The sequence below is a fragment of the Notamacropus eugenii genome, chromosome 3, assembly GCF_028372415.1.
Source record: "Notamacropus eugenii isolate mMacEug1 chromosome 3, mMacEug1.pri_v2, whole genome shotgun sequence".
Classification (NCBI taxonomy): domain Eukaryota; kingdom Metazoa; phylum Chordata; class Mammalia; order Diprotodontia; family Macropodidae; genus Notamacropus; species Notamacropus eugenii.
Window position 1 is genome coordinate 185771100 of NC_092874.1, and position 288358 is coordinate 186059457.

The 288358-nt window shown below is 35.9% G+C and overlaps 2 long non-coding RNA genes and 1 other non-coding gene across 4 annotated transcripts; 2 read left to right on the plus strand and 1 right to left on the minus strand.

Moving 5' to 3' along the window:
- Positions 1-52328: 52328 nt before the first annotated feature.
- Positions 52329-196875, minus strand: LOC140533619 (uncharacterized). 2 transcript variants are annotated; one of them, XR_011977008.1, is made up of 4 exons: positions 196495-196875; positions 195590-195652; positions 68999-69085; positions 52329-52794 (listed from the first exon to the last, which is right to left on the minus strand). It is a non-coding gene; the product is annotated as an uncharacterized lncRNA (long non-coding RNA). The 2 variants fall into 2 exon arrangements; XR_011977006.1 differs by lacking the exon at positions 52329-52794 and adding an exon at positions 67045-67393.
- On the plus strand, positions 98332-98438 carry LOC140497972 (U6 spliceosomal RNA). The gene has a single exon (XR_011964967.1). It is a non-coding gene; the product is annotated as a U6 spliceosomal RNA (small nuclear RNA).
- On the plus strand, positions 157090-212383 carry LOC140533620 (uncharacterized). The gene is made up of 3 exons (XR_011977009.1): positions 157090-157292; positions 163630-163815; positions 209482-212383. It is a non-coding gene; the product is annotated as an uncharacterized lncRNA (long non-coding RNA).
- Positions 212384-288358: the final 75975 nt, after the last annotated feature.

Sequence of the window (288358 nt, forward strand, 5' to 3'; positions counted from 1 at the left end):
TCTCTTTATAATTAACCAGCAAAGCAATATACTGTATTATCTTGCTCACTGGGTGATTATTACTCCAGACATCAAGCTAGTGGCCCTGTTAATCTAATCACTTGCATAAAAGAACTCGTCAAAGAGAACAGCCCATTCCTGCCAATCACATTACTTCAAAGAATTGGGTAAAAAGAAGCCCTTGTCAATAGCATTCTGAGTGGATGCTGAGGATATAAAAGAGACAAAATTTTAGGATTGCCAAAATAGAGAAATGTCTGTGATTATAGAAATTTCTTGCTCTCTTCTGACCTATTACATTGATGATCCACAGACAATCAACTTTTGTGTGGCTTAATGGATCATTAGGATCATTTAGGTGACACTGTGAACAGAGGACTGGGCCTGGAGTCAAACAGACCTGAGTTTGAATCCAGTCCCAGAAACTAGCTGTTTGACCCTGGGCAAGTCACTTAACCCTGTTTGCTTCAGTTTCCTCATCTGTGACATAATTGTTGGAGAAGGAAATGGTAAGCCAATCCATTATCTGCCAAAAATCCCAAATAGGGTCATGAAGAGTTGGACATGACAGAAATGACTTAACAACAACAAACAACGATTTATTAAGGACAATAAAATTGCAAAGAAACCATGAAATATTTCATGTATGAAGGATGGCAGTCAACATCTTCCTGATTCTTCTCTCACTTATTTGGGGAGCCTAGGAATAGCTTATGCCAGCTACCTCCACAATTTTTCGACAGAACCCTCTTGGGGTCAGGAACTACAAGCACTAGTAAGGAGGCATTCTGGGCTTTGGAAATGTTCTTCAATTTTCTTACCAGGACCTTTTCAGTTTTAAATCTATAATCCTATACTTCTATGATTACTTATGCCCCTCCTAATAATACAACACTGTGGTTCTTTAAAGCTAACACAGTAACTCCACAAAGTTAGATTTGTTACATTATTTTCATTTTCATTTCAATTTCATATCAAATTAATTTTAGTGTTTTGGGAAGTATCCATTCACTTTAATTTTAGAAATCTTCAGCAAAACAGGGGGAATGCATTCCCAAACGGGTCCAGAGATGCAAATATTGTAGAAGCACAGTGAAGAATGTTCCCCTATACACACACACACACACACACACACACACACACACACACACACACACACACACACACAACCACTGGAAAAAACATTTACAATCAGCCTAGATGAAGTTAGAATATTTCTGTCCCATTATCTGGTCACCTGAAACTAATGCTTATCTTAGCTCTAATTTTATGGTCCATGGGGAATATAGAACATATTACAGTTAAAATCGAGTTGAGAAAAAGAAGATAATTTTCATTTCGTCATTTAGGAAATATAAGGTATTTCTCTTTTATGCTATTTCTCTCTCTTTTTATTTTATTTTAATTTATTATTTTTGCAGTGGCAAACCTAGATAGTACAGCAAATAGAGTGCCAGGTCTAGAGTCAGGATGACTCATCTTCAAATCCATTTCAGATCCAGCTTCAGACACTTACTAGTTATGTGACTCCGGGCAAGTCACTTACCTCTGTTTGCTTCTGTTTCCTTATCTGTAAAATGAGCTGAAGGAGGAAATGTCAAACCATTTCAATGTCTTTGCCAAGAAAATTCTAAATGTGGACATGACTAAAAAAAACTAACAACTAAACAACAATGGATAGAGTGTTCCACCTGGAGTCGCAGAGGCCTGATTTCAAATCCAACCTCAGAGAATTACTAGCTTTGTGAGCCTGGATAAGTCACTTATCTTCTGTTTGCTTCAGTTTCCTCCTCAGTAAAATGGGGATTACAAAAACATCTACCTCCCAGGGTTGTTGTGAGGATCAAATGAAATATTTGTATAAAGGATTTAGCACAATCCCTGGCACTGATAGGTGCTATATAAATGTTGAACAACTAGGTGGTTCAAAGGAGTATAGTGCTGGGGCTGGAATCAAGAAGAATCATCTTATCATGTTCAAATCTAACCTAAGATACTTACTAGCTATGTGATCCTGGACATGTCACTTAAACCTATTTGTCTCCGTTTCCTCATCCATAAAATGAGCTAGAGAAGAAAATGTCCAAAGATTCTAGTCAAGAAAACCCCAAATGGGGTCATGACGAGTCAGACACTACTGAAATGAATTAACAACAAAATAGAAATGCTAGCTATTATCATTATTATTAAAAGCATATGATTATATAATTAGCTATAGAGAAATCATTTGACAAAATATCATGCCTATTTCTGTTAAAAAACACTAAAAAGCAATCAAATAAATGGACCATTCCTTAGTATGGTAAATAATATCTAAAATTTAGAGATAGAATTCTATGTAGAGGAGACAACTATAGGCCTTTCCAATAAGATCAGAAATGTCTCCCGTAGTATCCATCCACTCTTACACATCTTAACTGAAGATACTGCTGTAGTGAAGATACTTTGATGAAAAATATTGAGGCCATCCAATAAGTTCGCTCTCTTCCCTTCCACCCCTCACATTACTTAGACACTATCATTATCATTTCCTTTATCCCTTCTCATAGGAATAGGTGACAATTTTCCTTATGAAGCAAACCCTGCCATATGCATCCACGATCCCATCCTTTCTTCTCCAAATGATTTCCTCCACTTTTCATCCTCATCTTCTCTCTAATTTTTAATCTTGTATTATCCATTTACAAGATTTTTCTACAATGACTATAAACACATCAATGTCTCCTCAATCCTTGTTTCTACCATCCTAGCCAGCTGTTGTCCTACATTTATTATCTTCTCCACTAAACTATATGAAACCATCTAGACTCTGCCTCAACTCCTTTTCTTTCTGTCTTTTAATGCTTTATGACTTAGCTTTTGGCTTCATTATTCAACTGAAAGTGCTTTGTCTGAAGTCATCATTGATCTCTTCTGTAGATAATCTAATGACCTTTACTCAGTCCTCATCTTTCTTGACTTCTCTGCAGCCTTTGTAGATCACCCTTCTCTCCTGAGTAATCTCTGCTCCCCAGGTTTTTAGTACATTGCTCTCTCCTGGTTCTCCTAATATTCTAATCACTCCTCTTCAATATCCTTGCCTAGATCTTCATCTAGATCATGCTCACTAACCATAGATGTCCCCCAGAAGCATGTGTCTTTGGTCCTTTTCCCTTACGTTTTTATGCTATTCTACTTGGCGATCTCATTAGTTCCCATGGATGCAATTATCTGTACTATGTAGTTGACTCTCGATCTAGATCTAACCTTCCTATTGGCATGTCTGCTATGACTATTTGCCTATGGGACATCTTGAATTGGATGTCCCAAGTATAATTCATAGTTTTTTTCCAAAGAACTTTCCTGTTTTCTGAACTTTCTTACTACTACTGAGGATACTATCACCCTCCCAATCACTCAGGCTCATAATCTTGTTATCATACTTAAATCCTCACCCAAAATTCACCCCACATATTCATTTTGTTGTCAGATCTTGGGGTTTTTTTGCTTTACCTTCACAATATCCCTTGCATATACACACTTCTTTTCATTCACAATATCTCTTATATGTACATACTTCTTTTCACTCACATAGTTACTACCCCAGTTTAAGCCCTAACCATTTCATGCCTGGACTATTGTAGAATGGATGGGACCTAGAAATGCAACAGTTTTGGACCCATGAGTATTAGCACCCTCCATAAAAAGATCATTGATCTCCATGAGGTTGATATACATAGTGAAACCCTTCCCTTTTCACTGTGAATTTCCTGGATGCCTCCTTATGAGGAGATGGACACTTCAAACCATTCTGGTACTTGATCTGTCCATGATTCCACCTAGTATGGGCTTAGAGTCCTCCTCTAAAACCTCACTAAATTTTCTTATCTTTCTTTAAGGGATGGGGGATTTGGACATTCCTCTCAGCATGGGCTGTTATAGCTCTCAGTGAATGATCAGGAGGTCGGAGACTCCATTGTTTGAACATCAAAGCAGTCATCTTTTAGAACCAGTATCAAGTGGCAAAATCTTGTTGCTGTAGCCAACAGTGTATTCAAGTATGCCATGTCACTGCCCAGAAATGAACAAATATCCCCCCAGCTGTATGGGATAATGCTAATTCTTACATTCATTCCTTTGTCTTTTTCAATCAAGGGACCTAATTTATATCTAGCATTATGTGAGAAAGAGATAAATCACACACTCTTATCTGGGAATTACACTTGATCCATCACTGTTAGGCAGTGACCTTTTGCTTCTCAACCAATATGGTATATTTTCCTAAGTGTTTGCAGATATTTTTGTGTCATACAAGCTGTGAATGATTTGAACAATGCAAATAAACACATAATCAGCTCACATTTCAAGGGTCAGTGACATTCTAATCTTTTGGTCGTAGATTTCAGTCTGGATCTTCTTGCTTCTAAGTCTAGCTCTGTATCCAATATATTGTGCTTCCATTATGGAAGAGTGGAAAAAGCACTATATTTAGAGTTTGAAAAACTCTAATTAAGGGTGTGTGGGCAAATGTTTAACAACCAGCTCCTTGGAGGGGAGGAAGGGAGAGAAATGTGTACACAATACACCTTTTAATTTGCATCACTTTCTTCAATCTAAAAAATCAACCAAACAACAAAATAGCCCTGATTTATAGCATTTGCTAATTTCCAAAGAGTAAATACTCACATTGAAAATTTAATAGTCAGACCCTGTGAAATGATACAAGCTAGCTCCAATGCAACCCTACTTGGATTCCTAATTCTACTATTTATTACCTGTGTGACACTGAGCAAGTCAATAGAGAAGGAAAATAGGGAATTGTTATGTGTATGAACAGAGAGTTAATCAAGCAACTTAGATTTTATAAAGACATTACAAAAGATGAAAGCAAGGTCAGGTAAAAGAGGACAAATTAGTGACAATACAGCAAGATCCTATAAAAATAGTCTCAGGAACTCTAAATCTAAGAATAAATTGAAGCTGGTAGGAATGTTAAGGAAAACAAAAAGGGTCAATTTTACCTGTATCAAAGAAAAAAGGAGGATCAAAGAAGAGATGAAATCACTGTTTGAGGAGGTTTTCCTCAGCCACTATTAGTGTTCTTTTAAAGTTCATAAAGGGAGCGACACTGTAGGACCAGAGAACAAATATTGTTGCAATTTTTTTTATAAAAATGAAGAAGATATCAACTGTACTTGATTTTGAATTCTGACAAAATTCTATACTGCATATAAAAGTATGATTTGTAAATATCTAGAAAAGGAATTAGTGACCATCATAAAGTCATAGTTTCAAAAGTTATTGTCTTTTCAAGAGGTTTTAATAACAGGTAATAATTTCTATTGATCAACAGTGAAATTAACTTCTTTCCAATGAGATTTTCTTAATTTTCACTTCAATATATTAGTAAATAAAGTACAGCATTGAAATCAGTGATTCAATTTGAATCCTTTATTCTTTTTTCTCTTTTCCATATGTCCTAGAACCCCTGTAATTCCCTTTTCCATTAATACTTCTGTTCTCTTCCTACTCCCCTCTCTTTCTCTCTATTACACATAATAACAGAGACTTTACTTTTATTTACACTAGAATATATACAAAATGTGGTTACTATAATTTATTTTCTGATATTAGTTTCTAATGATGTTAAAATCAATAATAAATATGATGAATAAATATTAATTTTTAAACTTACCATTTTACACAGACTTCTAGATCAATAAACACAATCATATCTATTTATACAAATACACATATATATACACACATATATGTGTATGCATAGAATATACACCTGTGTATATAAAAATACACGTATTTTGCCTGTAACAAACTATTATGAATTTTTAGGTCTTCTTCTCTTAGGAATCCAAATACAATGAAGATATTTCCTATGGGCCTTATCACTAGGAATTTTCTCTATAATTTATAATTATCTAAAAAGACAGTCCTGCTTTCACAGAGCCCCTAAAGATTTGGGTAGGGTCTTTGACACTTCAGACTACAAACACAATGAAGGGTATTCTACTTTGGGGGACAAACACTAAGGAAATAGTACATTTTCAACTATTGAATTTGAATTTTCTCTTCTTTCCCCCACCTGTCCACTCTCTATTGGTAACATTAAGAATGCCAGCCCAACTCTGCCATACCTCCAAGGGCATAATAATCAAAGGTGAAAATCATTAGAAACATTTATCAACCATCTGTTCTATGAAGAGCATTTTGATACTAATAATAATTTAATACTAAAAATTTAATACTAATAATAATTACTCCACCTTGTACTACATTTTCATTACATGTCATAACACCACAGAAGTGCAGACTTGGAAGAGATCTAAGACATTATTTAGTATGACCCCTAATTTAAGCAAAGGGAAAATATAACTTTTTTATTTCTTTTTTGCTTTGGTTTTAAAGGAGAGGTTTCCAATAACCACTAAGAGCTAGAAGTATGGAATGAATGAATAAGGTGGAAAGCATTTATTAAACGCTTACTCTGTGCTAAACATTGAGCACACAATTACAAACTCTATGGCCTTCTATTTCCAATGAGGGTACTTTCCCCCCTTGCCTTATCTTTACTGGTCCTCCATGAACCCTCAGCTACCCAAGAACCATTGAAAGAAGTCCTTTTTTGAATTGTAAGTTAAATAAGGAAAACTAACTTTCCTTTTAAAAGATGACCACATTGTCTCTGTCCATATTATTTTTCCATATTAAATTTTGTTACCACTGTTATTCTATACTGGTCTTCATTTGCTTCATAAGTATGCTTTAATACTTTTCTGGTTGTTTTTTAATCTTACTAAAATGGAATCCAATCCCCAAATTAATTTCTTTGAGCTAAGACCACCTTAGGAATATCATAAAAATGCTACATGTAGAAAGAGAAATAAATCAGACAATAACCTTGAAAGTATAAACACAATCCATCCCAGACCCTATTCCATCTCTCCAAGCTCTTGGTGATCATATCAGCTCCAGGGGTTCAAATATAATTTTCATGCAGTTGATTCCTAGGTTTATATAATCAGCACCATCCTCTATGCTAAACTCTTATCCCATATCACTAATTAATCTTATAATTGTTTTCCTGGCCTCCAAGTTCTCTCTCTAATTCATTTTCCACAAACTTGCTAAGCTGATATCCACAAAGTATAGATATTTTATTTCCTTATTCAAGAATTCTCATATTCATCTTGCTCCTAGGATAAAAATTAAAATTCTTCTATTTGGCTTTTTTTCTTTATTTTATTTTTGATTTATGGAATAAAACAAGCATTTCTATAACATAGTATAATAAATATATAATTATACATGAAACTAAACATCTATTATGTATAATTTGATATTCCTTTTCAATATATAATAATGTTAACATGTAAACTTCATTTTAAAAATTCCATGAACAAATTAAAAAAAGATAACCATTAAAAACAAATTTTAACTGAAACAACATAACAAATTATAACAAAATTTTAACATAACAAATTATAATACATAAAGAACATTTGAAGTAAAGATTCGAATTTGATTGGAGGTCAAATACTTTAAACCTTAATAATTAGTGGGTCAGTGAACAAATCAAAGAAACAGTTAATATTATCAAAGAAAATTGCATCATTGGGAAAATATACCAACACTTTTGAGATTCAGTCAAAGCAGTCTACTGGATGGTGGGATGAATAGAGCTCTAAGTATTTTCATTAAGTAAAAAGAAAAAAAAAGAAGTCAAAGATCAGTAACACAGAGACTAACACAAATTAAAGAAAAAACACTAAAAATAATCAGAATTGAGATTAACATTATGAACTGTCTTAATTCCAGAGAACTAGGGTTGAAATATAGAAGTTGGAAGAGGCTTTAACAGTCATCTGGTTCAAACAGTACATGAAAAAAATTTCCACAATAACATACTTGACAGGTATTAATAGAAAATAATTAATGAAATTCTCCTGTTTTAATTTCTACATTTGAGGTAAATGCCTCTTCAAATGAATAGATTTGTTGTATATTAAATCAATATTCACACTCAAAAAAGGGAAAATAAGAGAATCCCGATGCAAAACCTTTGTTCCCAAATGAAATTTATTGAAGATTATTCTTAATGGTCAACTGAGGCCTCAAGAGGGCTAGAGTTGGGATATGGTACATAATTGTGAGTCTCTGTCTCAAGGTAAACCTCCATTAACTTTCTGGGTGACTTGGATGTCAGATTAGTTTGTAAGGGCAGTAAGGTGAAGCACATAAAAAGTTGACTTCCAGTCTTTCCTTTCTTATACAGGAAAGGTTATATCTCTAATATGTATGAAGGAGTTTTCTTAGTGTCCTTGGGTCATAAGGTGGAGGCTATTGGGGAAGCAATTTAGTATGTCCTACATCTGCACTTATGCTTTTGATTTTTGAACACTGTGTTTGGTTGGTTTGCATAAGATAATGAAAGGTAATTGAGAAGAGACTGGCACACCCCTAGTACTGACTCTGGGTGTTCTTTCACCGAAATTAGGGACTTGGTCTTATGGCCCACACTGGACTCTAAGAAACATTTCTAAAACCTATCCTTGTCTAGGAGACTATTAGCTCTAATAATAGAGTTTATAGTAAACAACAAAGTTTATACTTGGTCCAACTCTCCTGAACTATTCTCTAGGTACTAAGCATAAAGTGAATATATGAAACATTCATTCAGGGCATTTTTTTGCATATATGAGATGCACTAGGAGGAAATATATCTTTCTATAAACTATAGGAAGGATAATATCAGTCACAAACCTGATATTATGGAGTAAATATTAGCATTTATGGTTCTGTCATATTCAGTCAACCTTCTTTTAGAAAAGAATTTGAGAGAAAAGCAGAAATAAAAGTACTTTTGTTCACAGAATTTCACTTAGGGAGTGAAGATCACTTGGCCCACAGCACAGCAGTAAAAATTCACAAATAATGTTTTTGACAATCTAAGAAACCTATGGCTTCCCTTAATTTATTCCTCCAGGAATTATAAAATTGACTCTATCCACAAAAGAGCAAGTTCTTTTCTCAAAAGTTGTAGCATATGTTCTCTACCTAGTTAAACTGGTTGGAAGTGAGGACCAAGTAGTAGATTTGATTTATTGATGTATAACTTTGATTTGGGGTGTCCTAAGTTACTCACAAACTCCTCTGATATAAGATAGTTTCAAAAGGTCAATTTGAATGCTTATCAGTTATCGTTGTTTACTCTTTGATTTTTTATACTTATGATAGTTATAGGCACTTCAGCTTTAAATAGATATTAGGTGGCTATATTTATTTAACTAGTCCACTTTATCTTAAAATATCTTAGCTAGTCATTTTGAAGACAACACATGATTTGAGTCATTTTTTCTGTTTATATAACCTAGGATCATAAGATCATAGATCAAAATCTGGAAGATATGCCAAAGACCATCTAGTTGAACTCCCTTTTTATTTGACAGTTGAAGAAACTAAGGCTCATGGATGTTAAATAGCTCAGCCAAGGTCACAGAGGTCATCAGCATCAGATAGGATATTGAAGGCTAAGTCTTTTGAGTCCAGAGCCAGGGCTCTTTACACTGTACCACCTAAACAGAATACAGTTTGTTCTCTAATAAGACTTATTAAAGCCATCATAAATGGTGCAATGTAGTATAATTTTAACTGGAAGATGGGGAGAGGTGTTCTGCCAAGTTTAGAAGCAATTGAAACCTCAAAAGTTTGGGGTTTCAAAACAAACCACTCTTTGGGGATTGGAAATGGTTTTCTCTTGGCAAAAACTTCCTGTTTCTAAGGAAAAAAAGGAGGAAAATGACTCTCTTGCACATCAGGTACTTTTTTAATCAATAAATTAATAAGAAAAGTGAGAGGAAACTTTTGCATTAATTTGCCTTACCGATATTCAATGAAAATAAAATGTAATTGGAAATACATTAAAAAACACAATTGAGCTATTCAGTGCATTTTAAAATGGCACCTTCACATGTAGTTAATCATTCCTTCTCTCTTCTTTCATTAGTTTCACTGCAAATTCATAATGACTGTTTCAGAGAAGTTTGTTGACATGAGGTTGTCATAGCTACTCAAACAATGACAAAATCATTGTAAATGATGGTTTTCATGCAAATAAGGGTAAGGGGATCTACTATCATTCACTCAGTCAAAAAACATTCATTAAATTCCTCCACATGCAGAGCACTGTGCTAGGCACTGGGGACACAAAGACAAAAGTAAAACAGCTCCTACTCTCAGTGAACTTATATAGGAAACACCATGTACCCATGTAAGCATATATGAAATATATACAAAGTGCATATAACATAATTTTGGGTGAGGAATATCAAGAAAGGTACCATATAAGAAGTGTCATTTGAGCTGGTCTGAAGGAACCTAGAGATTCTAAATAATTATTTGAAGAGAATTTTTTCTATAATAAAAATTAATGTTTTTCTGATTCTTCTCTGTTTTCACTCCAAAGGATATGAGTAAAGTACTGTATTCTGTGAGTATTCAATGGAATTTTCCATGCTTACTACCTAGTTAAAGTAGGTACTTCACATTTAATAGTTATAAATTATCACACATAGCAAATGAAAAATTATTTATAAAATGCATATTTTGTTTTGCTTTTGTAACAAAATACATTCTAAAAACAAAACAACTCCAGAAAGACGGTAAATAATTGATGGTATCTTTCATTACCAAAGTCAGATAAATTCCTTCAGACAGATGTCAGAATGTCTGCTTCTGTAAATAGTAAAAGATACTGATTATTTTATACAGGTTGTGCTAAATACATCTTCATACTCTTGGGCTATAATTATGGCTTAAAGTTATGGACTTATAAAATTATAATTTCTTAGGAAACATTGAAATATATGCTTCTTAGATAGCTGGATACATAAAGTTAGAATGCCAGTTACCTAGTACTTAATAAAAACCTTAACTGTTATACTCAATATATTTTTTATTGGCAAAGGTAGAACGGATGTTTGAAGGAGGATGTTTGGTGTACCAATATTCCTTAATAAAAAACTTACTTTGTAGCTTGGATAATACCAACCATGGTACAGAGTAAGATGTGTAAATTCAGAAAGATACTCATTATACCATGTTGTGGAAAATTCTGATGTACAAATCTAAACTCAGTGAAATTACTTCTTTGTAACTCAAAGCTTCTGGATGCAAAGTCAAGAGTTCATGATATTAAATTTTAATATTTTAAATCTCCAAGGATTACCATAGCAATACTAATGTGCACCAATCTTCTACAAGAAATACCATTGATTTAAACTCATCTAGTTATGCACACGAAATAAATATCACTTGACCTTGTTGATCATACTTGCCACCATGTTCAACTGGAAAGGTATTTTTAAAATCTTTTGTTTCATTTCAATAGTTAGGCAAGGAGATATGGAAATATTAAATAAATATCCAAATCCCTTTAGTTCATCTTTCTCCTTCACTTTTGCCATTTGTTTACCTCATTTTCTTTGTTCTCATTTTACCAAATTACAATTCAATTCAGTGGAATTTACCTTCTCTACACCCTCCTACAATGCAAAAAGGTATCAATTCTATTTCCTAAATGATACGACATTCATCAAATCTTATCCCTCCCACCTCTTCTTTCCCCATAAAAGGAATAATTGAACTTCTCTGATGTGTCTTCTGATTCGAATCCTGTCCTTAAGTGAAATTGATTAGCTTCAAGAGTACCTTAGGCAGAAAAGTCAAATTCACTGACAAGACTCCCTCTCAAAGGCAATTAATCAAGCTATAATTTACACTGTACAAAGGCTCTTTCATAGAACCAGTGCCTCAAGGAAAATCAACTCCATGCTTACATACCGAAAAATAACAGTCTTGTTTGTATCTCAGTGCAGGCAAATGTATAACTGAAAGAAGGAGAACTAATGAACATTGGGAAAAATAGGTCAAGATCACAAAATTGTTTGTTTTTTAAAGCTAAATACACTGAAGTTATATCCTTGTAGCTTCACCTAAATAGTTGACTTAATCAGGTAAGACTAAGAATGTTTAGAGACATAGCACAAGGCCAAAAGCAGAAATGAAAATTGAAAAATACTGGTGACAACTGTAAAATGATGGAACTTTAGGAATTAAGTGAATTCCAAATTTCTAGAAGGATATTTTCAAAAAAGAGAATTGATCAGGTATTTTTATTAACTTTAATTACTCTGTACTAATCCCTTCATTTAATTAGAGTAAGGTTGGTAGAGTTTCATTATACCTCTTCTAAACCTTGTAGTGGTATAGTGTTTTATACTTTTGAAAGTACTTTCATCTTTGTAGCACCTGGGGATACCCCACAACCCCAAATAAATCTACTTCATGTAGGTCAACTCAGGATCTTAGTTCACCCCTTATATATATCCATCAATAGATCAACCAACATGTAGTTACTACTATGTGCCAGGCATTGTTCTAGGTGTAGCGGACAAAGACAAAAATGAAATAGTCCCTCTATTTGGTTTACTTCTTCAAGTCAGTCAGAAGTCACAATTAGTTAAAGCAAACACATTGAATAATCACTTATTGGAAGAATTCCTCATTCAGATAGATTGACAGGAGAATTCTATCAAATATTTAAAGAACAGTAGCAGTAGTACACAAGAAATCACTCTATCAACCTCTTTATAAGAAAAATATGTTCCTAATACCTATGTGTGTGTTCATCCTTCGTTGCTGAAGAAGACCATGCCATCAGAGAAATAATAACATGATTTGCGCTTGACTTCGTTTTGAGGGAAGGAGGGCTGTGCAGGTCACCAGCCTCACTTCTCCTCCACAGTCAACTGAATCCAGTGACCAGATATTCATCAGGATGACTGGAAATGACCCAGGATGAGACAATTAGGGTTAAGTGACTTGCCCAAGGTCATACAGCTAGTGAATATCAAGTGTCTGAGGTGAGATTTGAATTCAGGTCCTCCTGACTCCTGCCCTGGTGCTCTATCCACTGTACCATCTAACTGCCCCACCAAACACCTAAACCAGGGAAGAATAAGGCAAAGAAATGTAACTATGAAAGATAACTCTGCATCTATATATTTAATGAATATGGATTCAAATTTTCTAATAAAATCCTGACAAAAAGACCAGTATTTTTTCTAAAAAAATAGTTTGCTATATAATAAAATGGACTTCTACCAGGGACACAAAGATGGTTCAACATTTGGAAAACAATTAACACTCATTTTAAAAACAAAAACATTACAAATACCATGATTGTATCAACATATTTCTTAAAACCTGACAAAGTTCAGCACTCATGTATGTAAAAACCCCAAATCTTCAAAGTATAGCCTTAGATTGCTTTTAAGGTGATATAAGATGAGCTTCCATATGAACCAAAAGTTAACGTTATATGCAATAGGCTCCATACTAAGAGCTTTCCCAATAAATCCAGAATAAAGCAAAGATGAGCCCATTCCTCAGTGTTTTTGACATTTTTATAAAAATATAAGAAACAGCTTTAAATTAAACCACAAGTATAGCTATAAGTAAACAGGAAACAAAACTGTCCCTTTTAGTTAATGACAAGATACTTTACTTGCTTTAACAGGATTCAACAAAGAAATTATTTGGGGCAATTAGTAATTTTAGCAAAGTATCTGGTTATACAATAAACTTACAAAAAGAAAAAAGAAAATTCCATTCAAAATAACCATACCAAAAATCATAATCTACCAAGGCACACTAAATACGTATAGAAATAGAATTAAATATTCTTTTGAAAAATAAATAACACCCCATCCCCCCCCAGAGGGACATATAGCATTGAATCTCTTCTGGGTATGTCGTAGGTTGCTTGAGTTTGTACTATAGGACCTGTGGTTGCTTCTAGTGGCTCTAGTTGTGCCTGAATTATAGATCTCCTCATTGTTTTACTCATTTCTCACTATGGCTAGATTACTTATCTGACTTTTTGCTATAGCTCATTTAGATAACAAAGACTTAAGATATTCACAGGTCAGACTATGAAAACATGCTTAGTGACTTTTCTCCCATCAGGGCAGGATGGCTTCTTGTGTTTCTCTCATCTTGGCTGGAATGGGCTTTTACTCTTTTTTTTTTTTTTTTATTAAACTTTTAACATTTATTTTCACACAATTTTAGGTTACAAATTTCCTCCCCTTTTTTCCCCCTCCCCCCCCAGACCCAAGTTTTCTAATTGCCCCTGTGACCTATCTGCTCTCTCCTCTATCCTCCCTCCCTGCCCTTGTCTCCGTCTTCTCTTTTGTCCTGTAGGGCCGGATAGCTTTCTTGACCCCTTAACCTGTATTTCTTGTTACCCAGTGGTAAGAACATTACATTTGGTCCTAACACTTTGAGTTCCAACTTCTTTAGCTCCCTCCCTCTCTACCCCTTCCCCTTGGAAGACAGGCAGTTCAATATAGGCCATATCTGTTTAGTTTTGCAAATGATTTCCATACTAGTTGTGTTGTATAAGACTAACTATATTTCCCTCCATCCTGTCCTGTCCCCCATTACTTCTATTTTCTTATGGTCCTTTCCCTCCCCATGAGTGTCGACCTCGGATTGCATTCTCCTCCCCATGCCCTCCCCTCTATCCTCCCCTCCATCCTGCTTGTGCCCCTGTCCCCCACTCTCCTGTATTATGAGATAGGTTTTCCTATCAGAATGAGTGTGCATTATATTCTTTCCTTTAGTGGAATGTGATGAGAGTAGATCTCATGTTTTTCTCTTGCCTCCCCTCTTTATCCCACCACTAGTAAGTCTTTTGCTTGCCTCTTTTATGAGAGATAATTTGCTCCATATAACTTCTCCCTTTCTCCTCCCAATATTTCTCTCTACTGCTTGATTTCATTTTTTTTTTTTTTAGTATATGATCCCATCCTCTTCAATTCACTCTGTGGACTCTGTCTCTATGTATGTGTGTGTGTGTGTGTGCATGTGTGTGTGTGTGTGTACTCCCACCCAGTGCTCAGATACTGAAATGTTTCAAGAGTTATAAATATTGTCTTTCCATGTAGGAATGTAAACAGTTCAACTTTAGTAACTCCCTTATGATTTCTCTTTGCTGTTCCCCTTTTCATGGTTCTCTTCATTCTTGTGTTAGAAAGTCAAATTTTCTTTCCAGCTCTGGTCTTTTCATCAGGAAAATTTGAAAGTCTTCTATTTCATTGAAAGACCATTTTTTCTCCTGAAGTATTATACTCAGTTTTGCTGGGTAGGTGATTCTTGGCTTCAGTCCTAGTTCCTTTGACTTCTGGAATATCCTATTCCATTCCCTTCTATCCCTCAATGTAGAAGGTGCCAGATCTTGTACTATCCTGATTGTATTTCCACAATACTTGAATTGTTTCTTTCTAGCTGTTTGCAATATTTTCTCCTTCACCTGGGAATTCTGGAATTTGGCCACAATGCTCCTAGGAGTTTCTCTTTTTGGATCTCTTTCATGCGGTGTTCTGCGGATTCCTTGAATATTTATTTTGCCTTCTGGTTCTAGAATCTCAGGGCAGTTTTCCTTGATAATTTCGTGGAGGATGATGTCTAGGCTCTTCTTTTGATCATGGTTTTCAGGTAGTCCCAGAATTTTTACATTGTCTCTCCTGATTCTATTTTCCAGGTCAGTTGTTTTTCCAATAAGATATTTCACATTATCTTCCATTTTTCGAATCTGCACGGTATGTTCTGAGATATCTGTCTTTCTCGAAAAGTCCAAAGCTTCCGTTTGTACCATTCCAGATTTGAGAGATCTATTTTCTTCAGTGAGCTTTTGAATCTCCTTTTCCATTTGGTTAATTCTGCTTTTGAAAGCATTCTTCTCCTCATTGGCCCCTTGCACCTCCCTTGCCAGCTGAGTTAGGCTAGCTCTCAAGGTGCCAATTTCTTCAAGATTTTTTTGGTTCTCCTTTAGCAGGGAGCTGATCTGTTTTTCGTGCTTCTCCCTTATCCCTCTCATTTCCCTTCCCAGTCTTTCCTCCATCTCTCTAACTTGATTTTCAAAATTCCTCTTGAGCTCTTCCATGGCCCGAGCCCATTGGGTGGGCTGGGACACAGAATCCTCAATTTCTGTGTCTTTGCCTGATGGCAAGCATTGTTCCTCCCCATCAGAAAGGAAGGGAGGAAGTTTTTTTTCTCTGATAAAGTACCCTTCAATAGTTTTATTTCTTTTCCCTTTTCTTGGCATTGTCTCCACCTAGTGGCCTGACCTCTGAATGTTCTCCTCACACCCACCTCGCCTTCTGGTCCTCCCAGCCAGCGTTTGGGGACTGAGATTCAAATGCTGCTTCCCGCCTTAGGATTTTTGGTGGGGGCAGGGCTGCTATTCAGTGTGAGAATTAAGTTCAGGTGCTGAGGTCAGGGGCAGGGCCGCCTCTCTGGCTCAGTTCCCTCAGGAGGTTTATGCACAGACCTTCCACAATGGATCCAGGCTCCCGCCCGTTTGGGGAGCCCCTGACCGCAGCCGCCTCTCAGCCCCCACCTCCCGGGGGGGCCCGAGCCATGGGGGCACCTCACTCCCCTCTCAACCCGCCAAAGAGACTCTCTCACCTACCGCCGTCAGTCACCTGTTGGTGGGGGGGCCCGTGCAGCTGCTGAAGATCCCGCCTCCGGATCCCTCTCAGAACTGTGTCTCTCGGAGCCGTGTCCACCGTTGCCGCCGCAGGTCCGGGCTGGGCACTGTGTCTACAGCGACGGACGTTTTGCGAGAGGTTTGCAGGTCCCTCTGTGGGTAGGGGGACCCGCGTGGCCGCTGGAGACTCAGTCCCGCAGCCCTCTCGGATCTCTTTCCCACGGTGTCGCTGCCGCAGCAGGGCTGCTCTCCTCTTCCCGCCCCGGCGCCCAGTCCCCGGCGTGAAGGACCCCCCGCGAGAGGTTTGCAGGTCTCTCAGGAACAGAAATCTCCCTCGCTCCAATATTCCGTGGTCTCTGGGTGCAGAATTCGCCCTGGGTTAGTCCCCTCTGCCGTTCTGTGGTTTGTGGGTTCAGAGCTATGTGTATGTGCGTCTTTCTACTTCGCCATCGTGGCTCCGCCCCCGGCTTTTACTCTTAAGAAAGATATTTCTTTGCCACTGGTATCACATTCTTTTAAATACACAGTTACATTTCAGCTAACTAGTGTTTTAAGGTTTAAGTTTATCTTTAAGTTTTGGCTTTCTGGACACCTAGAGCAGCATATATTCTGACTTTTAGTTACAAATTCCTTGTTGCTTCTTGCTAAATTTCCACCTGCTAAAATGCACCTAGTTAACATAATTTTAGAGGCTACTCTTCCAATAAATTTTCAAGCATTTTCTGAGTTTGGGTCCCTCTAGTTAAGACTTTTTTTGATATTCCGTGTAGCACATACTCTGGAACTATTTTCTAAACCACCACTTAGATAGGCAAACAGGATTTTCAGAGGGTGGCAACTACATCCCCTCAGAGCAGTAGAGACATGCCTTTAGGGTCAAAGGTGATGACAATACCATATCTCAATCACTCACTAGCCTGCTTCAGCTCATGATTATCAGTTAATATCAATTATACATCTAGATTTAATTAGTTTTTAGAAATAAGACCTTACTACCATGGTATAATTGGTATAATCTCCCAAACATGACAATTTCCCACAAGTACATATAGAATCCAGAGGAAAGGAGAGGTGAGACCAGTATCATGATTTTAAGAGAGAGAAAAACAAATGTTTATTCATTAGAAATGGAAAAATATGCATATGAAGAAATACAATTTCAAAGACATAAAAATGAGATCAAGAACTGTATCAAGAACTTGAAATTACAAATCTCTATGATACATCATCTTATTAGCTTCTATCAGTTTTAAGACTTATTAGGGTAAAGTCAAGGGCAGGTAGGTGGCACAGCTTATACATATACATGTATGCTCTGATTGCTCCACTCCTAGGCCATTCCCAGTCTCTTTCCCTCTCTTTGGTCCTACCTATTCCTTGGAATGGGGAAAAAAATGACACTTTAATTAACACAAAGGGTGCAAAAAGCACAGAAAGGTAGACACAAGTGGCAAAAAGTGGTATGGAGACAGATGGAGGCATGGGGACAGGAAATGGTGCATGAAAACAGCATGGGGAAGAGGATGAAGAAGGAAAGAAGTAGACAGTGTCAGTCACATAACCATGGATTAGAGTTGAGAGCACTAGACAGCATGGATAGCATCTTTATAGAGATGGAAGAGTGGGGAGGAGGAGCTTAATGCCTCATTTTTATAGGGTTTTTGAAACCAACCAACTTCTATCTCTGCCACCTTGATTTTAATTCATTAACATATCCAAAACATCTCAAAGTTATTGGTAAAACTTCAAGGTCTCCATCTCAGATTTATCAGCACCTTTTTGATGTTCTGCTGGTCTGGAACTGTGGAGGTCTGGAGTTTGTTTGGAATTTACAAATCATAGGACCAAACCTTAACAAGCCATACCTGAATGGTTTCCCTTGATTTGACACACATTACCAGGAAGTGAATTTTAGTTAATACATGATATAATTTGTAAATTATGCTTCTTTGATCTTTGAGGCAGTTTATATGTCACTTCCAGGTTATACTGGTCTCTGACTAGAAAGGGAAGTGGTCAAGGGACCAGAATAAGATACAGTTTTAGCACATTATGTGACAAGAATACAGTGGCACTTAAATTCTCTGGAAAAAGCCCCCTTAATCTCATGGAAATATGTTTTGTCAGTAAGTCATCAGAGTTTAGCAACTCCTGTGGTCTTGGGAATCCAATAAATTTGAAAGGCCCCGAGTAAAGAAGTCTGTGACCCTTCTGTCTCCCATACAAGAAGCTTTATCAGGAAAGCTGGGACAAATCAGGTTTGTGGAGTAAGGAAGGTACATCAAAGAAGTTGGGAAAGTGAAGGAAACTGTGCCAAGAAAATGCTGATCTTATCACAAGAGAAATGTTTGTACAATATAAAGGAAACATAAAATAGAATAGGTTAATAACAAAAATAATAAAAATCCATTCAACTCTATCAATATATACTATAAGGACTTTTGACAAAACTTAACATCTGTTTTTGTTCAAAACTCTAGAAAGTATAGGAACAACTGGAATTTTCCTTAACATGGCAAGTAGTATCTATCTAAAACAAAGAGCCAACTATATACAATGGAAAGAGGTTTCCTATAATATCAATGGGCAAGGATGCCCATTATCACCACTAGTACAGAAATGCTACCTATAGCTATAGAACAAAAAAAATAATTTGAGGAAATAAACAAAGCTAAAGATAAAACAAAAGAATTGATTTTTTGCTGATGTGGTATGATGGTCTAATCTAGAGAGAACCCTAAAGAGTCAGCTAAAAATTAGTTAAAACAGTAAATTCATAAAAATTATATTATACATAATAAATTCATATAAATCTCAGCTTTTACGTATGTTACCAAGAAAATTCAACCTGAAGAGATAGGGAAATTTAATTCAAAATAACCACAGAGTACACAAAACACTTGGGAAACTACCTAACAAAGCACACATTGGAACAACATAAATGCTACTATCAAAACATTATTTACAGAAAGAAAGATAAAGAATTTGAGAAATATTCATTGTCCATGGTTAGGCTGAGTTAATATAATGAAAATTATTATACTACCTACATTAATTTACTTATTCAATGACATACTGTGGAGTTGTGAGACCAATAACACCAGCACACAAGAGGCCTGCTAACACAGGTTCTTGATCTGCTTTTCTAAAGGAAAGACAGCTTCAAAATAATCTTGCTCTAATTAAACAATGAGGAAAGATAAAGATATAAAAGTAGAGAGAAGTACATATAATGCAATACACAGGGTTCCAACTGTCTAAACAAAGTAATAGATACATAATCACCAGACCAGGGAGCAGCAATATCTGGGTTCACAAAGCCTGGGGACCCCTTAACAATGGCTACCCAAAGTCTCATCTGGCCAAATCACAAAGGAACATTCTTCCCATGAGTGAGCCCCAAACTAAAATACCAACCTTCCAGTATATATAGTTTTCAACCAGTAGATTCAGAGCCAGAAGTCATCAAACCCATGTGACTCAGCAATTGTGAATTACTGAGGTTCAAAGGAGATTTACCCTTCAGATATTCACATTTTAGCATGAGCCTGGGAAACTAAACTCTAAGAAAAAAATTTTAAAAATCCCACTTTGCTTATGCTTACACATACCAATTAAACTATTGAAGAATTGTTTTATGTAGCCAGAAAAATAATAATGAAATTGATCTAGAAGAAAGAAACATTGAAAGTCTCAATGAAAAAATAAGGGGGCCTAGCTCTACCAAATATCCAACTATATTACAAAGCACTATTCATTATAATGATTTAGTACTGATGGGGAAAAAATGGGGATTCCTTTAGATGAATAGTAGAATAGATTGAGTGCACAATATTATGAAACAAAAGAATCTAGTATCCAAATGTTCAACTCACCTACTGGGGTAAGGGCTCAATGTTGAACCAAAACTCCTGGGAAAATTGGTAAATGCTAATCTTCTAGCAAATGTAGCCCCAAATGTATACATCAGTTGGACATAAAAAATTGATACAATGATTTTGATTTATTAATTGTTTTATTTTAGTGAACAAAACTTGATTTTCTTTCCTTGCCAACCCTATCCCCCTGTCACTGGGGGAGGGGGAACCTTTGAAAAAATAGGCATAATAAAGTAAAACAATTTTTTTACATTGGCCATGTTAAAAAAAAAAAAGTCAATCTGCCTATGAATGCATCATCTCTCTACCAAATATATCATCATCAAATCTCTGGAAGCATAGAGTTGATCATGTTGTCAAGAATAGATAAGGCTTTCAGAGTTTTTCTTATTTAGAATTATATTATTGTTATTTTGCTTTTGTGTTTGTTTTTGTTCTTTGCTCCTCTCTCTTCACTCTACATTAGTTTATTTAATTCTCCCTAGGTTTCACTAAAACAATCCTTTTCATCATTTCTTATGTCATAAAAACTTTCCATTATATTCATATACCACAATTTGTTCATCCATTTCTCGGCTGATGGCCACCCCCTTAGTTTCTAGTTCTTTGCTACTACAAAAAAAAAGCTACTAAAAGTATTTTGTACATATGTGTCTTTTTGTCTTTTCTTTGGACATCATAACAAGTTATAGAAGCAAGTAAGTAATTATCTTTTGGATTAAAGATAAAATAATTATGGTTATAAGAACAAAGTTTTTGTACAAAAATAACAAATTCAGTTAAAATTTAAAAATAAACATGTAACTAAGAAGTAGTCTTCACTGTAAGTTTCTCTTATAAAAATCTCATATCCAAGATATCTAAGGACCTGATTCAAATGAAAAAGACTAAGAATCATTCCACAATAGGCAAATTGTCAACAAATGAACAGGTAGTTTTTAAAAGAAGAAATACAAAGTATTAAGCAACCATATTAAAATAACTAATAATTAGAAATAAAAATTAAAGTAATTCTGAACTTCCATTAAATTGAGAAAGATGAGCAAAATGAAAAATGACAGATGTTGGAGGGGTTTCAGGGAAGCAGGCTTTCTAATACACTTTAAATTGAGCTATGATTGGTTCATTTATTCTGAAAAATAATTAGGGACCATGAAAAAAAGTCACCAAACTGTGAGTACTCTTTGACCCCAAGATACCATTACTAAGCACAATACCACCACAGAGATCAAGAGGGAAATGAGCCACATATATGAAAATATTTATAGTACATTGTTTTGTAGTAGAAAAAGACCCTGGAAACAGTGGATATCCATCTATTGAGAAATCATTAAACAAATTATGATACATGAATGTGATGGAATGTAATGTGCCAAAAGAAATAATGAAATGGATGGTTTCAGAAAAACCTGGACAAATTTATATGATCAGAACCAGATGACCTACTTACATAATAACACCAACACTATAAATTAAAACTTTGAAAGGCTTAAGAATTCTGATCAAGTGCATTGTCAACTATCATTTTAGAGGAACAGAGCTTGCCATCTGCCTCTTGACAGACAAGTGATACAATATAGGACTTATGATTTTGCATCCAGTCAATGTGGGGATTTCTTTTGCTTCACTGAATATATTTATTGTAAGAGCTATTTTTTTTCTTTTTTTTCTCCCAATGAAGTGGAACTTGAGGGCTTGGAACAAGTTGGGCTTGTAAAGGCAAGGGGGAAATAATAATAAGACCATTAAAAAGGGGAGGAAAGGAAAAGGAATTATTTGAAGCACTTTTTTTATTTGAGAATGAAAAAAAGATCAGATTAACAGGACAGCTTTGAAAACTACATGTTGATCTTATTCTACACTTGAAAAGCAAATCAAACATATTAGAGACCTATAATTTGATGTAAAATCCTCTTTTTCTGTTCTACAATGTATTGGCAAATTCTATTCTATTTGACATTTTTGAAGTTCAGACTTAAGATAAAGTTAATTTATAGAAAGAAAAAAAAATATCATGGAGAATGGAAGAGGTGCCCCAGTAATGGAGAGAAACAAATGATCTGATGTTGCAGAAAGGGAAGAGAATGAAATCTATAATTATAGGCTACTTCAGTTTCATTGGCAAAATTCTAGAACATCTAGAAAATGAAGTAGAAAACACAAAGTGCTAGTTTGGCTTCATTAAGAAGGTTAGCCATGTAAGACTAATATAATTTCCTTTGTTGGTAGGGTTACTAAAGTGAGAAAGAGAAAAAAATAATTGAAGACCTAGTCTTCAGCAAAGCTATTGACAAAGGAGCTCATTCTCTCCAATTGACTGACTGATTATGGACAATACAGAGAGATGTGAACTAAATGATCATTCAGTTAGGTTGGTTCAGAACTGGTTGACTAACCAGACCAAAAAAAATATTTATTAAAAGAATCATTCCAATTCAGAGGGATAATTCTAGCGAAGTTTCCCAGGAATCAATCCCCAATTTTTATGACTTTCCTTTGTGGCAACCTTTTCCAGGAAAAGGTTCACTGAATGTACCTTGCAATTTTTATGTTCTGTTTAACATTTTTATCAATTATTTGGATTAAGGAATAGATGTCAAGCTTATCAAATTTTCAGGTGACAGAAAGTTGGAGTAGTTTGTTAACAGTTTGATAGCATCAACCAAAAACTTCAATATGTTAGAATGATAGGCTAGATCCAATGAAATGAAACTTAATAGGAATAATAGGATAATTCTCCCACATTTAAGATTTTAGTCAACTCAAGTATGCTATGTTTTTATTCCTTAGTTTTTCTATATGAAAAATGGAAGGATTACTAATTATTTTTCCACCTTAAAATACTGATATCAAAATGAGGATGTTAATAAAATATTTTGAAGTCCCCTGGCTAAAAAAAAAGTTTATCCCATGCTTTGGGACAGAGCTTTGAATTTCTTTATCAGGTTTCTGCATGACCAACCCTGAAGACAAGAACGACAAGATCACACCCGGGAAAAACTGTGCAGAACAGTACACTTGAGAAGAAGCACAAGTAATGAGGTAATACAAACTATAAAGAAAACCAGGCAAAGAGCCAAAGAGAGTTCATGCAGAAGGAGGCTGGAGACAATCAGCTCTCACATACACACAGTTCCAGTTCCTTCCAAATGACTAGAGAGATGGGCTTTGGCAATTTTTAAAAGTCAAAGCCAAACAAACTCCCTTCTCTTTAACTGCCTTTATAGGATATCCCATTTTAGTCCCTGTGGGTATCATACCACTGGTAGTGCTGACATCATTTGTTCACACAGTAAATATATTTACGGTTTGTGGAAACATTAATTTAATTTCTAATTAATCTAGTTTTAGCGTTACTCTCCTAAGCAACTAGAAATAGAATAATTAAAAGTTAGGCCATATCGTCCCATACTTTTGGCTTTAAGAGGCTTTGAGATTTTGGAGTAAATTTCAAAAGTCAATAAGCCAATATCACACTACTATCAAAAACATAATGAGGCCACTGGAATAAAAATGTAGGCTTTGTATTATTGACAAAAAATTAAATCTGCAGATGTTATAACATAATGAGAAGTTCAGTTCTGATATGAGTATATAACTTCTCTCATAATAGCTATCTATTATAATGGTGTAAGCATAGAATGTTGATTTCTATGACTTTTTCATTTAATCACTTCAATAAGAAAATGTGAAGAAACAGCTACATTTAATATTTTAAAGATCAGCTGACAAAGTGACCTACATAATATGTTGCTTCATTTAAAAAAAAAACCACTCATTCACCTTTCATTAGTCAAAACCATCTCTGAGATTTTCATATTTTTATAATAACCTGTGATTATCAGTTTCATTCATTTAAAACACAGGATTTTTGGTTTGTTTTAAATATAACATTCAAGAATGTAATGGAGCTACAATGATATTCATTCTACTATCTCAAAATTTGCATGTGGCTTAAGTTTGGACAATTGTAGTGGAAAGATTGCTGACCTTGGAGCCAAAAGAAATGGATTTGAATCTTGTCTATGACATTTTTAGCTGTCTGATTATAGGTAGGTAAGTCACTTAACTTCTAATTCTCATTTTCTTCATCTTAAACACAAGTATAGTAATATACTATCCTTCTAATAGGGTTGCTGTACAGAAATAGTTTATAAATCTATAAGTGCTAAATAAATGCTTGTTATCATCCTATTGGTAGGTAGGTGACAAAGCATTTACTAAGGACTTACAAGTGCCAGCAATTATGCTAAATAACAGAGACATAAATAAAAGGAAAAGAAGGTCCCTGCCTTTGAGATGATATAATTCACAAAAGGAAGCTGAAAATGTGAGTCATGGAGAGGACAAAGGAACTCATGTAGCTCCAGGTGTTATAATGTGGACAGTTAGAATCATATCTAGGAAGGCAATGAAGACTGGCTAGCATAAGACCTCCTAGGGCTTCCATTTTGGAGGCCTCAAGAGGAATTCACTAATGGGAGAAGGGGCGTGTCAATGAAAGGTATGTTTAAAGGTGAGGAGACTCCCTCCCTTCTGAAGCACTGGGTGAGGTTCCAGGATAATGGAAATATTGTATTAAAGGTCAGAAAATCAGAAGCAGAAGTCCAGAGTTTAACGCAGTGCCTGGTTATACAGGAAGTGCTTAATAAATGTTTATTGATCAATTGATTGATAAGAAGGGAAACACTTTGTTAATACTTGACAAAGACCACTGAACAATCTGGAACCCAGGTACTTAAAGGGACTGAAAGCCATTGCAGCTAAAATGAGTTCAGTTATCATGATCTGTTCTTTCTTTTCTTTTTCTTTCTTTTCTTGGTGAGGCATTTGTGGTTAGTGACTTGCCCAGGGCCAAACTGCTAGTAAGTGCCAATTGTCTGAGGTCAGATTTGAACTCAGGTCCTCCTGACTCCAGAGACAGTACTCTATTGATCAGTTTTATCACAATAAAAGATTTCTGCCTTTAAAAAGGTTTCACTAGAACACTGATTTGGCTGCCTTTCAGATCAGAGGATTTGTATTTTCATTTAGCATTTGTTTTCCTTCACTTTGTTTTATTCTTGCACTAATAACTTTAGCAACTCAGGCTAATTTATTGGTAATGTCATCCTAACAAAACTAACCATTCTGAACTGCTAATTATCTGTCAGATATTTTCATCTTTATATGGATTACTTAGAAGACTAAACAAGTTTCTTCTTCCTCACTCCCGCCCCCATCCCTTACATAACCTCTGAGAACCTTCTCTCTCTCTTTTTTTCCTTTGTAATTCTGGAGCTCAAGTAGCCACATTTCCCTTTTAAAGTGGTGGTTTCTTCCACAGACTATAAAGATTTCATAATAGCATAATTTACATGGGAAAAAAAGTATTTCTCAAAGGTGGTCCTGGAAAAAAGTTGACTCATTAAATATAAAGAGTAACTGAGTTTTCAGTAACAGAAAAAAAAAAACAATAAAAAACAAATGCTACTTCAGTCGTCATCTCTGTAGTGAATTCAAGGAAAAGGTCTCAATGACCTAATGGACTCCATTTTGTCTCTAACGTGATTTCAAACATATTGTTAATGGCTTGAGGCATTTATACATTTCAAGGAGCTCTCTAGCCTTCTCTTGAGTTAATTCCTTCCAGAACCTCTGTACAAGTGTGAATCATCACTTTACAAAGAGATTTCCTCCCTTCATTCTTCCTGCCAAATGTCTAGGGCATGTCTTTCCCATTGGAATATTGCCATTTCTTCCACATGTTTGACGTAATCCTCTTACTAATTGTTTCTGTGCGTCAGATTTTGTAAAAATTCAGACAGGAAAGAAGAGCAGAGCTCAAAGACTTAAAATATAACTACAACTAGCAGATCCCAAATTTAGAGCTGAAAAGGACCTTAGAGGTCATTGAGTTAAGCTACATCATTTTACAGATAAGAAAACAGAGGTCAAAGGAGTTAATTGAGGTAACTAGTTGGCATTTCAAATAGATCATTAGACTTGGAATCAAGAAGACCTGAATTCAAGTCCTGTCTCAGACACTTACTAGCAATGTGACCTTGGGCAAATTGCTTAACCTTTCTCTACCTCAACTTTTCACATCTACAAAATAAGGACAATAAATAACATCTACCTCATAAGATTTTTGTGAGGATCACATAAGGTAACACATGCAAAGTGTTTTGCAAAACTTAAAGTGCCATATAAATTATACTGTTATTGGTAGTAGCATTAGAAGTAGGAACAGTAGTAGCAGTGGTGGTGGTGGTGATAGTTATAGTAGTAGTGGTAGTAATAGTAGCAGTAGTAGTAGTAGTAGTAGTAGTAATAGAAGTAGTAGTAGTAGTAATAGAAGTAGTAGTAGTAGCACTCCAAAATGACATAGAAAGTAAATGACAGAACCAGGATTTGACCCTAGAATTTCTGGAAAGAGCACTGTAAAATGTTGTCTTATTCTTTCAGTCAGATTAGACTGTTTCCTGGCCATTTGGTTCTTAGGTGGCATTTGAAGCCCAGAAATAGAGAAAATGTGGCTTTTTTGTTTGCTTTAGGGCAAAGGAGAAAGACCTCACAGAGAGCTTGTGGAAGAGATAAAAAATAAAGACTGAATATCTCTTCTCAAGTTGCCAGAGTAGAGGAAATGCTCAGCCAACCTTCCCAACATTCTACACTAAACAACTTTAAAATAACGGCCCCAAAATCTGGAGTGGCAGAACCAATAAAAGATCAAGGTGAGACATTCTTCCAATCCAAAACAACTTAGGAGAGATATGTGACATGGGGATGGATGCTGATCCAGAGATCACATGGATGAAAAACCAATGATGGAAATAGGTAGGTGGTGGTGGTTGTGGTGGTGGTGGGAAAAGAAGGAGCAGCTGATTCAGGAGCCCTCAAGCTAAATACAGTATAATGACTTGGCAACAGGTAAGAAAGAGATTATAGGAATGTCTGTGCTAACACTGAATGCAGGACTGGAAGCTGTTTGGCACCTCAATTACCAAACAGACTTTGGGGTTGAAGAGAGGAGAGGAGTACTTCTGGTCAAGAGGGAGCAAGGGGCCCTGAGGAACAGTATCACTTTCAGTAGCAAGAGATCAGGGACCTTAAGGATCAGTATTGTTTCCAGTTTCAAGGGAACAAGGACCCTGAGAAGCAGTATTCATTGTAATCCTAAAAAATCCTAAAAAAAGCAGATGTCCATATTGGGTGAGGACCAGAGAGTAGACCAGGAGAGCAGCGACCACACCACTCCCCAGATCAAAACACTTTGGAAGAACTTAAAACTTCCAAACTCGAAGTAGTAGTTCTAAAACTAACAGTGCGAAAAGTCTGACATTTGGGATGGTGCTTCCCTCTCCAACTTTAACATAAACTTAAAGTCAAGAAATAGGCAAAAAAAAAAAATGAACAAACAGCAAAATAGAACTCAATCATAAAAAGCTGTTATGATGACAGGAAAGAGGAAGACACAAAATCAGAAAAAGACAATGAAGTCAAAAGAACTACAACAAAAGCCTCAAAGAAAAATAAATTGAATTGGACACTAGCCCAATAAGAATTGCTGGAAGAGGTAAAACATTATTTTCAAAATCAAATAAAAGTGGTAGAAGAAAAAAGAAATGAGCAAAAAAGATAAAATTATGAAAAGATAATTAACAGCTTGTTAGAAAAGATGCACACACACACCAAAAAAAACTGAATAAAGTAGTACATTAAAAATCAGAATTTCCAAATGGAAAAAGGGGTACAAAACTTCACTGATGAATACAACTCCTTAAACATCAGAATTAACTAAATGGAAAAGGAGATATAAAACTTCACCAAGAAAACAGTGCCTCAAAAAACTACAGTTGGACAAATAGAAGCCAACATTATGAGGCACATACAAAAATACTAATAAAACAGAGCAAAAAAAATCAAAAATAGAAAAATGTAAAATTTCTCATCAACAAACCAATGGAAAATAGATCAAGGAGAGATAATTTAAGAATTATTGGACTATCTGAAACCATGAGCAAAGAAAGAGTCTAAAGATCATATTTCAAGAAATTATCAAGGAAAAATGCCCTGGTATCCTAGAACCAGAGACTAACATAGAAAACAAAAGAATCCAGCAATCACTACCTGAAAAAGATTAAAAAATGAAAACTCTTAGGAATATTGTAGTCAACTTCCACATTCCCCAGGTCAAAGAGAAAATACTTCAAACAGCCAAAAAAAACCATTCAAATATTGTAGAGGGAGCCACAGTTAGGATCACACAAGATTTAATGACTTCCATGTTAAAGGAGTGGAAGACTTGGACCATGATATTCCAGAAGGCAAAGGAGCTAGAATTACAGCTAAGAATAATTTATCTAGCAAAGCTTAGTATAATTCTTTAAGAGAAAAAAAAATTGACATTTAATGAAATATTGAACTTTTGAATATTCCTGATGAAAAGACCAGAAATGAAATTTGAATTTGACATTCAAATATAAGAATCAAGGTAAACATGAAAGAGAAATCATAAAGGACTTAATAAGGTTAAACTATTCATATTTTTATTTGGGGAAATGATACATGTAGTGCCCAAGAACTTTATCATTATTAGGACAGTCAGATGGATTCTACATAGTTCTACATAGCATGTAGGACTGAGCCAATTATGTTGGGATGAAGTAAAAACTGGATACGCAAGAAAGAGGGATGCTCTGGGAGAAGGTAGGAAGCAAAGGAAGAATGAGTAAAAATATCTCACATAAAAGAGATACACAAGGAAGAGCTTTTAAGTAGAGGACAAAATGATACAGGGCAGAGGGAGGAGTTCAAAATGCTAGAATATCACTGTCATCTTAATTTGTTCAAAGGTAGAATAAAATACACACACATACACACACAAACACACTCAATGGGGTATAGAAATATATAGAAGTGTATCTCACCCAAAAGAAAAGTAGGAGAAGGGAATTAGATAGAGTTGAGGGGTGGGGGTGATAAAAGGTGGGGTACATAAAGGAAAGCAGTGATCAGAAGAAAAACAGTCTTTTGAAGAGGGACAGAATTAAAAAGTTAAGGATAAGAAAAAAATGGAGGGAAATGCACCGGTAGCAATCATAACTGTAAATATGAATGAAATTAACTCACCTATAAAACAGAAGCTGATGGCAGAATGAATGAGAAAGCAAAATCCAACATGCCGTTTACAAGAAACATACTTAAAACAGAGAGACACATATGAAATTAAAATAACAGACTAGAGGGGAATCTATTATGTTTCAAATTAAGTAAAAAAAGCAGGAGTATCAATCAAGATCTCAAACAAAACAAAAGCAAAAATAGACCTAATTTTAAAAAATAAGCAAGGAAAATACATCTTGCTGAAAAAGAAGGACCATAAACAAGTAATGTCAATACTAAACATATGTGCCCCAAATGACATAGCATCCAAATTGTTAATAGGACATTTAAATTAATTATAGGACAAAATAGTAAAGCTATAATAATGGGAATCTCAACTTTACTTTCTCATAGCTAAATAAATCTAACTATAAAATAAAGAAGAATGAATGTAAGGAACTTCATAGACTTTTAGATAGATCTCTGGAGAAAATTTAATGGGAACAAGTACACCTTTTTCTCAGCTGTATATGGTGCTTTCACAAAACTTAACCATGCATTAGGGCATCAAAACCTCACAATCATATGCAGAAAAGCAGAAATATTAAATGATATAAAGTACTAAAAATAAATTACAGCAATATATGAAAAGCTTATAAACTATGACTAGGTATGATTTATACCAATAATGTAGGGCTGGGTCAGTACTAAGAAAACTATAAGTGTGATAGCCTATACAATTAACAAAAATAACAAGAACTTAAAAATCATAGTATTATATCAATAAATGAAGAAAAAGTCGTTAACAAAGTAGAACACCCATTCCTATTAAAAAACACTAGAAGGCATAGAAATCAACGGCACTTTTCTTAAAATGTTGTTGTTGTTCAGTTGTTTCAATCATATCTGACTCTTTGTGACCCCATTTGGAGTTTTCTTGCAAAGATACTGGAGTGTCATTTCCTTCTCCAGGTCATTTCACAGATGAGGAAACTGAGGCAATCAGGGCTAAGTTATTTGCCCGTGGTCTACCTAAGATAATTGACCTATTGAGTGCTGTAGCAACTGAACTCTGAAAAAATAATTCTATATGGATAGAAAAAAAACGTAACAAAATTCATCTGGAAGAATGAAAATTGAAAAATATCAATGTAATTAATGAAAGAAAAAGTGAAGAAAGGCAGCCTATAAGTACCTGATTTCAAATTATATTCCAAAATGGTAATCATCAAAACTATCTAGTACTGACTAAGAAACAAGAGTGGAGGACCAATGGAATAAATGATGTACACAATACACAGTAGTAAAATGATCATAGTAATTTAGTATTTGATAAACCCAAACAGTCAAGTTTTGGGGGATAAGAACTCATCATATGACAAAAGTCGCTGGGAAAATTGGAAAGCACTTTGAAAGAAACTAGGGATAGAACATCTCACACATTATAGCAAGGTAAGGATAAAATGGATAAATGATTTAGACATAAAGAGTGATAGAGAAGTAAATTAGAGAGCATGGAAAAATGTACCTGTCACATTTGTGCAGAACAAAAGAATTTACTATCAAGCAAGAGAGAGAGGCTCATGAGAAGTAAAATTGATAATGTTGATTATATGAAATGAAGAAGACTGTGCAAATAAAACCAATGTGGCCAAAATAAGAAGAAAAACTGGAAACTAGGGGGAAATCTGTATAGCAAATTTCTCTGATAAAAAATTCTCATTTCTCAAATATATAGAGAACTGAGTCAAATTCATAAATATATGAAGCATCTCCCATCTGATAAATGATCAAAAGACATGAACATGCAGTTTTTGGAAGAAGAAATCAAAACTATTGTCATAGTTTTTAAAAAGCTCTAAATCACTATTGATTAAAGAAATGCAAATCAAAACCACTCTGAGGTACCTCCTCACATCTATCTGATTAGGTAACATGACAGAAGAGGAAAATGACAAATGCTGGAGGGGATATAAAACAGTGGGACAAAAATTCACTGTTGGCACAGTGATAAATAAGTCAATCCATTCTGGAGAACAATTTGGATCTATATCCAAAGGGCTATAACACTGTACATACCCTTTTGTTGTTTGTAAGCAGTATTTTATTTTTCTAATTATGAAAGGTAGTTTTCAACATTCATTTTTAAAGGATTTTGTGTCTCAAATTTTTCTCCTCCCCCTTGTATCCCTCCTCCCCAGCACAGTAAGCAATGTGATATAGGTTTTTATATATATATATGTATTCAATCACGAAAACACATTTCCACATTAGTCATGTTGTGAAAGAAGAAACAGAACAAAAGGGAAAAGCCACAAAAAAAGTGGAAATAGTATGCTTCAATCTACATTCAGACTCCATAGTTCTTTCTCTGGATATGGATAGCATTTTCCATCATAAGTCTTTTTACACTATCTTCGATCATTGTATTGATGAGAAGACTTAAGTCAATCATAGTTGATCATCACACAATGCTGCTGTTGCTATGTAAAAAGTGTTTGCCTGGTTCTGCTTGCTTCACTCAGCATCAGTTCGTGTAAGTCTTCCCATGTTTTTTTTTTCTAAAATGCCCCTGCTCATTGTTTCTTATAGCACTATAGTATTCCATCACATTTATATACCACAACTTTTTCAGTCATTCCCCAGTTGATAGGTATCCCCTTGATTTCTAATCCTTAGTCATCACAGAAAGGGCTGCTACAGATATTTTTGTACACATAGATCTTTTTCCATTTTTAATGATCTCATTGGGATATAGAACTAGTAGTGATATTGCTGGGTCAAAGGGTATGCATAATATCTACAATGACCCAACAATACCACTGCTGGACCTATATCCCAAAGAGATTTTTTAAAGGACAGGGGGAGGATCTATACGTACAAAAATATTTATAGTAGCTCTTTTTGTGGTGACAAAGAAGTAGAAATTGAAATGTCAATTAACTGGGGAATGACTGGACAAGTTGTGGCATATGATTGTAATAAAATACCATTGTGTTTTAAGAAATTATGAGCAGTATGATTTCAGAAAAACTAGGGAAGATTTATATGAACTGATACAAATTAAAGTGAGCAGAACCAGGAGAACAATGTACAGTGTAAGAGAAATATTGTAGTGAAGATCAGCTAAGAAAGGCTTATGATCTGATCAAGACAATGATCCAAGAGAATTCCAAAGAAATCCTGATAAAAAATTCTCTATACCTCCAGAAAGAACTGTTGAACTCTGAGTACAGACTGAAGCATGCTTTTTTTACTTTATTTTTCTTGTTTCAGTGTTTGTGTGTTTTCTTCTGTAACATGGCTAATATAAAAATATATTTTACATTATTTCAGATGACTAATCAATATCATATTGCTTGCCTTCTGAAATGGTTGAAAAGGCCAGGAAAGGAGAGAATTTGGAAGCCAAAATGTAAAAAAATATCAAATTTTCTACATGTAATTGGGATGTATTTCATAAAATAAATTAAAATATATTATTTTAAAAGACTTAATAACTAAGTTAACTGGAGAAGATAAGAAGAAAATGTTTAGAAGATGTCAAGTATTGAAGTTTAAGAAAATAATGTATATGTGAAAGAACATTAGAGGAAAAGAAGAAATTATAATTCTTCTATACACTGCTAATGTTAGAACATACATTAGAGTCTCCAAAAGTCCTTTAAATGGACTTGATGGAAACAAATGTAAATTTAGACTCATTCTCTCCAAGAAAGACCAGTAACTCTGCCATAAAAAAGTAAACACTGTTCAAGAAAATCATGTCTTATACAGACTTGATAAAGAGGTAAACTCTTGCCACTAGATACATTATTTTATAGTCCTTATAACTTTTAACTATAAATTAATCTATCTTTGATTCATAGGCAGGCTGTGTCATAGACAAGATGACTCTAGACCTTTCTTATTCTGAAATTGGTTTGCTATTCATTGTGCCACTATAGTTCTCATTATGTAACATAATACTTAAGGAAATTTGAGGAGGAATGTTCTGTTTTCCTATAAATTGGTAGAGAAGAGAGGGATTGCCAACATGTCAAAACAGTTGTTTTTTAGCAATAGCTTGCTTATTCTTACCAACCTCAAGAAAGAAAGAAAGAAAAAAGGAAGAAAGAAAGAGAGAGAGAGAAAGAAGGGGGAAGAAGAAAGGAAGGAAGGAAGGAAGGAAGGAAGGAAGGAAGGAAGGAAGGAAGGAAGGAAGGAAGGAAGGAAGGAAGGAAGAAAGAAAGAAAGAAAGAAAGAAAGAAAGAAAGAAAGAAAGAAAGAAAGAAAGAAAGAAAGAAAGAAAGAAAGAAAGAAAGGAAGAAAGGAAGAAAGAAAGAAAAAGAAAAATATAGTGGTTAAAAATAATGCAATGAAAGAAACATTCAAATCTCTTTACATAAGGAAAAACTTTCATAAATACAGCCAAAACTACCTAAAGTTCTCAATCCCTTGCACTTTCCTTAGCATGTCTTGCATACTAGGTACAACCATTGGAAAACAAACCAATAGATTTATGTTTTATACTTTAGTTACAGTAGGCTTCTTCCTGGCCTGCTCATTTCAGAGACTTAGTCTGAACCCAACAAACCTTATTAGAAGTGGAGAACATTGATCCTTTTCACCCACACCTGTGAATGGGGGGAAGAAATGGCAATATAAATCTTTTTTTAGAATGGTCAGCACTTTGATGACAAAGGGAAAGGGAGCAAGAGAGCTATCTGTTCACTTTTCTCTCATTGGAGTTCAAAAAATGCAGGTACCAAAATAGAACCCCATATCCTTCAAAGAAGCTGTGGCTTACCAGGATTACTGACCAGGACAAATGTGTACTTCCCAAAAGTATAAGGAAAACTTTCCAAATAATGAAGGATGCCTGAGATATTTAAATGTCCAAGAATTTCATAAAAAGGACAAGAAACAAAGTCTAGCTTCAAATTCAATTCCTGAGCAGATAGTTAAACAGTAAGTTTCTTAAAGACTGGAAGGAGATTGAGCAAGAATTTTAAAAAAAATTACAACACAATCAATAAACACTGTACTTTCAGGGAAAGTAAACCAAAAAAAGAGAAAACTTTGGATTTTCACAAGGATTATGGAATAATAACAAGAAACTCCAAAATGGATCAAAAGAGAAACACAAATTATTTTAGTATTTTATTTCCTCTAATTACATGTAAAAATAATTTTCAGCATTAATTTTAAAAATTTTGAGTTCCAAATTCTATTACTTCCTCTCCATTCCCCTCATTGAGAAAGCAAGCAATTTGATATAGGTTATACATGTATAGTTATTCAAAATAGATTTCCATATTAGTCAGAAACATAGTTTTTAAATGAAGAAATAAAGATTCAAACTAGTTAAGAAATCAGAGTTCTCAAAGAAAAAGTCAATAAAACCACAGAATAGATCATTAGAATGTATGTGAAAATCTCTCCAAAGTAGTAATCAATAAAATAAAACAAATTTGAGATTTTTAAAAAAGTAGAATAAAATTTGTCAGATCAGGAGCAAAAAACAACTTTGAAATAGCTCATTAATTCTACACAAGTCTCAGAACTGACTGAAAACAGGATGTTTAGAGATAACATGAGGATCATAGTTATCTCCTTAATTAAAAAAATGTTAAAGCCTGAGTTCTATACTATAGAAACAATGCATAATACAGACAGAGACACACATACGTTAATTCCAGAATTTTTTCAAACATATGACAAAGGGCTGATTGACAGAATCCACACTACTTTAAAAAGAAATATACAGTACGCATTACAAAAAAATAATATGAATTTGAAATTCCAAGTCATGTAGTGCTAAAATTTTAGGATTTCAAGTCAAATAACAACCTTTGCAAGTAACCAGGAGAAAGGCTTTCAGCTACGAGGGTAAGTAAATTTTAAAAATTCACCTATGAGAAAATGGAAGAAAAAATGGACTAGGATATTCTAAAAAGAAAATTATAATGAGATGTACCTCCAAAAGAGTATACCCTCCAAATATGATCCAAATAATCAATTTAGAGGTATTGACCTTCACAAAAGGACTAGTAGTTGAGTCATTCCTACCAAATAAGTTAAATATGTGTAGTGCATTCAGTGTGAAAACAATTTAAACAAAAGACACAAGGAAGTTAAATAAGCACAATTATCAAGAAAAGACCAAACAATAAAATAAATTCTCTCATGATTTTAGAACAAGACAACTCTACTGTTTAAAATAACAAATCTACTATGACTGAGGAAAAATAAAGAACAAAGATATTATTAATGGATAGAATCTAAAGAGTTAAAGATTTAGGAGAAAATTCATTGAACGAATGAAAAGAATTAAATCAATATTCCCACAGATAAACGTACATTTTCTTGTAAGTAGTAGTATTAGTAATACTACTACTAAAAATAATAGGTAACATTTAAATAGCACTTACTACATGCCAGGCACTGTGTTGAGCACTTCACCATTATTATCTCATTTGATCCTCACAACAAACCAGAGAGATAAATGCTATTATTGTTATTACTATCATTTTACAGACAAGAAAGCTGGGGCAAACAGAAGCCAATTTACTTGTAGAGGATAACATAGTTTGGAGGTGTCTAACGCTAGATTTGAACTCAGATTGTTCACAGTTGCAGTGCCAGTGTAATAGTCACAGCACCTATGGTGGCTATGAATATGCCAGCACAGTTCTGAATCCAAATCCAAAATATAATAGACTCTCCATACAGAAGAAAAAAACAAAACATTTATTCAAACACCAGAAAGCTGAATTCTAATACCGGAATACCAAATCCATCTTAGCAACAAAGAAATCCATCATAGTAACCAAGAAATCTATCCACATTATCAGGTCATCCCACAAACAGGTCCCTCTAAGCAAGTTGCCAATTTCTCACTCACAGACACCTGCCTGCTTTCTCTGTCCTTCCCAGCTCTAACTACTCTAATCAACTTCCTCTCAGCTCTGCTCCAGTTCAACCTCTTCCTATTCCACCCATTCAGCAAATTCCTCCCACCACAGGTTCTATGTAACCCAGACTTCCATGTGACCCATAGGTCACATGGGCCTATTATTGGATGGGAAAGATCTTCCTATTCCATTAAAAATACATTAATTCCATTTAAAATACATTAACAATACAACACTCCAGAACAGCACTCGGTCCACTGTACCACCTAGATGCCTTATATGTGGATCAATATTTGTGTTTTTTGTGGCATGGGAAAAAATATAACACAAAATGGTTTGAATTTGGAGAGGGAAGAAAGTAAGGTAGTGCTATGAATAGAGCACCGAGCGTGGAGTAAGGAAGTCCTGAGTTCAAAGTTGACCACAGATGTTTACTACCTTTATTACCTTGTCAAGTCACTTAACCTCTGTTTGCATCACTTTCCTTAACTATAAATGGGGATAATAATAGTACCTTCCTCCTAGGGTTCTTGTAAGGATCAAATGAGATAATGTTGTGAAGCATTTATCATAATGCCTGGCATCCATTTATTAAGTAAACTCTTAACAAACACTTGTTTCCTTCCTTTTTATTAGCAAAATGTAATTTCCCTCTTTATCTCTTTTAATTAGGCCTATTTTTCCTTTGCTTGTGTCTGAGATCATAATTGTTACCCCTGCCTTTTTTTTTACATCAGTGAAAGAATGACAGATTCTACTCCAGTCCATTATTTCGACTGTTATCTTTCTGCTTCAGGTGTATTTCTTTCTTAAAAACTCAAGTTGGATTCAGGTTTGCAATTCATCCCCTTATCCTCTTCCATTTTGTGAGAGTTCATCCCATATGAATTCACTATTATGAATATTAATTATGGATGCCAGGCATTATATTCTCATATTTTTCCTTCTTTTTTGTTTCCCATTTTAAGGTTTGCTTCTGACTAATCCCTTCATTAATCTCATCTCCTTCTTTCTGACCGCTTCCCTTAACTCATTTTCCTCCTGTTTCCCTGAGGTGTGAAAAGCATTTCTATACCCATCCGTGCATATGTGTATTCTTCCTACATTTGACCAGTTCAGATGAAAGGTGAGTTTCAAGTGTTATCTACTCTCTCATTCCCTCCTTCTTTATGAATAGAATTATATTTGTGCACCTCATTTATATGTGATAATTTTACCCATTCTTCCTCTGGTAGTTTTCCTAATATTGAACCAGTCCTGATTCCCAGTATAAATTCCACCTGATCAAAATATATGATCTTTGTGAGAGATTTCTGTAATCTCTTTGCAAGTATTTTATTTAAAAATTTTCTTTAGAGGTAGAACAAGATGGTGGAGAAAAGCCAGGATGACTGAACTATCCCTGGTTTGCCTTAGAAACAATGTTAAATCAAGTTTCTAAATTGATTCTGGACAGAGCATACATACAAAAACAGGGAATGAAACAATTTTCCAGCTTAAGATGACTTAGAAAGATGTCAGAAAAGGTCTGTCTCAATTGGGTAAAGGGGGACCACAGCCCGGCAAGGATGATGCCCAAGCAATCCAGGGGAGGCTTTTAGCTTAACATATCTTAACTGATACGATATCATATCATATGATATGATATGACCTTAACTGATATATCTTAACATATCTTAGCTGATATGTTGCACATATCAGAAACCAAGGGCTGAGGTCCTGGCTCAGTGGACCAGTGGCATAGCAAGCCAGTTGTGAGGCCTCCAGCCACAGCACCAAGTTGCCAGTCCCAGAAACCAGGCAAAAATAGATGCAAACAAGCCAGCCCACCCCAGCACAGTGAGCAACCCACCAGCACCTAAGACCCCAGTACACAAAGCCGGTGACCAAGCCTCCAGCACAAGAAACTTAGGACAGTGCCCCTTATATCCCAAGAGAAGAACTGAACTTTAAAAGCCAAGAAATGAGCAAAAAAATGAGTAGGAAGCAGAAAGAACTTTGACCATAGAAAATTACTATGGTGATAGGGAAGATCAAAACAAAAACTCAGAAGAGGACAGCATTGTCAAAATAGCTACATCTAAAACCTATTTTAAAAGTCAAATAAGAGAGGTAGAAGAAAAACTGGGGAAAGAAATGAGAGGTATGCAAGAGAGAGTCAATAGCTGGCAAAAGAAAGGACAAAAATTGTTTAAAGAAAATAATTCCTTAAAAAATACAATTGACCAAATGGGAAAAACTTCCACTGAAGGAAACAACTCCTTAAAAAGAAATATTGACCAAATGGAAAGGGAGGTACAAAAGCTAACTGAATAAAATAATTCCTTAAAACTTAGAATTGGCAAGTGGAAGCTAATGACTCAAGGAGACATCAAGAATCAGTCTAACAAAATCACAAGAATGAAAAAATATAAAAAATGTAAAATACCTCATTGGAAAAACAACTTACTTGAAAAATAGATCCTGGAGAGAAAATTAAAGAATTACAGCATTACTTGAAAGCTGGGATCAAAAAAAGAGCCTGGACAACATATTTCAATAAATTATCAAGGAAAACTTCCCTGATATCTTAGAACCAAAGGGCAAAATAGTTGTTGAAAGAATACACCAATCATCTTGTTAAAGAGATCCCAAAATGAAAACTCCAAGGAATATTGTAGCCAAATTCCAGAGTTATCAGGTCAAGGAGAAAATACTTCAACCAATCAGAAAGAAACAATTTCAATATTGTGGAGACACTGTCAGAATTACACAGGACTTAATAGCTTCTACCTTAAAGGGTTAGAGGGCTTGGAATATGATATTCTGAAAGGCAAAGGAGCTTAGATTACAACCAAGAAGCAACTGCCCAGAAAAATTGAGCATAATCTTTCTGGGGAAAAGATGGATATTCAGTGAAATAGAAGACTTTTGATCATTCCTGATTATGAAACCAGAGTTAAACAGAAAATTCATTCTTTGGAAAGAAGACTCAAGAGAAGCATAAAAAGATAAACAGGAAAGAAAAACTGTTATTCAATAAGATAAAATTGTTTCCATTCCTACTTATAACTCCTGAGAACTGGATCTTCATTGTGAAAATTAGAATGGCTATATATAAACAGAGCATGTGAGTGTAAGTTGATTTTGATATAATGATAAAAAATTTAATTAAGGAGTGAAAATGGATTGTACTGGTAGAAGAGGAAAGGAGGAGACAGAAGTGGGTAAATTATATTGTATGAACAAGTGCAAAACAGTTGATGCAGTAGAGGGAGAGAAGTGGAGTGTGAGTATTGTTTGAATCTCACTCTCATCAGATGTGACTCAAATTATGAATAGCATACACACCATGTTGGGTATAAAAATCAATCTTACCTTATAGGGAAGAAGGAAGAGAAAGGGGAAAGAAAATGGATGGGGTGGATAGAAGGCAGGGCAGAATGGATGGTAGAAGTAGTAGGGAAAAGTGATGACAAAAGGGAGGGTAGATTGAGGAAAGTGGTGGTCAGAAGCAAAACACTGGTGAGGAGAGAAAGACTGAAAGAAGAAAAGAATAAATAGAGAAATATAGGATGCAGAAAAAGACACAGTAATCATAACTGGGAATGGGATGAACTCTCCCATAAAATGGAAGCAGAAATCAGGGTGGATTAAAAACCATAATCCTACAATACGTTGTTTATAAGAAACATATTTATATCAGACAGATACAAACAGAGTAAAGGTAAAAGGCTGGAGTAGAATTTATTATGCTTCAGCTATTATGCATCAGCAAAGCAGATGTAGCAATCTTTATTTCAGACAAAGTAAAAGCAAAATTAGAACTAATTAAAAAAGATAAGGAAGGAAACTACATCCTGCTAAAAGATACCATTGAAAATGAAGTAATATCAATCCTAAATGTATATGCATCAAGTGGTATAGCATCCAGATTCTTAGAGGAGGTGAGTTACAGGAAAAAATAGAAAATGGGGCACCTCAATCTCCACCTCTCAAAACTAGATAAATCTAACCACAAAATAAACAAGAGAAGTTAAGGAGGTAAATAGAAGTTGAGAAAAATTAGATATAATAAGCCTCTGAAAAAAACTGAGTGGAGATAGAAAGCATACCTTTTTCTCAGAAATATGTGGCAACTATATAAAAATTAACCATATATTAGGGCACTGAAATCTCACAGTCCAATACAGAAAGGCAGAAACATTAAGTGCATCCTTTTCAGATTATGATGAAATAACAATTACATGGAGTAAAGGGCCATGGCAAGATAGAATAAAAGTTAATAATCTAATAATTTAATCCTAACAAGTATGTGTCAAACAACAAATCACAGAAACAATTTCTTCAAAGAGAATGACAATACAAGACAACATACTCAAATTTATGGGAAGCAGCCAAAGTAATTTTTAGGGAAATTTTTTATCTTTAAATACTTACATGAATAAAATAAAGAGGAGATCAATGGACATGCAATTTAAAAAAGGTAGAAAAAAGAACAGATTTAAAATCCCTAACTCAATACCAAATTAGAAATTCTGAAAATCAAAGAAAAACTAATAAAATTGAGATTAAGAAAACTATTGAAGTAATAAATAAAACTGAGTTGATTTTATGAAAAAACAATAAAATGGACAAACTTTTTGTTAATTTGATTTTTAAAAAAGAAAGAAAAAAACAAATTATCAGTATCAAAATGAAAAAGGTGAATTCACCACCAATGAAGAGGAAATCATAAAAATAATTAGGAGCTATTTTGCCCAACTGCATGCCAATAAATCTGATAAAAATCTAAGTGAAATGGATGAATATTTACAAAAATATGCATTGCCCAGATTAACAGAAGAGGAAACAAAATACTTAAACAATCTAGTTTTGGAAAAAAGAATTGAACAATCCATTGGTGAACTTCCTAAGAAAAAGCCTCAGAATCAGATGAATGCACAAGTGAATTCTACCAAACATTTAAAGAACTAGTCCCAATACTATATAAATTATTTGAAAAAAATAAAGGAGTCTTACCAAATTCCTTTTATGACCCAAATGTAGTACTGGTACCTAAAACAAATAGAGCTGAAGCAGATAAAGAAAATTGTAGAGCAATTTCCATAATGAATATTGATTCAAAAATTTTAAACAAAATATTAGCAAAGAGATTAGAGCAATTTGTCATGAGGATAAAACACCATGATCAAGTGGGATTTATATCAGTAATGCAAGGCTGGTTCAATATTAGGAAAACCATCAACATAATTGACCATATCAATAACCAAACTAATAGAAATCACTGATTATCTCAGCAAATGCAGAAAAAGCTTTTGACAAAGTACAACACCCATTTCCATTAAAAATACTTGAGCACATAGGAATAAAAGGAGTTTTCCTTAAAAATTACAAGTAGCATAAATCTAAAATCATCACCAAGCATTATACGTACTTGCTATAGTAATTTTCCCAATAATATCAGAGGTGAAACAAGGATATCCTTTATCACCACTGTTATTCAATATTGTACTAGAAATGTTAGCTTTAGCAATAAAAGATGAAAAATAAATTGAAGCAATTAGAATAGGCAATGAGGAAACAAAGGTATCACTCTTTGCAGATGATATGATGGTATGCTTTGAGAATCCTAGAGAATCAATTAAAAAACTAATTGACATAAATAGCAACTTTAGAAAAATTTCAAGATATAAAATAAACCCATATAAAAAATCCCTATTTCTATATATTACGAACCCAGCAATGAGAGAGAAATTTCATTTAAAATAACTGTAGACAACATAAAATATTTGGGAGTCTACATGCCAAAACAAACTTAGAAACTATATGAACACAGTAACAAAGCACTTCTCACACAACTAAAAGTCAGATGTAAATAAATGGAGAAATATCAGTTGCTCATGGGTAGGCCAAGCTAATATAATAAAAATGACAACTCCACCTAAACTAATTCACTTATTTATTTATTTATTTACTTATAATTGATTGCCATACCAAACTGCCAAAAAATATTTTATAGAGCTAGAAAACTAACAACCAAATTCATCTGAAGAACAAAAGGTCAAGACTATCAAGGGAATTAAAGAAAAATGCAAAAGAAAGTGACCTAGTTGCACTAGACCTAAAACTATGCTATAAAGCAGCAATCATCAAAACTATTTAGCATGGGCTAAGAAATAGAGTGGTGGATCAGTAGAAAAGTTTCAGTATATAAGACACAGTAATCAATGACTCTAGTGACCTGCTGAATGATAAACCCAAAGATTCCAGCTTCTGGGGTAAGAACTCACTATTTGACAAAAACTGCTGGGAAAATGGGAAAATAGTATGACAGTAACTAAGCATAGGCCAATATCTTACACTGTATACCATGATAAGGTCAAAATGGATATATGATTTAGACATAAAGAATGATACCATAAGCAAATTAGGAAAGCAAAGAATAGTTTACCTGTCAGATCTATGCAGAAGGGAAGAATTTATAACCAAGCAAGAGATAGAGAATACTATGAAAAATAAAATTGATAGTCTTGATCACATTAAATTGAAATGGGTTTGCACCAATGAAACCAATGCAACAAAGATTAGGAAAAAAAAGTAGGAAGGTGGGAAACAATTTTTACAACCAATGTTTCTGATGAAGGTCTCATTTTAAATAGATAGGGAACTGAGTTAAATTTATAATAATACAAGTCATTCCTTAATTGATAAATGGTCAAAGAATATGAACAGAATGTTTTGAAATGAAGAAAATAAAGTTATCTATACTCTTATAAAAATGCTCTAATTCACTGTTGATTAAAGAAATATAAATCAAAACAACTCTGAGGTACCACCTCATACCTATATGAATGGCTAATATGAAAAAAAAGGAAAATGATAAATATGGGAGATAGTATGGGAAAATTGGAACACTACTGCATTTTTGGTGAAGTTGTGAACTGATCCAACCATTCTGGAAAGCAATGTGGAACTATGCCCAAAGGGCTACAAATCCGGGCATATCATTTGATCTATCAATACCAATTTCAGGTCTGTATCCTAAAGAGATCATAAAAAGGGGGAAAGGGCCCACATGTACAAAAATAATTATGGCAGGTTTTTTATGGTGGCAAAGAATTGGATGTCGAGGGGATGCCCATCAATTGAGGAATGGGTGAACAAGTTGTGGTATATGAATTTAATGCAAAATTATTTTACATAAGAAATGATAAGCAGGTGGATTTTGGAAAAACATGGAAAGACTTACATTGAAGTGATACTGAATAAAGCAAACACAGCCAGGAGAACATAAACATTTGTGATGATCAACTTCGATAGACTTGGCTCTTCTGAGCAATGCAATTATCTAAGACAATTCCTAAAGATTCATGATGGAAAATGTTGTCCATATCCAGAAAAAGAAATATGGAGTCTGGTTACATATCAAAGCATACTATTTTCTCGTTTTTTGTTTGCTTTTTCTTTCTCGTGACTTTCCCCTTCTCTTCTGATTCTTTCACAAAATTAATATGTTTAATATGATTGTTCATGCATACCCTACATAAAATTGCTTACCGTCTTGGGGAGGGAAGGAGAGAAAAATTTGGATCTCAAAATCTTATAGAAGTAAAAGTTGAAAACTATATGAAATTGGAAAAAAATAAAATACTATTATTTGGGGAAATTTTACATCAATATTAATTAGGGAAATTGATTTATAGCTTTCTTTCTGCTTTTGCTTTTCCTGTTTTAGTTATCAACACCATATTTCTGCCATAAAAGGAATTTGGTAGGACTCCTTCTTTGCCTGTTTTTTCCCAAATAGTTTATGTAGCATTGGAAGCAATGTTCCATAAATGTTTAGTAAAATTCATTTCTGAATTCATCCCGTCCTAGGGATTTTTCTCTTAAGAATCTCATTGCTTTGGCTCCTTCAATTTCCTTTTCTAAGATAGGGTTATTTAAGTGTTCTATTTCGTCTTCTGTTGATCTCAGCATTTCATAATTTTATAAACAGTCATTTAATTGTCAGTTTTATTAGCATATATTTTAGCAAAAGAATGCCTAATAATTGCTTTAATTTTGACTTCATTGGTGGTGTATTTATCTTATCATTTTTGATACTGGAATTTAGTTTTCTTCATTCTTTTGTTTAAAAATCAAATTAATCAATAGTTTATGTACTTTATTAGACTTTTTTCTCATAAACATAGATTTTGGTGTTATTTATGAGTTCAATGGTTTTCTTATTTTAAATTTTGTTAATTTCTCTTCTGATTTTTAGGATTTCAAATTTTTTATTTAATTGGGATTTTCATTTTGTTCTTTTTCTAATTTTAAAATTGTATGCCCAATTCATGGATCTGTTCTTTCTCTGTTTTCTTGATGTAAGCATTTAGATATATAGATTTCCCCAATAGAGGACATTTTCTCATTGTCATTCTCTTTAATGAAACTATTGTTTCTATGATTTGTTCTTTTATCCATTCATTCTTTAGTATTAGATTACCTAGTTTCTAATTAATTTTTATTCTACATTTCCATAGCCCTTTACAGAATGTAATTTTCATTACAGTATGATCTGAGAAGCATGCATTTAATATTTCTGCTTTACTGCACTTGTTTGTGAGGTTTTTATTCTCTAGTAACATGGCCAATTTTTTGTGAAGACACCATGCACAGCTGAGAAAAAGCTGTAGTCCTTTTTTATTCCCATTCAATTTTCTCCAGAGGTCTATCATATGACATTCCTAAGATTCTATTCATCTCTTTAACTTCTTTCTCATTTATTTTATAGTTAGATTTATTTAGTTCTGAGAAGGGAATGTTGATGTCCCCTACTAGTATAGTTTTACTATTTTAACTCATTTGACTTTTCTTTTAAGAATCCGGATTTTTCCACTTGGTGTGTATGTGCTTAGTATTGATTACTTTATTTTACTTCATTGTTTATGATACCTTTTAGTAAGATGTAGCTTCCCCAATTATCTCTTTTAATTAGGTCTGTGTTTATCTTTTCTTTGTTGAAGAACATGATTGCCAATCTTGTTTTGGTTTGTTTTTGTTTTTGTTTTACAACAGCTGAAGCAAAATAGATTTTGCCCCAGCCCCTTATTTGAACTCTGTGTTTCTCTGTGTGTTTCTTCTAAGCAACATGTTGCTGGATTCTGGTTTTTAATTAACTCCACTATCCACTTCCATCTTATGGGTGAATTCATCCCAATCACATTCTTAGTTATATTACTAGCTGTGTATTTTCCCCTCCATCCTGATTTTTCCTCATCTCTCTCTCTCTCTCTCTCTCTCTCTCTCTCTCTCTCTCTCTCTCTCTCTCTCTCTCTCTCTCTCTCTCTCTCTTTCTCTCTCTCCCTCCTTCCCTCTCTTTCTCTCTCTTTTTTACCTTGTCCCTCCTCAAAAGTCTATTTGGTTTTTGACCACTTCCCCATTTAATCCACCTTCCCTTCTAACAGCATTATTTCCCTCCTTTATCACCTTCCCCTCCTACATCCCTGTATGGTTGGATAGATTTTTGTACCTAAGTGTGTATGTTATTCCCTCTTTGAGTCAACTTTGATATGAGTAAGGTTCAAGTGTTGCCCATCACTCCCACATTTTCCCCTCCACTATAAAAGCTTTTCTTTGCATACTTTTTTATGTAAGATAATTTTCCCCTTCTTGCTCTCCCTTCCTCCTCCTGGTGCATCCTGTTTTTTCATCAATTTATTTTCTTTTGGATAACATCTCATGATAGTTAACTCACACCTGTGTCCTCTATCTATCTATACTCTTTCTATGTTTTCTAATAATGATAAAGCTCTTAGAAGTTACAAGTATCATCTTCCTATATAGGAATGTAGACTATTTAACTCTATTGAGTTTCTTATGATTTCTTTTTCATATGTATCTTTTCATGCTTCTCTTGAATCTTATACTTGAATGTCAGATTTTCTATGCAGCTCTGGTCTTTTCTTCAGGAATGCTTGAAAGTTCCCAATTTAACTGTTCTTTTTTGCCTCAGAAGGACCATACTCAAATTTGCTGTGGGGGTAATTCTTGATTTTAATCCTACCACCTTTGCCTTCTCGGATATAATATTACAAGTCTTCCACTTCTTTAATGTGGAAGCTGCTAAATCTTGTGTTATTCTGACTATGGTTCCATGATATTTGAATGGTTTATTTCTGGGTACTTGCAATATTTTCTCCTTGACTTGGGAGCTTGGGAATTTGGAAATAATATTCCTGAAAGTTTTCATTTTAGACTCTCTTTCAAGAGATGATTGGTGAACTCTTTCCATTTCTATTTTGTCTTCTGCTTCTAGGATTCCTTTCCAGTGAGATATTTCAGATTTTTTTCTTTTATCATTTTTATAATTTTGTTTTATTGTTTCTTGATGTCTTGTGGAATTAACTTTCATATGCCCAATTCTAATTTCTTAAAATAACTTTTCCTTTGGTGAGCTTTTTTCATTTATGAAATTCTAGTTTTAAAGTTATTTTCTTCAGCGAATTTTTGTTCCTATTTTATTCTGCTTTTTAAGTTTTTCTCTTCAAAGAATTTTTGTGCCTCTTTTACCATTTAGCCAATTCTGTTTTATAAGGTATTGTTTTCCTCAATGTTTTTGTGCTTCTTCTACCAAACATTTAATTCTCTTTTCATGATTTTTTGTGCATTGCCTTTCATTTCTTTCCCCAACTTTTGTTCAACCTCTCTTATTGGATTTTTTAAACCCTTTTTGAAATCTTCTGGGAATTCTTGTTGGGTTTGTATTCAATTGATATTTTTCTTTGAGGCTTTGCTTATAGCTGTTTTGGGGCATCATTTTCTTCTGAGTTTGTGTCTTGATCTTCCCTGTCACCAAAGTAGCTTTTTATGGTCATGTTCTTTTTTGTTGTTGTTTTCTCATTTTTCAATCCTATTTCTTGATTTTTAACTTTATGTTAAAATTTGGCTTTGCCTTCAAGGTGGAAGAGGCACTGCCTCAAGCTTTAGATTTTTTTTGCTTCTCTTTTCAGAGCTAATTCTTAGGGTTTGTACATTTTTGGTGCTTCTAAGGTGGTATGATTCAAAGAAAGGTGTGGTTTTTCTCTTGGCCTGTGGTCTAGTCTTTACTAAGTAAGGGACCTTGTTCCCCTTCAGTCGCAACTGCAATTGCTCCCTGAATTGTAATCAGGTCCCCTGCTTTCCTGCAGCCACAAGTGAAAGTATTCCTTTCTGCCTTAGAACTGAAACTGGGGCTCTGCCTCTTATGCAAATAACCAAAAACATTCTTCTTTGGCCTAAACTGTGACTAGAGCCCCTGTTCCCAGTAGCCACTAGTGCTATCATCCCTTTTGGACCTGTGACTGTTTCTCAAGTCCATATTCTCCTGCAGTTGCAAGAGCTAGTGGTCTTCTTCACTCTGGAACTGCAACCTAGAATTATGTTTGGGCAATGCATCCGTGCCCTACTCCAAGTGCAAGCAAAGGATTCTCTCTAAACTCTTTCTAACCAGTTGTCCAATTCCCTTACCATCTGTGGGTTGAAAATTCCTAAAGCTGCTGCTAGCATTGTTGTAGCTTCCTCTAAGGATTGTTGCTGGTGCTGCAGAGATGAGTGTTGCCACCAGTTACCACCATGGTGTAATAAAACCTGCTGATATCCTAAGTTGTCTTGGGCTGTGAAAATGTCTCACCCCAACCTTTTGTTGGCTCTGCTACACTGCAATTCAATTTGAGGCATTATTTTAAGGTTGTTTGGGAATGTTGAAAGAGTCCAGCTGAAATGCTGCCCATTCTCTGCCATCTTGGCTCCCTAATCCAATAATTCTTAAATAATCTCTCATTGATCTATTTTCCAAGTCAGTTGTTTTTGCTGTAAGATACCTCACATTTTCCCTTCTTCTTCTTCGTCTTCTACTACTATTGCTACTACTACGACTACTACTACTACTACTACTACTACTACTACCACTACTTCTACTACTACTACTACTATTACTACTACTGCTACTACTACTACTACTACCACTACTACTATTACTACTACTACTACTACTACTACTACTACTTCTATTATTTCTACTTCTTCTCAACCTCCTCCTTCTCCATTCTCCTTCCCCTCCTTCTTCTCCTTCTCCATCTTTTCTTTCTTCCCCTCCTCCTTCTTCTTTACCTCTTTTTTCTCCTTCTCTTCCTCCTCCTTCTTCTTCTTCCTCTTCTTTTTCTTCCTCCACCTCCTCTTCTTCTTCCTCTCCTCCTTCTTTGTCTTCATCTTTTGACTTTCTTGTAAATATTTCTTGGTGTCTCAAGGAAATATTAGGTTCATTTCAGTTAATTCTAATTTATAGGGAGCTATGTTCTTAGATAAGTTTTTGTACCTTATTCAAAGCTCTTCATTGCCTTTTCATATCTTCCACAACTTTCATTTCTTTTCTTATATTTTTTCTAATACTCTCATTTTTAAAAACTCTTTCAGCTCTTTTTTAAAAAGACATTCTTGCTTTATATCTTACCAGGAATCATAGGTAGATTTGTTCCTAAAATACATTTTTTTTCTTGAGGCATTGCTTATAGATGTTCTAGAGTCAGTAGTCAAGACTTGACTACCATGTGCCAGGCACTGTGTTAAGCTCCAGGAACACAAATTAGAAAAATACAGTCCCTGCCCCCAAGGAATTTACAATCTGATGGAGGAAGACAATACACAAAAGGAAGATAAAAAGTTGAGCCAAGGGGAGAAGAAGATACTTGGTGTAGGGGCATGATGTTTGAGGAATCAAACGCGAGTAAAGGAGCTAATGAGAAACTAGGTTCTGAGTCTTCTGTAAAAGGATATCTTTGGGAGAAATTTGTTTCTCTACCTTCCAGCCCTCCAATCAGAGGAGAGAGGCAACTGTGGTTGATGAGATACTGTACAATAAAGTTGAATCAATCTCCAGGATGATGAAATTTCAGTTGATGAACTTCTCCTGGAGAAAGTATGATGTTTGTAGAATTGAAACCAAGCAAAACAGCTGATGAAAAATGAAGGACAATGAAATCATTCTTTTCTTTTGGGTTTATGTATTAAATTTTCTTATTAAACTATCATAGCTCTTTGTGGTAGATGGGACTCTTTGGTTGATCATTCTTCAAGTCTACTTTTTGACTTTGGACTTTATGTCAGGGCTCACACAGAGGACTTTTCCTAAAGTAATGCCATTTGGGATAAAATCTGGTCCTCTTGGACTGAGCTCTGTAAGTTCCTAACCTAGGTTTGTGTCTATCAGATTTGTCCTTTTGGAAGTTTCGGTAAACTGCTTCTGGACTGGACCACAAGTATTCCACTGGGAAGTTCTGTAGGTTCAAAATAACTTAACTGCAGGATCCCCTTTGGTCTAGGATTTCCTCCCTCATTACTCCATTGCAGGCTTCAGGCTTGTCTGGTGGTTAGAACTGAATCCTTGCTACTGGGACCAGAGCCCACAGCTATTTCTCAACCTGTTCCTCACTCAGTAAACAATCAAGGCCCAGAACCTCTACCCAACAACTGCCTTATGCCACCCATCGGTGCAGGTTCCCTCCTCGGTCTTCCCTGGATCTGTGATTCAGAACTGGGTAGCAGGTGATAGAGTTTCCTGATGGTATATCTTCCTACACCCTGATCTAGGTCATTGATATGAGATCTGTTCTTGTCCTGATACTTCCTGGTCTAGTGCCCAGTCTCAGCTCATTCAGTTCCCAGGCAATGGAATGCTGTGCACATGACACAATCTTGGTCAGACCCTGTACCCAGCAGACTGCTCTGGCTATCTCCCTAAGCTTAACTGAACTGGAAAAATGATCCACTGTGATTTTTTTCTTAGATTTCCCAATAAAAATTTAGTCTGGCATATTTTAAAAATATTTATGGCAGAGGTATGGAGAGGGACTTCTTCCTGCTCTTGCATTATCTTTATTTTATTTCCTACATACATGATTGTATATAACTATTTACATGTTGTCTCCCTCATTACACTGTGAGCTCCATAAAAACAATAACTATCTTTTGCTTTTCAAATTTGACCTCAGACACCTACAGGCTATGTGACTCTGGACAAGTCATTTTATCCCCGTTTCCCCCAAAACCAAAAAACAGAAAAAGAAAAAATACTCCAAGCCCCTCAATATACCCAGGAACCCTAAAGGAAGATATAACCACCTTAAGAAATTGAGCTAGGGAGTACACACTACATAATAATCCAAGTGAAGATAGCCTGAGCTAGGGTTGTGATTGTGTGAATGTAGAAAAGGGGATCAGATGAAAGAAAATTGTGAAGGAAGAAGCAACAAGATTTGGCAATTGATTGGAAATGTGGGATCACAGTGAAAATTAAAGATAACATTGTGAGGGGAAGGATGATAGCACTTTTGGAAGTGATGGGGAAGTTCGTGATTGATTTTGTAGGAAATACAAGGAGTTCTTTTTTAGATATGTCAATTTGCCCAATTTATAGAGTTTGAGTTGAAGAAAAACCAGAAATCATCTAATCCAACCTGTACTGAGCAGGAATCACTCTAAAATACCACTGCCAAGTATTATTCTAACTTCTCTAATGATAATCACCCTATTCTCTACCTAATGGGAGCCCACCCATTCCATTTGTAAGCAGCTATAGTTATTATGAACTTATACAAAGTCCAAGATCCCTTCCAGCTATGTTTCTGTGGTCAGCCCACTAGTTATTAAATACTAATTTTGATCATAGCACTCTTTTTAAAATCCTACAGAAGAAAAATCAAAATTCATTATCCTGTCATTCACAGTTTTTCACATTCTGACTCTACCGTTTTTAAAAATCAACTATTAAACTCCCCAAACCTTCTGCTCACATTAAATTGCTTACTCACCATTTCTTGAATACATACTTTACTTCTCTGTCCCCACATTTTTGCTCTATCTATCTACCTTTAATTGTATGTGATACCTTTTTCTCATTTTTCTTGTATGTGTTTTGATTAATTTTCATTTTAACTCTAACAAGTTGATTCACATGAATAACAAGTCTTTTCTTGCCTATTAAATATACTCTCTTATATTTTATGGTGTTATTTGGTACTTACTACATTCAGTATCTGATAAATTTTTCTCAAAGAAAAATTTATCAATATAGAACTATGAGGCTTCTGTGTAATCTACAAGTCTTTAACCTCTCTCATTTCTTATACAAATTATATTTCTCCTCATCCTAACCTTTTCCCACCTTTTTATGGACATCATCAAGCATCATAATGTCTGTCAATTAAATTTGGAGAGTGTTATCAGGCTCTTTGTAGAATTACTTTACCTTTTATCCTTAGAAATTGATGTTAGTGCATAAGCTACAAAGTTTTTCATGGTACTCTTTTTTTGCAAATACTTTCATTAGCTCTATGATAAATGATAATCAAATGTCTCATGATAGGCTGTTTTTTGGTGCCTTTGTTGGATCATGTGATAAAACCCATTCCAGTTCCTGCTTTCTTTCTTTTGCCTTTGTTGATGGCAAGAATATAAAGACTGACATGGGTCATCTTCTCCAATAACATGTCCACTTGTTGGTTACTTGTCAAGGATCTTCAATTTGGAGTACCTATAGTCAAATTAAAATATGTACTATTCGTATTACTCTGTCATCCTTCCCACCGTTACACCCTATCACTACAGAAGTAGAAAGGGGACTACACATGTCTTTGTTTACCTAGTTCATAGTCTTCATAGACCAAAAATATCTGTCACTAGTTGCCAGCCTATTGGTGAAGTGCTTCTCCGTAGTTAGCCATGTTGGTCCTCAGAGAACAATCAGTCTATTTTGGGGACCATAGTAAGAACTTTTCTAGCACAGTAGAACCCAACTAAACATATACACCACTGGCCGTCAAAATCCCAGGATCACTTCCATATCATGATGGAAGATCAATGTAGAATTTTGTGGAAGATAACATTTATACCTATATATAAGGACATAAATAAAAATTTTAATAATAATGGTCTGATGTTATATTTGCATATGAGAGAATTTAAAATACTTGTAGAAATGCAGTTTGTCATTTGCCCTTCAAAAATTATCAGGAAGAAAAATACATTTTATGACATGAAATATTGTATAATATTATAACATAGCAATAACCTTATAATATGGATACCAGAACATACAAACTTGACCTTAGACCTTCTAATAAAATTTCAAAATCTCTCTATACTACATACATTATTACTATTTCATATTCTAGAGTAAAATTTGTTTGGGATATCAAAAGATTATGTTTTCTTCTTTTATACAGAAACTGACATTTATTCCATCAGAATTTAGTAGGCTGTAGGCAGCTAGGTGGCACAGTGGATCGAGTACCAGCCCTGCAGTCAGGAGGACCTGAATTCAAATCCATCCTCAAACTCGTGACACTTCATGTGATACTGGGTAAATCACAACCTCAGCTATCTGGTGAAAAAAAAAGAAAAAAAAAAGAATTTGATAGATTTCAAGAATACTTGAATTTCTGGTTATCAATTTCTTCAGCGAGAGTAAGAAAATAGAAAATAGAATAGAACCCATTTTTTAAAAAAGAAAAAGTCTGCTATCTGGCAAGAAATAGAAAGGAAAGACCTTATTGTTTAACTGAATTCAGTCATTTTTTAAAAAGCAGAATTTTGTTAATTATTTGGGCATCAGATTCATTATATATATACATATATATGTAAGATTTTTTTAGAAATCTATGAAAAGTGTGAAGTATTAATCTGAAAATTATTTCTCACTGTTTTCATTTTAATTTTCAAATTCTTGAGGCTTTCAAATAACTTGGGGCTTAAGATACACAACTTTCCTTACTTCCTCAAGAACAAACAAGTCTTTCTCCAGTTATCTCCACCCTCAAATTAAAGATCAAATAAGGCAGAATTGGCTACTGGCAGGTAGCTGAATTGAATATCAAAACTCAGCTAGTTTTCCTTTAAAAAAAAACACCCTAAAATAAGAGAAATGGCATCAAATGAAAACATTCAAAAAACATCCCAAAGTTAATTTCTATGACACAATTCATGCATAACTCATTTTTAAACGAACCATGGGAAAAATTTATAATCTCATAACTGAAGGTAAAAGATAGGCCAGTTTATTTTTTTTAAACAGGTAGTATATAATCTGCGATGCCTGCATTTTCATGATTTGAACAGACAAAGTGTGCCCTATGTGTATCTGATGGTGTGTTTGGAATGAAGCCAAAACACACAGCTCTGGAGTTCTGAGGGTTAAACTTTCATATACTATCAGCCTGAATAAAACGGTGATTCATGTATGTTTTGCCCTTAAAGCAATTGAGAAATAAGAAACCCAAGTAAAGTGGGGTGGAACAAACCCATCACTGTTTGCAGAAAAGTAAAAATGTGAGGATTCATTTTTAACGGAATTCTGAAGCAGCAGAGTAAACAAATATAAACAATGACTTATTTAGGCCTTTATAAGTAAGTTTCTTCCATGCATTTTAAAACTTAGCAAAATATGAAGAAATTCTAGTTTTTTTTTTCAGCTGAATTTCAGAGAACTAATTGGGATTTTTAAAAAAAGCACTTTAGGCACTCATATTTTTTTTTTCAATAGAGGCCTGCTCTGTTAGAAATGTCTGAGGCTTTGCTTAATAACTTTTTCCCTCATGCAGCAAATGGACAGGAACTGTAGCAAACTCCAGGTGACTGACAGAAATCAAATAAATTCATCTACCAAGCACATGCATCTATAGCTCAGAAAAATGTTGTTATTCACCAAGAAGTCCTTTAAAAAATACGTTTGATCTTCCAAGATCATTCTGATTCAGAAACACCCAAACCCAAACTGGGCAAATATTTTCATTCTCTATTAAGCGATAATATAAAGGTCTGGGCATGATAATGAAGTGAGAAACATTTGCTGGCATAGCAGTATAGTGTAAAAATAGGAATAACCTTTGACAAGAAAAAAAACAAGTTTAGTGGAGCTACAAGAACATTTGTTTTCTGCATTGAAAAAAAATCAGCATTACCTTAGAAACAGTCATAAAATGCTACAAACTGAAAAGCTATTTACCTTAACATCTATAAAATGGAAACTATTTCTGTACTCTGCTAAAGGAAATGTAATCTTTTTCTCATCAACCATGAATAACATAGTACTTGAAATAACTGGTATGTTGTAATGCTCAACCCTCCATCTAATGGCTCAAATAGTTCTCCAGATTTTAAATATTATCAAATTATGTGTTATAATCACATGAAGCTTATAGGCTTCCATAGTTTAAACTAATTAGCTGTTAGGTGATACCATTTTTCCACTTCTCTTTTATGTTCCTTGGAAAAGAACACATTTTAATAAAATAATAAGTTCTGTATTTTATAGTCCATATCACTCTTTTCTCATTTGACTACAGTAAACCGGGCTATAATTTCGAGCTTTGCCCTTTGACCCTTAATATTGTAGATATTGCGATGATTTTTGGCAATAGAATCAACCAGGTTAAAACTTTAACTTCAAACTGTTAGAACAGCAAATTGAGAGAGGAATGTGTCTTACTGCTGAAACATAATGGGAATTGAGCATACTGGCTCCAACTATTTCAAGGATTATTAGTGCACTTACATTTGATTACAGCTCCTATGATTTTAGGCAATTTTATAAAAATATGCTATTAATAGTACAGACAAGCAGTAAGTAGAAATCTCAAATCAGCTCCACGAAATTTAGCATATGCTTGTAGAAAGTAGGACTGCTGTTCAATGGCACAGTTAAACTCTTGGTTGTGGTAATAACTGCAAATTCTGATATGTTGTAATGATAAATGGGGAATCTGTGTGTGTCTGTCTGTCTGTCTATCTGTATATCTCTCTGCCTCTCTTTGTCTCTTCGTCTCTGTCTCTCTTCCCTTTGCTGATCAATTGATTATTCATGTATCTGTCATTCTGCATGCCTACCTATCTTTATTTTGGAATTATTGGGTTAAAGAAGCATATGAAAATTAATTAAAAACTAGGGCTATGAAAATAGAATTTGTGTTTTGAGAGTTGCAAAGTTACTGATAAGAATAATATTAAAGTTCCTTTCTATATTTTTGCAAGAGTAGACAGGTAGATTTTGTTCCCTCTTTCCTGAACAATTCACATAGACCTCAGGGAAATCTTTTTTGTGGCAGATCTTACTCTGTTTTAATTTTGCTTGTATGACCTTATTTCCTGAATTGCATCTATAATTACTAAAGAATCCTTAAGAAAAATATATGTGTGTATATGTGTGTGTATGTATACATGTATACGAATATATGTGTACATAATGTAAATACAAATAAATAATAAAATATAATGAAAATATAATATATTATATATATATATAATTTGGATTGCCTAATTTCAATGCTCCTCATTAAAGTGCTATTTGGTGACTGAACAGGGGGTGGAGGTGATTTTTATTTTGAAGGCTTTTCAAGTAGAGCACAAACAGGGGCATGTCCTAAGCTGGCACTGGGGCAATATACAGGTGGCTTAAACTCCACATTCACATGGGTATTATAACCCCTAAAAAAGTTGTATATGAGTTCACAGCATGAATTGTGTCCATGGACATGAGATTTAAAATATTCTGGAGGAAGCCTCACAAAGAGAATCATGGGGATTAGAGAACGGAAGAAATGTCAGTTGCACACAAAGATCCCTTCTGAGAATTAGATGATCGTAATGGTGAAGGTCTGGGTTTCTGTGATTATTCACTTCTTGTGTCAAGAAGCCATCCAATTTAGTATGGAAAAAAAAATACATTGCATAAATGCTTGAGGGTGAGATTTTTTGAATAGATAAGGCACCCAAACACATCACAGAATCATGGATGTAGAGATGGAGGAGACCACAGAGGTCATTTAATTGCACTACCTCATTTTATAGATGAGGAAAGTGAGGGTAGTGTAAAAGACAAAGTTTAAATATAGGCTTTCATGACTTCAGGCCTAGCCTTGGATCAACTATGCCACCAAGAACTCAGATGAGACTTATGGGATCTACACTGGAAAAACTATGCGTCTAGACCTGCCAATAGTGATTTTCATTTATCAGAAATCCTGGTAAGCTAATATCATAGAGGCTCTGAAAGTTGTATGTGTGGTAGTGTTCAATTATTTTCAGTCATTTGTGAATCTTCATGACCCATTCGGGGTTTTCTTGGCAAAATGGTTTGCCATTTCCTTCTCCAGCTTGTGAGAAAACTGAGGCAAGCAGGGTTAAGTGACTTGCCCAGGGTCACACAGCTACTAAGTGTCTGAATCTGGATTTGAACTCAGGTCCTCCAGAGTTCAGGGCATGCTTTCTATCCACTGAGCAGTTGGCTAGTAGGTAAATATCATATTTTTTTATTTTAGCAATATATGAAGACCATCTACTAAAGCACAGAGGGTTTGTAATCTGTCTCCATAGGAAGAATACTCATGTATATAAAATCAAAGACCTTTCAAAGTACTGAAATTAGTATGTTCAACCCAGTAGTCAACAGTGTGGCATAGAGGTTAAATGGCATAGCGGAAAGAACTCCTTCCTCAAATTCTGGTTCTTTTACTTGTTATCTTTATGGCATTAAGCAAGTCACTTAATATGTCTACACCTCTTAGCAGGATTAGACTCAAGTGCTAAGATCCTTATGAGTTCTAAATGTCTGATCCATGATCGTATATGGAAAACAAAGTTGAAATTAAGGCTATATAAAATACAATAGTCCAGCATTATCATAGCTCACAAACTTCAAGGTTTAAAGAGCACGTTGCATACACTATCTCATTTGGTCCTCACTGATCTGTGAAGTAGGTGATATAATTATCTTTGATTTTATGGGTGAGGAAACTGGAGCTCAAAGAATTAAATGATTTGCTCAGGGTCAGATAGCTTGTAAGTAATTGAGGCAAGACTTGAACTGCAATTTTCCTAAATCCAAGTTCAGCACAGTAGTCACATTACAACATGCTGCCTTTTTATCTGAGGTTTTAAAGAATTAACGATTTAAACCATTCTCAGTTACAAACTCTAGTAACTATTGTTCTTGACTTTGCAGCCTTTGACACAGCCAGTCTCCTCTCTAGGATTTCAGGACACCACTTTTTTCTGCTTTGACTCTTAATGAGCTGATTAGAGACTTTTCCATTTCCTTTGCTGGATCTCTGTTCAGATCATACCCTCTAACTGTAGGTATCCCACAGGGGTTCTTTCTTGAGTTCTTTCCTTTTCTCCCTCCATCTTGCTCCATTTGGTGATCTCTTCATTTCCCATGGATTTGATTATCATCTCTACACTGATGATTCTCAGATCTACGATTCAACACTAAACTTTCTACTGACCTTTGGTCTCCTACCTCCATCTACCTATTAGACATCTCATACTAGAGGGCCTATAGATATCTTAAACTAAATATGTCCAAAATTGAATTTATTTTTTTTCTTCCCAAATTCTTTCTCTACCTAAATTTCCATATTTCAGTTGAGGGAAGCATTGTCCTCCTTGTCACTGTAAACGGAAAGATCCTGACATACGCAGGAGGACCTGCTAGCACAGGTTCTTTGATCTGCTTTTCTAAAAGGAAAGGCAACTTTCAAGGGGTCAACAATCACTTTTATCAAGCACATATATTATTCACTTAGTTCAGGGGGAAAAGTCAGCACCCTGAACTTCAGAGAAAATACAAACAGAGAAATAAAGATCAACAGACAGATCCAGCTATCTGACCATTACATACATACATAGTTATCAGAGAGAAGCACCTACATCTAGGTTTTCAAAGTTGGGGGGCTCCTTCATGGCTGCCCAGGATCTCGTCGGACCCTTCCAATGAGTAAGCCCCAAAGTAAAACCTCACCTCAGAGTACTTACACATTCTTCAGATCCAGATGGCATCACAACCTTGAGAGTTAGTGCTTCATTAACAAAAGGTGTGGACCTTCCTACAAATCTTCCCAGCTCCATTAATGGGTGGAGAAGATCTTTAATCATATTATTTAATCAGAGGCACTTGATTACACTAAAACAAAAAATGCATTATCAATATAGTCACAGAGGTTCACAACCTAGTTGTCATCTTCCACTTCTTACCATCTCTCACCTCTAACCCCTATAGCCAATCTATTGTCAAGGCCTATCAATTTCACCTTTACAACACCTTTCAAGTACACTCCCTTCTCTCCTCTTATACTGACACCATTATGGTGCAGTACCTCACAACTGCACACCTGGATTACTGCTGGTGCATCTACCTATCTCAGGTCTCTCCCAACTCCAATTCATCCTCAATTTAACCACTTAAGTGATTTACCTAAAGTGCAGACCAAACTACATCACATTCCTACTCAATAAACTCCATTGGCTCCAAAATTCAATGCAAAATCTCTTGCTTCACATTCAAAAATCTTCATGTCTTAGGTCCTTTCTATTTTCCCAGTCTTCTTACACCTTAGTTACCACCACATACTCTTTGATCCAGTGGCACAAGTCTCCTTACCATTCTGTGAATAAGACATAGCATCTCTTGACTCTAGGGGTTTTCTCTGGCTATCCCCTATGCCTGAAAAACTTCTCTTCCTCTCTACCTCCTGGATTCTCTGACTTTCTTTAACTCCTCATTTGGCAGAGGGAGCCTTTCCCAATCTCTCTTAATTCTAGTGACTTCTGTTAATTAATTCCTGTTTTAGTTTGTTTGTATATATCTGTTTTCTCCTTCATTACATTGTGAGCTCCTTGAAAGTAAGGGCTGTCTTTTGCCCCTTTTTGTATCCCCTGGCATTTAGCAAACACTTAAATGTTCACAACACATTGAAGCTGCCCGCTTCCATGTTAGATGACTAATTATCAGGAAGATTTCTTTGCACTGAGGCTAAATCTACTTCCCTATAATTTTCACCTCAGTTACTCCTTGTTCTGCACTCTGGATACAAGAAGTTTAACTCCCCTGACACATAAACTATAACCCTTCAAATGCTTGAAGATAGCAGTTCACCTATCCCCTCCTCAATCTCTCCAAGGTTTTTCCTTTAGAAACAGCAAAGTGTCCACAGAAGATGGCATGTGAAATGATTTGATTTAAATAAAGGCTTGATGACACTTAGATTTATTAAAACTCTCTCATAACTGATGGCATCTTCTCTTGGCAGTAAGATATGCCAGAAATTTGTTAATTGTCAATAAAACAACTAAACAACCTAGCATTTTCTACCTAGATTATTTTTTCCTCTACCCTGTTAAAAAAAATAACTTCATTTTTTTGTTTCTTTTTTTTTCTTTTTGCAGAAATCCTTGGGACCCTGACACACTTGATGCTGATGTATCATAAAATAAAGTTGCTCTTTGAGTTAGAATAAACCATTTTGTCTATGAAAATTCAAAAATAGACTGAAGCATGTGGGAAGCCCTTTTGCCATGGAATGTTAGCCTCCTTTCAGAAGTCCAAGCTACTTGAGTTTCTCTTTAGAGTGAGTAATATTACTAATAGTCACTATAAAAAAAGCAAGACTATAAAAAAATAGAAATTTTAAAACTTGAATGTATGCTAAGGGCTATGTATTGAAGGTCACTGATCCCCAAATAAACTTTCCCCTGTACCCCTGTCATAGTAACTTCAGAGAGTCTAAGAACTTAGAGCGAAAATTACAGAATGCTTCCTGTTCTGTGATTGTTTTTGTGAATGATTCAACCATGAAAAACAACCAAATCTGTTCAACAAGCATCAAGGTGTGTTCATAAACTAACAGCTCTCAACTGGGGTGTGTGCGTGTGTGTGTGTGTGTGTGTGTGTGTGTGTGTGTGTGTGTGTGTGTGTGTGTGTGTGTAACAGGAAGAGAATGAAGTCCTTTACTAATATTCACTTTTGGAACTAGTTATAAGCCCTAATTTTGGCAGTATACAAAGTTGAAAGACATTTTGAGGAATCTTTTTAAGATATTTCCCTCACAAAATTTAATTACTGTACTATTTATTTGCAATCAATTTTATAGGGCTCATTCCTATCAATGGCATCATTATAGTGTATACTGGTGGTATGAATATTTGAATTTGATATAGGAGGAAGTATGGAGTATCTTTCAACTAATACCAAAGAGCTTTATTCTTTCCAGTGTAACTAGTAATACAGGACACCTCCAAAGGTTCTACCTTTATATGCTTTTTATCTTTTTAAACTTTTCCTTTTTAACATTTTCTCCCTTTCTTGGCAATGTCATCTATTCTAGACTCTGGAATCATGCTACCTTGGAAATAAAAATTCCCCATACACAGATGATTGAGGTTGGAGCACATTATCCATAAACTTCCTTCTTGGGACTTGTTTGTTTCTGTCATGGGCTTCCATGGGAATACTTTTAAGGCTCTAGTTCTTATCATTTCTTGAATTCAGAAATACTGCTCTAAAACAACCCATTATTTGATTGGACAAGAAAGACACAGGCTGGCATGAGTAACTTTCTTGAGTTTTTGCCCCAGTGTGGCAACTACTGGTTCCTGGGGGCAAAGAATTTGTTCTCATTTCACTTCTCCTCTCTCCAGACTATACATTGCTCTGTTAACTGAAAAAAGAAAAGGTAGAAAAGACAAAAAAGGGTAAAAAAAGGCAAAAAGGCAAAAAATTGACTTATCAGGTCTTTTTTTTGTAGGCTAACAAAGGACAGTTCTTCTGATAAGAATCCATGGTGTTTGCCAACCAGATTGTTTTACAAGTAACCCCAATACTTCAGAACTCATTGGGAGTCATCCTCTGCCTGGAAAAGATGACAAAACTAAGTGTGCCTACATTCCATGGAACACAGCCACCAGACATCCCACTATCCTGGGATCTAATTGAACTGTCAGGGAACTTCCCTTGCATTAAGCTTAAAATTTAACATGTCTTTTGTCACAAGTGAGCTCTTCATCCTGACTTTCCTAGTTCTTAAGAAAACAAATCTTTGAGGATTTGTTCATGACATCATCTGTATTAGGATGGTCACAGATGTTCATCCATCTTTTATACAACATAGTCTCATTTGTTCCAGAATAGTTTGTATCTATTCCATGTATTTTTTGTATGACTTCTTGTTCTGAAAAAATCCAGCATGACAAATATGAGACAACTGAGCAATGAAAAACCCAGATTTTGCCTGACATTGTAATGGAAGTTGGTTACTCCAGAGTATAAAAAAAGAAAATTATCTTCCTGGGTAAACCACCTTTGAGTGACTTGGTGGTGGTAGTTTGTATATTCCACCTGAAACATGGTTGGTTGGTTTGTCCCTTGAACAGGAGCCCAGGAGAGTAACTATATCCAAAAAAGCTATCGCTGAAGTCCAAATAAACTTGGGACTTATGACCACTATTTCCAATTGCCATAAGTATAATACAGTAAAGTATAAGTGAAGATGCTTATGTTGGACAGTGTCTGGTGGATCTCCTCTTTGTGAAACTTATCAATGATCTCTTAATTGCAAAATCAACTTTTCTCAAATCTCTTCTCTTTTTGGCCAATCTGCAACATTTGATAGTATCTATTATCCTCTTGTCCTGAATACTCTCTCCTCTCTAGGTTTTTATGACATTTATCTCTTCTGGTTTAATTCAAATGCTACTTTCTCTATGAAATCTCATTTGATCCCACCTATAGAAAATTATATCTCCCTTCTTTGAACTTCTATACCATATTATTTCTACCTCTCTTGTTTTGCTCATCAGATCTTATAATACCTTTGTACCTGCCTTAGCTCTTCTAGAAATACACTGCAATGTAATAAAAAAAGAACTGACCTCAGCTTCTGACACATACTATCTCTGTGATCCTGAGCAAGTCATTCAGACAATAAATGCTTACTAAGTGCCTATTATGTGCTAGGGAAGACAGCTCCTGCTATGAAGGGGCTCACAATCTAACATGCAAAACAACATGTAAACAACTATGCAGAAATAAGTTATTTACAGGATAAATTGGAAATATGAGCAGAAAGAAGGTATTAGAATTAGGTGTAATCAAGAAAGACTGACTATTGAAGGTCAGATTTTAACTGGTACCAAAAGTGAGTCAGAGAAGCCAGGAAGCACAAGTGAGAAGAGAGAGAATTCCAGGCATGGGGGACAGCCAGGGAAAATGCCTGGAGTTGGGAAATGCAGTGCTTTGTGTGAGAAACAGCAATAAGGCCAGCATCATTGGATCTCAAATATATGGTAAGAGTGGGGGACAGTAAGATGTAAGAAGAATGGAAAGGTGGGGTAAGGGTAGGCTACATAGGATTTTGAATGTCAACCAGAGGATTTTGTATTGGACTCTAGAGGTGATAGGAAGCCTCTGGAGTTTATTGAGTAGGAAGATGACACAGTCCAACCTTCGCTTTAAGAAAATCACTCTGACTGCATAGTGGAGGATGACTGACATGAGGAGGCACTATTTAAAAGGAGATCAACCAGCAAGTTTTTATAACAGTACAGGTTGGAGGGGGATGAGGATCTGCACCAAGGTGGTGGCAACGTCTGAGAAATGAAGGGTCTATACACAAGAGATGTTATGAAGGTAAAATAAATAGACCTTGGCAGCAGATTGAATGGAGGGTGGGGCTGTTGAGAGAGAGTGATGAGTTAAGGATAATACCTAGGTTATAAGCCTGAGGGACTGGGAAGATAGGGATGCTCTCAGCAATAACAAAGAGGTTATGAAGAAAGTAAGGCTTTTTCCTGAGAAGGTGGAGGAAAGATAGTGAGTTCAGTTTGGGGGCATGTTGTGTGTAAGATGTGTATAGGACATCCCATTTGAAATGTCCACTAAGCAGCTGGAGATGCAAGTCTGGATAGAAAAGTTAGGCTAAATAAACAGATTTGAAAATCATCAAAATGACAATGATAATTGAATAGCGGCTGATGTGATCAGTTAGTAAAATAGTACAGAGGGAGAAGAGAAGAGAGGCCATGATCGAGCCCTGCAGAACACCAGCAACCTCGGTGCTCTAGGCAAATCTCCAAAACTTTTCAGAGAAGGTAATGATCTACATTTGTAGAATGATTTCCTCATCTAGGAATTTTCTACAGTAATAAAATCACAAGGACAGTCCCTGTGCTTTTCCTATCTACTCTACTGGATCATAAGGCAAATATGGGCTTGGAATGAATAAATCTCACAAGGTAAGGCCTGGGAAATGTTTCTGGGTTGTGGAGCTGCTAAGCCTCTGTGCTTTCCCTCCAATGCTGTGGCTTACTGCTGCCATTTAGCTTGAGGCAGCAAAGTAGCAGTTTATTATGGCTGGTCACCAGCTGGGAATTTTCCCTGCTTACAGCCTAACTCTTTACTTCATTTAGGCAGTCTCTACTTACTTAAGCAAACCCATACCAACAACTGTCACACATAGGCTCCTCTACTCATTGTTATTCCTGGGTCTTTTATTTATTTGCCTAATTTCTGAAGACTTCTTTTATATTACAAAAAGAGAGCTTTAACTTTATCCTTACCTTTTATATGCTAGAAGTGGGGTAAGATATCCAAACAATTTTCCTTCATTTCTCTTAATCATATCTTTGCAGATGCAAACTTGGTAACATATTTTAATCTTGGAAAATACTAAAGGAGGAACATGAATACACTAACAAAATAAGTTTGAACATTAGGATTTTACTTGTTTACATAGTTTTAAAATCTCATCTGTCAAAGGTGAGAGAGTTTCTTTTGAAATAAAAGTTTTCCCTGAGAAGATTTATATGAACTGATGCAAAGTGAAGTGAGCTGGGTCAGGAGGACATTGCACATGGTAACAGCAATGTTGTAATGATGATCCACTGTGAACAACTTGGTCACTCTGTTCAATAAAATGATCCATGACAATCCCAAAGGACTCATGACGAGAATTCTATCGACCTCCAGAGAAAGATGAACTCAGATGAACTCTGAGTGCAGATTGAAGCATACTTTTCACTTCTTTTCTTTTTTGCAACATAGCTAATATAGAAATGTTTTACATGACAAAAAAGGAATGAAGGTTTTACACAACTGAAGTTTGACTGAGACAAATAAAACAAAATTCCAATAAATTCATCTATAAGACTTGACAAGACAAATTTATTTAAATTTAATGCTAAATAGCATCTAGGTTTCTTAAACATCAGAGCATAAAATTAGAGAAGACAGCATGGTGTAGTGGGTAGAGCATTAGACTTTGGATTTAGAACATCTGGGTCCAAATCCTGCCTTGGCAATTAGTAGATAGTGTGCTTTCTAAACCTGTATGGATCACTTCTCTTTCCTGGGCATTGATTTTCTCTTCAGTAAGGTAAGGGGGCTGGATTAGATGACCTCTAAGGTCCTTTCACCTCCAAACCTATAACCTACAAAGGAGTATATTGATGCTTCATTAGTTAAGCATTTAGTTCGTTATGCTGCATTCAATTAATGATATTGAACTGAGGACATGCTATTTTTGTCTTTCTATCCTTGCACCTAGCAGTGCTGAGGATCTTACAAAGACAGTAGAAGATAATAACGTGCACAAAATAAATTATAAATGTAGAAATATATAGAGGACATTTTTTGGAATTGGAGCTGAGCTAGAAATATACAATCCAGTTGTCTGATAGAATAATGATTGCTAGAAATATTTAGAAAATGATGGAACTGTCACTGCTGCCATGAAATGTAGTGACTAAAAACTGAAATTAACCCTTATCCATAGATGATAGAGCAGCGTCAAGTCACAAGTTGTGGACATTAGTGTTCTCTATATATGAAACTGACAAAGCTGCTAACTGAACCTCAGGAAATATTCCTAAGTGATGAGATCCATACAACTATGAAATATTTTCTCAAGGGAAGTAGTAGATGCCCTATCACTAGTCACTAAAAATTAGACTAGAAAAATTATCATAAAAATTACCCTCATAATCCATTCTGTTTCAAGGTAGGAGAGGGAAGTAAATATAATGTGCTTGATGACTTCTCTTTGCCTAGGATATCCTGCCTTAGAAGATATTAATCCACTGAGATTAGAAAAAGGAACACACAAAGCAATAGAGTTGTCCCTTCCACATAGCAGGAAGTTAGGGGTGCCCCCCACCCCTGCCACCTGGAAAGTCCAAATAAAAATTTTTGACCCTTCCTTTGTAGCAGATAAGTCTGATTTTTTTTTTTCTTTTTCTTTTAGGTGGTATTTACAATATCTCATTGTAAAATTTGGGTCAAGTATTTGATCATAGGTTTTGTGTCATCCAATGGCTTTTGGTTGTCATCTGTGGCTTCCACAAAACTCCAAAAACATCCCATTTAATTTCTTATGCCAACCTGTGATACATCAAAACCACAAAGGGAAAAGTTGTGATGTGGAGGGGATAGTAGTATATTACAGTCTACTCTGTCTTTATCTGCCAGGGATCAAGAGTGCTTTATCCTTATTTATGTTGAAAACACCACCATTTTTCTAGTCCCTCAGATTCACAGTGTGGGAGTCCTACCCAACTCTTCCTTTTCCATCAGTTGCTTGCTATTTTTTTTTCAAATATCCCTCCAAAAAAATCTTTCACAGAACTGGTACTGATTGATGTGAGAAGAAATAAGAGAACATTGTACACAGTAACAACCACAATATGCAAGGACTGATTTTGATAGATTTAGCCCTTCTCAATGATGCAAGGAACTAAAACATTTCTAAAGGACTAGTGAGGGAAAATGTCATCCAAAACCAGAGAAAGAACTATGGAGTCTGAATGTAGAGCAAAGCAGGCTATTTTCTTTGTTTTGTTTTGTTTTTGTTTTGTTTCTCATGGTTTCTGCCATCCATTATAATTCTTCCATGAAACGTGACTAATGTGAAAATGTGTTTAATAGGAATGTATATGTAGAGCCCATAGCAGATTATATACTGTCTTGGGAAAGAAGGGGGAGAAAATTTTAAACGTATGGAAGGGAATGTTGAAAACTAAAAATAAATAAATTGGAAAAAAATCTCTCACTTCTGTCCCCTTGTCTCCACTCAAATCTGTTGCTCCAGGGTAAGGTTCTCATCACATCTCCCTTAGATTATTTCACTAACCTCCTATTCACTCTCCTTTCCTCTGCTTCCCCTACTCCCCAGTTCATCTTCCACATAACTGCCAAATAAATGCTCCTAAAACACAAATCTGAAAATGGCACTCCTCCACTCAAGCAGCTTCAGTGACTTTCTATTGACTCAAGATTTAAATATAAGCTCCTCTGTTTGGCAATTAAAGCCTACAATAGCCTAGACTTCAATCTATCTTTCTAGACTGATTTCATACTAACCCAATCCTGGATTCTATGTTCCTGACAGTTTGGTCTATTGACATTCCATCTCTCACCTCTGTGCCTTTGTCTAGTCTAGCCTCCATTCTTGTAATACTTTTCCTCCTCATCTTTCCTTTCTTTTCAAGACTCAACTCATAAATCAATACCTGCAAAGAGACCTTCTTTACTTCTCCAGTTCTTATTTCTGTCTCTCCTTACGCATTAAAATCCCTTTGTATATACTTTATATATGTTTCTCCTATTTCCTTATGTATATAAGAAAATGGTTGACTCTAGCTCACTCTCTCAGGGTCAGGTTTGCCATATTTTTCCACCATCACCACCATCACCCACTGGATTTATCTGAGGAGTCTTTCTTCTTTGCCTTAGACTCATTTCCATGGGCTGGGTTCTCATTTTCAGGGACTTAATGAGTAGCAACCAGTTCCATTTAATAACAACATTAGATTAGCTTTTACAAAGAGATTATTATTTTAAATCAGAGCAAGAACAAACAAATCATCACTTCCTACAAAATTTCAGGGTCATAGTCTTTCGCTACACAGCCTTAGTGGTTTCAGAAATGAAAGTGGAAGGGATTGAATATACATTTTAATTTACCTCCTACATCCTGTCAGTCCTACCAAGTTCAAGTCCAAAGTCTGCATTACTGTTTTCTACTGGGTTGGAGACCAGGGACCCTTACTCCTCAGGGCATTACTGCCAGTGTGGCTGCAACATCCAACCTGCATTCTTGAATTCCAAGATCCCTGTGGCTTGTGCACAAATGCCAGATGAGAGAGTTCACTTTCTCCTTCTAGAATAAAAACACCAAAGACTCAAGTCCATTTCTCCTCCTAGAGGAGAAAGAAGAGGAGGGAGAAGAAGACCTAGAACCCTCCACCCTTACTTTATGGTTGTATCAATTCTGAAGGAAGGAATCACCTCCTCCCCCAAATGCAAATGTGATTGTATCAGACCATTTTGAAGCCAGGCACAGTTCTAGTTACTTTATTTAAACACATAATTGTCTTAGATTTCATATCAATTTTTTTTGCAAACAATGGGATGCAACCATAATGTGAAACTTTTTAATTGTGCCAGTATTATTTAAAAATCATTTATTACTAAACTGTCTTTGGTGTAAGATCAGGATGCATGGAATACTTGTGAATATATGTTAAAATTGAATAATCCAAATAAACAGACATCATTTCTTCATGACAGTTTAGGGAATAGTTTTCCAATCTGAAAAATACGTCTCGGACCTTCATTTGCAAAATCTCATATAATACTCTGCAGTCATTGATAGTATTTCATTGACATACACAAACACTTCTTCAATGATTTGTAGAAACTTGCCCTGTTTTAGGACTTCTAAATGCACATCTAGATAGGTTTGTGTTTTTTGCTTGTCTTTTACTTTCCGCCAGTCTTGCACCAACTTTTCACTTACTGAAAACTGCTTTTCTGCAGCTTTGTTTCCATGCTGTTCAGTGAATACAATCACTTTCAGCTTGAAGCCCAAATAATAGTTTTTATATTTACCCATAATCAGAAAGAAATGTTTCACATGTTAACACATTGCTGGTAGATGAACTGTACAGTTTAGCCATTGCAGGAAGATGCAAGTTATACCATATCCCATGACTTACTCATGGTAGTTTCACCTGCCTGCCCATTCCCCTTGCCCCTGTAACTCTTCAATGGTTTGAGTGACAATATGGTTAGTACTGTGGCATTCTAAACAAAACATGCAAGTCAGCTTTCAGAAATATATTGACAATGTGCATGTGCTGAGAACTCTAGGCTCAAGAGTAGCAATGCATGAGAGATAAATGCATATCCATATATCACTACATAATGTGAATACATTACTTCTATGTTTATCTCTTAAGCAGTGTGAAGAATGAAAGTATACCAAGTGACAATTATGCAATGGAAGGTTATAAACTATTTTTTGGACTGAAAAACAAGATTCAATGATTTATGTGGTGGTGAGGTTTTTGCAGCAAAATATGGTACACAGCCAATGAAAAAATGACTGCCCCTAACCATAAGGTAGGCTTACACAGAATGTCACATATGTTCCAGTCCTCCAATGTCCTGAAAGCAGGTTCTCTAGTGTCTTCCATATGGATGATGCCATTTTAGGTGGTCTGGGTGCGTACTAGGTGCTCCCTCCACATTACAAGTACATATATGTCATTTTTCCCCAGAAGAATATAAGCTTTAAAGGGACAGCAACTACTTTGTTTTTTCTTTGTATGTCTGCACATAAAAGGCCCTTAATAAATGTCTAATAAATTGCTCAGTATGAAAACCAAGAACTGGTAATTCATTCTATAGTCTTACTAACGAACTATCATATTTTCCCATCTTGTCCATTTATTTTGGAATAATTCCTAATTAATGTACTTACATTAAGTGATGATGATCAGCCATGTTAACTGTTCAGTTCCCTGAAGAAAGTCCAGGTGATTATAGTGGTGAATAGTACTTTCTTTTTCTTTAGGAAAATCAAAGGTCAAAAATGAAAACCAGTTAGTTTCATTTAGCAGAAAATATAACACAATTAAAATGACTCATTGTTTCTGGGTCTTTGCCCTGGATGAAGAAATGTAAAAATGTAAAGTCAGAGTTTTGGGTGACTTGTCACAATTCAAAACTCCTAATATATCAGAAACAGCATATCAGAATACTTTACCATGTAACCTACTCCTGGAAGAAAAAAGTGAAAGTCTTACTAAAAGGCATAACATTCATATATTGTGTGAAATTACAGTATTTCCAGGGTTCTTTTCCACCAAGAGGTTGGAAAAACAGCCTGTTATTTTCTTAAGGAAGTTATTTCACTATGTAAACATAACAGGAGGGCTGAATCCAACTGCAACTACCATGGAAGTACATATTTTCCCCATAACAGAAAAATCTATAACACCTGTTATTGTTTTATAAAATGTTAACAAATAGCCACATATAGTTAGTAGCTGGACAGTTTCTTGGGCTTTATTTCTTAAGAAAGATTTGTTGTATATTGTTGTTGTGTTATTGTTGCTCCTTTACTTGTTTTGGAACTTATTCTTTTAAACCATCTAAGATGTAACATTTGTTCAAATTATATGAAGGACAATGTAGTCCAAACTCCTATTCAAAATAAAAGCCCAGGCAGAGCAGAGCACTGCCCACCACAGGTGCGGAGCACAGCCGAGAATCGGCTGGCCACTGCAAGGGCAGGACTAGAGCAGGCTTCAAGGTGCCATGCCATCAGTAGCAGCTATGGGTTTCATACTCCTGAACTCACAAATGCCAAAGACAGCCTCAAAGGTCAGCACGGAAACTCTTTCACTTGGGTGAGAAGGGAATGCAACTGTCTAGCCCTGGCCCCAGGCAGCAGCAGCTTCAATTGTTGGAGCACTGGCCTAAAGACCCTGGGGGAAATGAGCAGCTGATCTGATATCAGCCTTGAGTGGGAGCACAGGGATGAGGAGGAGTGGTGGCTGGCATGGTGGAGCTGGTGGAGGCTCTGGAAAGGGAATCCAGCTCACAGACCAGAGTGCAGGACAGGAGAGGAATAAACTCCTCTCCCTTGATTTTGCCACCTTGGAGGAACTGATAACTTACAAGTCCCCAGAGTATACACACCCCTTGACAAAGAATTCAAAAGTCAAGTAACTGACTGGGAAAATGCTCAAAAAAAGGAAAAAAGAATAAGAAAATAGAAGGCTACTTTCTTGGGGAGCAGGTATTTCCTTCTGAACTTTCAGATGAGGAGGAACAATTTAGGTCTTCAGAGGAAGACCTAAAAGTCAAGGCTTCTGCATGCAAAACTTCCAAAATAAATATGCAATGGTCTCAGGTCATGGAAGAGCTCAAAAAGGATTTTGAAAATCAAATAAGAGAGGTGGAGGAAAAATTGGGAAGAGAAATGAGAGCCATGTAAGAAAATCATGAGAAGTAAGTCAACAGCATGCTAAAGAAGACCCCAAAAATGCTGAAGAAATTAACATCTTTAAAAATAGGCTAACTCAAATGATAAAAGAAGTCCAAAAAGCCAATGAAAAGAAGAACACTTTAAAGAGCAGAATTAGCCAAATGGAAACAGAAGCTCAAAAGCTCACTGGAGAAAACAGTTCTTTAAAAATTAGAGTGGAGCAGATGGAAGCTATTGACTTTATGAGAAACCAAGAAATCATAAAACAAAAACAAAACAAGGAAAACACAGAAGACAATGTGAAATATCTCATTGGAAAAACAACTTATCTGAAAATAGATCCAGGAGAGACAATTTAAAAATTATAGGACAACCTGAAAGCTATGGTCAAAAAAAGAGCCTAGGCATCATCTTTCATGAAATTATCAAGAAAAACTGCCCTAATATTCTGGAACCACAGGGAAAAATAAATATTGATAGAATTCACTGAGTACCTCCTGAAAAAGATTCAAAAAGAAATATTCCTAGGAATATTCTAACCAAATTCCAGAGTTCCCAGGTCAAGGAGAAAATATTGCATGCAGCCATAAAGAAACAATTCGAGTATTGTGGAAATGTCATAAGGGCAGCACAGGATCTGGCAGCTTCTACATTAAGGGATCGAAGGTCTTAGAATATGATATTCCAGAAGTCAAAGGAACTAGGACTAAAACCAAGAATCACCTACCCAGAGAAACTGAGTGTAATACTTCAAGGGAAAAAATGGTCATTCAAAGAAATAGAGGACTTTCAAGCATTCTTGATTAAAAGACTAGAGCTGAATAAAAAATTTGACTTTCAAGCACAAGAATCACAAGGAGTATGAAAAGGTAAACAGGAAAGAGAAATCATAAGGCTGAGTTGTTTACATTCCTACATGAAAAGATAATATTTGTAACTCTTGAAACATTTTTCAGTATTTGGGTAGTTGGAGGGATTATGCACATTTACATAGAAGGAGGGCACAGGGTGAGTTGAATAGGAAGAGATGATATCTAAATAAATACAATTAAGGGGTGAGAGAAGAATATATTAGGAGGAGAAAGGGAGAAATGGAATGGGTCAAATTATCTCTCTAAAAAATGTAAGAAAAAGCTTTTTCTGTGAAGGGGAAAAGGGAAAGGCAAGAGGGGAAAAAGTGAAGCTTACTCTCATCTCTTTTGATGTAAGGAGGGAATAACATGCACACTCAATTTGGTATGAAAATCTATCTTACACTACAGGAAAGTAGGGGAGAAGGGGACAAGTGGGGTGGGGGATGATAGAAGGGAGAGCAAATGGGAGGAGGGAGTAATTAGAAATAAATACTTTAGGGAAGGGAAAAAGTCAAAAGAGAGAATACAATAAATGGGGGACAGGATAGGATGAAGGGACATATAATTAGTCTTACACAACAGAACTATTAAGGAAGTCTTTTCCAAAACTACACATATATAGCTTATATTGAATTCCTTGCCTTCTCAGTGGGGATAGGTGGAGAAGGAGGAAGGGAGATAAGTTGGAACTCAAAGTTTTAGGAACGAATGTTGAGAATTGTTTTTGCATACAACTGGGAAATAAGAAATACAGGTAATGGGGTATAGAAATCTATATTGCCCTACAAGAAAAGAGAAGATGGAGATAAGGGAAGGGGGGGTATGATGGGAGGGTAGATTGGGGGAAAGGGTAATCTAAATGCATGGCATTTTTGGGTGGAGGGAGGGGAGAGATGGGGAGAAAGTTTGGAACTCAAAATTTTGTGGAAATGAATGTTGAAAAGTAAAAATAAATAAATAAATGGGGAACAAAATTTAAAAAAATAAAAGCCCATCTACTTTCTAATATATAGTCTAAAATGAGAAAAGAAATCATTTTCTTAATAATGACTGACATTTCTGTAGCACTTTAGAGTTTGCAATAACTTTACCTACATTATCTCATTTTATTCTAAAAACAATTATGTGAGCTAGATGTTGTTATTATTAACTCCATTTTACAGATGAGAAAAAGAAGGCTTAGAATGATTAAGTGACTTGAATTTTTGTTTTATGCAAAAAAGTTTACTTAGTTTCTGCCAGACTATGGCATGTTATTCTGTTTAGCAATTTGTATTCTGAATATGAAGCTGTTGCTTAAAACTCAGGTTGGTCTCCAAACTTTTTCTTAAAAATACATTTGTATAACTATGTGATAATTCAATAATCAAAACGAAGAAGGTTGAACAAATACCTCATAATGTTAGGCAAACAGAAAACTCAGTACAAAATCTTTAGACTTTAACGTAAAGAATATTATGATACTGAATGCTACTAACCATTGGAAATAGTATCCAATGTCAGTGCATGGAATCATAAACTCTTAGAAGTGGAAAGGACTTCATTAATCATTAATCCCAACCACACACCATGTCCCAAGTTCTTTTACAATACTCCTAGTAAGTGGTCATGTAGCCTCTGTTTTTACTGATAGACAGTTGAATATATCAATAATTCAAATCAGTTCATTCTATTTTTGAAAAGCCCACATTTTTCCTAAATTTGCTTTTGAAAAATGATGGTATCAATTTTTGTGAAGTTCTTTAAAAATAAGATATTCATATTTTTACATGTTTAGACGTCATCCCAAATAAAGATGGAATGAAAGTAAATAAACATATGAAAGGCATCCTCAAAGAATCTTCTTGTCTATTATCTTGTTTTGTGAAATCTATAACATGCTTATTAATCTTCTCAAAGGAAGAATTTTTGCATGGAAGAAGCACTGCATAAGTATGTCAGTCTTTTACAAATGCATTGCCCTAAAAAGTTGTTTTTAATTCTATTTTTAAACAAACTTTTTTCTATTAATTTATAGTATAATTTTAGATATTTTCTTTCGTATCTGATTACTCTTGGTACAAATAGCTCCCACCACTTTATCTTCAGGCTTTTCTACTTTCCTTCTTCCAACTTTATCCCATGTCCTAGCTCTCATACCAGTGTGCTAAGTAACCAATAAAAGAAGTTGTAGTGTATGAATGAAATAGAACATTATTAATCTGTAAGAAATGATGAATATGTGGAATTTAGAGAAGCATAAGAAGACTCATATGAACGGTGCATAGTGAAGTAAACAAGATCAAGAAAACAATATATACAATGACAGCAATGGAAAAGCAAAGTATAACAAAAAAATGAAATTAAATGCTTTGAAACTATATTGCTGAAGTTTGGCCCCAAAAAAGAAATAGGGAAGCACCTCCTTCTTTGTCCTGTTGGGAGGATTCTGGATGTGGAACACTGCATGTAGCAGTAAATATTTTTGTTGATTTTGCTGAACTTTTTTTATTCCTTTTTATCCTTTGCTTAACGTATAAAACCTTTGGGAGGGGAAAACAAAAGGAACACCATGAAAAAAACTGGGTCATACAAAAACAAAAATGACATTTAATAATAAGCTAGCATTCAGATAGCACTTTAAGGTTTGGACAGTTCTTTGCAAATATTATCTCATCTTATTCTCATAACATCCTGGGAGAGAGGTGTCAAGACAAACCCAGGAGCTATAGGAACACAATTACAAAACATTTCCCACAAATAAAGACCAATCTAAACCATTGGAGAAATGGTAATTGCTCACAGGTTGGGCAAGTCAATGTAATAAAAATGACAATCTACCTAAGTTTATTTACTTATTCAGGGTAATACCCATGAGATGACCATAGAATGATTTTATAGAGCTAGAAAAAATAATGATAAATTTCATCTGGAAGGACAAAAGGTCAAGAATATCAAGGGAATCAATGGAAGAAAAGGGGAAGAAAGGCAGTCGATAAGTACCAGATTTTAAACTACATTACAAAGTGGTAATCATCAAAATTGCCAGGTGACACATTGGATAGAATGCTCAGCCTGAAGTCAGAAAGACTTAAGTTCACATCTAGCCTCAGATACTTACTATCTGTGTGACTGTGGCCAAGTCATGTAACCTCTGCTTGCCTTAATTCACCGAAGGAGGAAATGGCAAAATACTCCAGTGTTCTCTCCAAGAAAATACCAAAAGGATCACAAAGAATCAGACACAACTGAAATAACTAAAACATAAAACAACAAAAAACACTTCCCAGACTCCTGTCAGAAGACTTCTGCAGATAAATGGGAAAGGCATGAATGCAGTCTGTGTCCTGGATCATTAAGTATTTTCATGAGTGAAATAAATTCAGATAAAATTAGAGAGAAAACTATCAACTAGGGGAAAAAATCTCACATTAATTAACTCTGGTAAAGACTTGATATCCAAGATATATAGGGAATATATAGTACATAAAGTCAAGTATCATTCCCCATTAGATAAATTGTCAAAGGATGTGAACAAACAGTTCCTTTAAAAAAATTACTAGCTATTGACAACCATATGAAAAAGCGCTTCAAACCATTAATGATATGAAAAATGCAAATTTGAAAAAATCTCAGCCTCTACTTTGTATCTAGGTAATTTGGATGGTTTTATTAATTAATGCAGAAAAGTTCTTTGGGAAAACAGGAAGAAAAATTGTTCTAGCAATTTTGGAAAGGAATTAGGAATCATGCCAAAAATGTAACTAAAATACCTATACTCTCTGACTCAGAGTTCCTGCTCACTCCAGGGCAGAAATCCAAAGGTCAAGGATAAAAAGAAGGATACCAGATATACCAAAATGTTCATTATGACATGTGCATGCTTGTGTACATGTGTTAGACAAGAAATGGAAACCAAGTAGGTTCCATGTTAGTTGGGGAACAGGTAAACAAATTGTGCCACCTGAAAGTACATGTGGTATATGAATACTACTTAACCATAAAAAATGATGAATTCAAGGAATTTTGAAAAACGTGAGAAGGTTTGTATGAACTAATGCAGAGTCAAATAAGCAGAACCAGGAAAATCACATGTATTTATATGTGTGTCTGTGTGTAATACAAATTGAATGCAGCAATGTAAATGAAAACAACAATAAAACAAAGCTGAAAACTCTGCAATTATGATTACCAATCTTGTTCCAGAAGAGATGAGGAAATACACCTCCCTCCCTTAGTTGGAGAAGTGAGTGACTATGGATGTGGAATGCTATGTATGCTCTTACATGCAGTCAATCTGGTGTTTGGTTTCCCTTGCTACTAAGCAGTTAGTGATATGAATTGAACACTGAACTAGATATTATTGGACAGAGATGTTTGAAAATCAATTTCATCTTTTGTTAAAACAACAAAATCACACATCTCCAAACACTTAACTTTCAAGTTTTTCTGGGATGAGCTATTTGAGCCTAAATTGTATATGTCTCTAATCATTTCTCCTCTGGGTCTTTGGCAGCGTTGCTTTCCAGGTTTTGTATACATTTTAATTTTATCTTCTCTAAGGTATCAATCTGTCTGTGTACATTGAATTTCTTCCTCTCTTTTATGCCAAAATTTTAAACTGCTTTGGTACTGTTTGTCCAAGTTCACCACGTTTCCTTCATCCTTCATTTGAATGTCAACCAGACTTTTGTTTTAGTGTGTTTACATTTTCTCCTGCATTCAAAAGGTGTTCATGCTAAACTTAACAACAAGATATGAAACCCTAAAGGGTAAACATTCCCAAAGAGATGCTTTCATGTTCATCATTCTTATTTGAAATCCCTTTGTTTTATTTGTCATGATTTCTGTTTAAATCATCCAGTTTTAAATTTACCCATTTACATTCATTTCCAATACTATTTTCTTTCTCCTCTTCTTTCTTCCACTTATTTCTTTTTCCTTCCTTCTTTCCTCCCTTTCTCCCTTCTTCCCTTGCTTCCTTTTTTCCTCCCTCCATTTTTCCCTCCCTCTCTTCCTCTATCCCATTCTTCCTTCTTTCCTTTGCTTCTTTCTTTTTTTATGGTAAAGTGTAACACAAGTAATTGGACAAAATGTTTGTGAAAGGAGGCTGGAATATATAAAGACTATGCTAAAAGCCTTGTTTAAATTCCTGCAGTTAAGTACTTCTCCATATACAGTACTAATGACAAGATCAAGCTTTATTTGAATCATGGTTACAACATTGCTAGCTATAAAAGGACTCCAAACAAAAAGTTTATTCATAAAAACTGCCAAAAATTAGAATGCAGTCTAATTCATGCTAAGTACCTGACTCAGTAAAGTACTCTTTTGGACTTCTGGCAAAGACAGGACACAAAAGTTCCAGCCAGATCTAGAATCCAAGCACAAGGTGCAAGAGAAACTTAGCAATAAAAAACACAAGTTTAAAAAACTTGAACTTAAATGAATTTGAATAAAGATAAAATAATTTTACCTTGAAAGGGGAAATGTCACTATCACCTCTTGAGAAGTGCACCATTTCTAACAGCCAATAAAAAAGTAAAGACTCAAGAAAGGGTTACTATAAAGGAATTTTTAAAAATAATATACTAGGGATGACATGGATTTAAAAAGGAGGAGTTTATCACTTTTCCTAACTGGGTACTTCATGAGAAGAATATTTTTTAAAAATAAACATAAAGAGTTAGGGGTTGTGGAAGGAAGTATTTTATTAATTTCATTGATCAGGGTCAGGCAAGGAAAAGTTAGGAAAATACATAGTGTAAAATATCCCCAAAAAGTAAGCAATAAATAAGGCTGAAAAGAAATGTGAAGAAGAAAGGAGATCTAAGTATGTAGAGGAAAGGAAAGGCTAGTCAAAAGCAGGGGGTGAAAAAACAAAAAGCAAAAATCCTCCAACTAGGAGGAGCCTGATTGCAAAAAGTAGGTAAAGATATACAGATACCAGACAGACACCCACAACCCCCACCCCCACCCCCAATGATCTGCATTGGTCTGCAGAAGAGAGGAGGGAAAAGAAGACTATTCCAAGTATAAATCACTAGAGCTGATTTCTTTCTCCCATTCCCGTTTTCCTTTTCATTTTGAAGAGGGGAGTGGAGACACAGGGAGACAAAGAGAGTGTTTTAATGTGGTTGAAAAGGTTAGAGTAGAAACTTTCATGCCCCAGCTGAATATAAAAAGTCAGTGCAACAGTTATGGTTGCAGAAAAGGTTAAAACAAGAAATGGCAAACTACAGCCTATGTCCCAGAAACTGTTTTTGTATCACCAGCAGGCTAAGAATTTTTTAAATCTTTTAAATAAAGTTTTGTTGCATTTTAAAATGTAAATAACCATTCTTAGCTTCTGGTTGGTACAAAAAAACAGACAACAGACCAGATTTGACTTGCGAGCTGTAGTTTGCCAACCCCTGAACTACAGGAAAGGGAGAGAGACAGACAAAGAGACAAACACAAAGAGAGAGAGAGAGAGGCAAAGAGAAACACAGACAGAGAGAGAAACATGGAAAGTAGATTATGTTTAAAGGTATTATACATAATGAAACAACATCAATATTAAATATTTATGTATATGTAACAAATGGTATAACACCTAAGTACTTAAAGCAAAAATAACTGAACAATAGGAAGAGGTATAAATAAAATGGAAACTCATTGATGACTTAAATGTGTCCTTTTCAAACATAGAAAAATACAAAGAAAAAAGATTTTAAAAAATTAAGAATCAGAATATACTATTTAATAATAAACTAACATTTAGAGAGCATTTGAGACTTAGAAATTCTTTTCAAATATTTTCTTATTTTATCCTCATAACACCCTGGGAGGTAGTTGCTATTATAGTACTTTCAGATTTGGGAAGTGTGCTTGACCTAAGTAATGAAACTAGTTTTTAGCCTCCTGTCTGTAGAATCCTTGATCTGGACTTTTGTAAATGTATTAAAATGGGGAATTAGTGTTGAAGCAACTGATTGCTCCAATTTTCTGATTTTATGTATAATTTTTTTGCTGATTAAAAATCAGTTTCTTGTGAGGGAAAAAACAAAAATAACAACAGATGAGAAAACTGAAACTAGAGAGGTGGTGATAATCCTAGAGCCCCATAGTTAAGTACATGTCTGAGAATGGATTAGGACTCAGATCTTCCACACTCCTGGTCCACTGCTCTGTTTTAACACCTAGCAACTTCAGTTAGATACTGTATCCATTTGTCAGATACTCAATGAGAAGCAAAATAAGTATATTTATCTCTATCTCTATCTCTTTCCCTATCTGTCTATATACATAGATATATTGCATATATGTAGATATATACGCATTTTATGTGAATGTATGTATAGATGCATATTACATGTATGTAAGCATATAATTTCAGTTCCCAGTGGAACCTGTATAGAAACATGCCTGGTCACAAGACACTCATAGACAAACACAGAGAAATATGGATATTAATAAGGGAATTTAGAATAAATATTTCAGAATTAAATAAAATTAAATAATATGATACTACAAATGATTAGGTTAAATAGCAAACTTTAGAAATAAAAATTATTGAAGACATTATAGTAATATTAGAGCAATACATAGGAGGAAATGTGTATCTCTCAACCCTTATATTAACAAAGAAGAAAAGAGGCCAATGAATTGAGCACATGAGTAACTAGAAAAAATTTCCCATTAAAAACAAAAATTATTTGAACTGATTGTTATAGGGATTGAACAGACAGATATCTACAAAGCGGACCTTTCTGTTTCTTGTTAATTGTTTTTGTCTGACTCAGCCCTAAGTAAACTTACTACTTTGAGATGAGATAGGTCATCATTGGCAGACAAGCTAAAGAGCTGATTATTCAGTGAATACTTAAAAAGGACCTCAGTCTCAATGTGTCTCTTCTGGCTGTGGATTTTCTCAGGATGATTTCCAGCTGTTCCCATTGTGGGAATGGAGAACCACAACTTGCCTTATCCTCCACCTTAGACCTACATACAGCCAGAAACACATGGCATTTCAAGCACATACCCCCACATAGGAAATCCTGAGACTGAGTTCTAGTCTACCTCTTTTGTGTTTTTTCTTTCTTGATCTTAGGTAAATGAGTATTTACCTTAAGTTGGACATGCCTGTGCAACTTTGTGAGCTTAAGAGGTCCAGCAGTCCTGGGTCCTTCTGGTAAGAGTTGGCTGGCAGTAATAGTACAGAGTCTTCAGCAACTTTTCCTGTACTCTTGGAGAAGATGAACATTTGGTGGGAGAATGGCCCGAAATCACAGACTTGGACTTATAGGGAATTAGTGCATGAGCAGGAATAACGTGATCATGACCAAAGCACCTCAGAAACTGGTGATCCTGACCTGAGACTCACCACTCTGGGGACCAGGTCCCAGGGTAGAGCATACACAAAAATATTTCTGAGTTATAAGCTAGCATTTAGATAATGTTTAAGGTTTGCAAAGTGCTTTACAGATGTTATTTCATTTCATCTTCACAACAACTCTGTGGGACAAGTGTTATTATTATCCCATTTTACAGAGGAAGAAATTGAAGCTGAGACAGGTTAAGTAACTTACTTGCTCAAAATCACTGCTAGTAAGAGTTTGATTCAGAATTCGAATTCAAGTCTTCCTGATTCCAAGGCCAGCACTCTATCCACCTACTTGTCTTTCTTGAAGGTGTTTTGTTTTGTTTTTGTAGTAGCAAAGAACTGGAAGCAAGGCAGGTGACTATTGATTGGGTAAAATGTGAGTATAATGGAAAGGTATTATTGCTCTATATGAATCTATGGATATCAGAAGTTTAGAGAAGTTTGGGAGAATAAGTATAAAATGATTCAAAGTGAAGGAATCACAACCAGAAAATTCAGTTTACACAATGTGCTCAATGATATAAGAGAAATCAACCTTAAAACACATCTGGATTCTTCTAATCAATCAATGAAATAATCAGTTATGATTTTTTATGACTGATAGTGAAGCATGCTTCCCTCTTTTAGGTAGAGAAGTGGTGGCACCTGCAGACATGGAACAAGGCATATCTTTTCAGACTTTGCCAATGTGTTGCTTTACTTTGGCTTAACTTTTATCCTTTGTTGTATAGGCATATTCCATTGGCAACTGACAAATATATTTTTTTACATTACTGACTAATATGACTCATTTTCTTTTTGATAAAATTAAAAGTTAGAGGGTATAAAAGTTTTTTAATAGTATGGTAGGAAGTAAAGAAGTGAAATCCATTCCCTAAGAACATTATGCCTTATAAATAACTTAAATATTTCACATTCCAGAACCAAATAATATCTGCTGATTTCAAATTAGAAAGTTCAGCACATCCCTATAGAAAACTATAGCTAATAATGTTGTAAAAATAATGTAACAATGGTGTAAAAATAATGCTGACAATCTTCTGAGCATCTTTCAACACAAATGGTCCCACTTGGCAAATTCAGTTTCTTTTCCAGTTTCAGGAGTAGCAGAACAGTAAGAGCTTTTATTTCAGGTTATCAGATTATTTAGAAATTCCCTGTTTTGCTTTTTTAATCTATTGCCTACAGATATTTTTGCTCAGTTCATGAATATGGAGATTAGGTAATACAATAAAATTCAATTTTCTTGTGAAGAATCTGAGAGAAAAAAATTGCCTTCTTCACAGAAAAAACATCACCACCCGATATAGCTACTGATAGACCTATATTAGCTCAGAAAGGCCAGGGTGTCCTTTACCTGAAAGAAGTCCTAGATCTAGATTTATATTGAGTATCATGGCAAATCTGGGAGAAAACTGTTAGATTTAGAAAAAAAACTCGTCTAGTGTGTTCAATATACATCAAGTATTCTCTCACACTCACGCACACACAACACACACAATGCTTAAAACATAAAAAATTCAGGTACAACTTAACAAAAACTTAAATGACATGGTAATCTATAAGTCATATTTTGCTATTCCTGGAACTTGATACTCTAAAAGTTAAAGTATGAGATATTTTAGAGGACTGCTAAAGAGAAATTTTTCCTTTACCTCAGCTCTCCACTACATAAACAACTTCCTCAAGGTCTATGTCTTTTGGAAAGCAAGGCTATAGCTTGGACTCATCACTGCTATGTGCCAGGAACTTTGTAAATATCTCGTTTGAACATCACAACAACCCTGAAGGTAGGTGCTGTCGTTATCCCCATTTTACAGCTGAAGATGTTGAGGCAAAAAGAGGTTAAGGGACTTCCCCGGGTTTTTGTTGTTGTTGTTCAGTTGTGCCCAGTTCTCTGTGATCTGATTTGGGCTTGTTTTTTGTTTTTGTTTTTTTGTTTTTGCAAAGACACAAGTGGTTTACCATTTCCTTCTCCAGCTCAGGAAACTGAGGTAAACAGCCTTGCTCAGGATCACACAGCTATTAAGTGTCTGAAGCCAGATTTGAACTCAGATCTTCCTGACTCCAAGCCAGACACTGTATCCACTGAGCCATGGGTCTTCTGAAGTTAAATAAAGGGCTATGCTGAGGTGATAATGAAGTAGGAAATTGGTCAAGTTATGGACCCCCCACACCACTGGCCTCAATTTTTTCAGTAAAGTATGAGGCCAGGTTCTCTGATGAAAGAGAGAGTAAGTAGGGGATGATGTCAGTGACTTGAAGAGAGCACAGAACAGCTATTGTGGAGAGTATGATCGAAAGTCAATAAAGGAAAGTAAAATGATTTATCTGTAGCAGTCCAGTATTGGGGTCCCACTTCAAAATGTATGACACATTTGTAGTGGTCCCAGTTAGCACAGTTGTATGACTGGCCCCAGTGGTGTTTACACTAATAGCGTTCCAGTAAGATATGGAGAGGGCAAGTGGAGAAAGCAATCCAGAGTTGGTGTTTTTAAAGAGAGCAAGAGATTTAAGAATTGAAAACGTATATTTGTACTCTTTAACTATAAAGCCATTGCTTTGAAGGAAGCACATTTTATTTAATTACATTTATATTAATTCTGTTTGCCTCAGTTTTCTCAGCTGTAAAATGAGCTGGAGAAGGAAATGAAAACCACTCTTGTCTTTACCCCCCAAAAAAACCCTTAAATGAGGTAACCGAGAATTGAACACAACCGAACAGCAAAGAAAATCTGCAGAAATCAATTAACCTCTGTTTACCTCAGTTTCTTCAGCTCTAAAATGGGGATACCTACCTTGCAGGTATGTGATTATCAGATGAGATATTTGTAAAGTTTCTGGCACATAGTAGTCACAAAATAAATGCTTGTTTCCTTCCCCTGCCCCTTCTTTTTTTTCCCAGTTTCAGAAGCTAAGGTGACCCTTCTCTTTATCAATACCCATCACTCTTCTTGGGTATTTGATCCTTTGCCCTTCAGTCTTTCCTGATAGTTTTCCTGTAATTATCCTTTCACTAATTTTTAACCTTCCCTTATCCTCTCTGTCCCTGACACTTAGAAACATGCCCAGACCTCCCCCAACTTTACCTCCCATTCTCTCAGGCTATTAATCTATACAAAGTTCACAACAAAACAAACAAACAAAAAGAAAATCTGTCTGCATGGTTTTCCTCCACTTTCTCAACTCCCAGTCACTCTATTACCACCATTTTATTTAAACAGTTCTCTCTAAGGTCACTTTATCTTTCTTTCTAAATTCAAAGATTTTTTTCTTATTAGCTTTCATCTTTCTTGACTTCTGTAACATTTGGCACTCCTGATCACCTACTCCAGGATACTTTGTCCTTCCTGGATTTTTGTGATATTGCTTTCTCTCAATTCTTTTCCAATAATCTTCTCTCTGTGTCTGTTTGGTTCTCCTTTGAAGGATCATCTTCTTATGCTCCACTCTTAATGCAAGGTTGTATAGCCTAAAGCTCTCTTGCAACTCCTCTCCTCTTAACTCTATATTTTCTCTCCTACTAGTCTCATAGTTTCTATTGGATTTATTATCAACTCTATGGAAATTATGTCAAATCTACATACCCAGACCTCTGTCTCACATAATTTCATTCAGTGGACAGTTCTTGTTGATTCCAACTCTTAGATCTATCTATTGTTCTCTACTTGCATCAAAGTAACTGTGGTCCTGTCTTCCTTTAGCTAGAATCTCCCCTCTTTGATCCATTTTCCACACAGGTACCAAACTAACATTACTAAAGTGCAGATCTAGTGATATTGCTTCCCTGCTGAAGAAACCTTAGTGACCATATTGTAACTATGACTTAAAATGCAAACTCATCCATTTAGCATCTAAAGACTTTCTCAAACATGAACTATGTCTCTAGCCTGATTATTCACCCCTCTCTCACACTTAAGACTCCAGCCAAACTGGTCTAATTGTTCAGTGTGTTTGTATCATAATGGCACATATTCCTTAGGTCTAGATTGTTTTCTCCATTTAACTGCCTTTCCAACACACCTTAACTTCCTTCTAGGCTTACCTCAAGTGAAACCTCCTTCAAGATTCCCTTTACTTCTGTGAAGAATGCTTTATATTTATATACATTTGACTTCTCAATGTGTCCTGCCATTTACTTAATTTTGTGATTTCTTAATGGAATTTCTTCATGTCTTTCTCTTTGATTTTGCTTGTAGAAGTTATTTTTTCAATTGTTTTAAAACTTTCCCAATTGATACATGGCTAAAAGATATAAACAGGCAATTTTTTGAAGAAGAAATCAAAAATATTTAGTCATATAAAAAATGCTTTAAATTATTATTGATTAGACAAATACAAATTAAAACAACCTTTTGAGATATCATTTTACATCTATTAGATTGGCAAAAACGATAGAAGAGAAAGGCAACAAATGCTGGAGGGAATGTGGAAAAATTTGGACATTAATTCATTGTTGGTGGAATTATGCACTGATCCAACCATTTCAGAGGGCAATCTGGTGCTATGCCCAAAGAGTTGTTAAACTGCCTGTACCCTTTGACTTAGCAATATCACTACTTGGTTTATTTCTGAAGATAATTAGAGAAAAAGGAGAAGAACCTATATGTTCTAAAATGTTTATAACAGCTCTCTTTATGGTGGCAAAGAACTAGAAATTACAGGGATTCCTACCAACTGGAGAATGGTTGAACAAATTGTGGCATATGATTGTGATGGAATACCACTGTACTATAAGAAATGATGAGCTCAATAATTTTAGAACAACATGGAAGGACTTGCTTGAAATAATGAAGAACAAAATAAACAGAACCAAGAGAACACTGTATACAGTAACAGCAACATTGTTTTAAGAATGATTTTGAGGGAATAAGTTATTTTGACTATTATAAATACCCAAATTATCTATAAAAGACATATGAAGAAAGACACTACCTGCATCTAGAGAAAGGACTGATAAATAGAAGTATATATAGAACGATTTTGCATATACATGTATACACTAAATGCAGATATATGTGCGTACACACATATGTAGACTCGAGGTAGGGAAGAAAAAATGCTATGTGATAATTTTGCTGTATATTTGAAAGGAATAGCAAGTTGTGCATAGTAGATTCACAGTTTCATATGTAACCACCTTTTTATTGTACTGTGTTATGGAAATTAAAAAGTAAAACTAAAATTAAATTAAAACTAAAACTAAAATTTGAAAAAATGAAGTTCTTTCAGCAAACTACCATACCATCTACAAACAGATGTAAATTTGTCCCTATGCAGACACTTGAGCTTCTAGGTGGTGCAGTGGATAGAGCACTAGTCTTAGAATTGAGACGACTCATCTTTATGAGTTCAAATCTAGCCTCAGAAACTAGCTGTGTGGCCCTGGGCAAATCACTTCTTTGCCTCAGTTTCTTCATCTGTAAAATGAACTACAGAAGAAAATGGCAAACCACTTCAGTACTTTTGCCAAGAAAACCCCAAATGATGTCATGAAGAGTCAGACACGCATGACTAAAAAAAAAAAAAACTGAAGAATGCTAATTTGACAATTTCTTTCTTTTCTTATTACTGTAGCTAGAACTTCAAGTACTACATCAAATGACAGTTGAAACAATTTTCATCCTTGTTTACCCATGTGCACATCTTATTGGGGAAAGTTCTACTGTTTTTCCTCGACAAATTGTGCTTAGTCTTGCTTTGAAATAGATTATTTTGATCATCTTAAAGTCCATTTACTCCTACACTATTTAGCCTTCTAACGTAAATGAATGTTATAGGTTTTTTTTCAAAGGCTCTCTGCCATATTACCATATTAAAGAGTTCATTTTATTATTTTTTTTAATTTTTCCTAATAGTAAGCTAGTTTCAAATTTCTGACATAAATCTAAGTTGAATGTAGCAAATATCTATAACACCCTCTGTGGTATTTATTCCTTAGTTTACCAATACTGATAGTTATATTGTTTTAGTGTCTTATTTCTTTGCATTACCTCTCCATTTGGGGAGTGTCAGGACTATGTTTATTCAGGTACATGGGGAGTGTTCTTTCTCTGTCTTTGAAAACAGTTTGTATGCTTCAAGAGTTGTTTATTCTTTTAATGTCAGAATGATTTCACTTATATAAACCAGATGTGCTTTTCATTTTTTTATTTTGGACCTCATTTATGATTTGTTCAATTTATCTATCCAAAATCAAACTGTTTATAGTCTCTATTTCCTGTTCAAGTGTTTGGAGTATTTATTATTTTTGTATTCACCCATATGAGTTTGCAGTCTTGCTCCAATTACTGCGAATCCTCATCTCATTTTTAATTTTTGCATTATTCTCACTGTATTTCTCCTCTAAACACTGTGCTCACTCAAGTTTCTGTGGTGCTAAAGCTTTAAAGGAAAGAGAAGCACTGAATTCATTCATCATTTATTTCTCTCTTTTGTTAATATGCAATTAGAATAAATTTCCCCTTGAAATTGTTTTAACTTTGTGTCACACATTTTGGTATGTTACGTTACTGTTAAAATTGTCATTGCTCTTATCAAGGATGATAATGACAGCTAGCATTTGAATGGATCTGTAAGCCTCCCAAAGCTTAATATGTTATCTCATTTGGTAAGTATTGATATGTTTTGCTTATTATTTATATTATTTGTATCTGTTCTACTCTTTATTTGAAATTAAATTATTTAATCTCCATTTCCATTTAAATCTTTTATGCATATTTCCTGATTCTATGATGTAGTCTATAAAAACTATTTTATGTTTCTATATGTTTTCATGTGTTTATGAGATCTTCATGCTCAGGCACATAGTTAATTTTTGTTACAATGCAGAAAAGATCTAACTAGTATTAAACCTAATAGAAATACCATGCTGCATGATTTTTATATGTCATAATCCTGTTTATACATTCTAATGTTATGCTAGATTTTTAAATGGATGCCTGATATAGCATTGTGACCCAAAAGCCCTTAAAAGCTTTTAGAGTGAAGACTTTCCCATGGAAGGGAAAAGCATGAATATCACCTAAATATCCCCTATCTGATGTGTGTTTGGAAAGGGAGTAAATAAGACAGATCTTCCCTGGAAATCTTGATTTTCTCATTAGCAAAGGATAAAGCTGACAGAAAATTTGACTTCTAGTCCTAGAAATTAGTAAAGAGTTATTAAATGACAGTTAGAACTAACCAGGAGAGAAGATACTTGAAAATGAAGAAATGGAGATTTTACTCCAAGCTATGGCACTAACTAATTATGTGACTTACGACAAATCATTTGTTTTCCATTTGAACAACTAAAATAATACTTTAAATCAAATTATGGAGTGGTAGAGCCAATAAAAAGTGGGGGTAAGATTTTTTCCTGGTCTAAGGAAATTTAAGAGCTAAGCAAGAGAAGTCTATAACCCAAGGGTAGAAGTCTATCTCAATTGCTGTGACATTAGCTACTGTGGTAGCAGCTCCATGAACTCTCAGCCCAGAAACAGGGTCAGGGACAGACAGCTACTTAGAAAGAGACTCCAGAGGACCTTTGCTGCCACTGGGTACATCTGGGGTCAGTCACAGGGAAGGAGGGCCCTGGTCACAGTACTAAGGCCCAAAGAAGCATGTATGAGCAGAAGCAGCTGCAGGGGCTGGGAGTAAAGACCAGAGTTCAGACCAGAACAGCAGTGACCACATCTCTGCCAGGATAACACCACCTTGAAAACACCAAAAATTTGAAGAATCTCCAGAACAAGCTCTGAAAAGAGCAGCACAAAAACATTTGGGATGGTAAGTCTTCATCCTGAGGTGAGTGGAGCCCAACTTGAGCACAAAGTTCAGAGTCAAGAAATGGGCTGAAAAAAATGAGAAAACAACAAAAGAATTTCACTATGAAAAGCTGCAACAGTTTCGGGGAAGACCAAGACACAAACTCAGAACACAATAACAAAGTAAAAATAGCTACGAAGAAAACCTCAAAGAAAAATAATAATTGAACCTAACCCAAAAGAATTCCTGGAACTGTTAAAGAAAGAGATAAAACTAATAGAGAAAAAATATGAGTGATACAAGAAAATTACGAAAAGAGAATTAAGCTTTGGCAAAAGAAGCACAAAAAATACTGAAGAAAATAATGCCTTAAAAAAAGAATTAGCAAAATGAAGAAAAGAACTGCCAAAAAAGCATAATAGGTCAAATGAGAAAACAGGTTCAAAAGCATACTAAGGAAAATCATTCCTGAAAAATGAGAATTGAGGAAATGGAAGCTAATGACTCTATGAAACATCAAGAAACAATAAAAGTCAAAAGAAAAAGAAAATAGAAAAAAAATGTGAAATATCTCATTTAAAAACTGACCTGGAAAATAGATCAAGGAGAAATCATATAAGAATTATGGGACATGACAAATTCTAGAGCAACAGAAACCACAAAACAACAGGGTTAAAGAGATTTTCAGCCCAAGGCAATGTGGAAGGCTAACAGGAAAGGTCTATCATGCCAGGCTCAGAGTGAAGCACAGTCCACCTTGGCCATGCAGTGCTGCAGGGACAGGACTGGAAACAGGCTTCAGGGTGGAATCCTGGGTAGCAGCTGTGGTTCTGAGATTTCTCAACCCACAAATGACAAAGATAACTTCAAATGTCTGTGAGAACACTCTTTCACTTGGATGAGAAGGGAGCAGGGTCCAACCCTAGCCTTGGGCCCAGGGCAGTGGAAGTCATTGCGGCACAGTCCATTTTTGGAGCATTCTGCTTAATGACTCTGAGGGAACTGAGCCAATGATCTGAATCTCACCATTGAGTGGCAATCCTGGGGTGAGGAGGAGCGCTGACTGGTGGAGCTCTGGAGAGGGAATTCTACTCACAGATCTTGGGAAGAAAAGCTGGTGATTGCTCCCAGACCAGAGTACAGGCCAGGAGAGAAGTAAACTCTCCCTTGATTATGCCACCTTGAAGGAGCTGAGAACTTAGAGGAGCTCAGAGTATACTCTCTACTTGATAAAGGACGCAAAAGTCAAACAACTGGCTGGGAAAATGCCCTAAAAAGGGAAAAAAATAAGACTATAGAAGGTTACTTTCTTGGTGAACAGGTATTTTCTTCCATCCTTTCAGATGAGGAGGAACAACTTAGGTCTTCAGAGGAAGACCTAAAAGTCAAGGTTTCTGCATGCAAAACCTCCAAAATAAATATGCAATGGTCTCAGGTCATGAAGAGCTCAAAAAGGATTTTGAAAATCAAGTAAGAGAGATGGAGAAAAAATTGGGAAGAGAAATGAGAGCAATGTAAGAAAATCATGAAAAGCCAGTCAACAGCATGCTAAAGGAGACACAAAGAAATGCTGAAGAAAATAGCACCTTTAAAAACAGACTAACTGAAATAGCAAAACTGGTCCAAAAAGCCAATGAGGAGAAGAATGCTTTAAAAAGCAGAATTAGCCAAATGGAAAAGGAGAAAGCAAGAAATTGCAAAACAAAACCAAAAGAATGAAAAAGTAGAAGACAATGTGAAATATCTCATTGGAAAAAGAACTGACTTGGAAAATAGATTCAGGAGGGACAATTTAAAAATTATGGGACTACCTGAAAGCCATGATCAAAAAAAGAACCTAGTCATTATCTTTCATGAAATTATCAAGGAAAACTGCCCTGATATTCTAGAAGGTAAAATAAATATTGAAAGAATTCACTGACCACCTCCTGAAAGAGATCCAAAATGAAAAACTCCTAGGAATATTGTACCCAGATTTCAGAGTTCCCAGGTCAAGGAGAAAATATAGCAAACAACCAGAAAGAAACAATTCGAGTGTCGTGGAAATGCAATCAGGATAACACAAGATCTAGCAGCTTCTACAGTAAGGGACTGAAGAGCTTGGAATAGGATATTCCAGAAGTCAAAGGAACTAGGATTAAAACCAAGAATCACCTACCCAGCAAAGCTGAGTATTATACTTCAGGGGGAAAATGGTCATTCAATGAAATAGGGAACTTTCAAGCATTCTTGATGAAAAGACCAGAAATGAATACAAAATTTGTTTATCAAACACAAGAATCAAGAGAAGCATGAAAAGGTAAACAGAATAGAGAAATCACAAGGGATTTTCTAAAGTTGAACCGTTTACATTCCTACATGGAAAGATAATATTTGTAACTCTTGAGACTTTTCTCAAGATTTGGGTAGTTAGAGGGATTATACACACACACACACACACACACACACACACACACACACACACATACACACATGTATATACATAGAGAGAGAGAAAGAGAGAGAGAGAGTGCACAGGGTGAGTTGAATAGGAAGGGATGATATCAAAAAAATAAAATTAAGGGATGAGAGGGGAATATATTGGGAGGAGAAAGAGAGAAGTGGATTGGGGCAAATTTCTCTCATAAAAAAGGCAAGAAAAAACTTTTTCAATGGTGGAGAAAAGGGAGGAGGTGAGAGGGAAAAAGTGAAACTTACTCTCATCACATGGCTTAAGAAGGTAATAACATGCTCACTCATTTTGGTATGAAAATGTATCTTACACTACAGGAAAGTAGGGGAGAAGGGGATAAGTGGGGTGGGGATGATAGAAGGGAGAGCAAATGGGAGGAGGGAGTAATTAGAAATACTTTAAAGGAGGGATAAGGTCAAAAGAGAGAATAGAATAAATGGGAGGCAGGATAGGATGGAGGGACATATAGTTAGTCTTACACAACAGGACTATTATGGAAGTCTTTTCCAAAACTACACATATATAGCCTATATTGAATTGCTTGCCTCCTCAGTGGGGATGGGTGGGGAAGGAGGAAGGGAGATAAGTTGGAACTCAAAGTTTTAGGAACAAATGTTGAGAAGTGTTTTTGCATACAACTGGGAAATAAGAAATACAGGTAATAGGGTACAGAAATCAATCTTGCCCTACAAGAAAAGAGAGAAGATGGGGATAAGGGAAGTGAGGGGTGTGATAGAAGGGAGGACATATTGAGGGAAGGGGTAATCAAAATAAAGGCATTATGGGGTGGGGAGAGGGAAGAGATGGGGAGAAAATTTAGAACTCAAAACTTTGTGGAAATGAATGTTGAAAAGTAAAAATAAATAAACATTTTTAAAATTTAAAAAAAATTAAAAAGATAAACCACTTAATTTTTCTCATTCTAAGTTTTTTGTAATCTGTGAATTGAGATACTTGCCCTAAATGATCTTTAAGAATTCTTATAATTCTTTTGTTTCTATTCATTTTCTATTTCTATTCATATTCTATTTCTCTTGTTCTTTCATGTTTCACAGCACTGGATTCAGCTTAATTCACTCCCCACACCAACTTGCTCCTATATTTAGACCTCATTCTAAAATAGTCTTTAAATGTCAGCCTCAATTTTTAGTCGGCAAATTTTCTATGCTTATCTTGTTTCTTTGCCTTCATATATTTTATCAACCTAGCCACACCTCTTAAGATGCTTTTCTTGTGTTTCTAATAGTGACTTATGTTTGACTTCATATCATCTTAGCTTTTCCTTCCTTATGCAAACTTTCCTATTTTTTTCCAAATATTTTACATTTTGTATTCTACAAAAATCCTCTTCTGGTATATCACAACAGTAAAAAATTGAATCTAAGTTTTTAAAGATTATGCCAGTGTGAGCAAGTTTCTGAAATATTCTAACTAGATGAAAAGATTTTTTAGCAAGGTCCCAGAAAAGAATTCTTCCTGTTCTTTGAGGACCAGTCTATCAAATTACAGAGTTGCAACTCTGATGGAGTCTTTGGTCATGGTTACTCATGAAAGAATGAAAAATACAAAATAGCCTTGTCACATACAATCTCTTTATACTTCCTCAGTGGTGATGGAAAAAGAAAGGGGTAACATTTTGGTTGTCTATAAAAGTTCATTGAACTTTTTAACACATTTGTCCAAAGGAAAAACAAATTTGGACCTAAACAACATTGATATTGCTAACCTCACTATGTGTAAAATCAGAAGACATGAAAGAGCTGCAGGTAAATGGAAAGATGGCTAGAGTTTGACTCAAAGCAGTGAAATGAAAGAGATGGTTTCATTGTGTGATTAAAGAAAAAAATGTATTTATGATAATGATTTGTCAATCTGTATCTCTGCCTCACCTAGAGATGGTGAAATCCTTGAATCACCATCACTCATAACTATTCAACCTACATCATCCAAACTCTGAATGAAATTCCTCTCTCAGACCATATAGCCTTATACTTTCATCTCTCTGCCTCACTCTTCCTAAACTGACTTTTTTACCTTTGTTGTGACTATAGTCACTCCATCTCTCCTTGGTTTCCTGCTTCTTTTAGCCTTCCTCTGCCTTCACTTCTTTGCCACCTTATCATGTCTTGTCAAATACCCACTGTGAATTATTTCTACCATCCACTTTTTCTGTTCTTAATTTAATGAGAGAGGCCACTGGGTGGCACATTGGATTGAGTGCTGGTCTTGGAGTGAGGAAGACCTGAGTTCAAAAGTCTTCCACACTTAACTAGCTGTGTAACCCTTGACAAGTCACTTAACCTCTCCATTCCTCAGTTTCCTCACCTCTAAAATGGGACTGACAATTGTATTTAATTCCCAAGATTGTTGCAAAGATAAAGTGAGATATTTATAAAGAACTTGCAAATCTTAAAACACTATACAAATATAAACCATTATTATTAATATATATTGAATACTAATGGAGGAAGTTATACAACTGTACTAACTGACTCCTGGGCCAGCTCTGCGTCATACTGCTTCTAAGTAGAGATTGGATATCAAACATTTGTAGTTACCATGTCATGCTAGTTTCCCTTTTCTCAAAGAGCTTCAAGCAGTTCCCTATCACCTCCTGGAAAGATACAAAATCCTGTCAGCTTTTTAAAGGTCTTTACAATCTGGCACCAGTCTACCTTTCTACACTGATTTCACATTACTCCCCCTAATACACTCAACATTCCAGTCAAAGTGGCTTACTTGTTATTCCCTGTATATGACCTTCCAACCTCTCCCTCTCTGCCTCTGTACAGGCTGTCCCCTGTGCCTGGAATATTCTCCCTTCAATCAACAAGTGTTTATGAAATATGTGCCAGGCACTGGGCAATTAGCTAGGAATACAAGTTCAAAGAATAAAACAATCCCTGCTTACAATAAGGCTCTTGTTTCAGGGAGAAACTTGAAGTGATTAAAATTTCCTAAAGGTAATTCAGCAGACCCTCCTCCTCCTCTTCAGTTTTGATAAGATCTCATTGTTCATTTGCAGTGTCTGTCCAAGGTAGCACTCTGATGGATGATTTCTGTAGACTATACAATCAACTTAACTTTTCGTGTGTAGATAATCAGGCAAAAATCTTTTAAAAGGTTATGGATCTCACTTTGAAGGCTCTGAAATTAAGGAATCAGACAATAATTCACAAACAGCATCCAGAAGACCTCATCACCTGAAAATAATAACAATATTTTCCCCATTATGTAAGTAAGGACACTGAGACACTGAAAGGTTAAGCAACTTGCCCATAGGCATCCATCTAGTAGATAGATAACTAAGCCAAGGATTGACTCTGACTCCATTATTCTCTTCATTACAACACCAAATTGAAAGAAAGAGTAAAGATAAGAAAAAGTTACTTCATGCAGCTACAAAAGCTCTGACTTGACCTACATTAGATTCTGTCAATTCTGGGAAATGGGAAATGCATTTTTAAAAATAAGACATGGAATCATTATTTCTTAGAGAAGTACAAGGTAAAATCACCTTAAAAGAGGTCAAAAGAGCTTAGAAACCACCTCTGACAGCCAATATTTTATGTCCTTGTCAAGTGGAGAGAGGTAGCAACCAAAGGCAACACTGGTTTGGAGTATAAGTTCATGTGCAAAACATCAAGGAAGAAGATGGCTGAAGATAACATGTGTTACAGCCTCATAAGAAAGGGAAAAATGAGCCAGGAAAAAACTTGAAATGTGACTTCATTAAATCAGATCATGCCAAGAACAATTATAGATGGAACTTAAAGGAAAACAATAATGCTTTAATGCTGATGCTTCAGTGGATTTACTGACTTGGAATTCATTTGTATATCAGCTGTATTCAAATTGACCATCAACTTGTTAAAGGCTAAAATTCAAAATGCCACTCAATGCATTGAAGATACAAAGGAAGAAGTGAGAAAATTCCTGTCTTAAAAGAATTCAAATTCTACTGAAAGGATACAACATATTTAGCAATGAATATGTGTGTCAATAAGTGAGTACGTGTATATGTCTGTTTGTTTCCCTGTGCATATGTGTATGAAAGACAGTATAGGGTGCAATGAATAGTATGTAAATAGATCTAACCTCATTCTCAGGAAGATCTGTGTCTATGTCTTGCCAATGATAAAAACCAGTTACGTGAACCTTACTCACTTTACTTCTCCATCTAGGACAGTACTGTCAAACTAAAATAGAAATAAACCTCACTAAACCATAAAGATCCCTGTGAGGCTACATATTGACTTAGAAAACCACATATTCATTCAAGTTTTAGTACTTATTTATTATTTGCTGTTATCATTTTCCATTGTGTTTTTATTTATTTTTGTTACATATTTCTCAATTACATTTCAATGTGGTTTTGGATTGTACTCTGGAGTATTGCAGAATTCTGTGGTATGTTAGATACCTCTGCTCTACAAAATCCTTTGTCATTTAGTTTCAGAGAAATTATATTAGTAAAGGAAGTTTCTCACTGGTAACTAATTCCCTACTCATGAAATCACAAGTCTAGTTGTTACTCATATAAGCTAAACCTTGGAAAAAGCTAGAAGCTCTAAGAGATAAAAGTAGGCAGGAAGAGTATTTCATGCATGGAGGACAGCCAGCACAAAGGCATGGGCCTTTTGTGTGGCATGTGTAATGTTATGTATGGTGAACAGAAAATAGGACAATTTGACTGGAATGTAGCTTAAGTGAGGGAGAATAATAATCAGTCAGGAAAAATACACTGAAGTCAGACTGGGAAAGGTTTTCAATGTCATGGCAATGACATTTCTCCTAAAGACAATAGGGTGGCATTAAAGATTCTTAAGTAGGATAGTGACGTTATCAGAGCTGGACTGTAGGAATATCAACTATATAGCTTGTGGAGGATGAGTTGGAAAGGTAGAGACTGGCTACAATGGGACTAATAGGGATGTTTTTGCAATAATCCAATACAGGTGATGAGAAGAGCCTATATCATAGGACCAATGAAGAATCTCTTAGAAGAGATTTAAAAGGCATCGTTGGAGAGATGTGTTCTTGAAGAACCATACAGTTCCCAGAGAAAAGGTTGGACCAGTCAAGTAGAGAAAGCAGTCTGTGACTTCGCTAGTATCCATGTAATATTTAGAAACCTCCAGGAGGTTTCTAACCATAATATAACCATAACAAGTTAACCATAACCATAACAAGTTTAATTTCATATATATTGATTTTATTAGGCCTGTGGGAGATGTACAGAGGAAAGTTAGAAATGTGAAAGCTGGCTGATGCAAATTTGGATAATAATAATAAAAATGAAAATTAATGAGATCATCAAAAGAAAGACTGTAGGAAGAGTAGACTTGGAAGAAAGCCCTGGGTTACACCAAACTTTAAGAGAACAATGAATACTGCCATCACTTCCTCTTTTTTCCATTTCTTCTTAGCTCTCTACATTCTAGCTTACATTTATCATTCAAATTATACTACTCTCTCTAGAGTTACTACTGATCTCTTAATTACCAATACTTTTCATTAAAAAGAGGCATCTACTGATTGGTTAGAAGATTACCAAATCTCATGGTCTTTTCTCACTTCTCATCCTTCTTAACCTCTCTGCAGTCTTTGACACCCTCTTGATCATTTATCCTTGATATTCTCTTCTATTTAGGTTTCTGTGACATTACTCTCTCCTATGTTCCTACTTATCTGACTGATCTTTCTCAGTTACCTTTACAAGACTTTCATCTTGCATCCCAACTGCCTATTAGACATCTCAAACTCCAAAAATGAATTTATTCTATTTCCCCTCAAATCTCCCTCTTCTGAACTTCCTTATTTATCTTGAGAGTACCACTATTCTCATGTCGATGGTGCAGTATGACTGGTGGAGGATCTCTGTTTTCTTGGTGTTGATTGTCAGGTCAAAATTAGCACAGGCAGCAGAGAATTTATCCATACTCTGCTGCATCTTGGTCTCAGAGGTTGTGTTGAGTGCAAAATCATCTGCAAACAAAAAGTTGCACACCAGCTCCCCTTCTACTTCAGCCTTGGTTGGTAGTTTTTTCAAGTTAAGTAATTTACCATCAGTGTGGAAGCTGAACTTGATGCTGTTTTTATCCTGGTTGAAGGAATCTGACATCACAGAAAATAGTATGCTGAAGTAATAGTATGCTGGGAGTAAACACACAACTGTTTCACTTCGTTGCTATCTAGGAAAGAATGACAGCATCATCATTCATCCAGAACCCATGCAAACATGCCATCACGGAAACACTGGTCACAGTAAATGGAGAAATTTTGAATGCTGCAAGTAAGTTCACTTACCTAGGCAGTACACTCTCCAGGGCTGTCCACATAGATAAGATTGAAGTATATATTGCCAGAGCTATCTCAGTGTTTGGGAGGCTTTGAAAGGGTGTGGGAAAGAAGAGGTATCAAGTTGCATACCAAACTGGAGCTTTACAAAGCTAGAGTGCTAAACTGTACTGTTGTATGACTGTGAAACCTGGAGAGTCAATCAGAACCATGCCAGAAAACTGAACCACTTCCACTTGAATTGTCTCAGGAAGATCCTGAAGATCACCTGATAAGATAAGGTTCAGGTCTCTGAGATCCTCTCTAGAGCTGAACTTCCAAGCATTCAAACTGTGGACTGGTCACGTAGCCTGAATGCCAAATGCATGTTTACCCAAAAGACTATTTTACAGAGAAATCACTCAGTGTAAGAGTTCACAGGGTGGTCAAAAGAGTAGGATCTTTGTTTAATCATGGCTTTCAGTTAGTCTAATAATTCTTAAATTATCTCTCCTCAATCTATTTTCCATGTCAAGTGTTTTTCCAAAGAGATATTTCACATTTTCCTCTATTTTTTTATTCTTTTGATTTTGTTTTATTGCTTCTTAATATTTCATGGAGTTATGAGTTTCAACTTGCCCAATTCTAATTTTTAAGGAATTATTTTCTTCATTAAGTTTTTGTACCTTCTTTTCCATATGATCAACTTTACTTTTTAAGGAGTTTTTTCTTCAGTGAATTTTTGTACATCTTTTTCCATTTGGCCAATTCTACTTTTAAGGACTTCTCTTCGCTGGTTTTTCATGCTTCTTTTACTATTTGTCCTGTTCTGTTTCTTAAGGTGTTATTTTCTTCATTATTTTTTGTGCATTCCTTACCAAACTGTTGACTCTTTTCTTCATGATCTTCTCGTAGCACTCTCATTTCTTTTCCCAATTTTTCCTATACCTCTCTAATTTGATTTTTAAAAATTTTTTGAGCTCTTCCAAGAATTCTTTTTGGCTTAAAACCAATTTAAATTTTTCTTTGAGGCTTTAGATGTAGGAGACCTTTGTCTTCTTCTGAGTTTGTGTTTGGATATTCCTTGTCATCATAGTAACTTTCTATAATTACAGTTTTTTGTTGTTTGGTCATTTTCCAAGTCAATTTCTTGACTTTTAGCTTTGTATTAAAGTTTCATTCTGCTACTGGACTGGAGATGGAACTGTCCCAAGCTTCAGGAGTTTTTGTGTCACTGTTTTCAGAGCTAGGTCTGGGGATCTGTCAGCTTTCAGTTCTTCCAAGATGGTGTCATCTAAAGAGAAATATGTTTTCCACTCTCTTGGTCTATGCTCTGAACTGTGAGCAACCACAAACATTATTTTCTGCCCTAGATCTGTGACCAGGGTCCCTACCTCCCTGAAGCTGTAAATTCTGCTGTGCTAGTATTCCTCCTTTCCCTGGGACTATGACCCTGATCCATATATGGCTAATGCAACAGAGTCCTACACCTAGTGCTGAACTCCTAAAATCACCCCTAAAATCATCTGAACAATTATTCAACCCTCTTACCATCTGTAGACTGAGAGCCCTGGCCAAAGCTGTTTCTGCTGCTAATTCAGTCACCCTCCCAAGGCCTGCTGCTGATTTGCTCAGGTTCAACCTGTGGAGACTATCTCTTCATAGTCATGAAAAACTGAGTGAGAAGCAAGGAGACTACAAGATTTTACTGCATTTATTATTTGTTGATAAAAATACAGGTAGTTTATAAAGTAGCCTTTTTTTTTTGAGGAGAACCTTTAAGGCTCCAATATTTTTATTAATGAGGAACACCCTTAAAACTATATGATCTTTATTTTGATACTACAGGATTCATTGATGCAATTACCAAGATAACTTTATTCAATAATCTGATTATCACTATGAAGTGAGGCATAAAATAGGAAGAAATATGCTTTCTCTTGCTACATGACCAACATCCTTATATAATTGTTTTATGGAATTCTTTACATTGTTTCTTGGTCATTCTTTATTTTGAACACTACAAGAATGTTGCATTATTCTGCCTACCATGACTCTTTGAATTATATTGAATTTCAAATCTTTGGAACTAAGAGTACTTCACATTATAGCCATATACATATATCAAAAGAGTAGGTCTTTAGTGCTTGCTTTAGCAGCACATATACTAAAATTGGAACAATACAGAGAAGATTATTATGGCCCCTGAACAAGGATGACATGCAAATTCATGAAGCATTTCATATTTAAAAAAAAAAAGAATGAATGAACCTTTAATATTGGCTTTTGTTTTTTTTGAAGAAAGCTGAGATCTTTAAAAGAAATTTGTAGTTTCCAGGGTAGATTCCATCTTTCTTCCCTCTGCCTATTTAACTCTAGATCCATTGAATCATGTTTTATTTTTTTATTACGAACTTGACCAACATCAACAAATGTGATCATGTCCAAAGAAGAACAGAAAAAGAGGATTGCATGTAAAACTGTTTCTCTATGAAGTTTATTGTTTGTTTTTATACATTTAGCTTTTTAATTCTGTTCTTACCTTTGTCTCTTTCTGAATTTTGTTCTGCTCTCTTATTTGTGGAAATCTCTGTCATTATGGCTCTTTCCTCCAATAACTCTCTACATCTCCCCCCAAAACCCTTTCCTTTAATAAATAATTAAAATTAAGCAAAACAAATCCACACTCTGGCTGTGTCTGAAGATGTTTGTCTCATTCTTCACTTCTAGTCCATCACTGTGTTGTCAAGAGGTAAGAACATCATCAGTATTTGGAAGTCATGGTTGGTCATTGTATTGTTCAGAATTCTTAAGTCTTTCAAAGTTGTGTTCTTTTACAATGTTTTAATCATTGCATAAATTATTCTTCTAATTATACTTATTTCACACTTCAAAGTATACTCAGATTTCTTTAAATATCCCTCCAATTTCCTTCTAATGTTCTCATCAAATATGCCTTCAAAGGCTATATATATTATTCTCATAAAGGTAATTAGTTGATATTTATCAATATTTTCCCAGTTACATCTTTGGAGAAATGGAGTTTTAATGCTTTTCCACTCACTGACCATTATCCCATCACTTGAATCCCTTGATAAATATCAAAGTCTTCAATGTCCTCAAAATTGTGTCACCTATAAGCACAGAAAACTATCTCTGTATAATCTTGATTCAGTCCAGTTATTGTTCCATCATTGCTTTTTTTTCCTAGGCTATTTCCACTTTCTCAAGAAACACATTTGGGATTGTAATATTAGAGTCCAAATATGGTGATTATATCAACCTTAAGAGTGAAATTTATTATACAGATATTTGCAAATATTTTTCCCATCCAACAAACAGGATATCTGGTTGATATTTTCCTTCTGATTGCATTCTTAAATGTACTTGGAATGACTTTGCTTAGTTGAGTCTGACCAATCTTCCTTTGAATTTATTTTTCTTTCATTACTTCTCCCTATTTTATGAGGCAGACCACTCAGGACTTCTTTCTTGGCAAAATTTTACAAAGTTCAAATTGTAAACTGGTGATAGAAGGCAAGTTCCTTGTAAGTAAGGACCATTTCTTTTGTGTCTCTATATCCCTATTACATAGCATAATGCCTGGTGTAATAAATGATTACTGTTATTAATAAATATTTACTAAGCATCTACTTTGTATCAGGCAAAGTGGTAAGTACTAAAGATACAAAAAGAGACAAAAGAAAGTCCCTAACCTCAAGGAACTTACAATCTAATGAGAGAGATAACATGCAAATATATAAGAAATAAATAGGAAATAATTAAAAGAGAGAAAGCACTGGAATTAAGAAGGATTAGGGAAGACTTCCTGTACGATGTGGGTTTTTAGTTGGAATCAAAAGAAGCCAGGGAAGTGAGGAGTTGGAGTGGAGAAGGAAGAGTGTTCCAGGCATGGGGGACAGCCAGAGAGAATGCTTGGAGCCAAAGCAGTCTTCTTCATGGAAAAGCCAAGAGGTCAGTGTCACTGGATCAAAGAATACATATTGCAGAGTGAGGTGTAAGAAGACTAGGAAGAGGCTAGGTTATGAAGGGCTTTGAATGCCAAACAAAGAATTTTATATTTGTTTCTGAAGGCAACAGAAAACCAATGGAGTTTGTTGGAACAGGGGAAGGGAGTTTGAAATGATCAGACCTATATTTTAGGAAAACCAATTTAGCAACTGAATGGAGGAGGGATTGCAGTGGGGAAAAACTTGAAGCAGTCAGACCAATCAGCAGTCTGCTGCAGTAATCAAGGTATGAGGTGAGGAGGACCTACACTAGAGTGGTGACAGCATCAGAGGAGAGATGGGGCCATATTAGAAAGACGTTGCAAAGGCGAAATTGGCAGACCTTGGCAACAGCATGGATATGGGGCAGGGGAGGCAGAGGGGGGAGAGAGTGCCATGGGGCTGAGAGATGATGAGAAATACAGGATGACTCCTAGAGAATGAGCCTGAGGGACTGGAAGGATGGTGTTTCCCTCTACAGTAATAGGGAAGGTAAGAAAGTTGGAGGTTTTAGAGGGAAACATGATGAGTTCTGTCTACATGTCTACTGGACATCCATTTTGAGTTTCTGAAAGGCAGTTGGAGATGTGAGATTGGAGGTCAGCAGAGACTGGGGCAGGTAAGGATCTGAGAATCCTCAGCACAGAGATAGTAATTAAATCCATGGAAGCCGATGAGATCACCAAGTGAAATAATATAGAGGGAGAAGAGTGCCCTTAGGACAGAACCCTGAGGGACACCTACATTTAGAGAGCATGACCTGGATGAGAATCCAGCAGAAGAGACAAAAAGGGAACAATGAAATAGGTAGGAGGAAATCCAGGAGAGGCTAGTGTCCTGAAAACCTGAAAATCAAGGAGGAGAAAGTTATCAGTGGTGTCCAAGGCTGCCAAGAGGTCAAGAGAAATGAAGACTGAAAAATGCCCAATAGATTTGGCTACTTCATAGCTCCCAATCTGGTATGGAGATAAAGTGATCGATAGTCACTGTAGTCCTTTTATTATTCTTCTTATAGCAATTTATATATATTTGATAAACTTCAAGAAATTGTCATATTCAGTTTTTATGTACTTCATCCACTCCCCATTTTTCAGTAGCTTATTTAAGTAGGTCTCATTAGAGTGGTTTTATTTGCATATCACATAATCTTTCTCATTTAAATTTTTTCTTCTAATTGTGTATTCGTTTTCCTCTTTCCTCTAATAAGTCAATGAATTTAGCGGTACAGTAAACAGTAAACTACACCTGGATTCAGAAAGACCTGAGTTCAAAGACAGCCTCAGACAGCATCTGTTTGACTGTGAACAAATCACTTAAGCTCTGCCTGCTTCATTTTCCTCAACTGTAAAAGGTTATACCCTGAATGCTGTTGTGAGGATCAAATGAGATAATATTTGTAAAGAGCTTAACACAGTGCCTGGCACGTAATAAGCACTGAATAAATGCTGGTTTTCTTCCTTCCTCCTATAAGCTCTAGCTACTCTTACTGCCTTAATATGCTTTAATTATTCTTCTTTTACTTTGCTGTCAATTCCCAAGTATCTCTTCCCTTTAATAGACCCTTCTCCTATAATGAAATATAATTGCATATATTGAGTAAAACAAACCAATGTCATGCCATCTTTACATCTTGAGTTTCGATTCCAGAATTAGGATCATAGATCTAAGAGCTGGAAAGTCCTTGGTAGCCATCTATTTCATCTGCTTCCACAAATAGAGAAAGTGAGGTCCAGAGACATGAAGTGACATCCAACGATAGGAAAGAGATAAGGGACCAAATCAGGATTCCAACCCAGGTCCTCTCACTCTTTAACATACGTCCGCAACATACCTGATGGCTTTTCTGCAATATGTAGGCAAAATTGATCCTAGATTAAATCAGTACTCTCAACTCCCTGCCCCATGCTGTGGGATTATTTAGAAAAATTTGTATAGATACATGTAAGTCTGAGGAAAGTCATTTAAATAGCAATTTCCTTTTGCATACGAGGAATATCCATGACCTTTGTCTGCATTTTAGACAGTGTCAAGAATACACAAACATATTCCAAAAATCACTTATCCTATTTTCAATACATTCACTCAAACACACCAGTGAAAAATATTTATCTTGATTTTACGTCAGTAGTATACACATTTCAGAAAGCTGGCTCCACTATTATATCCTTTCTTATATATACACAGTATTAATCTTTACAGTGTCTCTGCTCTACATACTAATCCTAATATTTAAAGGTACAAAGGAAACATTCTTATATCCTTAAAATGCTTTTTGAAACTAAAACTTGTAGTCAAGCTTTAAACAAAAAACAAAAAACCTTATATTGAGTCTTTGCAAAGTGTTTTCTTTGCCAATGAGTCATGTCAACCCTTGCTCCAAGAGCATGTACTTCCACCAAGACTCTGCATCTACTTGAGAGAATGATTGTATTATCTTCATGGTACTGTTTGGAGAATAAGGGCTTTGTTCTCACATTTGGGTTGAGAAAGGCACTAGGTAAGTACATTCTTAATGGAGAAAATGAGCCCTAAATGTTTCAACTCTTCCGAGCTATGCTCCACCTAGAACATACTCTCACTCAAATTGAAATGTTTCTGTTTTGGAAGAGGGACCAAGAGATGAACAGGGGGTAGGAATAGTGTCAAAACTTGATTGTGAATGACTTTTCCTCGTAAAGCACATGCCCATGCTTCATTTCCATGCAAAATGGTCCTGCTCTGGAATAGTTGTTCATGTTGAACTTCAGTGAACAGTGGTGCTGTACTTATTGTTCTGAGATATAATTTCCCACCCACCGCACAATCTTTCCTCTGAGATTGTAGGTAAGAGAGAAGGTTCCCATGCACAATATAAGAGTTAGGCCAACTGCATAAAAGAGTTAGGGAGTGGGGACTGGGAAAGGGCAATGTCCTGTAATTGTCAAGGATAAACTTCCAATATGGAAAAATGACCTCAGTGTCAGTTGGCCATTTTTCCATTCTTAGAAGGATTTGCTGATAATGATCAAACACCAAGAAGAAATTAATGTTTAAATTATTTTCCTTAGACCTGCATGTGTCTACAAATTTTTTTAAATAAATTCTTGGGAGTAGGTATGAAATGAGGATTATGTGTAGGTTTTCTTCGGTATAACTTTTCATATATTTTGCAACATCTGCATCAATGCCTCCCAGGTATATAATTGGAGTAGGAGCAGCCTGTTGCAGTAGTACTTCAATAGTAGTAGTATTGGATGCTCCTTTGAAATTTGTAGAAAATTTACAAATTTTTTTATTTGATTTTCTTGCTTATCACAAATGAGTATTATATGGGGCCTCCTCAGTATAATGAGATAGCAAATTGTAGTAGATCTTTTGGTTCCTCTATGAGGCAAGGTAGTAGCTTTTTCTGGGAGGTAGTGTAATACCTAAAGCCCTAGCCTTAGGACCAGGAAGACTAGGGTTCAGGTCTAGCTGCAGCCACTTATTAGTACCCACATAACTGTGGGTAAGTTGTTTAATTTCTTTTAGTCTCATTTTCACAACATGTAAAATGGAGTTATATTAATAGTACCTACTTCAGAGGGGTTTTTTGAGGATCAGATGAGAAAATATGTTTATGCGCTTCACAAATCTTAAAGGGCTATAGAAATGTTAGCTATTTGTTATTATTTCTACATTTTTCATCTACTCAAACTCTTCTTGAGTCAAGTTTATACTTGGCAAAAATCTTGCTAACTTCAGATCAGTAAATAAATATTATAGCCAAGTAAACTACAAAGTTCAGATTGAAACATCCCAATCCCTAGGTTGATCTTGAAACATGCAAGGGAGTGGCAGTCAGAGGCCTATTCGGCCATACTTTTTATGTCTTTAGTGCACATATTATAAAATTGGAAGAGTTAATTTCACTCACATATCAATTATTAATTCTGTGATGGCAAGTGAGGAAACACTGTCACTTCCCTACTCAATAAACTACATTGGTTCTTTGTTGCCTGTAAGATGAAATATAGATTTTTTTTTTTGGTTGGCTTTTAAGCCATTCTCAACCTGTACCTCACCTACTTATCTAGGATCATCATCTATCATTCCCTTTTACTCCCTAGGTTCCAGTTAAAATTGGCCTTCTGGTTTTTTCTCACACTCAAGAGTCTGTCACTCATCTCTGTGCCCTTGTACAAGAATCCTTCCCCTTTCTTAGAATCACTTCCCTCTTCACCTCCAGATCTTGGAATACTTTAGTTGTTTCACTATTTAGCTCAAGCACCATCTTCTACTTTCCTGATTCCCCCAATGGCTTGGTGTTCCACCCCCAAAAAAGTACTTTTTTAAATTTTGTATTTATTCTCAATAAGTTGCAAAGAAGGTACTGACCTGCCTAGATAAAGAACATTTCCTTACCTGGGAATTCCCAACACTAATGAAATTGTATGGCCATCCCTATTCCTCTATCCCTTTCCATATATATTTATGTGTGTAAATAATGCTCCCCTACAGGACATAAGCTCCTTGAAAAGAGAGACTATTTCTTTTTTTTATGTCTCCTCAACACCTAGCACAATGCCTGGCATAGAGCAGGAGCTTAATAATTGTTAATTGACTAGGGTATAGGTAGAAAGATAACATGGAGGAAGTTCTGATTAGTAGTAATAGCTGAGATTGACAAAGTCCTGTAGCATTAACAAGCATTTTTACATGTATCATCTCCTTTGTGTCTTTTAGAACAAAAGTTCTAAAGCTAATTTCTGCCTAAATACTTTTTGGTTTTCCCAGAGGTTTTTACCAAATTGGTAAGCATTCCTCAAGTAGTTTCTTGAGTTTATCATGCGTGAGTGTACTGCCTTGCTAACGTACATCTTCATTTCCCACCTGGTTGTAATCCTCTGGACTTCATCATTCCAGGCCCCCCTCCCTACCTCCATTTTTTTCAGCTTCTTTTTATGTGTTATCTTCCTTTACTAGTTGTGAACTCCATGAGGACAGGAATTATCTTTTTGCCTTTCTTTGTATCCCAGCACTTAGCATAGTACACAGTAGGTACTTAATAAATGAGTACTGACTAGTTGTCTGGTTGACCTCTTTTCTATTTCTTCCCCAGGACTGAATAGTTAAAATATGGTGATACTCCTACTCTCTTTATCCTTCATTAATTCCCTTGAAATTCTTGACCTTTTCTTCTTCCAAATGCATTTTGTTTTTATTTTGTCTCATTCTACATGACACTTTTTTGTAAATTTTTTATTCATTTTAAACTTAAATACAAAATGAGAAAAAGAACACTCCTATGTATGCAGTAGAACACAGGAGAGGATTCAACATAAAACAAGAAATTCCCACTTCAAAAGAACCTATATAAGAAATACTATGCATCGTTTTTGAAGCTACCCAGCTTTTCTTTACTTCCTTCTAGGATTTCTTTTGTTTTCTGCCCACCCTAAAGAAGGCTACAATTAAACATAAATGTGTGTGTGGGGAGGGGAGGTGTACATGTACACAGATATTTATAAAAATACACATATATACATTCCTATACATATATGTAAAACCATATTGTTCATATTTCTGCTTGTTTTTTCTTTCTCTGGAGGTGGATAACATCTTCCTTCATGGGTCCAAATCTTTTCATGCTTTTCTAAATCAACTAGCTCTTCATTTCCTATGCCACAGTAGTATTCCAACCAGCTCAGATGAAAAGACTCTCTTGATCCAGGGGTGTATGTAAAGTATTTAGCAATATTTCTCTGATTCAGGCAGTAGAGACCTGTCTGTAGGTCTTTATTTCTCTGCTTATATTTTCTCTGACATTCAGGGTGCTTACTTTTCCCCAGAACTAGTGAATATAATTTAAAAAGATTATTGACCCCTTGAACAGCTATCTTTCACAGTAAAGCAGATCATCTTACATCTTGTCTGAGAGATTGTCTATGAAAGTTTCTTGTCGATTTTCTGCATTCTTTCTATTCTTGGCTACACTGGTTTTATTTACACAAGAAATTTTAAATTTAAAATAATTGAAATTCATTTTACACTTCAACAAAGCTCTCACCTTATAATATAGTTTAAAGTCTGCTCTCACATTATAATATAGTTTGAGGTCTGTCTAGTTATTTTAAATGATCTAAAGCAATATTGCATAATATTGGTGACAATGTAATTTTCCTAATTTTCTCTTTTAATTAAACTATTTTAGCTTTAACTTTATCTGAGATCATGATTATTACCCTTTCCTTACATAATAAATTCTATTCCAGTCCTTTGTTTTATCTTGGTGTGTATCTCTCATTTTTATTTTTCTAAAAGCACCATATTTATTGAATTCAAAATTTTAGTCTGTTGTCCCTTTCAGTTATATGGATAAATTAATTCCATTCACATTCTAATCTATAATTATTTGTTGCATATTTCCCTCCTTCTTATTTTTCCTCCATATCCTTCTCACTCTATTTACCCTATCCCTCCTAACTCCTCTAATTTACTTCTGCCCACTACTTTGCCCTCCTGTTCCTTAACCTACCTATCCCTTGAAGAGTCCCTCCCTTCTCTTCTCCCCCCAATCCATCCCTTAGCTCTCTTATTTCTTTCTGAATTCAGATGACCTTTATGTGCTTTGAGAAGTATATGCATTCCCTTTCCTCTTTTTGAGTTATTCCAAAAACTCTTTTAGGTACTGGGACCATTTGATACTTCTCATTGGAAAAGGAGTGGCTTTCTTAGCTCAGTTGAGATCTTTCTCAGGATATGAATTCAGATCTTCTCTATCCCCATAGGAGTATAATTGGACTTTTTCTCTTTTCCTTACTCATTTTTATCTTTATTTTGTTTTTAGCAGCTATTAATATAATCAAATTCTAATTCTGTGGTATGGGGTATGATGCTCCAAGCCTCAAGAACTTCTTACCATTATTTTCTGGGCTCCTTCCCAGTGTCCTGTAAAGACAACCATACTAGCATACCCAGAATGGCTAGTAGCACAGGATCTTTGATCTGCTTTACTAGGAAAGATAGCTGTTTAAGGGGTCAATAATCTTTTTTAATTATATTCACTAGTTCTGGGGAAAAGTAAGCGCCCTGAATGTCAGAGAAAATATAAGCAGAGAAATAAAGACCTACAGACAGGTCTCTACTGCCTGAATCAGAGAAATATTACTAAATACTTTACATACACCCTTGAATCAAGAGAGTCTTTTCATCTGAGCATTTGAGGGTCTAAACATATGGTCACTCAGAATCTCCACCAGGGAATCACAAAATCCTTTCCATAAGCAAGCCCCCAAAGCAAAATCTCACCTCAGAGCATATATACATCAGAATGAAAGGTTATTACAACCCTCATGACTCAGTGCCTAATTAGAAATTAGCAAAAGGTGTGAGCCTTCCTACAAGCAAGCTTCCCCTTAAGGCAAAAGGACAGGGAAGATCTTAAATTCCATTAACTTTACATGCTGCATCTTGGGCACTTCTCTCCACTCCTGGGCCTCAGCTAGAACCCAGAGTCACACTGCCTAGGTCCCCACTCCTTTGCTACTGCACTCACCGGTCATATGCTAGCTCTTTCTCCCCTAAAGGCAGAATCAGGAACCAGGTCAGCACAGCTGTGATTGCCATCTCTCATCAAGGGAAGGTCATTCAACCTTTTCCTACTCAGCTGTCTGACCTCCCCCACCAAACTGTCTAGGAGGTAAAAGTACCTGAGGTTGATGCTTCTTCCCAATTCCAGTTTGCCCCAGGGTTTATCATTTGTTGATTCTGCCCAGTAGAGGTATTTACATTTCACTCAGGCCCAACCTCTGCCCCAGGAAGCCAAGAATTCCCTGAGGTCTTCTAAGGTTGTCTTAGGAGGACAATTGCTTTGTCCCATCTCCCCTTTATTTTTGCTGCTCTACTTTCTCTCTGAGATGATACTTTGTCTTTTTTTATAAAGGAAATTTGGAGAGTTAAAAGTTTTCTGACCTGCTCCGCCAGCTTCCCAGAATCCTCTCTAACGTAATCTTTGATAGTTTAACTGGCATTATACTAAATCTGTAGGTAATAGCATCTCTTTATTATTGGTATAGTCTAGAGCAGGGGTGGGCAACCTGCAGCCTCAAGGCTATATGAAGCCCTTTGATTGAATCCAAACTTCATAGAATACATCCTTAATAAATTAATTAATTAATAATTAATATTATAATTAATAAAAAATCCTTAATAAAATAATTAACTAATTGATTGATTAATTAATGAAAGGATTTGTTCTGTAAAACTTGGATTCAGGCAAAAAGCTACAGCCAAGGACCTAGAGGGCCACATGTGGTCTGAAGGCTGTAGATCTCCCACCCCTGGTTTAGATACAAACGACAGATTTCTCTCCAGTTGCCTGTCTTCTCTAGTTTCTGTAAAAAGTGTTTCATATTTGCGTTTCTATAAATCCTATAAGATAGGTTTACTCTCACATGTTTTATGTATTTTTTTGTATTTATTTTGAGTGGGATTCCTCTTTCTCCTAGTTTGAATTGCCAATATACAGGAAAACCAATGATTTCTTATGAATTTATTCTGTAACTCTCACTTTCCCTCAAATCTTCCCGACATCTTGAGTATACCAATAGAGAATTCAGGTAAGCTATCAATAAACAATAGGTTAAACAATAACCAGCAGGTCATCTCTCAGTATTGCCATGTGACCTACCCATGTTCTAGTTCTATGATCCCTTTCTTTGATGCTGCTTTTTACACCGCTTCTGATGCATACTTCCTTGTTTGTGATGTGTTGCAATATGCTCACACCCACATGTTCTATTGAATCATGAACAATATGGGGTATGTGATGGTCACTACTACTATTGCCATTCAAGCATAAGTTTTATGATGATTACTATGATCTTCTTGTTTTAGTGGTTTTAGCAGTGAATAAGGAATGGAAATTAATACCTTATAGATTGGGGGCAAAAGAAAAGCATCATTAACTATGCAAGATCTGTCCCAAGGGATCTTGAAATGGCATCAAGAAACAGCAATAACCATAATGAAGAAGCAAGCTTTTTTTTTTCAAACTGGCACTGAGAATCACTAACTATTGTAATGCAGGTATGTCTATCAAAAAGTCAGATGTTTCTTGATCTGGAACTGTCTCTACCATGCTTTACTGTCCACTGACAGGGTGAAATCTATTCACAGAAGTGAATAATAATAAATAAAATTATGTGCTCTTCCATGGAACTATGTAATGTGTTATGACAGCACTTCCACATAGTGAAAACATTCATATCTTGTCTATTTCATGCACAATTGTAATTTGCTCACTTAATAGTGCCATCTGTGCAAAAGTATTTTCACCAAGTGAGCTGGTGAAATTTCTCTTTCTGATTTTTTCTGTTATATATCAATCTGTTGCATTAAAGAACACAAAGACAAATGACTTGCTCCACTGTGATCTCTGTCAAATTGATTTTTCTGATAGTTATAAGGAGGGTCAGCCTGTTTTTCATTGCCTCACTATTTCTTTGACTCTTAGATGCATGACACTGACCACAGCCAACTTTTCATAGTTCCTCACAAACCTTTTTTAGATATTATGGTAGTCTCAAAGCATAATAAATCTTTTTTCAATATCACCTTGTCAATCATTACTCTCCTTTTTTATTTCCCCCTTAATCAACACAAAATAGAAAAAAAGACTTTGATGGGGGCTTCTTCATCTCATGGAATCTTTCTCAGATTATGTGAAAATGTCTCTTTAAATATACAGTTGTTATACCAAGGAGAAAAAATGAGACTGGTGACTTTGAGCTTAAATCCAATAAGCAAAAAGAACCAATGGATGAATGTAATAATTAATAATGAAATAATGTAATAACTAAGTAACAATGAACATTAAGCTATTGAGGAGAAAGTGGTAATGTATGTTGAGATATATTGTCATCTTGAAATCAGCATGGATTCCCATTATGACCAGTGCCAGATGGAAAAGACCAATCACACAACCTGAAAGAGTAGGCAATCATCAGTTAGGGGCCACTAGATGGTACAGTGGATACAATGGAATTTACTAGCTGAGGTATGTACTAGCCTTGTAATCCTTGACAAGTAACAACTTCTCTGAGTCATTTTCCTTATCTGTAAAATAAGACTTGAATGGTCTCTGAGATCCCTTCCAAATCTAAATCTAGGATCTTTTAATTAGAATCCTTTTAGTAAGATGGAAGATGGGGAGAGAGGGAATAAACATATAATGCCTATTATGTGGCAGGCATTATGCTTAGTGGTTTATAAAAATTATCTCACTTGATCCTCACAATAACCCTTTGAGGTAGGTGCTGCTATTATTCCCATTATAGAATTGTGAAAATTGAGGCAAACAGAAGTTAGGTGACTTGTCCAGGTCCACACAGTATTTAAGGCTGGATTTGAATTCAGCACTTCCTAACTTTAAGGGCAGTTAGGTGGTACAGTGACCAGAGTGTCAGACTGACATCTTATCTTCCTGAGCTCAAATCTGGCCTCACACACTAGCTATTCACCCTGGGCAAGTCACTTCACTCTATTTGCCTCAGTTTCCTCATCTGTTAAATAAGTGAGGAGAAGGAAATAGCAAATCGCTCCAGTACCTCTGCCAAGAAAACTCCAATTGTTATCATGAAGAGTTGAACACAACTAAACAACAACTTCTTGAGCCTAGGCCCAGCATTCTATCCAGTGTGTCACCTAGTTTCTTAAACTAAGATAATTGGGCTTTACCATCTGTCCTGCCACTGTACCCTGAGTTCCACTGGACTTTACCACATGCCCTAAATTTACACCTTCCAAATCTCTCAAGTAATATTACCTTTCCTACTAAAACACTCTAAGGACGCAAGGACTTGCTATCTACCCTGCAGCTATGACCTTAGGAACAGTAGACCCTTACATCTACCCTTCAGCTGGGTCCTCCTATATGTCTCCACCAATCATATGAGCTCCTTGAGAGCAGAGACTATCTCTATTTCACAAGTATATTACTCAAAACATATTAAATCTTTACTAAGTGATTTTTTCATACATTCCAAAAGCCTAGACTTAGTGATCAGTATAGATCAGTATAGATTATTCAAGGAAATAATAGAAACCATGAAATGTATAACTATCAGAGCTTGCAAAAAAATTTGACACTTCCCCAGCAAGATGTGATTTGGTAGCTAGAATCATACACCAAACGCTCACTATCTTTAATAAACTAAGAGACAACAAATCCCTGTACTACAAATACAGGTTTCAAAATATCTTTCATAATTCAGCAAATATATTTTACTGGAATTGAAGCATTTTCCCAGACAAAACTGCTGCCCACAATATCTGGACACAACATTAATCCATAAAAATTTAAGAGCAATGTTTTTAATACATGTTGCCATGTCAAATACTCATAATTGCCAAGTTAAATGGAATGAAAAGTTTTCAAAATATAGACGCCTAAGCAGAAGAAACCAAAACTGTATGAGGACAGAATGAGGTACATATCCTCCCTGTGGTCTTGTCTGCTACTGGACTTGTTCTGAAGATGAATTCAATGAATCTACAGAAGATGAGCTGACATCAAAATACTTTTATTTGGTTTCGAAAAGCAGTTATTTTGTCCTTCAGTGCTATAGTCTGAAGAGTTTTCAATAAATAAAAAATAATAACTGGATATCATTTGTCCTAGGACTTTTTCTTTTTTACTTAATCAAAAATTACGAGATTGGAATTATTATTAGCAATAATAATAATGATAATCACATTTATTTCATGTTTTGTGATTTATAAAGCACTTTTCTCCTAGCAACCTTGTGAAATAAGTAGCTCAAGGATTATGACTACTCTTTTTGATGATGAATAAACTAAGGAATCCTCAAGACTTATCCAAGGTCATGTAACTAGTAAGTGTCAGTGACAGGATTTGAACTTTGTTCTCTTAACTCCATTTCCAGAACTCTTTTTATTACTTTTGGCTACAAGATTGTGACTTAAGACTGCGAATATTCAGAGGATACATCTACTAGCAAATCTCCATTCTTAAAGCAGGTAATAACTGTGTCCAGCAATGTTATGATTTAACAATGGTCTTTGCACAGTGGAATCCATATGCCTAGAAGCAAATAGGGCCTTCCCTGAAGAAATTCAATGATGTTCATTTTGCTATGACCTCTCTCTATCACCAAAAAGATACTTAGGGACCATATGTCTGATTCCCTTGACTGCATCTATTAAAACTCATCAATACAGCATGCATCTCTATGTCTAGAATCTTTGATGGTTTCATTCTAATAAAGCTGACACCAAATATTACAAGATACAATTTATATTTAATTGGACACAAAAGTGTGCTGGGAGGTGAATAGGAGAAGGAGAAGTTGCTTTCATTTGTAGTGCGGAAAAGAAGAGATTCAATAAAGAATTAGTGATTGAAGCAGACAGAGAAATCATGACTAATAATGGAGAGAAGGAGACATTGTCTTCAATTTGGTTTTTGTTATATATCTAACAAGGACAATGATCTTTGGACTAAAAAGAGTAGGACAAAATGGTACTTTGAATCAAAGGTAAGTAGGAAAGTAATTCTTCCTATAAATATCTGCATATAATTGTTACATGATTTATTTTAATTATCCTCCCAAAATGAAGTCCAGAAGGTTACAACCATGTGGAAAATAAAGAATGGACTATGTCAGATTAGCATGGCAGTACACTTGTGCTTGATAAACTCAAGAACACTAAAAACATGAGATGCTGGGAAGGTGCCAACCTGAATGGGTAGAGGTAGTTTTCTTAGCTGGAAATCTTCTATTCCAATAAAATCACAGGTCTACTCCCTATCCCTAAGTTTCATTTTATCTAGATGTTGAGTAAGAAAATTCTTTGAGACTATGCTGAGAAGCCAGAGCAAGATTGAGAATGGTAATATGGGGAGGGGGGTTAAAAGCATTTGATAAATTATTATTTTAAAGGAATGAATTTGCACAACAAAACTTGAATTGACCCATTCTATAGCATACTTGGAAGAGAATATATAAAATAGAAGACTAGAAAGTGCATTGGGGTATCATCAGTTTGTAGTAAACTGATGTAGCTCAAATTTCAAGTGCCACCTCATGGCTTATACAGACATAGCACTCTATAGGGGTTGCTTCAAGTCATACCCCAATGCAGAAATGACTATACCTGTTCAGGTCATGTGCCACATGCCCCAAATTTTTATAAAGAAAAACTGATCTGAAATGTTTGTTGGAATTTAAATTGCATTGAGCTACTTGGATGATGAAACCATCCAAGTCCTTTGTCCTTTATGCTTCAGAATGATGATACCAACAGGAATTACTATCTGTGTCCATCCCAATGGCTAAATAGTCCAATGATTTTGGCAAATGTATGGCTCTTTGTGTTATAACTTACTTAATTTTAATGATCAGAAGGTCATAGAATAAGATTGTCTTTATTGTTATGTATTTAAAGGAAACCCTTCTGATTTTGATGTATATGGAAGATCTCTATATTTTTAATTTTTAATTAATTAATTTAATTAACTCCATGTACCAAATATTTTTCCTATGTTGTAATAACAGTAAGATGTTAATAAAGAATAGAACACTGGAGATAGAGTTTTAAAAATCTAGCTTTGATTCATGTCATACGTACTAGCTGTATGACCATGAGCAAATCACCAACCTCTTTGAGTTGCAGTTTCCTTAGCTGAAAGATAGGAATAATACTTGTACATGAATCACAGTTTTATTGTGAAAAAAGTACTTTGTACACCATAAAAGTGAGCTATTATTGGGTCTAGTTGGTGACTCATTCATTAATATCAAAACCTATTCACTTGTGACAACACTTTTTCACTTTTCAGAATACTAAACATTCCAAATATAAAAGAACCATTGCATACAGTATAAAGGACCATCCACACATTTGGTTACTTGATGCTCTCTAACGAAGTCTCCTAATCTAGTGTTGTCAGTCATTACTACCTTGGAAGCATTTATTTTAACCACTTTTTTTTTATTCTTTTATATTGCTTGAGAATTCTGCTATTGTCCATTCTGTGTGTGTGGCCAGATCAATGGAGTGCTGTTGCCGCAAACAACACTTTGATGTGGATAGATTGGCTGAATTCCAAGATTTTACTGCTGGCGGTCCTGTAATGTCATTTAATATTCAGTACCTGAACCTCAGCACAATGTAATCTGTGATTAAGACCAACTATAGAACTTGACTATCTATAGGGATTTCTTCAAGTTGGACTCTGCAGGACATTTTCCATGATAGTTGTGACAGTTAGGTGAGTATATGCTTGTTTATGCTTCTTGTGTTCTTGCTTAATTTTTATACAAATCAATGGATTTTTATACAAAGTTATCTATGACCGCATATGTTATGAAGTCCTCTGTAATTTAATATATGTATGGGAGACACCTCATTTGAAAAGAGCTTTTTAAGATTTCACTTTCTTATACCAACCCAAAAATTTTGTTAAAAAATTTACCCAAAAAGACGTAACAGTATTATCAATTTTCTACTCCTGTCAAATTGTGTGATAGAAATGAAGATGTAGTACACTGTAGAAAACTGTCTGCAAAATCTAGTCTGATCCTTTCTTGCATTATGACAGCTATCATGAAGATTTTTAAAAGATGAAAGTTAGTATATGAAGTGCAAGAATTAGTATCCCATCTCCAATCTTCATCTTCACAAAAGCTCTCTTCCTTTCCTGGACTACATTCCTTCTTTCCCCTCCAAATCTTAGGATGTTTAGCTTCCTTCAGACTCAGCTTAGGAAGAACCTCTCACTTAAAGCCTTTCCTATTGCGCCCATTGTTAAACTCAAATTAACCTGTATTTATCTGGCTATATGTTAAATACCCCTAGTAGACTATAGATTCTTTGTGAGCAGGTCATTGAATTATTTGGAGATGGTAAATTACGAATAATTTTTTAAAAAATGTTAAAGGCAATTACAAAATTTTTCTTATCATTCTTCAGCCCCCTTTTACTTTTTGACTTCCATTCTAGTCATTGGTCTCATACTCCTCTAACCAAAATTTGAACTTTTATACTGGGATCTCAATATTGGATATGTGAACTATCTTGCCTTAAACATAAGCCACCAACGAATTCATGACAATTTTTAATGCAAGCTACTATAATATAAACACCTTGCCTTTTCCAACTCTAAGTGTTAGCTTCCCTAACATAATATAAACTTATCAAGGGCAAAAACTGCGATTTTTGCTAGTATCTATATTACCATCACTCAACACAGTACCTACAGCATAGTAAAGGCTTAATGGATGTTTTTAATATGTTTATTCATTCTGTAGTGATGGTAACCACATCAGAAAAGGACACAGAAATTATTAAGAATAACACAGTTTTGAACCCATATAAAAACTTTGATTCAATAAATGTTACTCTAAATATGATCAATAAGAATGCATTACTGGTGAAACTAAATCTTGTCATTTTGATATTTTTGTTATAAATGTAACGAGAATAAGGAAAGAAGCTGTAGTTAAATGACAGGATGCCTCACAAGCTTTCTGGGAAGAGGCAAATAAAGAAGTTGTAGGTCTCAATTCATCTCAAATGATAGTGTGCATGATAAGGATCTGTAAAAAGTCCACCATGGAAATAATTACACTTCTTTAAGATCCATCTATTGCAAAGGATGAAGAAGCAGGCAAATTCTATAAATAATTTTATGAGATTTTATAAGATCCTAACAAAATAAACATATGCTTTGATACTTTATGATTTCAGTGCAAAGATGAGCACAAGACAAGATGGTTGAAAAATGTATTGGGATATATAGTCCAAGAGCAAGGAGTCAAAGAGACACCAAACTTATGGATTGCACAAAAAACAAACCTTACACGTTTACATAACGAATACTTCATTCAAGAATAGACATAGGTAGTGGACCTAAAATTTCATTGATTCAAAGAACTTCCAAGTAAAGAAACTCCTTTTACCAAAGCAGTTCTGCCTTTATCTGCTCTGATAGACTTAGAGTTGCCTAGAGCACTAAGAAGTTAAGGTCATGTAGCCAGTGTGTGTGATAGAAGTGGGCCTTGAATACAAATAGATCTCCCTGCCTTTAAGACTCCCTCTGTATTCATTCTGACACATACTGCCTCTCTTTTTCCAGAAAAAAAAAAATTAGGTATGGAAAGCAGGAAATCACATCATGAAAGATGAAATTGGCTATATTTTAACAGAAAGGAAATGACAACAGGAATTATTGCTGAGCTAACTGTGAGTGTATAGTCAAATCACTGAATTTTTTAAACAAAAATCAAAACTTGTACAAATCTGGATTAAAAGGTGAAATAAAGACATAGCATTCAATAAAACAACTCTATCCTAACCTATTTTAATGTCAATGAAACTATTAATAACATTGACCAAATATTATACACCAAATAAGTAAAATATCCAAAACCATGTGATCATCTCAATGGGTATAGAAAAAAGGGCTGGAGAAAATACAACATTCTTTTATGCTAAAAACTCTACAAAATATTGACATAGAGGGATCCTCTTAATGTCATATCTGATATCAAGAACAAGCATCAAATACAATGGGGATATTCTAGCATCCTTCTCAATAAATATAGGCGTAAAGTATGGGTTCCTACTCTCCCCATTATCATTTCATATAATACTGAAAATGTTAACAATAACAATAAGACAAGAGAAAGGAATTAAAGAAGGCAAAGAGGAGATAAAACTGTCCTTATAGGCTAACGATATGACGGGTTTATTTAGAAAATCATAGAGAACTTTTTAAAAGGCACTTACTAATTGAGATAATAGCTTCAGCAAAGTTGCAGACTACAAAACAAATCCTCAAAAACATTAGCATATTAGCATAATAATAAAGCACAAGGAACAATAATAAAAAGTGAAATCCTATTCCAAATAACTACAAAATGCATAAAATATCTGGGAATCTTTCTACCAAATGCACACAAAAGATTTGTATAAATTCAATTACAATGTGCTTCTTAAAGAAATACAAACACCTTAAACAGCTGAAAGGATATTCCATTCTCATGTCTGGGCCATGCAAATATAATAAAAATGACAGTACTACCCAAGTTATTTTGCACTTTTAATGCTATACCAATTAAATTACCAAAGGGACACTTTAAAGAACTTGAAAAAGTATTAAAATTTATTTGGAAAATAAAAGACCTAGAATATCAAAGTAAAGAATGGAAAGAAGTAGGTACAAAGGGGAAGTAGCACTTCCTGACCTCAAAATCAACTTACCTTAGTTAAAAATAGAGAAATAAATCAATAAAACAGACTAGATGAGAAAGAATGAGAAATAATCGAACTCAATAACCCAGTGTTTCATAGAACAGAAAGCATAAATTACCTAGAAAAACCCTCCTTATTTTGTGAAAATTTCTGGAAAAACTAGAAAGTAGTCTGGCAGAAATTAAGCTTAGATCAACCCCGTATACCATATCACACAGTATATTCTAAATGGGTATGCAATTTTCATATTAAAGATTATACAATAGAAAAATTTTCATGAGAAATAGACCATATACTTCTCACAACTATAGGTAAGAGAGGTATTATTCTAAAATAAATAAGAAGCAACTGCAAAAGATAAATTAGATAACCATAATTACTTGAAACTAAAGTTCTGCTTAGATAACAGCAACACATCTGTGATAAGAATGGAAGTGGTCGAATTGTGGGAAAAGATCTGTGTCTCAAATTTTGCTGACAAGGATTTGGTGAGCTAGAGAGAGAGAGAGAGAGAGAGAGACAGAGAGAGAGAAATGGAGACAGAGGCCCTAATAAATAAGCTATCAAAGAACACACACAAGTACTTCTCAAAAGAACTGCAAAGTATTCACAATCACTTGAAAGAATACTACAAATCTAATAAAAGAAATACAATTCCAAAAAACTTGAGGCAAACACAACCAAAAAAGTTATAATTATCAGTTTTGAAGGGGGTACAGAATGATAGACACAGTTATACATTGTAAACGGAGCTATGAAATGGTAAACCATTTTGGAAACCAATTTGGAATTATGCAAAAAAGATTGGTAAAATATCCATACCCTTAATACCAGAGACTCCATTTCTGAGCTTATACCCAAAAGAAGCCATTGTTAAAAAATAAAGTGCCTATGTAGCCCAAAATACTTTAACAGCACTTTCTGTGATAGCGAAAAATTGCAAATAATTAATGATGGTTCTCCTTGTAATCATCCAACATTCTTTTCCATAGCATTTTAAAAGCACATTTATATTCTAAACTAGTGTTGTCTTTGGCTACTAAATCACTTCACTTAGCAAGTACATCTAGTGTTTCCCGAGTAAAGTGAGTTTTTGGTCCTTTGGGCTCCATATTGTTGATTTACATGTGTTTAAATGTCTAATTTGTGTCAATGTCTGATTTTAGTGTCATTAACATTTCTGTTCTTTAGTGTCATTAACATCTTCTGTTTCTTATATCCTCATAAGTATTTCAAGTATCTCTCCTGTCAGGTCCCAGAGAACCATCCAATATAACAAATAGTATTTTTTGCAGACTGGATAAGCAAATTGTGGTACATGAATGCAACAGAATATTACATTGCTGTGAGAAATTATCTGTGTGGGAGAAAGAGCCAAAATGGTGGTATAGAATCAGGGACCCACCAGAGCTCTCCCCACAAACCACTCAAAAACTCTGCAAAAAAAAATGAGTGTAAATAAATTCTAGAGGAGCAGAAGCCACAAAAGGACAGACTGAAGCAAATTTTCAGCCCAAGACAATCTGGAAGATCTATAGGAAGGTCCATTACACTGGACTGGGAGAGAACTGCAGTTCAGGATGGGCCACATGGCCAGAGCTATAGGAAGCCTTAAAGGACAGAATTGCTGGTGGCTGCTGTGGTTTCCAGACATCTCAAAATCTACCAAAAGGAATTTCGAAGGTCAGTGGGTCTCTCATCTGGCTGAGAAGAGAGGCTAGTCTGTCCCCAACCCCAGGCCCAGGGCAGTGGCAGCCACTGCTGAAGTACAGGCTGCTTCTAGAACCCCACATTTAACAAAGAGATCAAAAGTCAAGGAACTGGATAGGAAACTGAGCAAACAGGAGGGAAAGAAACAAACTATAGATTTTTACTTTCTCTGGGAAGAGGTATTTTTTTACATCATTGGTGATGAGAAAAATCAAAATGCACAACCAGAAGAAGATAACAAAGCCAAAGCTCCTGCAACCAAAGCCTCCAAGAAAAATATGAATTGGTCTCAGGCCATGGAAGAGCTCAAAAGGGATTTTGAAAATCAAATAAGAGAAGTAGAGGAAAAATTGGGAAGAGAAATGAGAGTGATGAAAGAAAATCATGAGAAATGAGTCAACAGCTTGCTAAGAGAAACCCAAAAAATGTTGAAGAAAAGAATAGCTTTAAAAATAGACCAACCCAAATGGCAAAAGAGGTCCAAAAAGCCAATGAGGAGAAGAATGTCTTAAAATGCAGAATGGGCCAAATAGAAAAAGAGGTTCAAAAACTCACTGAAAAAATTGGTTAAAAATTAGAATGTAGTAAATGGAAGCTATTGATTTCATTAGAAATCAAGAAATTATCAAACAAAACCAAAAGAAGGAAAAACAAATAGAAGACAATGTGACGTATCTCACTGGAAAAACAACAGACCTGGAAATAGATCTAGGAGAGATAATTTAAAAATTATTAGACTACTTGAAAGCCATGATCAAAAAAGAGTCTAGACATCATCTTTCATGAAATTATCAAGGAAAACTTCCTAGATATTCTAGAACCAAAGGGTAAAATAGAAATAGAAAGAATCCACTGATCACCTCCAAAGAGATTCCAAAGGAAAACTTCTAGGAATACTGCAATGAAATTCCAGAGTTTGCAGGTCAAGGAGACAATATTATAAGCAACCAGAAAGAAACAATTCAAGTATTGTGGAAACACAATTAGAATAACACAAGATACAGCAGCTTCTTCACTAAAGAATCAGAGGGTTTGGAATATGATATTCCAGAGGCTAAAGGAAATAGGATTAAAACCAAGAGTTACCTACTCAGCAAAACTGAGTATAATACTTCAGGGGGAAAAAATGGAACTTTAATGAAATAGAAGACTTCCAAACATTCTTTTTTTTTGTATTTAAAATTGTTTATTTAAATTTTCAACATTCATTTCCACAAAATTTTGGGTTGCAAATTTTCTCCCCATTTCTCCCCTCCCCCCACCCCACAATGCTGAGCATTCTAATTACCCCACATTCCCTCCCTTCCCTTATCCCCATCTTCTCTTTTGTCCTGAAGGGCAAGATAAATTTCTATACCTCATTACCTGTACATCTTATTTCTTAGTTGCAAGAAAAATACTCAACAGTTGTTCCTAAAACTTTGAGTTCCAGCTTCTCTTCATCCCTCCCTCCTTCCCCATTCCCTTTGGGAAGGCAAGCAATACAATATAGGCCATATCTGTGTAGTTTTGCAAATGACTTCCATAATAATTGTATTGTGTAAGACTAACTATATTTCGCTCCCTCCTATCCTGCCCCCCATTGCTTCTATTATCTCTTTTGATACTGTCCCTCCCCAAGAGTGCTGCCTCGTCCCACTGCCCTCCCTTCCATTATCCCCCCCACCCTGCTTATCTCCTTCTCCCCCACTACCCTGTATTGTAAGATAGGTTTTCATACCAAAATGAGTGTGCATTTTATTCCTTCCTTTAGTCAATTGTGATGAGAGTAAGCTTCATGTTTTTTTCTCTCACCTCCCCCCTTTTTCCCTCCACTGAAAAAGCTTTTACTTGCCTCTTTTATGAGAGATAATTTGCCCCATTCCATTTCTCCCTTTCTTCTCCCAACTTATTTCTCTCTCACTGCTTAATTTCATTATTTTAAGATATGATCCCATCCTCTTCAATTCACCCTGTGCTCTGTGTGTGTGTGTGTGTGTGTGTATGTGTGTGTAATCCCACCAACTACTCAGTTACTGAAAAAAGTTTCAAGAGTTACAAATGTTATCTTTCCATGTAGGAATGTAAACAGTTCAACTTTAGTAAGTCCCTTATGACTTCTCTTTGCTGTTTGCTTTTTCATGCTTCTCTTCATTCTTGTGTTTGAAAGTCAAATTTTCTTTTCAGCTCTGGTCTTTTCATCAAGAATGCTTGAAAGTCCTCTATTTCATTGAAAGACTAATTTTTCCCCTGAAGTATTATACCCAGTTTTGCTGGGTAGGTGATTCTTGGTTTTAGTCTTAGGTCCTTTTACTTCTGGAATATCATATTCCATGTCCTTTGATCCCTTAATGTAGAAGCTGCTAGATCTTGTGTTATCCTGATTGTATTTCTACCATACTTGAATTGTTTCTTTCTAGCTGCTTGCAATATTTTCTCCTTGTCCAGGGAATTCTGGAATTTGGCCACAATGTTCCTAGGAGTGTCTCTTTTTGGATCTCTTTCAGGAGGTGATCAGTGGATTCTTTCAATATTTATTTTGCCCTCTGGTTCTAGAACCTCAGGGCAGTTTTCCTTGCTAATTTCATGAAAGATGTTGCCTAGGCTCTTTTTTTGATCATGGCTTTCAGGTAGGCCCATAATTTTTAAACTGTCTCTCCTGTTCTCCTATTGTCTCTCCTATTCTCCAGGTCAGTTATTTTTCCAATGAGATATTTCACATTATCTTCCATTTTTTCATTCTTTTGGTTTTGTTTTGTGATTTCTTGGTTTCTCATAAAGTCCTTAGCCTCCATCTGTTCCATTCTAATTTTGAAAGAACTGTTTTCTTCAGTGAGCTTTTGAGCCTCCTTTTCCATTTGGCTAATTCTGCTTTTGAAAGCATTCTTCTCCTCATTGGCTTTTTGAACCTCTTTTGCCAGTTGAGTTAGCCTATTTTTCAAGGCATTATTTTATTCAGCATTTTTTGGGTGTCTTTTAGCAAGGTGTTGACCCACTTTTCATGCTTTTCTTGCATCTCTCTCATTTCTCTTCCCAGTTTTTCCTCCACCTCTCTAATTTGATTTTCAAAATCCTTTTTGAGCTCTTCCATGGCCTGAGCCCACTGAATATTTATTTTGGATGTTTGGGATACAGAAGCCTTGACTTTTATGTCTTTCCCTGATGGTAAGCATTGTTCTTCCTCATTGGAAAGGATGGGAAAAGATATCTGTTCACCAAGAAAGTAACCTCCTATAGTCTTATTTTTTTTCCCTTTTTTGGACATTTTTCCTAACTAGTTACTTGACTTTTGGGTCCTTTGTCAAGAGTAGGGTATACTCTGGGAATCTGTGAGATCTCGGTTTCTCCAAGATAGCATGATCAAGCATGTACTGGTCTGGATGTAGACAGGGATTTTTGTGCCCAGAATCTTAGCAGTTTCCTCTCTACAGCCACCTGGCCTCCAGTTCTGCCAAGTCAGCACTGGGGGATGATTTTCAGATAAGCTGGATGGGCAAGGCCACCATTCAGTGTGAGACTAAGACCAACTCCCTGAGGGCCTCCACACAGGGCCGAGGAAAGACTCAGCTCTTCAATGACCCAGGGGTTTTTACACTCTAATAATGGATCTGGCTGCTGCGCCTGCCAATGTGGCCTCTTTGGCGGCTGCCTAAGGCCAGAGCTATGCAAGGCCCTTCTCCCTTCCTGGCCAGCTGAAAAAACCCCATCACTGACCTTTGGTGCCTGTGGGTTGAGGGATCTGAGAACCCATTGTTCCTGGGACTGGGGATTCCCCAACTGGAGATTCCACCCCCAAGGGCTATTCCTCAGCTCCTCACATGTGGCCAAGGCTGGGCTGGGCTCCTCTCCATGTCAACAGATATTTCCTGTGGGCCTTTCAGGTCACACTGGCCTGGAAATCTTCTCCACTCTTGTTCTCCACTTCTGCTACCACAGAATTTGTTGAGAGTCCCTCTCTTCAGGTATGTTATGGGCTGTGTGGGGAGAACCTGCATATGTGTGTCTTTCTACTCTGCCATCTTCTCAAATCACTTTTTCAGCAGCACTTCCAATCATTCGTGTTGAAAAGACTAGAACTAAATAGAAATTTTTACTTTCAAATACAAGAATCAAGAGAAGCATGAAAAGGTAAACAGGAAAGCGCAATCATAAGGTACTTATTAAAGTTGAACTGTTTACTTTCCTGGAAAGATGATATTTGTAAATCAAGAGACCTTTGTCAGTATTAGGTTAGTTGGAGGGTGTATGTCTGTGTGTATACATGTGCATATATGTATATATATATATGCATATATATGTATGTAGAGAGGGGGCACAGGGTGAGCTAAATATGAAGGGATGATATCTAAAAAAGAAAACTGAGTGTTGAGAGGAATGTAATAGGAGAAATAGAAAGGAAGAGGTAGAATGTAGTAAATCATCTCACATAAAAGAGGCAAGAAAGAGCTTTTACAATGGAGGGGAAGATGAGAGGGAATAAGTGAGCTTTCCTTTCATCAGATTTGACTTCAGGAGGGAATAACATATGCATTCAATTGGGTATAGAAGTTTATCTTATCCTACAGGAAAGTGGGGAGAAGGGAATAAAGATGGGGATGGTGAAACAGAAATGACAGCAGATTGGGGGAAGGAGTAATTGGAAGTAAACCTTTGGTAAAAGGACAAGTCAAAGGAGAGAATAGAATAAATGGAGGGCAGGGCAGGATAGAGGGAAGTATAGCTAGTCTTTCACAACATGATTTTTATGGAAATGTTTTGCAAGACTACACATGTATAACCTATATTGAATTACTTGCCTTCTCAATGAGGGTAGATGAGGAGGGGGGAAGAGAGAGAATGTGGAACTCAAAGCTTTAAAAATGAATGTTTAAAAATGTTTTTATGTGCAACTAGGAAATAAGATATATAGGCAATAGGATATAGAAATCTATCTTAACCTACAGGAAAAATAGAAGGGAAGGGAATGAGGGGCTGACAGAAAGGAAGGCAGATTGGAGGAAAGAGCAATCAGAATATAAGTTTTCCTGGAGTGGCGGTTGGGTGAAGATGGGGATAAAATTTGAAATTCAAAATTTTGTGAAAGTGAATGTTGAAAACTGAAAATTAATAAATTTCTTTAAAAAAAGAAATTATCAGGGGGCGGAGCCAAGATGGTGGAGTAGAAAGATGCACATACGCTACCTCTGAACCCACTGCCCATAAAATATCTGTAAAAAAAGAACCACCAGCAAATTCTGGAGCAGCAGAAGCCACAGAACAATGGAGCGGAGGAGCTTTCTGCTCCAGAAAGCCTGAAAACCTCTCGCAAAAGGTCCCTTGCGCCCCAGACCCGGAGCAGAGTCCAACCCTGCCTCAGTGGCACGGCACGGAAAGGAACAGATCCCAGCAGGCTTCAGGGATGGAATCTCCAGCGGCCACGCAGGTCCCCCACCCACAGGTGACAAGGGTCAGTGAGAGGGTCTCTTCAGCGGGTTGAGAGGGGTGTGGGGTGCCCCCATAACTCAGGCCCCCTCAGGAGGTAGCAGCAGAGGTGGGAGCAGACCAGGGCTCCCCAAGCAGGCAGGAGCCCTGATCCATTGTTGAAGGTCTCTGCATAAACCCCCTGAGGGAACTGAGCCCCATGAGGCGGCCCTGCCCCCACCTGAGCACCCAAACTTAATCTCACACTGAATAGCAGCCCTGCCCCCGCCCAAAGCCCTGAGGCTGGGAAGCAGCATTTGAAGCTCAGACCCCAAGTGCTGGCTGGGCAGATCTGGAGGCACGGTGGGGGTGGAAAGAAAACTCAGAAGTCAAGTCACTGGCTGAGAAAATGCCCAGAAAAGGGGAAAAAAAATAAAACTATATAAGGTTACTTTCTTGGTGAACAGGCATTTCCTCCCTTCCTTTCTGATGAGGAAGAACAATGCTTACCATCAGGGAAAGACACAGAAGTCAAGGCTTCTGGATCCCAGCCCACTCAATGGGCTCAGGCCATGGAAGAGCTCAAAAAGGATTTTGAAAATCAAGTTAGAGAGGTGAAGGAAAAACTGGGAAGAGAAATGAGTGACATGCAAGCAAAGCATGAACAGCAGGTCAGCACCCTGCTAAAGAAGACCCAAAAAAATGCTGAAGAAAATAACACCTTGAAAAAATAGGCTAACTCAATTGGCAAAAGAGGTTCAAAAAGCCAATGAGGAGAAGAATGCTTTCAAAAGCAGAATTAGCCAAATGGAAAAGGAGGCTCAAAAGCTCACTGAAGAAAACAGTTCTTTCAAAATTAGAATGGAACAGATGGAGGCTAAGGACTTTATGAGAAACCAAGAAATCACAAAACAAAACCAAAAGAATGAAAAAATGGAAGATAATATGAAATATCTCATTGGAAAAATAACTGACCTGGAGAATAGGAGAGACAATAGGAGAACAGGAGAGACAGTTTAAAAATTATGGGCCTACCTGAAAGCCATGATCAAAAAAAGAGCCTAGGCAACATCTTTCATGAAATTAGCAAGGAAAACTGCCCTGAGGTTCTAGAACCAGAGGGCAAAATAAATATTCAAGGAATCCACAGAACACCACCTGAGAGAGATCCAAAAAGAGAAACTCCTAGGAACATTGTGGCCAAATTCCAGAGTTCCCAGGTCAAGGAGAAAATATTGCAAGCAGCTAGAAAGAAACAATTCAAGTATTGTGGAAATACAATCAGGATAACACAAGATCTAGCAGTTTCTACATTAAGGGATCAAAGGGCATGGAATAGGATATTCCAGAAGTCAAAGGAACTAGGACTAAAACCAAAAATCACCTACCCAGCAAAACTGGGTATAATACTTCAGGGGAAAAATTGGTCTTTCAATGAAATAGAGGACTTTCAAGCATTCTTGATGAAAAGACCAGAGCTGAAAAGAAAATTTGACTTTCAAACACAAGAATGAAGAGAAGCATGAAAAAGTAAATAGCAAAGAGAAGTCATAAGGGACTTTACTAAAGTTGAACTGTTTACATTCCTACATGGAAAGACAATATTTGTAACTCTTGAAACTATTCAGTATCTGGGTACTGGGTGGGATTACACACACACACATGCACATGCACATGCACACACACATAAAGACAGAGTGCACAGACTGAATTGAAGAGGATGGGATCATATCTTAAAAAAATGAAGTCAAGCAGTGAGAGAGAAATATATTGGGAGGAGAAAGGGAGAAATGGAATGGGGCAAACTATCTCTCATAAAAGAGGCAAGCAAAAGACTTATTAGTGGAGGGAAAAAGAGGGGAGGTGAGAGAAAAACATGAAGTTTACTCTCATCACATTCCACTAAAGGAAGGAATAAAATGCACACTCATTCTGGTATGAAAACCTATCTTACAATACAGGAAAGTGGGGGATAAGGGTGTAAGCAGGATGGGGGGGATGATGGAAGGGAGGGCATGGGGAGGAGGGAGGAATTTGAGGTCAACACTCATGGGGAGAGACAGGATCAAAAGAGAGAACAGTAGTAATGGGGGACAGGATAGGATGGAGGGAAATATAATTAGTTCTTACACAATACTACTATTATGGAAGTCATTTGCAAAACTACACAGATATGGCCTATATTGAATTGCTTGCCTTCCAAAGGGAAGGGGTGGGGAGGGAGGGAGGAAGAGAAGTTGAAACTCAAAGTTTTAGGAACAACTGTCGAGTACTGTTCTTGCCACTAGGAAATAAGAAATACAGGTAAAGGGGTATAGGATGGAGACAAGGGCAGAGAGGGATGATAGAAGAGAGGGCACATTGGCAGACAGGGGCAATTAGAACGCTCGATGTTTTGGGGTGGGGGGAGGGGACATAAGAGGAGAAAATTTGGAACCCAAAATTTTGTGAAAATGAATGTTAAAAGTTAAATAAAAAAATAAAGAAGAAAAAAAAGAAAGAAAGAAATTATCTGTGTTATGAACACAGAGAAGTCTGGGACAATTCATATGAACTGACACGGAGTAAAGTAAGCAGAGCCAAGAACACAATATGGTGCTTCACAATATGTCATTCAGTTGTGTTAGACTCTTCGTTACTCTATTTGGGATTTTCTTAGAAAAGCTATGGAGTGGTTTTCCATTTCCTTTTGCAGCTCATTTTACAGATGAGGAACTGAGGCAAACAGATTAAGAATCTTGCCTAGGTTCTCACAGCTAATAAATATCTGAAGCCAGATTTGAAGATGTGAAGACTCACAAAGATGCATCTTCCTGATTCCCAGAGACAGTAGTCTATCCAGTGTGACACCTAGTTACCCAAGCAAACAATATATATGACTACAACAATGCATATGGAGAAAAACTACACACCAAAAAATCCAAAGTAAATGTAATATAATATAATCAAATTATAAAGGTCAAAAAGGACTCAAATGAAGAGATATGAAAGGACACCCCCAAACCTTCTTTGGCCTAGTAGATATAGTGCTGAACCAAGAATCTGGAATTCAAATTCCATCTTTGACATTTATGTAAAATTTATAAGGACTGAGAAAACTTATCTAAACTTCCACTCTCAATCTCACAGGCAACTCAAGCACCTAAGCAAAACTACATCTCTTTCTTAGATACTGAGAGTATATTCGCTCAAGTCAAAAGAATGTTCTTTCCAGTGAAAATAGCCAGTGATACAATTAACAACAATTAGTTTTATAAAGAATATTTACTAAACAGATATAGTATGATTGTAAATATGAAAATCCTTTCCCCTATCTAGAGATGGGAAACCTGTAACCTCAAGGTCGCATGTAACTTTTTAAGTCCCAGGGTACAACCTTTTGACTGAGTCCAAGTTGTACAGAACAAATCCTTTTATTAAGTGTATTTGTTCTCTAACATTTGGATTCCATCAAAAGAGCCACACATAGGAACCTAGAGGACCACATGTGGTCACAGGTTCCCCACCCCTTCACTATCTTGATGTCTAGGGAGTGTGGGCTCAAACTTAAAGCAGTTTGTTCATAGCATTCACACTACCAAGTTCATTACTGCCATTTTATCTTGGCCAAATTTATTCCATTTCTAACCTTGGTCAAGTAGAAATTTGCTCCTTAACAGCCATTGATCTCTGTAAAATATCGCCTAGGCTTCACCTCCCAGATCTCTGGCAACAACACCCTCACAATCTTTTAAAACTCATGAAGTTGCAATTTAGTCAAAAACTTACCTATGAGTAAGAAAGGACAAGTTCAAAGAGGCAAATTACAGGAGCCAATATCCACTGTTACATGTGAGCCTGAGAAGATTAAGGTAATGGAGCCTTTCTCCCTACTCAAAGGTTTACAACATATCTTCCCTTGTTCTCATCTAGGAAGGAAAGAAGGGATACTTGTCCAGTTAATACCTTACGTAAGCATGTCCATTTCCGGCTTAGTAGTCGACAAAAAGTTTGTTTCTTTATCAAGTGGTTAACAGACTGGAAAACTAACAGTTTTGCATGTTATGAAGCTCACGTGGGGACTTCATCAGCCAACCATGCTGCATATGCTCACAAGAACTTAGCTTGGCCAATCCTCCATTCTGTGATTTTGGACAAGTAGCTTCTCTTCTTTTAGTCTCAGTTTCATCATCTTTCAAAAGAGTAGGGTTAGACTATGCATCCTCCAAATTCCCTTCTAGCTCTAAAGCTATGATTCTATAATTTGGTAGAGCAAGAGGCTCTTCTCCAACAAGGTGTTTCCCATACATATCAAAATTTTACAAGATTTTTTTTAAAAATGTAACCATAAGGATAAACTTGTTTAATGACCCTATGACCATTAACATCAAACAGGACATAAGACCAGCAGAGAGCCATTTGCCAAAGATACTTGTCAGAGTTGCAGAGAAGACCCAGCACAGAGTCCATGTCAAAAAGGGATTCCTAGGAGATGCTGAAATCCTCCAGATGTTCCAGTTTGCAGATGACATTGTACAGATTGTATCAAACCCCCAAATACTGCAGAGTCTCCTAAATGAACTTCATGATATGCCAAGAGAGTATAGCCTAACTATCCAAGTAGAAAAAAAAATGTAAATAAAAAATGACTATAGTCCTGACTATGCAGTTGCATGGAAAACTCATTGAAAGTATTCGCACTGGTCTATTTGCTTTTCCTCAAACACATCACAGCACCTCTCATCTCTGTGACTTTGTATTGGTTATTCCCTACACTTAGAACATTTTCCTTATTTACCTCCTTATTTAAATCAAGTCTTCAAGACTCATCCCAAAAGCTGCTTTCAGCCGGAGGCATTTCTTGGTCCCCTAAACTGTTAAAGTCATTTCTGATAGAATTATCTTTCACTTATTCCTTTTGTATCTCGTATAATTGCAAGCATGTTATAACTATTATGTATACATATATATAATTTGTATAATTACATATAAATATGTGCACACAAATATCATATATATTTATAAAATGCTATAACATTTATAACCATTAGAATATAAGGTCTATGAGATCAGAGACTGTTTTTTGTCTTTCTTTGTATCATCAACACTTAGCTGATCCTTAAGATATAGTAAGTGCTTAATAAACGATTGCTGATTAATTGATGGGTCTTGGAGAGTTTGGGGAGAGGTATGAATTTGTGATTGCATCAGTACAGAAAGGTCTTAAAGGAAGAACTTTCTCTGCCAGTGCAGATTGGCACTTTTTCAGCAATTTATGACATTGTTATGTTGGAGTCTAAGTACATTGTGTCCAACTGTCCCTGATCAGACCAACATAAGCTCTAAAGTTTCCACTACAAGTCAGGCACAGATAGTTCATATCAATATTTGGAGTGGAGATATCTCTAAATGAGTGCATCTCACATTTATTTTGAACTACTGCAATTCTGCTTTATTCACAGACCATAGTCCTTCTTTGATGTGGTTATGCCACGCTGGGTGGGCCTGTGCCAGTGTTTCCCATGTCTTCTAGTCAATTATAAAGTTCTTAAGAGAGACACTGAGAGTGTCCTTGCATTGTTTCTTCTGACCTTAGTGTGAGCACTTGCCTTGTTTGAGCTCCCCCCAAAAAAATAGTCTTTTAGGCAAACATACATTTGGTATTTGAACAATGTGGCCAGTCCATCAGATTTGTGCTCTCTGAAGTAGATTTTGAATGCTTAGCAAGTCAGCTTGAGAAAGAATCTCAGTGTCTGGTACGTTATCTTCCCTTATCTTCAGAATCTTCCTAAGACAATTAATATGGAAGCAGTTCAGTTTCCTGGCATGGCACTGATATACTGTCCAGGTCTCACAGGCATCCAACAATGAGGTCAGCACAATGGCTTTGTAGACCTTCAGTTTGGTAGGCAGTCCAAAACCTCTTCTCTCCCACACTTTCCTTTGGAACCTCCTAAACACTGAGCTAGTTTTGGCATTGCTTGCATCAACATCCTCATCTATGTATACATCCCTGGAAAGTATATTGCCAAAGTGAGTGAATTTATCCACAGCCTTCAAGGTTTCTCCATTTGCTGTAACCAGTGGTTCCACCTGGGTGGTGTGGTGCTAGCTGGTGGACAGCCTCTGTTTTCTTAGTGTCAATAGTCAGGTCAAAATTAGAACAAGCAGCATACTCTGTTGCATCTCGATCTCAGAGTGCATTGAATGCACAAGGTACATCTCAGATGGTGCATTGAATGCACCATCATCTGTGAACAAAGATTTGCACACCAACTCTATTTCTACCTGTCTTGTCTTATAGTCTTTTCAAATTAATAATTTATTGTCAGTGCAATAGCTGACCTTGATGCCATTTTCATCCTCATTGAAGGCTTTTGACAATATTGGGGAAAACATCTTGCTAAAAAGCATGGGAGCAAGCACACAGCCCTGCTTCACTTTATTGGTGACTAGGAAGGAGCGAGACCATTGTCCATTATCCAGAACTCAGGCAAGCATGCCATCATGGAAGTGGTATATGATATTAATGAACTTCTTCAGGCAACCAAATTTTGCCATGATCTTCCATAAGGCTTTATGACTGATAGCATTAAAGGGCTTGGTCAGACTGACAAACATCGTATATATAAACCTCTGTTCTGCTCCTGGTATTTCTCCTGGAGTTGTTGAGTAGCAAACACCATACTGATCATTTTTTGGCCCTTTCTGAAATCACACTGGCTCTCTAATAGATGACCATCTTCCTGGTGAAGGATTAGTCTACTAAGAAGAAACTCTAGCAAGAATCTTGCAGTAAATGATGAAGAAAGAGATTGTGATTGTGGAAGGACAACCTATTTCCTTCTTCCTTTATAAAGATGGACAATGAAGGCATCCTTACAACACTGGAGGCTAACTTCCTCTTGTCATATAACGCAGAAGATTTTAGCCAGCTTTGGTATGAGCAGTGGACTCCCTGCCTTGTAGATCTCTGCTGGAATAGAATCAGCACTAGGCATTTTGCCACAGAAGAGGAACCTAATGACATTCAAAAACATCTTCTTTACTGGAAAGTTAGACTAGAGTGGAACTGACTTCAACCTGAGATATATGGTTAGTGGCTTCAGCGTTGGTTGATGATGGTCTGTGGAGAACACTATGGAAGTATTCAACCTATTTCTCCAGGTTCATGCCATTATCACCAATTAACAAGGCTCCATTAGCACTGAGTAGTTTAGATGTAATGTACCATAGTTTCTTGGCCAATAAGTAGCCTTTAGATAATTATGAAAAGCACTTTGTATTGTTACTATCAGTGTCAAATTGAATTTATCTGCCCTCTTATTGAGTCAAGAATCGTGCATCTCTCTAAGCTTGACTTACACTTTATTTTTGATGGAATTAAATGCTGCCTTCTTAAAGACAGATGTATTATCCTACTGTTAAGCCTTGTGGAGTTGTCATTTTTCACTTAGCAGCTTCTGTCAAACCAACCTTGATGTTTCCAAGAGTTCTGGCCCAGATGAGTAAATGTGGTGCTATACACCAAATCTCTGAAAGCTTCCCGCTTCTTTTCTGCTCCACTGTTGCCAACCATGTGCAACCACATTAGCAACGAAGTGTTTACACATGGAGAAGTGCTCTAATTTGTTGACATTGTCTTTTGGTAATCATCTTCCCTTGGGGTCACCACTTTTGTAAAGCACAAGTCCATGATGAGCCCAGCAGTGTGAGCCCCACATCGCCATCACTCTCACAGCTTGTGTCCTCTCCTTACAATAACTTAGTCTATTAAATGCCAATGTTCGCTGCAAGGATGAATCCACAAAATTTTATTGCATTTGGGTAAAATAAGACAGTGCTGATGATGAGAAAGTCATGAGACACCCAAGTAAGTGAGCATTGCTATTACTGTTCCTGACTCCTCTCCTCCCAAGGACTCCCTGCTATGTCTGATAGTCTGTGCCCATTCTGATTTTAAAGTCACCCAGAATTACAGGCTTATCCTCTTTCAGCACATTTATGATGAAGGTCTTCAGGTCCTTGTAAGTTTTTTATTTGACCTCATCAGAGTTTGTCATGGTGGGAGTATATGTACTGATATGGTGGCATGGTTCTTTCCTACAATCGCCTTGTCATGAGCCTGTCATTCACTCCTTTGGGGAGGCATACAAACTTGTTGGCCAGATCCATTTTGATTGTGAAACCTGCACCAGCTTCGCTGCATTCCCCATCACTAAAGTCACTCCAGAAAAATGTGTAAACATCTTTGATTTCATTAAGCTGACCTTCCTTTGCCAGCCTTATTTCACTCTGGGATACCATTTGGATGTGATATCTACTGAATTCTCTCACAAAAGGAGGTATTTATCTTTCAGGTCTAGTAGATTTCATATTGTCCATAAGTGTGTGCACATTCTATGTACGAATGATGAGTGAAATCATTTATTGTGGAGTTTAATAAACATTAACTTTTAATATTATAATTGCTTTGCGCCTTTGATTATTTTGTTCCGTACTACTGTTTTTTCCTCTTCATTTAGATCAGCACTTGGTTTTTTCCATTCATTTTGTTTATGCCAATTTGATTACAGTCTCTTCCTATAGAAGCTTCACTCTTCTTGTTAGTCTGCTCTATGCCAAGTTTCTTTACTTTCATTATTATTCTGTTTTTTCTGTTTTGTTTTTTAAAATTTCTTCCTTCTTTCATTCCTTCCTTCCTCCCTCCCTTCCTCTCTTCTTTCTGTCTTGCTTCTCTTTTAGCATTCATCATGCAGTTCTTGTATTTCAAATCTGTTAATCGTTCTTTCATTTCTTTAGAGAGACTATCATAAATGCAATTTTTCTGTTTAATTTTAAAATTATGCATTATGATCTCTAATTTCTAACATATATTCATTTCTAATTTCTTCTCTTATGAATTTTCTCTTTCAAACCATTCTGTTGTTTACTGGTATTGTTTACTGGTATAGACTCTTGAAAGTCTAAAAGTTGTTTGTTTGTTTTGGGGGAGGGGGTTCCCCACCAAACCCTGGTTGCTTTCTTTTGCCTGACAATATTTGTTATGAGAGTCTTTGTCTTCTATGAAGATTTATGACCCATACTTCCTTGTAGATTTAGGATCCTCTCTGTTGATTTATCTACTTGTGCTCTATTCTTTTTTTTTCTTGAGGGATACTCTCTTTAAATATTTGGTCTTTCAGCCTCTGGGAGGAGAGATATTACAGACTTTATTGATCCTTCTCCTGGCCCCTTCATTGTTAAGCATGTACCTATGACTGCCTTAGTTTTCTCTTTTGAGGAAATAAAGGATTAAATGGCCTGGGTTCCTACCCTGAGTACATTCTATTGAGTTATAATTGACTCCAAATTTATTTCAGTCTTCTTGAAGAAAGCTTTAAGCTTGGGGAAGCTATAGATGCTGTACCCTATCCCCGATTCTTTCCTAGATCCTCCTCCATTTCTTCTTGTGATTGTGTTGAATCAATATCTGCAGCTTTTTACAGGGTGGCGGGAGGTCAGAGAGGGTTTTTCTGGCAGAGTCTTATGGGGCAGGATTCACTAACGTAGGACTGGTCCCCAGTCAGAAGGCAATATATGTTTAACTGAGCAGAATCGGTGTCTACTACTTGTTGATGGTAGTGTAATGGCAGTCTTTTCAACTGTAAGAAAGGTGAGCTTGGGGTTCCCTCCTCCCAGACCTTAGGCAAAAACCTGTGATTTAGCTTGAATTCCTGTTATGGACATGTGGAGGGAGGCTGGTGCTGAATATTTTAGGGATTAGAGTTAGCTTTTGTCGATTCATAAGGATTTCATGTTGTCAGAGTTCTCCATCTTGTTGATTCTTCTTTAACTATTCCACCTTTGGTATCTCATTCTCTCTTTTTTTAAGGGTTAGAAAGTTAAAGGTTTAAAGAAAGTTAAAGTGAAAGTGCAGATGACTATATTGCCATCTTGCTGGTCATGTAATCATCAGTTACTGAAACCAAAGGGAATTTAAGATGGAAGATTATATTTGTATATTGGAATTTTGGATACTAAGGTCAAAGTACCCCCTTCTTCCAAACTGGACTATAAAATCTTTAAGATGAAGAAGAGGTGTGTTCAGAGGTGTAGCAACCAAGGCATTTACCTTGTATCAGAGTCAGGCAGCATAACCAGGTATATAGAACATGGTTACTGAAGTGTAGAAATCCAGGTTTATGCCCTTATAGTAATGTGCATATTAAGGAGAACTATTAAAGAGAGCTCTATCAAGAATTTTGCTGTAAATGACTAAGAGAGAGATTGTGGCAGGACAACTTATATCCTTTTGCTTTATACAAGTGGACGATGAAGGCATCCTTGAACCACTGGAGGATAACCTCCTATTGTCATATAACCCAGAAGACTTCAGTCAGCTTTGGTATGAGCAGTGGACCCCTTGCCTCGTAGATCTCTGCTGGAAAAGAATCAGCCCTCGCACCAAATGACATTCAAAACCTCTTTTTTACTTGGATTCCATGGCCAATAATGGGTGATCTAGGAAGACAAAATAAACTGCTTTGTAGAAACACTGTCTATGGCTGGCTGTGGTCTGAGCACTTTGCCTTAGTTTTATGACATCTTTTGGAACTGGGCCATCCATTTCCTATGTGCTGAAATCCCACTGGCATCTAAGCTGGTTTTTTCTGTCCAAAATTAGATATGCAGTGGAACTTCCCAAATGGTTTCCCTCTCTACCCTTCCTCACGGCAAGCTGTTTATCACTCCTGGGCACACATCCTTCTTTCCAAGGGGTCTGTCACATTCCATCCCAATTTGGCTCAGACATTAACTCTGCATTTTCTCTCGGTAGATTTTCCTTAATGCAAATGAAAGTATGAAATTCCATTTTCTGCTCCTTGTGACAGCTTTGCTACCTTGTGAGAACTCTATCATCATTTCATTGATGAAAGAAAAATGCCAGGGCTTTAGATAGTTCCAAAAGTCTCACTGAAATTCTACATGAAAGCATGTAGATTGCCTGAGGAGAGACAAACCAGCCTAGAAGAGGCTAAAGGGATGGAACACCACATGTTCTTTAAGTGCCTATCTTGAGTAAGAATAGTTTGCACTTCTAGTAAAGTTTTAGTTATCAGAAAAGACAGAATTTGATAGCTTTCATTCTATTTAAATCCAGTAAGACCACACACTACACATATTAAGTGTATAGCTTCTGCTGTTGTTGTCGAGACATGGCTCACATGAAACTGACTTTTCCCATGCTCCAGACACTGACTTGATATCATTCTTATGATCAGCATGAGGTAAAAGGTGAAAGCGATCACCAAGACCCAGTGGAAAAAGTATTAGACTGAATGCTCTCAAGAGATTTCGTTGCTTTTGTTTAAAATCAGTAGCACTCACACAGTGACGCATAAAGTATTTAATGAAAGCTGTTCATTAGTCCAGATCTCTGATTTTAGTTCCATCAGCTCATGACACTGCTTATAATGTTCCTGACCCACCTCCACCCACAAGTCATATTGATGTAAGTTACACCATTCCTTGGGTGTTTTTATTTGTTTGTTATCTGTAATTCACAAATCTCCATGCCTCTTGATGTTCTAATTTACAAGAGATAGATGGATTCTTATGAAGGTCGTGGGAAGGGTGGTCAGGATGGCAAAATATTCCCTGATAAAAGCTGTACCCAAGAGATATAAATAGATGAGTTTTCAGGACAGCCAGCTTCATGCTAAATTGGGAATCATGTAACATTTACAACCTATCTCAATGCAAACAAATACTGTGCCAAAGTGTAGCTAAAAAAGACAGTGCCTTTGGAGTTCACCATATGGGATGCTAGGATTAATGGCCAAATAAAGGTCCAAGGCTAACTTTCATTGTTAGCCTGGGAAATGGCTTCCTGATTTCCTGTTCACCCAGACAGTGCAGCTGTAAAAGGCACAAAAACTCCTCTTGAGACCACTCTTTCTTGCTTTATACCTAATTTGGTAGAATTTAAATGAAATTATTTTGAAAACTGTTTAAGTCATTTACTAATGATTATACATTTGTGGAAGTTCAATTGGATCCACTGGGGAAAGTAACAATTGGCTAAAACGATCAAATAGTACTGTTTATCGGTTGAAGAACCTTTTTGAATGGGTTGTAATAATTCCTAATGTTCTATATGTAGAGATGATAATTTTTAATTGTAAGATTTTTACTGTAATATTTTAACATTTTAGCTGTAACATTTAACTGTAATATTTTCACTGTAATTCAGTTCCATTTAACACATGTTTATTAAGTTTTTCATGTGCCAGGCACTGGATTAGGTGCTTGGAGGACAAAAACATGAAGGAAAATTGTTCCTGCTCTTAGTTTACATTCTAGTAAGGGAGCATAATATATGTTCTGGTACATAGTAGGCAGTTAATAATTGCTTGCTGGATTTATATACAGACAGGTAAATACAAAGTAAAACCAAGTTCAAGAAGGACATTGCATTATCTCCTGGGAAGATTCAGAAAGGCAGCATCTAACCTGTGATTGAAAGGAAGCTAGGAATTCTACTTGGTAACCATTTTGGTCACAAGCAAATCACCAAAAGAAAGCAGAGGCAGAAGATGTACAACTCTCTTTTTTTTAGGAAATTATTCCAGTACCAATCAATCTACCTTTGCATAAATTTTATATTGTATTGTAACTTTTGTAGCACTTATGAGGCAGAAATTTTACAATATGCTATAGCTGGGAAACAGATGCTTTGAACTAAGCTATTTAGTGACCATGTTTTCCCAATATTATTATAACATCATTCAAGGATTTGGACTGTAACAGATGGAGTATATGAGTGGGAGTCAGAATGATGGAGTTTCAAAGCCTGCCTCTGATACTTACTAGGTCTATAAAAATCATTTAACTTTTGTGAAACCCAATCAGTTCTCCAAGTCTGATTTATTAAGTAGTTGGTACATTACTACCTGTTTTGGTGAGGGGGGTTAACATGCCTTCAAAAACACATTTCTTTGATGTACTAGCTCAATGCTTTACTGGGGAATTTTGTACAAATGGGATCCTAGTATTACTTTGATAGATTTGTGTTCCATTTGATAGAGGTATTCCCTCCAATTCATCTCAAGCACTGTGTGTAAAACACTGTGCTAGGTACTAGAGATACAAAGTCAAAAGAAAATAAACAGCTCCTTCCCCATCCCCAAAAAAGCTATATTCTATCAGAAGGAAGGGAGTAATGAACATTTAAACAGACAAATAAAATATAATTTTAGAAGGGAAAAATCAGTAACAGCTAAAGGGATCTTGATGTGTAAGGGATAGGAAATGGTACATAAATTGAACCTTGAGGAAAACTTAGGATGTTTAGTGGAGATAATGACATGATATGAACCCTCAATTCAATTGAGGGCAGGGTACAACAGAAGCCCCAGGATATCATAAGACTAATGATAGGAAAGTTGCCAGGGGTGGTGGGTAAGGGCAGAGGGTGGGGCTAGTCTAGGGAAAAAGTTCACCTAGTATATAATTACTGAGGGGAGTATGGAAGAGGAAGCTGCCCCTTGGTAGCTTCTAACTCAAATTTAAACTGATTATTTCTACTAACTAGGCCCTAATCTCAGTTGATTTTAAACTACTAAACACCTGAAAGTGCCCTGTTAAAGTTGAATTTCTGCCTGGCTCTCCTCATTAGTTGTATGAACTTGACTACTGTAACAGTAAGCACCCCAACATACGGGGGGTGGGGGGGAAGCCTGCTACCACAGATTCTTAGATCTGCATTCATAAAAGGAAAGGAAACTTTTAAGGGGTAAACAATCACTTTTAATCAAGCACATGTATCATTCCTTTAACCAAGCACATATATCATTCACCTAGTTCAGAGGAATCAGTACCCTGAACTTCAAAGAAAATACAGAGAAATCAAAGGCCCACAGGCATGGCTTCCCCTCCCTGAATTCAACAGACAGTACAACCATATAACCATAGTTACCAGAGAGGGAAGCATTGACATCTGAGTTTTCAAAGCCAGGGGGCTCCTGAAGTGGCTTCTGACGAGTCCTTGTCTGGCATTCAAACCTTCTTGGAAAAACTACGCCACAAAGTAAAACTTCACCCTCAAAGTATTTATACCTTTTTAGAGCCAGAGGGCATAAACGTCTAACTCAGTACCTCAATAGAAAAAACAAAAGGTACTTGGAACCCCCCTACAAAACAACTCCTACAATCAAGCTTCCCACAATGGGCATGCCCATCAATGTATGGGAAAGATCTTCTTTAATCACATTATTCAATCTGAGGCACTTTTAGTAAAACAAAACCAGCAAAAGATCCTAATTTGATTGTCATCACAACTATTTAGCCTCTGTGCTTCAGTTTCTTCATCTTTCAAAGGAAGGAAATGCATAAAATTATTTCTAAAGTCTTATAAAGCTATATCTCTAGAAGAAGGCACTTGGAATGTTAGAGGTAAACTTGGGAAGTATTTGTGGGAAAACATGGACTGTTATCTCTCAAAATAAGAGCATATAGACGGGTTTCAGTTTTCACTGGTAAAATGCACTTCCACATCAGTTAGTTCTCTGTCCTTTCAAAAATAGTATCAGAACAAGCACATATCACTCAACTTCGAAACTTTCAATTTTCCTCTAGTCCCATCCATGTTGATAGGTTACTACTATCCAGGAGCTAAACAATGCAAGAAATGAAAATAACTATAAATCTTGTTAGCTTCAATATCAGGGTCAAGGGACCAGGTCATCCGGTGTTGGCAAGATATAATAGCATTTACTTGGTAGAAAATGATAAGGCCTCATTCTCTGCCAAAAAAGGAATCCATTTGGCCAGGGTTAAAGACACCTTGGCAAGAAAGGAAAATCAGGGTTCCCTGGCCCTCTCAACTTTATCTGAAAATATTCTCATTTTTCTCATTGGTTAGAAAGAAGATATGGGAGAAAGGTAAGAGGGAGGCAGGATATGGAAGAAAAAAAGAAAGAAAGATAAGGGGAAGGTCAGAGGGAAAGAAGAGGACAAAGGAGAAGAAAAAAAGGGATAGAAAGAAGAGTAGAAGAGGATGGAGAAAGAGAAGGAACAGAAGAAAAGGAGGAAGGAATGAATGGAGGTGAGTGGGATAACTTTTTAATCCCATGCCCTCACTCCTAAAATGTAAATCTTAGGGCAGAGAAGCCAAGTTGCTCCTCTATACAAGAAATATAAGGAAATGCTAATGTATACGGCTTGTGTTGATGGTACCCATTGTCTTTGTTCTTGATGCAGTAAAGAAGAGCCCAGAGCCTGTGCGGCCAATTAAGCCTCCATTAATTATAATAAGCATTAAATTTTATTTTTTAAACCATCTTCGACATTATTTAAATAAGCTTCATTTTCAAGGGTATTCAATCTATTCTGTACTAATCTATAATATTTTCCGGTTTGTTATTGTTGCTAAGTTGGTTCATTCACGTTTGACTCTTCATGCTCCCCATTTGGTATTTTCTTGGCAAAGATATTGAAGTGGTTTGCCATTTCCTTCTCCAGTTCATTTATTGATGAGAAAACTGAGGTAAACACGGTGACTTGACCCGGGTCATATAGATAATAAATGTCTGAGGCCAGATTTAAATTGAGGTCTTCATGACTCCAAGCTCGGTGCTCTATCCTCTATGCCACCTAGCTGCCACCTAAGATTTAGTGGAGTTTTTGCCAGTATTAAGCATGCTGAGATCTTTTGGTTTGTCCTACTGCTTCAATTAATTTCTTTTCACAAAGTTCCTTATGAGTCTTCAGTTTTTTAAAGAAGAATCAGACATAAAGAGTGGGGTTCAGGTACTTTGTCAGTTGCTTGACACATTGATATGACTTCCTTTGTCCTCTCTGCCCAGGATATCTACTGCTGAGAAAACAGGAACTCTGTCTGAATAAGTAGGCCATTTCTAAAATAAGCCTGGGAAGAGATGAGGGGAGGGAAAATAAGAAAAGGGAAGGGGAGGAAAGCAGAGAGAAGGGTAGGAAGGGGAGCAATGAGGAGTAAGAGGAAGAAAAGGAGAGGAAGGGAGTGGAGAAGATTGAAGTGAAGAGGAAGGGAGAGAAAAGGAGGGGTAGGAAAGGGATCAAGGAAGGAAAATGTCATGGTGTGCCTCATCCTACTGGAGGTTTTGAACACTGAAGATTCACCCTCTCCTAACTGCAGTTTTTAGAAGTTTTTTGGTTTTTTTTTTAAGAAAAATCAATTGTAAAGAAAGATGTTTAGCTTGTAGAATTGATGATTTGAGCTCTTCCAGACCTTTGGTAAAACCTACCTTGTTCATGGGAACATATATCAGCCAGCAACTTCCAGATCACTTAACAACCACGTCCCAGTGGAGAGGAACAAGTACTATAGAGGCAGCTGGGGACACAAAGGATAGAACTTGAGCCTGAAATCAGGAAGACCTGAGTTCAAATCTGACCTCAGATAGTAACTTAACTTCTATTTGCTTTAACTTCCTCAGGGTGAGGATCAAATGAAATAATATTTGTAAAAAGCACATATCAGCACATAGTAGATGCTAGATAAAAAATACTTAATCCATTCCTCCTATACTTGCTTCATTCGTTCCTCCTAGGTTGAAAGTAATCTTGAAATAGCATCTTAACTAGTGGACCTTGGATAGTTAACACCTTAGACTTTTGAATGAAAGGGGGGAAGGAGCCAAAGAGGAGAATCTTCACCTTGGTACATGGCTGTCTGCTTCATTTTATTGCTTAATATTACCATGCTTTTTCTGACTGAATTAATTCTTCTGCTTTACTATTAAAGTCAAAGTCATTTGATAACAATAGCAAAAGCAGTTTCCTGTCTGGATGGGGGCTAAGCCAATGTACAGTATGTTGGATATTAAAAAGAGCCTCTAGGGAACAACAGAGACAAAAGAACTTTTATTATTTTTTGCAGCTGTATTTGATTTCCTTATCAAAATGAACTCCTGAAGATTTTTTTAATTTTCTCTAGACCATAATTGGAAGGATTTTTTGTTTTGTTTTGTTTTTCCACTGAAACTCTTCCGGATCAATACAGGTAATTTTTCACTCAATCTCTAATTCTATGGTACATAAAGTGACAATTTGGCATTTACAGTATTTTGTCTGCCATTGCAATAGTTATTATTGTTAGTCTTTGCATCATTTTAGTACATTGTGATGGAAATTGGGCTAAAATAATCACCTAGCCAAACAAATATTTCAAAGTTACAAATAAGCCAAAAGGGATTGAAAACTTAATAAAGACTATTAATTTTAGCAGTGCCTCATGTACTCGCCCCCAGTACTTAAAAAGAATGAGACAACAGTGTCTGCACACTATCAGTTTCTTGACGAAATAGTATGTACCAGCAGCCCTAAAGAGAGAAAATTTGAATAAAAATATGAAAATTAATTACTAGATACCTTATTAAAGACATCAAGTTGGCACAAAAGTTGAAAGCAGTGGTGTCCAACTCAAATAGAAACACATCCCTGCAGGTTGTTTGTTGATGTAGAAAACCACAAATTAACATTATCTATGTTGTATTGCACTTTTATCTGGTTCCTGCTATACTTGAGAGTTTTACCAGTGAGTTTGACATCTCCAGTAAAGTATTCCTAGGAAGAGAAGGTTGCGCTAGAGATGCTACAAGGTGCTTGCTAGAAGGGAAGACAACACCTACACTGATAGAATCAGCTGGAAATGGAAAGTAGATTTGCCTCTGAAAGTACAAAAGAGCAACTCTGAAATGTTAGGATACTTTTCCAGGGAGCTTCCATGTCTAAAGATTCATTGGAGTTCTGGATAGGACACATCACTGATGTAAGTCATTGACAGAAGACTGATATAGATAAATGAAAGAGGTGAATGGGAAACCTCCAAGGAATTTCAATGATTCTTATACATGCCCTGAAAATGCAATGGGCCAAGATCATACCATTTAAATACTTGCAAAGTCTGCTCTTGATAAAGCAGACATTGAATAACAATCTTAAGTCTAGTCTGACAATACTTTTAAACATAAGAGAGGAGTGCTCTGAATTTTTGTCAGTGTGTGGAAAAGATTATTTCAAAGACTGATGATAGTAAATATCAGAGTAAATTTATAGTAGGTGAGCAGTGTTGGAGCATGACACAAACCCATGCAAAAACAAATTTAAGAGGAAAAGGATAAGTATATATTTAAGCATTTATAGCAATTTTTTTCATAATAGCCCAAAATTGGAAATTTAAGGGTTATCATTCTGTTGAGGAATGGCTAAAGAAATTGTATAATATGAATGTAATGGGATGTTGTCATGCCATAATTAGGAAGTGGTCAGTTTCAGAGGAAACTAGGAAAACCATTGTGGACTAATGCAAAATGAAGTAAGTAGAACTAGAAGAAGTGTGTGTGTGTGTGTGTGTGTGTGTGTGTGTGTGTGTGTGTGTGTGTGTGTGTGTATAACACTTAAGAAAAAGAAGTCTGAAAAACTTGAGAATTCTAATCAAAACAATGATAAATCATGAGTCGAAAGGAATGAGGATGAAACTTGAATGAAAAGGAGATTAGGTTGGATATAATTACTTTGAATAGTGAAGTTCTTCCAGGAAATATGAGTGGACAGAAATCTCTGATGATAAAAACTATCTTGGCTAAATCTTAGATATTTTCTCATATATTGTCCACTTAGGCAAACTAAGAACCATTTCAGGTTACCTGAATTCAAAAATCTGGTGAGAAATGCAACAGAGAAGGGTTAAACCTGAAGTTAAAGCATCTCATTTCAGAAAAAGCAGGAGCAGTGTGTAGCCAGAGAAGTAATCATACATTTATGTATAATATATGTATGTTTATCATATATATAATATAATTTACTTATTGTATATCTAATGTAATATATATGAATTAGATGATCATATAGTGCTCAGATTGCTTCAAAGGAGAAATAGATATTAGTTCCTCTAAAGCTGGATTTTGGGGCAGCTAGATAGCACAGTGGTCACCGGCCCTGGAGTCAGAAGGAACTGATTTCAAATCTAACCTCAGTTAATTGACACTAGTGACCCTGGGCAAGTCACTTCACCGTGAGTGCCTCAAAAAAAGAAGCGGACTTTCACCAAACCAGAACTGTGAGACTGAGATGTGATAGGGAATAGCCCAGATCCCAAAGAATTTAAGCCATACCCAACCAACATCCTTCCTTGGATCCTTTTCTACTTGCACTTATAGGACCTCATATAGCAGTAACAGTGAAAATATAGGGTGTTCTGATGTGCTGAGCAATAGATCCTACGTGACTATTCTAGTCATTATTTAGAAATCAATTGAGGGGGAGAGAGATAGAGCAAAAAAAATATGAGAATAGTAGGTCTCTGTCCCTGCAGTCAAACCTCTGATACATACTAGTTCTCTGAGACTGATTAAGTCACTTTACTTTTAAGTAATCTATACAACTTTCTAAGACTATAAATTGCAGGTCATGGAAGATGATGTTCCTTACCAGGGGCTCCCTAAACCAAAAAAATCACAAGTCTGGCTCCTATCCTTAATCCCATGCATCCCAAGTTTCTGTGTATTGAATTCTGTATATTGGGGTTTTATAACTATGGAACTGAAGTTCTTTTTATAAGTCATAGGGGTCAATAAGAAAGTATACTTTCAGTCCTGGTTTATACAGACCTGGTGAACGTTTCTGCTGCATCCTTGTTGAACAGGCTCAGCTGTAATCTCCTCAAAGTTTTAGCAAAATACAGTGAGCAGGAAGTCAACAGCCTAATAGCTCAACACTGTGATAATCCATATCACTTACACAAAAGTGTATACATACACACACACACACACACACACACACACACACACATATATATACAGGATCAAGAGCATGAAAGGATCACTGAACCTTCTACCTCATGGGAAGATTCGGAGAAATTCAATTTTTGTGATTCTCAAGGGCCTGAAAAATGTACTACATGACAAAGAAATTCAATAAGAAGACCCAAAGGCACCAATTACCAGGGAAAGGAGTCGTTATTTGTTAAAAACTGCTGGGAAAATTGGACAGAAATCAGGTGGAAATTAGGTTTAGAGTGACAACTCACGTAATACTCCAAGCTAAGTTCCAAATAGATGTTTGACCTGGACATAAGAGGTCACATCATAACAAATTGGAGAAACAAGGAAGAAATTAACTTTCAGGTCTGCAGATGGAGAAGTAGTTCGTGCTAGACAAGAAATAGAGAAAATCTCACAAGATAAATTGAATAACTTTGGCTATTATAAAGTTAAAACACTTTTGCATAAACAAATTGAATGTAGTAAAAATTGGAAGGAAGATGAATAAATGTGAAAAAAAATTTCTACCATTTCCCTGTTAAAGGTTTTATAATGAATATATGTAAAGTATGTATTCAGATTTATAAGACTAAGAGCCATTCCCAAGTAGATAAATGCTTAACAGATCCTAACAGGAATTTATCAAGGCAATAAATTCTAATTAATAACAATCATATAAAAATACTCTAAATCAAAATAATTAAAGAAATACAACTTATAGCAACTTCATCATTCTACCTCATGCACATCAGCCTGACAAAGATGACAATGTAGGAAATTACAAATATTAGAGGGACTACAGAGAAAACAGGTACATTAGTGCACTGTTGATAGACTTGAGAATTGGTTTAACCTTTCTGGAAAGTTATTTAGAATTATGTTCCTAAGGTTATTAGAATGCATATAGTCTTTAACCTAGCTATGTCACTTCATATACACCACATGCAAAAACAAATTTAAGAGGAAAAGGATAAGTATATATTTAAGCATTTATAGCCATTTTTTTCATAATAGCCCAAAATTGGAAATTTAAGGGTTATCATTCTGTTGAGGAATGGCTAAAGAAATTGTATAATATGAATGTAATGGAATGTTGTCATGCCATAATTAGGAAGTGGTCAGTTTCAGAAGAAACTAGGAAAACCATTGTGGACTAATGCAAAATGAAGTAAGTAGAACTAGAAGAAGTGTGTGTGTGTGTGTGTGTGTGTGTGTGTGTGTGTGTGTATAACACTTAAGAAAAAGAAGTCTGAAAAACTTGAGAATTCTAATCAAAACAATGATAAATCATGAGTCGAAAGGAATGAGGATGAAACATGTCACTCCTCTCCTGAGAGAAAAGTGATAAACTGAAGATGCAAAAAGACATATACCTTTTCAGACATGAACTATGTGTAAATTTATTTTGCTGGACTCTGCAGCCAGGTAAGAGCTTTATTTATTTTTTAACTTTCTCTGTGAGGTGGCAGGGGAGGAGCAGGAGGCACAGATTAATAAAAGAAAACAGCAAAGGATATCTGTGCTGTGGTATGTTCCATTTTTTTCAGCATAATTTATTGCTGCACAATGATATTGTTCTGAATTAAAATTCAATCACTGAACCACAAAGTAAAAGAGGAAGGAGAAAAATGCACCGCAATCATCTTTTACTAAAAATAAAATAGAATTTCAGTGCAGTGAAATATAGTAAGATTGCTATCGCCACTGTTGTTATTGAGAATGAATGGGAATATTAATTGAAGAAAATTTGTTAAGTACACAGGATTTCAAGAGGACATCATTTGTATATTTATATCACTATATTGCTGACATATATGCCATATAATAGATTTCTTTTTTTTTGAAGGACTGTTCAGTCACTGACCAAATTTACTCATGATGCTCCAAGGATAACAGGTATGTAGCCAGATAATTGTCTTTATTAGAATCCATAGAATGCATAATTTTAATATGTCATTCATGATTTGTGTGTTATGCATTCTAGTCTATATGTTTTTGTGATTGCTGAATGCAGTTATATTGTGGATAGTATTTTACATACTCTTGTTCAGAATAATTAAAGTAACTATTATGTCATAATGAATGCTTAAAATATATGTTTACAGATGAATATTTGGGATTTTTAAAATGAATACTCAGAACAAGGCAGGAGAAGAGATATGGAAGAAGTAAGGGAGAAGGAAATTTTAAGGATATGCCCCATTCTGAAAGGGGTTTATAGACTTTAGGATTTCTCATACTGTTGTACTAAGATCAAGTACCTACCATTGTGACTTATGGAACTAATATAGTTCAAAATCTTCCAGATCCTGGACAAGTTTAACCACTTGCAGAGGAGTAATAGTCCCATGTAGAACAACAGTGGTCTCTCGTTCAAGATCCCACTCATGTTCTTCTAATAATGAATAAGCCATACCCCTACTTCATCCATTTTCCCTAGTCTGAAAGTTTCCCTGTGATAATAGCATAGCAGGAGGCCTCTGGATCCACAGAACCCTAGAACTTGGAAAGTCAGAGTCAGAGTTAAAGGCAAGAGAACATTAGCCATTGGAGATTGTTTCATTTTATGTTACAGACTACTACATATAAATATTATTGTGCTTATCCCAATTTAACTTAATTGATTTTGATTTACTATGCTACAAGGTCCAAATTAATAATATCAAAATCAAAGAAGAGAAATTTTCCAGGTGGGAGAGTAGCTGATTCAATGTAGAAGAACTTGAATTCAGGCACCTGAGTAGGGTTTCTGAAAGGGAAAAATGGAAGCAAAAAAGGAAGAACACATATAGATTGCTGAACAACATATAACACATAGAAATTATAGGAGATTTAGAGACCATTCAGTAGAACACCATCAAATTGCATCAAAATGATTGGCAAAGGTTTTACATGCTCAGGTTCCCTGACATTACTTACAAAAGTAATGACCAAGGGTGTTATTCTGACCATATCTTTTACACTCAATTTTCTGTAAGTTATTAGTAAGACTCAGAAAGAATACACAGACCATTTAAAGAAAATATTAAGATAGAAGACCAAATTTGGCTTTGTTAATGTGTGTTTTCCCTTATGAGTACAAGATGTAGATTTGAAAATGACTACCACGGTTATCAGAATTACTCAGACCTAAGAATAGCCATATCATGTGAAAGACCCAAAGGCATCTCCAAATGAACAGTGTCTGCCTGACTCACAAGACAGTCAAATGGCATTATTTAGATAGATGTAAAATATCATGTCATTACACATTACTGGCACACATTATTTTCCTCAGTTGATGTGGTGTTATCTCTTCACTGTGACATAGTGTGGAGGGTACAAATAACTAAAGTTAAATATCTAGCTGATTATATTTGTTTATATAAGATTCAGTTCTATTTAACAAGCATTTATTAAGTTGTTGTTATTTTCACAGCATTCTGCTGTGGTTGAAACAAAGGTAAATAAGACCCTATAAGGCAGCTTACAATCTAGAAAGGTGAATACAAAAATCCACAAGTCTCATACAGAATGGAACTTTCAAAGTACAAAGTATATTATGAAGTCAAAAGCAAAATTATTAACAAAGAAATATTAAAATATTTCAACAGAAAGGATAGGAAAAACTCCAGGGGAAGGGAATGATGTGAACAAAGGTTAGAAGGTGTAGAATGGAAGAAATCTAGAATTCACATGTAAAGGAAAACAATATGAGATAAAGCTGAAAAGACAGTGCAGCACTAAATGGTGTTGCTGTTCCATTGTTTTAATTCCATTAAGACTCTTCGTGACCCCATTTCAGGTTTTCTTGCCAAAGGTACTGGAGTGATTTGCCATTTTCTTCTGCAACTCATTTCACAGATGAGAAAACTGAGGCAAACAGAATTAAGTAACTTGCCCAGGATCACACAGCCAGTAAGTATCTGAGGTAGGATTTGAACTCAGATCTTCCTGACTCCAGGCCCAGTGCTCTATCCAAAGCAGCACTAGAATGTAGTTTTTAACACAAAGCAAGGAAAACTTATACTTTGTTCTATGGTGAATCATTGATGGTTTTTTAACATACAAGTGACCTGATGAGACCTGTGTGTTAGAATTAGTATTCTGATTCTACTTTATGTAGTGTGTTGGAATTTAAGGGTGGAAAAGACAGGTCATTCATAGATATATGATAAATAGATAGATGATAGATTAGATAGATAGATAGATAGATAGATAGATAGATAGATAGATAGATAGATAAACAGATAGATGAAAGGATATCATTAATCATTTAGTCTGTGTCAGAAAGTGTTCCAAGTGCTAGTATACAAACAAGAAGCAAGTAATACAATCCCTGTTCTCATGGAGCTTATATTCATTCTAACACATAAACGAGAACTTTGAGGAGATGGTGTAAGCTATATGGTACGGAATAGCTGGTAGAGGCCTAGAGCTGAACCAACAAGGTTGAATATCTCAAAGTCCAAGATGGTTCCACAGGCAGAATCCATTCTCAGATGTAAAGGGAAACAATGAACTTAATGGAGTCAAGCACAAAAATGGAGATGATCTGAAATTGTGGTGGCGTCCTGAAACCAAGCAAAATAAGAGCAAAACTGGTGGCTTCATGGATGAAATCCATTCTCAAGTAAGGATAAAGAAGAGACAAAGACCCAAGTGCAGTCTAATGCAGATGGTATGACTAGAGATGTCTGGGAAGTATATTAGGAAACTATTGTAAACAATAAGGACTTGGACCAAACCAAATATGGCTTGGAATGGATAAAAATCCACATAGAACTTTGAAACTGAGATACCCTTATTGGGAGATCCATTCTGCAAGTTAGTGCAATATTATGGGGACTTGTCCAGGATAATTCCATTTTGGATTCCCTAGTACTATACATATATGGTAAGGATCTCAGATGGTATCAAGTACAATTTTCATTTTACAAATGAGGAAAAGGAGGCATAAAAAGATTAAGTTACTTGTTCAAAGATACACCGACAGCATGTATAAGAGGCTGAATCTGAACTGGTGTTCTCCAGTTCCAGAGCCATTGTAAGCTGTAGAAATCCATTGGAGGAGATTATTTCTTCGTTTTCAGTTTTTTCAGGTTTCTATTAGGCAGTCAGAATTTCCAATATGTTTCCCTTACAGGTCAGACCAGTAATTTTAAGTTAACAAAACTTTTGGCTTAAGTACTAACATATGTTATTGTATACATTATGAGCATGAGTTAGAAAGAATCATGTTGATTTCTAAAACATATAGAGAATTGAGTCAAATGTATAAGAATATAAGTCATTCCCCAATTGATAAATGGTCAAAAGATATGAATAGGCAGTTTTCAGAGGAAGAAATTAAAGATGTCTATAGTCATATGAAAAAATGCTCTAAATCACTATTGATTAGAGAGATGCAAATCAAAACAACTCTGAGGTACCACAGAACACCTATCAAATTGGCTAACATAACAAAACAGGAAGATGATAAACATTGGAGAAGATGTGGGAGAGCTGGAACACTAATTCATTGTTGGTGGAGCTGTGAGCTGATCCAACCATTCTGGAGAGCAATCTGGAACCATACCCAAAGGGCTATAAAAATGTGCATACCCTTTGACCCAGTAATATTGCTTCAAGAACTGTATCCCAAAGAGATCATAAAAATGGGAAAGGGTCCCACATGTACAAAAATATTTATAGCAGCTCTCTTTGAGGTGGCCAAAAACTGGAAATCAAAGGGATGTCCGTCATTTGGGGAGTGGCCGAACAAGTTGTGGCATATGAATGTAATGGAATACTATTGTGCTATAAGAAATGATGAACATTAAGACTTCAGAGAGGCCTGGAAAGACTTATATGAACTGATCCTGAGTGAAAGGAGCAGAACCAGGAGAACTTTGTACACAGCAACAACCACAGTGTGCGAGGAATTTTTCTGGTACACTTAGTCCTTCATAGCAATGTACGGACCTAAAAAATTCACAATGGACTTTTGAGGCAAAATGCTTTCCACATACAGAGAAAAAACTATGGAATTGGATCACAGAATGAAGCGGACCATTTTCTTTTGTGTTATGTTTTGTTTTGTTTTATTTTATGGTTTCTCCCTTTCATTTTAATTCTTCTATTCAATATGACAATTGTGAAATTGTATTTAATAGGAAAGTATGTGTAAAATTTTATGTACCTCTACAACAAATTTGTGTGTGTGTGTGTGCCTATGTGTGTGTGTCTGGTTCAGACTGAATGAGATCCATGTGATGGCAACTCTCTCCACTCTTTCTTCTATGTTAATGTTTTGTTTTACTATAAGAATACTATACCAACTATAAGAATAGTAAGTTCCTTTTCCTTCTTCTTTATTTTCCCCTTACTATCGTCCTTTTTCCTTCCCTATATTTTCCCTTCTTAAGACCATCAAAACAGCCCAAAACTACTCCCATGACCTGTTTTTGGCACTCTTTTTTCCTCTTGTGACATTTGAAGAGAGAGTGATTCTAAATGAATACTTGTTTCTCTTGCACCATTGAAATGTTAGCAAGTTACCATTATGTGTCCCTTCCAATTTCTCAAATATCTTACCTTTCTATATTTCTCTTGAGTTCTGTCTTTGCATTCAAAGTTTTTGCGCAGCTTTTTCACTAGAATAGTTGAAAGTTTTCTGTTAAAAATTCATTTTCATAGTCAACAATTTTTTGTTACAAGCCTTTTCTTTGAACTGTGTCCATTGGCTGAAAAAAATTAATAGACCTGTGGACTTTAAAGATATGATTTTGAGGGAATATGGGCATACAGAGTACCATGAAGCTTAGGCAATATTATCTGAAGGGAGTCCATTGTGCAAGTTTTGGACTCACTGCTACATTGGTACCCATCAGAGTTGAGTCTTTCAGATTCTGAAATTATAAAGTAGTCACAATACTTTTTTTAAAAAATAAACTTTTAAAATGGACTATGGCCAAAAGATAAATAAATGTTTGGGTTCATTATCTTCCCTCTTAGAGTACATCTTTTAAGTTTATTAGACCACCTAATTTGTCTTTTTTATCTCCCACAAGAAACAAATCCCCTTGAATATGACCGGTACTTAGTAAAATTTGTTGAATGGACAAATGAATAAATAAACAAATGAGTGTTATATCATAATACACTAGAATAAAGCCAATTATCTGTTTCTTTTTTTAAGTGTGGTTACGCCTGAATGACAGTTATGACTGTTTGAAAATCCCTATAGTCTAATAAAATGCCCACAATTTGAAAGGGAATTTTTTTTCTTCCTCCCTTTGCAAACCACACACAAGTCTCAGGATCATACAAAACAATGATGACCACAGGACTGTTGGTCTATACCCATGAGAAAAAGAAAAAAAACTAAGAGAATCCATAGACTCCTCTGGGAGATCCACTTAGCCTGTCAGATCTTTTGAACATATTTTGAAGATTCCTTCCTGATAACTGTCACAAACCATTATGTAGGAACCTTAACAGAATCAGTTAAGTTTAGATCCTGGTAAAGACACCAGGATCCTCCGGGATAGTTTGAAATCCAGAATGGGTTCCAAATTGCACTCCCTGTAATTTATCCAATTCAGAAGTAGGAATCTCTCATTTTCTTCCAAATGTAACAAATTCCAAAGTCAATGTACAGGGGCATAGCATATAGGAGTAAGGATAGAATTTTCTTGTTAACACTTTGAACTATCATATTCATGTTATTAGACCTCAGAATACCCTTGCAGGCCCCAACTAATCTGTCCCATGATCTTAAAACTAGAATATTATTATATACAACTCTTAGAGGACAATCAGCTATTACCCTCATGCCTATTACAACATATAAGCTTAAGTTGGACAATATAGAGTAATTAAACTCATACTTGATATGGAAGAATGATTTCTTGCTTATGACGTATACGGACTGTGTGACCCTGAGTAAATCAATTCACATCTCAGTTCTTTAGGTAACTTTCTAAGACTATAGGTGACAGAGTATGTATGCATGCATTGTTAGAAGGAGTTTCTTCACAGGGAAGCATCCCATACCAAAGAATTCACAGGTTTAGTCCCTATTGTCTGCTTATCTATCCATCTATCTATTACATATCTGTGATCTATCCATCTAAAACATATTTTATATTACAGATATGTGTGTACGTATGTATTGTATCTGTACCTAAGACTCTATTAGCTTCCTTAGTTGATGCAACCTCACCATGTGAAGCACACTAGGGGAACTGATTCTGATAGAATTGTGACAATATATATGGGATGTACCTTGGAGAAACTGTGAAGCATGTATAGGCATTTCATAACTAATTCTGGTTTACCAGCTATATATAGAAGAGGTTGATTGGCTTCAAATGCATTTAAAAAGGCTTTTCAAAATGGGCAATGGTCTATTTGTTTCAATTGAGTTAACTTGAGACCACATGGAAAAGGAAGAAGCCTTTGAGCCTTCTCCACTCTGAAACTATGTGAAATAGATCTTGGTTCTTGGCCTTTTTGTTTATCCTTTTCCATCCGAGGGAAAGGGAATGGAATTTTAAATTTTAGGAGTTTGAAAGGTCAGGAGGGTAAGTCACAGAAATCTGGGAGTTGGAATCAGGACAGGTTTTACAGCCAATGAAGGATCACTACCTCAAGGAGTCAGAAGTGATCTTTGGGCATGACTTTTGAGACTCCAGGCCAGTGAAAATACCAATTTGGCAGTCATGTCACATTGGGACATGAACTTAATGAGACCAACCCCATGCAGGAACTAGAGTAAGTTTTGAATCTATTCTTCTAGAGACTGAGGTACCACAGAGGAATGTATGCCCCAGAGATAATGGGGAAAGTGTTGGCATGGACTTTTTCCTGCTATATCTTTAAATTAAGTACAATTTTATAAAAGCTAATTGATATTCAGTGGTTAAATGTAACTGAATGTGTTACTCGCTGGTCCCCTTAATAATGGAAAAAACATAGCCAATAGGAATTTGAGCCAATCACAGTAGGGAAGAGGTACCCTAGACTCCTCAGAGCAATCAAGAACATTGAGGAGTTTACATAACAAGCCTAGCCCTGGGAAGATGGACCAGAGCATACACACATATGTATATTGTGTGTGTATGTATGTATGTATGTATGTATTATATATATGTGCTTGTATATGCTGTCCTCTACATAATATCTATATAATATACAAATATTCCCTCAAGTCTGTTTTGACTCTTAACTATGTTAGTATTGACACTACTTCCAATCAGAGGTACAAAAACGAACATGTTTTAATACCATGAGGCGTCTACTTACAATATTGTCATCCAGTTTTCTGAAGCTGATTCCTGTTGCACAATTATGACAAAAACTGGATTTCCTGGGAATTGAGTAATCACCAAAACAGGCCCTAGCAGTGGCCACTTGTTTTGACCCTTCCATGAAAGATGTCCATTGATCTGAGTTGCATGAAAATTCTGTGAACAAACTCAGTAGTCAAAATGGGTGCAAGAATGCCTTAAGAATATGGGAGCAAGAAGCCTTTACTGAGGGACTTTTAACAATTCAGAGGCTTTTTCAGAGACATTTTATATTACTGGAAGTAATTCTGCTGTCTGGACATGTTAGGCAATCCAGTTGAAGATAAAATGTTGCAACTGCAACATTATTTTTCAAATGTAAAAGCACAAATTCACTGGAGATTCAGACTGATTGAGGAAACATTTCTACTCATTCCTACTGTGCATGATTTAACATATCACCTGAGATAAAAGAACCTCCAGCATTTCTCCAAGAACCAAGGTGGTTTAGCCAGATATTAAGCAATGATAACAGTTTAAAATATTCCTCAAAATCTCACCTTTCACGCTCCCCAGCATATAAAGCCACAGGATCCCCAAATGCAATACTTTTAAATGCCATCTTTATATTTAATTTATGCATGGAGAAGTGAATTAAATTATTCAGTGGGAAATCTCAGCACATTTCTTGTAAGTGGAAACTGCTCAGTCAAAAGTCATTTGCTTCTTATTGGATTCTCATCTGATACAAAATCAAGTACAGCAAGATAAATTTATAGAAAGAGCAACTGATGTATTTTTTCTTGTTTTTAACTGATTTGTGTGTATATCTACAGGCCTGATCACAATTAATTATGTCTCTTGGAAATATATAAATATCTTCTGACAGTCTTATATTCAATCCCTAGGGCTCAGGAGAAAACTTCAATTGTAAACAAGATAAAATAGGCACTGGTTGAATTGTTGACATAAGAGAGACCTCTGTCTGGCATATACAATATCAACAGGATTTAAATTTCCACCAAATAGCTATTTCAGCCTATTTCAGTTTGTTGTTTTGCAAAACTGTAGGTTACCCAAAGAGCAATGGGAAAACGTATGGTGTTTCTAAGTATGTAAGCAAAAGTGATTTTCCTTAAGCATAAAACTCTCTTACACAATAAACTACAGTGACTTTCTACCAGCTCTAGAATCAGATATACATTCTGTTTAGCTTCTAAAGCCCTATACAATCTCACTCTAATTTATCTTTCTAACCTCATGCACATTACTCATCCTCTAGCTCTCCATTATCCAATCAAACTTGCCTTCTCTATGTTCATCATCCATTTCTAATCTCCAAGACTTTCTATTGGCTGCGCCGGAAATTCCTTCTTTCCTTACCTTTGCCTCACAGAATCCTTTTCTGTCTTCAAGGTGGAGTTCATACACTGCCTTCTAAGCGAAGATTTTCCTGATTCACTTTGTTACTAGTACTCTCCCTTTCAGACTTCCTTGTATTTCTCTATTATATTGAATCTGTATATAGTTATGTACACCCTTGTTAAATCCCTCTTTAAAATTTAAGTTTCTTGTGAGTAGCGATAGTTTCATTTATTGTATTTTTCTTGTCCAATGACTCACACAATGCACGGCACATGCTTCAGAAATTCTTGTTGACTAAATGATTAACTGATACCAACACTAATTCATGTCAAAGCTGTGGACTAAGATGTAACATAGATCAATCATCTAGTAGGAATGAGGGATAACAGCGGACATCCAAGGTACTATACTAAAAACCAAGAGCTATTAAAAAGTCCAAAGAGAGACCTTCCACATATGGGTTTTGTAACAGATTTGCACAGAATTTGTGGACTTCTTGCAAGTAAAGAATTTCATTGCTAGAAAAAGTATTTGTATCAACAAAGTCAAGGATTCAGTGAAGTATGAAAGAGAGGAAGTTGTTAACAGTCACCTAACCAAAAAAAGAAAAATAAAATTTATAATATTTTCCATTTCTGGCCATATCTGCAATATGTTAAAATATGTATGTAAAAATTAGAGACTTTGTCCATCTGCTTTCCTGCAGGATATTAATTATTTCCAATTAGCTTGATGATTAATTGAATTTTTTCACTTGTTACATTGACTCAAAGTTCACTCTTACATACAGACACAGCCTTAATATAAAAATAAAACATTCCATTTGGTTTTAGCCGTTTCATACCAGAAAACTACATTTAGCACAGTGCCCTATACATAATAATTGACTGACTGTAAGAAATCGTAACAGTAATAACTGTTGTTACTCTGGAAATCATACTCTTGCTTATCAATTAGCTTTTATCCCGTGTGATTCTTACCTTAGTTTGCATTTATGTTATGATAGATATGTTTTTCCTGTGCAATTCCCTGATTACTGAACCTGAATCAATCACATCCTCATTTCAAAGAAACTGTATCCATCATGTCCATGCTGGGCAATACACAAAGTCAATCATAAAAATATGATTGTAATTCCAATCAAGAGGGGGAGAAGTGTTAGAAATTTTACCTGTTTCCTAGCTTAACCTACTTCCTTTTGACCTTTGTCCTTTTATTCCTTCAATCTTATGTCCTCTAGACTCTAATTTTCTAAAACAAAACCTCTTGAAGGATTATCCATTGAATTCACTCTCTACCCTTACATTAGCACCATTTCTAACTCAAGGAAGGGTGTAAGGGAAAGAAGATGCAGGATTCTGTACATAAACATGTGGACCAGAGGTTTATACTTTTAATTCATTCATTATGAAAATGAGTGCCATCCTTTAATTCTAATCAGATTGTTTGTAGATGAACATATTACTGTTTTTAAAATGTTTAATATTGCTTCAAAATGTTTTTAAAATATAACATGAAATATTCTACACTACTAACTAAAAAGATCTTTCACATCTCTAGAGGATTCTAGAGTTAAATGCTTGTTATTTATCAAAATCTTCAAATACTGTAGTGAAATGTATGCCCCCTTAAAAATTAATTCTGAATTTTTATTGTTTATAATAATAAGGGCATTAGATCTCATTGGTTAAGGAATATAGGAGAGAGGGTAAACAATTCCCAAAAGTATTAATTTTACTCTAATTAGTCTGACACCCAGAACATTACTGGATTGTAAAAAGAGTGATTCATTATGTTTTCTTTGGTTTTCTAATGCTGCTGCCAAGTGATCGTTTTTCCTTTAAATTTTCTGACAGTGTATTTTTTTTGTAGTATGCTGCTTTGTAATGGGGATATGTCAGGTTGACCTGATAAAACAGTCATTCACTACTCTGTGTAAACACCATTGTCTTGAGAATATAAACATGAAGTGTAATAGGATGTCCGCAATGACCACTGGGAAAAAAAACCTGAATTATTCTCCAACAATTACGATAGGTATAATAAGACATCTTATGTTCTTAATGTGCCAGTGATAAATAATCAGATAAAATGTTTGTTGTTCTTGTTAGAGTGCTTCAATATTTCTGTGAATTTATTATCTTATCAATATTTTGCCAGTAATATATATTGCCTTTGATCCATATCTTTTCATGTTGTGTGATTTTTGTTCATATTTTCTCATTAATTTTACAAAGAGGATGTAACCAATGTATTGCAGATCCTTCTATAAGTCTTTTTACATTTCATGAGTACCAAAGCAGCTCTTGGACTGTCTGTCAGTAAACCATCGCTTTCATTACAACACTGGTCCACAAGACTGGAAGAAGTCGTGGAGGCTTATACAAGGTGAGCAATTATTATTGTGATTTTATCTCATGCCACTTTTCTGTATAAATAATCATCAGAAATAGTCTTTAACCTACTTGTATTGATTTATCATGCATTTTTCCATTGCTTTTGGGTTCCTTTATCATATTAATTCTTCAGAAATGCAGAATTGATAACACATGGTATCACTAATTAACATTGTTTAAAAGATGATTAACACAATTAACTTGTAAGATATTTTTCATCTTTTAATTTTCAGAGCCATATTTTCAAAATTTGATGGTCACTTTTCAAGACTGAAGAATTATTTTCTCCAAAATGGTCAAAATTCCTACTTCAAAGAAACTTACATTGCTGCACTCATTTCAATCCCTTCACTGCTCTAAATAGGAATACACACACACACACATACACACACACACACACACATACACATCTAAAAATATATACAAAGAAACTACATAAAAACTTACTGTCATGAAGCTGTGGCTGCATAAAGTCTAAGTGAAAAGTGAAAATTTAATCAATTTTATATTTCTATGTAGCACAGTAGTGCTATGCAGTACAATTGCATTTATATATTGACAGCACAATTGGGTTTATATACTGTTACTTTAACAATTCACTTAAACCTTTTGAATCTATAAAATGAAGACATTTGCATTATCTATTTCATATGCTTGTTAAAAAGTGCTTTTAAAACTACAGTGTTATATAAATACAGGTTTTCCTACATCTTCATATAATCACTAATATTTAAATAATTATATCCAACAAATCTTTATTAAGTAACTTCTGTGTGCTGGACATTATGCCCAGATAAAATAAATAATCCCTGTCCTCAAGGAGATTAAATTATTCTGGGGAGAAAACAACACATACACAGATTTGTAAATGTAAAGTAAATAGAGAGTTAATTAGAAGAGATGAATGAGGAAAGTTCCAGAGCTAAGGATTCCAAGAGGTGTATGGAAAGAGGACATTTCGGTCATGAAGGACAGAGGCTGAAGAAAGAGTTTTGTCTTTGTACAATACCAAGTAGACTAGAATGGCGAGAAGATGCAGTACATGAAAAAGAGAAATATTAAATCAGTCCGGGTAAATAAGTTGGATTCAGAGTGTGAAGGTTTTCAGAAAGTGGAGTTGATATTTTATACTATATGCTATAAAGACCAAATGAAATTTCTTGAACAGAAGCATGATATTGCTTGACATGTACTTTAGAAGTATCAATTTGGTAGCTGTGTGTAAAACGGATTTGACAGGAGAGAGAATGTTAAAGAAAACTATTGAAATATTCCAGGAGAAACGATGAGATCCTGAAATGAGGCCAAGTTCCATTTTGGATCTGCTGAGTTTGAGGTATTAATGGGTTAGACATCCAGGAAAGAGATAAGGCGTGGATAAGTAAATCTAGAAATGGAAATGGAAATAGTATGCAAATGGAGATAAAAAATTAAAGTAATTGAAATCATGGAAGTTTGTAAGGTAATGAAAAGGCTATATAAAAAGAAAAGGTCTTAGAAAAGAGCCCTGGAGAAGACTTCAAGTATATGGGGTGGAACATGGCTGATCTAGCCAAGGTGACTGAGGAATGCTTAAAGGATAGGAAGAGAATCTGACATGCCATAAAAACCCAAGGAGAAATATATACATATGTATTTATATATATTTGTCAAAAGCTGCAGAGGAATCAAAAAGGATAAATATTGAGAAACTTCCATTGAATTTTGTTGTTAAGAGATTAGTGGTAACCTTGGAAAGAAGCCATTTGTTTTTATGGTGAGTTGAAAATAATAATTTAAGTAAATCAATAAAGTCTAAAGCAAAAAAATTTTCAGGTTATGCTAATCTTTTTAAATTAATAAATCAGAAATTTTTATTAATAACCACTTCTCAATTCTCCTAAAGTTATAACTAATTAAAATTTTTCTGTAACTGGATATTTGTGGTGATGGTAGGCAACGGAATGATGGACTTTTCCTTTTCCATCTGAATGCTTAGATACAAACACAAACAATAACCAAATCATGCAACTTACTTTCATGTTTAAATAATTGTGCCTATTTCTTTTCTTGCTAATGAACTGATTTTTCAACTGAATGACTTAATTGACCTTAATACTGGTGTTTTTGTGAGGCTGATGTTTCTAAAGTTTTGTTCTTTGACCATTTTTAAGAGAGTTAACTTGAAAATAACTTCAAAAACAGTCAAGATAAAAAGTAAAGGATATTATCTTATAAACTCATGATCAAAAGAGAAAATGGGCTGAGTACATGGAGAGAGTGAGGAGTTATTGATGAAGAGGCCATATGCTCCACTGATATTGTCACCACATCATAGGAACTCAAAGATGGCCACTGGACATTAGGTAGATGTTCTATGGTTAACTTATAGAGGAAGTAGACAAGATTACATAGTATAGAGGGCACAAATTTTCTATTATCTTCCCATAGGAGGGAATATTCATCTTGACAAGCTTACTTGAATCCATTTGAATACTGAACTCATAGGGCCATCAATAATAAAAGTCAATAACAAGGGACTCTAACTGGAAAAAAATTGTTGCTCCTGAGTTGTGCTTCTAAGATAATACAGAATCATTAAAAAAAAAAGAAAAAAACAAACAAACAGGTACTGCTGCCCTGGCAGATAGTATCAGTTTTATTTTTCAGAGATAGAATAGCTATGTAAAAGACAACAGGTAATATTTACAGAAAATCTAAATCTGGTCATCATTTAGAAACTTAGTCATTATCATCCAAAGAAACATGAACTTCATTTTCTTACATATAGTTTTACCAACTATTTATCTCCAAATGTAAATATCCAACAGGTAGTTGGTGATTAGGAAGTGGCTCTCAGAGGAGAAACAAAGGCTAGGTAAACACATCTGGGAAGTTTCTGCATGGAGATGAGAATTGCACCTGTGAGAGCTGATCATATCATCAAATAAGAGAATATAGAGAAAAAGAGGGCCGAAGACAGAGATCAAGCTGGGGAACCTATACTTAATAGGCATATAATAGAGAGGATCAAGCAGAAGAGACTGAGAAGTTAATCAAACAGCTAAAATGCCATCAGGCAAGTACCATTAAAATATTACTCTAAAGAAATGACAGGTTGAAGATCATATTAATAATCAAACATAAGCAAAGAACAAAAAGTTGGCAAAGCAACATTCCCATTCCTAGTGAGACCTCTCTCAGTCACACTACAAAGTAAAACTATTGATTAATCAGATCTGACAAGAAGTTAGTCAAATATATTAGCATTTATAAAGAGTATTTGAAAAATAGTTTTACATCCGATATTATTAAAGACAAACCTTAAGAACGCTTTTAAATTCTTTTTATGAGACAAATAAAGTTCTAAGACAGAAGACAGGGAGGAAGGGATCAATCAATGGGAACTAGATACAAATGTCACTAATGAATATTGATTTAAACTTTAATAAATGAATAACAAATTTATTATAATAATAAACAAAATAGCAAAATTTATTCACTATGATCAAGTAGAATTTTTACCAAGAATGCAAGGTTTCAACTTTAGAAAAATAATGACCACAATCCCATTAAAAGAGAAGAAGCCTGATACAGTGAATAAAGAGACAGCCTCAGAGTTAAGATCTGTCTTCAACTCCTGTCTCTAGAACATACAGAGTTGAGTTAACCTTGGCAAGTCTTTAACTTCTCAGTACCCTGAGGCAATTTTGTAAGACTATAAGTTACAAATGAGGGTATAAAGAAGCTCAATAAAGAGAATTTCGTTAACTGAAGTTTCCTGTATCAATGAAATCTCGAATCTGATTTTCTAATGCCTCTCAATCATTAAAAAAAAGCCCAAGATCAAAAAACTGTATCAATACACACAAGGAAACCCATTTTAGTTGGCATGATTCCAGCAATAGTAGCAATAATAACATGAGAAGAACATGAAATTAAAGTCATGGACATTTTTAAAGAGGAAGAAAAATTGTCCTTATTGTAATATGACAAGATAGTTGATTTAGGAGAGAGAGAGAGAGAGAGAGAGAGAGAGAGAGAGAGAGAGAGAGAGAGAGAGAGAGAGAGAGAGAATTAGTAACAGAATCAAGAGTTAGGATAAAGAGGGAAACTAAGAAAAAATTTACATCAAATATCTGTACTAATGGCCTGATATCCAAGATATATATAGTGAATTAACATAAATATGTAAGACCAAATGCATAAATGGTAAGTATATGAGCAAATAGCTCTCAAAAATTTAACTAGTACTGTTCTAAGGTTGGAATCAAGATGGGAGAGTAGAGAAAGCATCAGTCAATTTCTCCCAACATTCCCCTCCAAATACCTTTAACGCCTAAAATTGAATTTTGGAGTGGCAGAGCCAACAGAGTCAGGTAGATATGTTCTTTCAGCCAAGAAGAGATCTGTGACATGAGAATAGAGGCTGGCCCAGAGCTTTTGTGGACACAGCACCACTGATGGGACTAGGGGGATAAAAACAGAATCAGGAGCAGCTTCAGGAGCTCTCAAGCTAGAGATGCTAAGGGGACTTGGCAGTGGGTCAGAAAGTGATTGCAGGGGACCACTGTGCTAGTACTGGATGCACAACTCAACGCTTTGGGAAATCTATTGTCTATACCCATTTCTGGGTCACAGTTCCAGTGCAAAAAGGAACACTTTTGGTCATGAGAGAGTGTAAGACCTGGGCAGCAATGTCACTATTGGTTATAAGGATTCAGGGACCCTGAGGAACAGTATTGTTTTGTGACCCCAAGGGAATGGGGGGCCCAGAGGAGATGCATCATTTCTGATTCCAAGGGGCAGGGACCCTGAGAAGCAGTATTGATTGTAATCCCAAGGCATCAGGAGCCCTTTCTTGACCCTCCCTATAGCAGAGTGCAAACCAGGAGAGCAATGAACACCTCTGTTCAAATCACACCATCTTGGAAGCACCAAAGCTTCCAAACCCCAGAATGAGTTATGAGTTGTTACTGTTGTTAGTCTTTTGTTTTCAAAGATGACCAATAACATTAGGAGACTGATGTCTTGACTCCCAAGTGAATTGGATTTACGTGATACTGAGCTGTGCAAAGTCATCAGCCTCACTCTGTCCTCCAGGGTTATCAGAATCCAGTGATAAGACATAGATCAGGACAACTGCAGATGGCCCCAGATACAGTGGGAGACCAGGCCTTTTTGAGCAAGGTCTTTCCCAGGTCTCAGAATTCATCTGGGAGGGGAAGAGCCTAAGAGTTTCTGGTCAAAACAGAAAAGATTTACATTCACTCTAAGCCATCAAAACCTAAACCATGAGAAGTGGGGCCTGGGCTGGGACCTATTATTGGTCAGTCAGGGAGAGCCAGGGTGATTTGGGTTTAAAGGCATAATAAAGTAGCTCCACTGGAATCCCAAGCAACTTCATCAAGTCTGATTTAGCAGAGTTATATTTCAAGAAATCACAAATGAAAACTACATGAGACAAAAAAGCAAATTGTCCTAGTTTTTTTAATATACAATTTATTAATTTTTCAGTTCTTTACATTCACTTCCACAAGAATTTGAATTCAAAATTTTCTCTCCATCTCTCTCCAACCCCCCACCCCAGGACAGCAGGCACCCCATCCACCCCTTCATCCAATCTGTCCTCCCTTCTATTACCCATCCTTCTTCCATCCCCCTTCCCCTCTATTATCCTGTAGAGCAAAATAGATTTCTATACTCCATTGCCTGATAAAACAACAAAAAGTTGCATGCTAAAACAATTTTTAACATTCATTCTTAAAGCTTTGAGTTTCATATTCTTTCTCTCCCTCCCCACCCACCCTCACTGAGAAAACAAACAGTTTATACATGTGTAACAATGCAAAGCACTTGCATAATATTTATGTTGTAAAAGACTAACCACATTTCCCTCTATCCTATCCTGCCCTTCATTTATTCCATTCTCTCCTTTGACCTGTCCTCCCACAACAGTGTTTGCTTCTGATTATCCCTTTCCCCAATTTGCTCTCCCTTCTGTTATCTTCCCTCTCCTATTCCCTTCCTCCTTGCCTTCCTGCAGGGTAAAATAGATTTGCATATCCAAATGAGTATGTATTATTCCCTCCTTTAAGTCAAATCCCATGAGAGTAAGGCTCAATTATTCACTTTCATCTACCTCCTCTTCCCCTCCATTGTAGAAGCTCTTTCTTCCCTCTTGTATGTGAGATCATTTGCTACATTCTATCTCTCCCTTTCTCTTACTCCTAGTACATTCCATTCAAAGTAAATTTTGTTTTTTTTAGGTATTTAGAAAAAATCTATCCTCCAAACCCCAAGATATCTTGCAAAGTATAAGTAATAAAATTTTATATTCCTTTGGACAGAGCTCGCAAACGTAAAGGTGTGACTCCCCACCTTGATAGAGGAAGAGGAGGAAGAGGAGGAAGGAAATATCAGCATTGCCCAACTGGAACTGGTCAGTTAGGTTGCCAGTGGAGGGGGGCAACTACTACTACTCGCAGATTATTGTCCATCCTTTGTTCTCAAAGAGGACCAATGACCTCAGGAAGGTAATGTATTAATTTGCAAGTGAATTGGATTAGTGAGACAGGGCTGTGCAAAAGCATCAGACTCATTCTCTTCTTCAGAGTCATGAGAGTCCAGTGGCAAGACACGGGTGAGAACAAGTGGCAACTGTCCTGTATGCTGTGGGGACCATCCCTTTTTAATATAAGGTCTTTCTCAGATTTCAGTTTGTCTGAGGTAACACTCATTCAGTGATTTAAGGCTAGGTAAGAACTGAGGCAGAACATGGCCTACCTTGTCTTCACAAAAGAATCAGAGAGGGGAAAGATCCTCAGTTTTTCTGACCAGAACAGAAACAACTAGCTCAGAAAATAGTAGCATAAAAGATTTGACGTTTGAGACAATTCCCTCCACACTACCTCCTCTTTTCCCAGGCCAAGAACAGAGCCTAATTTTCATATAATGTTCAAAATCAAGAAATAGGGTGGGAAAATGAGCAAAAAGCAAAAAAAAAAAATGTCTGACATAAGCTACTGTGGTGACAGAGATGAAGACACAAACTCAGAAAAAGACAATGAAGTCAAAAGAGCTACAAGTAAAATCTCAAAGAATTATTTTTAGAGTTAGAGAAAATAATGACAAAATTCATCTGGAAAAACAAAAGGTCAAGAATATCAAGGGAATCAAAATTGTGAAGAAACAGCCCAGGAGAACCTGATTTCAAGCTAAACTACAAAGTGATGAAATGTAAAGCAATCTGGCACTAAGAAATAGAGCAGTGGATTAATGGAATACATCAGGTATACAATACACAATAGTAAAACACCATAGTAATCTAGTGTTTGATAAACCCAAAGATCACAAAACTTTTGGAACAAGAACTCACCATTTGACAAAAATTACTGGGAAACTGGAAAGCAGTTTGTAAGCAACTAGATTTAGATCAATATCTCACACTGTGTGCCAAGCTAAGGCCAAAATGAATAAATGAGTTAGATATTAATGATCACATAATAAATAAGTTAGAGATTCATGGAAAAATGTACCTGTCAGATCTATGCATAAGGGAAGCATTTATGACCAAACAAGAGATAGAGAAGATTGCAGAAAGTAAAACGGATAATTTTGATTAAATGAAATTTAAAAGTTTTTATACAAACAAAATTAATGAAGCCAAACTTAGAAAGAAAATAGGAAACTGGGGGAAAATTTTTATATCATTTCTTTGATTAAGGCCTCATTTCTCAAAAATATAGGGAACTGAGTCAAACTCATAAAAATAAGAGCCATTCCTCCATTGATAAATTGTGAAAGGATGTGAACAGGCAGTTTCAAAAGAAGAAATCAAAGATATCAATAATCATATAAAATTATCTAAATAGCTACTGATTAGAGAAATATAAATTAAAACAACTCTGATACCATCTCACAGCTATCAGATTGGCTAACATGATTAAAAAGGAAAATGATAAATGTTGGAGGGGACGTGGAAAAGTTAGAACACTAATGCACTGTTAGTAGAGTTATAAATTAATCCAAACATTCCTGGAACAATGTGGAACTATGCCCAAAGGGTTATAAAACTATGAATATCCTTTGATGAAGAAATACTATGAATAGGTATCCACCCCAATGAGATTTGCACACTTGGCATTGCTAATTTACTATTTATTTGTCATTTACTAAGTTACTATTGCTATTTCCCTCAATCCTAATTCCCCCCCCTTTATTCTTTTATCTCTCTTCTTTCACCTTAAAAGTGTTTTGATTCTGACTACTCCCACCTCAAATTAGCAGCTCCCTTCTATCAACCCCACCCCACCCCCACTCTCTTATTCTCTTTCCCCTACTTTCCAGTAGGGTAAGATAGATTTCCATAACCAATTAATTGTGTATGCTATTCCCTCCTTAAGCCAAACCTTATGAGAGTAAGGTGCACACATTCCCTCTCCCTTCCCTCCTCTTTCCCCCCACTGTAAAACCTTTTTCTTCCCTCTTTTATGTGAGATAATTTATCTCATTCTACCTCTCCCTTTCTCCTTCCAATACATTCCTCTGTCACCCCTTAATTTTGTGTTTTAGATTATTTTTTAGATATTATTTCAGATTATTTATTTCTTAGATATCATCCCTTCCTTTTCAACTCACTATGTGCCTTCTGTCTACATGTGTGTCACACACACACACACACACACACACACACACACACACACACATACACACACACACATATTCCCTCCAATTATCCTAATACTGAAAAAGGTCTCTTTCCATGTAGGAATGTAAACAGTTCAGCTTTAGTAAGTCCCTTATGATTTTTCTTGCCTGTTTACCTTTTCATGCTTCCCTTGAGTCTCATATTTGAAAGTCAGATTTTCTATTCAGCTCTGGTCTTTTCACCAAGAATGCTTGAAAGTCTTCTATTTCATTGAATATCCATTTTTGCCCCTGAAGGATTATACTTAGTTTTGCTGGGTAGGTGATTCTTGGTTGTAATCCTAGCTCCTTTGCCCTCAAGAATATCATATTCTAAGCCATCTGATCCTTTAATGTAGAAGTTGGTACATCTTGGTGTTGTCCTGACTATGGCTCCACCAAAATTTAATTGTTTCTATCTGACCACTTGCAATATTTTCTTCTTGACCTGCCTGCTATTTTTTCATTCTTTTGGTTTTATTTTATAATTTTTTGATTTTTCATAAAGTCATTAGCTTCTGTCTGCTCCATTCTAATCTTTATGGAATTTTTTTCTTCAGTGAGCCTTTGGACTTCCTTTTCCATTTGGTCAATTCTGCTTTTTAAGGCGTTCTTCTCCTCATTGGCTTTTTGGATTTCTTTTGCCCTTTGGGCTAGTCTATTTTTAAGGTGTTAATTTCTTCAGCATTTTTGGGTCCCCTTTAGCAAGTAGTTGACTTGGTTTTCATGATTTTCTTTCACCACTCTCATTTCTCTTCCCAATTTTTCCTCTACATCTCTTACCTGATTTTCAAAATCCCTTTTGAGCTCTTCCATGGCCTGAGACCAATTCATATTTGTCTTTGAAGTTTTGACTTTGTTGAATTCTTCTATTTGTATATTTTGGTCTTCCTTGTCACCAAAGCAAGATTCTATAGTCTGATTCTTAGCTCTTTGTCAAGGTAGTTCTCTGCCTCCAGTGGGGGTGGAGTGGTGCACTCTCAGTCACTCAATCTCTGCGCAGTCTGCCATTGCCCTTGCTGCTAGTGCTACTGTGGCTGCTACAGACTCCTCCACCCCCTCCACCATTCTGGGGATGAGGCAGAAACACTTTATTCTCTCACACAGATCCATCAGGTTTTTTCCACTGACCTTTCATGGTTTTGGGGTTGTGAAGTCTGGAAACTACCACAGGTGCCAGAAACTCAGCCCCCCAAGGCCTGCTCAGGTCCCTTATGTACCAGTGTGGACCATGCTGAACTTCACTCTACTCCTAGCCCAGTGCAATAGACTCTTTCTGTCAACCTTACAGGCTGTCTTGTCCTAGAGATTTGTTTCACCCTGTCATCTCTGGATTTTGCAGCTCTAGAATTTGTGCAGAGTTATTTTTATAGGTATTTATCTGGGTTTGGGGGGAAAGCTCTAGCAAGTCCCTGCTTTTACTCTACCATCTTGGTTCCACCCCCTAAATTATAATTTTTAAGGAATCATTTTCTTCAGTGAGCTTTTGGACCTCCTTTTCCATTTTGCCAACTCTACTTTTTAAAGAGCTTTTTTTCTCCAGTGAATTTTTGAGCCTCTTTTTCTTTTTGGCCAATTCTGTTTTTTAAGGTATTCTTCTCCTCATTGGCTTTTTTAACCTCTTTTACCATTTAGTCTACTCTGTCTTTAAAGGCGTTATTTTAGTCAGTAATTTTTGTGTCTCCTTTACCAAGCTGTTGACTCTTTTTTCATGATTTTCTTGCATCACTCACATTTCTCTTCCCGATTTTTCCTCTGCTTCCCTTACTTGATTTTTTGAATCCTTTTTGAGCTCTTCCATGGCTCAAAACTAATTCATACTTTTCTTGGAAGCTTTGGACGAAGAAATTTGACTTTGCTATCTTTTTCTGTGTGTAGTTTGATCTTCCTTGTCACCATAGTAACTTTCCATGGTCAGAATTTTTTTCTGTTGTTTGCTCATTTTCCCAGCCTATTACTTGACTTTTAACTCTTTGTTAAAGTAGACTCAGCTTTCAGGGTGGAGGGTACATTGTCCCAACCTTCCAGGGTTTCATGTAGCTGTTTGCTGAGAACATTCTAGGGAACTGTTAAGTTTTCAATTATTCCAAGGAGGTGTGATCTAGGAGAGGTATTTACTACTCTCTTGGCCTGTGCTCTGGTCTATGAGTGACCACAAGCACTCTTTTTTTCCTTGGGATATGAGAAAGTTCCCCATAAGCTCTGCTATGCTAGTGGTCCTCCTCACCCTAGGACTGCCACCCATATCTGAGTGTGGGCAAAGTAACAGAGTCCTGCCCCCAGTTCCAGCAAAAAGACTCCTGTAATCTCCTTTTGACCAGTTGTTTGGACCCCTTACTACTTGTAAGCTGAGATTTCTGAAAGCAGCCACTGCTGCTACTAAATCAGTGGCTCCCAATGCCTGCTCTTTATTTGTTGAGGCCTGGTTTGTGCTTGCACAGCCTGTTCTGGACTTTCCTGCTGATCTTCTAAGTTGTTTTTGGCATCTATGGGCTGAAATGTCTGGAAATCACCACTGCTGCCAGTGATTCAGTCACCCTGAGGCCTGCTCCTGCTTTAGAGGTGCAATAGACTTTACTAATGACCTTCTAAGTTATCTTGGACTAGAAAATTGTTTCACTCCATCTTTTTGTGGATTCTGCCACTTTAGAGTTTTTTTAGTCATTGTTTAAAGGTATTTGGAGGAGTTCAGGGAGAGCTTAGGAGAATCCCCACCTTTACTCCAATATCTTGGCTCTGCCTTCCTCATTTGATTTTCACAACAACTATGTGGATGTAGGAGCCATTACTATTCCCATTTTACAGATGAGAATACTGAGGAACTCAGAGGTTAAATGGCTTGTACATTGTCACATGGTGAGTAAGTGTCTGAGGTCATATTTGAAATCAGGGTTTCCTGACTCCAAGCCCAGAGCTCCATCCACTGGGCTGCTTAGCTGTCCCAAAGGAAGAGAACACATAACAGAAAACTGAAAAATGGGTTGGTGCAAGAAGGGTGGCAAACTGATATCCAATATGTGGACAACATGGTATGGAGATCTCCAGGAAATGGCATGGAGTCCTGCTTCCCAAAGAGATCATTTTAAAGCTCACCTATCAGAGCTGAGTTCCCTGGAGGTAGAGTCCAAGACAAAAGTATGGAAGAGAGAAAAATGAGAGCTGGTGAATTGCTTTGTTTTTATTCAGTCATATCTGACTCTTCAGCACCCCATTTGAGCTTTTTTTGGCAAAGATACTAGAATGGTTTGCCATTTCCTTCTCAAGTTCATTTTATAGATGAGAAGCTGTGGGAAATAGCTGAAGTGATTTGTCCAGAGTCACACAGCTAGTAAGTGTCTGAAGCCAGGTTTGAAGTCAAGAATATGAGTCTTCCTGGCTCCAGGCCCAAGGCTCTATATATATGGCACCACCAAGGTATCCTGGTTAGTGAATAGGCAGCAAAATGAGCAGAGTTGGTGGGGAAGTGTTATGGAGGACCAGTTCATAGGAGGACAAGTGAAATTTCATCAGTGTTGGGTTTGGGGTTTTTTCAGCCCTTTGGAATTGATCATTAAGAGATCGGTTTCCTCATGTGTAAAATGAGGACAATGATACCTTTGCTATCTATCTCACAGAATTGCTGTCAGATTAAAATAACGTATCTAATGTATGTAAAGCACTTCAAATAAATACCAGCAATTGCCAAAGATAGATAAATAGTGTATTGATAACTTCTGTGCGCAGAGCACTGACTAGCAGTACTGGAGTACTTGAAGAGAGGGGATGGGAAAATGAGGGGAAACATGAAAGAAACAGAAGATATATTGGCTGGCTGCTGAAAATTATGTCAAATCATCCAGCATATTCAGAATTCTCACATCTCCTTTTCACATCAAATAGTACAGGGAATCAGCAATTCAGATGATATCAGTAACTGAAGTAGATGTCTTTCATGTTGTTTCACTTTACAAACAAAGATGTACATATATAGAGCATTCACTTTCAAAAAGGAGACCTTTGTAGAATTTTCTTGCCAGAAACAGACTTTTACCACTGTCTCCATTTGCAGTTTCAAATACTTGGAAAAAAACTGCAAAAAAATTCTATGATCCTAAATAGACACTTAAAAATACACTTTTTCATTCAATAAATTTTGATAATAAAGATCTATTATATATTCCATATTAACTTTAAATGTACCATATATAATGCAGGTGCACTACAATCTGAAAGTCAACATAAAAAGCTAACTGCAAATTAACTTTGACATTGGCATTATTAGAGGGAATTCCTATTTCATTCCTAAATAGGAGTTATTCATTGATTGGCTGTCTTGTTGAATTGTATACATTACATATAACCATCAGGGTCTTTAATGGCATTTTTGTACTGAAAAATCAAAGCTCATCAAAAATGCTCAAGTAGCATCTCCCATGTCGCAAGAAATGCTACGTAAAACTCCACCTAGGATCAATTAAAGTTATGTCTGTTACTGTATTAGTATCATAGTACATTTCAGTCACAGTCCCTATGTATGCCAATATAATATGCAAATTCAAATTTAAAACAAAATGATCAAATATCAACTACATGCAAGGTTCTGTGCTTGGCGCTGGCAATCCAAGGATGCAAAATGACATAGTGCCACCCAAATTCTGACACAGGTATGTTACAAGTAAACCATGACAGAATCAAAAGAGAGATAAAGGGCTCTAGGCAAACTTTTAAACAGAGAAAGCACTTTTAGCTGAATCAAACAGGAAAACCTTGATGGAGGAGGTGGAACCTAGACTGAGCCTTAGAGGCAAAGAATAATTTTAATAAGTGAGGATAAGGACATGCCAAAACAAACCCAGAGAGCATAGAAACACAATTATAAAACACTTTTCACACACATAAAGTCAGATCTCAATAACTGAAAAAACATCAGTTGCTTGTGGGTAGGCCAACCTAATATGATAAAAATTACAATTCTACCAAAATTAATTTGTTTATTCAGTGCCATACCAATCAAACTACTAAAAACTTTTATATAGCTAGAAAAAATAATATCAAAATTCATCTGGAAGAATGAAAGGTCCAGAATATCAAGGGAATTAATGAAAAGAAAAGCTAGAGAAGATAGAAGAGAAGATCTTATATCGTACTATAAAATAGCAATCATCAGTTAGATACACAAGATACAGTAGTCAATAACTAGCAGTCTACTGTTTGATAAATCCAAGGACCCCAGCTTCTAGAATAAGAACTCACTGTTTGACAAAAACTGCTGGGAAAACTGGAAAACAGCATGACAGAAAATGAGCATAGACCAATGCCTGACACCAGATACCAGAATAAAGTTCAAATGGGTACATGATCTAGGAAAAAAAGCTCATATTATAAACAAACTGGGGGAGCAATAAATAGTTTATTTTTCAGATTTATGGAGAATGAAGGGATTTATGACCAAACAAGAGATAGAGAACATTAAGAAATGAAAAATGGATAATTTTGTTTACATCAAATTAAAATTTTTTGCACAAACAAAGCCAATGCAACCAAGATTAGGAGGGAAACAGAAAACTGGGAAAGAATTTTGACAACTAGTGTCTGTAATAGAGGCCTCATTTCTAAAATATATAGAGAACTGAGTCAAATTTACAAGAATACAAGTCATTCCCCAATTGATAAATGGCCAAAGGATATGAACAGGCAGTTTTCAGAGGAAGAAATTAAAGCTATCTATAATCATATGAAAAAATGCTCTAAATCATTATTGATTAAAGAGATGAAAATCAAAACTGCTCTGAGGTACCACATCACACCTATCAGACTGGCTAACATGACAAAACTGGGAAATGATAAATGCTGGAGAGGATGTGGGAGACTTAGAACACTAATTCATTGTTGGTAGAGCTAGGCACTGATCCAACCATTCTGGAGAGCAATTTGGAACTGTGCCCAAAAGGCTATAAAAATGTGCATACCCTTTGACCCAGTAATACTACTTCTAGGGCTGTATCCCAAAGAGATTGTAAAAATGGGAAAGGACTCCAAAAAATATTTATAGCAGCTCTTTTTGTGGTGGCCAAGAACTGGAAATTGGGGTTATGCCCATCAATTTGGGGAATGGCTGAACAAGTTGTGGTATATGAATGCAATGGAATGCTATTGTGCTATAAGAAGTGATGAACAGGAAGACTTCAGAGAGGCCTGGAAAGACTTGTATGAACTGATGCTGAGTGAAATGATCAGAACTAGGAGAACATTATACACAGTAACAGACACAGTGTGTGTGAATTGCTTTTGATATACTTAGCCCTTCTCAGCAGTACAATGACCCAAAACATTTCCAAAGGACTCATAATGCAAAATGTTCTCCTCATCCAGAGAAACTGTGGAGTCAGAGCACAGAATGAAGCAGACGATTTTCACCTTTATTATGCTTTTCTTTGTTTTGTTTTTCTCATGGTTTCTCCCATTCATTTTAATTCTTTCATGCAACATAACTAATGTGAAAATGTGCATAATAGGAATGTATGTGTACAACCCATACAAGATTACATGCTGTCTTGGGGAGGGAGGGCAGAGGAAGGGGGAGAAAAATTGAAACAGAGAAGTAATTGTTGAAAACTGAAAACAAATAAATTAATAAATTTGAGGGAAAAAATAATGTGTTTCAGATCAGAGCACCAGATGACACAACTGCATGGAGGTATAGGCAGCATACAGAAATCAGGCAACAGTTAGCAGTATAGTTTGTGGGAAACAGGTTAACAGGAAGCAATCAATATTTGTCTAATTTAATTGAAAGAAAAGAGGTCATTATGCAGATAACTGAAGCTAAAACATATTCAGTGGAAGAAACCACAGAGTTGGGGGTAATAAGGTAATTTTTTCATTTGATTTATCTGTTTCTATTTTCCATTGTGTGATAATAATTTATTATTTTTTGTCACTTCTCGTTGTGTTCACTCACATAACAGAAAGCATAGACACAAAATCATAAATTCTTGGAATATATTTCAATTTTCATTAGTAATTTTACTAAGCTTTGCATTTTTAAGTGACAAAGAGGGTAGAATGCTGGGTCTAAAGTCAAGAAGACATGAGTTCAAATCTAGTCTCAGACACTCACTAGCTATGTGACCCTGGACAAGTCACTTAACCCCTGTTTGTCTCAGTTTCCTCAGATGTAAAATAAGGCTAAGAGTACCTATCTGTCAAAGCTGCTGTGAGGATGAAATGAAATAACATTTCTAAAGCACTTAGCAAAGTGCCTGGCACAGATTATTCACTATATAAATGCTACAAATTATGATTATTATTTTATTTTATATGATTATAGTGTTAAACTGACAAGTATATTTTAAATAAGACATATTGTCCTTGTTATTGTAGATAAGAGAACATGAAAGTTGTGATAACAAAATTAAATTTTCACTACAGTTGAAATTCAATCTCTTCCTTAAATTATATAAAGCAGACAGGAAACCAACGTCATTCAGTGATCAGAATTCAACATCTGCTAAGTTTTCCTGCAAGAGATAGGCTAGCACTGAGAAAAGCAGCTGCAGTTCTGAGAAATTCTAGCTGGGAGAATTCTTATTGTTATCGCTAACATTTTGAATAGAAGAACAAAAAAAAAAAGGAACCAAGTTGTCTATTTAGAATGAATTAATACGAAATTTCCTTTGGGGGGAAAAATTTTATTTTTCAAAAAGAGAAATTTTTTTTAGTGCATACCTTTAATATTTCAATTTTAATTGAAAAGCATCATTTTTTTTGATTCCTTCATCTGACCACACTGCAAAAATAAGAAGAAAAACTAAACCTTTTAACAAATTTTCAAAAGTAAGCAAAATAAATTTCCATATTGATCAAGTCCAAATGGTCAGTGTACTTTTAAAAATGAATATCAGATTTAGAAACTATGCCTATTCTTAAATTTTAAAAGTAAACCATGCCTGAAAATTTCTTTGATAAGTAGAGATAAAATAATATTTCAGTATATGACTGTTTTCTTTCATTTTCTAATTCAAAAGGAATCTTCCCAGATGAAAGAATAGGGATGGGTAGAAGCTTATAAGATTAACAGCAAGAGTCTAGACAAGTGGAGGGGTTAGTTCAGTCTCTTCTGTTGAACACTCTTGTCTGAAATTTCTCCCGTTAACCGATTTTCTCTCTATGTCTTTCTCTCTGTCTGTCTGTCTGTCTATCTGTCTCTCTCTCTCTCTCTCTCTCTATATATATATATATACATACATATGTATATATACATGTAAAATATGTGCACGTCTATAACTTATTTATTATATATGATATATGGATAAACATATACTAATATATAAATTGTACATATAATTTCTTTCCAGTACATATAAATTACATGACTTATATATACTAATATATAAATGCTATTTATATTACTGAAACAGACAGAGAAAGAGAGCTGTTCAATACAAAATCAGCATGATCCCTACCAGTGAGCCACATCAAAAATAATGGTCATTTTAAAAAAATTTATGTACTTTATTTTTAATTTACGAAATAAATTTTGACTGTACACTGTGCATCTCTGATGCTGATGGTCATATATTTAGAGAGAATTCCCTCACCTTTAATCTTCCTGTACCAATAAAATCATAGATCAGTCCTCTATCCCTATCCCAATATGCATTTAAAATCAATGATATTTTCATTGCCCTTGTACTCTGAGGTATTGGACACTGAGGGTAGGGTGGGGATGAGGACTGCAACTAGATCTGTGATTTTCCTGATATGAAGGAGGGAAAGGGCCAGATGAGAAAGCTTCCTTTACCCATACAGCCCAGTACTTTCTCTATGATTTATTATCTTAGAGAATCTCCAAGACCTAGAATAATCAGAGGTTAAATGACTTGCCCAGGCTCACATAGCCAGTATGTGTCAAAGACAGGAATTGAACACCAGTCTTCCTGGCTCCAAGGCCAGCTTTCCATCTACTATACCACACTGCTTGTACAAAAGCAACAATTACAAATACAAATTTACATTATAATACAATAATCAATGGTATGTATAGTATATGTTAAAATGATCAGTTTCCAGAAAATTATTTTCTATTATAGTGAGTAGATGATTCTTCATGATGAAAGGAAATCCAGTATTTCTCCAGAATAGGTTTTCCTGGAAGAGTAGCATTAATTATTGGGTCTTAAAATAATAAGTTTGCCGCTAAATAATATATAGACATTACTACTTATTCCATTGCAATGATTCCTGCAGATTTGATAGTCTATCTACTTAGGAAGATCTGACATATAATGCTTTCTAAATCATGTTATTCTGTGAGATGAAATGGTCCTCATTTAATAGTGCATTAGGTTTGTGAAGCCCATTACACACATTATCTCATTTTTTCTCATGCATGCCAGTGCTGTGAGGTCGGTGCTGTTATTATTCTCATTTTATAGCTCTAGTTACTAAGGCTCAGGGAGGTTGTGTCTTGCCTGGTATCATACAAACTAGACACCTGAGAGGGTGTGTCAAGTCAGCAAGCATTAAGTATTTATATAAGCACCTACTATGTGCAAGACACTGCACAGAGCTCTAGAAACACAAAGAAAATTAAAAATAGTCTCTGTCCTCAAGGCTCTCTCAATCAAATAGAGGGACAAAGGAGTAAAAGAGCTATGTAAAACAAGATATAAGCAGGATAAATTGGAAATAGTCTCAGAGGGAAGGCACCAACATTAAACCAGACCATCCTAACACTAAGTCCAGAGCTTGATCCTCCCTAACACATTTCATTTCCACGGAATTAAAGTCATTGAAATTACTACTCTGGAAAGTGCCCTATATTACTCAAAAAGACAAAATATTTTTGGTTGTCAACAAAGAATATAAACTCTAAGTATTTCTTACCGGAAATGTACTGAGTCCCTTACTTTCTCCTAAGAAACCTGCAAATCAGGCTAAAGTCAGTATAACACTTTTTTTTCCATTACTTCTTCAATATTTCAGTGGGTCTGTGATCTTTCTGATGTGTTCATTCCTTTCATCAATGCAAATTGCAACCCATCTATATGCTCCCATCTTATGCATTTCTTATCCATATTCTTTCACAGGTCTCCTAAAAAGGAATCATTCACCCAACTGGGGGGAGGTCTTTTTCTAAGTTTTATTACATTTATTACATTATTATATTTCATGGCAATCAGTACAAATCTCAGGGTGGTTTTATTTTTTTCCCCTACTTATTTTTTTCTCTACATGGCCAGTCAGACACAGAAAAACAAAACTACAGACCAGTTTCCCTGATTAATATTGATGCAAAAAAATGTAATTTTCTGGTCATATATTTCCTCCATGGTATATCTTAGTCTTTTTCTTCCATATACTGGCAGTCATCATTGGAAATATGCTTCCTCCAATGTTTGTCTATCATTCCCTCTCCACTGACTTCTCACTTGTGTGACACTAATACAAGCCTTCACAAAATGAGCAAGTTAAATTCTGTGGTCTCATTAAAAAGTAGATATGTAGACCTGTTTTCATAGTAGGAGAATCTACATGTATTTGTGATTCTACGGAATCTATATTCTGTGGAATTCTAATTCTATGAAAAACTACATGAGGACTTTCAAGGATTGAACCAGGGGCACAGAATAAAGGAAGCACTCAGCTGACTTCTCCTCAAACCTTCCCCAAAAAACAACTTTAAAACAATGCCTCAAATCAAATTCTGGAGTGGCAAAATCAACAAAGTCAGGATGAGACATTCCACCCAAGAGAACTTACAAGATTGGAATGAAAAATCTTTATACAAGGGTAGGGGGTAGCCTTAAGCTTAAGACAATGCCCCTTCCTACCCCATGCAGCAAAAAGGAATCCAACTACAATATAAACTCAAAGTCAAGAAATAGGCTGGGAAAATGAACAAGCAAAAAGAATCTGGCCATAAAAAGCTACTGTGGTGACATGAAAGATCAAAACACAAGCTCGGAAGATAATAAAGTCGAAATATCTACAAGCAAAGCATCAAAAAAAATGAGAATTAGACACAAGTCAAATAAGAATTCCTAGAAGAAATAATAAATGATTTTCAAAATCAAGGCAGTGTAAGAAAAAAGGAAAGCTAGGGAAAAAACATGAAATTACAAACAACAGCTTGGTAAAAGAGGCATGAAAAAATACTGAAGAAAATAACACCGTACATGCTGAGCAAAAGTGGGAGGAATCACATGATGATAACTCCCAATTACACACATACACATACACACACACACACACACACACACACACACACACACACACACTTTCCCCTCTCAGAGTTAGATACATCTAATAATAAATGAGAAAGAAATTAAGGAGATGAATAGAACCTTGGCAAAGTTAGATGTACTAGATTTCTGGAGAAAATTGAATGGAAATAGAAAGAAGTATCATTTTTTTTCAGTTGTACATGGCATCTTCACAAGAATTGACTATTCATTAAAGCACAAAAACCTGACAACAAAATGGAGAAAAGCAGAAATATTAAATGCACCTTTTTGGAACATAACATAATACGTTAAATTTAATAAAGGGTCATGAAGACATAGATTAAAAATTAGTTGGAAATGAAATAATCTAATCATAAAGAACAAGTGGGTAAAAGAACAAATCAGGGGAACAATCAGTTATTTCATTAAAGGAAATGACAACAAGACAACATTCCAAAATTTGTGGGATGCAGCCAAAGCAGTAAAATAGAGAAAGAGCATACAATTTTGGGGGGAAAAATTTTAAATCCCCAACTAAATAGCAAAATGGAAATTCTGAAAATCAAATGAGAGATTAATAAAACTGAAAGTAAAAATTATTGAACTAATAAATGAAAGTAGGAGCTTGCTTACAAAAAAATATATACAATTGATAAACTATTGTTTTATTTGAATTTAAGAAGAAAGCCAAATTGCCACTATCCAAAATGAAAATGATTAATGCAACAGCAGTTAAGGAAAAGTAAAGCAATTATTAGACATTGTTTTGCCGAATTATGTGCCAGTAAAACTGACAATCTAAATGAAATGAATAAATATTTACAAAAATATAAGTTGCCCAGATTTACAGAAAGAGGAATAGAATATTTAAATAATTCTACCTTAGAAAAAGATATTGAACAAGTTATCAAAAGAACTTCCTATAAAAAATTCCATGAACAAGATAGATTTACAAGTTAATTCTATCAAACATTTAAGGAACAATTAATCCTAGTGCTATATAAACTATTCTGGAAATAAATAGATAAAGAAATCTTACCAAATTCTTTTTATAATAGAAATATGATTTTTTCATACCTAAACCAGGGAAGCAAAAAAAAAAACACAGAGGAAATAAAACTATAGACCAGTTTCCCTAATTAATATTGATGCAAAAAATTAAATAAAATTATAGCAAAGGGATTATATCAATATATCAACAAGATGCAACACTATGATCAGGAGGGGTTTATACCAGGAATTCAGAGCTAGTTCAATATTGGGAAAACTATGAGCATAACTAACTCTATTGATAACAAAAGTCATATTATTATATCAACATATGCAGAAGAGACTTGAGAAAATGCAGTATCCCATTCCCATAAAAAAAACACTAGAAAGCATAGGAATCAATGGAGCTTTCCTTAAAATGCTAAGTAGTATCTATCTAAAACCATCAGCAAACATTATCTGTAATGGAGATAAGGTAGAGGCTTTCTCAATGATATCAAGGATGAAGCAAGATTGCTCATTACCACCACTATTATTTATTATTGTATTAGAAATATTATCCATAGTAATAAGATAAGCAAAAGAAATCAGAAGAACAAAAATAAGCAATGAGGAAAGAAACTACCACTCTTTGCAGATGATACGATGGTATGTTTCAAGAATCAACTAAGAGAGGGGGATAATTTAAAACTCACAATTTTTAAAAATTAGTGTAAGATAATTTTTCATGCAATTAGAAAATATTTAATGAAAAACATAGCATTATATGTATTTAAAAAAGACAAAGTATTATATGACAAACTTGCTGACATCAGATAGTGTTTCATTTTTTATGTTGATATTCCCAAAGCTTAATGAGGTTCTATGGCACGTAATAGATGCTTAGTAAATGCTTGTTGATTGGTGAATTGATTAGTTTTGCTTAGATGTTTTAAAGGATGAAATCAGAGTAAGGAATGGCATTGGAGACAAAGTGACCTTGGAATTGGGTTCAGCTCCCTACCTGTGACATAGACTAGCCATGTGACTATGGACAAGTAAAACCTCTCAGTAGCCCAGGAATCTCTAAGATTATAAATTATAAATGAAATGGCATTCAGCATTGATGAAGAGAATTCTTGTACAAGAATTATCCTAAACTGACAAAATCAAAGGTCATGAACATCCTCAACCTTACCTCACTCATAGAAAAATGGCTTATTCAAAGTAAGGCATAAAATTAGTAATCATCTTGTGAATTAATCTCTGGAGATAAAAATATTTGATTATTCAGGAAGTTTGTGTCTACACATAAGAGTTATAACTAATTGGTGCTTTTATAGTAATTAATAAAAAAATTATAGATCAAGATTAAATTTCATATTTTTATATATTTGTAGATTTCATCCATACAAATAAGTACTAAGAATGGTGGAGTCTTGAGATGATTGGGGTTTTCAAACTGATTAGCTTAAATGTACAAAGCAACACGTAGAAAATCTCATATAAAAAAAAACAGCATATAAAGATTGAAGGACCATAAAAACAGCTTTAGATATAGGGACTGGACTTTTGATTTCATTGGTATAGGGAATTCCCAGGTGAGGAAACTCTTACCAATGAAAGTCAATACCTTTTCTTTGACACACCATCTAAGATAGTTGCCTAAAGAACTATCAAGTTAAATGATTTGACCAAGATCACGCAATTAAAATGTGTCAGAAGCAAGAATGAAACCCAAGTGTTCCAAGGTTTGAGGCCAACTCTATCTACTACACCATACTGCCTCTCAGGTTCTTCTAATATGCCAAATATATTTCAAAGTAATGTCCTCTTTATTAATAAACATCTTGCTGCAAGAATGGCAAAGAATTTCAAGCTAACTAATTTTTACAAGTCCCATTTTATATATGACAAAATTGAAGCACAGAAATGTTGAATAATGTGCCTACTTTTGTGAACGGGCAAAGGCAATACAGTTCCAAGACCAGAACCCACAAGTCCTAAATCATATTTCTTAAATGATTACAAAACTCTGTTCCAGGCAGTTTCCTGTTTAATTGTTACTGTTCTTTATTTCAGATTGTTTTGGAAACACTTCTCATGTTTTCAATGATTTACCGTCTCTGAAAATTAGATGCAGTCCTTAGAATATGTTTTATACCAGTGTATTTTTCTGTCAACAAGGATAAAATCCGGACAAACTCCCCTCCCACAGAATATAATTTAAGTAAATAGTGAAGTATGGGTGCAAAGAATAACACATTCTTCTTTCGAGGTTGAGCTGACCATGAATTCTAATATTATCTAACAAAGAACACGTGCTAGCAACGTGTTTCTTTCTTCTTCAGAAAGTAAACATTCAGTTAGCACCAAAATAAGAGATCTTATTGGGAAAATATACATACTTTCATAACAAAGAACAAAACAGGAATAATCTTGCCAAGGAAAACTCTGAGCAAAATATGCTCTCAATTCTCCTGTTTAAAAAGGGCTGCAAATTCTTTTCTATGGAATTACTTCATCACTGAGGTGTTGAACTTTAAGACAGCTTTATCCAACATAAACTCATGAATCTGTCTTCCAAACAGAGGAAAATGAAATGTCTCTTGACAAATGACTTACGACTATAGACTCTAAGACCAGGCACCTACTATTAACAAAGAATAAAATATAAATCAGAAGTCAACTACATCCTTAAAACATTTCTACATATTTATATTTTTCAAAATTAATAAAGCAGTTCAATTATCAAAATTATTCTGAGCAATTCAACAGTGGTATTTAGAACTTGAACAACAAAAAGGGATGTTCAATAATGATTGGTTTAATTGAAAGTATCTACCATGTAATAGTTAAAGAAAACTAAGTTCAGTTTAATCCTCTTCAATGCTAAATCTGAGATAATTATGAGGATGTTCATTTTAGCTCTATGTTGGGAATGAACAAAAAACACAGCAGAAAACGATCTCTTTATTGAGACTAGATTTCCTGTCATTTTGTCGATTATCTACATAACTCCCCAAGATAAAATTTGAAATGATCTCATAAGGAACAAGTAATTGTTCTTTAAGAACAATTTAAGAACAAAAAGAAAGCAATTTTTCTCTTAAAGAAAAGTAATTTCTAAAAAAATAAGAGCAATCTGCACTCATTGTCTCCATGTCTTTGCTTCCCACTCTACTCTGTTCCCAAAGCAGGACAACTAGAGATGGTCCATTGGGCTGTTATCATGATAGCAGCTATTTCACTTAAGGATCAGTTGGAGGAGCAGGGTATGTTTAATCTTGAAAAGAGAAGATTTAGGGGGAACATACTGCTGTCTTCAAGTATTCGAAGGACTGTCATGTTGGAACATTCAACTTGTTCAGTTTAGCTCTGGAAGAGAGACCCAGAGAACGTAAGTGAGTATTACAGAGAGCCAGAATTGAGCTTGACATTAGAGGGGGAGTGGGGAAATTCCTTGCAATTAGCTGTGTGCAAAAAATGACATGGACCATCTCGTTGAGCAGCAGATTTCTTCTTAGAGGTTTTAAAGGAAAGAATGGATGACATACCAAAGCTAAAGCCTTTTTCATGAATCACATGGAGCCAGAAGCAACCAGGGGTTCACTGACAATTCTTGCACATACAATCAGACAGAAACAGGTAAGGAATCTTGGCGTTCTCTTATTATAATGGTGCAGATTTGAGCATGTCATGGAGAACTCAGAGTTATAGGTGTGCTGCATAATTATCTTTCTATTCTGTACTTTGAGTCTACTGTGTAGCAAATGCTGCTTTCTGTCCCCATATTTCGTATAAGGAGAGCACAGGAATATGAGTGGGGAGGACAAGGGACATTCTCTTCCTTAAACCCTACAGCTACTCCCATGTTGATGATGGATATTCAAATAGACAAATTGGTATCTGTCTTTTCAACTTTGGAAGGAATTGGAGTAGCTACTTACTACAACCTGTATGTATTCTGGAATTCCATCTACAATATCCTCAAAAAGTATTTATTCAGCCTTTTCAAATATTCATTTATGGATTTTTCTTACTCTCCTTTCCCTGTTTCTCTCTCTGGCAATCCCTGCACTTCAACAAAATAGGAAAGGAACAGAAGCAAATCCAACCAGTTAGTTTTTCTACCTGTTAGCAACTATGGTAAAGTCCAGAAGGATTTTGAACATTTTATTATTTTAAAATAACGTGTCTTTCATAGCCTGAGAGTCTTCTCCAAATCTACTGTAGGGGAAAAAATGTTGAGGGAGCCAGAGCTACTTAAACAATTTTCTTGTCCTTACTTAGTTTCAGTACTCACATTGTTGCTGTGCTCAACTCAACAGAAATAATGAGACATTAAGTAACCATTCCACAAAAATTTCTAGGTAAAAAGCATATAGATAGGCAGCTAAAATTTTAGTTTTGAAAGTTTTCTTGATGAATATCAGTTTAGGGCAATCATCTAAATCTTCAAACAGTTAAGTTGCACAATGGGTAGAGTCCCAGGTCTGAAGTCAGGAAGACTCCTGAGTTCAAATCTGGTCTCAGACACTATTTGTGTGATCCTGGGCAAGTCACTTAACCCTGTTTGCCTCAATTCTTCATCTCTAAAAATGAGCTAGAGAAGGAAATAGCAAACCACTCCAGGATCTTAGCCAAGACTCAAATGCGGTCACAAAGACCCAGACACAACTAAACAACCCAACTCTTATTCATATCTGAAACATTTATGCTCTTACATTTTTCCTTCTTTTAAAATGTTTATCATTTAAAAGGAAAAGAAATATAGATTACCAAATTGGAAGAATTTTTAGACATGAGGTTTTCCAACACAACTAATGATTACTCAGAACAAACAAAATTTGTGAGACCACAGTGTGCTATGCTTTGGGGTGAGTTAGTATGCCAAAGTAGTTCATAATTAATATCCCAGGCTGTAGGTTGGCATTGAAATTGAGCTTAGCCATGCCTCTTTCCTCTTACATGGCTTCTGCTTTGTTAATTCAACTGTCTCTATGGTATTATTTTAGATGATTAAGAATTACTCATTTTATTGAATTTTCAGAGACTTAGTATTGAGAAAAATTAGTTGGGGACAGAAATGCTTACAAGTAAAGAGCAAGAGAAAAGAGCTAAAATAAAGAGCAAGCAGCAGTCAGAAAAGAAAGTCTTCAAATGAGTGATGATGTTTTCCAGTTTGAAATACCAAATTAAGCAGGTTGAGACAGGGCAGCTCCTGTCTTCGAAAAGCATCCTATTCTGGCACACGTAGTCCAATAGACTTCAAAGGAAATAAAAGAAATAACCACCTAGCTCATCTCTTTGCCAGGGTCCTATCTCCTAAGTCTGTATAATGATTTTATCCACCTAGCTCACAGCAGCAATGATACTTAGAACATTCTTGACTCTTTGGCCAAGATTTGAGTTCTAAGATATTTAATAGAAAATTGAGGGAGAGGAATTACAGAAGGTTTCTCATATAAAGTCATGACATCTCAAATAGAGAACTTTGTCAAATTTATAAGAACATAAGCCACTTGCCAATTGATAAATGGTGAAAGGACATGAACAGGCAGTTTGGGGAAGAAATCAAAGCTATCTATAGTCATAGGAAAAAAGGCTCTAAATCATTATTGATTGGAAAAATGCAAACTAAAACAACTTTAAGATATCATCTGACATCTATCAGACTGGCTAAAATGATAGAAAGGAATAGTGACAAATATTAGAGGGGATATGGAAAAATTGGTTCATTAATATACTATTGGTGGAACTGTGAATTGATTTTGGAGAACAATCCAAAGAATTCCCAAAGAGTTATAAAAGTATGTATACCCTTTGACCCAGCAAGATAACTCTTTGATCTGTTCCACAAAGCAATCAAGGGAAAAGGAAAAGAACCTATGTATTCTAAAATATTTATAGGAGCTCTCCTGGTGGTGGCAAATAACTAGAAATTGAGAGAATGCCCATCATCTGGGAAATGGTTGAGTAAGTTGTGGTATATGTTTGTGAAGGAATATTACTGTGCTGTAAGAAATGATGATTCTGGAGCTTAATGTTATGAGAATAAGGGCACTGAATGTAGGAGATGTCACTGTCAATAATCTCTTTTTGAAGCAGAGACTTTGTATAGAATCTCCTCCATGACAATAACTAACATCTTTAATGTGTACACATGTCTCTGTTTTATGCCTCATTTGACATTTTACAGATGACATAAAAGCTGGGATTCTTAGACTTTTCTAACTGCTTTCCTATCATTCTTTCAATATCAATCAACATTTATTAAACACCTTCTACACGCTAGGCACTGCACAAAAGAAGACAGGAACAACACACGACCTGACAAAATTTTATTCTCATCACATTATACAAGTATGAGGGGGCGGGGGGAATGGGATATATAAAGATTAGTAATTAAATAAAAGGAGAATGACTAGGGCTTATTTCAGGGATGGGGAACCTGTGACTTCAAGGCCACATGTGGCTCTCTAGGTCCTCAAGTGTGGCCCTTTTACTGAATTCAAACTTCACAGAACAAATCTCCTTAATAGAAGAATCTACTCTTTAACACTTGAACTCAGTCAAAAGTCCACACCCAAAGACCTAGAAAGCTACATGTGACCCCGAGGCTGCAGTTTACCCACCCCTGGTTCATGAGAAGACCAAATGAAGAAGAATAAGAAGACAGGCTGAGATTGTGTATTGTCACCAGTGAACTGGTGGATACAGTTAAATTTTCTCTGGGCAGACTGCAAGCATAAAGGGGAAGTAACAGGAATCTATGGAACAAGCTTTTTCTGGGAAAATGAGAATAAATATTTTAGAGACATCAAGTCATAAATGATTTAGAAGTGAAAAAATAGTTCATGATTTAATGGTCCAAAATTTCAGTTTCTTTAAAAATGAGAAATTTGTAAATGGTAAGAGAGTAAAAGAACATGTTATAATTGGACATCTGTGTTTAAGTCCCACCTCTGACATTTACTTGCTGTGTGAATATAGTAAGTTACTTAAACTCTCTGAGCCTCAGGCAGCTCACTGAGATTTATCTCTGAAATTATATTGGCAATTAAATTACATATCCTTCACATAAGGTGGTCCAACCAGTTTGGCTTGTATTTTCCTTTGATCTAGGTTTTATTCGGTGTTTGCTCTCTGACAGAATAGAAATAATGATAATAGCTAACATTTATATAGTGCCTACTATATGTCAGGTACCATGCTAAAGGCTTTACAATATCATCTCATTTGATTTTCGCAACAACCCTGGGAGATAAGTGTTATTAATATCCCCATTAAGATCTTGAATGACTTGCCCAGAGTCATACAGCAAATAAGTATCTGAGACTAGATTTGAATTCCAGTCTTCCTGACTACACATCTGGAGCTCTATCTATTGCACCATTGACAAAAGAGGTAAAAGTCCACCATGGTAAGTCAAGTCAACAAGTATTTATTAATCCTCAAGTGCGTACCAAGCACTGTACTAACTGCTAGGAATACAAAGAAAGGGGGGAAAGTATCTGCTCACAAACTAATTAGGGGAAAAAAAACATGTGAACAACCACATAGAAACAAGATAAATACAGAATAATTTGGAGATAATCTCTGAAGGAGGGCACTAGTGTTAAAGGATCCATTAAAGAGGATGAAATTTTAGCTGAGACTTGAAAGAGTCCAAGGAAGCTAGGAGGCAGAGGTAAGGAGGTCAAGAGGGACGCAAATCCAGGCACAGGAGATGGCTAGTGAAAATGCAAAGTTGGGAGATAGAATGACTTCTTCAAGAAAGACAGAGTCACTAGATCATAGAGTACGAGGAGGGGAGTAAGGTATAAGAAGACTGAAAAAGTCAGAAGGGGTCAAGTTTTAAAAGGCATTAAAAGTCAAACAAAGGATTTGATAATTGATCCTGGAGGCAATAGAGAATTAATAGCGTTCTAAAACAGAAATAATCTTTAACACCCAGTGGTTAACCATAAACAATACAGTCTAATTATATACTCCCCTTAACTGTTGTCAGAGAGTTATCTGCCACTGACTACAACTTTTCTAGAGTAAAAATCCACCCACAAAGTATTTCTTGTCCTTGAAATTTAACATTTTTGTTGTCTGTTGTTTTCATATATCCATTGGCCATAGCATTTGAGTTAGTAGTTCTGAAGATACATATAACCTCAATATAGGGATGCTCTCATCAGCTAGTCAGATATAGACTCATTTGCTAAAGCTTTGACTGTCTGACCTCTTTTCAAAGAAAGAGTTTTAGGCTCATTTTTGAAATATATATTCAGTTTTTCAGGTTTGCTTACACACAAAGCAAAGGATTGCCTTTAAAATATGAATTTGGGTATTTAGGATGCAATCAAATTAAACGTTTGTTTAAATAAATTGAAGGTTTATTTTGAAAACATTTGACACACGCTGTTTTAACATGCCAAGGGCTGCAAAGAATATAAAAAAGATAAGGTTCCTTCGCATTAAAATGTCTCTTTGCTTCTTTAAATAGCATTTAAGTTCAAACACCTTTTTTTTAATCTCTGTTTATAAAGTGCAAACATCCTTCTAAAAAATCTCACAATATCTCAGAGACCATGTTTTCGTAGGCAGAGTGAAATATATAAATGACATGTTATTTTTATTGGACTATAATAGGCAACCAACCTGAATAATGAAAAATTTTAAAACACTTTCCACCAAAGTAGTAGTGGCATTATTGCTTTACTTATATCAGGCATTCCGAACTCCTTGATTTACTTAAAGATTTGGATAAATAGAAAAATGCTTATATTGAATCAGTCACCAAATCCTATTGGTTTTTCCTTCTCAAATGCTTTATATCAGTTCTTCACTTTTCCTTCCCACTAGTTTAGACCTAGAGCATCTCATACCTGGATTCCTATTATAGCCTGATAATTGAACTCTTTGCTTCCATTTTTTTTCTCTCGCTCCTTAATACCACACTCCTTTTGAAATGAATATAAGACCTTAATGTGCTTATCTTTCATCTTCCAAATGAGGCAATAAGCTCCATGAACGTAGATAGTTATATCTTCTTGTTTTCATTACTCACAGTGCTAGCAAAAGAGTAAGAAATGAGGCAGAGGATGACTTCTTTGACCTAATGAAAAAAAAATTAATCTGGGAGGGGAAGACATCAAGATTTCTGCCAAAGCAGAAACACTTGCTATTTACATTCACTCTGAGCCAATCAGGGTTCAGATAATGACCAAGCAGGGGTTGACCTGGGACCTATTGTTGACCAGTGGATGAAAGCCAGGGTGATTTGGGTTTAAGGCATTGTCCTTAAGAGAGAAATGTAGTATGTAAACCTTGAGATATCTTGGGAGACTTTAGCAATCAAATTCCTTTGGGCAGAGCACTTTCAGGTGTGTGAACCAAGGGAAGGGAAGGAAGGAAGGAAGGGAGGGAGGAAGGAAGGAAAGAAGGAAGGAAGGAAGGAAGGAAGGAAGGAAGGAAGGAAGGAAGGAAGGAAGGAAGGAAGGAAGGAAGGAAGGAAGGAAGGACCGTGTTAGGTGCTGGAGATAAAAACAAAAAAAGTCCCTACTCTCAAGGAATTTACAGTCTAATAACTACATAAAATGAAACATTTTCATAATACAACATGTTGATTCTCTTTACCAGTGAAATTTGTAGCCTTTCTATGTCCTTTTCATCTTTCATATACAATTTATCTATAAAAAAGAGGAAGAACTCAAATGTTCTTATTCTATAAGGTATTAATGTGTAATTCAAATTGGTCATCTATTGTCTCTCATTGTAGATACCTGACAGATCCACTTTCTTTTCCAGTTATATCTTTGATTCAATTTTTATTTAACTTCTTAATGGTCATTGGTAACAAGATGCATTTTGCTGATACCCATCATATATTTTCATATTATGCTTTAAGTCATTTTCATTTTTAGTTATCCGAGATTTAAGAGTTCTGTGATGTACAGCCATATGACTCCAATTAGGACTATTTCAGTACCTTAAATGGACCCATGATCTAGCTACTATGCCTTGCTCTAGGTCTTTTCATAACTCAAGGATGTCAGTGGAGCACCCAAGTTAGTCATTTATTATCCTTTGTTTTTGCTACATGACTGACCCATCTTTTTAAATATAAACATATATATCATTATTATTATACATTTCCTCAGTTGTATTAGTTACAACACTATACTCATGCCCCACATGGAGCCTTATCAACATGAATTGATATGTATTGATTCTTGGGTCAGCTGAAGTTTTATTTTATTAGAGATGGTAGTGGTCTTAGATTTATGATCATAGAATATTACTAGGAAAATATTTAGGTTGAAAAATGAATCTTTTCTTGCAGTTGTTAAATTTTTTTTGCAATTTCCAAACTTCAATCTTACCTGTTCTTTTTCTACTATTTAATTTTGGGCTCAATGCATTGTCACTCTTCTTTGTATGTTCCAAACATATATTATGATGCAATAACTCCAACTATACATTGTAAACTGAAAAAAGAGGCATTTTTCATCCATTTTGTTTTTCCTATATGCTATCAAACCAATCTCTTTTGAATTACTATAGATCTCAACAAGGAAAATCTAGTTGCTATAAGGCTTCATTTAATTAGCAGAACATTCATAAAGGTGCATCTAAGAAGTGTTTAAGAAGTGAGAACTTTTAGTAATCATTGATTCTTTTTAGGATAATTAAAACCACTACATATGATATCCTCAATGCATTCCAGACTGACTATCACACAAATTATGGCAATATGTTTAAAATTTTAATAAGAAACAAAAAAAGATTTAAATGTCTTGTTTTCTAAAACAAAATTAGCCATCAGGATAGCCATATATATGTTCATATATGAATACTTGAAAAGTTTTGTCATTCTTCTTGAACTAAATAGTAAACAAGTCAATTATCTGCAAATTCCAGACATGTTTTCTAAAGAATTATGTCAATGCGCTACAATAGTTTTTCATATTAAGGATAATTTTGAAATGTTACATAATTACACTTAGTGTCAAATATCAGTAAACACATCAATTGAATCCAATTAAGTAAATATTTATTAAGTACCTGATGTGTGCTTTCATGGGTGTGAGGGATAAGAGACACAAAAATAAAACAACCTCTGTCATCAAGAAGTTTACGTTCAAGCAAGATAAGTAAAGAGCTTTGCAAACCTCAAACTACTCCATAAGAGCCGGTTGTTATTATTACTTGGTAAATACAACATCTACATGAATATGTAAATACAAGACAATGCAACAAGCAACAAGTGGTAAAATCAGCAAAGGCTTCATCAGATCCAAAAGAACAAATTCACACAACGGGTACAACTACTTAAATAAAGTCAGCACGGCAGGACAAAATTCTGCTCAAATACAAAACATTTTTATAAAGATCAAAATTTTTATCAAATATCAAAAACATGAAATATTAAAGTACCATGTTGTCAAAGATGCTAAATAATTGATGAAATAACTATTTTTCAGGGAATGTGCTTTGTAAGAAGGTTTACTGAGTGTTTGTTGGATATCTGTCAAAACAAAATATGCCAGCAAATTAGAAGGAAAAATTTCCCATGTGAATACCTCAGTCTTTAACTGAGCATTGAAAGAAAAGATGCTATTTAATCTAAGCATGGAGGACAATCATTCTGAATATACAGAGATGGGAAATTGTATACAGTAGGTCAGCCAGTTTGTCTGGAATTCAAAGTATGTGAAGACAAGGAATAGGAAATCTCCAGAAGTGTAGATTAGAATGAGATCATGGAAGTCTGGAAATGCCTAGCTAAGTACTTAATCCTAGAGGAGCCACTTGGTTTCTAAGCACTTGTGCAGAGGCATGGAGGTAGGAGATGAGGAATAGATAGCAGATCTTTTCCAGCTTTGTTCAGTAGGCTATTTATTAGTCTTCATTATTTTAGGTGTTAAGAATAAAACTGAAAAGGAAATAATTCACTCAGGGAGCTTACATTATATACATGCGCACACACACATACATATGTGTTTATGTGCATATACATGCATATACATTATGCATATATACACACACTTCATATATATTTGTATTTATTTGTATATATATTTTGTATTTACTTCATATTTCAAGCAAGCTCTGGGAGGATTAAGAAGGGCTTCATGTAGGAGGAACCAATTGAATTGAGCCAAGAAGGGAACTTGGGATTTAAAGGGGTGGAAGTAAGGAAGAAGAGCATTCCAGACATGGGAGGCATGGGAATTGGGGTAGGAAATCTATGCAAAACCATGAAGGAAGATGTATTGTCCTATATGGAGAATATCAAACAGGCCAGATTGGCTAAAATGTAAAACAAGATAAGGTCATGTGAAATCAGGCTGGAAGGATAGACTGAAACCAGGTTGGGATGGTCTAAAAATGCTAAATAGAGTAGTGTGCATTTCATTTTGGAGACAACAGGATGCCACTGTACCACCTTGAGCATGGGATTGGCGTGGTCAGAGTGCTTAAGAAGCATCAATTTGGCAGGTCAGCAGCAGACAGATTAGAGAGGGAAGAAACTGGTTATAAAGAGACCAATAAAGGAGCCATCACATTTATCGAGGTATGAAACAATGAAGACCTGAATAAGGGTGTGACATAAATGAAGGTGTCAAATAGTGTGAATGGAGAGAAAGGGATAGATGTGAAAGATGTTGAGGAGGCAGAATCAACAAGACTGATTAGATAATAAACCTGAATGGTAGAGAAAAGTAGAATTTCACTCCTAGGTTGTGAACTGTAATGACCAGGAAAAAAAATGCCCTTGACAAAAACAGAGACTTTAGGAGGTGAAGTGGGTTAAAGGGAGAGGATCATGAATTCTGTTTTGGACAAGTTTGAGGTAACTCTTGGACATTCAGGTGGAAATGTCCAGCAGGCATTTGGAAATGTGAAACCAAAATATTTAGTGAGACTAAATATTTATCTGTTTATTAGGAAAATGAAACGTAAAGAGGGTTAAAGGACTTATCTATGTCCTTTTCTGGGCTTTGGCTAGAAAATGGCAAGAGGAAGTGAGAAGAGATGTGATTACAGGAGAAGATTGTGGCCATCAGAAATGAAGAGGGCTCTAAGGCAGATTGATGGCAGAGATGCTCCTCACAAGAATCCTCATTGGATCCTTGATGGGCTAGCCAAGGCTAGAGTAAGAAGAGTCTGTGCTAGTTGAATCAGAGAAAGTATTAACCTCCATGAGTTCTAGTTCACCATCAATCCTGAATGCCATGCACCAGACTGAACTAAAATCTTGAGTCTACATTTTTCTGTATCCTTTTAAAGAGTACTCTGTACTGGCACATTAATTTAGTACTGATGGGGCACTCTTTTGCTGAACTCCTGGGGAATGGATGGGGGAATCAAACAATTTCAAACTGCAGAGGACTTCATGAACAATGTTCTTGAAATCCAGCCTCCTCTGCAGAGAAAGTTCTGATTTCCTTGTCAACTTTGATCCCAGAATCTAACCAAAGAAATGAGTTTTCTAGGCAGCACCAGCTTTGAGGAATAGCTCACAGGTAACCTCAAGTCAGAGTATTCTCAAGTTTAATAGTTTGGGGATTGGAACTTCTAGAAAAAGAAATTTCCTGAACAATATTGCCTCATAGAGAGAAGGGGGGGATTGTCTGTGTGATTTCTATAGCCAAAAGGCAAAGTCCATAACATAAATGGCAAAACATAGCACTCCAAAAAGAAACAGATTGACCATGTTGGGTTGATTTCCAGGATAGATTTAACCCAAAGGACAATAAATGGATAGCAAAGAGAGGCTTGTGTGGTCAATCAATACAAAGTTATGATTTGACAGGTGAGGAAATGAAAGCTGAGATGCTAAGTGACTTTGATCAAGGTTACGCATATAGAGTGACGGAGGTGGTATTTGAGCATAGATCCTCCCTATCCAAGTCCAGTGCACTTTCCATTGTATCATTAAATGATATCTAGTTTGTGTGAGGCTAGAATATCTGAGGTGGCAGGTAAGGAGGAGAGGTGGTCCTGGCGTGGACTTATTCATTTTATAATAAACCCTAAGGTTATTTCACAAATTTTCCATTTCCTGGCACCCCTCTTATTGAGCCCACAGGTTCAGAAATTTTATTCCAAAGTCAACTCTATCCTAAAATAACAATAGGTAATAGACATATTATTTTATTAGTAAAAGGAACTACCAGAAAAGGAAATTTCCTCTACTAATTCAGGTCAGCACCCTCTCTATAATTTGTAGTCTTAAGAAGATCCAGATTTAAGTTCAATTCTAAAATTGAACAAAGAAATAAAGCCTAGTAAATTAGCGTCCTCTTCCTCAGTTTGCTTTTTCAATTTCTCCCGGTCAGCACAACTTTAGGCTGCAGAAAACCCCTTTTCTCTCCTTTACCTAATTCACTGCTCAAACTAGGATTGTGTCTGAGCTGTTTGCCAATGGTTTTCTAAAATTATTCCCTAAAGCAAACACTTAAATATCTTTGTACAAAATGAATATAGAGAGAAGGACTAGATCTGAGATTTCATGATATAAGGGACTTCTGGATGAGTAAGTGTCAATTCAGGTCAAAAACGGCCCTACAATTTATAATCTTGGAGAGCTACCAAGACCATTGAGTGATTAAATGATTTGCTCAGAATAAATTACACAATGAATGACACAAACAGAATTCAAATGTACGCATGTATCATATGCATGCATGTATACACACATGTATGTAAATACAACACAATTTTATAAAGAGAGAATAAACAACCGGCAAGAATCAAGGAAGCCCTTATGAAAGACATGATTCCTGTATTTAGATTATGATGCTAAGGGATATATTTTAAAGATGGGGGCCCGTCTGTCATAAGACCTAAAGAGAAAAAACAGTGAACAATCTAGTTTAGTTGGAATGGCAAGTGGATGAAAGGGAATAATATGATATTTTTGGGCATATAGGCAGGAATCAGAAGGTTGAGGACTTTAAATGCCAGATGGAAGAGTTTCTTGACTAACTTCAGTTTCTCCCAGGTTTATATGGACTCAGTCTCCAAGGAAGAAAGAAAAGAAACAAGTATACAGTAAGTCCCAACTATGTGCCAGGCACTATGCTAGTCACTGCAAATATTATCTCACTTGATTCTTAGAACAACCCTGGAGAGTTGACAATATTATTATACTGATTTTACATTTAAGGAAACTGAAGCAAACAACATGCGCACAACTATTAAATGTCCTAAGGATACAGAGCTTCCTGTATCCAGACCTAGCTCTCTATCCACTGTGCCATCTGGCTACATAAAGCATGAAACTAAGACCTATCAAGTTAGTGTTAAGATATTAAGGGTTTCGGAATACGAACCTTCATCTGTGTTTAATTCCCTACTCTATAATGGCTAAAAATTCTTTAATAATCCCTATGTTGGAGAAAAATGCAAAGTGACATAAAAAGACCCTTCAAATGTTAAAGCATAATTCAGAAACCTGGATATTTATGCAAATATTTTAGTTTTGCTAAATATTTGCCAAAACAAGTAGAAATGAGGTACTTTCTTCTGTCTTTCAGTTTTAATTTCACTTTTTTGGACACAAAAATGTTAAGAGTCTATCCTCTTGGATTATCTGCTTATAGCATGACCCGAAGTATATGTATAGGCTGGAATGGAATCTATTATGTTTTTGGTGATTCACAAAATGGCAGAAGTAGCAATCATGCTTTCAGACAAAGCAAAAGCAAAAATAGATCTAATTAAATGAGATTTGCAGGGAAACTACATTTTGCTAAAAGGTGTCATAGACAATGAAGCAATACCAGTACTGACACATATGTACCACATAGCATAGCATGCAAATTCTTAAAAACTAAATGAGTTAGAGGAGTAAATAGACAGTAAAGGGGAACTTTCCCCTCTCAGAATGAGATACATATAATGATAAATTAAATATGAAAGTAGTTAAAGAGATGAATAGAATTTTACAAAAGTTACATATTATAGCTCCCTGGAGAAAACTGAATGGAAATAGAAAGGATTGTAACTTTTAGTTAGCTGAACACAGCACTTTCAAAAAAACTGATCATGTGTTAGGGCATAAAAACAACACAAACAAATTCAGGAAAGCAATAAATTCATCCTTTTCAAAATATAATACAATAAATTTAGATTCAATAAAGAGTTGTGGAAAAAGAAATTTAAAATTAATTGAAACAGAATAATCTAATCCTAAGGAATGAATGAATCAAAGAATAAATCATAGAAACAACAAATAATTTAATTAGAGAGAATGAAAACAAGACAACATATAAAAATTTATGAGATGCAGCCAAAGCAATATACAGGAAAAAATTTACATCTCTAAATGTTTACATCAATAAAATACAGAAAGAGAAATCAATAAATTGGGAACATAATTTTTAAAAATAGGAAAGGAATAAATTTAAAATTCTCATTTAAATACTAAATTGGAAATCCTGAGAATCAAAGGAGAGAGTAAAAAGTTTAAATCAAAGAAAAACATTGAGCCAATAAATAAAATTAGTAAATTGTATCATTTAAAAAATAAAATTGATAAACCATTGGTTAATTAGATTTTTAAAAGAAAGAAGAAAATCAAACTGCCATTTCAAAAATGAAAAGTGTGAATTCATCAGCAAGTAAGAGGAAATTAAAGCAATTACTGGGTGCTATTTTGCCCAATTATATGCCAATAAATCTGACAATCTAAGTGAAATGGATGAATATTTATGGAAAGGTAAATTACCCAGATAAATAGAAGAGGAAATAGAATATTTAAATAATTTAGAAAAAGAAATGGAAGAAACAATCAGTGAGACTCCTTAAGAAACAATCTCCAGGACCAGATGGATTCACAAGTGAATCCTATCAAACATTTAAAAAACAATTAATTCCAATATGATATAAACTATTTGGGGAAATAGGCAAAGAAGGAGTCATAACAAAATAGTTTTATGACAAAAAGAGAGCTTTGAAACTTAAACCAAGAAAAAAAAAGGAGAGAAACTGTGCATCAATTTCTCTAATAAATATTGATGCAAAAATTTCAAATAAAATGCTAGCAAGGAGATTATAATAATATATCACAAAGATTACACACTTTGACCAGGTGGGACTTATACCAGGAATGCAGGCTGGTTCAATAATAGGGAAACTATCAGTATAATTGACCCAATTGTATCACTAACAAAACCAACAGAAATCAAATAACTAAGAGCAGAGGTGGTACAAGGATGTCTATTTTCATCACCGTTATTCAATATTTTACTAGAAATGTTAATGATAGCAGTAAGACAAGAAAAAATTGAAGAAATTAGAATAGTCAATGAGGGAGCAAAACTATCACTCTTTGATGAGAACATGATAGTGTACTTACAGAAATCTAGAGAATTAACTAAAAAACTAGTTGAAACAATCAACAATTTTAGTAAAGCTGTAGGATATAAAATAAACTCACAGAAATCATCATCCATGTATTATCAACAAAGTCCATCACGAAGAGAAATTCCAGTCATTGCAACTGCAAATAATAAAAAATATGTCACAGTATACCTGACAAGAAAAACCCAAGAACTATATGAACACAATACAAGACACTTTTCATACAAATAAAGCGAGATCTAAACAATCGGAGGATTATTAATTGTTTATGCGTAAGCTGATCCAATATTTAAAAAAAATGACAATTCTATCTAAATTTATTTATTCAGTGCCACATCAATCAGACTACCACAGAATAATTTCATAGAGATAGAAAAAATAATAGCAATATTTATCTGGAAGAATAAAATGCCAAGAATATCAAAGATAACATTGACAAATGTGAAAGAAGGTAGACTAGCAGATTTCAAACTGTATTACAAAATGGTAATCATTAAAACAATCTCTTACTGGCTAAGAAAAAGAGTAGTAGATCAGTGGAATAGATTAGGTATACAATACATGGTAGTAAATAACAGGGTCATCTAGTGTTTAATAAGCACAAAGATCCAAATTTTGGAGACAAGAATGATTTGATGAAAATAACTGGGAAAACAGGAAAACAGCTGAAGCAACTAGGTATACACCAACACCTCATACCATATACCCAGATAAGGTCAAAATGGAAACATAATTTAGACAAAAAAGGGGATATTATAAGCAGATTAGAGGATGTAACAGTAAGCACTCCAACATATACAGGGGAATCTATCACAGATCTGCATTCACAAAAGGAAAGGCAACTTTTGAGGGGTTAACAATCGCTTAAATCAAGCACATGTATCATTCCTTTAACCCAACACATATATCGTTCACCTAGTTCTGGGGAGTCAACACCCTGAACTTCAAAGAAAATACAGAGAAATCAAAAAGTCAACATACATGGGTTCCTCTGCCTGACTATAATTCAGCAAACAGGTCCAACTGTCTGACCATAGTTACCAAAGAGGGAAGCACTGACATCTGGGTTTTCAAAGCTGGGGTCTCCTTAAAGTGGCTTCCCAGAGTCTAGCACTCAAGTCTTCTTACAAAAACTAAGCCCCAAAGTAAAACCTCACCCTAAGATTATTTATACCTTTTTTAGAGCCACAGGGCTTTCTGACCCAGTGCCTCAATAGAAAAAAACAAAAGGTACTTGGGATCCTCCTATAAAACAACTCCCATAATCAAGCTTCCCACAATGAGCAGACCCATCAATGGGTGGGAAATATCCTCCTTAATCACATTATGCAATCAGAGACACTTATAGCAAAACAAAAACAACAAAAGATTCTAATTTGATTGCCATCACAGGGGAACATGGAAAAATTTACTTGTCACTTTTATGGATAAAGGAAGAATTTATGATCAAGCAAAAATGTTTTATTAGAAGTAAAATGGATGATTCTGATTACACAGAATTAAAAATTAAAAAGGTTTTTCACAAAGACCAGTGTAGCCAAGATTAGAAGGGAACCAGGAAACTGTGGGGAGGGTGGGGGGAAAGAGAGAGAAATTGCAATATCTTTCTCTTATGAAATGTATAGAGAAATTTCTCATTTCTCAAATGTATAGAGAAATGAATCAAACTTATAAGAATATAAATTGTTCCCTAATTGATGGATATTCATAGGATATGTACAGGCAGAAGAAATCAAAGCTATCAATAGCCTTAAGAAAAAAATGCTCTAACTCACTCTAAATTAAGGAAATAAAAAGTAAAACAACTCTGAGATACCACCTCACACCTATCAGATTGGATAATATGACAGAAAAGGAAAATAAGAAATGTTGGAGAGAACATGGAGAAATTGGAACACCAAATGCACTTTTGATGGAGTTGTAAACTGAGACAACCACTCTGTAGAACAATTTGAACTTGGCCCAAAGGGCTATAAAATTGTGCATAACCCTTTACTAAACAATACATCCAACAGGTTAGTATTCCAAAAAGATCAAAGAAAAAGGAAAAGTATTCATATGTACAAAATATTTAGAGCAACTCTTTTTGTGTTGGCAAAGAATTGGACATTGAGAGAATGCCCATGTAGCAGCAAGCACTCTAACACATCCAGGAGGAGCTGCTGGCACAGGTTCTTGATCTGTTTTTCTAACGAACGCAACTTTAAAGGAGTCAACAATCTACTTTAATTACGTTCACCAACAGAGAAAACACAAACAGAGAAATAAAGACCAACAGACAGAACTTCCAACTGTCTGACCGTTATATACATACATAGTTACTAGAAAGAGAAACACCAACATCTGGGTTTTCAAAGATGGGGGGGGAGCCCCAGAAGATGCAGGGGAGGGGGGAAAGAGTCCTTAATGGCCACTGAGAGTCTCATCTGGCACACAAATCTTCCAAACAGCAAGCCCCAAATCAAAACCTCACTTCAGAGTATACATACACTTTTCAGAGCCAGAAGATATCACAACTTCTCAAGGTCTAATTGTTATTGTCTCAATAACAATTAACACAAGGTGTGGGCCTTCCTATAAAAAAAATCTCCCCTAATCAAGCTTCCCTTAATGGAATTCACCTGAGGTCTATTAATGGGGGAGGCACTGTTTCCTGTCATCCTGATGAATATCTGGTCATTGGATCCAGAAGGCTCAGGAGGAGAAAGTGAGGCTGGTGACTTTGCACAGCCTTCCCTCATTCAAAACAAAGTCAAGTGCAAGTCATGTCATCATTTCTCTGATGTCATGGTCTTCTTTAAAAATGAAAGATGAACACAACAACAACAATTAATGCATCGGTGAAAAACATAAACTCTTACATAACAAGCCTCCCCTAATCAGACAACTCTCATTAACATTACAGCCCATCAATTGGGGAATGACTGTGCTAGTTGTAATATATGATTGTTATGGAGTACTACTGTTCTATAAGAAACGACTAGCACTATTCTTTCAGAAAAACCTGGAAAGACTTTTATGAACTGATGCAAAGCAAAGTGGGAACAACCAGGAGAACATTGTACACAGTAACAGCAATATTTTAAGGATCATCAATTGTGAATGACTTAGCTATTCTGATCAATAGAATGATCCCAGACAATTCTGAAGAACTTATGATGACAAATGCTGTCCACCTCCAAAGAAAGAACTGATAGAATCTGAATGCAAATTGAAGCAAATAATTTTTCATATTATTTTTCTTACTTTTTTTTCAATATGGTTAATGTGAAAATATTCTAAGCATGATTTCACATGTATAAATAATATTAAATTTCTTGCCTTCTCACTGGGTGGGGGAGGGTTGAAAGAATTGGAGAGAATTTAAAACACATACAAAGAAATTTTAAGTGAATGTTAAAAATAAATATTTTAAAGTATATTTAGAAATCAGACATGTGATAAACTATTGAAAAAATCAAATTTGGTTATTTTATTTGAATTCTTCTTTATTTAAAAAAAATTATGGAGCTTATATGCAATACTGAAAAGACACTGTGTATCAGGAAAGCAGAGATCCAGCTCTGCCAGGACATAGCTATATGACCAGGGATGGATCACTTTTTTTCTGAGACTCCACTTCCTCATACTGAAAATTAAGTATCCCTTTCAGCTTTAATATTCTGCCTTTCTGTGACCTGGTTAAGTAATTATTAGGAGCTGGTTCAGTGACTTCTGGAAGGTGATCTTCAGTGGAGTGCCCCAAGGACCTGTGTGTGGGCCTGTGCTATTTAAATTTTTTATTATTGACTTAGATAAAGTTATAAATGTCATGCTCATCAAATTTTCAGATGATACAGTGCTGGGAGGGATAGCTAATGTGCTGAATGACAAAGTTAGGATTCAGAAAACTTTTGACAGGCTAAAGTACTGAACTGAATTTAATAAGATGACAATAGGTATTAACATAAATTGTGACGAGTTAGAAAAAGTAACTTCACATATACAACATGAGGGAAGCAATTCATCTGATACAGATCTAAGGGTTTCAATTGACTGTAGTTTTGCCACAAGCAATTAAACAGTGGGTTCCCCCTGACTGCCCCAGGGATCTGTGCTTGGGCCTTTCAGGTAAAGAGGGATGAGCACTCATTGAATCTTTACAGAGAGAATTATTTTTCAAATATGGGCCAGAACTACGAACACTGTGGTCTCTTCTAATCAAAAAAAGACTGTGATTTTTTTTTTTATCGAAAGTATAAATAAGGGGAGACTAGCAAAGGCAGCCAAGTAGGACAAAGCAGTGTAACTCAGATCTTTCATACAACTACTACAACAAAGGTCTAAAAAAGACACCAGACCAAGGAAAAACAAAGCAAGTCATTTTCTATCCCAGAAAGGAGACAAATAAGGGTCTCTGGACATGAGGGATGGGTCTAGTCTGTAAGACCATATGCACAGCATTCCATGCCAGGAACTGAACCGGGAGCTATAGCAATGAACCAGATAAAGGAGTTATTTAAAATCCATCAGGGACTAAGCCTAAAGCAGTGCAAGGAGTAATAACAGGAACTGCCTGGCAATTGTGTCACTCTGATGCCAGAGTTGAGTCATAGATCCATTGTGGACCGAAGTATGACTGACCTATAGCTGCATATCAATTTAAGGAGCAGACTGGGCTTGATTTGAGGCTGTGTAATGGGCAAGGAGCAGAAAGAGAAGAGAGAAGCAATTGTGTGGCTCTAACCCTGAAAACAACATCTTGAGTTAAGTGTTGAGCCAGTCCTGGCACCTGCAGCTGAGTAACCAGAGCAGGAAACACAGACTAATGGGGAACTTCCAAGTTTCATTCCAAATTTGTAGAACTTCTTAGTTAATTCACAGGACTTTGAGCAGAACAATCTACTACAACTCTGAACGGGGACGAATCTGCAGCTTTGTCACTCAGAGCTAAACATAAGTCAGGAACTTGTGATGCTTAGAGAAGGAAGGCAGCAATCAGAATTCACCCTAGATTGGACTGTTTGGGGCACATTGAAAGTTTTCAGATCAGCAGCCTAAGCTACCCCTGATATTCCTGAAGAACATAGCATTCAGAACCTGAAGAAAGTGGCAACAGGGCTCCTAAAAATGCAAATCCAGATCAAATATATCCCAGACATTCCTTCTGGGAGTGTGTAGAACCTGTCCCTAACACAAAATTCCAATTTGGAAAGTAAAAATAGAAAAATGAGTCAATAAACAATCAAAATAAAAAGGTTTCCATGATAAAGAGTTATCATAGAGCCATTGCTCAAAACACACACCTCAAAGAAAAGAATGATTCCAAAACATCTACAAGCAAACTTTAAATAAATCACAGCTTGGACTATGAAGTCAAACAAAATTCCTAGAAGAAATGAAGCAAGAAATATTTTTGTTGTGGTGGTTTGATTGGTTTTTAGTAATTAAAGTGATGGTATAAATGAAGCAAGAGCATTAGAGAAATGATTTGGAAAAGAAATGAAGGTTTTAGAGGAAATATTTGGTAGAAGAATTAATAATTTAGTACAAGATAAAAATTTTTATGCAAGTAACAGATTCCTTGAAGATAAGAATAAACCAAACAAAAATTAATGATTCCCTGAGGCAACAAGAAATATAGAAGGAAATGTAATATTTTTTTAAAGAGACCTAGAAACGAAGTCTTGAAGAAAGAGTTTAATAATCATTGAACTACCTGAACAAAGGCATGACCAACAAAAAGGTTTAGGCATTATATTTTTAAAAATTATTAAATGAAACTGAATCTGTGCAAAGATATCTATTAAAACCAGTGGGCAAAATGAAAAATAGAAGGAAACAGTGGTCAGTTATTTCCTGAAAGAAATCTCAAAACAAAAATTCCCAGGAACATCAGAGCTAAAATCTAGATCCTCTGGCTCAAAGAAAAAGTGCTGCAAGCACTCAGGAATAGAACAGGGTGGAGAGAGAGGAGAGAGAAAGGAAGAGAAAAAGAGAGGGAGAGAGAGAAAGACAGAGGGACAGAGAGAGAGTTCAATACTACAGCCAGGTCACAGAAGATTTAGCAGCCACCATTGAAAAGAAGCCAAGGTAGAGCAGTATTGGGCCTGGAATCAGAAGACTTATATTCATGAGTTCAAATCTGGCCTCAGACATTGCCTCCATTTCTCATCTGTTAAAGGGACTGGAAAAGGAAATAGCAAAGGACTCTAGTATCTTTGCCACAAAAACCCTAAATGGGATCGTGAAGACTCAGACATGACTGAAATAAGCTGAACAACAGCAAGAGGAAAATAAGGAAGAGGGTAGATCTGTGAAGGGATTGGTCATAATCAGAACAAACTCTCCTTCATGGGGCATACTGTGAAGAGGGAGAAACAAACAGAGAGAGACAGAAAGAGAGAGAGGAAGGAAGGAAGGAAGGAAGGAAGGAAGGAAGGAAGGAAGGAAGGAAGGAAGGAAGGAAGGAAGGAAGGAAGGAAGGAAGGAAGGAAGGAAATCATGATCAGGGTCTGGGCAAGGGGTAATGGAGAAGAAACAGATTACATTAAGAGTAAGGCACTGGTCTTTGCACACCATCCTTTTCTTTTTTTGTAAAGACCATGCAGAGAACAAAGAGAAGGAAAGTTATAAAACACTAAGGCAAAAAAAAATTCACAATGAGCTATCAGAATTGTGAATGTGAATGGAATTAACTCACCCAGAAAATGGAAGAGAATGGCAGAGTAAATTAGAGTATAGACTATAATAGTGTCATTTACATTAAAAAACATGAAACCTAAAATTCACAGAGTCAAATAAAAGATTAAAACAAAATCTATTATTCTTCAACTGTACTCAAAAAAAAGAGGTAGACATGACAATAACAAAAAATAGACCTTATTAAAAGAGATAAACAGAGAAATATATGATTGTAAAAGGTACCAGAGACAATGAATTAATATAAATATTTGACAGATGTGCTCTGAATAGCATTGTCTAAATACTTAAAAGAAAGATTGAACAAGTTGTAGGAGGAAATAGATAAGAAAGCTGTAATAGGAAGAGCCCTCAATATAGCCCCATATTAGAGATTTGTCAGTGGAATAGACGGGATACATGTAGCATAAAGGAGCAAATAAACACATTAGTTAAGTATTAATTAAACCCAAAGACCTTAGTAAAGGACTGGAGCAATAACTCATTATTTACAAAACCCATCCTGGGAAACATAGAATACAACCTGGCAGAAATTTGATACAAATCCATATCTCACACTGCATAGCAAAATAGTTCCAAATGGATACATTATTTAGACATAAAGAGAATAGAGAAGGTAGGAAGAAATTGCCTTTCAGATCAATTGATAGAGAACAGTTCATGACCAAACAAGGAATAGACAGAATAAGAGAAAATAAAAAGGAATATTTTGGTTACATAAAATTAAAATGTTTCATAAACAAAATCAATGTAGCTAAAATTAGAATGGAAACATTACTGTGGGAAAAAATCTTTATAAGAAGTTTCACTGAAAAATACCTCATTTCTAAAATATATAAGTAACTGACTAAAAGTTATTATGCCATAAAAAGTGATGAATGTTGTGGTTTCAAATAAATTTGGGAAGATTTGTAAGAACTGATACAGAATGAAGTTAGCACAACCTAAAAGACAATTTATAACAACACTGTAAAAAAAGTGAAATACATAAAAACTCTTCTCAATACATTGCTACCCATCTTCTATGGACTTCTATGGACTAAATATGAAGAATGAGACACACATTTTTGGACATGAACACTATCATCTTGTTTTTTGCTTGACTATGCTTATTTGTTACAATGGTTCTGTTTTAAGGTTGGATCTTTTTTTTTTTCTTAATCTGGGGGAAGAAGTGGTGGGTAAGAAAATAAATGCTTGTTAATTAAAAAAAATAATTCATATATTTGACTAACAATAACACCATAAAGACAAATAAGAATTCTTACCAATGCAATGACCAATAATGAAGCATGTTCCACCTCCTGAGAAATAGGTGATAAATTCACCTGTGAGTTCAGGATAATAAAAAATTATTTTGGGTCTGGATAATGTGGGAATTTATTTTGCTTAACTATGCATATTCCTTTCAATAGCTTTTTTTTCTTTTTATCAGTGGAGAGGATGGGAAGGAAAGAGAAATGTTTCTTAATTGAAAAAATTAAAATTAATTTTTAAAAAAGAAAAAATATGAAAGTTTATGGATGCATGGAAGAAACATTCCTAGGAATACAGTGATGTATGAACAAAGTCTATGAGACTCAATAGCAAGATATTCTCTACCATCAATTAGTTTATGATATTAGGCAAATCTTAGATGATATAGTGCATAGACTGTTGTACTTGGAATCAGAAAATCCTGAGTTCAAATGTTACCTTAAATACTAATCAATTATATGACTCTGGGAAAGTCACTTAACTCGCCCATTTTCTAAACCCCCTCTGTGCCTGTCTCCTCATCTGTAAAATGGAGGTAATAGTAGCATCTACTTCCTAGGATTGTTGTGAAAATAAAATGAGATATACTTGTAAAGTGCTTTGTAAATTTCAAAATCAAAATCAACTTTACTAGTGTTATGTAATTTAACCTCTGTGAATAGTGAATAGTTTTCTCACTTGTAAAATGAGAGATTTAAGTAAGATTTCTAAATTTCCACTGAATTCTATCTTTCTACAATTCTAAGTAGAGAAAGTCCCTGCATGAAGACTTCTCTGATTTCCACCTTACTCACACACACCCCACCCCTCAGGTTTTGTTCTCTTTTACTGAAAACTTTGGAAATGAAATACATTCTTTTCTCCTTGCTTATCCAAATGCTTTGACGTGAATTAAGGAAAGAAGGCCAAAAATGTTCTGCTTTATTGAAAGGGCATATTTTTCAGTTACTTTCCTGATCTGATCAAAACAGAAGGATATAGCATAAAGAATAAACAAAAGTGATCCAGTAGCTTCTGAAAGTGTTTTGTCGAGAACTAGAAAATCACTATAAACATACAAAACATCAGGCATTAGGGAAATGGGAAGTAAAATCAGGGCATAAAGATAAAGGGATGCTGAAAAACAATCACAACAAAATACTAGGAAGGCATTAATAACCAATAAGGCATCAGGGGAAGGGAAGTTTGTTGTTTTGTTCTCATAGCAAAAAAAGGAAATTTTTTTAACCAGAAACTGGAGAACTAACATTTTGCAATTGTGTCTTTCTCCCCCCTTTCCATGATATTTTCACTCTAAAATTAAGTGTGGGAAGAATTGTCGTAGTCCTTCCACCTTGGTCTACTGTCACATTTGGAAATTTCATTAATCTTCAAACATTCTCACCCTCAGTTAATAAGAAAAAAATTCAACAGTAACTATGGGAAAATCAGCTGAAATCTTGATCTATTCACACTTTTTCCTTTCATTTACATTCTTTAAAAATTTCACTTAGCACCAAAAAAGAAAAAAAATACTTTATTAATAATTGCTAGGATTTATATAGCTCTTTAAGGTTTGTAAAGCACTTTACAAATAATATTTCATTTTAACCTCACAACAACCCAGGAAATATTTGCAGATTATGCAAATGAGGAAACTAAGGCAGATAAATGACTTGCTCATTGGTCATGCAGCTCCAAGGTCAAATCTGAACTCAGGTCTTCTCAACTCCAGGTTCAATGCACTAGTCACTAGACAACCTAGCTGCCTCCATTTCTACAACTGTTAATTGTATTTAGCAGTTAATTGCATTGAAATCTTGTGTATGTATGCCAAAATATTTGTGAGATAAAGATGTAGAGGGAAAGAAAACGTTTAAAAAATCAAATTCATAAATATGGGACTATGGGCTAAGGAGAGCTAATCACTCTGTTTTCTATTCAAGTCAAACCCCATCTAGAGTTTTGTGTACTAAACTGGAAACCACACTTTAAGGACATAGATAAACTGAAGATCCTCCACAAGAAAGTCACTAAGATGGTAAATGACGAAGTCCATATCATGCTAAGTGGAAAGAACACTGATATTTAGCCTGTAGAAGAAAATATTCAAGGGAACATAATTTCTGTCTTCAAATATCTGAAGGACTATCACACGGAAGAAGTATTAGACTTGTTCTTTTTGGCCTTGGTGGTTAGAAATTGCAAAATGGTGAGTTTAGATTTAATTTTGGGGGGAAATTTGCTAACCGTCACAGCCATTGAGAGATGGAATGCTTGCCATTCTTTGTAGGTCTAAGCAGAGGCTGGATGACCACTTGTTGGGTGTGTGATACTGTGGGTTCCAGGGGTTGGACTAGCTGACTGCTGAGGTCCCTTCTCACTGCCAAATTCTGTGACTTTGTAAAGGAACTGATTTGCCACATGATTGAAAGATGATCCTTATACATACTAAAAATTCCCTTTCCTTTACATTTCAAATTAGAACTTAAGCCTTTTTGCTGTAGTTTCTTCCTGAGGAGTTAGAAGTACATTGGAACCTCTAATAAACACCTTTCTCCTTTGCAAATAAATCTTTAGTCAAAACCCAGAATCAAAAAATGGAAGAGTGACAAAGAAGAAGAAAGAAAAAGTTAAATCAAAAGAAACAGGGAAATAAATGCTGACTTTTTTCCTTCACTTACCCACCCAGAGAGGAGCAGTAGATGTGTTCTGTAATTTGGTTTTGGGGAGTAGAGATGTAAATTTGACTGGAGTATACAGTACACAGAGGGTAGTAATACGCGATGAAGCTGTCCTAGAATCCTCTTCTTTGCTCTCCACATTCTCTGACTTGGTAACCTCAGCTCCCACCAATCATCTCTATGGCAGAAGACTCCCCAATTTACATACCCATCCTTAATCTCTCTTTTAAACTGCAATCCCACATCAACAACTACCTATTGGAAATTTTAAAATGGATTTCCCATAGAAATACCAAACTCAACATGTTGAAAATAATGATCTCCCCCCTACCCCAAATCATTTCTTTTCCAGGTTTCCCTATTATTGCCAAGGGTATCACCCAGGGTAGCAACCTTTAATTCATCTTCAATCTCACATATCCAAATAATTGTCAAATCTTATTATTTTTGCACCCCTTTGCACCTATCTGACCCCTTCTCATTACTCACATCGCAAATTCCTTATTGAAGCCCTCATCATTCCTTTTATTAACTATTGAAATAATTTCATATATATTCTTCCTTACTCAAGTCTCTCTCCTGTCTAATCCATCTTCCCCACAGCTGACAAATATATTTTCCAAGCATAGACCACACCATGACACCCCCACTCCACTACTTCAAATACTTGAGTGACTCACTATTACCTGTATGATCAAATTTAAAATCCTCTTCTTGGCATTTATATTTTTGTACAAGCTGCCTTGGGAGATGGAAGAGTTATGAGCTCACCCAGTAGTGTCAGGGGGATGGGGAAGAATATTTGTCCCTGAATATATGTGTAGTGTAGAGATGAAGAGAGATAGACATAGATATACAGGTAGAGATATAGAACTAGAAAGAGAGAGGAGATAGTCACACAGAAGAAAGGACAGAGAGAAAGACAGACATACAGAGATGGTTCTGTGATCTCACTGATGTAGGTATTCCTTCCAAATGATCAAATCACAATCTATCCGTTTCTGTCTCTCTGCCATGATTCTTATCTCTGCTTTTCTGTGCATTTTCCACAAGAGATCTATCCAATGTACTGGGATTTCCTTGCTTTCTCATGGAATTGTAAAGATGTCAGGGGAGCACTCAGGCTGCACCTTGACGATCCTTCACTATTGTCTCGTAACTAGCCCATTTCCTTTCTACTCATACATTTCCTACTTTCCTTCATAACCCCTTGACTGTCATGTACTGCAGATTACTTACAGTCATCATGTTCCTTCCTACGGTCCTCTGAGTGATTCTAATTCTTCTGTCAGTTGTCCCCAATGTACAGTTTCCTTTCATATCCAAGCCAAATTGATTTTGCTTTAATTTTATGTAGTAAAAAGTGTCTATTTTGCCTTTTGCAATCACATTGGTTAAATAGTCCCCTCTTTTATGATCATTGTTATGTTTAGGTCAAATATTGATTTGAAGAAAATTATAGAATCTCAATCAGTCAGCAAATTAACATTTATTAAGTGCCTACTATATTGCAGGCACAGGTTATGGTGTAAAATACTGGTCTAAACCTATTTTTTCACAAACTGCTTTCTATTTTCTCCAGCTATTGTTGCTTAATAGAGAATCTTGTATCAAGAAGTTTATGCTCTTAGGTTTTATTGAACACTGGATTAGCTTAACAAGTTAGATGATTTCTGAATTGGATCATCTTGTCTGTTACACTAACAACTTTTCTATTTTTTAACCAAATATTTTTTCATAATTATTTTAAAATATAGCTTGGGATCTGATTAGGTAGGTCTACTTCATACTTGCACATTTTTATTATTTCCTTTGAAAGTCTATTTTATTCTTCCAAGTGAATTTTATTATTTTGTCTAATTCTGTAAAATAACTGTTGATAATTTTATTAGCATAGGAACAAGTATTATTAGCATAGGACTAACTTAGTTAACATCTTTGTTTTTATAACATTAGAGTGGCCCAATCGTGAACAATGATTATAACTCCTATTATGCCTCCTTTGAAAAGTATTTTATAATCATATATGCATGACTTCAGGGCATCATATAGTTTAACTCCTAGTTGGTTTTAAATCTTGTCATTTTGAATGACATTTCTGGTTTTTTCTGGTATTTATTATTCTATAAAAATGCTAATGACTTTTACATATCTATTTAGTATACAGCTACTTCATTGGCATTAATAATCATCTCCATTTGTTTCTATTCTTTCTCTAGGGTGTTCTAAGTAAGCCATCCTAATGACAGCAAATAGGAATAATCATATCTCTTCTTTATTCTGCTTATTCCCTTAAAGTCTTTTTTTTTTGTTGGTATCACTAACATTTTTTAAATTATGTCAAATAATATTAGGGAAAGTAAACATCCTTGGTTTGTTATTGGATTTATTGGGAAAACTCCTAACATTCTTTCACTGAAAATGGTGTTATGGGTTTGGCTTTAGACACATACTTTTAAAGCCTATTACATACCAGAAGTCAAAAATAAATGAGGAGTTTTGGAAACAAAAAAACTGTAATAGAGGAATGATAGTGATGTGAGAGAGGGTGAGACAGAGAATTCAATTATCAAAATATGAATTAGTTGCCTCAGTAATTCCACTTTTCAAAATAGTGCTGAAAAAAGAGAAAATACTTTCCCAGATTTCACTTTGAACATCAAAGAGGAAATGTTTATTGAAATAGGTGGGGATATTCCCTTACAGAGTTCATAACAGAGAAGAGGAAGTTCGACATAGTACAAAAACATGTTCTAGATTTTAGGAGAGCAGATTTTGAAGTGATTTAAAATGTGTGTGTATGTGTGTATGTGTGTATGTGTGTGTGCAGGGCAAATGGCTTAAAATTTTATATGTAAAGTTAGGTCCAGAGCAGGAGTTCCTAATCTGGAGTCTGGGACCTTTTTAATATATATTTTGATAGTTATATTTCAATAGAGTTAGCTTCTTTTGAAATGCTGTATATTTTATGCATTTAAAAACTTTCTGAGAAGGTATCCACAGACTTCATCAAGCTTCCAAAGGGGACACACACACACACACACACACACACACACACACACACACACACACACACAAAGAATCTGCATTAACAAAAGAGGAAATTCTAAAGAATGAAATTTCAAAAACACAGACATGACTCAAATGAGGGAAAATATCAGAGAGTCACTAAGAGGATTTTACTAGCTGTGTGATCCTGGTCAAGTCCCTTAACCTCTGTCAATTTCCACCAACTATAAAATGAGGATAATAATAGCACCTCCTTCCATTGTGAAGATCAAATGATATAATATTTGTAAAGTACTTAGTAAAGTAACTGGTACCCAGCAGCTGATTAATAAATGCATGTTTTCTTCCTTCCAAACAGGAAGTCTGCTCTAATTAGCATGGGGATTTTTGTTACACCTTGTGAATCGTATATAAAAGTATCAAGTTTCCTCACTAGAGGGAGGGAAGATCTCAGCTTTGGACTTGGCCAGGTCTCCTCAGCCCTCCCACCTTTGACCAGAGAAGAATCTTGCAAACTTCATAGGGTAGAGGATTTTTAACTTCCTGTATCATCAGCATCCTATCATCATATCCTTAGGACAACAGCAAGTGGTAGCAATGTCTACATCAGAACACAAAGACAAACTGAACTTATGGGTCTACAAGAAGTCCAACAAAGAAACTATACCATACCTAAGGGTACCTTCCTAAGTACCCTAGAAATGGAAGAAAAGTATTTTCAGGAACTAGGAGCTATGACATGTGCTTTCTAAGTTGGACTTCACTTACCTCTGTACCTACTTGTTATCTCATTTGCAAAACTGAAATTGCCTGTATAAAATATGGTTATTGTTGCTGCTTATAGAATAGTATGTCACAGATATTTTGAAAATGTTTTATACCATTTATCTTTACTGTATCTTCTTAGTAAATATCCCTTTCTCAAAAGCTGCTAAAGTTGGATAACTAAATTGATTTTCAACTGAAAATCTTAAAGGAAAAAGCATTAATGTGGGCTCAAGTCAACAGCATTAGAGAGAATCATCCTTACTCCTCAAAAATATCCCTATAACTTTAAATGGAAAATGCACCAGCCTCTGGAGACTCAAACTCATCAAAGGGAGTGAGAGCTATTATGATGATCTTCTGAACCTCCATATGAGCTACAAAAATATATGTATAGACTGTAAGCAAAGGCAGGCAATAGAGTATGAGTACAAAAGACTCTCAAGACTATAAAAATAATGTCTGGAGCACTAATAATCTCAGAATGAGCTAAGAATGACAGTTCTAAAGACAATAGAAATAGTTTCTAAAACAACTATTTTGGAGGCTAGAGAGAGCTCAAAGAAAAGTTATGAATGCCGTTCAAGTTGAATAAGATATTTATTAAAAATGAATGAATGGAATAATTCACGTTATATTTTTCTTCTCTTTTTTCTTCCCAGAATTATCTTTCAAGTAGGAATAATAGAACAAACACATTAATTAAAAAAAGGAATATCCAAGAGACATGGACTGGATGTGTGATTTCATTAGTTTAAGGAATGCCTGAGTAAAGAAACCCTATACCAGTTCAGTTCAGCACCTTCCCTGCAATGTATAGTGATAAGAAGTTACCTAAATCAACATGAAATTAAATGATTAGGGTTGCTCAACCAGTATATGTCAGAAACATTACTTGAACTTAGCCCTTCCCATCTCTGAAGCTAGTTTATGATCTTCTATGCCATACTGCCTCTCTGATGATGGTGATGGACAAGAGAAATTTTTAGTATGCTTAGATTTCAGCAAAACAGTTGGCAAAATCTCTAATATTTTACTTGTGGGCAAGATAGAGATAGGCTAGATGGCAGTTAAGAATATTCAAAACTAGTTGAATGAGTGTAAGCAAAGAGTGGTCATTAAAACCTTAGTACAGGCACTTAAAGAAACATTTGTGAACTTGATTGTGTAAATGACAATTTGGTGGGAGATCTGAGAATGGAGTAACCCAGAGGTCTGTCCTTGATCCTGAGTTTTTTAACATATTCTTTGGTTACTTGGATGTATGCTGTGAGTTCAATGAAAGTCAATAATGTGACAGAGCAAACAAAAAGGCTGAAATGACTCTAAGCTGCATAATGGAAGATATAGTGTCTGGAATTATGAAGGAGATTGTTAGTCTGTTATGTACCCTCATCCCATCAAATCTGGGGCATTACATCCTTGGTGCCACATTTTATTTTATTTTTAATGATATTTTTTACCAGTTACATGTAAAGACAATTTTTAACATTCATTTTAAAAATTTGAGTTTGAAATTTTCTCTCTTTGTCCTTCTCTTCTTGCTCTCCCTGGGACAAAAAGTATTTGATATAGGTTATACATGTTCAATCATGTAAAACATATTATGGTATTAGTAGTATTGCAAAAAAAAAAAATTACACAGGCCCTAAGGGGGGAAAAAACATGGGAAAAAAAAGAGAAAAAGTGAAAAAAGTTTCAATTTGCTTTCAAACTCCATCAGTTTTTTTCTCTACAGGTAGGCAGATTTTATCAACATGAGTACTTTGGAATTATCTTGGATCATTGTTTCCTGAGAATAGCTAAGACAGTCATTCACAGATGATCATTGTACAGTATTGCTCTTACTGAGTACAATATTTTCCTGGTTCTGTTCACTTCCCTTTGCATCAGTTCATGTAATTCTTTCCAGGTTTTTCTGAAATCTGTCTGCTCATCGTTCTTATAGAACAATGATATTCCATTACAATCATATACCACATTCCCTAATTTATGGGCATCTCCTCAATTTCCAATTCTTTACTACCACAAAAAAATTCTACTGTAAATATTTTTGTACAAACAGGTCCTTTCTCCCTTTTAAAAAAATCTCTTTGGGATGTAGACCCAGTCATGGTATTGCTGGATCAAAGGGTATGCACAGTCTGGTTGTCCTTTGGGCATAATTTGAAATTGCTCTCCATGAATGGTTGGATCAGTTCATAACTCCACCAACAGTACATTAGTGTCCCAATTTTCCCACATCCCCTCCAACATTTATTATATTCCTTTTCCACAAATCTGATAGATGTGAGGTGGTGCTTCAGGGTTGTTTTAATCTGCATTTCTCTAATTAGTAACGTTATGGAGCATTTTTAATATGACTATAGATAGCTTTGATTGCTTTATCTGAAAACTGCCTTCTTATATCCTTTGAACATTTATCAATTAGGGAGTGATTTATATTCTTATAAATTTTAATCAATTCTTTACATATTTGAGAAATGAGGCCTTTATCAGAGATACTTGCTGTAAATTTTTTTTCCAGCTTTCTTCTTTCTTTCTAATCCTGGTTGCCTCAGTTTTGTTTATGCAAAAATTTTTAACTTAACATAATAAAAATTGTGCATTTTACATTTAGTAATGCTCTCTATCTCTTGTTTGGTCATAAATTCTTCTCTCCTTCATGCTCTTCTCTGCTCTCCTAATTTGCTTATGGTATCTCCCTTTATGTTTAAATCATGCACCCATTTTGATCTTCTCTTTATATACTGTGTAAGATATTGACCTATACCTAGTTTCTGCCATACTATTTTCCAGTTTTCCTAGCAGTTTTTGCCAGACAGTGAATTCTTGTCCCAAAAGCTGGAGTTCTGAAACATTAGAATATGCTGGTCATTTCCCATTGTGACTTATGTACCTAACCTATTCCACTGATCCACCACTCTATTTCTTAGCCAGTACCAGATAGTTTTGATGATTACCATATTATAATACAGTTTGAGATCTGGTACTGCTAGGCTTGGTGCCACATTTTAGGAATCTACTGACAAAATGGGGCATGACTAGAAGAAAGAAATCAATGTGGTGGGTGGACAGGGACTGTGCCATATAAGGATTACTTCAAGAGAAGAGTTTCCCTAGAGGAAAGAAGACTTAAGGAGGACATAGGGGCAACTAGATTTTCTGGTGAATAGCACACTGAGCATGAAGTCAGGAAGACCTGAGTTCAAATCTGGCCTTAGACACTAGCTGTGTGATTCTTGGAAATTCACTTACCTCCATTTGTCTCAGTTTCCTCATCTTTAAAATGAGATGGAGAAGGAAATGGCAAACAAATCCAGTATCTTTGCCAAGAAAACCCCACATAGGGTCAAGAAGAGTTGGACACAACTGAAAGAACTGGACAATAACAGTGATGAGTTTTCAGTCATAAGAAGAACTAGACTCATTTTGCATGGTCATTCTTGTAGCGCCAAAGCAGTAGTCATAGCACCTGCGGCAGCCATGAACATCCCAGCACAATTCTGAATCATGAAATACAACAGACTCTCCACGTGGAAGACAGAACCAAAACATTTTTCATACACCAGAAAGCCAAATCCATCATAATAAAAAAATCACACCACCATCCCCAAGCCTTCTCTTGCTAGCCGCCTCACAAACCAGCTCCCTTAAACAAATCACAAACGAGCTTTTTTACTCACACTAGCCAGCTGTTGGCTTGCCGGTATGCTTCCTAGCTCTGACTAGACTCTGACAAATTTCTTCTCAGTTCTGCTCTAGCTCTGCCTCTTCCTGTTCCACCCATTCAGCAAATTCCTCCCACCACAAACTCCACATGACCCAGATTTCCAGTGACCCAGGCAGGTCACATGAGCCTATTAATGAATGGGAAAGATCTTCCCATTTCAATTACCATTAAAATCCTGGACAATAGAACTAAGAACAACTGTCAGAAAGTGCAAAGAAACTTTTTTCAGTTCAGGGTAAAAGAAACCTTTTCTAATGACTAGAGCTGCACAAAATTGTATTCAACAGTGTCCGGAATTAATACATTCTCTTGATGTTGATGTTTTCAAGGAGAGAATGGAAAACAACTTGTCAGGGATATTAGAGTATGGCATGGACCACATCAGAGATGAAAAACTCAAATAGAAACCCTTTTGGGGCTGCATAATGACTTGAAAAACCATCAATTAACATTGTCTATGTTGCATTACATTTTTATTTGATATCTTAAATATTTCCAAATTATATTTTAATCTAGGTCACATTGTGTTCTGTGGGTAGTTCAAGTTTGATTCCTTTCAACTAGATGATTGCTGAAGGTCATTTTAACTCTTAGCAGGTTTACTTAATATATTTGAATGTTGAGTTAAGAACCGAAAAAACCTCACATTTGTCTAAGGCAACAGATAAAATCTGAGAGAAATATATTCAGTCATCCCTCAATATTTGTGGGTTTCACATTCAAAGTTTTGATTTTTTAAAGATTGGTCATCCATAATTAAATGGGGATTTTTGGAGATTTGCAGCATTCTCTGAAAACAAAAGAAAACAAAAAAAATTTAGTAAGTCTTAAATGCATAAATACCATACGTTATTTTGTTGCACACTACTATAAGTACCCATACATAAATTTATTTGGTAAACAATTAAGTTTTGTTAAATGTTTCAGTGTGCTAAAGAACTCTTTAGTGTTCCACCCTCTTTTGGGGGTTGCCTCCTATCTGTCTCTCTGCCATCCAGCCTCAGTCACTTGATTGTCTCCCACTGTGATTATTGATCTTGCACTTTTCCTAGGAGAAGGAAACCTGATTTTTTTATTACTCTTTTTTTTCAAAAAGCTGGGAGAATTACTTTTTGTCCTGCATGATTTTTATTTTTGATTTCTTGAAATATAGTTCTAGGAAGACAGGTTTTTAAAAGCCCACTGTGCTTTAAATAAAGCTACTTGACTCCACCTTAAAACCCAAATCACTCTTGCTTTCACTGAATGGTCAATGACAGTCCAGCCCAAGCCCCTGTGGCTCATTATTTAGATTTTGATGGCTTAAAATGAATGTAAATAGCAATCGTTTTCTCTTCTGCTGAGAAACTCTGACAGTCTTCCCCTTGAAAATTGTTCTCTTTGTGCTGATAAAATGAGCCATTTTTTGTCTCAACTCTTACCCAGTCCTTAGTCATTAAATGGCATGACTTCAGACAAACTGAAACCCGGCAAAGATCTTAATTTAGCAAGACCAAGGTCACCCACGGTATCCTGGGCCGTCTTTAGTTGTTTGGACTTTTGTCTTACCACCGGACTTCGATGACTTTCAAGAAGAGTAAGATTGACCACAGTTCTGCCCCATTTATGTCTACTTCATGTACAAATCAAGACATCACCCTCATGATGTCATTGGTCCTCTTTCCAGAATAAAGGACAAACAGTAGCAGCAGCTACACTGGTGGCTGCAAAGACTCTGCATAGTGTGGGAATTTAACTCTGGTATGGAAACTACAACATTTTTATTAGTGCAATATGCTGTTTTACTTTTTTTGTATTGAATAAATATGATCAGAATTATTTTTTAAAAAAAGGTTTAGGGTAGGCCTTAAGAGTTATTTGTAATTTTTCACATTTTCAGGGATTCTGCACCTCAACCTTTGCAAATATCAAAGGACAACTATATAAAGTCATACAATTAACCTTTAAAAATTGATTGCACAAATACTACAAGGGAAAACCTTAGCTTAATAGCAGTGCACATGAAAAATACTTGGGAGCATTAGTCAATTTCAAGCATGATTTGAAACAAAAAAAAAAGCTAAGGCAATATAAACATACTTTAATAGAAATATAACGTCTAGATGAAGTTAACAGTTCTACTTCACCCTGTGCAATCAGACCACACTTCGAATATCATATCCATGTGTTTTATCCATGGGAATACAACATTTAAAGAGGGATATTTCCCAACTTAAATACTTACGAGTGGGTTTGGAGGGGTCACTTTGATGACGAGCTCCATACACTATATCATATGATGAATGGCTGAAGGAATTAGAGATATTTTTCCTAAAGAGAGAAGATCTAGAAAGAACATAACAGCTGATATCAAATATATGAAGCTCTATCTTATGGAAGAGGTAGCAAACTTATCCTGTGATACTCCAGAAAACAGAACTGGGGCCAGTGAATGAATGTATAAGGAGGGAGATGTAAGTAGGGGCAGTGAAGGTAGGGATAAGAGAGAACAAATGCCAAGAGTAGGATTTTGCATTCATTTGTTTTCCTCTTTGCCCTTCAACCACACCCCTCTTGACCCATGAAAACTATTGCCATCAGGCTGAATGTTGAAACATAAAAGGGATACAAACAGCTAATTCCTGCATGTTTGTCCTCTGAGAACAAGTCCTGTCTGACGCCAGTTCATACTGTTCCAAGCTATAATACATCTGGGTAGGACAGGTGACCTTTGTGTTGTTATACCCCACTTTGACCCAAACAATACCTGATTGTTGGAAGGGGAATAATTTTCCCACTCTAATTGGGAAGACTGGCAGGCTGGGTCACCTCCTAGCTCCAGGTCACAAATATTGTTTGGGACTCCTCTGAATACACTTCTTTTTGAGCCACTTTGTACTAATTTGACGGTGCTGCTTAAAGATTATTGCTTTTTACATAAGGCTTCTTTGTTTTCTGTTTCACAGTTTTGTAATATCTAACATCAAAAATATGCCCTACTGTCAGCCAGAAAGTCTAGGAAATTGTGTCTATATTAGGGTTTTGACAAAGTTTTCCTTGTAACAGAGTGTAAATATCATGTTGGGATAATAAGATCTGGGATATAGGAGAAAGTGCAAAGACTATGGAGTTTTTTTTTTTCTCCCAGATCTACCAGAAATGAAGTCAGATCACCCAATATGAAGAATCCTTTTTTGTAAACTCATACCAAGGTCTGCCTACCAAATGGCTTTTGTTGGAACAGAGGCAAGTCTGTACTGCCTTTAACATTGGCAAGTGAAGTAAAAGGAAACACAACAATGTTATCTAAAACATACAAAGGGCATGAACTGATAGAGATAATGTCAAATAGATGAAGTGAATAACCCTGAAAAGATATTGTTTAAGACAAATGTTGGGGTTTTGTTTTGGTTTGTTTTTTGGTCTACACAACCAATGATGAAATTCGGTGTTGACTTACCACTTCCTAACTATTTCTTATTTCCTGTTTTCCCCCTTAATACTAATAGTTGAAATATAAGCACAAATTTAAAAGAAGAAAAAGTGGGTTCTAGTCTTATTCAACACATATTACATTTCAGTTTAGTTCAAGTACAAATGGTAAAAATTGCCAGGAGATTTTAAACTTAAGGAAAAAAAATTATGCAGTGTTTTTGTTTTGTTTGTTTGTCTTTTGGGGGAGGGGAGGTATATTGAGCTAAATAATATGATAAAGGAGCACATTTTCCTAATCAGTTCTACAGTCTTTCCAATCATTTTTAGTGGCTATGAAAACCGTTGAAATCGTGTTATTCTAATCCTGTGTCCTCTACATAAGCCTCAGTTTGACTTTATTTTAGTCATTTAGATAGGATTATTTAGTCATTTAGAGAGAATTCTCTGCCTCAGTTTTCTGTTCTGAGAGATAGTCATGGCCAGAAAATCAGAAAGACAGAAGGAACTTTAATATTCACCTTAAAAATCACTTAATTTTTATGGATTTGGAAATTAAGACCTAGATAGAGATTCCCTCTCCTCTTCAAGTACCTGGGATAATATCTAAAAGAAAATTTCTGTCTTCAAGAAGGTATAATTAATGAGCATAACAATGATTGTTTATACAGCAGATTAAGTCTACCAAACACTTAACATATGTTGCCACATTTGGTCCTTATAACAACCCTGTAATGTAGGAACTATTACCATCATCATTTTACATATGAGGAAACTGAGCCTGAGATAAGTTAAGTTACTTTTTATATGTCCCAAAGCCACAAATTTACCACATGTTTGAGGCAGGATTTGAACTTAGGTCTTCCTAAGCCCAAGTTGAGTACCCTGCACTGTGTTACTTAGCTGTCCATATTCATGCTTCAGTTAGGAATGGAATTTGATGGCTTCACAGAGTTCCTCCAAGTTCTAGAATTCTGTGATTGAGAATAATTAAATTTCTCTGGACCTACGTTTTATACTTTTGTAAAATGATTGGCTCTATGCTTCTTGGTTTTGCTTAATTTACTTTTCATCAATTTCTGCAAATCCTTCCATACTTCTATGTATACATCACTTTTATTTCTTCTTACTACATAATAAAATCCTATTATACTCATAAATCACAACTTGTTTTAGCTATTTCCAGACTGACAAATATCTTCTTTTCTGCATCTATTTAGAATATATGCTCTGAGATAATTCCAAAAAATATAGTCAATAGCCATCTAGACGTCTCTGTCTTTAAAGGAGAAGAATGGTGTGGGAGGGAGGCATTCACTTTACTTCAAGAATTACAACCACAGCTTTTCTATTTTGTTTACTTCAAAGAGGCCCAGAAAGACTGGTTCTGCCAGATAAGTGATAGTAAGATGACTTCAGGTCAAAATGAATTGATTAGTTTTATAATCTTATCTAATTCATTCATGCTATGTGAGTTTCCCTTAGGCTTAATATTTAGAACACCAACATATAAAGCAATTTCAAGTTTATCCCTTTCCTTACACTAGGTTTATCTGCAGACTCTGCAGACCCCAAAAGAAAGACTAGTTTTAACTTTCAATTCATGATTTCTCCTTTCCTGATTAATAGTGTTACCCAGAGATATCATCCCTTCTCTCAAACTCAATCCTATTCTGCAATAAAGATAAACCCCTAACTTCTTCCTTCATACAATATTATAAATAAAATATTCACGTGCCCACAAACACATACTAACCTTTGCTAATTCTTGGCTTTATCATTTTTTTGTCTAAAAGTCTAAAAACTTTGTGAGATAGCAAATCCAGACAGTGTGAAGTTTAAATAACTAACCTAAGGAATTTGGCTATGATTATCACAGAATTATGGGATGTTAGAGTTGGAAAGTAGCTTAGAGACTATCCTAGTTCATCTGCTCATTTGACACAGGAGAAAATGGATCCAAAAAGAGAAAGTAACTTGCCAACAGTTACAGAGTGAGAATGCTAAGAACCTAGATAGAATGCAGGTGTCTTAAATCCTTCTTCACTGATCTTTGCAACATAAACTATGTCCTTGTACACTATATGAACTCATAAAAGTTATTTCACTTTAAATTTTAATACTAACACTTTTCCATTAGTATTTGTTTCTTAATATTCACAAAGTATGATAACTCATGATGGGATGTGTTAGGGAAGGGCTTAATTTAAGTTGGTACTCTGAGAGTTCAGGTTCCATGTCAGAATTAAATGAGATATTTGGAGGGTATTCAACAGTTAACAAGTTTTCTTTGCAATAGTAAAGGAAATACATTAAACCAGGATACATCATTACTGTGAACCCCTCTATTCTATATGGAAATGTGTTTAGTAGGGGACACTGGGGTGACACATAGTCTTGGGACATTTGCCAAATCTGAAGGGCCTCATTCCTTATGGTTGTGTCTTTTTACATCCTTGGATGACCAGGAAGTCATGTCTAGAGTAGCAATAAAGGGACTTTTAGTTCCCTGATCTAATCATGTCCCAGGGACAGAGTTTTCTCTTTTTAGTTAAAAAAACAAGCCCAATCACATTTCAGAGAGAGGAAGGAGTCCTAGTAGAAGGTGATGGTATCAGAAAATCTATTATGGCTTTTCAAAAGCTCTACTAATAAAGCACAAGCCCTGGAAGATTCTACCAGGTTGAAAAGATTTCAATCCCAGTACCAGAAATAGACTGTCTGCTTTCTGAGAACCATCCTCACTAACTACAGAGAGTTTCATCTCACAAACACACACACACACACACACACACACACACACACACACACACACACACACATGCGCGCGCGGGCGCGCAAAATAGCTGCTTGGAGATGGATTGTTTGGCCCTATTAGTAACACAAGAAACAAATAAAAAATATAAATGACCCTTAATTTTGTGTGACCCTCTTCCTTTCCTGAAGTATTGGTGTTACTAGTGATGGAAAGGAAGGCAGAATAAGTGAGTCAACAGTCAGCAAGCACTTATCAAACACTATATGCCAGTCACTGTACTGTGTAAGAGATATTAAAAAAAAAAAAAAAGGAAACAAAATAATCAGGGGCTGAGCCAAGATGGCAGAGTAAAAAGATGGACCTACTCTAGCTCTGCTCCCATAGCCCATAAAATACCTGTAAAAATGACTCTAAACAAATTCTAGGGGGGCAGAAGCCACAAAACAACAGAGTGAAAGAGATTTCCAGCCCAAAACAGGATGGCTAACATGAAAGGTCTATCATACCAGGTTCAGAGAGGAGCATAGCCCCACTTGGGCAAAGCAGCAAGGAAAGGACTGAAGCAGGCTTTAGGGTGTGGAATCACAGTTAGCAGCTGTGGTTCCCAGATTTCTCAACCCACAAACCCCAAAGACAGCTTCAAAGGTCAGTGAGAAAGTTCTTTCACCTGGATGAAAGGGGAGCATAGTCTGGCCCCAGCCCCAGTCCCAGGGAGGCAGCAGCCACTTTTGGAGTCCTCCACCTAAAGACCCTGGGGGAATCTAGTGGCTGATCTGCGTCTCAGCCCTGAGTGTCAGTTCTGGGGTGAGGAGGAATGCTGGCATGGTAGAGCTGGTGGTGGTTGTGGAGAGGGAATCCTACTCACAGTCCCAGGGCAGAAAAGAATACTTCTGGTTGCTTAGAGACCAGAGTACAGGCCAGGAGAAGAGTAAACTCCTCTCCCTTGATTGTGCCACCTTGGAGGAACTGAGAGCTTGCAGGTCCCTGGAGTATACTCACCACTTGACAAAGGACTCATAAGTCAAGTAACTGACTGGGAAAATGCCCAAAAAATGGGGGGAAATAAAACTATAGAAGGTTGCTTTCTTGATGAACAGGTATTTTCTTCCATCCTTTCCAATGAGGAAGAACAAAGATATCAACAGAGGAAGACAGCAAAGTCATCAAGGCTTCTACATTCAAAACCTCCAAAAAAATATGCAGTGGTCTCAGATCATGGAAGAGCTCAAATAGGATTGTGAAAATCAAGTAAGAGAGGTGGAGGAAAAATTGGGAAGAGAAATGAGAGTGATGCAAGAAAATTATGAAAAGCATATCAACAGCCTGCTAAAAAATTCACCAATCACCTCCTGAAAGAGATCCCAAAAGGAAAACTTTGAGGAATATTGTAGCCAAATTCCAGAGTTCCCAGATCAAGGAGAAAATATTACAAGCAGACAGAAAGAAACAATTCAAGTATTGTAGAAATACAATCATGATAACACAGGATTTAGAAGCTTCTACACTAAGGTATCAAAGGGCTTAGAATATAATATTCCAGAAGTCAAAGGAGATAGTATTAAAACCAAGAGAATCAACTACCCAGCAAAACTGAGTATAATATTTCAAGGGGAAAAATGGAATTTCAATGAAATAGAGGACTTTCAAGCATTCTTGTTGAAAAGACCAGAGCTGAATAGAAAATTTGACTTTCAAATACAAGAATCAAGAGAAACATGAAAAGGAAACATAAAAAGGAAAGAGAAGCCTTAAGGAACTCATTAAAGTTGAACTGCTTACATTTCTACATGAAAAGATATTTTTTGTAACTCATGAGACCTTTTTCAGTATTAGAGTAGTAGAGGGTGTATGTATGTGTGTATATATGCATATATATATATGTGTATGTGTACGTATATATATATAAGTGTGTATAGGTATGTATGTATATGTATATTATATATGTGTAGGTATGTGTATGTACATGTATGTATGTATGTGCGTATGTACATATAGAGAGAGAGACAGAGGACACATGGTGAGCTGAATATGAAGAGAGAATACCTAAAAAAATAAAATTTACTGTTGAATGGAATGTACTAAGAATAAGAGAAAAGGAGAGACAGAATGTAGCAAATCATCTCACATACAAGAGGGAAGAAAGAACTTCTACAATGGAGGGGGAGAGAGGGTAGGTGAAAATAAATAATTGAGACTTGCTCTTATGGGATTTGGCTTAAAGAGGGAATAACACACACTCAATTGTGTATGGAAATCTATTTTACCCTTCAGGAAGGCAAGGGGGAAGGGGATAGAAGAGGGAAGATAATAGAAGGGAGAGTAAATTGGGGAAAGGGATAATCAGAAGCAAACACTGTTGTAGGAGGACAAGTCATGGGAGAGAATGGTATAAATGAAGGGCAAGATAGGACAGAGGGAAATGTAGTTAGTCTTTTACAACATAAATATTATGGAAGTGCTTTGCATTGTTACACATGTATGACCTATATTGAACTGCTTGTTTTCTCAATATTGGTGGGTGAGGAGGGAGAGAAAGAATATGGAACTCAAAGCTTTAAAAATGAATGTTAAAAATTGTTTTAACATGCAACTTTTTGTTGTTTCATCAGGCAATGGAGTATAGAAATCTATTTTGCCTACAGGAAAGTAGAAGGAAAGGGGGATGGAAGAAGGGTGGGTAATAGAAGAGAGGACAGACTGGAGGAAGGGATGGATGGGGTGCATGCTGTCCTGGGGTGGGGATTGGGGAGAGATGGGGAGAAAATTTTAAATTCAAATTCTTGTGCAAGTGAATGTTAAGAAATGAAAAATAAATAAATTATATATCAAAAAAATAAATGAATAAAATAATCCCTGTCCTCAAGGAGCTTACATTCTGGCAGATGAAACAAATTGTAAATGATATCGGTATGTAGACTACATGGAAAGTAAACTCAGGACAAAGAGACAGGGAAAGGCATTCTACAAAAGGTAAGATTTGCACTAAATCTTGAAGTAAATCAGGGAAGTTTAGAGTCAGAGGTGAAAGGGCTTAGAGGCAGAGGTGAAACAGCTGAGAATTCTAGACATATGTGATGGTCAGTGCAAGGTGATGGAGACTGAAGATGAAGGATTATATGTGAGGAATAGGAATTAGACCAATGTACCTGAAATGTGAAGAGTGTGGTATGAGGCAAAGTGTCAGAAAACTAGAAAAGTAGAAAAGGACCATGTTATGAAGAATTTTAAGTGTCAAATAGCATTTTATATTTGAACTTGGAGAAAACAAGGAGACATTAGAGAACCTTGAGTAGTGGGGTGACATTGTCAGACCTACATTTAAGAAAATCACCTTGGCAATTGAGTGAAAGACAAATTAGAAATGAGGATAGATGAGATTCAAGCAGATCAGTTAGAAGGCTTTTCAGTGGTCCAGATAAGAGGTGATGAAGGGCTGGACCAGGTAGATGACTTTATGAGTAGAGAGAAAGGAACATATATATGAGATGTTGTAAAGATAGAAATAAGATTTATCAATAGATTGGCTATGTGAATTTAGTAAGGGTAAGGAATCAAGGATGACACTAAGGTTTTGAACTTAGGTGACTATTAGGATAAAGGGTACCTTACAAGTAATAAGAAAATTGGGAAGAGGAGAGAACCAGGAAGAGAGGTAGTTAGTGACTTTATTCTGAATGTGTTGAATTTGAAATGCTTACAAGACATCCAGAGACTGGAGCTTAAGAGAGAGACTAGGGCTGGATACATAAATCTGGGAATCATATGCATACAAATGACAATTGAATCCACTGGAGCTCAGAACATAGTCTTGAGAAGCAGCCACAAATATAGATTAATAACAAGTAAAGGAAACAGGAGTGACCAAGCAGATATGAAGGAAACTAGGAAAGAATAACATGATAAAAATCTTGAATGAAGAACATATTGAAGAAGAAATAATGACCAACAATAGCAAGTGCTGCAAAGAGATCAAGAAGGATGAAAACTGAGAAAAGACCACAGAACTTGGCAGAAGTCACTGGGGAGATCAGTTTAGGCTGAATGATGAGGTTGAATGCCAGACAGCAGAAAGTATAGAAGAAAGTGAGCAGAAGGAAAGTGGAAGCACAAAGTGTATACAACTTTCTCAAGTAGTTTATATGAGAAGAAGAAAAATATATGGAATGATAGGATCAAGTAAGGGTGTTTTTAAAGATAGTGAAGATATGAGTGTGTTTGTAGATATCAGGGAAGGAGCTAATAGAAAGAGACTGAGGATAGAGTGAGAGGTAGTAGGGAGGACAATCTTCTAGAGAAGATTGGGAGACAGTGGGATCAGAGTGCATGAAAAGAGGCTTACCTTGGCAAAGAGAAGAACAACCTCTTCACATACGACCAGAATGAAGGAATTAGTGGGGTAAGAGGTGGAGGGAAGGAAAAGCCTTGGACAGCTTGAGGAGAAATGCTAATGTTTGAAAATGCAAGGTGATGTGAAAAGTGAGAAGTAGGACAGTGAAATCATCAATAAAAAAATAAAATATTTGCCTTGAATCTGAGTCACGACTTTGACAATCTGTAAAATTTAATGGTGGCTATGTTAGATGAAGATTCTTATGCAATTGCCAATGAACATACTGAAAAAGCAGAATTATTTTGCTCTTTACATTCTCACTATAAATTAAGACAGAAGGAAGCTGTAGTTAAATGGAAAGGTGGTTAGCAGATGCTTTATGGAAAGACAAATAAAAAAGTTGATAAAGTTGGTTTATTGCATGTTCAAAAGCCATAAGAATCATGATTTCATTAAACATTTGGTCATCTCATATTGCAGTACTCAAAATAAGTATTCACCAAAAATCCATCATGAAAAAAATTCCTATGAATTTATAAGCAGTTTGCTGCAGATCGTGAAAAAGTTGAGAAATTATAAATTACATTAGACCTTTCAAATTAAAACAACATTCACTCTATAAATTTCAATGCAAGGCTGGACATAAATAAGGGCCTAGAAAAAATATGCTTGGAAACATGGTTTAAAAGTAAGGAAAAATTTGCTGACTACACAGTAGTCTTGGGCCAATACAGCACAAATACTTTCTCTGAAAAGAGAATCAGAAAGTACAGTCCATAGTGAGCACCAAATATATCACTAAAACAATGAAACTGATTCTTCTTTAACAGGAAATCAATCAACAAGCATTTATTAAACACCTCTTGTTTGCCAGATACTGTGTTAGGTGTTGGGGATACAAGGATAAAAGGGAAACTATCTAGTCCCTGTCCTTGAGGAATTTATAATCTAGCAAAGGAAGACAATTTGTCAAGGCATGTACAAGGTTATGGGGAAGAGGGGGTAACAGGCTTCAACAATAGGACAATAGAAGAATTGGGAAAGGCTTCATGTAGAAAGCAGTGCTTAAGTTGGGCTTTAGCAATTAAACTGCATATCTACTTTGAGACAGTGACCTCCCTACGAGACATCTACCTTAAGAAGGCCAAAAATGTATTTATCACAGCATTTCCATGAGAGAAATGAACTTTAAACAAAGTTACAACTCATTTATTGGCAAATAGCTTATTAAAACTCTGGTAATATAATAATACTATATATTAAAAAATAGTAAATATAAGAAATTCAGAGAAATGTAGGGAAATGTTTGTGAACTGATGAGAATAAAATAAGGAAGATCAAAAAAACAATATCTACTATACAAACCACCATGAAGATGAAAAGATTACTACAAAGAAATGAACAATTGAAAAACCAACTGTTTCAGGGAACAGCTGATAAAACATACATAGCTTCTTATGGTACAGGCTGGATTACTAGGGCAAGCTATTGTATATAATGTCAATCATTGATCCTGTATTGGATGATTTGTTTCGGTTTTTTACTTAATATTTTTCTCTTATGAGGAAAAATTCCATTCGGAGTGGGAAAAGAAGGAAAAGTGTTATTTCTAGAAATGACTATGATGTAAAAAAATATTAAAATTTACTTTTTAAATGCAAATAATTGATAACAGAGGAAATTGCAAAATGAACACCAAAGAGAGTAGCTACAATAAAGTAATAGCTTTATTTGAAACACAAAAACATTCATAAGCAACAACTCTGAAAAAGGAGTCATTAGTAAAACCCATATCTTCCTCAAATATTTATAAACAGATGCTCATTCTTTGAGGGGAATAAGATTAGTGTGCGTTGTGTTTTTCATGTATAAATATTCTCTTTAAGAGTATAACAAAAGACATCCTAGTGATGAATATAAGGGATGAAGAAAGCTTCTTCACTCTCACTCACCACTCACACCCAATCAGTTTCTGAGTCTTGTTGAAGCTATTTCCAACATCTCTGGCTTCTTTCTCCTTTTATCCATTCAAGTTCAGCCCCTCATCATCTTTCAACAGCTTCTTAATTGGTGTCTCTGTCTTCATTAAAGCATAGATCTGACCATGCCATTTTCTTCCTCAGGAAACTCCTTATTTCCTTAAGGATAAAATAAAAACTAATCTGTGTCACACTTAAAGCCCTTCATAATCCTGCTTCAACCTTTATTCCCAGGTGGATTTCACATTACTTCACTTCATCGACTCTTCACTGTTCTTCTCTCTGTTACTTACATGGGACAAGTTACCTCCCACCTCCAAAACTATCCCCAAGCTCTATGCCATACTGAGTTGCTTTATTTCTCATCTCCATTTTTTGCAATACCCAGATCCATTCAACACTCAAGACTTGCCTTCTACAAGAGCTCTTTCCTGGTGTCCCTATTGCTAGTTCTCTCTTACTTCTTTCAAATCAATTCATATTTTCTCCACATACATAATGTTTTAGGGTACTCCCAAATTGAAGGGAAGGTCTTCAAGTGGATGACTTCCTCAAGTTTAAGGTACTCTGCAGACCTATATCTTTAACACAAAAACTCATGAGTCTATATAGATTTACCTTTAACAGGCAGCCAGAGAAAACAATCAGTTCAAAACAAAAGTATTTACTGGCATGGCTGAGTAATAAAGATTTTCTTAAATGAAAAAACAAAAACTTGATAACAATTAAAATCTCCCCTCTCCCAGCCACCACCCTTCCCCACCCAAGCCTGAAGGGCATTCTTCTTCAAATTTGTATAGCTTTAGTAGAAGAATGGACATACATAGAGAAAACTTGTCAGCTCACACATGAAGAGAATATGGTCAGGTCACAAGGAGAGGCACCTCATGCTGCACAGCCCCTACTTGTCTGTAATAACCACCTACTCCACTTTCTGGGTTAGTGGATATGCTCTTTTAACTTAACTAGAATTTATGCAGCCCTATAAGGTTGGTGAATCCCTTTACATACGTTATTTCATTTGATTCTCTCAGCCACCCTGTGGCGTAGATATTATTACTATCCCCAAGCAGTTGAGGAAGCTGGAATTGAGAGAAATTAAATTACTTCCCTGGATCACATAGAGAGGAAGAGAGTTTTAGAGGCAGAATTTGAACTCAGATCTTCCTAACTCTAAATTTAATGCTTTATGCCCCACGCCACCTAGCTACCTCTAACTTAAAGCACTTATGTAGGCTTTTCTCCCCAGCCTTTTTGAAAAGGCAGAAAAAGTCCTTACTCTAGAACCATGAAGAAGTCTACCACAGTTTTTTCCCTCAGAAACTAACCTACTGAACTTTTAATTAAGCAGGTATTTTCAGCCTCAACTATCAATCTCTTAAAAGAAAAGAAAGATCTTCCAGCTAGCTGATTCCCCTAGATTTGATCTTTTCTTTGAACTCTTCTTTCTGAGGGTAGACTCCTGGACGTGGAATCAGAAAGACAAGTTCAAATCTAGCCTCAGATATTTACTAGCTGTGTGATGACCCTAGGTCAATCACTCAGTTTCTTCAGTTGTAAAATAGTGATAATAATAGCACCTTCCTCCCAAATTTATCTCCTTATTAAATCAGATAATATTTGTAAAGTGCCTTGGATAGTGCTCAGTACATGCTAGATGTTTAAGAAATGCTTGTTCTGTTCCTCTTCCCTTGAACCCCGTTCTAGAGCTTAGTCCACTAGTTTATAATGATTATTCAATACACTTTGCACATTTTCATCTCTAATGGCTTAAGCAATTACCAAGTAAGGATTATTTACTTCATACCTACCAAAGAACTCTGGAGCTTTGGGATTCTTCGGTTTTTCAAACTCTAAATCTCTTCTATTCTCCCCATAGTTGAGTAGGGAGGAAAGAATTCAGACACCAGCTAAATCTACAGAGTACATCATTATCTCTGATACCTTCTTAGTTATGTTGGAGACCTCCTTCATATGCAGGTGTGGCTTATCCAACTCTGAAGGTAGCATTACCCCCACATTCTTATTTTATATATTTTAGATTTACTGATGTGTATGTGTTATTTTCTAGTAATAGAATATAAATCCCAACAAAATATTTATTGCAACACTTTATGACAGCAAAGAATTAGAAACAAAGTAGATGACCATTTATATGAGGGATAGTTAAACAAATTTTGATACCATACAGTATACACTCATATACTGTAAAAAATGATGAATGTGATGAAAACAGAGATGTAGAAAAGATTTACATGAACGATGAAAGAGGAAAGAAAATATATACAATGACTTAACAATATAAGTGAAAATAGTAACCACAAACCAATCAGAAGTAAATGTAGCAAAATTATAAATAGCAATCATGACTCAAAAAGAAGAACTGCAAGAAGACATTGCCCCCATCCTATCCTTTGGCACACAAAATATGTACATGCATTTATTTTCAAACTTTTCTTGATGTATTGATTAGATGTGCTGATTTCCTCCTCTTTTTCTCTTTTTTGTCTTTAGAAATAACATTTATCAAATGGTTCTCTTGAAGGAAAAGCAATGCTAGTCAAAGTTATGATGATGTAAAAAACCAAATGATACCAATAAAAACTTTTGAAAAGGGAGCAGAGGAATAGAATACAAGTCTCCTTACAAAGCTGTTTTATTTTTGTCTTTTTTATTTCCAAAGCTTAGCTCATAGCCTGACACAGACTAGGTGATTAATCAACACTTGTTCCATAGAATTTACAACAAACAATGAAACGAAAACAGAGAAAGAAAATTATAGACCCATTTCACTAATGAATATAGATGCAAAAATTTTAAATAAGATTTTATCAAAAAGAATAGAGTAACTTATCATGAGAATAATACATTATGATCACACAGGATTTATACCAGGAAAGCAGGGTTGGTTCAATATTAGGAAAACTATTAGCATTATTGATCATATCAACAACAAATCTAACAGAAACTACATGATTATCTCAAAAGATGCAGAAAAAGCTTTTGACAAAATGCAATACCCATTCCTATTGAAAACACTGGAGAGCTTAAGAATAAATGGAACTTTCCATAAAATAATAAGCTGTATCTACCTAAATCCATCAGCAAGCATTATATGCAATGGGGATAAGCTAGATGCACTTCCAATAAGATCAGGGATAAAACAAGGATGTTCATTATCACCACTGTTATTCAATATGGTTTTAGAAATGATAGCTGTAGCAATAAGAGAAGAAAAAGAAATTGAGGGAATTAAAATAGGCAAAGGAGAAACTAAGTTATCACTCTTTGCAGATGATATGAGGATAAACTTAGAGAATCCTACAGAATCAAGTAAAAAATTACTTGCAATAAGAAAAAAACTTTGGCAAAGTAGCAGGATACAAAATAAACCTAGATAAATCATCTGCATTTCTATATATTGCAATCAAAGCCCAACAGCAAGAGATAGAAAGAGGAATCCCATTTAAAGCTATAGTAGAAACTATAAAATATCTGGGAGTTTACCTATGAAAATAAACCAAGGGACTATATGAACACAATTGCAAAACACTTTTAACACAAATAAAGTCAGATCTAAGTGGAAAAACATCAGTTGCTAGTGGGTAGACCAAGTCAATATAGTAAAAATGACAATTCTACCTAAACCAATTTCCTTATTTGGTGCCGTATCAATCAAACTACCAGAAAATTATTTTCTAGAGCTAGAAAAAATAATACCAAAATTCATCTGGAAGAGCAAAAGTTTCAGAATATCAAGGGAACTAATGAAAAGAAATGCTAGGGAAGGTGGCCTAGCCCTACTAGATCTCAAATTTTATTATAAAGCAGCAATCATCAAAACCACTTGGTACTGGCCAAGAAACAGAGGGGTAGACCAGTGGAATAGGTTAGGTACTCAAGACACAGCAATCAATGAATATAGCAATCTACTGTTTGGTAAACCCAAGGACCCCAGCTTCTGAGATAAGAAATCACTGTTTGACAAAAATTACTGGGAAAAGTTGATAACAGTGTGGCAGAAACTGGGTGTAGACCAATGCCTGGCACCATAAACAAGAATAAAGTCCAAATGGATACATGATATATGTATAAAGATTGATACTATAAACAAATTAGGGAAGCAAGGAATAGTGTAATTGCCAGATTTATGGAGAATGGAGAAATTTTTGACCAAACAAGAGATAGAGAACATTATGAAATACAAAATGGACTGATTACATTAAATTGAAAAGGTTTTGCACAAACAAACCCAATGCAATCAAGATTAGGAGGGAAGCAGAAAACTGGGAAAGAATTTTTGCAACTAGTGTCTGTGATAAAGACCTCATTTCTAATATATATAGAGAACTGAGTCAATGTACAAGAGTACAAGTCATTCCCCAACTGATAAATGGTCAAAGGATAGAAATAGGCAGTTTTCAGAGGAAGAAATTAAAGCTATCTAGTCATATAAAAAATGCTCTAAATCACTATTGATTAGAGAGGTACAAATCAAAGCGACTCTGAGGTACCACATCACATCTATCAGACTGGTTAACATGACAAAACAGGAAGATGATAAATATTGGAGAAGATGTGAGAGAGTTGGAACACTAATTCATTGTTGGTGGAGCTGTGAGTTGATCCAACCATTCTTGAGAGCAATTTAGAACTATGCTCAAAGGGCTACAAAAATGTGCATACCCTTTGACCCAGCAATATCACTTCTAGAACTGTATCGCCATGAGATCATAAAAATAGGAAAGGGTCTCACAAGTACAAAAATATTTATAGCAGCTCTCTTTGAGGTGGCCAAAAACTGGAAATCAAAGTGAATTACTTGGGAATGGCCAAACAAGTGGTAGTATATGAATGTAATGGAATACTATTGTGCTATAGGAAATGATGAACAGGAAGACTTCAGAGAGGCCTGGAAAGACTTATATGAATTGATGCTGAGTGAAAGGAGCAGAACTAGGAGAACTTTGTACACAGCAACAACCACCGTGTGTGGGGAATTCTTCTGGTAGACTTATTCCTTCATAGCCATGCAAGGACCTAAAAAATTCTCGATGAACTCTTGAGGAAAAACACCTTCCACATCCAAAGAACTGTGGCATTGGATCACAGAATGAAGCAGATCATTTTGTTTTATATTATGTTTTGTTTTGTTGTTTTTCCCATTCATTTTAATTCTTCTGTGCAACATGACTAAGGTGAAAATATATTTAATAGGAATGTATATGTAGAACCTATATAACATTGCATGCCATCTCAGGAAATGATTGGAGAGGGAGGGAGGAGAGAGGGAGAGAGAGGGGGGGAAATCTGAGATTTATAGAAGTGATTGTAGAACACTGAAAACAAATAAAATAATTATTAAAGAAAAGAAAAATAAGAATTGGACTAAAGGCATGAAAGAGCTCAAAAAGTGGTTTTGAAAATCAAGTAAGAGAAGTAGAGGAAAAAATGAGAAGAGAAATAAAAGTGATGCAAGAAAATTACAAAAAAATGAGTCAACAGCTTGCTAAAGGAAACCCCAGAGATCCTAGATATCATCTTTCAAGAAATTATCAGGGGAAGCTACCCTGATATTCTAGAGCCAGAGAGTAAAATAGAAATGGAAAGAATCCACTGATTAACTCATGAAAGAGATCCCAAAAGGAAAACTCCTAGGAATATTGTAGCCAAATTCCAGCATTCCCAGATCAAGGGAACATTACAATATTACAAGTAGTCAGAAAGAAACAATTAAAGTATTGTGAAAACACAATCAGGATAACACAATATTTAGCAACTTATACACTAAGGGATCAGAAGGCTTGGAATATGATATTTCAAAGGTCAAAGGAGATAGGATTAAAACCAAGAACCACCTACCCAGCAAAACTGAGTATCGTACTTCGGGGGGGAAAATGGAGCTTCAGTGAAATAGAGGACTTCCAAGCATTCTTGTTGAAAAGACCAGACCCAAATAGAAAATTTGACTTTCAAATACAAAAATCAAGAGAAGCATGAAAAGGTAAGCAGGAAAGGGAAGCCATGAGGGACTTACTAAAGTTGAACTGTTTACATTTCTACATGGAAAGATAGTATTTGTGACTCATGAGACCTATCTCAGTATTAGGATAGTTGGAGGAAATTTACGTGTGTGTGCATATATATGTGAGTGTGTGTGTGTGTTTGTGTGTGTATGTATATGTTTATAGAGAGGGACAGACAGGCAGGCAGAGAGACAGAGACAGAGGGCACAGGGTGAGCTGAAATGGAAGGGATGATATATAAAGAAAGAAAATTAAGCATTGAGGGGAATGTACTAGGAGAAAGCATAAAAGTGGGGTAGAATGTAGTAATAATCTCACATAAAAGAAGCAAGAAAGAGCTTTTGCAGTGGAGGGGAAGAAGTGGAAGATGACAAGGAATAAGTGAACCTTCTCGCATCGGATTTGGCTTCTGGAGAGAATAACATACACACTCAATTGAGTATCTTACCCTACAGGAAAGTAGGGGGAAAGGGATAAGAGAGGGATAATAATAGAAGGGACAAATGATTGGGTTAAGGAGTAATTGGAAGCCAACACATTAGTAGAGGGATGTGTCAAAGGAGAGAATAGAATAAATGGATAATGGATCCATAATAGAATAAATGGATAAATGAATAAAGGGATAGAGGGACATATAGTGAGTCTTTCACAACATGACTGTTATAAAAGTGTTTTGCATGACTACATATGTATAACCTATGTCAAATTGCTTGCCTTCTCCATGAGGGTAGATGTGGAGGGGGAAGAGAGACAAAGTGGAATTCAAGCCTTTAAAGATGAATGCTGAAGATTGTTTTTACATGAGACTAGGAAATAAGATATATAAACAATCGTATATGGAAATCTACCTAGCCCTGCAGGAAAATAGAAGGGAAGGGGATAAGAGATGGGGAGGATGTGGAAGAAGGGAGGGAAGATTGGAGGACAGGGTAATCAGAATACACACTATCCTGGCATGGGGGAGGGAAGAGATAGGGAGAAATTTTTAAATTCAAATTTTGTGGAAGTGAATGCTGAAAATTGAAAATAAATTTAAAAACAAAAAATATTAGAATTGCCAAAGTGGAAGCTGATGATTCCTTGAGACATCAAGAAACAATAAAACAAAGTGAAAAAATAGGAAAATTTGAAATGTTTCATTGGAAAAACAAATGACCTGGAAAACAATTGAGGAGAGATAATTTAAGAATTATTGGACTACCTGAAAGCCATTATTTTAAAAAAGAACCTAGATATCATATTTCAAGAAATTATCAAGGAAAACTACCCTGATGTGCTAGAACCAAAGGGTGAAATAGAAATGGAAGGAATCCACTTATCTCCTGAAAAAGATCCCAAAATGAAAACTCCAAGGAATATTATAGCCAAATTCTAGAGCTCCCAGATCAAGGAGAAAATATTGCAAATAATCAGAAAAAAAAAACCTTTTAAATATCATAGAACAACAGTCAGAATCAGACAAAATTTAACAGCTTCCACATTAAAGGAACATGGGATTTGAAATATGATATTGTGGAAGTCAAAGGATGTAAGAGTACAACCAAGAATGACCTACCTACTCAGTATAATTATTCAGATGGGAAAATAGATATTTGATGGAATATAGCACTTTCAAACATTCTTCATAAAAGAAAAGGACTGAAAAGAAAGTGACATTCAAACATAAACCTCAAGAGAAGCATAAAAAGGTAAACATGAAAGAGAATCATAAGGGATTCAATGAAATTAAACTGTTTACATTCCTATATGGGAAGATAATAAATGGAAATGCCAAGAACTTAACCATTATTAGGACAGTTATGAGTTGAGTTGTTGAAATAATATGTAAAGAAAAATAAAATGAAGCAGTGAGAAAGAAGGATGAATTGAGAGAAGGCAAAGGAGACAGACAGGGTGGGAAATTTTCCCCTATAAAAGGGAGACGCAATAAAAGAGCTTTTGTAGTGGAAAGGAAAAGTGGGGGAAGCACCTGTAGGTCCTGCTCATTAGGTGCATCTACCTCGGTTCAAAAGTCTTTCTCTATCATTAACTGTGGTCAGAAAAGCCAGACACAACTTTTTGATACCATTTTAAACTGCTATGCTCAGAGGGGGAAAAACCAATTGCCAAATGCAAATTTCAATTGTCAACCAACTTCAGCATCGAAATTACTTGATTTGGAAGAAATCATATAGAATGAGAGTTTTTCCCTTAACAAGATGGCAAATAGGAAAAAGCAATATAACTCAGATTCCCCCTACAACAATTGCGTGATGATCTAAGATGAACAGGCGACTGAATAATGATTAAGAAATTGAAGAAGAAACTACCGTAGCTCTACTTTTTAGCCGAAGATCAGAAATTATAGACAAGTAATCACGATAGGAAATATAGAAAATAAACAAGCATAGGTCACAGACTCAGAGCTCCTGGTTCAACCAACAGCAGAGACTCCCAGGGCTCATCACATGCTTAGACCCAAGCCTAAGCCAGCAATGAGGAATCTCTGAGCACAGCCCGAGAGTCCTGTACGCTGAGTCACTCAGAGTAGACTAGGAATGCAGTCCCCTGATCAGAGCAAATGCATTAGGGTCTCCCAGAGAACTTTGGATCGAAGACAGACTCCAAAGTTTTCAGTCGCTCCAGTAGCATAGGATTGCCCAGAGTAGATTGAAGGAAGGATGATTAAACTATTTTAAATGGAATTTTCTATGAAGTCTTACTGGTTTCTATTTGTGCTGGACAGAAATGATGATTTTGGTGAACTCATTTTGTTTCCTACTACATTTCTAAAGGTCAGTTAAGTGGTACAGTGAATAGAGTGCCAGGTCTGAAATCAGGAAGACTCATCTTCATGAGTTCAAATCTGGCCTCAGATAGTTACTAGCTAAGTGACCCTGGGAAAGTCAGTTGATTCTGTTTGCCTCACTTTCATCATCTATAAAATGAATTGTAAGGGAAATAAAAAACTGCTCCAGCACCTCTGCCAAGAAAACTCCAAATGGAGTCATAAAGAGACAGACTTGACTAAAATGACTGAACACCACTTTTCTAAAGTTATTCCTTGCTGATTTTCTAGGTTTAAATAACTAAACCTCTATATCATCTTCAAATAATTATTTTTTGCTTCTTGATTTGCCAAAATTTATTCCTTTGACTATTTTCTCTTGTATTATCAACATGCAAAATATAACAGAGAGCCTATCTTAAATAATAATGAGAAAAGGAAATGTCCTTTTTTTCTTAAACTCCTGAACTCTTAGAAATATATTCTATTGATCATATCAAAGAAGGGATCAATAGAAATATATTCTATTGATCATATCAAAGAAGGGATCTTCTATGTCTGTGCTTTTAAAAGTGTTTTACATAAAAAAATTTTTTTCAATGTCTTTCCATTAGTATAATTCTGTGAAATTTTTTAAAAATTACATATTATTCATGTTTCCTATTTAAATACCTTTTCATATCACTGACATAAAGGCAATCTGTCAATAATGATTTTTTTAAAAACATATTGCTATACTTTCTGTGCTAAAAATTTATTTTTAAAATTGGCAGCATTATTTTTAATGAATGTGTGACAATTGTACAAATTATCTTTTAAGAGATACAGAATTCAATGAAGTGGGGTGAATAGGATAGAGGGAAATAACGTTCAGCAATCATAACTGTGAAAAATAATTTGAAGCAAGTCTCTCTGATAAAAGACCTCATTTCTCATATGAGAACTGAGTCAAATTTGTAAAAATAAGAACCATTCCCAACTGATAAATGATGAAAAGATATGAAGTTTTCAGATAAAGTAGTCAAAGCTATCTATAGCTAAATGGAAAAAATGCTCTAAATCACTATTTATTGGAGAAATGCAAATTAAAACAATTCTGAGGTACAATCTCATACATATTAGATTGACTAATAGGACAGAAAAAGAAAACGACCAATGTTGAAGGGGATGTGGGAAAAATAAGACATTAATGTACTTTTGGTGGAGTTGTGAACTGATTCAACCATTCTGTAGAGTGATTAGGAACTGTGCCCAAAGTGCTATAAAACCACGAATACACTTTGATCTAGCAATATCATTACTAGATCTGTATCCCAAGAGAGATAAAAAAAAAAAAAAACAAAAAGGAAAAGGAGTAACTTTTCAGGTGGCAAAGAATTGCACATTGAGGAGTGCTATCAATTAGGGAAAGGCTGAACAAATTGCGGTATGTGATTATGATGGAACACTAGTGTGCTATAAGAAATGATGAGCAGGATGCTCTCAGAAAAACCTGGAAAGATTTACATGAGCTGATGCAAAATGAAATGTATTGTGTACAAACTAAAAACAATATTGTAAGATGAATAGCTGTGAAAGATTTAGCTATTCTCCACAATGCAGTGATCTAACACAGTTCTGAAGGACTTAGGATGAAAAATGCTATCCATCCCCAGAGAAAGACCTAATAGCATCCAAATACAGATTGAAGTATACATTTTTTATTTTATGTTTTTTATTTTATGTTTTCTTTCACAACATGACTAATATGGAAATATGTTTTGCATGACTACATGCATAAGCTATATTGAATTGTTTGTCTTCTCTATAGGGTGGCGGGGTTAGGAGGAAGGAGGTGGGGAGAATCTGGAACTCAAAGATTTAAAAACAAATGTTAAAAAAAGTTTTTACATGTAATTGGGGGGAAATGAAATACTAAATGGCTTTTTAAAATAAAATAACTTTTAAAAGTTATGTATTCACTTATAAATCCCTCAAGATCTAAATTTCTTCCCCTTTAGTAATTCAATTGTATCTTGCTTGATTTTGTTGTCTGAGATAAGGTTTTTGAAAGCCTTCATTTCTGTTTTTGTGATTTCAAATGTCTCTTCTGTAACTAACCATCCGTTTCCTTTAAATTTTCAGTTTTGTTAGCAAAATTGCATATAGTAGTTTCCGGAAATTGTTTCCCTTTTATACACTATAAACCCATTTTGTCAATTACATACTGTTGCAATTTTATTACCTCTCTTTTCATCAAATTAGCTAAGGGTTTATTGATTTGACTAGTCTTTTTGAGAAAAAAAAGTAGCTCTTCCTTTCACTTATTAGTTCAATGGACTTACTTTATTACTTTTTATTATATTATAAATAAATTTTTATTTGTTATATGTATTTAATGTACAAATAATATACTTTTCACTATTTTTACTTTATTGTTTCTGCTTCCCTTCTGATTTTTAAAATGTTATCTTTTCTGCTTCTGGGGAGTTTTAAATTTGCTGATTTTCTAATACTTTAAATTGCGTACTCAAATAATTCTATTTTTCTATTTTCAGTATATGTATATAAATCACTGGCTGAAAAGTATTCTAGCTACTTCCAATGAATTTTGGTGTATTGTTTCATTGTCATCATTCTCTGTAAAATAGCTATTATCTCTATGATTGGTTTTTGACCTATTTATCATTTATTATTTCTATAATTAGTTTCCATTTAAGTCTATAATATTTGTTTGTGCCCGTTATTCATTACTCTTTTATTGTGTGATGGTCTACAAAGGATATGCTTAATATTTTCAGCTCTTAAAATTTCTTTGTGATTTCTTTATGCCCTAGCACATGAGTAATTTTTTGCAAAAATGAAATGCATATGTATTTGCTAGTATTTCCATTCAGAAATCATCATAGGTCTCTTGAATCTAATTTTTTTCAACAAACTGTTGAGCTCTATATATTTCTTTCGTTATTTTTTCTTTTAGAATTATCCAATTTAAAAAGTAATATTAAAGTACCATAGAATAACAAGGTTACTATAATATGACAAGCTATTATATCAGAACAGGGGATAAGCCAATAAATCCAGGCCCTGTAAGCATACACATGTTAATGCAACCCCCATAATAGAGGCTCCCTGCTTCTGGGATCATGATGATGATATGTAATGGAAGTGTTGTCTTCTCTAGTGGATTGCCTCTTCTTTCATCCATACTCTCTCACTTATCATCAATCTCTCCCTGTCAGTTGGCTACTTTCCTAATGCTTACAAATATAACCATATATCCCTTAACCTCAAAAAGAAAATCATCACTTGATCCATCCATTCCCAATAGTTATCATCCTCTATATCTCCCTCCCTTTGTGACTAAACACCTTGAATAGGCCTTCAACAATAAGTGCTGCCATTTGCTTTCTTCTCTTTCTCTTTCTAACATTCTACAGCACGACTTCTGATCACATCATTCAAGTTAAACTACTCCCTTCAAAGTTACTAGCAACCTTTAATTTTACAAATCTAATAGCCTTTTCTCATTCCTCATCTTTCTTGACCTCTTCAAGACCGTTGATCACCCTCTTCTCCTTGATATCTCTGCTCTCTAGTTATCCATAACTCTCCTCTCTCCTGGTTCTTCTCCTCTGAAGCAAATATTCCTTTGTAAAACCTTTCAAAAAGTATAGAATTTTAAAAATGGAATTGAAGGGCTAGTCACTTGTAGCTATTGGTGAAAGAAGCATGGCTGGATAGACAATTTTGCCAACTACTACTAGCTCAAGTCCCCATTCCAGGCTCAATGGTGCTTTTCATTCCACCCCTCAGAGTCCCCATTGAGCCCCGTGGGGGCAATGAAGCAGTCTACAGCCTACCTCTGAGAGAGAAAGCTCAGAGACTACTTGCTGCAATAGTATAAAATGTTTTTCTTACAATTCATTTATCTTCTCTTTTCAGAATTTAGATGGTAGGCCATTCATAGTAAATGTTAGCTTTTATTAGGGGCAGCTAGGTGGTGCAGTGAATAGAGCAGGAGTCAGGAGGACCTGAGTTCAAATCTCACCTCAAACACTTGACACTCACTAGCTGTGTGACCTTGGACAAGTCACTTAACCCCAATTGTCTCACCCTGAGTCATCTCCAGTCATCCTGATGAATATCTGGTCACTGGATTCAGATGGCTCTGGAGAAGAAGTAAGGCTGGTGACCTGCATAGCCCTCCTTCACTCAAAATAAAAGTCAAGTGCAAGTCATGTCATTATTTCTCTGATGGCATGGTCTTCTTTGGCAATAAAGGATGAACACACACCTTTTATTAAAATACTCAAATATATTTACAATCTCATTGATGTGAATATGTCCTCCAATGATAAGTATTGCAATCCACCTATGTGAGTCCATATTGTGCAAATCTGGCTGATATCCTTCCATATGTTCACCAAATATACCAGCATTCTTTGCTTCATCTTGACATCATGAGGACCTTATATTTAAGAAGCAGATTGTTTTATCTTTATATTTACTCTTATTAAATATATCATTAAATATAATATTCTAACCCAACAAGATCTTTCTGAATGCCACCTGTCACCCTCCCAGTCTTAAGAATTTAATAAGCATGTTATTTAAATCATTTCCAGAGTCACTGATAAAAATGTTTAATAACAAAGTGACAAGCACAGACCATGGGGACTTTCTTCTTCAGGAGTTCTTGATGCCTAAATAGAATTCAAGGAGTCCATGAATATGGATAGGGGAAAAATCACATTTTCATTTTCACTAATTTTTGGTTTTCTTCTGTAATCATATGTGTTTCAGAGGTTGTCAGCATATAACACAGGTAAAATATTAGTACTAAAAGATGAGTCTGTGTTTCAGAGGAAAGTTTGGAGTCACTGAAGGAGCTTTGCAATTTTCCATAGGCAATTCCGATCATTCTCATCATCCTCTTTAATTGTGAGCCCAGCTCATCCTATGTTTTCATTTTCTATCTGGGTGAGATATATTGATGGACATGTATTTTATAATTACATGCCATAACTGGATAATAAGGCATTTTTTTCTTTCACATTTTCCCTGTGGTCATAGTTTGACTGATGTAGATTTTGTTCAGGATGCTTTCCAATGATTCACACAATGTCATAAGACAGAAGTATCACCTGGAGAACTTCACACTATGTAAAGTAATCTTCTTCAACTGGGACTCCATGCTGAATCTTCCCCATGTCAGTCATGAACACCTTAGGTGAGCAGATGAATCCTTGCTTTGTACCTGTATTAATGATCAGAGAGCCATCCAAAAAGTTTATATTTATTGTCACATCATTCAAGTAATCTTACATAATTTTGACAAATATATTGAAGAAGCTTGTTCGAAGTGAACATTTAAGGCAATATTTTGCCCTAAGTCATATTTTTAAATACTCAACATTCATTGTAAGACCTTGCATGATCTCTCAATCAAATGTAATGATAATTTATCATAATGATAAAAATGTGATCTACTGTAAAATATCACTTATAAAAGTTTTCCTGTTCCCTATCTATACATTCAAGAATACCCTTGATATGTATGCAGACTATTCTCATAAAAAATATTTTATATTAATGGGTAAATAGGAAATAGGGGTCAGTAGTTGCTGATCTTTGTCATCTTTTTTTATTAAGTTCTGGAATTTTATCCATAACTCTGGCATGGTCCCATCATTCATATAACTTGTGAATTAATCCCTCAATCACCCCACAATTGTCATATCGATCATGTATATCATCTATCTCCATCCTTCAACTTTTCTGAACATAGAAGATATTTAATACAGCTGCTTTTCTCACTTTTGTTTCTTTAGAATCGTTTTTGCCTCCTCTGTAAATACATGGCTCCATTATTCTTGACAATGAAAACAGTATGTTATAAAAATCTTTGCAGATTTTTTTTTAGCTTTATTCTGTTTGTAATCTCCTTCCAGCTTCATCCTTAAATATCCTTGAGTTACTTGTAAGCATAACATGATGCATCAATATCTGGACAGTATCAATTCTAACTTCGGAAATTGAAACTATCAATTCTGCTTTTCTGTAATTCCATAAAACCTAATAAATAATAATGTAACTTCTAATTGCCTTTGTTTTTCTCTCTTTAAGTGTTGTTCTTGTGTTTAGCAAATTATTTTCTTTCATTTTCTTAACTATTCTGTCCTCTGTTATTTTATTGGAGATGTAATACAGTCACATTTATGGTTATGAATATTGTGTTTTAATCTCTTCATTTCTGTTCTATAAATTTATTTTTTTCCTCTTCTTTTAAATTAGTATTTAATCCCTGAAGTTTGTTATGCTTATGCTAATCTAAATGTACCTTAGGGAATCTTCTAGCTTATTCTCCTCGTTTTTATAGTTCAGGAAACTGGATTTGTTTTAGTCATTTTAAATCCGTTTCCTGATATTGCCTACCACTATGTTTGCCTTTTTGAACCAAGTAGCACATTTGGTCAATGTATTAAGAGAAAAGTTCATAATAATCCTTTATTTGGCCCCAAGTGATTAGAGTTAGATACCTTATAGGTCCTTATCCTCTATGGAAAAACATGGATTATTTCTGTTTCAATTTCCATTTGCTCACAGAAATAACTAACCCTTGACCCAAACGAATAGTAATAAAACATTCCCTGTTTAAAACTCATTGCATAATCCTGCTCTTCTAATATAAACAGATGTCATTTAAAGAACAATTGCTTCTTTTGAGGCTTATTGACTCTTCATCCTTCCCAAGATAAAATGGTAGTAAACATTAATTAGTTTATTTAGTCATAAATTTCTTAAACTCAGGTAACACCATCACAATGAAAGAATGCCATTACATTAAAGGGTAGAGAAAGAACAGCAGAAGCATGAAATGTTCGACCAGTTTTATTGGATTTGAGTGGATACATTGTCAAAGAAAATTGTCACCAGCTTGCAATTACTTTATGACACCAGTTAATCTTTAGCCAGCAAGATGGATTTATTTGTTTTTTTCTTATGTCATGACTTTGGGCTTATTTCATTTTCATTGAAATAAGCCCCTTCTTTTATATAGCTAAGTCTTTTGTATTTGACTTCAATAAATTCTTCATTTTGAAAGCTTGCCATAAGGAACATGCCTGCTGAGAAACTAAAAGAAGGGTGACCTCTGAATTTGAGAGGTAGACTGCAATCAATGCGCTGATTGTACCCTGAAAAACCACAAAGATTACACAACGTTAGGGAGAAGTCCTTTGAAAGGTGGTAAAATGTCACTGATTTGCTGGAACTACAGAAGTTGAGAGTCAGGGGTCCGTTAATGTGGTTGTTCCGCTGTGATCATTGGCAGATCAAGTTAAACCTTTTTAACCATTACTATTATCATTATTTTGGACTATTGACTGAGACTGTTTATTGATCAGGAGTGCCTCATTAATTTGAACGCACGAACTGAGAATTTAAGTAGGTTTGAAGGCACATAGATTTAACCCTGGAAGGGACCTTAGAGGGCATCTAGGAATCTAGTCGAATCTCTCTAGTTCAGAAGCAGCTGGTGTGTGTGAGACCTGGAGTCAGGAACACCTGAACTCAAGCCTACTCTCAGCTATTCACTAGCTGTGTGACCCTGAGCAAGTCAGTTAACCTCCGACTGCCTCAGTTTCCTCATTTGTAAAACAGAGATGATAATAATGGTACCAAACTCCTAGGGTTATTATGAGAACATAAGAGAAGTTTTCTAAAGTGTTTTGCAAGCTCTAAAGTGTAATATAAATGCTATCATTATCATCATTTTATCATTTTACACAAGAGAATACTGAAGCCTAAAGAAAATGAGCAACTTGTCCAAAGCAACAGAGGTAAAAAGTGGCAGATGTGGGATTTAAACCTCACATCCTGTGATTCCAAATGCCTTGATCTTTTCACTACCACTGCACTTATGAAGAAAAAGTTTTACCAACCTGAATACTATTGGAAAAAATTGCAGTAATAAAGAGGGCTTTTTAATTGACTTGGTACTCTGGTATTAAGACAGACTGCTATCTCATCAGGATACAATTATCAACTTCTACCATTCAGATCATAATCCCTTCACATTTTCTCATTCTATGTGACAATTTTCTGTTTTTTTCCGTGTGTCCTCTAAGGACAAACCCAACATGCTGGAGAACTTATTAACTAAAAGTTCAGGGATACCAACATAGCCATGACCAGTCCACATCCTTTTATTGGTTGTACCTACCCTCAGTCACATCTCTAGGGGCTCTCTCCCAGCCAAAGGCACAATGGCAAAGTAATTAATTGTTTCCTGGTTTGACTCGATGAAACATTTACCCTACAAAAGTTAAAAGAAAACCAAGGATAAATGTTCTTCCAGATCTGACTCTGATCAACAAGGAGAAACTCGTTGCTAGAGGAGAATTGATGGAACCCCTGGGGGAAACGATTCCTCCATTTTAGAATTTGCAAGAGAGAAGAAAGTCAGGCATAGTGTGACATGCACCAGAGATCTGGGGGAAGCAGATTTCAAAGGGTGCAGAGGAAAGATAAATAGGATCCCACAGACCAAAATTCTTCAAGGCAATCAATCAATCTAGGACAGAGGAGAAACTCTCATGAAATAAATTCTGAAAACACAAAGGGAAATAATTCTGAAAAGGGGGCATTGTCTATAAAGATCATAATGGATACACTTTGGATCTTACTCAGTTCCAGGCAAGATGAGGCAAAATCTCACCTGTTAGAGCCCAGAGACCCAGGGTCAAATCTAAATCCTAATGGAAGGGAGATGAGGAAGATAGTTAGAAAGTAGACATCATGGTTTAGAAATTATTTAAATGCTTATTGTTTGTTACTAATTTTAAAAAAGTGATTTAATAGAACAAAACATTGCCTTAAGGGTTCACCCTCTGAAACAGTGCATTTCAAAGCTGTATAAGATTCCTTGAAAGTTGTAACCACAGAAATAACTTTCATCAATTATACTCTAATCATTAATATTGAGCAAAGCACAAAATTAGGAAACATGCTCTCATAATTAGTACAATAGACCAGCTGCTCCGCTTTTGTTATAATGCAATTAAGCCTTGAAACTATGAAGAACGAATGAATTGAAAGTATTTATTAAATATGTAGTATGCTCCCAACAATATGCTAGGCAGTAGAAATACAAATATAAAAAAGGCAGACCAGGACCTCAGGGAGCTTACAATCAATAAGGGGAAAACAACACACCAAGGAGACTGTTATCCAGGAAAGGAGGTGTATTTAAAGAATCATGAGAAGATGTGTAGGCGCTGGTGCAGAATGAAATTAACAGTAGATATAACACATATATATATGTAGATGTAGATTATGTATACATATATAGATATTTTTAATGACAAGAAAATTAAAGAAAGCTCAACTCTAAGTAATGCAAAAATCAATGAAAACCTGATTTAACATATAATGAAGTGTCCTCATAACAGATCAGTGAAGACTTACTAGCGCAGAATGTTGTATACATTATCAGATGTTGTCACTGAATAAGGCATCTTGGTTTATTTTTGTCACAAGGGAGAGGCCAGTCTGTAGATGGGGGAAGTGTTTTTTTGTTTACTTCCATAGATGACTGTGATATAAAAACAAATGATATCCATAGAACATATTTTTAATAACAAACGAAAAAAGGAAAATAACAAGAGTTATTTGAAGGCCTCATCAAAAAAGTATCTTGTCAGACTAATTTTTTTTTTTTAACAAGGTTACTAGATTGGTAGGATTGGGGAATTCTATAGAAAAAAAGTTTACCTACATTTTAACAAAGCATTTGACAAAGTCTCTCATGCTATTCTTTGGGAAAAGATGAACAGAAGTAGGCTAGATGATTGGATTTGAAACTCATTGGTCAAACTCAGTCATTTGAGGTTTCCAGTGGAGCCAACCAAGGGTCTCTAGTTGACCCTGTGCAGCTTAACCCTTTTATCAATGACATGGATAAAGGTTTAGGTGCCATGCTTATCAAATATGTAGATAATACAAGGCTTAGGGGATAAGTAACATATTGTCTTGACAAAAATACAAAATGAGGATATGAACAGGCAATTTTCAGAGGAAGAAATTAAAGATATCTATAATCATATGAAAAATGCTCTAAATCACTTGTGATTAGAGAGATGCAAATCAAAACAACTCTGAGGTACCACATCACACCTATTGGATTGGCAAACATGACAGAACAGGAAAATGATAAATGTTGGAGAAGATGTGGGAGAGTTGGAACACTAATTCATTGTTGGTGGAGCTGTGAGATCATCCAGCCGTTCTGGAGAGCAGTTTGGAACTATGCCCAAAGGGCTACAAAAATGTGCATACCCTTTGACCCAGCAATATCACTTCTAGGACTGTATCCCTAAGAGATGATAAAAATGGGAAAGGGTCCCACACTTACAAAAATATTTATAGCAGCACTCTTTGTGGTGGCCAAAAACTGGAAATCAAGGGGATGCCCATCAACTGGGGAATGGCTGAATAAATTGTGGTATATGAATGTAATGGAATACTATTGCACCATGAGAAATGATGAAGAAGAAAACTTCAGAGAGTCCTGGAAGGACTTATGTGATCTAATGTTGAGTGAAAGGAGCAGAACCAGGAGAACTTTGTGCACAGTAACGACCACAGTGTGCGAGAGCTTTTTCTGGTAGACTTGGATCTTCATAGCAATGCAAGGACATTAAAAAAAAAAAATTCCCAATGGTCTTCTAAGGCAAAATGCCTTCCACATTCAGAGAAAGAACTGTGGAATTCCATCGCAAAATGTAGCAGATCATTTTGTGTGTGTGTGTGTGTGTGTGTGTGTGTGTGTGTGTGTGTGTGTGTGTGTGTGTATTATGTTTTGGTCTGTTATGATTTCTCCCATTTATTTTAGTTTTTCTACACAGCATTACTATAATGAAAATGTATTCAATAGGAACGTATGTGTAGATTCTATATAGAATTGTATGCCATCTTGGGGAGAGAGGGGAGTGGGGAGGTAGATAGGGGGGGAAATCTAAGTTTTATGGTAGTGATTGTAGAGCATTAAAAATAAATAAAATGAATATATTTTTTAAAATGCAAGATGATCTTTACAAGCCAAAACATCAGGGTAAATACATTCATACAAAATTTAATGAGGATAAATGTAAAATCTTATACTCGGAATTTTAAAAATCTTCCAGAAATATAAGATTGGAGACATGGTATAGTGAGAGCAATATCCTAAGCTCCTCTCCCTCATAGAAGTTAGGCCAGTCCTGAAAAGGGACTGAAATCATCTTCCAGATTTAATTGGCTCAGGGGTCTCAAAGACATGCATTATATAAGTCTTTTCACTAATTTAGAATGGCTTCCTTCCGGCTTGCCTGAACTTTTGAGTTCTTACTACATGGATTAACAGATGATTTTCAGTTTTTTTAAGTGTTTTGAAGTTTTCCAAGGCCATCTACTTAAGCATATTGCAAAATGTAGTATTAATTATGTGAAATTATGCCTACTTTGTATGACAAGAAAATATTTTTATTGAGTTACAAGATTGCTTCTAGATTAAAAAGATTCTATGATGCTCACTTCTAGGTAATGTGCCTATTTCTTTGATTGAGGATTATGTGGAAGCTCTTTGAAAATAAAACTTGCACTTAATTAATTAGCTTATGCCTAGCCTGATGGCAGCTGGCAACAAAGGAGATAGAGCCCTGGGCCTGGAGTCAGGAAAATCTAATTTCAAATTGGCCTTTTCCAGCAGATGATTACTAACTGTGTGATCCTGGGCAAGTCACTCAATCTCTGTTTGCCTCAGTTTCCTCAGCTATAAAATGGGAGTAGCAATAATACCTATATCCCAAATTATGAGATATTTATAAAAAGCACTTAGCTCAGTATATAACAGGCCATAACTAATAGGCCTGCTGTCTTTCCCTTACCCCCGTGCTGTAGCATGTACCCTTTCCCAAAACCAGAAATTGATGTTTTTAGCTCCTCTATTGCTTTTTTCATGCACCTATAAAACAATTCACCCACAATGTATGAGTTTACTAATTGTGATTTCCTAATTTTCCTAGATCTCTCCCCCACTTTGACCTCACTGCTTTATGGAGGATAAGTAATTCAGAGCCTTAAAGTATGTAACTCCTGAAATTAGATTATTGAACCAGAAATCAACAGGCTTATGAAAGAGGCAACTCAAAGGGGGCCAGCACTTTGCTCTGACACTGTGTGACTGCTTCAGGATGATAACAGCAGAAAAGACTATTCCCTAGCCCACAGCAACAAGCTGTCGGGTAGTTCCTGTAGATATATTTCCCATTTAGGATGCAGCTGTCAAGTAAGGACTCTTCTCATTCTAGAAATAGCTACATTTACTAACAGGAAAAATGACTGCCGCACGTACACTTTGTAATTCTTTGTGGAAGAACAAGTGGGTTTTTAACAAGTAGGAAAACCAAACTATTCACAGTCTGGAGTCTTTACATCATCTGGTTTTGATTAAAAGTATTATGCAATAGGAACAGCTTAAGATTCCTGACTACAGTAGACAATGGTTTTAAGTTCGAACTCCAAGAAGCTCTGAGATCTGTTTTAGTCACAAGCTATGGTCCCCTTCCATTCCCTCCCCCATGAGCCTTCAGTTTAATAAGTCTTTTCCTTTATTATATCCATAAACAAGACTTTCATCTTTGAGGAGAAAACCCACAAGAGCTGATTACAAAGGCCCTCAAGAAAATAGGCTATTCTGTGGTAGGGCTGCATATCTGAAAGGGGGTGGAGAGAGATGAAACACAGGTTTATGTATGAGCATGGGTCACTTTTGTACCAAACTCACAATGTGTAGTAAGAGTCCTGACTTCTCAGAGAATTTCTAATTCTTGATTTCAGTTTTTGCCAGGTATGAAGTAGATTTCCTGTTGCAGTCAAGTGGTGAAGAAGACTTATTAAGGATGGTATGAAAAGTTCCCTCACTGGTTCATTGCAAGTACCAAGAAAGCAAGACTTGCACTGGGATTGGCATAGTCTGTCATCTCTTTTAATTTTTTTTTTTCATTTTGTGAGAATAATTAAGCAGTCAAAATGATTGCTGCATTTTCTTAACCCTCTTCCAGACTTTATCCAATCTGCTTAACTCTGGCTTCTAGTGTTAAACAAGGAGAAGAAAAGTTGAAGTAGACCACTAATTCCAGGTCCTTATGTTGATAATACTCCTAATGAGAGATGATCTAAGCAAGCAACAGAATTCCACACACAAGGAGGAGGAGGAAATAGGTGTTTTCTTTTTTTATAAGTTCATCAAGTATATGAAAGTGGCATTAGTATTAGAGTAAAAACTTTCACCTCCATAAAACTGTGGTTCTCATGTATGTAGTCATCATTTTATCTTAAATTCTTTATTTCAATTTCTATTTATTTGTTTGTTTTTAGAAATGACCAACGATACTGTTTTTTAATGTTTTATTTAAAATGTATTTTACTTTTCAGACCACAATCACTTCTCAGTAATGTCCCACCACATAGTACAAGTACACAAGTATATGCACATATATACATATATGTGTGTACACATATATATGTGTATGTGCATATGTGTATGTGTGTGCATATGCATATGTGTGTGCATGTGTCTGTGTGTGCGTATGCATCTGTATGCATATGTGTATGCGTGTGTATGTGTATGTAAATATGTGGATATTGTAAATGCATTATGTAAATATGTATAGGTAAATGTGCTTGCATATTAAATATGCGTACATATTTATATGTACATAGATACTTACATGTGTATAGCTAGTAACATGATATTGAAAACAACAGTAAAAGAAAAGAAAATTCAGACCAAATTCATTGATCAATGTTGATTCCTGATGTCTAATGCCGGAAGAAATTTCCTTTCCCTCTATAGACAGATGGCAAACTATGATTCCAGAATGCTGTATGCGTTCTCACTTGTATTGGACAACTTTGTGTAGCTATTACATTGTTGCAAATATAAAATGTGTGTATACATACATCTGTGTACACCTATACATATGTATGTATACATAAACATATCCAAGTGCATAGACATAGCCATAACTCTCTAACAATAGTCTAGAGTTTTAGTTTTGACTCATATATTAACAAAGGCCTCTCTCTCATTGTCCTTTCACACCTTCATGTCTCAAACAAAGGCCACTAGACAACTTAAAGATAAGATTAATTACAGGTATTTGTAGAATTCACATTAAATTCATATTATATAAATTCATATTAAAAATCTAGCCATTTGCCAGTCTTCTAACATTTGCAAATTTGTAGTCTTTTAACAAAAAATTTTTAGAAACACACACAATTAAGTAGAAGGCAGGGACAGGGTAGAAAGCTCTCTTCTATCATATCAGGTTTTCACTCAACCCTCCTGCTACTAAAATGAAAGCCTGACAATTCTCTCAATCCCCAGCCCCATCCCAGATGGCACTTCACACATGTCACTTCTCCAGGAGAGAAAAAGTATTACAAGAGTCCTGATCACTGACTTCCACGGTTGTGGATATACCTATCCATACAATGTGTGTATATGTGTGCATATAAATATGTGTATAGTATAATAATAAAATAATCATAATGATAATAGCTAATATTTATGTACCACTCACTATATACCAGGCACTGTGCTAAGCCCTTTACAAGTGTGATCTCATTCAATCCTGGGAGGTAGATGCTATTATCCCCATTTCTCAGATGAGGAAACTGAGGCAAGTGACTTGCCCAGGATCACACAACTAATAAGTGTCTGAAGCCAGAATTGAACTTGGGTCTTCCTGACTTCAGACCTGATATTCCTTCCATACACTGTGTCACCTACCTGCCCTATGTATTTGTGTAGTATGTACACATATACACACATACACATACATGTACACATAAACATACAATTAAGGAAAATTGTCCAATGCTGTTATCAAAACTGATAGCATATATAATCCTTTGCTTTGAGAGTTTGCTAGCTCTCTCTGGAGTTAAAGGAAATATATTCCAGAATTAGTCATTTGGAACCTGCAGTGGTCATTGAATTTGATCTGAAGTCTATTTTCTTATGGTGTTGCTTTCATTTGCATTATTGGAGTATGGATCTTTGAGCTCATCAGTGCAAGTGTACCCCTGATACATTATCCCTAACTCTTCCATGCCTACCAAACCTATGTGATTATTGATCATGTCTTGATCATATCTGCCATAGGGGATCAATGCAGCAGGCTAGGTGCCTTGCTCAAGTTCTCTTAACATTCCAAGAATATCAATGGTGTTCATAAATTGTAATTAGTTATCATTCATTCCTGTTAGAAGATAGACCCATCTTTTTTGGAGGGGAGGTAATATGTTTCTCTGCTGCTATACTTTCTATTGCTTTCCTTGCATAGTTCCTCACTTACCAAGCGTTGTAACCTGCTCAAAATCATGATACTATTTCTCCTTTTCCCTCAAACTCATTGATCTTTGACCTCAGTTCTTTGGAGGTGGTAATATTCCAACAATAATGGGAAAATGTTGGTTATAAAGCTTATTTCAGGGAATAATTTTTGGTTTTAAGAGAAGTGTATAAATTCCCAAAGGCAATGTAGGTAATACTCCTTTTTCACGACTAGACCCAAGTCACTGTTCTGTGTTTGTGCAGTATGTGTCTACCATTAAGTGCAACAGCTTATGCTGTCAAATTCATATCATGGTCTATATAATAGGCATCCTTCAGCCACTTAGTTTTTCCCAGGTAGAGAGAGTTAAGTAGTTTAAGCCATTTAGAATTTTCTGCAATGTTCCAGGCTTGTTGCTATCTATCAACACAACATCAGTTATGAACAAAAGGGAAAATCTGGAGGACCTCACTATTTATAAAGAATCTATCTCCAACTTGGACTCTGTACTGGACATCCTTTGGCAAGTATACTTTCCCTGATCTTTTTACCTTACCTGATTTGATCAGAAGCTTATCAAACAAAGTTTTCTGGTTTTGTCTCTTTAGGTGATTCTTTTGTGATTTCATCATATGCATGGGAGAAACTTTGTTGGATTAGGGATATTAATGGGATTAGAAAACTTCATTTTATGGTCAAAAATATTAAGTATAGTAGAATCTACACCTCTGAATCAATTTTCTTGTTCATTTATTTCTCACTTGCGTTCTACTCTTCATGAACCTTTTGGGACCTTTTTTGGCAAAGATACTGGTTTGCTATTTCCTTCTCTAGCTCTTTTTACAGATGAGGAACTGAAGCTCACAGGGGTTAGGGGCTTGCCCAGGGTCACACAGCTACTAAGAATCTGAGGCTAAATTTGAACTCAGGAAGATGTCTTCCTGACTGCCCGCCTGGCAGTAGATACATTGCACCACCTAGTTGCCTGAGTTAATTATTTGACAGTAAATATGAGATTTTCTATAGAAATAATACAAAGAAATAGGCATTGCCTCTAGACTCAGAGAACATAGGATAAAACTCACTTCTGTCACTTTCTAAGTAACCTACCTGGTGTTAGGGGTAGTCTGAACTGTGGAACCCTATTCAGGCTCAATGTTGTGATAAAATGAGACACACAGACGTCATTGAACAGTTTGCAAAAAAGAATAAATTAGACCTAACAGAGCAACTTAACTTAAGATGGAACATGTATTTGTGTATAAGAGCTTGAGTCACTTTTATGCCTAAGCCCACAACATGTAATGTGAGCCCAGAATTATATCATTTTTAATTTTCAGTTTTTGTTGGAAAAAAAATTATGATGACTTATGTGGCCTGCTTCCAACCAAGTGAAGGGGATCAACCCAGTATGAGTGGGACTTTTTGATGCTTCTAGGTGGGCAGGAAGCCACATCAACACAGCCTGAGACCACCAGGAAGAACCCACCCTTGCACCAATCATATTCTGGTTTAGACACCTAACCCATGATTATAAGGATGAATATGAATGTGTTGAAGGATTGGTAGGGGAAGAGAATCCCTAGTAGATTAGTCCCAGCACAACCAGGCTGTAGCTTCACTAACTATAAATCTAGGGAGCTAGATTAGATCACCCCTAAGATCCCATCCAAGTCTAGTTCTATCATTCTAAGAACATCAGTTATAGAAATCTATTGTTTCTTTCTCATGGCTTTATCAGTGGTAGCTTCTATACCTATTTTGCTTTTTCATATAAAAGATTTGTATATATGGAAAAGTAAACATATGAGTTAATAGCTAATGATAATAATAATCTTTAGATTATTTTTTGGCAGTTAAAAGGGCCAAAATTTTATCTATACTTTTGGTATCTTCACTTCTTTCACATTCCATATGGATCAATGCCACAGCTTCATGTAAGATCAGATTATTTAAAAAATATGTTGCTTATTTTTACCAAGAGAGGGAGCACCTCTTTGAGAAGGGGTAGAGATATTAAGTGATAAATGCATGTGATATAAAAGAGAAAATATCAATTAAAATTATATTTTAAATAGTGACTCACTGTTCCTGAAGTTGAATCACCTCCAAGAGGAATTTCTTTGTGCATACTTGGAGAGTTTTAGCTCTTATTTCTATTTTTAAGATTTCTTCAATGCTATTTTTGCTTCATCATCTAGCATATTTCAGTAAGTTTCCACTGTCTTTGATGGTGAATTGGATTTGTTATGAAAATCTTCATGATCCTTTCCATTTTTCGTCTACTTGTTGTATTTCTTATGGTTCTATTCTTAAATGTCTGTGGTTACTTTATTTAGTTGCATCTCTCACTAAACTTTTTAAAAATTATTTCCTTCTCCAATTTCTTTCATTCTACTTCTCTCTTCCCCCTTCTCCCAATGCATCCCTCTTTCTCACCCATTCATTTTTTTGGATACCCAAACCCTCTGTCTATGTAAACTCTTTTCAACAGCTCTAAAAATGATAAAGTTCTTAGGATTTCCAGGTATCATCTACCCATACAATTGAACGTCATTGAGTTTCTTATGATTCTCTTTCATGTTTACCTTTTTATGCTTCTCTTGAGTCTTATGTTTGAAAGCAAATTTTCCATTCAGCTGTTTTTTTCATATGGAATACTTGAATGTCCTCTACTTCATTTAACATCCATTTTTCGCCCTCAGGGATTATATTCAGTTTTGTTGTGTAGGCCACTTTTGGTTGTAATCCTGGCTCCTTTGTCTTTTAGAATATCATATTCTGCAAGACGGCAGAGTAGAAAGATGCACATATGCTAGCTTCTAACCCATAGCCTATAAAATATTTGTAAAGAAGAACTCCCAACAAATTCTGGAGCAGCAGAAGCCACAGAACAACGGAATGGAAGAGATTTCTGTTTCAGAGAGACCTGAAAAACAAACTCTAAAGGTCCCTCACCCACCAAACCCAGAGTAGAGCCCAGTCCTGCCTTGGCTGAGCAGCACCAAGAGGAGCAGATCCGAGAAGGCTTCAGGGACAGAATCTCCAGCAGCAGCGCAGGTCCCTCCACCCATAGGTGCCAAAGGTCAGTGAGAGGGTCTTTTCAGCTAGCCAAGAGAGGAGTGGGGTGTCCCCATAACTCAGGCACCCTCAGGAGACAGCAGCAGAGGCAGCAGCAGACAAGGGCTCCCAAAGTAAGCAGGAGCTTGGATCCATTGTTGACGGTCTCTGCATAAACCCCCTGAGGGAACTGAGCCCTGTGTGGCAGCCCTGCCCCCACCTGAGCACCTGAACTTAATCTCACACTGAATAGCAGCCCTGCCCCCATCGAAAGCCCTGAGGCTGGGAAGCAGCATTTGAATCTCAGCCCTCAAGCACTAGCTGGGCAGATCTGGAGGTGAGATGGGTGTGGAGAGGACACTCAGAAGTCAAGTCACTGGCTGCAAAAATACCCAGAAAAGGGGGAAAAACAAATAAGATCATAGAAGGTTACTTTCTTGGTGAACAGATATCTTCTCCCATTCTTTCTGATGAGGAAGAATAATGCTTACCATCAGGGAAAGACACAGAAGTCAAGGCTTCTGTATCCCAAACATTCAAAATAAATATTCAATGGGTTCAGGCCATGGAAGAGCTCAAAAAGGATTTTGAAAATCAAGTAAGAGAGGTGGAGGAAAAATTGGGAAGAGAAATGAGAGACATGCAAGTAAAGCATGAAAAGCAGGTCAACACCTTGCTAAAAGAGACCCAAAAAATGCTGAAGAAAATAACACCTTGAAAAATAGGCTAACTCAATGGGCAAAAGAGGTTCAAAAAGCCAATGAGGAGAAGAATGCTCTCAAAAGCAGAATTAGCCAAATGGAAAAGGAGGTTCAAAAGCTCACTGAAGAAAACAGTTCTTTAAAAATTAGAATGGAACAGATGGAAGCTAATGACTTTATGAGAAACCAAGGAATCACAAAACAAAACCAAAAGAATGAAAAAATGGAAGATAACGTGAAATATCTCCTTGGAAAAACAACTGACCTGGAAAATAGATCCAGGAGAGATAATTTAAAATTATGGGACTACCTGAAAGCCATGATCAAAAAAAGAGCCTAGACATCATCTTTCATGAAATTATCAAGGAAAACTGCCCTGAGAGTCTATAACCAGAGGGCAAAATAAGTATTCAAGGAATCCACAGATCACCGCCTGAAAGAGATCCAAAAAGAGAAATTCCTAGGATCATTGTGGCCAAATTCTAGAGTTCCCTGGTCAAGGAGAAAATATTGCAAGCAACTAGAAAGAAACAATTCAAGTATTGTGGAAATACAATCAGGATAACACAAGATCTAGCAGCTTCTACATTAAGGGATTGAAGGGTGTAGAATATGATATTCCAGAAGTCAAAGGAACCAGAACTAAAACCAAGAATCGCCTATCCAGAAAAACTGAGTATAATACTCCAGGGGAAAAAATGGTCTTTCAATGAAATAGAGGACTTGAAGCATTCTTGATGAAAAGACCAGAGCTGAAAAGAAAATTTGACTTTCAAACACAAGAATCAAGAGAAGCATGAAAAGGTAAACAGCAAAGAGAAGTCATAAGGGACTTACTAAAGTTGAACTGTTTACATTCCTACATGGAAAGACAATATTTGTAACTCTTGAAACTTTTCAGTATCTGGGTACTGGGTGGGATTACACACACACACATGCACACGCACATGCACACACACTTAGAGACAGAATGCACAGAGTGAATTGAAGAGGATGGGATCATATCTTAAAAAAATGAAATCAAGCAGTGAGAGAGAAAGATATTGGGAGGAAAAAGGGAGAAATGGAATGGGGCAAATTATCTCTCATAAAAGAGGGAAGCAAAAGACTTTTTAGTGGAGGGAAAAAGAGAGGAGGTGAGAGAAAAACATGAAGTTTACTCTCATCACATTCAACTAAAGGAAGAAATAAAATGAACATTCATTTTGGTATGAAAATCTATCTTACAATACAGGAAAGTGAGGGAGAAGGAGATAAGCAGGGTGGGGGATGATGGAAGGGAGGGCAATGGGAAGAGGGAGCAATTTGAAGTCAACACTCTTGGGGAGGGACAGGATCAAAAGAGAGAATAGAAGCAATGGGGGGCAGGATAGGATGGAGGGAAATATAGTTAGTCTATACTAATACACAACGCGAGTAATGTGGAAGTCATTTGCAAAACTACACAGATATGGCCTATATTGAATTGCTTGCCTTCCCAAAGGGAATGGGTGGGAAGGGAGGGATGAAGAGAAGTTGGAACTCAGAGTTTTAGGAACAACTGTCGAGTACTGTTCTTGCTACTAGGAAATAAGAAATACAGGTAATGGGGTATAGAAAGTTATCTGGCCGTACAGGACAAAAGAAAAGATGGGGATAAGGGAAGGGAGGGATGTTAGAAGAGAGGGCAGATTGGTGATAGGGGCAATTAGAATGCTCTGTGCTTTGGGGTGGAGGGAGGGGACAAATGGGGAGAAAATTTGGAACCCAAAATTTTGTGAAAATGAATGTTAAAAGTTAAATAAATAAATTTTTTAAAAAAAAGAATATCATATTCCAAACCCTCTATTTCTTTAACATGGAAGCTGCTAAATCTTGTGCTATCTTGGCTGTGGCTCCTTGATATTTGAATTATTTCTTTCTGGCTGCTTACAGTATTTTCTCCTTGTCCAGAGAGCTCTGGAATTTGGGCATATTATTCCTTGGCATTCTCATTTGGGATCTGTTTCAGAAGGAGACTGATAAATTCTTTCAATTTCTGTCTCACCCTCTGGATCTAAGATATCAGTGCAGCTTCCCTTGATAATTTCTTGAAATATGATTCCCAGTCTTTTTCTTTGACCATGGCCTCCAGGTAGCCCAATGATTCTTAGATTATCTCTCTTCAATCTATTTTCAAGGTCACTTGTTTTTCCAATGAGATGTTTCACTTTTTTCATTTGACTTTGTTTTATTGGTGTTTGATGTATCATCATGGAGTCATTAGCTTCTACTTTCCCAATTCTAATTTCTAGGAAATTATTGCCTTCAGTGAAATTTTATGCCTCCTTTACCAAGCTTTTAATTCTTTTTTCATAATTTTCTTGTATCATACTCATTTCTTTTCCCAATTTTTTTCTCTACCAATCTGATCTCTTTCTTTAAATCCTTTAGGAATTCTTATTGTGGTTGGGTCCAATTAGCATTTTTCTTTGAGGCTTCATTTGGAGCTCTTTTCACATTGTGGTATTCTTCTGAGTCTATGTCTTGGTCTTCCCTGCCTCCATAGTAGCTTTTTTAATTAAATCCCTTTTTTATTGTTTGCTTCCAGCCTACTTCTTGACTTTGAACTTTATATTAAAGTTGGGTTCTGTCCTCTTAGGGGTGGAAAATCACTGTCCCAAACTTCAGTCTTTTTTATGCTGCTATTTTGGGAGCTCATTCTGGGCTTATGCAAGTTTTTGGTGCTTCCACAGTGTTGTGATCCTTGGAGATGTGTAGTCACTGTTCTCCTGCTGTGCTCCAATCTCTACTGAGGCCGCTGGTCCCCTGCAACTTCATGCATTAGCACTTCTCTTTGACTTGTAATTGTGGCCAGGGCCCCTGATCTCTTGTGACCAAATGCAATCCAGAACACCATATAGATGACAGAGTTGCCAGTATACCAGTTGTAACAAGTACCAGCAAACAGTCCCCTCTAATCTTTCTGCCCAGTTTTCTGACCTCATTAGCATTTCTGCATTAAGAGCTTCTAAAGCTGCTGCTTCTTCTGCTGCAGTGTCTGCTATTACTGCAACTTCATGTGTCAGTTTGGGACAAGTGTCTACTCAATTTTATTGCTTTTCTTGGGAACAATAACCCTAAGGGTCTTCCCCTCCCAGCCTGCTTTTTTTTCTAATTAAAGGGATCATCCCTTGACTCACTTCTTAAAGAGGCCTATTCACTGAATGGTGTTACCTCACTCTATGTGAGTACCTGAAAAGGCCTTAGCCTAAAAGACCCAGGGTCTCCCATTGCATCCTGGGCCATCTCCAGTTGTCCTGATGAATATCTGACTACTAGACTCAGATGGCTTTGGAGGAGAAAGTGAGGCTGATGACCTTGCTCAGCCCTTCCTCACTCAAAACAAAGTCAACTGCAAGTCAAGTCCTCATTTCCCTGATGTTATGGTCCTCTTTGAAAACTAAGGACAAACACTACCTGTGAGTAGACTGAGCTGCCTGAATGGGAACCCAAACAGTTGGGTAACTCAGTTTGTCCTCTCTCTCTCTCCCTCTCCCTTTCCCTCTCCCTCTCCTTCTCCTCTTGGAGTTTTCTCAGCAAAGATACTGAAGTGGTTTGCCATTTTCTTTTCCAGCTCATTTTACAGATGAGGAAACTAATACAGATGGGGTTAAGTGAGTTGCCCAGGGTCACATTGCTAAGAAGTGTCTGAGGCCAGTTTTGAATTCATGAAGTTGAGTCTTCCTAACTAGGCCTGTCCCTCTATCGAATGCACCACATAGTTACCCTTTAAGAATACACAAAAATATTCATAGTAGCTATTTTTGCGGTAGAAAAGAATTAGTAACTGAGGTTGGTGCCCAAGAATTCGGAAATGGATGAACAAGTTATAGTATATGAATATGATAGAATAGTATTGTGCTGTAAGAAATTATGTAGGGGATAGGTTAATAGAAACCTGGAAAGACTTGTAAGAACTGACACAGAGTAAAATGAGGAAACTTTATAGAATAATAATATTGTAAAGAAAAATAATTTTTTTAAGGATAAAGAATGTCTTGGGCATAATTGTAGGCACCAAGGAAGGAGCTAGGAGTTAGGAAGAGTATGAAGATTGGGGAGGAGGCAATAGAAAGGAAGATATTGAGGAGGTGGTAGAGTTGATTGTGGGACCAATCTTCTAAAGGAGATTAAAAGGGGAGTTGACCTTGGGGAGTAGAGTCACCAATTAGTTTTAGATCCTTTTGAGTTTGTAAAAGTGAGTCTCCAATTATTATCCCATCTCACTTAAAAACAAATTACCTTTGTTAGGCAAAAAGGAGAAGGGAAAAGGAAGGAAATAAACATGTATTAAGCATCTATTATGTGCCAGAGACAGTGCTAAGCACTTTATAAATATTTTCTCATTTGATCCTCACAACGACTCAGGGAAGTAGATGGTATTGTTATCCCCACTTTACAGTTAAGGAAACTGAGGCAAACAAAGCTAAGTGACTTATCTAGGCTTACACAGCCAGTCAATGCCTCAAAACAGTTTTTGAACTCAGACCTTCCTCACTCCAGGCCCAGGGTTCTGTCCACCTCATCACACTTCCTGATTGAATCAATCACTCAGAACTGAGTGTGAACTGAGCTGGTATACACCAACTTGGATTAATAAAAGTCATGTCCTGTGGAATTTGTATAAAAAAGGAGAAACTATCTAAAAATCAGAAAAATATTCCGTAGATCTGAAAGTAGAGATATCAGAGTGAGGTCCTTCAGAGCTGAGCTGTAGATAATTGGTAGTCTAGGTGCAAACAGCAAAGTGAGAAGTAGAAGGTACAACTCAGCTATGGCAGAGGGAAGAAACATGGATAAGAGTTCCCTCAGCCCTACAGGTATCTAAGAGATGACTCAGGATGATGCCAACCCATTGTAGCAACCTACTGAAGTAGTGAGGAAAATTTCAAGAGAAGTTCTTTTTCCCCAACTTCCCCTCCTAGTTCCCTTCTATCCATAGGCACTACTATATAATGTACTGCCTCATTACCCAATGTTTGCAGTAACTTTAATTTTTGTCAACCACAGAGAGTCTAGGTGTTAACTAGAGATAGATATAAATATAAACTAAAGCAAAGACCCAAATCGCTACCTAAATGCTAGTAATTTTCCTAACTAAGAGGTCAATGTGATTATAATGGTATTCTTAACTTTTCCTCTAAAATAAACCCTTAAAGCCACAAAGGGCCCTTAGTCCCCAAGCTTATAACGAACTAATTCTCATAATGATATTACAATTTTATAGCTTTCTTAATTTTTACTTCTTGAGACTGGGTTGTTTTAATTCTCAGTGTCTTGGTTTATTGAATATATAACATTTTTATAGATAATTACTTCCTTTAAAATCTCAGTTTTACTGACAGATAATTGCGTGTAGATGTTACTGATCATTTTTAAAATTTCAACGTAAATTAACTTCACTTATATTTTATTTTATCTTCCTTCATCTATTAATTTCTTTCTTCATTCCTTTCTTATTTTTTTTAAAAAAGACTGTCTTCCCAGACTGGAAGTGCAACAGCCACTTATGGACCATTCCCACTGCTAGTTGCCACACAAAAAATTTAGCCTGCTCCATTTTTGACCTGGGCAGTTTCACAGCACCTTGATTCTCCCTGCTACCCATATTCACATTGGTGTTGGACTTAGTGAGAATGTCATGAAGGCCTCATGGATTACAGCTCAGAACTCTCAAACTCAACCAATCATCCAGCCTCAACCTCTCCTGTAGCAAAGATTCAGGAACAAACCCTTATGCAGGGATTCTTTTCATTTAAAAAAAAAACCATTCAATATTATTGAATTTAAACTAAGCAAGAGGGACCATTAATGAGTACATTGGCACTTCACAAATTCTAACATTGTCTTTGGGGTCCACTATAGGGTAATCAAATCAAGTAACTTAAATGCTCTTGAATGAGGTTCTAAGTAGACCATGGTATACCAAAGTCATCTCTGAAGTAAATGCATGTGATGTGGTATAACATAGAGGAAATGACACTGGATTAGAGTCAGAAGGCCTGGGTGCAACTCCTTGCTCTGAAGAAGTAGCTATAGTCAGTTATAAGCAAACCACATGCCATCTCTGATCTTTGGTTTCTTCTTATATAAAATGTATTTAACAATACTTGATATTAAACCCATGGTGTTGTTATCAGGAAAACTCATTGTCAGCCTTAAAGCATTATTTAAATATGACCTATTATTATATGACATTATAAAGAGATTCCTGTGGCAAACCGTGTGCATATATACATGTCGAGTATATTAGAAATCTTAATATACTGTATAAAGATCAAGTGCTATTATTATTATTGTTATTATTATTTATATTGGACCTGTAGTTTCATTGATCCAGAAAATTCCCAATGAGATAAATTCCTTGAACAAAGCTCTTATTTTTGACTGAATGGAGTTAAAGCATCCATGAGAAAGGGAAGAGAACAGTTTTCTCATTAGCACTACCAACACCTTCCATGAAGCCGAATTCAAGTCAACAAGCATTTAAGTGCCTACTATGTACCAGGCACTGTGCCAAGCACTGGGGATCCAAAGACAAAAACAAGACCATCAATTCTGTTAGACTCTGAGACTTTCCACATTCTTCAAGTTTTTCCAAAGGATCCCAGTGTTGAGTAAGTCAATCATCTTTCACTCAATATCTTAAGAATTAACATAGAAACAAAGGAAAGCAAAATTTTTCACCATCCCAGGATATTTGGTTGGGACTTTAGTTAATTTTCTGCTTTGAAAAACTTCCACTATGTAAATTCATAGATCTTTTGCTGAGCCTGTCAAATAACTTGCAGTTCCCTCTAAATCTCCATCTTATAGTTTACCTATTAGCTGTCTGTTAAATGTTAAATTGCACTAAATTGAATTTATCCATCTATATGATGAATAAAGAATAATAACACTTAAAAATAACTATGTACAATCTTATTTAAGACAGTTACATACAGTTCTTCCTGTAAGTGGACTATTCCACAGACCTTCCCCTCCCCTCTGAGAGCTCCAAGTGTCCCCGCCCGCTCTGTGACTCTCTGCCCAGAAGTCCAAGTGGCTTCAGTGCCTGTCCCTTCTTTTCCCCCAGCTCAAGTGTCTGGAGCAGAGGACCCCTGGCTCAGGGCTGCACTGCTACCTCCACAGCTGCCCCTGACACCCACTGTAGCCAGAGCCCAGCTGGCAGGGGTCCTGCTACTGGCCTTCAAGGAAGTCAAATTTGAGTATTTGTTTGGGAATTTGTGAGAAGCAAGAACTGTCTGTAATAGATAAACAATGAGATGGAGATTCGAATTATTAAAACCTAGCTACAAGACAAATAGTAACTCCCTCCTCTACTCCCTCAACTCACACCTCCCAGTTCGGAAAGTTTTCCAGTTGCAACAACTAAGTAGATTTAGAGGGAACTGGATGTTATTTGACAGGCTCAGCAAAAGATCTGTAAATCTGCATTAAGGAAATCATTAAGGAAACAAAAATAGTTGTGCCATCCTGAAACAAAACTCTTATTGTTGGCTGGGGGAAGGGGGGAGAAGAGAGCAGTTTGTTCATTAGCATTATCAACACCTTCCATGGTGCTGAATTCAAGTCAACAAGCATTTTTTTTCAACAAGCATTTATTAAATTCCTACTACATACCAGGTACTGTGCTAGGTACTAGAAATAGAAAGCTAAAAACAAGACCACCTTTGCTCTCAAGGAATTTGAATTCTATTAGCTAATTAGAACACGTCTATTAGATAATTAGAATGTTCTTCAAGTTGTTCTAACTGATCTCACCATTGAGTAAACCAACCCTCTTTCACTTAATGTCTTGAGAATTAACAGAGACACAAGGGAGAGCAAAATTTTTCACCACACCAGGAGACTTGGTTGGAACTTTTATTAATTTCTAATTTCAAAAACTTCCACTATGTAAATTTATACTTAGGAATATAAGATTCCCAATAAAATAAGAGAGACTGAGCTATAAAACACCATAGAAACTTATAATAGTTCCTACATCTATGACACTTTATGGTTTACAAAACCCTTTTTAAAAATTTAAGTCAGGAATTGACCTTGTTATTATCCCCATTTTGCTGGGGAAGAAATTAAGAGAGATTGAATGATTTAACACTGTCCCTCCTCTCTTCTCCCCCTAGGAAAAAAAGAAAGTCTTACTTGAACTCTACAAAATTAAAATATTAAAGGAACTCTGGAAGTCAATTAGTCTAAGAGAGTTCATTTTTCAGGTGAGGACACTGAGTCCCAAAGACATTAAGTAACTCACTGATAGTAAGTTAGATACTGGCTCCTACCCCACATCCTTTCTTTCCAAATACACAACACTTTCATTCTATCATGTTTCCATTGCCAATGCATCAGTAATTAAAAGAGAAAAATCCTCAAAAGAGGATTTTGAGCTGGAAAGTACTTCAGATATCATCTTATCCAACCCCCTCACCAGTCTTCTCACTAAAAGACAATGAAGCTAAGAGAAATTTAATGATTTGCCCAAAGTCAAGCAGTTATAAGTGGCGTATCTAAAATCATATCTTCTAACAACAAATTCAGGAAGTAATACCCTTTCCACTGCACCGCACTGCCTTTCCTATTGTGCTGACCTAGTTCAGATCCTGAAATGCATAATACAGAGGCTATTTAGTCAAATCTCAATTGTCTGCTTTAATCAGAGCCAGGAAAATCATGCATAAATGAAACCCATATGTCATCCCCAATTTTGTTTTAGCCTCCACTGTCTTTGCTGATGAGACTACTCAGATGGATTTGATTTCAGTCTGCTTTTCTTGCTTCCTTTTCACCTTCTCACAAAGATACTAATAACTAGGGAAACAAACAAAAGGTGAGCAACAGGGGAAAAAGAGGAGAGCCCCCAAAGAATTATATATTGGCTATACTTGAAAGAATACCATTGGATTGGGTCAGTTATGCAACTGCCCTTGCTTCATGAAAATCTCTAGAGACAGAGGAAAGAGGCCCTTTGACAATTAAAAAAAAACAAAAACTAGAAGCTCTGTTCGTGATGTCACTTGGCATGAATCAAAATTCTTAAGAAGCAACTGCTCCCCCGGGGTCATTTGACTTTGGCAAACTGTGGAGTCTTCTCCGAAAGTTATCCCTGTCAAAATTACAACATAATAACACTAGAGCAAGGTCTAAAAACATCTATAATTACAAAACTCATTTGAGATGTCATAAAATGTATTTGTTCACATGGCTATTTTATTTAAGGATTGATCTTGTTGATAACAATAACATGGTTGACATGTCATCAACATGACATGGTATGCCAATAACTCATGTATGCACCCTGCCTGGCACACAGTAAGTGGTTAATAAATGTTTATTGAATTGAACTATGCCAACTAATAGCAAAGACTATTTATTAGATTCCCATTATTTGTCACAGTTCTGTTTTACTAACATTTCTATTTTGCCCAATTTAGGACAGCCTAAGGCCAAAGACAGTATGATACATTGGAAAATAAAATCAGAAGGCCTGGGTTCAAATCTCAGCTCTGACATCTATGCATGATCTTGGGCAAATCACTTGAATTTCTGATTCTCAGATTTCTCATCCTTAAAATCAGAATAGTAATACTTGTACTTCCTATTCCACAGGCCCCTTATGAGTAATATTTAAAGCTTGGTGATCCTTAGCAAGTCATTCAACCTCTGTCTCAGTCCCTCATTTATAAAATGGGGATAATAAGAGCATGATTGTGAGAATCAAATGATTTTTCAATAGTTGTAAAGTGCTTTACACATTTTCAAGTGCTCCAAATGCTAGGCATTGTTTTTGTTATTAAAAATGTTCAGAGCTACAGAAATGTAGCCTATCATTATTATCATTATTTCCTTCATATGCATGCACTTTTCCTTGGAGTTAATGTGAGTGAATATTATTAACAATTTAAAACCAACCATGTTCTAGAGGCTTCCTAGAGTAAGAAGGAATTTTTATACCACAAGTTTTACAAAGTCTTTTTTTTAAATTTATAACAGGAAGCACACACACATACACACACATGCATATATTTGTATATAAGTATGTATACCAATATACAAGTATATGTTATTATTTTCACCATTTTTACAGAGGAAGACATTAAGTTAAGTGAATTAACAGCTTTCATTAAACTTGCAAAATGTTTGTTTTCATGGGCAGTGGAGAGGTAAGTATCTTCTTCCAGATAAAAGACTATAGGATCTTGGGTGATTAGGGATTTAGAGTTAGAAGGGACTTTAGAGGTAATATAATCCAACCCTTCCTTCATCTTAAGAGTGGAGAAACCAAGACTGTGTGACTGACAAATTCCTAGAAATCTACGCTCATTGTCTCTGCTTTCTCACTGCCCACTAACTTCTCAGACAGCAAAGGGTCATAGATTTAGACTTGGAAGAGACTTGGGAGGTAATTTAGTCCAAATTTCTCATTTTATTGAATTTAAACTACCAAGGGACTGGTCTGATTAAGGCCCACTCCAGAGCAGGCAGGGATGCCAAATCTTTACAGTCATGGTAGATTTCCTGCGGTAATGAGGCCACAATGAAGGAGAGTATCTCCAGGAATGTCAAGGTTAGAGTGAAGATGACATGTCCTACAGAAGCCAAAAAGAACATCTGACTATGTTACCCTCCTACTCAATAAACTTCAATGACTCCCTCCTACCTTCAGGATCAAAAATAAAATTCTGTGTGACAATTGAAACCCTTCAAAACATGGCCCCTGCCTTCCTTTTCAGAATATACTTCATTCCCCTCCATCTACTCAGCTACACAGAACTTTCATGTAAACACTCTGCTTAAATCCTCCTATGGCTTCTGACCTCATCATTCAAATGAAACTGTCTCCAAAGTTATCCTTGATCTCTTAATTACCAAATCTGATAGCCTTTGCTCAGTCCTCCTCCTTATTGATTCTCTGCATCCATCAACACTATTGATCACCTTCTTCTTCCTTAATACCCTCTTTTGTCTAGATTTTTACGGCTCTTCTCTCCTGGCTCTTCTGTTACTTGTCTAACTGTTCTTCTTAGTATCATTTGCTGGATCTTCTTCCCGTTTATGACCAGTAACAATGGGTGTCTCTCAAACTTTGTCCTAGACCTAGACCCTTTAGAAGGGTTTTTAACCTTGTTATCTAAGAATTTGATTTGTTAGACAGACAGACAGACAGACAGATAGATTAGATAGATAGATAGATAGATAGATAGATAGATAGATAGATAGATAGATAGATAGACAGACAGACAGACAGACAGACAGACAGATGCATTTTAATATATTTGGCTTCTCTTATAGTTCTCTGTGTTGTATTTTATGTTTTTTTTAATTATTCAGAAAAATGGGTCCATCAGTTTCACCAGAGTGCCAAAGAAGTTTATAGCTCATAAAACTTTAAGAATACTTAATATATACTACCTACTATATACTGCCTTTCTTGGGACTTCTTCAGATTCTGTGGGTTAAGTTATCATCTCTGTGATGCTGGATCTCAAGCATATTTATCAAGCCCCATCCTTACATCATCAGCAAAGATCTGAGACTCAAAATGTCCAAAAAATAGCTCATTTTCTTCTTCCCCAAATCCTCCCCTCTTCAAAAATTTCCTCATCACCATCTTCACAGTCACCCAGAGTCACAACCTTGGGGTCATCCTCCATTCCTCATTTGCATTCACCCCCCATATCCAATCTGTTACCAAATCTAATCATTTCTACCCTTACAATACCTGTCACATACATCCCCTTCCCTCCACTCACATAACGACCACCCTGACACAGGATTTTATTACCTCACATTTTTGACTATTGCAGTGGCCCTCTGATTGGTCTGTCCACCTCAAGTCTCTTCCTAGTCCAATTCATCTTCCACTCAACTACCAAAGCCATCTTCTTAAAGTGCAGGTCTTACCTCATTACCTCCCTTACTCAGTAAACTCCAGTGGCTCCCTGTTAATTCCAGGATTAAATATAAAACCCTTTGTCTGCTTTTTAAAGCCTTTCACAACCTCATTCCTTCCTACCTTTCCAGTCTTTTTATGCTTTACTATGCCCATGTGCTCTATAATTCAGCAGCATTAGGCTTCTTGCTGTTCTTCAGACACAAAAAAAGATATTATATTGTATATATCTTGCAGGTAATTGTTTACCTGTTATCTACCTCATTAGAATGTGGGCTCCTTAAAGTCAGAGACCATGTTACATGTCTTTATACTGTATCACTTACTGCAATGTATACTCTAAGTGCTTAATAAATGTTTTTGACTAAATGACTGACTCATCAAGGGTCAGGGCCATTGATACCAAGGAGGTTTTGCCTGTGTCCATGACAGTGCCCACTGTAATAAGGTTTGTGTTTCTGTGCACTCACACTGCCGCTGAGGTCCCCACCACTGCTCCTTCTGCTGGGACTTGTGATTCTACCCTCTTCACTGCTTGCTGCCACTAGGGTTCAAGCTGCCCCCTATGCCAAGGTCTGAGCTTTGGCACAGATGCTGCCACTGCCCCTCTTATGCTAGAACAGGAATACAGCTGCTGCTGTGAGAACTGTCCCTGCTGAGGTCTGAGCTCTATACCCGTATACTGGGCCAGGGGTTGCCCTCGCACTTAGGAGCCATGCTACCTGTGGCAGGTGTTATAGACCAGGGTATCACTGCTTCTGGCTATAAGTCTATTCATGCCCATTATGCCGATCGTGGGGAGTGATTTGGGGTTAGGGGTATCCAGTGGGAGCTCTCACTATTAAAGCTCTCCAATGAATCTTTTACATTATGGGGAGTTTGGGGGAGGTTTTTGTTTGGTTTTGGATAGCTATGATTTGAGAAAAATGAATGCAGTTAACTAGGCATTTTACAAAATCCCCTTCAACTACATTTTAAGTTCTATTATTTCTTGAATTTTTTCTTAAATTTTATTATGTATTGATTTTTATTCACATTACTTATATATGCACTTTCCATTCTTATATATTAATTCACAATTTCCCTAAAATTACCCTTTATCTATCCTTGCATTTTAGTGTGTATGGTCATTTGTTTTTACTAAATTAAAATGCTTATTTACTTCTCTAAGTATATGTCTTATTTATTTAATCCTGAGTATTTCTTTCATCATTTCCTTCACTAATTCAACTAGTGTTCCTATGGATCTTTTGTGTTTTAGAATTTCTTTTTAGTGTCACCATTTCTACTACTCATTTTTTTTTTCAGGAGCGCTAATGATAGAGCAGCCAAGCTGACTTCCTTGGACCTTAGTTGCAGTTGGAGTTATTGCTGCTATCAGACAGGCTGCTCAGAGGAGGCTAGCATTTCCTGAGGCTTTAGTTTAGGGTGTGTGCAAGAAGAGGAAATCCCCTCTTCTTTCCTTGGCTTACTGGGATGTGGAATCCCCAAGGCTTTGGGAGTGGTGAAGGAAATTCCCTCTGTTCTCTGATGTCTCCCACATATGCTTTAGGGGAGGGGGGGCAGGGAAATGTCACCTGTTTTCTGCAGGGTCGGGGAGGGGAGGGAGCTTTAGGGGTTGGGAGTGGGGTGCAAAGGAAATCCCCTCCTCTCTGGGCAGCAGCAGACGTTAGGGAACCTTGGTAACTAAGGTTTGGAGGAGAGATTCCATCCATTCATCTGGAGTACCCCCTGAACTTCTCTCAGAAAATTGGAGTTTCCTTCCACAGGTTGAGGAAGTGGAAAATTCTGATTTTTTTTTTCTGAGGGACTGATCAGAGAGATATCCCATACTTAACGTGTCTATGGTTCCTAACATTTCCCAAGACCAATACTAGGAAGGGAGATCCAGTATGACTTGCCCTCTACTAGTAAGGCTTCAGGAAAGAGCAGTAGGACATTGGCCAAGGTCCAGTACGAAGCAGAGATGGAGCTTGGGACTCTCTGGAGTTCCAGGAGGAGCCTGTAGGAAGAGAAACAGTGAGAGACTGGAAAAATATGCAGCCTTCACCACTGCTAATGACAACCCTCTCTATTTAGCTGGGAGAGGGCCTCAGTAACTTGCTCAGACAAGAAAATGGGGTACAGCCTCACTTGGGCTATAGTAGCAGGTAAAGAAGTAGTACTAGAGGACAAATTCCAGGGCCATAAGACATTGTAAATGCAATAGCAATCACAGTAATTTTTTTCTCCTCCACATAATTCATTCTTTAATTTTTTTTTCCTTTTTCTTCAAGGAAATTAAGGCAGAGCTGCTTCCCCTGATTTCTTTCTTTTCCAGTATCTCCACAGAAGCTTGTTTCAGTTTTCAGCACTAATAATAACTCCTCCTGTTGAAAGACACTGAAAAGAACCTCTACAAGTCTCACCAGGCAGCAACATTAGAAAGCTAGCAGTAAATCAAAAGGATAAGAAAAATGGAAAACAGAAGTACAGAAGGGGGATTATCTTCAATGTAAATACAGAAATGCTGAGGCAGTTTGGAGCTCACAGAAAGAAATTGAGTCAAACTACTGAAACTTTGTCTATTGCCTCCCTTCTAGAGGGAACAAGCTATGAGACAAGGGAACATAAACATCAGTGATTCTCTCTTTCCTTGATTTTATTTATCAGTTGCTTAATTAAGTATTATTGTTAATATTTTGTCAGAAAGTGATTTTCCTTGGATTTACATTTAACCCCTCAAGGTCCCAGTTTATGCATTTGTAAAATGAATATTTGGAACAGAGTTGTCTCCGAACTTAAGACTTCTGATTTCATGAAATGTCTGACATTTAATTATTTTGCATAAATATGTACAAAAGTATATATACTCATATATATACACCCACATATACATATAGGATGGCAAGGAATCAGCATAGATTGCATTGAACTTGTTTGAAAGATGTAGATGCTTGAGTGACAAGCATGTGTATAATCTTTAAGTCTGGGCCCCTCCCTATTTCAAAAAATTCTTAAAATATAATATAGTGAAAAGAATGCTAGGCATCTTTAGGCAGGAGAAGAGGAGTAATCTCCCTCTAACAGCAGGCATCTTCCTCTGAGGGAAGGTGGCAAGAGGCCCAGCTGATTTCCATCTGTACCAAGGTAACTTTTCCAGTGCTGCAGACTTCTATCTCCTGCTGGGCCTGTCTAATCTCCAGACTCAGGCTGTTGGAGGTCAGTTGGGGAGACTTCCATCTTCAACCACAAGGCAACTTCCACGCTCCCACCTATGTGAGCCAATCTGATCTCCCTCCTCCTTTTATGTTGAGAGCCTCCAGGACAAAGAGAACCATGCTAGTGAGGAATGATTCTTCCATCTCCTCATGACCTGTCTCCTACCTAATCTCCAGACTTTGGAAAGAAGAGGTGAAGAGAGAAGGGCCTCGCATCTGACTATGTGACTCCTATCCATGACGCATTTATCTCTACCTGATTTCTACTCTGCTCTGGGAATATGAGGGTCACTGTCCACTCAACAATGAACATACACTTCCCAGTAATTCTGAATCCTGAAGGTAGTCATTCAAACCCCATTGCCCATTCTTCCTCTACAGAATTCCTTATCCCCATCTCTCTCAACCCCCCCACAAACACTCACAAAGTCCCAACCAAAAGCTACATACCCCTTCTACTCTCTGGAATGCCTATTCCATAGGTAATAAATTTGCCTTTGCCTTAAATTTCTTCCTCTCTCACTCCTTCCGTTTTCTAACAGTCACTGAAATCTGGCTATTCTCTGATGCACACCCCTGCCCCACCCTTTCCAGTACTGGCTACATTTTCATTCCTTCCCTTCAGCTCATTGGATAAGGCAGGGGAGTTGGAATTTCCTTGTTACCCATTGCCATTTCAAGGTTCTCCACCTACCTCCATTATACAATAGCCTTCCCTCCTCTGAGATTGAAGCAATCGTTATCTACTACTCAATCAAAATTCTAGTAGCTGCTGGCTACATACTCCATCTGAGTCACTCTCTTGCTTTCCTCAACAAGTTCAATACCCAGCTCACGATTTTTCTCCTCTCCCCAACTCCTAACCTCATGCAACTTATATATTGACTCTAACCACTCAATTAATTAACCTAATCACTTCCCATGATCTATTTCTCCATCCCACCTTAGTCATTCACAAATATGCTCCCTTATCTCCTCTGATACTTCCACCATCTTGGTAACAGTATTATCACCTCTTGAACCTTTGCAATAATCTCTTGGTAGATGTGCCCACCCTACATCTTTTTCCACCCCAGTACATCCTCTTTTCAACTACCAAAGTGATTTTCTAAAGTCCAGATCCAACCATGTTCCACCACTCTTCTCAATAAACTCCAGTGGCTCCCTATTATCTCCACGATCAAATACAAATTCCTCTGGCATTCAAAGCCCATCATAACCTTCCTCCTTCATCCCTTTCCAGGCTTGTTATACTTTACTTCCCACAACATATTCTATCCAGTGACATTGGCCTTCTGGCTGTTCCACCAATAAGAAGCTCCATCCCTCAGCTCTAGGAATTTTCTCTGGCTGCCCCCTAAAGCCTGGAATGCTCTTTCTCTCTCCTCTTCTCCACCTCCTGGCTTCCCTGGCTTCCTTCAAGCCCTAATTAAAATCCTTTGTTCTCCAGGAAGTCTTTACCAACCTCTCTTAATTCTAGTACCTTCCCTGTGGATTATTTCCTATTCATCCTGTACATATCTTGTTTGCATATGTGTTTGCTTGCTGACTCCCCCATTAGATGGTGAACTCCCTGAAGTCTTTTGCTTCTTTTCTGTCTCCCCAAAGCTTAGCACAGTTCCTGGCACATAGTAGATGGTTAAAAAAAAAGTTTGCTTTTTGACTGATATACATTTTAGCTTAAAATTGAATTAAGACTTTTGGGATACTCTATGTAAATATACATATGTGCACATGCATACGATTATACATACCTATGTATTTTGTAAAGTACATCAGTAAAACACGAAGTTCACCTAACAGTACTTGACTTAAATGTTTCTGTTCTCTAAAGGTCTTTCCCTTAGTACACCTTTCTGGCTTACTAAAAGTACTTGCCCTTCAGTCCTAATTCCTTTGGACCATTAAGACCTAACTATTTCTGTAAACGTCCTATTTCTACTTAAAACTAACAAAGCCTGGGACCTGGGACAATCAGACCACTGAGGTAAGTCTGGAGACCAGGCCTGCCAAAAACTTATTGTGTGCAACTTTAGGCAAATCTCTTTCATCTCTTTGTACTTCAGTTTCCTCACAAGTAAAATGAAAAGATTGGATTACAAGATCTTTCAGATTATTTTCAGGTCTAAAATTCTATCAAGTAAATGTAACCTGCCCCCACCTTTCACTCTAGCCTGAAGCATTTTGCAAACTGCTGAATGTGCAAAGGAAGACATGTCTCCTAACAGGATTCTTAATTGGTGGACAGAATGCTGAAGCAACTCCTTGGGCAAAGTTGGTGCCAGAGAGCTTCAGGGAGAAGTATATGGTCCTGCAAACATACTGGAGAAGAGAAAAAGGAGAGAAACATGTGGTGCCAGACAACCTTTGGGAGAGAGAGTTAAAAGGACTTTGGAGACTAGATATGTAGGGAAAGTTGACTCCTCAACACATTCCTGATCTCTAGCTTGCCTCCTTTGAGTCTTGAGAGAATTTCCTTTTGGGTGAAATATTCCACTCCCAGCTGCAGAACTCCTTTTTCTTGTGTATTTTCTAGTTTATTCTAAACTTAATAATTTCTCCAATTTGTTGTTTAGATAAAGTTTATTCATTATTTGATATGTATGATCACCTTTTGTGTAACCCCAGTTTAGTGGGAAGAAACCAAGCTGGAAGCAAGACTACCTTTCCCCATTAATCTAAGGGTGGGTAACAAAGGAAATAGTTTAGTTCTGAAACTATCATATTCCTAAACCACCAATATTTAAGATGACAGATAGATATAATTCTAGTCTGTACCAATCTTAGAGACTGGAGAAAAGAGCATGAAATCTTGACTCTTCTACTCCCTTCAAAGTAGAAATTTAGTCTTCTTTGGAGAAAGAAGGGTTTGGCCTCAGATCTCATCCACCTATCCATGCCCCCTCATTCATTTAGACAGCTATATGAGCCTATATAGTTTACATGATCACACAGGTTCTGCACAAGAAAGAGATGCTTTGGAAGGTTTACATCACTGGATTAAGATACAGAGGTATTACAAATGTAAATTATTATAAAATTTCATTCTTTCTCCTTACTTTTCCTAAGAATGAAGAAATGTTATAACATATTTTCTTCAGTGTAAACCATATGGAGGAAGATATTTTGGTTTAAGGGTTATTTTGCTGCGCTTTTTTTAAACTATAAAAAACATTACTTAGAAAAGGGAGTGATCTTGCTCCTTTAGATTTATAAAATTGTGTTATCTCCCTTCAGAGGAAGAAACTTCCCCTAGAAATCAAAGACATCAAAGAAGCCCAGAAAAGGACATCTGTTTCATTATCAATAAATATGTTTCCTAACTAAGCATCAAATGATAAGAAGCACTGCCAAGTACATTTGATTCCAAAGCACACTGGGGAAAAAATTGTTTTCAGAAAAATCACTACCTGGAGATCATTTACTTTGTTTTCCTAGGAAAAGGAATTTGAAATTCTAATGATACTTTTTTGTTTGTTTGCTTTTATATTTCTGGCACTTACCAATAAATTTCCCTCCCCATCCAGAAACCCCTTTTATAAGTAAAAAAAAAAGTTAAGCAAAATAGACATGCTACAGCTGACAACATAGACAACAATCCTGTAGTCTAGCATCCCTGGGAAATCATTTATGCTTATTAATCATGCTTGTTTATTTTCACCTTATTCAACGACTGTTGCTTTTAAATGATCTTCAGGGAAGGAACCTCCACCTCCCCAGACAGTGCATTCTACTCTTTGATAATGTCAGTTTGGGGGAAGTTTTTCCTTACATCAACTCAAAATTTGCCTTTGGAACTTTTGCCCATCTCTGCCTTCTGAGACTAAGCAGATCAAGTCAAATCTAGGTGTTTAATAAATACTAGTTAATGAATTAAATGCTTCCCCATGAGGGCCTTTCAAATAAATTAAGTCAGCAAGCATTCCCCTTTAAATCTTCTCTTGTCAAAGTTGAAAGTTTCCAGTTCTTTCAACCTACCTCCATATGTGATAGTAGAAAAGCACAGAAACAAGAGATGTAGTGTCATGTATGAGGAAGAGTAAGACTGGTTTGGTTAGACTGTTATGGGTATGTGCAATACACCCTCAGGCATCACTCTCTCAATTCATAACTGGCATTATCAGCTTGGATTCTCAGAGGGGTGGCTGCTAGTACTTTAAGCATTCTAGGGTAACTCTTGGCAGCTGCCCTCCCAAACACTAGCTCACAAGCACCCATTTGTGTGCTTTTCTTTAACAGTCAGCTTGTAGACTCAATTTTTAGCAAAGATATTTATTCATATGACATAGCAAGAATAGATGCAAAGCATTTCCGCCAATACCAGGGGCATACTTTTCCTTAAAAACATGCAAAACCCAGAAGAGGGAAAGAGGCTGCATGACAATAATAGGGAGGCACCAGTGTAGGGAACACATATTCCCAAGGCAACTCATAATTCTGGAACTGCAGGGCCATAATACCCTTTCTCTCTTTGGAAGGTCTTCTTGCCTTTTGCTACGGAGCATGGCATTGGAAATGGACTGTTTCATTGGTCTGACTCTTTGTAGAATATGTAGGCCTTTAAGAGACCAGTGGCTCAGCTAGGATTACTTCTCCTCTGGGGTTGTTTCTCACCTGGATCGGTAAATCCATTGCTGAGCTAAGTGAGCAAGCCAGTAGGTGGCTGTGCTGGCTTCTCACCAGACTTGACTAGTACTGAACTGGGCCAGGCAGGTTACTGTGCCACTGGGCAACCAGTTTAGACTGGGCAGATTGCCTAGCCCCTGAACTCTTCTCGGGATATAGTATTTCTGCTGGATGGATCAATTTGCTGACCTCTCTAGGCTCGTTCCTCTATGAGCAGCTTCAGACTTTGCTACTTTTAACCACTTTTTAACTACTTTGAACTTGGCTGGGTTAAGGTGAGCTCTCTTTAGCTGGAATGTTACTATGCTCCTTTCAGCTGAAGTACTACAGAGCTACTTCAGCTGGAACAACTGCCCTTTAGTTTAGGCTCAACAAAAGCCTCCTCTCATTGACTCGCTTAGAATCTCAGCTCTTAAGTTGTTTGTCATGTCCAAGGAGGAGATAGAAGAGGCCTCGTTTCTCTTATTCAACAAATCTCTTTCTTGCTCTAAGGACCCTTCCCTCCAAGTCACTCCTGGTGGCCTTGGTATCGTTCAGACATTTTTTAGCCATGTCCAATCCATTGTGACCCCCTTTCGAGATTTTCTTGGCTATTTCCTTCTCTAGCTCATTTTACAGATGAGGAAACTAAGTCAAAAAAGGTTAAGTGACTTGCCCGAGGTCACACTGCTAGTAAGTGTCTGAGACCAGATTTGGACTCAGGAAGATGAGTCTTACTGACTCCAGGTCTGGCACTCTAGGATGAAAAATATTTATTTTGCATTTCAAGGCTTTGTCCTTTACATTGCAACTTCCCTGTCTTTCAACTTTTGCTGAAGCCTCACGGGAGAACCACTCTTCCACATAAAAATAATTAATGTGTAATAGGATTTGAAAGGCTGATTGTGACCAGGCTGTAAAGGGCTTTTAATGCCAAACAGAAGAGTTTTTATTTTCTCTTAAAGGCAATAGAGAACAATTTCATTGAGTAGGGGCATGACATGGAACTTCAATATGCCTGGAATATTCTCCCTTCTCACTTATCCCTCTTAGAATCCCTCTTTCCCTCAAGGCTTATCTCAAACACCACCTCCAACATAGGCTAGTACTCTCCCTAATTTTATTTTTTGTTTCTTTTTATATACCTCTACATGTGCATGTTGTTTCTCCTAGCTAGATTACAAACTTCTCAAAGCCAGGGTCTTTCATTTTGAATTTTTTTCTTTGTATTCTCACCACCGAGCACAGAATCTGACATCTAGTAGGCACTTAATAAGTGTTTGCTGATTTACAGATTCTGTTTCTCTGGTCCTGTCACACATATTCTATCAGTTCTGATTAGCAACTGGTTTAGAATTTATAGTCTTAAAGAATTGCCTGAGATTAAATAACTTTCCTAAGATCCCAATTGTGTGTCACAGGAATGACTTGGATTGCAAATGCCTGCTCTCCATCTGCTACCTCATGCTGTCTTTCTTTACTATCACGACTCGTTTTTTATTTCATGCCAAAAGTAAAATCCTATGTAAGTCAAGTATGTTTTGTTCATTCATGTGGGAAATCAATTCCGTTGTGCAAAGGTCACATGACTAGATCTCCTTGAAATATAGAAACTCACAGGAAGGCAGGGTTTGAGACATGGGCCTCTCAAAAGGTAATTCTGATTGGCTAATTCCAAAACAATCCACATCCAACAACAAGCTAGTGGTACTGAACAGAGAAAAGCATCGCTGTGGTCAGAAGGTGAGGATAGGTTGTTCACTCTAAAAACCACAGAATGTAGCACTTTCTCAGCACTTTCGACCACAGACAGGACATGTATAACTGCTACAATAAATACGGGTCTTCCTGTTTCTAATCTTTCCAGTTGAATACAATCTGAAGAGTAACCAGCAATATCACCTGGGAGATAAGTTCAAATCTAGTTACACTATATCAACAACATTCTCAAGATCTACTAGAATATACACTCTGTTAGAAAAAGAAAGTTAGTTTCCTCTGGCATGACTTTTTATTGAAGAAATTTTTTCTAAATACTCACAATCATGCATTTTAAAATATGTCCTAGAATCTTACCAGGAACCAAAGTAAAGTTTACTGGCCTAACTATAGTTTGCAGTCTGTATTTTTCTCCTTTTTGGAAAAATTTTCCCCCATGACCTTTCTAGATTTTTTTATAAGAGAATATCTTCTTGCTATGCATACAGTGCTGCTATTTTATCAATTACCATTATTTATCAATACCCATTGGTAATTTATCAATACCCATTTTATCAATTCTGTTCAAATGAATAACAATTGTAGATTAGAAATTAGCACAGTGTTTGGCATGGAGTAGACAATTAATAAATTCTTCTTTCCTTCCTTCCTTCCTTTTGAATAGGGCATACATTCCCAAAGTCATCAAAAATATTTTTGAAGTCAAATTTGCCTCATTGGTTTAAATTCTTTAGTTTATTCTATTTCTATACTCTGTGCAGCAAACTTCCTTAAAGTGTGAGAAATTACTTCCCTTGAAGATGTTCCAGTTCCCTCCTCCATAGAAAAAGCTTCATTACATGGCTTCAGATGTCTATTAAGTGGTCCTTTTTCCCCCTTTATTTGTCTGTGTCACATTCTTTCAGTTTCTCACCTCCTAATATGAGACAGAATTTCCTCTTTCTCTTCACAGCTTTTCTCTTTCTCCTTGGATCTCTTCTCCCATTCTTTCAAGAATGACATAAGAAACTGTTGGTGCCAAGATGGTGGAGTGAAGAAGGAACCCCTTGAAGCCCTCCCAAACTCCCCTGCAAATAGCTAGAAAATTGCCTCAGAATTGACCTAGGAGCAGGGAAGCAGCTTGCCAGCATGGCAAGAAATGTCTGTCTCAACTGAGTGGGAGGACAGCAAGGTCAAAGAGCAACAACAGCAGCCATGAAATGGATGAACATCTACAAAAAATATGAATTACTCAGATTAACAGAAGAAATAAAATACTTAAATAACCCAGTCTTTGAAAAAAATAATTGAACAAGCCATTGGTGAACTTTGTAAGAAAAATCCCCAGAATCAGATGAATTCACAAGTGAATTCTACCAAACATTTAAGAACGATTAATCCAATGCTATATAAATTATTTAGGAAAATAAGCAAAGAAGGAGTCCTACCAAATTTCCTTTATAACACAAATACGGTGCTAATATCCAAACCAGGAAGAGTCAAAACTGAGAAAGAAAATTATATAACAATTTCCTTAATGAATATTGCTGCAAAAATTTTAAATAAAATACTAGTAAAGAGAACAGCAATATATCACAAGGATCATACACACTATGACTAGGTGTGATTTATACCAGGAATACAGGATTGGTTCAATATTAAGAAAACTATCAGCACAATTGACCATATCAATAACAGAACCAGCAGAAATCATATGATTATCTCAATACATGCAGAAAAAGCCATTGACAAAATACCCTTTGCTATTAAAAAATACTAGAGAACATAGGAATAAATTGAGCTTATCTTAAAGTAATGAGTAATATTTATCTAAAACCATCAGTAAGCATTATCTGTAATGGGAATAAGCTAGAAGCCTTCCTAGTACAAAAATCAAGGGTGAGAAAAGGATACCCATTATCCTCTATGTTATTTAAGATTGCACTAGAAATATTATCTATCACAATAAGAGAAGAAAAAGAGATTGAAGAAATTACACATGGCAGCAGGAAACAAAACTATCACTATTTGCAAATGATATGATGTTATACTTCAAAAATGCAAGAGAATCAACTAAAAGACTACTTGAAATTATTTACAACTTTAGCAAAGTGGCAGGCTACAAAATAAACCCACATGAGCCATTAGCATTTCTATATATTATCAACAAAGTCCAGCAGCAAGAGGTAGAATGAGAAAATCCATGTAAAATAACTGTAAACAATATGAAATACTTGGGAGTCTCCCTGTAAAGACAAACCCAGGAACCATATGAACAAAACTACAAACACTTTTCATACAAATAAAGCCAGATCTAAGCAATTGTAAAAATATTACTTGCTCATGGGTAAGTCAAGCCAATGTAATAAAAATGACAATTCTACCTAAATTAATCTATTTGTTCAGTACCATGCCAGTCAAACTATCAAAAAATTACTTTGTAGAACTAGAAAAAATAATAACGAAATTTATCTGGAAGAACAGAACGTCAAGGATATCAAGGGAATCAATAGGAACAAAAATCAGAAAACAGGTGATCTAGCCATACCAGAAAGCAAACTGTATTGTAAAGCAGTAATTATCAAAACAATCTGGTACTGGCGAAGAAAGAGTGGTACATCAGTGAAACAGATTAGGTACAAATTATGTTATAGTAAATGATCATAGTAATCTAGTATATGATAAACCCAAACATCCAAGCTTTTGGAACAAAAATAAATCATTATTTGACAAAAACTGCTGGGAAAACTGGAAAACGGTATGGTAGAAGCTAAGTATAGACCAACATCTTACACCCTGTGTCATGATAAGGTCTAAATGGATACATGAATTACACATAAATGGTGATAATTTCAGCAAATTAAGAGAGTATGGAATAGTGTAGCGATCCGATTCATGGATAAGGGAAGAACTTAGGACCAAAGAAGATATAGAGAGCATTACAAAATGTAATATATTAATTTGATTATATAAAATTATAAAGTTTTTGCACAAACAAAACCTACACAACCAAAATTATAAGAAAAACAGAAAACTTGGGAGGAGGGGGGATTTTTGTAACAAGTATCTCTGATAAAGGCCTCATTTCTCAAATATATAGAGAATTGAGTCAAATTTATAAAAATACAAATCATTCCCCAACTGATAAATGATCAAGGGATATGAAGTCAGTTTCAAGACAAAGAAATCAAAGCTATTTATAGTCTTGAGAAAAAATGCTCTAAATCACTATTGATTAGAGAAATGCAAATTAAACCAACTCTGAGATACCACCTCACACCTATCACAGTGACTAATATGACAAAAAAGGAAATGCTGGATGTTGGAGGGGATGTGGGGAAACTGGGACACTAATGCACTATTGGTGGAATTATGAACTGATCCAACCATGTTGGAGAGGGATTTGAAACTATGTCCAAAGGTCTATAAAAGTGTGCATACCCTTTGATCCAGAAATATCACTGCTATCTCTACATGTCAAAGGCATCTAAAAGGGGGGGAAAGGATCTATTATATAAAAAATGTTTATTGCAGCTCTTATTGTGGTCACTAAGTATTGGAGAAATCAAAGGGATGTCCATCAATTGGAGAATGACTAAATAAGTTGTGGCATATGATTGTAGTGGAATATTATTGTACTAAAAGGAAAGAACAAGCAAGATGATTTGAGACTTACATGAACTGAAGCATAGTGAAGTGAGAAGAACCAGGAGAACATTGTATACAGTAACAGCTCTATTGCTCGAAGAACAAAGTCCCCTCCTGAACGCTTATTTTAATGCCTTTGATTGGTTGTTTGGTCAGTTGGTTCAATATTAGTGCTCTAACCAAACAGAGGAATAGGGGCCTGGAGGTACCACAGAATCTTGTTAGTTGCTTTCATTGAGATAGGCATGATCGACTGATTAAATCAACCTCCATCTTTATATAAAGGATATAATTCTTCCTGATATCCAGCAGAATAGAGATGCAGTTCCCTAGCCTTTATGCCTTCTCTTCTAGAATGGAAACCACTTTGTACTTTAAATATTTATAGGATATATTTGACACTAGCAGGAATACTACATAGTGCTCTCTTCTGAGCACTACAAATTCTCCTTGTCCTCTGTCCTTGCTTGAATTGTGAATGACTTAACTATCCCCAGCAACACAATGATCCACGACATTCCCAAAAGACTAATGATGAAGCTTACTGTCCACCTCCAGAGAAAGAACTGATATTGACTGCATACAGACTGAAGCATGCCATTTTTCACTTTTTTCTTTCATTTTTTTCTTTTGAGTCTTCTTGTATAAAATGACTAATATGGAAATATTTTATATAATTGCACTTGTACAACCACCTATATCTGATTGCTTACCATCGGTGGGGAAGGGGATGGAGAGAAGAATAAAATTTGGAACTCACAATTTAAATAAAAATGTTAAAAAATTAAAAAAAAAAGAGTAACATCAGTTATGGGATCACTTTGTCTGTTTCCATTATCCTTGACAATATGGATCCCCAGAGTGTGGCTGGCTATTTCTCCCCTCAAGATTGTAGGGGTGATGCTACAGGATGTGGGTGTCTTCTTAACTTTTGCTCACAAACCAGTATCAGCATGTTCTTCCACTGACCAGCAGTTGTTATTAATTAACCAATCAAATCTAATTAGCTTTTAGGAAGGAGTATTTACAAAGCTGATATAAAATAAGTTGATATAAAACTACAAACTGTCCCCTAAAATTTGGAGTATTTTCTCTCACAAGTACATGCAGAATCCAGGGTAAACTGGACTCAGCTTAGAGCAGGGTTTCTCTTAGGGTCTATGAATAGATTCCAGGGGGCCCATAAACTGGACCATGAAAACAATTGCAACTTTTATTATCGCTAATGTCTAAACCGAAATTTAGGATTTCCTTCCATTATGAATGTTGGCAACAAAACATTTTTCTGAGAAAGTGTTCATAGGTTTCACCAGACTGCCAAAAGCATCATGTACACACACACACACATGCACACACACACACACACACACACACACACATACACACATACTAAGAACTCTTGGCTTAGAGAGTACATATGGCAAAAGGGGTAACAAATCACTGGTTGCTGGAATTTCTTTTTTCCATAGAGTCCTCATGAAACCCTGCTTTAAGTATGGCATAGTTTTCTATTGAACTTTTCTTTTTTTAATCCTGAAACTGCCTTTCTGAAGTGTATGCTGACATCAGCCAGTGTTATTTCAAGGGCATTGCTGGGACACTGCTTGGAAATCTAAATTTTCTGAATTTTTAAAGTTCACGGGATAATTCTCTGGTCAAGAGGGTAGAGTTAAAAGGTCTCTCCTCTCCCTCTTCCCCACCCTGCAGGGAGTGACTCTTTTAGGAGTTTAGCAGCAACTGCTCTGACATTAGGTAGTCTTACTATTAGAATGCCTGGTTCCAAACTAGCTTGGTGGTTTTCTCTAAGCCCCTAGGGCATGACTGACTCAACAACCAGTTTTAATATATTTCCTATGTAATATTATCTTATTTCATTTAATGGATCAAAGCCCCACACTCCTCAGTTTGATTGATTTCCCTTCCCATCCCAGCAGCTAGGTGGCACAGTGAATAGTCACAAAGAATCATCTTTGAATTCAAATCTCGCCTCAGACACTTACCAGCTGCAGGACCCTGGGCAAGTCACTTAACCCTGTTTGCCTCAGTTCCTTCTTTTGTAAAATGAACTAGAAGAGCAAATGGCAAACCACTCCAGTATTTGCTGAGAAAAGCCCAAATGGGGTCACAAAAAGTCAGACACAACTGAAACAAATTCCCGTCCTGAACATTTTATGCCTTTGATTGATTGTTTGGTCAGTGGATTCAGTACTAGTGCTCTAACCAAATTGTTTGGTCAGTGGATTCAGTACTAGTGCTCTAACCAAACAGAGGTATGAGGTATTGTTAGTTACTTTCATTGAGATAGGCATGATCGACTGATTAAATCAACCTCCATCTTTATGTAAAGGATACAAGTCTTCCTGATATCCAGCAGAATAGAGATGCAGTTCCCTAGCCTTTATGCCTTCTCTTCTAGAATGGAAACCAACTTGTACTTTGAGTATTTATAGGATTTACTTGACACTAGCAGGTACACTACATAGTGCTCTCTTCTGAGCACTACAAATTCTCCTTGTTCTCTGTCCTTGCTTAAAGCAAGATCTTCAATCTTTTGTATTATTTTTGGTAGCTCTTTTTCTAATCCTTAGATAAACTTCCTCTATTTGCCACACCTATTGGCTATGTTGAAGGCTTTGTCTCTGGGGTTCTCTAATAAGATCTCTGTTAATAGTGTGTAATCTGTTCAGCTGGCATGAGTAGTTAGTACATTTTTGCCACACTCTAAAGCAAGCCAAAGCAAATAAACTGATCCACGAACAGAAATCTAATTAAATCTATCCAAATTATTTCTCCTTCACACTGACCTCTAACTATCTCTACTTGGCTTTCTGTATTTCCTTATATAATGCCTAAACTTGTCTGCAAAGTTCATGCTTTGTTTCTACCTTCTGCCTCCTTATGCCTTTTCCATAGGGTAAACTTTTGAAGATGGTGATCATGCATCTCCTAAGGCTTTTTTTCCAGGCTAAATATGCTCCAGAAAGACAAGGAAGATCTCTAGTACATTCATTGGACTCCTTTTGGTGAACATGTGTGGCACATCCAAGGATGGACACATATAGATAGGTTGAGAGCTGCATCATTTGAAGGGACTTTCAAATTGATGAAATAACAAACTAATTTGGCCATTTAAATCAATATACACCCCTCCCTGCATGCTTTCAAGTAATCCTTGTTGGACAGAATATGCAATCCCCTCACCATTCTTGTTGGGCATCTAGCACTTATCTTAGTAGCTGCACATATTGGGATTCAGTCATTTTGATCATTTTCAACTCTTTTTGACTCCAGTGGGAATTTTTTTGGCAAAGATACTGGAGTATCTTTTTTGTCTTCTCCAGATCATTTTATAAATGAGGAAATTGAGACAAATAGGGTTAAGTGACTTGCCCAGGGTCATAGAACAAGTAATTATCTGAGGTCATATTTGAACTCAGGTCTTACTGACTCTTTGACTCAGCACCTGGTTACCCTAACTGACCACTTGGCTCTAGGCATACCTATTAATATCTTCTCCAGTATTCTAGATGTACTCTGACCAGGGTAGTTTCCAGCAAGATTATACCCTGTCTTGTGGTAGTTAACATGTTGTTCCAAGATTTAATTAGCTTTTTCCATTGTCAAATTGTATTTACATTAGGCAAGCATCTCACTAAAATGACAGGTTCTTCTTCCTATGAACTTTGGACTAGCTACGGCTAGTCCTTCATCCTATACTTAGACAATTGACTATGTGAAACCAAGTATATAACTTAATATTTGTACATATCTGACATCATTTTTTTGGATTTTTCGAATTATTTCAGCCTTCAAGGTCTTTTTAGATTTCATTTGTGTTACTGCTGGCCACAAAGCCAGGAAGATTTGGATTCAAGACTGCCTCTGCTACTTACTGGCTACAATATCTTATGCAAGGAGCTTTACCTCTCAGTATATTCAAGGCAACTCTCTAAAACTATAAATTATAACAAAGATGCCAACCTCCATGAATAGAAGGAGTTTCCTCAACTGGGAGTGCCTTGCAGCACTGAGATTTTAGGGCCAGTCCATATTCCTATCCCCTATAGAAAATAACAGCTATAGATATGGAGAGATAAAGATATAGATATCGCCTATCAACTTCTTGCTTCTTGTCACCAGAAAATTCATAAATATATCAGCAATATTTTCATCCAGATCACTGACAAAAATGATAAATAAAATAATGCTAAGAGGCTGTGTTGCAGGATAGGTAGAGATCTAGCCTCTGAATCAGGAAGATTTAGGTTTCAGTCCAAATTCTGAGAGGGCAGCTAGGTGGTGCAGTAAATAGAGCACTAGACCTAGAGTCAGGAAGACTCATCTTTGGCAATTCAGACCTGACCTCAGACACTTACTATCTATGTCATCATAGGCGAGTTACTTAACCCTGGTTGTCTCAGTTTCCTTATCTGTAAAATGAACTGGAGAAGGAAATGGAAAACCATTCCAACATCATTGCCAAGAAAACCCCAAATGGGATCCTGAAGAGTCAGACAGGGCTGAAACAATTAAACATCTTGATTTTAACATATACTGCTTATGTGACCCTGTGCAAGTGATTTAACCTCTCAGTGTTCAGAAAACTCCTTAAAACTAAAAACTGTAAAACAATTGTCAATCTGCACTGGTAGAGGGGGTTTCTGCACCAGAAGAATCCTATACCAGTGAAATCACAATTCTATCTGAACGAAAAAGTGGCACAACATTCATTACCTTGTGGCACTTCATGAAATGTCCTATAGTGTATGCCTATAGGAGATTATCAGCAAGCATTCCTTCTACACCACCACCCCCTTCCCAACTCACCCCCACTAGTTTCATTTATTTGGAAATGGAAAGGAAATTCTGGACAAGAATGTCTGACCTGGTAATAGTGCATTCTTCCAACAGCTAGGAGGAAAACTGGACTCACCAAGGATATATTCACACCAGATTGACCAAAGTAATAATCTGATTCATTTTCATGTGTGGATGCTTTATGATAGATGCATTGCTAAAATTCACCAGAAAAAAAAATTTAAGTTAATTACTAGGATACTATGACAAAAAAGTCCAACTGGTGCCTCATATCACTTCAAAATACATTTTACAAGTCTTCAGAATCAAAATTACAGCTTTAAGAATCTGTAGAGTGAAGATTCTGATGGTGCATATAGATAATGAAATCAACTATAAAATAATAATAGTAGCTACAATTTATGTTGTGTTTTAAGGTTTGCAAAATGCTTTACCTATATTAGCTCAGTTGGTCCAGTAGAGGATGAGAGGATAAAACTAGACAACCATTTATGTGAAAAAGACAAATATTTAGCTGACTGAAAACTCAATACTAGTGTAAACCATATGGAATGGTTACTTTAAAAAATTTAGCAAGAAACTTAAGGACTCACTTTTGTCAGAACATATCTCTGTTTTAATTAGTGTGTAGCCAGTCATGTTTGAAGAGGAACAGCTGGAACATGCCTAAAAGATGGTGAGGCAACTCAATGGCACATTATATGAAAACAACAAAAAGAATTAGAAATCTTTAGCCTAGAAGAAAAAGGAGGAGGAGGAGGATGGGAACAAGAACGAGAAGATGATCATGATCATGATGGTAGGGGAAGGGAAGATTTTGTAGCTTTTCAGTTGTGTCCAACTATTTGTGACCCCATTTGGGGTTTTCTTGGCAAAGATACTGGAGTGGTTTGCCATTTCCTTCTCTAGCTCATATTTTATAAATGTGGACACTGAAACAACCAAAATCACACAGCTAGTAAGTGTCTGAATATAGATGTGAACTCAGGAAGATGAGGCTTCCTGATTCCAGGTCCAACGACTTTATTCACTGTATCACTTGGCTGCCTTCAAAGGGAAGATGTGGCATCTGTATTCAAATATTTGAAGTTTGTGTTCATCCTTCTTTTCGAAGAGGACCATGACATCAGAAAAATGATGACATGACTTGCACTTGACTTTGTTTTGAGTGGAGGGCTGTTCAAGGTCACCAGCCTCATTTTCTCTTCCTGAGTCATCTGGATCCAGTGACCAGATATTCCTCAGGATGACTGGAGATGGCCCAGGATGCAATAGGAGACCTTGGCCTTTTAGGCTAAGCTCTTTTCAGGTACTCACTCAAAGTGAGGTAATGCCCATTCAGTGACTAGGCCTCTTTAAGAAGTGGTCAGGGGATGGCCCCTTTAAAAAGAAGATGGTAGATAGATAGATGATAGATAGATAGGTAGATAGATAGATAGATAAATAGATAGATAGATAGATAATAGATGAATAAATAAATAAATGGGTGAATGGGTGAATGAATGAATGAATAAAGTTCGGAGGGGCATCAGATTACCACCATTACTTCCTCACTGATCAAGTACAAGGTATCCTTGAAGACCTCTGGGGTGCTTTGAGGCTTGACTGGTAGACCAGCTTTCTTCAGAACTTGCAATGTCCTCAAGACCTATCCTTGTTATATATCCTTTTCCAACTACAGATGAATTAGTCTATTTTTTTAACTACAGAATAACTTATGAGTGTCTCTTTTTTTTTTAAATATTGAACTCAAACTACCCAGGACTGAACTGAGTTAGGCCTAGCCCAGAACACCTGCATTTGGAGTAATCCAAATGGAGTTCCAAACTTTCCCCAAGAAAGCTAAGCAAAAAGAAAAGTAATATACTCAGTTGAGCTCCAAAGAGGCTTGGAGCTCCCTGAAAGAAAGTAAGTATTGATTAAATACTAATGATTAGAAATTAACCCCTAAAATTAAGGATGATACCTCAAGATATACCCTACGGCCAAGAGGGCTCCAGAAAGGTTTTCTAGGTTTTTTATCAACCTGTGGAGTGGGAAGGAGTTTCCTTTCCCCCTTCCCCTTCGGCTTTCTATTATATGTTGTTAGGGTTAACTTCTTTTGCTGGCATCTGGTTTTTTCTGTTTGCTGTTTTGTTTACTATTTACTATCTGTCTGGTATCCCAGCACTTAGCACAGTGCCTGGTACATAGTAAATGCTTAATAAATGCTTGTTGCTTCATATATAACTATTTTCAATGTTTTATTTTCAGCCTTAATGTGATTTTTAAAAGTTAAATTTTGATAAAGTCTAAAATTTTCCTAACTCTGTCTCTTTAATGGAAAACACAGTTTGTTACAGAGACCAGAGATATTTCTTCTTGTCTTAAAGATGGATTCTAGATGATTATTTTATGTAAATCTGAGTTTCCTCCTTTAAAAAAAAATAAAAAGCTAAGTGAAAATGAGGCCAAAGGTGGTGAGGTGGGAGGGATATTTTCTACTCCCAACTCCAGTACTTACTAGAGGGATGACTTCAAGGGAATCATTAACCCTCGGAGCCTCCTTTTCTTTATCTACAGAAAGGCCAGATAACCCACAAGGTCTCTTCTAACTCTGACATTCAGTTATGGATAAGATTCCTTTCTGAGAGGAGTTTGATCCCTATCAAAATGGGATTGGGGGGTCCTGATCCTAGGAAAATGGAATCAGAACTATAGGCAGATGCTGCCAAATATATGACTAAAATTCAAGGTTACAGTAAATTTTGTTAAATTGCTGTTTGTACCACTCAAAGCCCAATTTCTTCAGTCAATCTTGCATGCTATAATGAAGGAGCATTGGACTTGAAAGAAGATCTGAATTCAGGTCTCAGCTTTTCCACTTCAACTGAGCCTTGGTGACCTGATCTATAGGTCTATAGAGGTTTAGACTTGACATTATGTCCCTTTTAATGGTAACACTAGGTGGCACTTCTGTAACCTGTGATTTATCATTGGCAACTTTTTTTGAAAACACTTTTTTTGATTTGTTTTGGCCATTGAGAAATTTATAAACACTCAATCAACTATTTGATGATCTTAGGATTTTGTCTATATAAACACAGACTAAATCTGAGTCCACGTACACTTGTAAAGTCTACAAACGGATGCATCTAAATTAACAAGAGTCAAACAAATACACTTTTTTATCCCTTAGCCAATAGTTTGCCTGCTCAAATGAAAGCCCAAATGAGCACCCTCAGGCATTTCTGAAAGAGAAAAAAATGACTGATCTTTTTGTAAGATTTATTATGTAAACATCATCAACAGCTTTTTGATAAAGGAAAATAAACCATATGCACTCACATATGTTCTTTTAAAAATATTTTAAGTGCAAACAGCTTTTCTGTAATCTGCCCATACAATTCCAAACTTTTGCAGTTATATTCTTAAGCATAAGCATGGATAAAATATGATTTGTACTGGGAGAGAATACACTTCAATGAGACAATATGTGTAAAGCACTTTTCAAACCTTAAAGTGTAGATAAAATTAGCTATTATTATTATACATTCATCCATACATTGTACATCCATACATGTACATATAAAAACCAAGATTTTTTAAAAATGAAAATAATTACTTCCCAATTATTGCAAGCCCCCCCAAAACTCAAAGAACTAAGAAAAACCAAGCAATAGATCACAAAGAATTTAAGACATCTGAGCTTTCTGTTCCCTCTTAGGAATGGTGGCGGTGAATATGGGTTGAAAGAAAATTTTATTTGTGGGAGGCAGTTGTTAGTAGTCACATGGGATTGTTAGTAATCACATTAAAAAAAGATTGTCATTTTTGTTGTTAAAATGTCTTGTCAATTCATTGATGTTAGAAAATCATTTTCAAGCTATCATTAAGACTAGTTATGCAGATCTACTGTGAAGTAGGAGAATGAGAAATTTTCTCCAAAATTTGGTTAGATCTCCTAGTCCAACATTTTCAATAAATAAGGAGTTATTGACATTTAATTGGTTGGCTCCACTGTCCAAATTTTAGTTAAATTGTCTTGCTAGCTAGCTGATCCTTATACACGATATTCCATTTCCACCTCCCACATTTGCACAAATTATTTTCTATGTCTACTGTAAGTTCTTTCTGTCTTTTATAATGCTTAACTTTCTTTAAAGTAAAGTTTGTACTCAACCACCTACTCAAAATCTTTCCTTATCAAAACCTTCCTACCAAGTGTAAATGCAGGTTACCCTCCCTCCTCTCTCGGTTAATGTACATCAGAACATTTTAGCAGCAAGCTTCTTACTGGAAACAGTGTCACTGCAGTCTTATGCACAGTAGTGATTCAAATCACTGCAGTTTAAATTTATTTTTAAAATTACAGTGTCATATAAAACAAGTTTTTCTTGGCAATGGTCCAATTATTTGCATGGTTACAGTGGCTCTTGAGTAATTTTCCTGGGATTCTCAGTCATGATCTGGGA